At 44.7% G+C, this 288358-nt stretch overlaps 1 protein-coding gene across 2 annotated transcripts; it reads right to left on the bottom strand.

Moving 5' to 3' along the window:
• Positions 1–49866: 49866 nt before the first annotated feature.
• Positions 49867–257196, bottom strand: LOC138581110 (extracellular calcium-sensing receptor-like). 2 transcript variants are annotated; one of them, XM_069652189.1, is made up of 5 exons: positions 256933–257196; positions 254528–254819; positions 205769–206596; positions 137270–137497; positions 49867–50062 (listed from the first exon to the last, which is right to left on the bottom strand). In XM_069652189.1, the coding sequence occupies exons 1-5, from the start codon at positions 257139–257141 to the stop codon at positions 49985–49987; spliced, it is 1635 nt and encodes a 544-aa protein (XP_069508290.1). In that variant the 5' UTR covers positions 257142–257196; the 3' UTR covers positions 49867–49984. The 2 variants fall into 2 exon arrangements, with proteins under 2 accessions (XP_069508290.1, XP_069508291.1); XM_069652190.1 differs by having other exon boundaries at positions 256914–257024.
• Between the last annotated feature and the right edge of the window lie 31162 nt (positions 257197–288358).

Raw genomic sequence — 288358 nt, 5'->3', positions numbered from 1 at the left:
GGGGTTGCCGCTCTGGCCCAACCCTCGGCCAGGCTGAACGCCAAAATATGTCACGAAGCCGTAGGCTCACCGAAAGCCCATGACTGCTACGTATCCTCAAGTGACACTTTATCCTCAGACTCATCCATTATGGATCGCCCATATCCGAAAATTAGGCGATTCCCTTTGAGCAGAAAGCGCAAGGTGGAACATGAGAAAGAATGTAACAGCACTACGAGTCAAACGCCATATATGCCTGGCATTCAATCCACTATTCTATCATCCATGACTTTATCCCTCGCACCATTCCTTAAAATGTACGAACATCTAAACGAGAACATAAAAGACCTGTTAGTGGTTGTAGCAGGCTTGCAGTCCAAATTGGAAACCTTTGAAAACACGCATATGCTGCACATGGCCGCGGTGTTGAACACTAACAATAAGGCAGAGATGGCGTTGGGATCTCTGATGGATGTTAACAAAAATGCAAACTTGGACAAAAAATTATTGGCTGAAGTCGCAAAACAAGCTCTTAACATCTTCCAACAAAAATGCGAGAATAGATCCAGAACTGAGTCCGTAGACGCGAGAGGAATCGTGGCACCCTTGTGCTGTCATTCTACAGAGCTCGGCCATACAAATAGGTTGGCCGTGAACAGAGGCGTGGCGGTGGAACCTAAAGCCCTCCCTGATCCAACATACCAGCTGTGCTCTACCTCTCACGACAACAATGACATTGAAATCGTCCCTTCGAGTTGTACCCGTGTGTCTTCCACTCTAGTGCCTGACAACACTATCAACACTCCTAGAGTTCAATTGTCAGTGGAAACTCCCCTTATGGACTTAACCAACACAAATAACCTGCCACACTTCAAAGACATTTTGTTGGTAAGCCAATCTGTGGAGAACTTGGCCCTCCTGGACCCGCAAACGGCCACCTCGTCTGATCAAATTCATGGTCCAAATCAAAATCAAGGTCCAAACTTTATAGACGAACCGATTGCAGTCTCATACAAAGAGACAACTGATGTGTCCCCTCAAATTTTTGACATATTCAAAGCCAATAAGGCCTCCGCCCCAATCGATACAACAGTAAAGATTCGTAAGGGAAAGGGGCCTCAAAAGAAATCGAAGAACCTACCATCAAAAAAATCAAGACGTGGCAATGATTCTAGAAAATTTCTGAGAAACATTAAAACTGTGAATGTTACTGTAAACCGAACAATTACGAAAGAACACAACGGAGCTGTTGGCTCCGAGAACAACACAGCAGTAATCGAGCTTGATCAACCCAGTAGCAGCATCGCAAATTCGTGCGACATCTCTGAAACCCTGCTCAACATGTCAGTATACGGAGACGCTGAGGCGGAAGCCCAGGGTGCGCGTGTTGAAGCGACTCCTACGGTTGGTGCCATCCCCACAGTGTTTAAGCCCGTTAGTACTGGACCCCCAATGGACCAAAACAATTCTAAAGATCTGTCGCAGATGTCATCAGGTACAGACAGGCTTCCTTCGGATGACAGTGTTGCTCCTATCAAGACCTCTACCCAGTACGCCAACGTGTGTCAAAATGCGCCAAGCTCCCAATCCGACAGAGTGGTCACACTACTTGAAATAACGCAGGCGGTGACTCCTCTGCCCCACGGATTAGTCAGTCAACCAAAGGTGTTCCTGACTTTGGAAGAAAAACGCCGCAACACTATGGCTTCAGCAAAAGACCGTGTTTGCCAGCACACTGTGTATGGTGCCTCGGAAGAGCCGGCCTATGTCAATAAAACCTTTACAACCAGGCCTGCAGGACGGGCGCGTACACCTGAGCTCTCACAAGGTACCAAAGTTCATCCACCACCGCAGCCAAAAATCAATAGAAGTTTGCAAATAGCCTCCACAGCCAATAAAAACCCGTCTATTTATCGCAAACAAGGCTGCCTGTCAGGTAATGCCGCGTCGCTTCATCAAGTGCTCCTAGAACGTATAGACTCAACTGACGATTTAATTTTAAATCGGCACAACGTTCTGTGGCTATGCCACCTGGTACCGACCCTCAGAAATATTGAATCTGAGGATCTCAAAATTGTGGAATTCATAAACGACAACAAAAATGATGCCGTGGTACTACACTTACAATCGAAGCTGATAGCTGACACTCTTCTTCAAGCAGCTCCGGTTCTCATGTCTTTGGGCTTCGACATATCCCTAGCACCAACGCACGACAAAGAAAACCCGATACAAGATGATTTCATTCTACATAAAACGGACGAAAAAAACCAAGTGCGTAAATCTCCTATAAGGTCCACTGCAACACTAACACCTTCTGCACCCCTTACCACCGGTCCAGAAATCTCACTTGCAGCAAGAAGCATAGACTGTCTCAAGATTACAATACAAGGAGAGGCCCAAGCGAAGACCAATGGGGTATTAACTACCCAATGCTCGTCTGAGGCGTTGGACGTTAATGATTGGTCGTGGGTCGCTGCCTCGCTAAGCTCAAAGAAATCATGTTAACGCCAGGATCCTAAGGACCGTTTGACACACACTCTAGGCTCCTGGAACACCAGGGGCTTTAGCCACTTGTTTAACGTCTCGTGGTCTGACGGGTTGGACATTATCTGTCTACAGGAGACATGGATATGTGAAAGTCCTATTATGGAAGACTTTGAAATTGCTTTTAATCCTGCCATTAAGCAGAACAAAGGAAGACCCATGGCTGGTCTTGTGGTTGCCGTCAGGATCGCCTCAGGCTACAGAATCATGAGTTGTGCAAACATCTCTCCCTTCATTCAGGTGGTCACGGTCAGCTTGGCGGACGCCGAACATGTAATGGCTTCCAACCTCTGTATTATCAATATTTATTGGAACCATAACGCCACTGAGGCTAAACACTTCATTGATGAGATAACATCAGTCATTGACGACCTTTTAGTGAAAGAGCCCACACAAGACTTAATCATCTGTGGGGACCTCAATATTGACTGCATTAACCATTTAAACACCTCCGGTCATAAAAAGATCGTAAACAAGCGTGAACAAGAAGTAACAACGCAATGGCGTATGGAAATGGACCTTCGAGAGTTAACGTCCCTTAACGGGCAAACGACCGGAGACATACCAGCGGCCCCTACCTGGAGAAGAGGAGAGTCAAAATCAACATTGGATTACATTCTAGTATCTAGCAACCTTCATAAGAAAATCAGCAGTCTCGTGGTAGTGTACATGACCCACAGTGACCACGACATGGTAACCCTGACGTTCTCTGCTGAAGCCTATACATGCCAAGCCTCTTGGCCCCACGCTGTCAGGACTGGATCTGGCCGCATTCGGCTAAACCTGGACTCTAATGACATGGATCAGATTGTGTCGTCCTTCAAAGCATCAGGAATGGTAGAGTATGCACACACCCTGACTCAATACCAAGAAGTGAAGAACAAAATAAGACATACTCAATTCACAGAAAAACACAAATTTGATCTTGCGGTTCTCCAACGTAAAAGGCTTCTTCGTCGTGAACTGAGACATATAGGGAACTTAAATTCCAGTGACTCCACCACCCAAATATGTAAGATCAAACAGGGATATAAGAACTGGTTGAAGTCACATAAATCGATTATGCTCCAGAACGACGCTGAGCTCATGATGTCCAAGATGAAGAGTACAAACTCAGCCGATTATTGGCGACTCATTAATGACAACTTGACTCCACAACATGCCCTCCAGGCAAACTTAGTCTTAGAGGCCGAATGGGTAGATTTCTACTCCGACCTCTTTCAGAAGACTAAACATTCCACCGTTTGGGTTCCGCCAAATATAACTCAATAGGACATCGTCTTTGACTTCGACGACATCGTGAGAGTCATAAAGAACTTGCATGCCTCTAGGGCCCCTGGCCCGGATGGACTCACGAATTTTACGCTCAAACAGCACCCAGAAGAATGGGCAGCCTTCTGTGAGACGTTATTTAACAGGATCCTCAAGAGTCGTAAGACCCCGGCCTCATGGAAATCGGCTGTGATTATACCCATCTTCAAAAAAGGAGACCGCAGAAACCCCAAAAATTATAGACCCATTGCCCTACTTGACGTCCTAGGGAAAGTGTATGCCTCCCTCCTCCAGCAACAACTCCTTGAATGGTCCGCCAAGTCTAATCGGGTCGACCCAAGACAGACTGGCTTCGTCAAGGGCGTGGGGTGCGGTGTCAACTTACTCCTATTAAATCTATTGAAAATGGAAGCTCTTCGAGTAAACTCCAAGGTCTACCTTGCACTAGTTGACCTATCGCAGGCATTCGATAGTATCAACAGAGAATTACTTTGGGAAAAGATGAGCAAGTGGAACTGTCCACCAAGCCTGTTAGCTGCCATCGCGGAACTCCACACAGACACCTCCATTAAAATTAGACTAGACTTAAAGGGAACTCTAACAGCTCCTATTGAGACATCAAGAGGCGTCAAACAAGGCTGTCCTCTGGCGGCAACAATCTTTAACTTGTTCATCTCTGACCTCAAAGACTCCATGATTGGCTTAGTTACGTTTCCACCCAAAATCCACGGCTTGCATGTCGACTACTTAGTCTACGCGGATGACATCATTCTCCTGGATTCCACACCGATAGGTCTCCAACGCAAACTCATCGCTGTGGAAAAATACCTGACAGAGAACTGCTTAAATATCAACAAAGGCAAATGTGAAATCATGGTATTCGAGAACCTGCGTGGAGTAAAAAATAATAAGAAAAAATTCACTTGGTACTTGGGTAAAGATCCAATCACGATCGTGCCAAATACAACATATCTAGGTATGAGATTAAGCGCAAGCAGAAATGACGCGCCCTGGCTGGAATCTGTAAAATGCAAATGTCGGACGCTGGCTTGCCAAGCGTCATTAATTAACAAAAGATTTGGCAAATTCTCCTTAAAGCCTACGATAAATTTCTTTCAGCAGAAAGTAGTTCCGTCCCTGATCTATGGTGGTGAAAACGCGTTTGGATGTGGGAACGAAATATGGAATTCACTGGAAAACATCTTTTGGTCCAAAGTTCTACACCTACCTAAAGGGACCCCAACATCATGTGTAAGGTATGAGCTTGGATACATTTCGATGCAAGCCAGGGTTGCTTGGAACCTCCTAAGTCTGTTCAGAAAAACTAAAGAGTCCAATCCAAAGCCACAAATTGAAATTCTTCATAATTCAGACATCAAGAAAACATCCACTATCTTGTCTCAATGGAATGAGTTGTGCCATGATGTCTTGATTAATTATGACATCTCAATCCAAATGTTAATAGAAAACCCTGATGCTGCGAAAGTGAAATTGTGGAGAAATGATTGGATACACACTTGTAAACAAAGATCGACTTCGCGCACAACCCGGGAAGCCCCTCCTGAGGCAAGAGCGTATGGCACCACTCCGACCTACTTGTCTTGCTTCCCGGACGCATGGTCGAGAAAGCTATACCTACAGTTTAGGTTGAATGTTCTTCCGACCAAAGAGCGCCTTTGTTTTTGGAACCTGGCATTGGCTCCGGATCCCATGTGTCGTCTGTGTAAAACTGAACATGAAACACTCAAGCATTTGACGATGAATTGTCCTGGTCTAGTGAAAGAAAGGAACATTCTCTTCGGGCCTGTGACAAAGAACTATCAGTGCCTGTCCAGAGACGACTGGTGGAAAGCCCTCTTTGTAGAAACTAAAAGGCCACTGCTACACGCATTAGTCATCTTTCTTCGAGCTGTGAAAAATCGATTGGACAGCCTCGTGTTATCTTAGCCGGAGGAGTCATCCGACACACAACTTGGCAATCTTGTACACAGTCCCGAGGCTACGCAAGTGAAATAATGAGATGCGGTTTCATGCTGGTTGTAAAAATCTTAAATGTGTCTTTGCTTCTTTTTTAAAGGTTTAGAAAATAAACCATATAAAATAAAAAAAAAAAAAAAAAAAGATCAGGGTGAGTATTTTTATTAGGTGATCTGTATACGGCCAGGAAATTGGTTGTGGTTTTAGGGTTGGAGGTACATTTGGCTAAGAGGAGTTTGTAACCATCTATTTCTTCAAGTGAGCATGCCCTGATTTGCAGGGTTAATTTGGCTATTATGGCAACTCCTCCTCCTTGAGTGCTGGATCTGTCGGTCCTGAGGATGTTAAATCCAGGAGGAATGGCGAGGGCTATCAGTGGGCCTGAAGCTGGGTGTAGCCAAGTTTCTGTTACAACTAGGACATCTAGTTGTTGGTCAATTATGAGATTGTGAATTTCTATGGCATGGGCTCCAAGAGAGCGTGCGTGGATGAGCGCACCTTTAAAATTAGGTGTAAGATCTGATGGTGGCATAGCGACTGTAGTAGAGATTAGTGGGGCTTTGGTTCCTCTGGTTAGTTTGGCTAGTGCTTTAAATAGTGACTTAGGTTGATGAGTCGTGGGCATAGTGTTGGTTTTAAGGTGTTTGGCGATGGTTAGTATTGGACTGGTACCTAGATGGAGAAGTTTAGTTCATGACCTAAGTCTGCTACGTCTGATGTTACCCTGAATAGGGGTTCTAGTACTGGTAGTCACTTTCGTTGGTGTATGTATTGAGGGCGTCATGAGGATACTAGTGTTCAGCACTGGGTTGGCATTGGCTTCATGGCAGCTGTTAGTTTCTTATTCCTGGAAGTGAGGGAAAGGTGAGGTGGTTGGTAGGAATGAGGTGGGGCAGGGGATGGGCTGATGACGCTGGCAACCAATTCTGGGTAGGTCTTCATCATGGGCGATGAACGCACCTCCAGTGCAGAGTACTGCGTTATGTATTACACAGAACGGGTGCATGATGGCTGATAGGAGGCCTAATATAATTTGCTGTCGGCGAGAGAGGAGGAATAGTTTTGTGTGAATGTGTTGTGATCATACGCAGTTATACTTGGTAAGCTCAGGTGGAGGAATGGTCTAAACCATGCACACAATATGCAGTAGTGATAGGAACTTATTAGAAGTAATCATTTAGTATATACATATTAGATCCCAAATGAGTGTGCAGGATTACAGTATTGAGTAGATTAATTTAAACTATGCATACCAGAAATAAATTGACATAAAACCAATTAGGTACATCCTAATTCTGGCAAACCGAATGGCAATGGGGCTAGCTAGGGCCTTTGTTGAATTTCTAGAGAATGGAGAAATATTGTGAAGTGATAAACTTGCAACGGGGCGAAAAACAAACATCTAGTTCACAGTGGTTCATGAAGCTTTGTGCATTATTTGAATCACAGACCTTATACTGTGCAGTGAGTGGCCAGCGCCTATAATAGCGATAGATAAGCAGGCGTGGTTATGTCCTTTAGCAGTAGTCCAAATCCACATGCACGGCATTCTGCATTTTTGATCTGAGAGGTGAGGGTCACAGTGGTGAAGAATGGGCGGGTTTGGTTGTGCTGTGCAAAATGAGTGCATGTAGCGGCTAGTGCACGTAGTTCCTCGTTTAACGCTCATACGGTATAATAGAGTCACAGCTGTAGTTTTTGTTTCATACTGGATAGCGTCATACTGAAACTGGATAAATGGTATGTCTGGATGACTCGTATACGGCTAACAAGTATGGAGTGGGGATTTATTACAAGCTACTCACAGTTTTCGATTGATATCAGGATGTTTTGTCATACGTCCCGCCATGGACAGACGCAAACAGGCCCTTTAGAACGAGGCCCTTCTGAGAGGCGGCCGGCTGCCGCCTCCGGTTAAGCACTTGTTAGTAAATAATGCAATCAGCCTATCAGAGGCTCATAGATGCGGCGGCCTCCAGCTGATTTAAATGAATAGGTCACCCATTTTGGAACGCACACATTTGTGCATTGGGACATTGGATTGAGGATCAGGACACAAATATCTTCAATGCAAAAGCTATGGCGGCTCTAGCAGTATTAGGTGATCTGAGCTTATTTGTGGATTAAAGCTGTTTGGGCGTTTATGTCGCAGGGGGTAAAAGGTGGGTCCATAGCAGGACGGCGGCCTGGCAGAGGAGTGGGCTCCTGCCCTTTCTGGGTCGGCTGCTGCTGCAAAAGGGATGATATGTGTTTTTCTGCAAGACCTAAAAATGGCCCTGCAATTAGGTGACTACTTGTGGTGATAGTTGAATAGATCCTGCAGTTACCTAATCTTTTGACAAGGATGCCTGATTAAAAAGGTTCTTTCCTTCCTTAAAACAGTACACAGACTCAAAGAGGACTGTCGAGAATAGTACAGTTTCGGAAAATGAACAAACTCAATGACGTGTGGAGAATCGTAAATGGTGGGGACTAATGTGTTGGTGCATAATATATGCGTGCTCAACATTTATTATTGTTTTTCTGATTTTGCTAATCCATACTGTCTACTCTATTGGTCCAAGTAAGGTAGAAGTCCCTTTGATTCTTCCCACTGCAGTAACTTATGCAGAATGATCTGTTATAGAAAGAGCAAGGCCATTTGGGATTATCCCTACACCAGTCACACATGTAAGGTCACCCATTTCTCTGTCAAGTGCTCCTATGGTTCTCCCTGTAGGAAAGACCCTTATTGATGTAGTTCATGCACCACCCTTCTTGCAAGAGGGAGAGACAGGAGAAGCACAAGGGCAGATGATTTTGAGTTAAATAATTATCTAGACAGTACAGTACATTTGCGGAATAACATGTGGTATCAGCACATGAAAAAAGTAGGAGAAAGAACCTCTAAGGAGAGTTGCTATGTCTGTGCTCTCACACCTTATGCCATGGAGAATTCTAAGATATTAATAGCTATGAAAGTAGCAGCCCAGAAAGCTCACTGCCTGATGCACCTTGCACTCTGCCATACAAGAGGCCAGTTCCTGGGTCGAACAGCCTCCTTGGTATGGGTGACCGAGTGGACAGCTCTAGAAGAAGATGATTATCTGCAAGATTAAAAAACAAGAGCGAGAGCACACTCTAGAGATCATGTATAAGATATGAACAGCGTGGAATGAATGGAGCAGGAATCAGATGGGAAATAAACAAAACACTCAATTGTCAATGAAAGGACTCTGAAGAAATACGAAGATGCAAGGAGAGAGGCCAGCTGCAAATCCAGGGAACTGTACTTTCTCCAGATGGATGGGAGGAAGGCCTGATTGTGTGTAAGGCGCCAGCACTTACAGGATACTATGCGCCAGTTATAAATACTGCGGAGAATGAATGCAAACAGCATTGGACAAAGATTGCAAAGTTGCTGACATGGGTTGATGATAAAGAAGGCCCACTGCAGATAGTGCCTCTGGCTAGTGCAGAACTATGTTTGAGAAACCATGGCACAAAAAAAGGCTGGAATGAATCAGTAGTGCGGTCGAATTTTCGATTTACCAGGAATGAAGGATGGAACAGTAGTGATAATGGACCACTACTGGGCCTGTGGATCCAGAGCATATATGAAGCTGCCCAAGGACTGGGAGGGCTGTGTTCTATAGTGATTGTCCATGTTCCAGCATTGGTGATTCTGAAGAGTGACTTGAACACTGAAGAGTTTCCAAAAGCAGATGTTCACCTAAAACGGAGGAGATATGTTGAATATCTCAATCCAATAAAGAGGGAGAACTACTTTTCAGCTCAATCAATAGAAGCCTTTGATTCTATTCCATGTGAACACAGGTTGTTTAGTCAGACTTCGGCAGTGTTCGCGACAATCGTCATGCCAGGGATCCATACGATGGCCAATGCCAAATGATTACAGATTACCAGATGAGAGCTCCTGCAGATGATCAACACTACCTTAAAGGGATTCAACGCTATCAAAGAAGAATTGAGAGCCATAAGACTGACGACCCTGCAGAATAGATATGTCTTGGACATGATTACAGCCATAGATGAGGTGTTTGTGCCAAAATCGGAGAATCATGTTGTACATTCATACATTCTCATGATGACGAGAATGGGAACTTGTCAGAGGCCATAACGATGCTGACAAACTTGCACATCAAGATGGAAGACGAAGTAGAAGATATTACAGATGACAGCTGGTTTGCATCGATCTTTCCATGGGTTCCACAATGGATGGCGAATATCTTCAAGTTCCTTGGAGCATTGTTGGTGATCATCATGTTTGGATTCTGTGTGATTAGAATAATAATCACACAGTGTAAGAAGACAGCAAGAAAGCAGAAGATCATGATCAATGTCGAGTCAGGGTTTGGACCCAAAGAGCTGACAGATGAAGAAATCGGAAAGTATATACAAGCAAGTATTCTAGCACCTGAGGGAACAGAGTTCTTGTATCCAACCACAATAAGTATGTGGGAAGATGGGTCTACTGCAGCACAAATGGATAATGTAGTCACATGACCTGGTTGATGAACATGTACAAATAGCAGGATCTCTGAAAGGAGTTTTGAAGATATGGACTCCGAAGAAGCATTTTTTCAGACGAAGATATCTAGATGTGAAGACTGATGGGAGAGTGGTCGATGAATCAACCAGAGGGGGGAGTGTAGAGGATGAGCCAAATGCCTCTACCAGAAGTCCCGCCCCTATTCTTCCTATATATTGGAAGCTGGAAATTGCAACAAGCACCACGCCAATAATGGTCCCTATACCGTGAAGAATCCTTGAAACAAGGTATCCATTGAGAAAACCCTATATGATGTACCTGCAGATAAATTACAGTCTTTTAAAGATGGTTCTGGAAGAAGTGTGAAGATGAATAAAAGAGAAGACTGCTGACGTCACATGAAGCAGGAATGACGCACCCAGAGGAGATGCCAATGAAGAGAGTATGATATGATATGATATGGTATGGCATTTATAAAGCGCCTATACACAAGTGTTTCAAGGTGCGATGAGGCAAGGGAGGGGGAACAGAGGGCAGACAGAGACAACAATCTTACTGACCAGGTGACATTGAGATCGCGCAAGTGCAGGGGAGGGTGGAAGGGGAAAAGTATGGGGGAAGTGGGAGGGGGCATTGTAGTACATAGGATAACCATAAAATAAATAGGACAATAAATAAAATGTGTGGCCAGCTGGTGGCAAGTGCAAGGGTAAGTGCAGACATCAGGTGTCAAGCGCTGGTAGAGGGCTGTAGGGATACAGAAACAGTCCCAGAGTGCAAGGGTTACCAGGGGGGCAGTGCAGGTGTGCACCATCAGGGAGGGGACCTGGGCCGGAGATCAGAGGGTAGCCAGATAACCAGTGCAGTTTCAGTTTCAGCCAGGAGATCAGCAGGGGAGAGGAGGAGAGAATGCAGAAGCAAAGAGGAAGGTCTTGAGGTGCTTCCGGAACCAGAGATGGCCCTCCTCAAGTTTCAGAGAGGCAGGAAGGCTGTTCCAGAGGGAGGCTCCAGCAGAAGAAAGAGATCTACCACCAACTTGTTGCTTGGGGGAGCGACTGTCCCTGAGGGAGTTAGAGGCGGATGAGTGAAGAGCTCTGGAAGGAAGATATTTAGGAAGAGAGAGTTGAAGGTTGAAGGTATTTAGGCCCCAGGCCCCAGGAGGCCTTGTGGACAATGCTGAGGGTTTTGAGGTTAATCCTTGCCACCACTGGGAGCCAGTGCAGAGATTTCAGCCCTGGAGAGATACGATCCCTGGGCTTGAAGCCAAGGACACGTCTCGCAGTCCTGTTTTGGATGAGTTGCAGAGGGTGGAGAGTAGAGGTAGGCAGATTTAGAAAGAGTCTGTTGCAGTAGTCCAGCCTTGAGAGAACCAGAGCTCTGGAGACAGTGAGCTTTTGGAGGAAGGAGAGGAAAGGAAGAATGCATCTAAGGAGGTGCAGTTGGTAGTGCGACTTCTTAGAGATGTCAGAGATGTAAGGAGAGAAGAAATGAGAAGGAAAGTGTGGAGTCGATGATGACCCCAAGGTTTTTAGCCTCACAAGTGGGAGCAGGAAGAGGGCCAAGAGATGCCGGTCAGAGAGTGACGGGAAAGGAGGGAGCAGGTGTGCCGATGAGGAGAATCTTACTGACATTAAGGCAGAGATCATTGGCGGCACACCACTCCTGGATAGCAGACAGACAGTCAGAGATGAGAGAAGGAGACGAAGCGGTGTTAAGGAGCCTGAAAATGAGTTGAGTGTCATCCGCATAGCACTGAAAGTTGGGGCAGAGAGTGGCAATGCAGTGGGCAAGAAGGGCCAGGTATTGGTTGAACAGCCAGCGAGAGAGATTAGACCCCTGGGGAACACCACAGGTAGAGATAGCGATAGAGGAGAGGAAGGACCAATGTTGGACCTGGGAGGGTTGGTCGGAGAGGAAAGAATTCAGCCAAGCCAGGGCCTGATCGGCGATACTCACGTTATCACCGAGACGGTTGAGCAGATGGCATAGCTGACCATGCCAAAGGCAGAAGAGAGATCAAGTAAGATGAGGACACAGGGCGTCCTGGAATCAAGGTTGGAGAGCAGGTCTTCACGGATGTTCAGGAGAGCAGTTTCCGTGCTTCTGGCAGCTCTGAAGCCAGACTGATGGTCATGGAGACAACCCAACAGATTCAATGCGAAGATTAAGCTGGGAGATGGCCACATTTCCAGGAGCATGCCCAGGAAAGGAGTGATGGGGATTGGGCGATAGTCCAGGCAGGAAGGGTCGGCAGAGGGTTTCTTAAGAAGAGGGTGCACAAAGGAGTGCTTCAGGGGGGAAGGGAAGACTCCAGTGGCAAAGGAGTGGTTGCAGAAGTCAGCCAGAGCAGGAGCCAGGGTGTCAATGTGGTCCTTAATGGTTTTGGAGGAACAGGTGTGAACCTGTTTAGACAAGACTTTCCTTGATCAGACTTGAAACCTCGTCTGGGGAGAACAGGGGAAAGGCAGAGATGCAGGGAGGAGAGGTGGCTGAAGAAGGGCCAGAGGAAGAGCATGGAGTAGAGGGAGGAGGGGGAGAGGAAGAGAGAGAGAGGACAGGGTGTTTTAGAGATTAAATGAGAAGCCAGTGCTGTGCACAGGGCCTGGGAGGGGACAGGAGATGTAGCGACTGCAGCAGGACTGGCCAGCTCCTTTCAGATTTTAAAGAGTTTGGCCGAGTTGTTAGATGCCACAGAGACGTGGTCTTGGGTGTGGGCTCTCTTCTTGGTGCGGACAGACAGCTGGTATTGCCTTTGGAGCAGGCGGCAGGCCAGTTTGTCAGAGAATGTACCGGAAGCATGTCATTTCCTCTCAGCCACCCTGCACTTGCGTTTAAGGGTGACAAGGTCTGAGTAGTACCAAGAGTCGCACTTGGCTTTGGGCTTCAAGTGGATCCTCATGACAGGGGCAAGAACATCGAGAGTATCAGGTATAGCAGAGTGGAGCATGGAAAGGGCTGTGTCAGGGTGTGAGTCAGCCAAGGGGGGAGGGAACGGGGAGAAAGTGGCAGCGAAAGCCTCAACTGACACACGCTTCATGGGTCGGATAACCGAGAAGGTAGGTGGCAGTGCAGGAGTTGGCTTGGCAGCAGGGGTAGAGAGGGTGAGCGAGGAAGAAAGGAGAAAGTGATCACTCTAGGATATGACATATGATATGATATGTCATTTATAACGCACCTATACACAAGGGTTTCTCCGTGAGGAGAGAGGAGTGGTGAGAGGGATCGAAAGGGGAAGGTCTGGAGAGATCAGAACATCCAGAGTGTGCACTGCAGAGTGAGTCGGGCCAGAGGGGAAAATAGAGAATGAGAGGGAGTCACAGAGGTCGCGAAAGTGTCCAGTGGAAGGACAGGAAGCATCCAGGTCAATGTTAAAGTCTCCAAGAAGAAGTTGAGTCGCCGAGACCAGGAGGGAAGAGGAGAGGTCCACCCACTCAGAGAGGAAGGAGGATATCTGACCAGGTGGCCGATAGATGGTAGCCAGGAGAGAGAGCCTGCCGACAAGGCATTCGAAAGATGTGTAGGCCTGCATAGGAATGACAGAGGCAGGAATCCACTCAGGGAACTTCAGGGCTACACCCCCTCTGGAACGGTTGGTTCTGGGAGTGGAGAGGATCTTGTAGCCATCAGGGAGGAGAGTGTCAAAGCTTGATACAGAGCTGGCCGTGAACCATGTCTGGTTGAGACCGAGGACATCCAGATCAAGTTCCTACAGGAGGTGGCAGATGTCAGAGGAGTGTTTGACAGCTGAGCAAGAGTTTAGAGTGGCAATATGGAGAACGTTGCCGTCCTTGAGACTTCCGGGGAGGGGTGCAAATCAGAGGTACGTCCTGCGGAGGTGTAGAAGAAGTCAGAGCAGGGGCAAAAGAAGGAGGAGAGGGCAAGGTAGCCAAGGAGGAGAGAGCAGGGGGAGGCAAGGAGGCCGTGGAGGGGAGAGAGGGGACAGAAGGAGAAGAAAGGAAATTGATGAGGCGCGGGAAGCGTCTATCAAAGAGGAGAAGGTTGGCTTGAAGGCCTTGGACCAAGACAGTACCATTCAAGTAAACATTAATGATGACCTAAGAGGAGTGGACGGAGGACATTAATGGGAGAAGAAGTGAAAGGAGAGATCACAGAGACCATATGTAGAGTCTATAGGTCTTGCGAGGGAACGACAAAGAGGATGTCAGTGAGGGTTTGCCTGGAGGAAGCACTTTTATAGGTATCAGCGATAGGGAAGCCTGGGTTGGACACCAGGATGTCCTTTTTAAACTTCCTACCAGATTTAGTGAGGAGAGCAAGATAGTCTATAGAGAAGCAGTTAAAAAAGATAGGAGAGACAGAGTGCACCATCGAGTAGATAGGAGAGGAGTGAAGAGTAAGGAAGTGGGAGGGGGGCAGGGAGAACACTAGGGAGGGACATAGGGTGGGTCTCAGGAGGAATTTCCCTCACCGGCTACGGCAAGCACAAGAAGCAGGCTCGGGGCACTGCGGCTCGGTAGACCTAGCAGTGCTCGTTGGGCTACCCAATCAGGGAAGGGGGGCAGTCAGGGAGGCGGGACTATATAGACATTTTAGAATCTGATGCTGAACTGAAAAATTTAACAACATTTCATGTGCAGAACGAAGATTACACGTGCGGAAAGCACGGAAGAAAATGCAAGCCATTTTATAATTGTACAGATGCTGAAAAGCAAATAGACTAAGTAATCACAAGGCTTGCTATACGTAGTGAATAGACCACCAATATATATATATATATATATATAGAATCTGGATGTTCCATGTTGTGTTTTAGCAAACTAGGACCCATTGAACAGAAGGGCTGAAAGTGTGGCACATTAGAAGAAAACATGCGACAATGCGGGAAGATTCGAGAAAGGTTGTCTGGCCCAGTGTCAAGGGTTGGGGCAGCCAAGAAACTGGTTATCTATTTGAGAAGATACAATGAACGTGAGAAGCGAAGCGAGCTCCTATTGATGTGTAATGGATAAACACTAGAAGTGCCAGGTTTTATTCATTTAATAGTGCCAATACAAAAGAAAGAGCTCAAACAGTTTCCTGCCACATGCTCTAGATGAAAACAGACTTTGGGCAAGCAACACAGAGACTTGAAGATAAGACCATGCTCGCTCTTCCTTTTGTTCTCAGGTGCAGTGATACTTTGCAAGGCCGAGTTCAGAGACAATTCGAATGGCAGACAGCAGGAGTGATGATGGATGATGGGCTAATTGGGTGGGGAGGCATGGTCAAGTCCAACCCACAAGCACCGGTGTACCAGCTTGCATACTGCTGGCGAGTGGAATATTCCAGAAAGGTACAAGCGTGACAACCAATCATAGAGGGCCGCATAGTAAAGATCCCTATAGTTTGAAAGCCAATGAAACATTGTGTATTTCATGACAACGAAGATGACTTGCACTTGGGCTGGGCAGAGCTGTCCACCTGAGCTTAGAGACCCAATCACAATCCTGTCCCCCATAGAAAGTATACCTAGATTTTCCCCTTAAGCCTATCACAACCCCAAGTAGGTTTTCTTATTTTGCCACGTAGTATGATGTCAATAATGACACATTTCTACTGTATAAATGTAATTTTTTATGAACTGCTTGGAGAGTTCTTGAGAGAGACTTGAACAAAGTCTGTTGATATCTGTTGTAAGACAATTGCAAGTAAAACAGTTATGTATTTGCCAACTTCCCGAGTCAGTGTTATTATTGGTGTAAGAGAAAAAACTGCATCCCCATCCCTCCCACATAGCACTACCTTGCTTAAAAGGGCCTACGGGTTCAACCCAATCCCAGAAATAACACCTATAGACTGCATATGTAGCTTGGGATATTAACCAATCCAAGATGCTCATATGTTTTGTAATCTATATTGTAGTATGATGTCATTGATGACGTGTTTTCAATTTATAAATCACTCACACTCATTGGCTCTCATTGTAAGTTTGCCGGTCTGGAAATAAGGTGCCGAAAACAACGATACCGGCACCTTCTTTCCAGACCAGCAAAGTACAAGTCTGCTGGTAGCTCAAGACCCTACTGTCAAATTTTTCACTGAAGCACCTGCACCGTTACTAACAGTGCCGGTGCTTCAGTGTTCCCATCGGACTCCACAGGAATGGGAACTTATCATTCCTCTTCCACCCATAATACCCACGTATTACTGGGATATCCGGTGGCGGAAATGGTAAGCCGAGGTAGCCAGTAGGCAGTAACCTCATAATGTGGGCCATTGTAAGAACAAGAGCTTTTGTATGCTGTCCATCTCTTTATACTGTGTTTTGAATAAAGCTGGGTTTTTCTGTGCACTTTGAGTACTCCATTATTGAGTATTGTTTTTTCATGCTATTGCAAATCTTTTTCCTCTTTGACACTTGGATCCATGAAAGTTGTATTTTTCCTCAATCATTCATTAGTTTTATTTCAGAATATGATAATATTTCTATAAAAGCAATTACAAAGTTTTGAACACAAACATATCAGGTCATGATATGCAATCATTACATAAAAACAATAAAATACACAAGTTAATATTAAAAAATATGCTATACAGGAAATTTAGAAATGCCAAAATTCACTTTCTTTTCTTAGCCAAAGGGCTCCTTCTATAAACGTGTTCAGAGTCCATGTGGTTAAGGGGTCCTTTATGACCAACAAAAAAATAAGAGACAATTTGTATTGTGGAAATTGAATAATTAATTTGTGATTTTCATGTAATAAAAGTGTCTTGCATCCTAAACGGGGAAGTATCCACATCTTTGAATAGTGATGTATGAAGTGGCAGAGGCGCTAAAGTCTATGATTAATTAGCACACAGAAACAGTACAGACAATGGGGTCATGCGGCAGTAAAGCGATAACCTGTCCTAAATTTGGCTACGCCTTAAAGAGACAATAGGCGGAAGGGTGTAGAATGTGCCAGATCACCAACATGAGGCTACGTCTCATACAGGGATGGAACATCAGGCACCCGAACAAGGCGTTGTCTCGCTAGATGCATGGAAAATATGAAATGTGGGTTTGCGGTAACAGAGAGAAGAGAAGATTTATATACTTGCAAACCACCTAAGCAAGAAACATGTTGTGTGATCAGAATGGTGGGAGATGTGCAAGCTGGAGATACCACTCCACTAATAACGTGCCTAAGCTTAAAGGTTGTTCCATTGAAAGTTGTAATGTCTAAAATGTACCTAGAAATGCATGAAGTGATTTTCTAGAGCTGTTAATTGTCTAAAATCTAGAAAAGGTTCATGCATTACCCTCTGTTTTCTGCAGCTACAAAGAAATAAACTGGCTTTGATACCAGAAATCGGGTGTTGGACTTTATTTTCTGGTCACAGTTTTGGTGCCTTAAAGCCCTGGATCTTTATGCGTAGCTGAGATGGCAAACGTAGCTGTGGACCACTTCTCCCCGAAACCTCAGTGGACACATCTACAGAGACAGAGGACCTTCCTAAAAATGTCTGTGGGGCTTTGAAGGAGAACTGTCCTGAAGATTGGTGTGGGTTATTGGGTTGCACAAAGCCCTTTTATGTACAATGCAGCGGAGATGGTAGCAGTCTGGGGCTGGAATGGTGGTAGGTCAGAAACCATTAGAACTGAATAAATAAATAAGTACATGAACACATTTGGATTAATGTGTACCTGCATACATGTGTTCATACCAGTAAATGAACTGCAATTGTATAGAATGCATCACAAATGAACTGAGGAAGAAATCCGAAATCTGAAACTGAATCTGCTTACAGATGTCCACAGTTTGGCAGAGTTGCCCTCAGGAATGATTGATAAAGCCCTCTTCTCCTCCTATGGGCCAGATATGTAAGCAGAGTTCTTAAAACAAAAATGGGAAAAGATTAGTCTAAGGAATGTTCCACACTGACTTATTTTTTTATTACTCATTATCACTGTGGCACTTGACAGCATCTAGAGAAATTTAGCTCCATAACAAAGAATGACAGACATGAACAGGCTCCTGAAGAAGGTACCTTAGACTTAAATAAAACGTCTAAATTTTAAATGAGCCCTCGGATCGAACAAAGGCAAAGTAACTATAATAATAATTTAGCATTTACATAGCGCTAGGAACCCTCGGCAAAGGCTGAGTTTGGCCCTGCAGGGATTCGAACCTACTTCAGCAGGCTCTGCACAGATGTCAAAGCGAGTTGTGCTGTCAGACCGGGAGCAGTCTGAGGTATTTCTTGATTGGTATTTGATGCTTCACAAAATTAGGAGAGTCCGGAGTTAGGGGTGTAAAAGATTCCAACAAAAACATTTAAAAAATGAGGTTTCAAAAATAGAAAATAAACAGAATAATAGCTTAACCACCGGTACACCACAGTTTGCTATTGCCTCCTTATTCTCAATTAAGTAAAGGGAAAAATGAAAGAGTGGAGGAGATAATAAAGGATATTATTTTGTTTTTTTGGCAATGCAATCATTCTTCACCAACCTGCAGCGCAAGTCCCTACAACGTTAATAGCCGGCCTCACCTCAGAGAGTTCCGTTACAGGCTGCATCTGTGCTAGCGGCACAGTAGCAACTTCATCCACCCTTTACCTCTAGTGATAAAGCAAGTGCTTATCTACAGCTATTAAATCCACGCTTTCCCACACAGGTGCATTGTATGGCTATCCTGCCACTCTATTTCAAGCAACTTTACCAGGAGTTAACTGGGATGCAGTATGTAATTTACGTATATTCTAAATCTAAATTCTGAATTCAAAAATTACACTTGGGACTTTAGAAAATTGTCAAATTAATTCCCAATTATTAAGAAAGTGACAGAAACGTTTATGGAAGAATTAACATTGTTGTGTAATGGTAGAATCCATAGTGGGTAAATATGGATCATTGGATGTGTGTGATAATGCCAGCAGAGGTGCACCAGTCCCTGGTGCAACCAAGTAGATGGCCCTTTCAGAATCCTGGTGTAAGTTCTGAATGGACACAGGCATATGAAAATTCAATAACAAGTACAACAAACCAGGCTTCAATTATTCCCCATGAAAATGCAGATAATGCGTTCGCCACATTACAAGAATAGTTACCGAAACATCTTCCTAATGTCCAGTAAGCCAGGATCTTGTTCAATTTCCATCTAATTGCCGTGAATGCAAATAAATTGGGGTGATTTCAAAATTCTGAACCTGTTTGTATTCATGTGGATCCTATCAAATCTCCCCCAAGAAAACCAGAGCATCCTCTACGACTTGAAGCACCACAAGGTATTGCTTTTGTTATTTAGTGACTGTTAAAACAAGGTTTAACTGTCCCAGCTGCTATTCTATTCCTCCAGTAATTAAACCAGGTTGGGACATTCATTGTTTGGTTAAGGACCTTACAGATGTGAATTTAGTGGGCGTTCCCCACCTCCCGAGAGATTATGACTCCTGCAACAATTCTCTCTATTATTTCTTCTACGGCTCTGTGCTTTACTGTTGTTGATTCACGTTTTGCTTTCTTCCCAATCCATGTATATGCTGATTTCCATTTTTTGTTTGCCTTACTCATCTCGATTTACAACATACATGAACTAAGCTTCTGCAGGAGAACACCATAAACACCTCACTTTTTTTCTCAGATCTTGAAAACGGACCTAGATGACATTGTGTTCCAAGGTCAAAAATTCATGAATGTTCAATGCCTTAATGACCTCCTTGTTGTATCGCCCTCTCATGAAGCATGTAAACATGATTATCTTGCTCTTCTTACTACATTAGCTGAAAAGGAGCATACTGGGCCCAGCCAAAAATTGTAATTGTGCTGACAATGAACCCATTATTTAGGACATGTTATTTCTGCATATTTCTAAAAGATCACCTGTCTGCTAGTCAACATCATGTAAAACATAAAACTCCCCAACAATCTGATTAATTAAAATGTAGCTGCGTAACTATGTACATTAGCTTGCATTAACCAATAATCCTTTTTTGATGGGTTAGTCCTAATATTGATGTTCACTTTGTAGCTGGTAAGTCTATGGCAGGGCAGTGAGTATGAAATATCTTCTTATATTACTAGAGCAGGAAAAAAGAGAATTACAAGATTTCTGTGAGGACATTTAAAATGAAGTCACTGGCATCACATCAAATTAGCTTGGGGGTGAAGTGCTGATGAAGTAGAACGATTATGTGTGCATGATATCCTTCAAAACTAAACATATAAAGAGAATGTTCAAAATAACATTGAACATTTCTATTTTAAATGTAATAAAAACAGATGGCAGTTTCATTAGAGATTTTCAAACAAGTTTAATAAATCAACAAAAACTAACTTCTAACACAATTGTGGTCAAAGAACTGTATTATCAGTGCCTTTGTCAGTTATTTCTAAAACATGTGTATTGGTCCCAAAGGCACCAATGCACAGATAATGATACCATTCGAATGTCTATTTCAATATGTTTTAATGAGTGTCAATTTTCAGTTTCACATTTTTTATAAAAAAGCATATTTAATTAAGGACTATTGTCAGTCCATTCTGAACATTTGTACATATGTGTCTCACATGTTCTCAGACTTTGCCAAGGCTAATACAGATTTGGACACTTAACACTTTAAAAAGTATGGAATTAACATCTTTCATTCCCTAGCTATGCTTTTGGTTCTTTTTAAATCATCATTGCGACATGATAAAAAAATATGTATGTGGGGAAAAGAAAACATGGGAAGAAGAGAGAGAAAAAACCTATTACAAAAGTTAATCAAGTGTTCCTGGTGTTCATTCTGATTATTTTCAACATTTGCTAGTGATATCTAAATTAGTAGGTTCTTACATCAATTGATTTGCTTAGTTTTATCATATGTTTCAGCTTATTCAAATTAGAATTATATTACATTCCTTTTTAAATCTCATAAGATTGCATCCAGTTATTTGGGATTCTGGGATCAAGGTCATGCTGATTTATATATGAAACAAATAATATATTACAATGTGATTAACCTGCTTACTATCTATGGTTTTTAACTTGTCCCCAGTGGTGTTGCATATCAAAAAGTGTGTTTTGTCTTATCATTCAATAATCATTGTCGCTAAATAGCTGTAAATATTTCTCCTGGTTAAGTAAATTACTCAAAAACCTGGTCATTACTGGAAATTTATTCAGTGTGCTACTCTATTAAGCCATACGCTCCTTAATACATAGCTGTTTAAACAAACATTTCAGTTTTCTTTTTTGAATTTTTTTATCGCAGGCTATTTTAATATGGGCTCTTTATTCTATTGCCCTTGGTATAATGCAGATGCTTGATTGTGCTTACCTGGAAAAGGGATGATTTCATCTACAGCTTTCTTTTCAAAATCTGCGGTGTTCCGCGTATGAACGTTCAATGCCATTTTGAATTTAGCTTATATTCAATATCAATGCATGTGATATCGTCACACATAACCTAGCCACTCTGTGTTGTTATACATGATCTATGAGTTATTTAGAAAGATGTCCATTATTATATCAGACCACCTGGTATTAGTTTTGAGCATTGTCTGAATATGCGATAGCTCTGAATTATGTTATAGTATGTATTAGTCTCTAAAACCTTAATATCGCCTTTTTCAAAATTAAGAATACATCATAATGCTTAGAATTTGCCTCCGGTGAGGGACTACGGTTCTACAAATAAATATTACCTGTAATCTTATTCAGTTACATATTACTCTGGGTTCAACATGCAGGCCCTTTCGAATAATTTGTAGTCTGCACCCTAGAACATAGTTAGTTATTTCGACCCTAATGTCATGAACATTAACTGATAAAATATAATAGTTATGAAGATTCTTTCAAAATGTGATAAAGTCGATTAAAAGTGTATACTTTCCAAGGTATGTAGGAGTGCTTAATAAAGAACATGAAGAGAAATTCATAGAAAAGAACTTCAAGGAGTCACTCCTGATTGCCTTTAGTACACCATTAAAAATGGCATTTGCCCTTTGAATGAAACAGTTGTCTAAAATCAGGTCAATTCTTTTGCCACCATAGCCGCCCTCAATAAAAAGCATTTCTGTGTGAGTGACAAGTAATCTAGTTGTGTGTCCCCACCTAGTATGTGTTTCAAATGTGCAATCTGGATCTATGCGTAATACTCTATTACTAGTACCTGTTACCTTTTGCCAGAATTTGCTAATCCACTAACATTCTCAGAGCATGTGTTCCAACGTGCCTTTTCTATGTGTACACCCCAGCATATTTCTGAATCACACCGTCCACTTTCAAACAAAAGGTATCCATTGTCCATCCAAAAAGAAATGTTCTATCTGGTCAACTCCTGCTAAATGCCAACATGGCCAATATGAAGATTTACCTTTTTCAGATATTTTAGGATTAAACCATAGTGAAGCCTTTCCCACTAAATACAGGTCTAGACTGTCAGGAATAAGGGCTGGCAGAGACATGGAGTGCTAAAATATGCCTATTAAGATACAGGAGTGTGGAAAGGATCTGAAAACTACAGTTCCCAGCAGCCTCAGCGTGCCGGGTTGTCCTGCACGCACGCGTGTTGCCAGCTGTATGGAATTAAGCACAGCTTATTAGCAGGCAACGGCGAGTGGCAGGTGTGGCTTATTTTGTTCGTTGGACGGTTGGGGAGCAGGCATGCCGCACGCCGAGGAAAGCAAAATGGAACGCGGAACGAATGCAGCGCGGTAGCCGTATCAGGAGACGTAGGAGAGACCGCGGAGCGGGCGGGTGGATCACGGCACATCATCCTTCGTCTGGGCAGTCTCACGGGGCTCCCAGACCTGAGATAAGTACAGGGGGAAATTTGTGTTACTCTGCGAAGTACTTTGTGTCCCAGGTAGTGTTTCTGCAAACGCAATCGGTTTCTGGGAAGTCCCGAGGGGCTCCCAGACTCAAGATAGGTACTTGGGCCAAAAGGGACAAGCGTGGGGTGTCCAAGCTGATGTGCATACGTTATATGTTATGTTCTAAAGTAGTTACTGTTATGTTCTAAAGTAGTTAATGTCTTCAGAGACTTGCGTGAGCAAATGAATATGGCTGTGTGCAGAGAAACTCATGCATACTGCATGACTAAAAGGACTCCAGGGAAGCTTCTCTAGTGCAAATAACTAGTGGGGGCTCAATATATGTTGTCTATGTTCCTTATGCTGCCCAAAGGGCCATGTGTAATTGTATGTTCATGTTGGGAGTAATTCCTATTGTTTGTTTCATCCCGTGGCTTGCTATATGTGTCTAGTGTGAGTAAGTCAGGTGTAGTACACGTATTAAGGTGTGCTGCTTTCATTATAGGCAGGATCAGGAGGTTAGGGAGTAGCCAGGTGATTATTATCTGTATGTCCATATGTTAGACAGGTTAGGGTTTTTTCCCTGTGCTTCTCCAGTCCTATCCACTGTAGGAGTTCCTTACCCTCTATCCGGTGTTCCTAACTTTCCCCCATCCTATCCACAACCTCTCCCTAACACCTCTTCCCCCCACTGGCTGCCACGTGGCGACCTGTTCTCTAAGACCAGGCACCTGTGCCAACCACGGTGGGAGGGTCGAATTCATTTGGCTTCCGAGGTTCGGGGGAGAGTGTTGATCTCTTTTCCCTTCCATTAAGTTGTGATTGTGACATAGACCCAGTCTCTGTGACAAATCCCTCAAGCGCCATCTTAAAAATTCTGTTGGTTTATTGAAGTAACTGCGCTTTGTCACTGTTGTGAGTAGGGCCCTGGGCTCCATTGGACAGTTTTACTGAACTCAGATATTACCTCCTCATCTTGTAAATCATTCAGAAATGGAAATATATGAATTATTGAAAATGCCAAGTAATAGAGCTCAATATTGGGAACACTGATACCCCCTTTACTGTTTGTTGCAACTTCCAGATTGCCAATCTAGGTGGTATCCTATTTCACAAAAAGATTTTGTATCACTCTGTTCAATTCTTTGAAACATATTTTTCTTGCAGAATAGAGCAATCATTGCCACTAAGTAAGTAATTCTAGGGGTAGATGTCATTTTAATTGTGTTCACTTTATCCCAAACAGATAATTTCAGTGATGACCATCTTTCCAAATCATCCTTAGTTCAGAATCCAATTCTTCCATTATTCTAAAAAGAAAGGTCCAATCTATCGGGTTAAAGGCTTTTTTAGTATGCAATGACAGTACTGAGAACGCTGTCTTCAACTTCCTTCTCACAAACCCTGCTTGATTGACATTTACAATTCTGGGTAAGACTTTCTAATTGTCTGGCCAGTAGTTTTGACAAACTCTTACAGTCAGTATTCATTAGACTGATATGTCCAACTCCGCCCCACCCCACCCGTCGTAATGGCATCTTTCTCTTTCTTTGGGATCAAAGTTATGTCGGCATGTCTCAAAAAAATTCATTGTGTTTGATTGACGTTTCTAACATATCATTAGGAGCTTCGTACACCAAAATTGGCATTAATGTGTAGAACTCTGCCAGAAATCCATCAGGGCCAGGTGATTTCCCCATATTCAAGCAGTTTGCTGCTTTAATCAGTTCCTCTGTGGTGAGCTCTTTATTCAATTCTTCTTTTTCTTCCATCACTAGTTTTGCTAAACTCAAAACTTTAAAGAACAACTCCTGTCTGCTCTCCTCCGACAATATCTCCCTTGTATATAGTTTCTCAAAGAAAGTACACAATTCAGAGTTGATGCCTTCCAAATTGTAGATCATTTCTCCACTCTCTTTTCTGATAGTGTTAATAGCTTTCTCGCTGGGTATTATCTTCAGTTGGTGAGATAGTAGGCAGCCACACTTCTGGCCATCCTCGTAATAAGCATACCTTGTTTTAAATAGAGCAAATTCCACCTTTTATGAAAATATCTTATTTAGGTTATACTTTTTAGTCTCCAGTTTTTGTCTTGTTTTGTCCAATTTGTTGCTTGCACATTCTTTTCCAAAAGTTTACTTTCCTACTCCAATTTGACTGTCTTGTTTTTGCTCCATTTTGGACTTGCTGGCTAGGCCAATTAGCAGGCCAAACATGTTGCATTTAAAGGCTTCCCAAATCATTCTGTCATCCGTAACTCCATTTCTGTTTCACTCCATAAACATCTCTGCCTCACTGATCACCCTTTCTTTAATGTTATTATTCTCCGGAAGTGTAGTATTCATTTTCCATATGCTTGACTTTCTTAACTTAAAGTGTAGGATAACTGAAATAGAAACCGGTGCATGATCAGAGATACGGATATTGGCAATTTCGTTGTTCAGGCAATCATGAGTTGGGCCTCTTGAGGTTAAAATTCGATCTATCCTTGAATAAACATCATGAGCCCAGAATTAAATGTATAGTCTCTCACTGTTGGGGTTCTCCTATCTCCAAACATCAGATAAGTGGAATTCACCAATAATGGCTTCAAGCACTCTTCGACCCTGACTATCCCTCATGTGCAGGTGACTTTCATTACTTCTGTCTAGCAGTGGATGCAGACCCTCATTGACATCACTTCCACGCATTATGTTCTGATCAAGCTCTAGCTGTAAGTATATTGGCAAGTCATTAAAAAAGACACTTCCATTTGTCAGAAAGGACGATTATGTTACATGGTTCTACGTTCATTCATCAACAGTGTTTTTTTGATGGGTTTTAAAAAATACTCCTAGAACATTTTATGTTGTATTGTTTGTGGGTTCCCCCAACTTACCCCTCCCCTATTAATGTTGCACTATTCCCAACACCCTTATATACACCAACCCGCAACCTTAAAAAAGAAACATTTGCAAAAAACTCAAAATAACACTGTTGTATGAAGGTCGTACCATGTTACATACTAACAGTTCAGACTCTTGTACTCTAAAATGTATAGACAGCACTTTTCCCACCTGTTTTACCCATCCTCTGCAAAGTTTACCAGATTATTTCTTACATAAGTGAGTCTCCTGTATTAAGGCCACATCTACTCCCAGTTTGCCTAAATAAGGGAGGACCTTTTTCCTCTTAATTGGGTTGTTATGGCCATTGACATTCCACAAAGTAAACTTTAAATGTTTTTTGCCTCCTCCACCAATATCCTTTGGGACAGGACCTGTAAATGAAAGGGGAATATTGGGGCATGGGGACAACCTCAGTGAAGTCATCCCCTATAACTATAACACCATAAACAACAAAAACAATATAATTTCTTTTTAAACATAGAACCCTCTCTCCCTTAATTATTGGAGTTCCATCTGTAGAATTAGAAATACGTCTGTATTTATATCTATATGCTCATGCATCCATATATGTAGGTCTACTCACACATATATGCAAATAAGCAGTTCCAATCTATAGCACCTGACAAGATAAGTAAAGTGTTAACTTTCTGAATATATAAAAAGCTGACTTCCATGTTTTTGTTTCTTATAAAACCAAACTAATTAACCTTAATATTCTCCAAACCTAAACAGACATTCGAAAAAAAGAAGTACTATTCAAAGGACTACAACAAAGGACTCCCCATGTGGTTTAACAGTAATCTCAGAAAGAGGTGTGTAAACTGCTGATAGCCACAAGAGTTCTTAATCTGTCCTAACCCACAATATGTGCAATAGCGGCACTCCATTTAATGCATGGCAATAGTCGAAAAGACATCACAGGACCCTCGACATTCCGTGTGACATCCGAGGAAGTAAGGTCACACACCCTTTGTTTCAGACGCCAAGCAATTTTAATTAGTTGAAATTACCTTAATTGTACACTTGCACAAGGGTAGCATTGGCTACCTTAACCCAACTGAAATGGCACCTTTGAAAGCATGCAACTGTACACATATATGTAATATATCGTACTGTAGAACTGTATATGATAAAGTTCCAAGCAGTCCCCACACGTTGACCTCAAGCATTAGAGACTTTCAACCACGCTATGCTTTTTCACTTACACCAATGTGTGTTGCACCTGCTCCATTAAAAGGGAGAAGACACTCCACACTCCACAAGGTTGCGTACCATCTCCTAATGATTGTACAAATATTCTCTGTCAAGTAACATGCACCAGGGCTCCTTCTTGTTACGCTTATGGGTATACGCTAGAGGAAGGAACCCTCAGAGATCCCCATGCTTTGACAAAAAGGACGTTATTACTTTCATTTTACTCTGCAAGGATGTAATTTCCCTGCGCAAGATCATAAACATTAAATCATCCAGAAAAACATTTCCAGCATTTTTTTTAAATCTATACCTATAACTGAGGTAAAAGCACTAATATTACCCAATTATATCAGTAACTAAGTTTATATGTTGGCATACATGGTATTCTAGGAAAATTAACAACAAAAATAATGAAAGTAATGCCAAAAAAAACAACACAGTATTAAAAGAATCACAGGCATGCAAACAGAAACAGAAACAGTTTCCTCCCATTATAAACAGGTTTGAGTTTTTTAAGATTTTTCCCCTCTCATCTTGAAGTTGCCTGGGTGAATTCGAGTTCCTCTGACCCAGTCTGGGATCCCCTCAGTGAAACTCTTCCCTTCTCTCTTTCAGCGTTTAGTATCCTTTCCATGGTACTGATTTTGGTCAGGGTAAAAATAATCTGACGCGGTGCTTTAATATTTTTTATTCCAAATCGGTATGCCGAGCCTAGATCCTGGGGATTAAGAGTCCCTGTGCTATATATCTCTGTAATGGTATTAACCATTACTTGGTTCGGATCGTCCTCCTTATCTTTAACTTCAGGCTCTGCAACTACCAACAGGCATAGGGTGAGGTTCCTGCTTCTGATATTTAGCTCAGTATTGACATTTCACAATGTATTCACCTCTTCTTTCAAGTCATTATATGCTCATTATATGCTCTGAAACTTCCAGATGTTACCCCACCCATTCCTCCATTTTGACTATAACTTTGTTCATCTTGCTTTCCAGTTTTACGACCTTCGAGGATAACTTTCCCAATGACGATTTCACTTTACCAACATCTTGTGCCATCTTCAGGAGTAGGGAATAGATGTCTTTGGAGGTCACAGTATCATGTTCGATAATTTCTGGGTCTGGTCTGTTTTGTTTATGTTTTTTAGAAATTGGATTTTCTGCAGAATCAATCTTTCTTATGCTGCTCTCTTCACTGCCATTCCGGAATGCTTAGAATTAAACAATGAACAAAGTTCTGTGTTACAGATCGTTTAAAAAAACATAGATCATGATATTTTTTATGTTATTTTTATTAAACATTTTGCAGTTTGTTGACAGGTGATAACATATTTCTATAATCCAATATGCGTCAGATCGCAGCTGTCTAGTACTCATCCTTTCAAAATAGTTCTTGTAGGAAATCCAGATATCTTTAAGTCTACTCGAGGCTGGTGTGATGCCACAACCAATTCTTTCATTTCATAACAGTATGTAAAATCTTGCAGCCAAGTCTTTTAAGGCGGGGGCAGATCACATATTTGTGATGCATCTGCAAGCAAGAAGAATACTAAGCCAGCAAGTTTTTTTAGCATGTAATGAATGTCTCTATTATATCCAACCAGTAGGGCTATTGTAACATGCTCTTTCAGAATTATACTAATGACAGCAAAGACTTCTGGCCAGAATGTATAGATATCCTTCCAGTCCCAGGCTGAGTGGGAAAAAAGTCAGCTAGACAATGCTTGCATCTTTCACAACCCTGTAAAACCTCTGGGTAATATTTATGAAGTCAGGCAGTATGTTTGGAGCAAAGTTTAAAAATGAATACGTTTGAAATGGTTATTAAAGGATATGCATCTTGTTTGTGCGCAAATATACTCCCATCTTTTATCAGGTATAGTGTGTTGTAGGGACTTGGTTTTCCTGGCAGTTTCAGACCATGCTTGCATTTTCCCTATTATTTAAGCAATATGACCAGAGCGGCGGGGGCATTACCAACTCAGGTAATGCCCCAGAGCCCATAGTTATAGGCCCAAGCGAAGCAAAGGCCCTGAGTTGGTGATGCACCCCGCCGCGAGGGTCGTATTGCTTTTAGTGCCCCGGCCCGCAAGATTTGCGTGACCGTGGCACCAAAAGCATTTTTTTCTGCCCCATTTCGAAAAGAAAAAAAACACCAAGAAAATGGCCGCCGGGAAAGGAAAAACAGCCCGTTTTCCCTTTCTATGGCGGCCATCGGGAGTGGACGCGCTGGAAACAGAAGTATTCCCAGCGCATCCGCTACCGAAAAAAAAGGAGAAGAAGGTAAGTGGGGTTGGGACGGAGGAAGGGAGGGGAAAAAAACTAAAAAAAAAAAACCTAACGCGTTCCCCGGAAGGGGGACGATGGAAGCCTCCAGCTGTGTGGAGGCGCGGAGCGGGAGCCTCCACACGGCTGGAGGCTGCCATCGTCCGCCGCCGGGGACCAAAGATGCAGATGGTAAGTGGGGTGGGGATAGCAGGGAAGAGGGAGGAAAGGGAAAACGAACAAAAAAAGCCTTACCTGAGAAACCGGCGGGGAGCAAAGGCAGCCTCTCAGCCGTGGGGAGGCTCAGAGCAGGGATGACCCAGCTTCAGCCTCCTCATTGGCTGAGGGGCTGCCACGCCCCCCGCCGGGTACAATGGCCGTGGAATCCAGCCGAGGGATTCCCGGCCGGGTAATGCCTCGGCGAGGGCGAATCAGAATGGTTGTTTCATCTGATTGCGCCCTCGCCGGATACTAATTTCTGATATAACACAGACACCAGTCGAACTTTCTCTGTTCGCTTGGACAATTTCTTGCAACATCTTTGTTGTTTTTGGTTGATCTGAAAATGTATCAGATATAGATTTCGATGTATTTCATACCCTAAAATAGAGACAGATTTATAGCACTGATACCCCAGCCATTTCTTTATATGTGGCTAATGTGATAAAATGACCTTCCTTGAAGAAATCTGCCATTTGGAGAATTCCTACCTTAGTTATGGAATGCATGTACAATTTTTCTTTTGTTATATCAGTATCATACACATGTGTGGTGGGGCTCAATGGTGAATAGAAGGGTGGAATTTCGAATATGGATGCAATGCGTGTCCACGCCTGACAAGTAGACTACAATGTTCATTTCATTTACTCTATTCCATATCCACTTCCGAATGACGGTTAGTAACAATGCTGGGGTTGTAATAGCCAGCTCGATTTGTACATGGGTCCTTTCTGGACCCTGAGAGTACAAGTATATCAAGAATTGTGCTTGGGCTGCTGAATAGTAGTTTTGAAGATTCAGTGAAGCAAGTAACCCATGTGTGAAAGGCGTAACTTGTTCCAACTAACGCCCTTGCTTGTTTACCAGTCCAGACAAATTCTACAGTGATGCTCTCCAGTGCCTTGCAGTATTTGTGTGGTACTATATTTGGAACAGTTAATAGATATAACAATTTGGGGAGTATTGTCATCTTAATATTTATCAATTTTGATGTTACATGTCGACTTTTCTCTAGGGCAGTTTCAATTGTCTTTAAATAGAATTGTAGGATGCCTAGCGATAATCACTCCCTAGTATCTGGTCTATTCTATATACTATTGGAAACCAAACCTGTCAATAAATGTAGCCGTATTTTGTGTTAGGGGGACAGGGACACATTTTGCTCTTTATTTTCAGTTCAGAAAATTCTTTGTATCTCCAGCATGATTTGTGCTAGGTTTTCTAGAGGGCAACATCATATTGTCCACATATAGAGATATGTTTTATTTGTGTGGGTATAATTGTATACCCAAATGCATGTTCCTCCTGTATCAAAGCGGCCAATGGCTCGACAGCAAGGGTCAATAGCAAAGGGGAAAGAGGACATCTTTGTGTTGTGCCACTTTCTATTTTAAGCCTGATAGAGAGACTCCCATGAATGAATAACCTAGTTGTGGGCTCGATATACAATTAAATAAATGCCAGAAAGTTATAACCAATGACCATCTGCTGGAGTACAATCAAAGGAAAAGGCCATTCAAGGGAATAAAACACTTTCACTGCACTGAGTAAAATGGCCATGGCTGAAATGTCTGGATCCAAAATATGAATCAAGCCAAATATGTCCCTCAGTCCATAGTATGTGGATCTCCCCATGATGAACCCGGATTGATCTGCGAGTATACATTTAAGCAATATGCCTCGAGCGGCCGGGGCATTACCGACTCAGGTAATGCCCCGGGGTCCATAGTTATAGGCCTGAGCGAAGCGAGGGGCATATTGCTATTAGCACCCTGGCCCACAATATCTGCGTGACTGGGGCACTAAAAGCATTTTTTTCTGTCCCGAAACGCTGCAGCGTTTCGTGACAGAAAAAAAAAAGAAATGACCAAGAAAATGGCCGCCGCGAAAGGGAAAACAGAGTCCGTTTTCCCTTTCCATGGCGGTCATCGGGAGCAGACATGCTGGGAACAGCACGCCTGCTCCCGAAAAAATAAAAGCAGAAGGTAAGTGGGGTTGGGAGGGCGGAAGGGAGGGAGGGGAAGAAAAAAAACAAAACCAAAAAAAAACATACCTGCGTCCTCAGCAGGGGACGATGGAAGCCTCCAACCGTGTGGAGGCGCGGAGCGGTGATGGCCCTGCTCCGGCATGGCTGGAGGCTGCCATCGCCCCCCACCGGGAACGTAGTAGCAAGAAGGTAAGTGGGTTGGGGAGGGCAGGGGGGAGGGAGGGAAGGGGAAGAAAAAATAAATAGCTTACCTGAGTCACCGGCGGGGGGCGAAGGCAGCCTCTCAGCCGTGGGGAGGCTCATTGGGTGAGGGGCTGCCACGCCCCCCCGCCGAGGACAAGGCGGCTGGAATCCCGGCCGAGAATCGAAGGATTCTCGGCCGGGTAACGACCCGGCGAGAGCCAATCAGAATGCATGTTGCATTCTGCTTGACTCTGGCCGGGTACTAATTCAGCATAATCAATATAAGTTCTTTTGCTAGTATTCTAGCAAAAATCTTACTATTAGTGCTTTATCTGGTTTTAATCATAGTATAATCATAGTTTCCTTCATAGTTTCTGGTAAAATTTGCATCTCCACCGCATAGTTGTATACTGTTAAAAGATAAGGAACCTAAGTCAATGCACATGTTTTATAGAATTTGGCTGGTAAGCCTTCTAGGCCCGGCAATTTTCCCTGTGGGAGATCTCACATCACCTTATAGATTGTTTGCTCTGTTATATGGGCATTAGTAGGCTCTGTCTCCTCTGTATCAATTGAATATATCCCGACCTGATCGAAATACTGATCTATTTGTCGTGCAGTTTTATCAACTATAGATGAATACCGTCTTTTGTCAAACTTGACAAATACATTCATAATATCTGGATCACAGTGTTGTAAACTGACTACTTCATCCCTAATAGTTTGCATAAAAGAGTTGGCTTTGTCTACACAGGTTCGCCAAGTAAGTACTCTACCAGGCTTTTGCCCTTCTCCATATTGCTTCACCATATTTATTTTCTTCAAATACTGTCGTTCCACTATGATGTATCTAACAATGTGTGTAGTGTTTAGTGAATGTCTGCTAATATTGTGGTGGCTTTTGTTATATTATATTCCTGTTCCAATCTTTTCAATCTATCCCTGTGTCTGTCAAATTCAGACTGAATAACCTATAAAGCTCCATCTTCTTTAGAAATGCAGCATCCCTTAATAAAGTATGTAAACATATCCCTTTAAATTGACAAGGATGCAACCATTCCATCATTTATTTCAAAGAACTGGACTATTTCCTCTCAGAGACCTGCCTCTAACTTACATCGAGCTGAGCCTCTGTTTTAAATCTCCAACCCAGATTAACGTTCTTCCCAAAAGTGGGGTCTAATTGGATACTGACAGTGAATGACTAGAGAGTAATTGGGGATATATAAAAGAATCTTTTACCCATCGAGGACACCTGCTATATAGAAAGATATAGTCAATCCAAGACGTGGTATTGTGAACTGCTGAATAAAAAGTGAAATCCTGAGTTATTGGGTTTTTACACCTCCATATGTCCTCTAGATAATATAATTCACAAAGTTGTTTAATTTTTTTTGTAGCTTTCAATAAATCATGGGGTGTAGCAGATGATCTATCCTCATGGGTATCAATCATCATATGGAGATCACACCCAAACGTAATCAAATTCTCTCTATGTGTAAATAACTGGTGTGCAATCCAATCATGGAACCCTGGTGCATTCACATTAGGTGCTTCTCAATAAAAAAATGTGACCCTGTAGTGGCATATGATACCAGTGACAAATTATGCTCTTTCCTCAGAATCCTTTGAGTGTTCAATCTGTCAAAATCCAAGGAAGCTGGTTAGGAATACGGCCACACCTCTAGCATGGGATGAAAATTAAAAGTATTATCTGTGACAGCCAGCTTTCCTGGCAAAACACTGTGGGCCTCATTACGACTTTGGAGGCAGCCAGGCCCTTAATGAGGGCATGGCTGCCTCCAAAACCGTGTCTGGGTCCGGGTTCCCTGAATGGGGAATTACCGGTCCATTCCGAGTTTGGAGGGCCCGGTAATTCCTCCTTCAGGGAACCCGGGCCCAGACCTTCCCCATTCCCATTTGAGCCCCCACAGGGCTCAATGGAAATGGGTGCGGGAGCTAACAACAGGCCGATTACGACCGGCCCGTTGTTAGCTCCATGGTCCCCTCGCGGGACCCGCTCTGGCCGTCTGGTAAACCAGACATCCACATCGGGTCCCGCGAGGGAACCTCGTAATAGTACAGAATGCATTTAACGGCACCAGCACCAATACCGGTGCCGTTAAACGCATTTTGCACAGGTCGTAATGAGGCCCTCTGTCTTTCAAAATAATATAACCTTTTAATGGTCTTGACTCTTTGATTTAGCCCTATAACATTCCAGAATAGCATATTAATCAATGTATCATTGCATACAGTCATATCTCATCTATGTCCTCAATACCCCAATTACCAGTTGGTAAATTGTTCCACTGTTAGAAAATCAGCTAATATTTGTACATCAACAGTGGTTCCCCCATCATGCCTGTCTTCAATCATCTGATAAAACACACACCAAACAGGGACTAGATTTAAAAATCTGAGTGGGAAAACACTTATATTCCTCTGTTATACCCCATCATTTTATCACACACATGAACTGACAATGGAGCACTCTCTCGCGCATATTACCTTAAAACAGAGCAGGAAAGTTCATGCAGATCACTATCACTGTCCCTCAGCAGAAGCACACCCTGACCCTGTCAGGAGGTGTTGTGCCTAGTTTGACAGTGATGAGCCGCTGATCTAAAAGGGGAAAGAGGGAGAAAATGATCCCTACTTAACAATGCAGCCACAGTAGTGTGTCAGTTATTAAAAGTCTAGAGGTAGTGACCCATGACAGGTAAATATAGGTAACCCTGTCGTATGTATGTTTTCAAGATGAACATTGCCTGGGGGAAGTTTGCATACATTTATTAACCAGCTAGGCGATATGTTCTCAGAGCATATATAGTCACTCCTGGATATTAAGAAAGGTTCCGGATAGGGAATAGAGATAAAATGCTTGTCCACTCCTGACTTTGTGGCATCAGTCCCAAAGTGTTTGGCACCTTGTTTCTGTGGGGGAGAAATGAGACAAGACATACGCCTTGTCATTGTTTCTCTCTCCTGAGGAGCATATTGTTGAAGTTACCCCCACTTCTCAGCGGATCCAATTTTTCAAGGACTGTCCAGTGAAAATCCTCTGGGCTGTGTGTGGTTTACTTCGCGCAGCTAACATGAGCTGCTGGGACCGATTAATTCTGCTTGTAGGAGAAGGAACCCTTCTTCTAGAAATAAGTGCCCTTTAATAGATTCTTCTACCACTCTCCCTAGTGTATTTTTCATGACCTCCCCCTGAGATGTGGTGTCCTTTACCATCTCAACAACATGGCTGATCAGAACTATCTAGCTTTTGCAGAAGAGCTGGTAGAAGGTATCCTGGTGAATCCATCTTTGCTTGGAACCAATATGACGGCACAGGCCCTCACAAATTCTGATGACTGTAACGAACATTGGGTGGGTTGTTATTGTGTGGGTGGGGTTGTTGCTGATGTTACAGGTCATCCTGATTTCATGGTTGAAGTGTATTATGATGTCTAGGTGTGGGAGGGACGGTTGTTGAAGAAGTTGTGGGTTTTCGAGGAGCCAGAAGACAGAAAAACGAATATGAACGGAATTGCATGGAGCATTAATGACGGAATACTTGCAGGTACACGCCGCCTGAATGGATTAATTATCCATATTGAACTACCTATTTTTCTCGACAACCTGCAATTCAGATTGCTCTTTCATAGCCACTAAGTGTACTCGAGATTGGCTGATCTTAATCATCAACACTGCCAAAACAGCATCCGAACAGCTGATGTGTGACTTCACCATAAAAAGTGACACGATTAAAACACAGAACACCCTTAAAATTAATAACAAACTAGTGGCTTTGGATGCCACCTTAAAAGAGTTCAAGAATATTAACCTGACCAAAAAAGTATTAAAATTGAAGATAGATTTAGCGGCTTTGTTTATCCATACACTGCCGAGGACTATTTTACAGCCGAGGCAAAACAAGCAAGGCGTGATGCTGCGCAGTTGAACTTCCAGCATGCCCAAAGAGAACTCACACAATCACGTACGGGCTTGTCGAATTACTCAAGCAATAGTTTTAACGATGACGTATGGGCCAGCACCTGTGGACAAAGCCAGCAAGCGCACTTCAATGGCCAATCATGACGAGGCGCTCCACTGGGATCCATTCCTTTTTTAGGACAACGAGGCAATGGCAGAAGAACACCACAGTGGCAGAATCAATCCCCGCAGCAGAGGTCGGGATTATTGCAACCGGCCACTCTCTGATAGCGAACCTTTCGTCACATGTACTAAGCACTGCTGAGGGGGAGAGCCTGCAGAAAGGCCTGTCTTTTGTTCCTACGGCACAATATGATCCATTTCAAACAAGGATTGAAGTGACACAGATAATGTGGAAAATCAGGCTCAAGCAATTCTTTAGCAACCGTGAACAAGATCATTGAGATACTACTGGCCTGAGGCCACCCTCACGATTCTTTCCACCATCATGCACCAATTCGGCTGAATCCATCACCTTTGAACAAGCCCTTTTGAAGATGATTGAGGCCATAGAAAAAAAGATTCCATTCGTACATAACAACTGTACTAAAGATCAACTTGCTGCCCTATCCGATCTTGCTAATAACAACACTATTGTAATAAAACCAGCCGACAAAGGAGGAGCAATAGTCCTTATGAACACTGTTGACTACAACAACATGGTCAAGGCATTGCTAGAGGGCAATGCAAGCTATTGAGTACTCCAGACAGACCCGACTAGTACCTTTAGGGCTCTGATAGGCCCGATAGTAGAAGAGGCAGAGGCAGAAGGGCATATCAGCTCCCAGGAAGCAGCATTTCTCACTCCCTTACATCCTCGCCTACCGGCCTTTTATGCTCTCTCAAAGATCCAAAAAGGCAAAAATTCACCACCGAAATGCCCAATTGTGTCAGGTATCAATTCCATACTAGAACCCTTATCACAATATGTGGATTACTTCAGTAATGATGAGATTCTCAAAATGAAATCATATATGAAAGCCTCAAAGGCCATGCTCAACTTATTGAACACACTAGGTTTTGACCATGACACACAATGGCTAGTGACCATGGATATCGAATCCCTGTACACTAAGATACCCCAACAGGAAACCCTCTCCACTGTGCAGAAACTCTTGGAGTCAGGCATTGAGAAATACAATGTGCCCACAAGCCTAATAATACAGCTGGCTGAGATTGCTTTGACAAACAATTTATTTTTGTTTGATGAAACGTTCTACCAGCAGATCTCAGGGACAGCTATGGGGGTTACATTTGCTCCCAGCCTTGCCAATTTGTATGCATACCAGTTCAAACAGAGTCACATATACCCAATCACCAACCCCTTTAAACAGCATATAGGGATTTGGCGACGGTATATTGATGACATTTTCATGATATTTGAAGGAACCAACGAAGAATTGCAAGTCTTCCATATGGGGCTCAATGCCTGCAATAAACATCTTAAATTTACCCCTGAACCGAGTAAGGAGGAGACCCACTTTCTCGACCTACATATAAGCTTGGAAGGAGGTTGTTTGCTGTTCAAAGTGTATTAAAAAACGACTGATCACAACTCCCTGTTATCATACTCGTGTTACCATCCACAAACACTACAGGACAACCTCCCATTTGGTCAGGTTTTGAGATATAGGCAGACTTGCATGCACGCCACTGACTATGCCCTACAGGCCAACGCACTAAAAAAATAACTAGTTAGTAGAGGCTATCCCAGAAACATACAAGCGAGCCAAAAGCATCCCTTGGGAGATTACTTTACAACAGCACACAAAACCCCCACAAGGGAAAACATGACAGCGGTCTTCAGCTACTCTCCTCTATTCAACAGAATGAAGAATGACATTAAAAAACAGTGACTGATCCTCAGTACGGGAACACAACCCCTGCCATCTCCATTCTTCGCTCTGAGGCGCAGGCAAAACATTAGAGACAGACTCTTCCACAAGAAAGCCATAATGCCAACGAAAGTCAGGGCCAACAAACCCTTTTGGGGCATGCACCATGCGGATGATGTTCCATGTGTGCACCGACTAAATGAAGTACGAGCATAGATATTGGGTGGCATACCCCGAGGGTACAAAGTCACTTTATCAATTGCAACAGCACAGTGATAGTATACCCTATTACATGCACGTGCAATGACCACTATGTGGGGATGACAATACAACCCGTCAAGAAAAGGCTAATTGAGCACAAATCTGTCTAAGAACAGGGAAACTAACAGCTCCCTTGGCATCCCATTTTTTGGTGGAAGGCCACGGACCACAGGATTTTCACTGGGCAGTGCTTGAAAAATTGGACCCACCGAGATGTGCGGGTAACTTCAACAATATGCTTCTCAGGAGAGAGCAACAGTGGATATTTCGTCTAAAAACATGCACTAATGGTTTAAGTGAGGTGATCCAGTGGCACGATTTGGCAGTCCTACCTCGGTGGGACCACCATGGCAAGGAAGGACAACCCCGTCCCTCGTGCATTCTACCAATGAGACTTGCAAACAATGGCAAACATTGTGCAAGTATCACTCACTCTTAAACTATAAAGGTTCTTCAGAATAAACTGCTTTATCAACCATCTTGGCAGGGTCCTCTAATATATAAATTACCTTTTTCCGCACAAATGAGTGCTATAACAACAGTTATACTGAGAAATAGTAAGGAGTCCAGCTCCAGTCCAAGAGGGCCGACTCCTTCTAGGTCATATCACATATACCTCAGTGGCCACGCCCCCATCCAACGTACACACAGGGGAGGGGCAGCAAGCAAAAGCAGGTAGTGTGGTTTGTTTTCACTTTCTCTCACCACTAGACACTGTGACGGAGTGAGACCCCAATAAGGGAGACGGCCTGGCCTGACACCAGGTAAGCAGAGCCGTCTTTGCTTTTCACAAATCAGCCCTATCTGACATGAGCGGCAGCATCCAGCATGTGAGACTGCCATAGAGCAACACTGATGAGGTGTTTGTCTTGTCTCTTTTCTCCCGCGCAGAAACAAGGTGCAAAAACACTTTGGGACTGACGCCACCAGGCGAGGAGTGGCCAAGCCTGGTCCTCATGTCCCCTTACATCCTCAACACCTCTCATTTCCAGAGATTTGAGGTAGGTGACAGCACAGGCTTCCCCCTGTTTGATGAACAAACCAAAAACTAACAATATATGACATAATAAAATAAACTGCCCAAACACGATATCCTTCTGGGCATGAGAGTGGATGAGTACCTTTGATCTTTAGATTACACCACTTAGTGGGAGTTGCTTTTCCATTCTTTTTCCTTTTGACTGTCTGCAATTATGACAGATTAGTTGTCACACAAGTTAGACATAACACTTATCGCATTTGAATGACCACATCAGTACCCCTTTGACTTACCCTCGAATGAAGATATGACCCAAGGGGTTTGATCTTTTGTCTACCCTTTGCCTAGGAGACGGGGAAGAATGCCCAATCCAGAGTTGCGGATTTCTAAAGAGCAATGCTGAAGTCTGATTGACCTGGTCCTGAAGAAGATGACATCATTTATTACAGTCATCGAAACCGGTCGGCCTAGTGTTGTAACGCTCACCTGGCTCCCACAGAGGCATCGATCTGGACTGGACTGCTGCGGTCTCCACCAATGTGACGCGTAGGGCCGAGATGACGGACTGGACTGGCCCACCTAGCTTCGTTTGCTTGGCCCGTAGGAATATTCTTCTGCAAGTGGAGAAAGGGAATTAAACACCCGTCAAGTTGAGCGTAAATCCCCCCACCCCGCTGTTCTCGCCACTGATCACCTTGGATGTTCCCTCTTATAGTCTCACCTGATGATTTGAAAAGATGAGCTCTCCATCCTGCATTGAGCGCAGGAGCGCCTAGATGACCAGTTGCTTCAGTGGCTCGAAGGAATTGGTGAGTTCCAGGACAATATTGACTCCGATATTCCTGGCAAGACGCCGTAAGTATGTAGTTCGTAAGAGTTCAAATGCCTGACTTTCACTCTTGTCCGATTCCTTGCAGGTTGCAGCTTGACCCTACTGAAGAGTTCCTCGTGGCAACCGGTAATGTTCTGGTAAGGATTTGTATTATCCAACACAGTTCGATAAAATAATGTCCATATGTAACCTGTTGCTTTCTCCCTTATTCAGGCGCTGAGAGAAAGTATGAAGTCTCGGGGAATGATGCCTCTGGCGGTAAAATCAGGTAAGTCTTTTGTGGTGAGGAGGGTTCCCCTTGTTAGTCCCTTGTTTCACCTTGCTGTCCTTTTGTTTCCCCTTAGGGGCCGGGGTTCGGCTAGGATGCAGTGGAAGCTGCGCCGACCCGTGATGGGGGGTATTCCTCTGTGTACTCCCTTGGCTCACCTTGCTGTTCTTGTCTTCTCCTTAGGTGCCGGAGTGCGGTGGTAACATGCAGGAGGATGCAGTGAAATGTGAAGATGCTGCGAAGGCCGGTGAGTTCAGCGCGGCGCTGCAGCAGGTGAGGCGACGCGCATAAAATAACTTCTTTCTTCCAGCTCGAAGGCGCGATGGATCGGGAATTCAGGTATGGATCAAAGGTATTGCTCTTGTTCTAACCTTTTCTCCTTCTTTCTCCCTTTTGCTAGGAGCTCCAAACTCGAGTAGGGCATGGCAGAAGACTGGATGCAGACTTGCAGGCACGGTGAGCGTTACGCTGCTGGATGCAGAATAACGCGAAGCGTGTGCTGCTCTTCGGACGTGGTTTAAATAGCCTCCAAAGTAGTCCCAGGTAAGTATTCCTCCCCAGCCCTATCCGAGTAAAAAAATAGTCCCTAGGTAAAATAGTCCCTTCCAAGCCTTGTTTGGCTTGGAGCTCTTGCAGCATGGTCTGCATCAGGTAAGTTTGCAGGATGGTCTGCATCAGGTAAGTTTTAATCTCTGAGCCTGGCACCTATGGCACCAGGACTGACTCTCCATATGAGCCTGGCGCCATAGGCGCCAGGACTACACCCAAATAGCCCCTAGCGGGGGTTGTTGGGCTTGCTTGGGGTAACTTGATGCCTGCTTCCGGGGTTGCTGGACTTGGTCTGGGTCCCCGGGGGTAGGCATCATGACAAGTATTCCTTTGATGATATCCTTGAGTCTTGTTAGGATACATGTTTTTGAACTAGCTTACACCTGCTCACTGCAACAGGTCATTTGGAACGATTTATCTATATTCCCCATGTGGGACCTTTCGTAATATCCAGGAGTGACTATATATGCTCTGAGAACATATTGCCTAGCTGGTTAATGAATGTATGCAAAATTCCCCCAGGCAATGTTCAGCTTGAAAACATACATAAAACAGGGTTACCTATATTTACCTATCATGGATCGTTCCCGCTAGACTTTTAATAACTGAGCACAATAGTGTTGTTGCATTGTTAAGTAGGGATAGTTTTCTCCCTCTTTCCCCTTTTAGATAGGCGGCGCATCACTGCCAACCTATGGACAACACCTCCTGTTCAATCATCTGATTACATGATTAATCTCCTCATTTACTATAAATGGTCAGTAACATTCCCACCACTAACACCAAGAACTGAATCACCCAGTTAGCTTCTTTTGCTCACAAACTAAAAAAGATCATGCTCCATGACGGGTACACGCACGCGTTTGCATTAAAACACTAAATTACTACCACTCACTCGTAATGTTTTCTTACATGGAAATCCATGGTTTCTCAGAGAGTTATTTGAGAGGCCATGGATCGATACGTGTGATGATTCTAAAAATGTTTTGCCACCTCGGGTGAGTAAGTGTACCTTTCCATGATATTCCACTCTAAGTTTTGCCAGAACCAGCATAGAGTAATTAATTTTCTTTGCCTTCAGCGCCTATTTAATGTTAATGTTAAAGGGCATTTGATCCGCACACTATCACCACCGGAGTGGTCCCCGGGTGCTCATGTCAGAAAAGGTTTTCCTTGAAGCTTAAACACTGGGCAAAAAAAATCTGCAAAGATATGGATGATATCACTTTCATATTGCAGGTGCCATTTTTCCTGTGCTAGACTTAACAAAATCTCTAAAATGTCAAAATCTCTAAAATGTTGCAGCTTTGCATTCACCAAGCGTGGCACAGCCCCAGGTACCAGCTTCCTATCTGGGATCATGTGAGTCCTTTTAACATGTGGCGCGGAATTTGGAGGGATCTAATCCCTCTTTAAGCAGATGTTCCGCATGCAGCTCCATTGATCCATTAATGCTTGACTTTCCAATTCCAGTTATTCAAATGTTGTTACTGCAGGATCTGCTTTCTAAATTCTCATTTTTTGTCCAATGCTTGGAAAGATTTTTTAAGTTGTCGTACTCTGTAGTATTTGAAGACGTTTCATCTTTGGAAGCCGACACCCATTCTTCAATTGCATCGATTCTAGCAACATGCTTATCCAAGCACTCTTTCATGTGGTCGGCTTTACTCATCAAGTCAATTTTGGTATGCAAGGTGGTGATGCTGGCCTTCAATTGCAAAAACATTTCCTTTATCTCTGTAGTATGTTTATATTCTGCAGCATGTGCAGTGTCTTGTTGTGGTGTCTCTGCTATTGCACCTAATCTTTGGGATTTTTCCCAGATGCTCCAGAATCTAAGGTTGATGCTTGCCCTGCTTCCTTGTTTTTCTACTATAATTTTTGTTCAGATATATGTGGAGGAAAAAGATAAGGGTACAGGTATTGAATTAGAATTTCACTTTATTGTTGACCATTTGTTTGAATTAGGTCCATTTGTTCCTTCCCCATACAGTGATATGATAGTTTATGTATATAGCGCCTATACACAATGGGCCTCATTACGACCCAGGCGGAAAGGTGCCGGCGCCGTTAAACCCAGTCCGCCCTATTACGAGGTTCCTTGTGGGATCCGCTCTGGACGTCTGGTCAGACCAGACATCCTTTGCAGGTCCCGTGAGGGGACCAGGAAGCTAACAACGGGCCCGTTATTAAGGGGCCCGTTGTTAGCTCCCTCCCCATTCCCATCGAGCCCTATGGGAGCTCAAATGGGAATGGGGATGGGTACATTGAATGAGGAATCACCGGGTCATCCAAGGTTGGAATGGCCCGGTATTTCCTCATTCAAGGAACCCGGACTCTTATTAAGGGCATGGCTACCTCCAAACCCGTAATGAAGGCCAATGTGTGTCAAAGCGCTCGTAGCTACAGTGTAGATCTATTCCATGCAACAGCACCCTACATACATGCATGCACACCTTTTTTTTCCCTGTGGAGTGGCATGAGGCTGAAGGTTGTTCTTAGCACACTGATCTTTGTTGTGGGTCCCTGTGCACATACACCAGACCTCCATGTCTCAGTCTGGATCCCACCCATCAAGCTTGTCTGACTATGTGGGTATGGCACCCCTACTCAGTCCTGCACAGACCACTCAAGAGCCTTGACTCCGGTGTCATTGGAGGTTCAGCAACTTCCTCACCACCCCTGCATTGCTCTAGGTCTGTTGGCTACCATCTCCCAAAACATCAGTACATTACATCTCTGGGCACCTCTCACCACTCCAGCAACCCTCCCGAGTTTCCCGGCTATGGTAACTCAGATAGCCAAAACATGCCTACGTCTACCCAGAAACCAACTCTTCCACCAGCTCTGCCTCACAGACCAACTTCCTCACTGCGACGTAGAGCTTGAGCCACTTCACTGCACATTCATCTGGTCTTAAGGTGCACCGCCATCTAAATCAGCGATGCCAACACCATAATCTTTTCATGGGTCTACTAATTCAGGTTATTTATTCGTCCGCTTCCATTTACGCTACACAAGCATGTTATTCCTGCAGGATTTATGTTGGTGAAGTCTGAGCTTAGCAGAGAGCCTCCATTTTGGCCCAGGTACACCACAACATAGATCATGATTGCTTGCATGAGCAAAATGAACTTACATGGAAAACCTGTAAACCCACTTTACTATATGTAAGTGGTGAGATAGGAAAAGGTAACAATTATTTAATAAATTTGACCTCTACATTTGTTCGTGAAACTTTTAATAGTCTTTTCATCTAGTTTCTGCACCAAGTGGTTTGGCAGTCTATAATATTGTCAAAATAATTTAACATTGACTATTGCCAGTTGAGCACAAGAAAATGTCATGCTTAGGCGCTTCTGAAATCTCTCGACTTCTGAAATAACGTGTTGATAGTTCATGCAGTCAGTATGTTTTCAAATGTGCTAGATTTCATATTTTTAAGATATCAAGAAAAACTTTTAAAAAGTGATACCCATCTTTTTGGGTGGAAAACATCTATTGTTTGGCGGACTCATGACAGTTTACATCTGGTAATGGTCAAACAGGTTTTATAACAGCAGAAATAAAAGACGGTGGTAAAACAATGGGAAGTATTGCTAATGTGAATTTGTGAAGTTACTTTTCATTTTTTGAATGAACTGAAAATATTTGTCAAAGTCATAATGATGTGTATGCTAATATTCTAAAATAAATGTGAATTAGCCAAATAAATGAGAACCTGCCGGGAATCCTGGCCCCCACCTGCATTGTCTTCACGGAAGCACCGGCACCGTTAGCAATGGTGCCGGTGCTTCAGTGTCCCCATTGCCATGGGACTCCAGGGAAATGGGGACCAACCCACCGCTACTTGTAATATCCCGGTGTCAAGAGGATATCAGGCGGAAACGGTGTTACTTGGTCGGCGGCAACCCGCTGTAAGCACCGCTCGGTTGCTGCCGACCTTGTAATGAGGTCCAATGTCTAGGTATAGATACAGACATTCTAGACATAGGAAAAAAAGGACCAAACACTACTTGTGAAATGCAAGGTCACCTTATTCTCAAAGGTGACCTGTGCATTTCTGTGGGGCTTGACAGCAGCCCAAAAGATGCACTGTCTAGCCCATGTGCATATATTAGCAATTGGAGCTTGCCCCAGACACCAATATGTTATAGGCTTTCTGATCCCCAGTGGTTACCAGGCACACATTTAACAGCGACAGGTCCTTAAAGCTCCAGGCACAATGAAATGTAAACTTACAAAAACATTTCTATCCTTCTTTGAGGAATAGAAATGCAAGTTTGACAAAAGTGGTTCAAGCCCTACTGTCACACAGAAGAATACATGAAAGGGTCAGAAATGACCCTGTAATGACTTGCACAACTCCCTGTGCCAGTAACGATCAGATACAGAAGGATGTGGTTATGTATTGTGCATTTCAAAGTGCATGCAGTTTTCGGATTCGGGTTGTGCTTTGCAATGCACGTAAAAAACACCTCCTTGTTTGCACAAATGCACAGAGGGGGTGAAAATGGACACTCAAATGTGCATGCAGACATTCAGATGGCATTTGTGGATTGGGCTGCAACTTTTTTTGGCGCAAATGATAAGATATGATATTATATATGATATGGCATTTGTAACGCGCCTATACACAGGTGTTTCAAGGCGCGACGAGGCAGGGAGGGGAGGAACAAGGGGAGACAGACAACGATCCTACTAGGCCAGGTGTCATTCAGATCGCGCAAGTGCAGGGGTGGGGGAGGGGGAAAAGTGCAAGGGGAAGGGGAGGGGGGGAAGTGCAGTACAAGGTAAGTGGCGTAAAGTAATAAATAAATAGGGCCAGCTGGTGGCAAGTGCAAGGTAAGTGCAGAACAAGTGCTGGAAAAGGGGGGGGCTGTAGGGATACAGAGACAGTCCCGCAGTGCAGAGGGGTTCCAGGGCATCAGTGCAAGTGGAGAGTGGCTGGGCCCAGGACCGAGGCCGTTAAGAGTGGTCCAGTTGCAGAATCAGTGCAGTTTCAGTGAAGAATATTAGCTGTTCAGCAGGGGAGAGGGAGAGAGAAAGCAGAAGCAAAGAGGAAGGTTTTGAGGTGCTTCCGGAACCGGAGATGGTTCTCCTCAAGTTTCAGGGAGGCAGGAAGGCTGTTCCAGAGGGAGGCCCCTGCCGCGGAGAGAGATCTACCCCCAGCTCGTTGCTTCGAGAAGCGGCTGACCCTGAGGGAGTTGGAGACGGATGAGCGAAGGGCTCGGGAAGGAAGATATTTAGGGAGAGAGAGTTGAAGGTATTTTGGCCCCAGGCCCCAGAAGGCCTTGTGGATAATGCAGAGAGTTTTGAACTTATTCCTCGCAGCCACTGGGAGCCAGTGTAGAGATTTCAGTCCTGGAGCGATTCGGTCCCTGGGCTTGAGGCCAAGGACAAGTCTTGCAGTCCTGCTCTGGATGAGTTGCAGAAGGCGGAGAGTAGAAGCAGGCAGATTAAGATAGAGGCTGTTACAGTAATCCAGCTTCGAGAGAACCAGGGCTCGGGAGACAGTGAGCTTCTGGGGGAAGGAGAGGAAGGGAAGAATACCTCTGAGGAGGTGCAGCTGGTAGTGTGACTTCTTAGCGATGTCAGAAATATGAGGAGAGAAGGAGAGTGTGGAGTCGAAGATGACCCCAAGGTTTTTTGCATTGCAGGTAGGAGCAGGGAGGGGGCCAAGGGAGGCAGGCCAGAGAGCTGCAGGGAAGGAGGGATGCGCTAGCTCATCTCATCACTTGCGCCAAAAATGATTTAGGAATATGTTCCAACATATTTACTGATGGGGTGACTTTGTTGCTCTTTCTAGAATACGTACATGTGCATTTTAAACCTTAAACCACCTTAACATTACTCCTCATGTTCCATGTATGAAAGAGCATAATGGATTGCATTTAGTCTACACGTACCACACTCCTCTCATATCTACTTCCCTATTACAATACATAAAGCAAAGAAGGGCATGAATCCTCCAAGAGGCAAAAACAAAATCAAACCAAAGAGATGAAAGATCGTCTTTTACAAAAAACGCTCCCAAGGGTTTTTCTAAAAATAGAAAGAAATTAAGAACCTTAGTTGAAATCTCAGACCTGTGCCTTTCTCTAATCCGGTTATATTCTGTTTTGCAAATGTGACCGTACATATATTACTGCAAATAACTCCTTTAATCAATTAAATAAAATTGACTTCAATACAGCCTTTAAATGTAGCCTTTAGCAGAGTAATAATTGATATTACTACTTACCCATAAAAAGCTCATGCTTGGAGTGAACAACTTCATACACTTGATAATTACTTATATCAACCAACATATATTTTCTTTAAATTAACAACACATTTTGAAATAACCAACCGTCATTAAGCATGAATTAAATGGAGTAAATAGTACTTACGGTAAAAATGCGGAGTACTTAAAACAATTCAGCAACATCGCATACACAATTAGAACACAGTGCTTGCTCATGTAACAAATCGAGACAAATACCATTCTTGTTACCGCAGTTTGAGATAAAATCTGTCAACATGGTAACAAGTGATTAGCGAAAATATCTAGCATTAATCCTTCTGGGTATTAAGTATTAAAATGTCTATTAGATACCAAGCAAATGGTTGCACATTAGACACTTGAATTGCTAGCTAGACTCATAATCAAGTTTCCATATGACAAAACACTAGAATACAGTGGGAAGAAAAATGCAGGTGTATAGTTGAGGGTTTAAAAGAATGTATATTGAAATGCAGTGGAAGGTGACTTCAAATGAAAGAGCTTAAATACATATTCATTTCAAAGAACTAGGACTCATATTCAGTCCACCGGCTTGTGTAGTTAGAGAGACCCCATGGCATGTCATGTATGCTCTCTGTCTGAATAGAGGCTCTAGGCTTGGCAAACAGAAGTGATGTTGTACGTATATTCTTGTGTTATGCAGCTCAGCACGTGTTTTTTTGTAACTTTGCTTGCCTGGACAGAAGGATGTTTTGTTTAAATCAAAAAGTGTTTCAAGTGGCTAGTGATAAGAGAGTGTGCACCTGCATTGAATAGTGAATGCATATCAGAGCTGATATCTCTTAGAGGTGGCAGGAGTGACATTAGAGAAGCAATGGTTGCCTGTCTTCTTGTAGATCTCCATTGTTCTAATTGGAAGGAGTAACACCCTCCCTAGTGAAGTCATAACATCTTTATTTGGTTGTATTAGAATCAAAGTATTAAAAACCTAGACAAGTTGCTGTACTGGGGCGATGTGGCCCATTTGCTTGCAGGCCCATTTGTTCTCTTTTTTTAACACATTTCCTTGCAAATATAGATGGTGCTGTTGGGTTTAGGTATTTTATCAGGGTGGGGGTGCGTGGGGAGGTTGCAGGGGGGGTGAGTGTTAAAAAGAATTGCGAACAAATGGACCTCAAGTAAATTGTCTTGAGCAAACATCATAGAACCTGCTGGGAGTGAGGGACACCACAGTTACGAGGTTGTTTGGATGTAGTGTAGTGCCCATGTTCTATGTCCCCCCTGTAGCGCTGCTATTAAAGATTCAGGTCCATAGTTTGATTATCTACCTATCCCCGCTATTGAATACCACCAAGGTAGCAAAACTGCCACTGGTCATTACATCGTTCACAAGTATTAAATAAAAAAGGTACCTTCAAGGAATTATTGTGCGAACATACAATTCATAAAGGGAATTGTAACATTTTTTGACTTGCTTTATGTTCTGTGTTTCAAGCAGCTATTTCTATTTTACAACTTTGTAGAGAAAGAAATGCATGGTAAACAAACATTTCTCAAATATAACCAAAGTGGCTCTTCTGGAATGATGGCTGATTATTACTAACCTGCGCTTTAACAAGATGGCTGCTACCAGGAATGAAGTAATGAATCACAGTCACAGTGAGCTTATACTTGTATACATTTTTATAATTGGTCATCTATAACGCACTTAATAACCAGAGGTTTCTAAGCACTAACCTGGGGACCGAACCTGTGTTGATCTGCGTTGCCTTGCTTTTAAGGCGAGCACGTTGCCCCTGAGCTATCCTCCCGAGACTATCTTGGTGAGATAGTATTGATCATAGACTGAACAGTTGCTCATTTGCTGCTTACTGAGTAGCTGAGAAAGGGCATATAAACAGCTAGTTGTTTATTTGAATTTTGTCCATTTGAAATCTAAAGATGATGGTGAGTCTAGAGTGAATGATTTAGCTTGTGTACTTAGATGTCAGCTGATTCTACTAGAGGAAGGCTTGGAGAGCCCCATCATGATGGGGGTAGGAATGAGGATGACAATAGAAACCAGGGCCCTCATATTCATAGGACTGACCTTTAGAAAATAAAAAGGCAATGCACCCTTGATTGTTTCTAACTCAGTTGGTGTTAAAGCCAGGTGATATTTTAGGGTAGGGTTATATTTTATAGTAAACCTAATAAAAAGTGACGTTGGTTCAGACTATGTAAAGGGTAATTCAAGTATACCATTGCATGGTGACATTCAATGAAACCAGAGGACATGCAAAGTTCACACACATTTGAGATTTACCAAATTGAGTTTAATCCTTAATAATAATTTGCCATTTATATAGCGCTACGAACCCTCAGCTATCTGAGCGCTGCTTGTTATTACCCACGGTGTGTGGTGCTCATTTATCGACCTCGGATTCGAACCTGCGTTAGCAAGCTCTGCACCGATGTCAAAGTGAGTGCTCTACACGCTGTGCCACTTGACCGGCTTAACCCAGAGGTTTCAAGCTTTGCCCTGTAAGTGTTTTTTTGTGTTCATTTCAGGCCTCAGGATAATGATATAACATTTTGGGAAGAATATACAGAGCAGTAACCCAGCGCTGGAGGTCAGAATGGCAAATATCTCCACTGAGACCATGAACTTCCCCTTAGTGCTAAGGTACGCTGGGATGAAGGACGTCCAGACGCTGAGGAACACCATCATGCTGAAGGTGATCAGCTTGGTCTCATTAAAGCTGTCGGGCAACTTTCTTGCCTGGAAGGCAACGAGGAAGCTCAGGGAGGCCAATAAACCCAGGAAGCCCAGCATGCTGTAGAAGGCAGTCTGTGAGTTCTCGTTACATTCGAGTATGATCTTCCCGATGGAAGATCTCATGTTCATTTCCAGGAAAGGGGGGGACAGCCTCAGCCATGTAATGCAAATAATAACCTGGATTAAAAAGCAAAGAAGGACAATGACTGCAGGCACTTTCAATCCCAGCCAACCTCTGAATTTGCTGTCTGGCTTTGTGGCTTTAAAGGCAATCACAACAAGAAGCGTTTTGGCAAGAACGCAACCCACACAAAAGGAAAATGTCACACCAAACAACATTTGTCGAAGAAGGCAGCTTGTCTTTACCGGCCGCCCAATGAAAGTCAAGGAGCACAGGAAGCAGACCGTGAGCGAGGACAGGAGCATGTAGCTCAGAGTACAGTTGTTAGCCCGGACTACAGGGGTATTACGGTGTTTGATGAAAATGATCAGTACAGCGGCTGTAAGAAGAGAAAACAGGACTGCTATGGCAGCTAGACCTGCCCCAAGGGGCTCTTTCAAAGAGAGAAATTCTACATCCTTACTGGTGCACCCAGTTCTCGCCACGTTAGACCACTGTTCCTCCAGACACTTAACACAATTGACAGCATCTGTAAATGGAAACAATGGAAGGATAAAAAATGAAAATGGTGACCTTGCACATATGATACATGTCATATTTATATCTCAACTACTTAATGCACATAGAAGCTAATTTTGACTGCCCATGCAGATTGTGTGCAAAACGTCCCTTCTAAGCAAATGTTCTCATTTCCACAACTTCATGAAAAAGTTAAACATAGGCAAACTGGCCTTTGTTCTTCACTATTACACCATGTTGGGGGGGAAAGTGTAAACAATTAACGAGTGTAAAAAAATTGCAATTAACAAAAGTGACACAATTAACAATTGTGGGAGGCATTTACATTGGATTCCTATGGAATCTGTCTGCTTTTACCACGTGTAAAAGTCAGAGGGATTCCATAGGAATCCATTGCATTGCTGCTAGCATGAAAGTCCATGTGGGTGGTATGGCACTTGCATTTGTAAGGTGGAGTGGTAAATGGGGGCAAACATTGTATGTCCATCTCCCCATCTCCATTTTACAAACTCTCCAAAATGCGGGGTTTCAGAAAAAAAACTCTGCTGGACAAACTTACCACCATTGTTTCTGATACACCTACCTAGTAAATGCTTCCAACATTATCTAGATGACCTGGAGAACTTCCTACTCTTCAACTCCAACCCCAACCCAGACCGCTCCATTATAAATTCACTATTTATGTTTCCGTTTTTCCATGTAGATCAATCAAAGCACTTCCCTCTTCCCCAGCAGATTCTGCAATGGCTTGGATTGAGTACAACATCATTTCTAGCACATAAGTTTGACGAGGTAGAGGTGGTTCTACCATAGATCATTATCCTAGAGTAATTCTGTGCCACTGTGCTATCCCCTCCCACTCCACCATAGGAAGCCTCTTTTGAAAGCATACAAAGGTGCTTTGGTCTCAGAAATAGGAGCACAATAGTAAAATGTAGGGGAAAGAAGGGGTTCCCTCAACAAGGAACATAGCAAACGCTGTAAAGGAATAGGAATACTAAAATTCAGGCGCTAGAAAAGCAACATGCAGACGGAGTACCTCAGCCATAGAATAGATAGAGATAAGAATGAAATGCAGTGGCAAAGCGGACTTTCTGAAGGTAGAAACAGGAGCATGAGACGAGTTGGTGACAGGAGAAGCAGGGCATTTTGAGAGAAAAAGCGGTATTGCAGAAGAGAGAGTTGAAGTGGTATATAGGAGAGCACACACTGCAATAAGGTGCAGATTAACTTCAGAGTAAAGAAACAGGTAAGACAACACCAGATGGAAGAACCTGCCCACAGGGGTAGACGTATACAAGGCTAAATAGAGACATTTGGAATAATGAAATTCAAGAGTAGGAAATGGAGTGTAATGAAGAAGGATAGGTGGCACAGGGTAGCGAGAGAATGGAGGAATGAAAAAGAGAATGAGGCTCCCAGGATGACAGGACTGTGACATGCCAAGAGAGAGAACCCCAGCAGAGGCACATCCAGGAAATAGTTCATCAACCTTAGCCCTATTGTGTTATGATCTCTGTCAGACACTGTTCATCCTACCTTTAAGATCACATTATTCCTCCCACTAGTCACCGTGCCCTTCTCACGCATCATGTTGCCTTAGTCTTTAACCGTCCCACCGTACTCACGCGTCACTCAGACTTTCTGTTTGCTAATGATGCCTCATTCACAGTCCACTCTGCCTTACTCACGAGCCTCCCTGGTTCACATGTTGGTAACCCTGCCCTATTGACATCTCATCTATTGTGTTGACATTTTACCCCATCATCATTCATTTGCCATTCTGTTGTATTCTTAAGTCACACTGCATCATTCAATAGCCACCATAAAGTATTTAGTCACTCGTGTCACGTGCCCCATTTACTGATTTTACTGAACATTAAAAGCATCCACTTTTCTGCATCCCCCACTTATAGCTCACCATGCCTATATCCAGTGATTCCCTGAATCAATGGACACTCAAATGCATTTTCTGGCCGCTCTGACAACCCTACTGTTCCCAATGTGTCAATTCCTGGTTACTCTGCCTCGTGCACTGACACATCTGCCACAACAACTTGTCACCCTGTTGTAAAATCTCTTCATGCCGGTCTATTCACTAATTATATTTCTCTTCATGTTTACCTGGTATCCATATCCATGCACTAGTCTTATTTACTTATGGTCCTGACCATGACTGATGTGCATGTTTGTTTCTCATCACTGGTCACCATACCCCCAGAACAGACCAATACATATTTCACATGTGACTCTGCATTAACAGTGAGTGAGACAAGGTGACTAGCATATGGGGCAATGTCATTTAAGGCTCACATTCAATAATTCAGTAGTCATGACTCGTTATTGACTGGGTGTTCTGCTTTCCTTGCCAGTCATCTTGACAATTGGTTGGTCACCATTCCCCATCAGCACGTCGACTAACAAGTCGGGCAGTTTACCAGGCTGCACAAATGCAAGCTTTATTGACCGGCGATACCTTCTGTTCCAAGCCATCCAAGAGCTGTGCTCCCCTTTTCTTTGCTGGCACTGATCTCCATTCCCTGAAATCCTGCCAACATGGAAAAGGGAATTTGCATCCACTAGTGGGAAATGTATGCGGTCAAAGGGTTACCATCTGGCAAGGGTGTGGAAGCACTACATTTCTTAAACATTCTAATAGTAATAGTATGATGCGGCTAATTCTATCGCTGAAAGGGTGGCCTGCTATAGAGGCCCCCTTTCATTAAACTCAATGTCAAAAGCATACTGTACACCTCTGCCCTGCTGAATCAGTACCCTGATCTGCAGCACCTGCTCTCCAGTGACACAGAGCAGGTTCAGGTCACAAGTGTCATCTTGACAACTGCAGTGACAACCAAGCCACTTCAGGACAGGGGCTGCTTCTAAAATATGCACATCTGTTCCCAGACCACATAACTATGCGAGTACCACCCTAGTGGCAGTTGTAAACTTTAAATGTTATCCATTCCTTAGTTTAAGGTTAAGTGGCTAGTATGTCTCAAGCTTATTACAGCCACATCAACTTGAAATCATACAAGTGTCAGCACTGTGAGCTCATCTTCGCTGTAGAAGGGTAATATGTGTATTCTGGTGAGATGGCCTTGCCCGCCCAAATGGCAGGGCAGAAGACATGATGGCTATGCTTCTCCTTTGATCCTTTGTGAGATTGGTTAACACTCTCCCCAACAAGACAGCTTCCCAGCAGGAACTGTCTTGGGAAACAACAATCAATGGGCACATCCTCCCAAAAGGACTAGACTGTCACAACCGCGGGTTCCTGGCACTTGTGGAAGAGGTGGAAACATGGCTGCCACCTGACTGTGCCGCCACGTTGTATACCCAGACATCGTTAGCGGTCTAATCTTTTCAAACATGGCCGCCGCCAAGTGTATTTACTAGCTTACGCTCGGCGGCTCGGCGCGTTGCAACTCTCGGATTTCTCCTTTGTTGCTTGGTCTACTGTTTACTTCGCTTGGCGGTGATCCGCCTCTGTCCTTAATTTTTCTCCTCTCTGTTGTTCCTCTCTTCTCTCCTGGTCCTCTCTCTGCCTTGCCCCCCCCTGTTCCTGGGTGCGAGGTGCTTCCCGTTTTATTTCTCCTCCCTTCCTCCTTTCAGCCTTTTCCTTGCCTTCGTTGTTCTCTCCCGGATTTCCATCCATTTGGCTCCCCTCTGTTCCAGCATTCTCTCCTTCCCCGTTTCCTTTGTGCTTCGCCTTCACTTACCTGCCCTGGATCGTCATTTCATACGAGTCTGGCTTTGAAACTTCACCTCATATATTCCGGTCCAGCGGGGATTCTGCACTCCAAAGGGGTTTTTGTGCCGCAAGGCTTTTTCCCTTGCTTCGCGTGTCTGTCACGGGGGGGGGGGGGGAGTCACCGTTGATTCCTACCCAGAGTCACGGCGGCTTCCTTCCGAGGCCAGCCCTATCTACTCAAGAAGAAGAAAGCCCACGTTCATCGCTCACACGGAAAGAAGTTGGACTTCTCTTCAACGTCAGGTGAGGAGGAAGGGGAACTTGGAGACTCTCAGAGCTTGAGTGGGGAAGAAGATATTGCAGATAAGTCTGTTGATATACCCACACAGCCTGGTACCCCTGATATAGACCCACAATAGGGTGCTGCATACCAATAGGACCTTTGATGCTATTGACAAGGGAAGATGGTGGGGATAGTGTAGAAGTGGGGAAGCCAGCATAGCTGGAGGAGTATTCCACCATCTTTTTTCTGTCCGTACATCTCTCCCCTTCCTGTCCCCTCCACTTAAATCAGTTAAAAGCACATTAGGTTCATTGACAGAAGGCAAAGAGCACTTCTCTAAAGAACAGGGATTGAACCCCTTAAAGCAGGCTTGCTGCTGTTCAATCACCAATGGTGCCTTGCCTTTAAAATAGGAGATCTTCCACCCCTTCTTTGATTCACTCTTGTCAAACACCTGAGGAAAATGTTTTTTGGATCTCTCTTGGGAAAGTCAATCTTTCTGGATAATGAAACTACTGAGGTAAAGAAGAAGCAGTCCAAGGCAAATGCAAGCTTTGCTCTCTACCCGATCCCATGGCGTATTGGGGGTGACTCTTGCTGAGAACCAGGACCTGCCACTCTGCACCAAATCTCCTTAGGCTGGGAAGGCAGACCCGGAGCGAACTCATCCTCTCCTCCTCTGGCTGACTCACATCCTGACACAGCCCTTTCCATGCTCCACTCTTCTATCTCTGATACTCTTGATGTTCCTGCCCCTGTCATGAAGATCCGCTTGAAGCCCAAAGCCAAGTGCAAATCCTGGTATGACTCTGACCTCGTCACCCTTAAATGCAAGTGCAGGGTGGCTGAGAGGAAATGGCTAGCATCTTGTTCATCCTCTGACAAATTGGCCTGCCGCCTGCTCCAAAGGCAATACCGGCTCTACGTCCACACTATGAAGAGAGCCCACATTCAAGCCTGCCTCTCTGCAGCATCTAACAACTCGTCCAAACTCTTTAAAATCTGCAAGGAGCTGGCCAATTCTGCTGTGGTGTCTACCACTCCTGTCCCCTCCCAGGCCCTCTGCACGATCCTGGCTTCTCATTTCCTCTCTAAAACCCAGGACATCCCATCCACCCTCTAGTCCTCTCCTCCTCCTCCTCCCTCTACTCTCTCCTCTTCCTCTGGCCACCCTATGGCCACCTCTCCTCCCTCTTTCTCTTCCTTTCCTCTCTTCTGTCCTGACGAGGTTTCTAGACAAGTCCGATCTATGAAAGTCTCGTCAAAACAGGTTCTTCCCTGTTCTTCCAAAACCATTAAGGACCACATTGACACCTTTGCTCCTGCACCTGGCTGACTTCTGCAACCTCTCCTTCGCCACTGGAGCCTTCCCTTCCCGAAGAACTCTCTTGTGCACCCTCTTCTCAAGAAACCCTCAGACGACCCCTCCTGCCCGGCTAACCATCGCCCGATCTCCATCACTCCTTTCCTGGGCAAACTCCTGGAAAAGCTGGCCATCTCCCAGCTTAATCTTTACACTGAATCTGTTGTTTGTCTCCATGATCATCAGTCTGGCTTCAGAGCTACCAGAAGCATGGAAACTGCTCCTGAACATCTGTGAAGACCTGCTCTCAAACCTTGACTCCAACACCGCCTGTGTCCTCATCTTACTTGATCTCTCTACTGCCTTTGACACTTTCTACCTGCGGTGTTCCCCAGGGGTCTAACATCTCTCCCTGGCCATTCACCAATAACTGTCACCTCTTGCCGACTGCATTGCCGCTCTCTGCTCCAACTTTCAGTGATTTGCGGATGGCACTCAGCTAGTTTTCAGGCTCCCCTCTGCCACCTCTTCTTCTTCTCTCATCTCTGACTGTCTGCTATCCAGGAGTGGTGTGCCACCAACAATCTCTGCCTTAATGCCCGTAAAACAGAGATTATCCTCATCGGCATACCTGCACCATCCTTTCCTGTCACTCTTTGGCCGGCCTCTCTTGGCCCTCTTCCTGCTCCCACTTGTGAGGCTAAGAACCTCAGGGTCATCTTCAACTCCACACTCTCCTTTTTGCCTCACATCCCTGACGTCTCTAAGAAGTCAAACTACCAACTGCACCTCTTCAGAGGTATTCTTCCTTTCCTCTCCTTCCACCAGAAGCTCACAGTCTCTAGAGCTCTGGTTCTGTCGAGGTTGGACTACTGCAACATCCTCTTTCTAAATCCTGCTTGCTTCTAGTCTCCGCCCTCTGCAACTCATCCAGAACAGGACTGCAAGACTTGTCCTTGGCCTCAAGCTCAGGGATTGTATCTCTCCAGCACTGAAATCTCTGCATTGGCTCCCAGTGGCTGCAAGGATTAAGTTCAAGATCCTCTGCTTTGTCCACAAGGCCTTCTGGGGCCTGGGTCCTCAATACCTCAAACTCTCTCTTCGCAAATACCTTCCTACCTGAGCTCTTTGCTCCTCCACCTCCAACTCCCTCAGGGCCAGTCACTTCTCCAAGCAACGAGTTGGTGGTAGATCTCTTTCTTCGACTGGGGCCTCCATTTGAGACAGCCTCCCTGCCTCTCTGAAACTTGAGGAGAACCTTCTCCGGTTCCGGAAGCACCTCAATATCTTCCTCTTTGCTTCTGCATTCTCTCCTCCTCTCCCCTGCTGAACTCCTGGCTGAAACTGAAACTGCATTGGTCACCTGGCTACCCTCTGATCTCGGGCCCAGGTCCCCTCCCCGCCAGTTGCACACCTGCTTCCCCGCCAGTTGCACACCTGTTTCTGTATCCCTACAGCCCCCTACCAGCACTTGACACCTGATGTCTGCACTTACCCTTGCACTTGCCACCAGCTGGCCGCAATTTGTGTTTATTTATTTTTATTTATTTTACTGGTTATCCTCTGTACTGCACTGCCCTCTCCCCCTTTCCCCTTCCACTTTTCCCCTTCCCCCTTCCCTGCACTTGCGCGATCTCTATGTCACCTGGCCTAGTAAGGTCATTGTATCTGTGTCTTGCCTCTGTTCCCCCTCCCCTGTCTCGTCACGCGTTGAAACACTTGTGTCTAGGCGAGTTAAGAATGTCATATTAGATGTTATGATACTGAATAGTGCACTGAAGAGGCATTGAGAGTGCCCTCTTACTGTTGTTGACAAGTAAGGTCTGAATTAATGAATCCTGTAATGCATTTTGCATTCACTGTAGTACATACCGTTTGTGCATTGACAATATCACAAACGTTGTGCCATATTCTACCCTTTCTTTGAGGACTATATTGATCATGTGTTAGGCAAGATTGTATTCAGTACCCTTTGGGTGCACTACAACAACCCTGACCTCCTGGCAATAGCAACCCAACCTTTGGTATAAATCTGTACTGCACAGGTTGGTAGCGTGTTGACCAGCCAGGCTTATCTTAAGAGGGGTCAATGTGAGCTGTAGAAGGGTTACATAGAGATTCACAGTGACAAGTATTCAAATAAACACGCACAAGGTTTCTTAAATAAAAACATATTAATTTATTTATCAGTCAGTTAGAATAAGCCTTCTTCAGAAGGGAGCAATATAAAATCAACACACAAATACACTCCGAAACTACACACTCTTAGTCCTAAATCAGTAAAGACCCTTTTGGGATGGCCCACAGTCACAACCTACACCCAAAGGTGACTTCAATAGCTAGGATGTTGGGTCATTAATATCTTACTGTAGCATTTAGAACATTCTTAAGCAGGCAAATACTTTTGGATTCCCTAAGCAGAGCCATTCAGTGTAACAGGCTAAGCCAAAGTCAATGGGCAAAAGTCTATAGGAGCTGAAGCAAATCTGGTAGGTAAGTAAAACAGTCTTTGCACAGTGTTTTAGAAGTCTTTGAAGAAAAGAAGAATCAAATGTAGGGCCACAAGCTATTTAGACTTTTGAGTAGGAGAAGATGCAAGAAACTCTACAATAAGAGGTAAGTACTCTAAGACGTTACAGTACCTTTGGATTGAAGAAAAAGTGCAGCAGATGACTCCTGTTCCTGTAAAGCTATGTAAATCTCACTGTTCCTGAGCCTCAGTCGTGGGGACAAGAGGGAGGACTTCTGGGGACTCCTGCACTGCAATGGCATAGTCAGCGCTCGCAAGCGGCAATCTTCAAACAAGTGGCACTTCTGTGTTTCAGCTCCTTGCGACTTCCACAAATAGCAACACTGTGGTTCCTGGCTGTCGAGATTGACTTTCCTTGCTTATGGGGTCCCACACTCTGTTGAGGTGGCTCAGGCTCGGTCAGTCCTGCTTCCTGGGAGTCCGGAGGATCTTTCTGGAGCTCTTGGCCAACTTAAAAGCAACGCGCACAATCTGGTGTTCCTCTCCCTGGCTATTCAGTTTCCAGAAGCAACTCTGTGGAAATTCAACCAGCTCCGAGAAGATGTCCAGGTGGCTTACTTTGGAGTTGATTGGTCCCACCAACTCAAGGGGAGAAGTCGTCCTTGCAGGAGCTTCTCTATCGATACGAAAGTGGAGTTTCAACAGAGCAGCAGGGCTTCACCGGGCCTACCAACGGTCCAGGAGATGCAGCAGGAGTCCTCTTCAAGTTCTTCTTTGGTTCCTTTGTCCAGTGGTTGACTCTGCCTTCCAAGCCAAAAGCCTCGCCTTTTATTCAGGTTTCTCCCATTCATTCCAGCCTAGCTGTCAGTCACCCAGCAGGGTGGCTGTCCTTGCGGACAGTCAGCCGGCCAATCACCACAGAGTGCATTTGGGTCTGCTAAGAGACTAAGCACAGGGAGTTTCAGGCACCTCCCTCACTTCCTGCCCCCGCCAGACATCCTGGAGCCAGAGGGGGCTTCACTCTTGAATCCCGCCAAAGACAAAGCGAACAAAGGAACCAAACCTGATTTGGCGTGCAGAGTAAATCTCAAGAAGGACCTTTCCACAAAGAAATGGCGAAAAAAGAAGACCGGGCCATTTTGACAAAAATGGCATCCTTGAGTGCTTTACTGTGCTGCGAACGCAGCCCGTGGTAATTACACACCACAGAAGTTAAAAGTAAACCACTGCCACCAGCCATTCAGTGAGGAAAGGGTAACAAAAAAATGTTACATGAGAAGCTAGACAAAGGGGATACTAAGTAAGCCCTCCAGCAGCCTATTGTAAGATATTGTCTGCTGGCTCTAGAAAGTTTACAAAGGTAAGCAAAGTCAACTTCACTTTATTGCTCTGGGAAACAGTAGTTTATCCCATAGAAGGTATTTAAACCTTTGGGAAATCTGGAAGACTTCCCTGTGCCACTGCAGTGAAGGTGCTGTGTGACGCAATGTAAAAGATGAAGCCTATGGAGTTTGTCAGGCTCCATTACCAAAAGAAACACAGAGTACAAAATCACATTAAAACACATGAGAGAGTGGACAAAAAGGGTCTCACACTCTCCAGGTTAAAATAATCAAGTCCTCAAAATCGGGCAAAGTTGCTGGGGGTGTCTAAGGAGGAGGGAAAACAACTTTCACGTTTAGCTGAAAAGCAATGCTGTGCTGGGATGGCTTCCCTTAAACACATTTTCGGTCTGCACAATGCATCTGCACGTGGAAATCCTCACAGTGCTTACTAAGACATCCTTCATACGGGCGCTATAGGTTCAGTGAATGTAATAGTGCGCAGAGTTCCGCAATCAAAATATAGTTACTGTGCTTTGATTCCGCTGTACATTTAGTGATTATATGAAGTCAGTTGATTTAAAATAATTATACTTTTGTCACAGAAAATGGTGCATGGTTATCTGATGAACCTTATTTTTAGGAATCTGACTGTAGCCTGGGTCGCAAGATGCACAACAGTGCCAAGTTCAAGCATCACGCCCTGGCAGGCCCTGACAGTTCCAAAACCTGAGATGCTTCCAGTCTGAGACAGGAATGCATTCAGCTATCACAGAAACCAAGTGGACGGTGTCCAACGCACAAGAGCTCCCTTCATTTACCAAGGCCACCGTGGTTCCTGGGATGTAGGAAATGGACAACAGTGAGATGTCAAATTATACTTGTTCTTTTATTTATTTAATTGTTTATTTATAACACACTATATGCCATACCTGAGTTCAGTTTCGAAGTGCAGATCCGGGATTTGCACCTCTGCTGCTCTGTATGGTCTTGCTTCCAAGACCAGCGCGTGGCCCTTGTGCTATCCTCCTTTCACATAATGTGTTTAATACCAGAGATTGGTTTCTAAACGTTGTGTTGTCTTGCTTCCAAGACAAACGCGTTGGCCCTGAGCCACCCCCCCTCACAACAGAAATAATCTTATGACTCTGCATTATGCTTGGGATATAACTCAAGGTGGTTTGTTCACCTGCGGCAGAGACCTGTAGTTCATGGCTTAACTGTCAACAGGGCCTCCCCAACCATTCCCTTTTCCTAACTTTAGTTAAAATGAACATTAGCCATGTCATTGCCCTCGGGACACACACACACATCCTAATAATGCTGTCTTTAGATTGTATCTGATTTGCCTAATTTGGTGGGACGTGCTGGAACATTCTGTTTCCCTCTTGGACCTCGCCAATGTCTGGGGAAAGCGTGTAAGTTCCAGATACAAGGGACCTGTAAGATCTCAGGCAAGTAAAATGGTGGTGGGTATGAGTTATTGTAAATCCTGTTATTAAAATCCAAAGAAAATATTCAGTTTGTGTGCTGAGCAAAAGGGATTTATTAATTGTCTCTTGCCACCCACCATCCCAAGGCCCCATACGGTCCCAGATTCCCATAGGGTACACTAGAACACCTTGCTGTCCCTGCTCCATATGCATCTTTTACTGTGATAATGGTATCCGTACTCGCCAACTAAGGCTTTTATCGGTGCACTATGCTTGCCTCCATCAAATTTACCTCCATGATTTATGGGAACAGTACTGCAGCTCCGGACTGACCGCCATCAGATCAAGATATGGGAAACAGTGTTGCAGCTTCCTCTGGAACAGTCACCAGCCTCCATCAATTTGATATTGAAGATCTGCAGGACGTCTACTGCAGTCTTCAGCTCTAACTGGTCTAGTCTCCGTCATATTGGCCATCAAACATTTGAGAACCCATCTTGTGGCACTCTACTCAGGAATGGTCCTGAGGATAGCTGATCCTGAACGCATCTCAGTTATTTCTCACCTATGTATTTTTAACTTGGCAACCCAGAAATTGTTAAACCATGTTACCATTAACTGCCTTCCAAATTCCTTAATTTTGCCGACTCAGTATTTAACACAGAATCTCAAAGTTTAGACCATAATTGCATGCCAGAGCTGAATTGTTCTAAAGGCAAACTCTTTACCAATATACCGTATTCCTAGTTCCTCAAGCACTGCTCATTGGGATATGGAGAATGAATTTCAGAGAAACATTTTCCTCTGTATCTAGACTTCCTTAAGTACATTAAAGCTTTATTTCAACATTTGTCATAAAAGATATGACATAGATATAATTAAAACAAATATATATAGCATACAATCCATAGAAGATTTACCTGTAAAAAGTACAATTCATGTGATCTATGTACAACTATACAATGATATTTACTGTTCACAGAATGACATCCAAGAGCTCTATATTGACCAATTCCTCTAAAAGAATTAACTTAAATATGAGTGAGGGTCTCTCCCAAACTTTTTCAAATATTCATTTTATGTTCTTTTCTTTTTTAAACTGGGTCCTTCTCACCTGTGCTCTACACACATGTTTCTAGACTACGAAGGATATGTCCAAATACCGTGCATAACAAAATACATTCTCAGCATCCTGATTCCATAATTAAAAATACTCTCAAATTACAAATGTGAATCCAAGATAGCATAAAAAGTGGAATAAAAACATGTTGAAATGTTTCACCCCCACCTTGATACATCAAACAAATGTCAGTGTAAGATGGATTCCATGATTACATTACTACCCCATTAAGCAATATACCAAAACATATAATAGTATATAAATGTTAGCAATTAATTTTCAATTTGATCACACTAAACCACATAGCTACGGTTCCAACATTGGCCAATCCTCAGAACTCGCTGACGTCTAATACTCACTATACAGCATCTGCATCTTATACCTTGAGCAGTGTCATCAGACAAAGGCCGACACATGTAGCATTGAAGTGAGCTACACAGCCCCCAGCTTGCGTGAGGGGGCGGGCCGGGGGCTTTCACTCTGAGGCTATTTTCAGGCACCTTATGAGTGAACCAATGTTTGGACTCTGGTGTTTGCGCGTCATGCATGAAATCATAAACCTTGCATTATTTATTACAAATCAAAGTATTTGTAAAAATCTCTCTTCACCTAATCAAGCGTTTTAGTGATTGGTAAAATAATGCATTTTGGATGAAGAGAAGAAGCGGAATCCTCACGTTGCATATGTTGGCAATGTCCTCGACCACCTCTAGCAATCAGCGATTGCCATCATTCACAGAGAAATTAAAATCACTATGGTCCAAAACACGTCCCTGCCTTATTCCTTTTCACTGTGGAATTATTTGCTACAGCTGGGCGAACTTTCAAAGGTCACTGAGAATTTTTTTTTGGTGACCGGCTAATATTCACAGGTATTTTTGCTAGCCTATGAACCAGCCCCTCAGACATTCCCAAAGCATCCTTATGCCTCTTCTGTTTCCCACTGCTCACTGTCTACTCCCCCTCCCCCCAGGTTCCCCAACCATCCTTAATGTTTATTTTACCAGGAGTAAGTTGTTTCATCGATCCTTTTATATCAATGAATGAACATATCCCAGTTTTATGATTTTGGGGCAGTTGGGCAAAAGTATTGAAGAGTCATGTGGGAACGACATAAGTAGTATAGGAGAGGGAAGTGTAGGTGACCCCCAATAAGGGGTAGGGGAAAAGGAGGAAGGGGAAATCATTGTGAAAGAAGGGAAGAACATGTGATAAAGATTCGTTCCACCATTGACACCAAACCTGATTCTTCACCCAGTATGATGATGTTGGGCTTACAGAATCCGAGAGGCAGCTAATTATTAGTCCTCTATGAATAGTGTGGCTGAAACCAGGTCTTGTCTCACAAAGACCTTACAGTACAAGGGTGTGGTGTTTAAGCGACACAGGTATGCAGTAGACATTGCCCGATGACACATAGCATGCAACATCCATGCTCCCGAGCCTTTAGGAACCGAGGATCGGACCCTCTGCGGCAAAGCCCTCGCAGGACAAGGCCACGGTGTTGTGCGATGCAAGTGTTTGGCGACGAAGGGGTAGCTACGGAGATTGCGAGCGCGGACGACACTCCATCCATCCGTGTCCGTAAGTTAATAAGGTGCAGGGAGGGAGAGTAGGACTGCTGCACTCCATGCAACTCCCCGGCCACACTTGTCCTTTCCTTTTCCACATGCACTTTCCACCCGCAACTCAGGCCCCTCTCCTCCCGTGTCCACGTATGCTTTTCACCCGCAACTAAGGTTCTGCTTCTCCCGGCCTTGCGCATCCTTCCCATGTCCTCCCGTCTCCATGTGCGCTTTATATCTGCAACTCAGGCTCCACTTCTGCCAGCCTTGCGCATCCTTGCCCTCTCTTCTCGTCTCCATGTGCGCTTTTCACCCACAACTCAGGCTCTGTTTCTCCTGGCCTTGTACGTCATTCCCCTCTCTGCCTGTCTCCTTGTGCACATTCCCCTCATCTCTTCCTTCCCTCTTGAGGTTCCCCCTAGCTGTGACTATTTATTGTTTGTTTTCCTGTTGTATTGTGTGTATTCTCTTCTCCTCTTCTAGGTCCCCCGCGGTTACTAGTGTCTTGCCTATATTGTACTGTATTTGCATTCCCCTCTCACTCTCCATTGTTTTGGGACTATTCTATTTTATTGTATTGTATATTGATGGCGTTGTTGCAATTGTATACTTACTCCTCTAGGTCCCACGGGGTTACTAGTGTTCTGTGTGTTCTGTATTGTATTGCATTTCCTCTCTCACTCCTGTCCTGTCCTTCCCCCCCTGTGGTCTCTATTGTATTTTTGCACATTATCTCCTTCTCTTTAGGTCCCCGAACTTAACTTTAAAGAATTGTGGTTTTGGTTCTCTGTGCTCACTATACCCATCCTCCTCTTACGCCTTCCCCCTTTGTGTGCCCCTCGAGTGTGACCCCCTCGCCCCCTCCTGTTGGGCTGCCTCCTCTTGATCTCCCCCCTCGCACACCTCAATGGTGCTCTCAGTCTCCCCTATCTTCTCTAACTGCTATTATATCTCCTATCCTATCCCTCTCACTAAGTCTGATAGGAAGAAGCTTAAAAGGGACACACTGGTCTGCAACCCAGGCTTCCCTATTGCTGATACCTACACCAGTGCTTCCTCCAGACAGACCCTCACCAACATCCTCTTTGTTGTTTCCTCTCTAGACGTATCGACCCTACATATGGTCTTTGTTCTCTCTCCTTTTTCCTCCTCTCCCTTTAACGGTGGCACTTGTTGGGAGGTCCTCCTGGCCCCCTTCCACTCCTCCAAGACATCATCAATTAATGTCTATCTGAATGGCACCGTCTTGGTCAAGGGCCCTCAGCCCAATGTCTGCCTTTTGGATAGGCGTCTCCCACATCTTATCAACTTCCTTCCTTCTCCTGCTACTCCTACCTACACCTCTCTGGCTCCTCCACCATCTTCCTCTTCTGCCACCTCTCTGGCACCCTCCTCTGAATCTCTGGCTGCTTTGCCTCCTCCTTCCTCTGCCACCTCTCTGGCACCCTCTTCTTCCTCTCTGACTACTCTAGCATCTCCTTACTCCTCCTCTGCCCACTCTCGGGCACCTCTAACACCTCCGTAGGGCATACCTCATGCCTGTACCCCTCCCCGGAAGTCTTTCAAATGTGGCAATCGGCTCCACATCGTTACCCTTAACTCTCGCTCAGCTGTCAAACACTCCTCTGACATCTGCCGACTGCTCGAAGAACTTGATCTGGATGTCCTTGGTCTCACCGAGACATGGCTCAAGGCCAGCTCTGTCACAAGTTTTGACACTCTCCTCCCTGATGGCTACAAGATCCTCTCCGAACCCAGAACCAACCGTCCAGGAGGTGGAGTAGCCTTGATCTTCCCAGAGCGGATTCCTGCTTCTGTCATTCCTATGCAGGCCTACTCCTCCTTTGAATGCCTGGTCTGCAGGATTTCTATCTCTCCTGGTCTCTCTCTTACTGTGGCCACCATCTACAGGCCACCTGGCCAGATCGCCCTCTTCCGCTCTCAGTGGGCCGACCTATCTTGCTCCCACCTAGCCTCTACCTCTTAACTTCTCCTCCTTGGAGACCTCAACATCCACTTGAATACCTCTTGCCCCTCCTCTTGGATCTTTTGCAATCTCTGCAACTCTCTGCCTCTCTATTCTTCCTTCTGGCCTGACACACTCTGCTGGACACACTCTGGATGTTCGTATCTCATCAGACACCCCCCTCTCCAATCCTCTAACCATTTCTCTCCCCTGGAATGACCACTTTCTTCTCTCATCTCACCTTTCGCTCTCTGTCCCCCAGGCAAAGCTGACCCCAGCACTGCCACCCACCTTCTTGGCCATCCGGCCCATGGAGCGTCTGTTAGTGGACGTTATTGCTGATACTTTGTCTTCTCCTCCTTCACCAGTGGCTGACTCAAACTCTGACACAGCCCTCTCCAACCTGCATCTCCCCATCTCTAACACTCTTTTTTTTTAAAACAATTTTATTAATTTTGTTCAAACAACAAATAACAAACCAAACCCAATTTACAGTGGATACAGAACTTGCTCATAAATACACATACATTGTTACTTTTTCACCCACTGTATTTCCCATCCCACCCCCCACCCGAGCCTACTTTCCCATTGTTAGTCCCCACCTCTTGTGGTGGGGAGACCTCTCCCGCCATGTTTATTGAGTCATCATCACTTGGTCCATCATACGAAGGCCCAAATAGTTCTGCTATTAGTTGCCTCCAACCCGCTAGGGCTCCAGCTTCACCCTCTATGTCCCCTTTACACGCTTCCTGCCATGCCACTGTTTCTGCCTCCGCCCACTTCTGCAAGTCCCTCCACCATGTCTCCACTTTAGGCTTTTGACACGCTTTCCATCCCATCGCAATCCTCTTCGCCATAACATATGCCATATCTTTCAATTTACTCACATGTTTAAGCTTCCGCGGTCTGGGGAACCCTCCCAACAAACAAGCCCACACAGTATCCACCTTCATGCAGATTCCCTTGTCTTCCATTTTCTGTGCTATGTCTCTCCAATATTTCGCTATCAGTGGGCATGCCCAGAACATATGTACCATTCCTGCGTTTTCCTCATTACATTTGGGACACACTTGGCTTCCGGCGTTCTTAAATTTGGCTATCTTTAGTGGCGTCAGATATGCTCTGTGAGTTATATACAACTGTATTTGTTGCAGCTTAGCATTTCTCGATACTTTTTTATGATACCCCTGAGCCCTTAACCCACATTCCGTCACTCATCAGGTCCCCTACTTCTTCCTCCCAGTCCAGTCTAAGTTGCACCACTTCCTTGCCCACTTGAGTCATCGTCATCTCGTACACTCTAGACGTTTCATGCCCTCCTTCTGCTATATCATATATCACATCTAGTGTGGTGTCCAGTTCCTCTGCAAGTTCCACCTCAGACCAGGTATCTTTAATTCATTGCACCATCCCATGATAAGTAATATATTGCCCAGCGCTCAACCCTGTTTGTTCCACCAGCTTCTCAAATTCCAATATTTTCCCTTCTTGCCACACATCCCCCAATGTTGCTATACCTACCGGTTCCCAATACTTCCTAATCATTAACCTTAGTTGCTTTTCTGTTCCCATCATTGTGACCAATGGGATTTGCGAAAAGCACAGGGCCAGCTTGTCTATCAACCGGCACACCCTCTGCCACATCCCCCACCCAAGACCCAACATCCCCGGACGACCTCTCAGCTCCCGCTTGGGTAACCATATCATTTCTCCAAAAAAATATGGGGTGCAATGTCCTTGATGCAGCCTATGCTCTAAGGTAGGCTCCGCGGAGAGCCATTTGGCTACATGTTGCAATTGGCTCGCTACATAATATACTTCCCAGTTTGGTAATTTAATGCCCCCTTTTTAATGCGAATTTTGGAGTTTCCACAAGGCTACCCTGTTCCTCATCCCGTACCACAGGAATTCCCTGCATATGCTGTACAACCTAATAAAGAATTGCCGGGGTATGGAGTATGGGATGTTCGTGAAGCAATGCAACAGTCTGGGCAATGCCACCATCTTGAGCATCGCCCCTCGCCGCATCATTGCCAAGGGGAGTTTCGCCCAGAACTTCATGCTGTTTTCCCCATCTCTAACACTCTTGATGTCCTTGCCCCTGTCATGATGATCCATCTTTGATTTTTTTGCTTACCAGAGCTATTGTCGCTAGTATGTCTGTGATGCAAATAGGGTCTCTCCTTTGGAGTTGAGAGAAGTCCGACACAAGCAGAGTCGGCTGCAAGCCGCGCACGCTAGCCCTTTCGCACAGGCATTCAAATTACAAACCACCCCCCCTTCTCCGCCGTTCCCATTTTGTGGGGATGTAATTATGCCGGCCTTATGCATTCATGCACAGCCAGAGAAACATTGGCACACTAGGAAGTGAACTTGACCTGTGGTTTTTTCCACCAGGTTGTTTCTCCAGTGCACCACTACGCCCTGCAGAGGCTTCCAAGCACGAACACAGTTTCCTCTGCCGGCCCCAGCAAATATTTCCATCCGGGAACACGGACGAGAGATAAGGGTGGACGGATTCAGATCACACAAAGATATTTTCACTTTACCGTGGGGATTGTGCCTCCTCCCTCACACACACACACACAACAAAACTTTTTTTTTGTCAGCATGTGAACAGTTTTGCCATTTAGGGCCTCACCAAGCAGCTCCCTCTAACCTAGTCCCATTTTTCTGCCCACAGCCGTTCATGCCGCCCTGTAGGCACCCAGCTGTCTATCTCAAGACTGTCCCTGGCATTTTTGACTAATTTCGGGCAACGGCCGCGCTTTCTCTGCTTTTCTGGATCACACAACAGAAGCATCCCAACATGCCGGAACCTACCTTCCAGGTCCCCTAAGATGCTCATCTTCTGCAGAGGTATTAACAAACCTTTTTATATATGGATGAATCCATGCAGAGTGACCACTGGGACCAGGAGGGTAGTGCACGTGGTGAGACTCTGATGCATGGGTTGCATGAAAGACATTTTAACTCCTTCCTTTCTCTTTCACTGGGGGCAAGGTTGGCACAGTGTGAAGAGCATGGAGTTGATTACTTGCTATCGCCTGTTGTAGACATCTTTTCTTCTCTATTAAGCTACAGTCTTCTAAACACCCACCAAGAAAACTCGACTGGTCATACCCCACTCTTTTCTTTTTCTTTTTGTGCACTGCAGGATTTCAGGACTGCGGCCCTGATGAAGGCGGAACCTTTTACTTTCTATATTTTGGCTCCTTCCACCGAAATGCAATACTTGTGAAGGGTTTGCAGGCTTTCGTCTACATAAATACACAAGACCCTGTCCTTAATCCAGTTCCCCCACTGCATTGGCAGATTTGAGCTGTTTCCGAGATGTATTGTTATTGTTTTTGTATGTTTTAAACCTACATCCATATTACAATCAGGACTGATAAGTGACAATCATGACTATTGGCCTCATCACGGCTTTGGCGGTAACCCTTAAAATCGGCGGTAACGCTATTAGCGCTGATTTTAAGGGTCTGTCGGATCACGAGTCCAAATACCGCCGGCGCCATTACAGCCGGTGCAAGTACAGCCGGCTGTACAAGCGCCGGCCATAGCAGCGCCAGGAACCATTCGCGCAAAAACATCAGCAATCACGAGTCCGGCGTTGGCACTATTAGTGCCATAAAAGCAGCGAACAGAACACAGGCCACAGCAATAAGGACCCAGGTGGAACCACTGCAAATCAGAGGCATACAAAGGACCCACCCATGCACAACACACCCTCCCCAACACCATTACACCAGCAGGAGCAGGGAGGAGACAGCAATAAGGACCCAGGTGGAACCACTGCAAATCAGAGGCCTACAAAGGACCCACCCATGCACAACACACCCTCCCCAACACCATTACACCAGCAGGAGCAGGGAGGAGACAACAATAAGGACCCAGGTGGAACCACTGCAAATCAGAGGCCTACAAAGGACCCACCCATGCACAACACACCCTCCCCAACACCAATATACCAGCAGGAACAGGGAGGAGACAGCAATAAGGACCCAGGTGGAACCACTGCAAATCAGAGGCCTACAAAGGACCCACCCATGCACAACACACCCTCCCCAACACCATTACACCAGCAGGAGCAGGGAGGAGACAGCAATAAGGACCCAGGTGGAACCACTGCAAATCAGAGGCCTACAAAAGGACCCACCCATGCACAACACACCCTCTCCAACACCATGCTGCCATTTGGAGCTGGGAGCCTTGATGTTGACTTCTAGCTGCTGCGTCTGGGGCTACAGAGGCCAGCCAACCAGGCCGGGGCCCTGGGAGTGCAGGGGTCAGTGGGGATGAGGAAAAGGAGTCAGAGAGCAGCACCAGCAAGGCAGCCAGTCATCCCCAGGGTCAGGCCAACACCCTGGGCCCTGACTGATGGTCAGTTGGTGACAGATTATCAGCTGGACAGGGCAACCATCAGCCAGTAGCTGGACACAATCCAGGGTGACATTGGCAGCCACAAAGCCACCAGCACGGCAGTTCCTCCCCTAGTGAAGCTCGTGTCTGTGCTTCAATTTCTTGGGACTGACAGCTACAAAGATACCGTTGCCATGATGCATGGAATGTGCCAGTCCACATTCAGTGCCATGCTGGGACAGGTGCTTGATGCACTGTTGAATCATGTGAACGAACACATTGCATTGCCAGCCACACAGGCACAGCTGCACCAGCTGAAGTGTCAATACTATGCCATTGCCCAAGTCACGAATGTAATAGCAGCCCTGGACTGCACACATGTGGCACTCGTACCACCCCAGGCACATCAGGCTGCCTACAGAAACCGGAAACAGTACCATTCCCTCAACGTGCAGATGAAATGTCCCGACCACACCTTCATCCCATTCTCTGCCCGCTACCCAGGATCCACCCACGACTCCATGGTCCTGCGCAACAGTACCCTGCCGGCGTATATGAAAAGGCATCGAGGGCAAAACACATGGCTACTGGGTGAGTACAAATGTATACCATAAAGCATGTCAATCCACAAAAGATGATGCCTGTCACAGAATCCATCATTCACAATAGGCAGCTGCATTACTGCAGCGTACACATTCAAGCACCTTGCACGATAAACCTCGGACATGTGCAACACAGCAGAACACACCCATGCAGGATGTACGACATATGGCGGCACAGTGACATATAGAAGCCCCACCACAATAAAGCCTCCTGTGTGCGTAGCACCATGGCTCCCAACACTGACACAGTACAGAATTCCCACCCTGCCCACCCGAAAATAATTAATTTTCAAACCATAAGCTGGCACAACCACAAACGCACCACACATAAGTAGGCCGAGTAATGACAATGTTCATCCTACGAACACTGTCCCCAAAATGGCCAGGGAAATGCATGGAGAACAGTACAGAGCAGTGACAACCAGCAAATGCAACTGTAGCCAAATGGATTTGCAATGACACATGAGGCAGCCACTTCAGTTATGCAGAAGTAGATGGAAGTGCCCCCTTATCCTGCGACAACTGAATGAGTACTGTTACATACAGATACATAGGCGTACCAAGTGGAGAGTACCCCATTGATTCAATCATGCCCGTAGGACAGCACACTCCACAATGATATAGGCCAAATGATATAAAAGGCAAAATGACACTGATGACAGAGCCCTGTACATCCACTGGACTTACCTTGTCCCCATACCGTCTTCCTCGCCCCTGCAGGTGAATCTGCATATCCCCATGACATGTGGCACATGACCCCTGAGCGTCACCCACACACGGCGGTGGAGCGGGCATACAACCTTGCCCATGCTCGTACACGGATCTGCGTGGAGAGGGCATTTGGACTGGCAAAGTCACGCTTCCGGTGCCTCGACCGCACGGGAGGGGCAATGATGTATGCACCTGAATAAGTAGGCTAAATTGTACTGACATGTGCCATGCTGCACAACATCTGCTGTCGCAGAAATGTGCCACTGCCCCGATGCTCATGTGCATCCACCTGAGGATGGTAGTGAGGGCGATGAAGTGCCAGAATGTGTTGCACTTGCACAAAGGATTGGGCTGAGGGAGGGGAGGTTGGCCAGACAGGGATTGATGGATGGATTATTTTAGAAATGGGTACTGGGTAGATCGGAAATATGTCACTTCAACATTGAATTGCATCAGTGACAATCACTACTGTCCATGCATTGTGAATTTTCTAACGTGATTTATTTAACGTCCAACAATCCCCCCTCCCCCCAGTGAACACCAGCACACTATTCCCCCTTCCCCCAGTAAACACCCAGCACACTATCCCCCTCCCCCAGTAAACACCCAGCACACTATCCCCCCTGCCCCAGTAAACACACAGCACACTATCCGCCCTCCCCCAGTAGACTACCCCCAACTGTGCAGTTAGGCACATGTGTCTCATCAGGACAACAACAACGATGCCATGCACCACTAGGATGGTCACGGGCTCTTCCCTTTTCCGGGCCCCTCCGGTGTGCGTGCCCTTAGGTGGCGCAAGGACCGGCGCCTAGGAGATGGCTCTAGGGAACCCTCCGTGGGTGTGCTCGATGTCGAGGGGACTGAAGCGGTGGCCATCACGTGCTGTTGCATGAGGTTGTTGCCTCCCGTGTCTGTTCAGCAAGTGCTGAGACTGCCTCCGTCAACTCCCTCACTCGTTGGCCAAAGCCTGTCAGGGCAGCGGTACATTGTTCAACAACTCGGCGTGTATGCGCATTGTCCCGCGCTATGTACTTGCACCCATGCCTTATTGATTGACTGACTGCCTTGATGTGCCTGCTCTGCACCTTCGCCATCGATTCCACCCTGGCCTGTTTGGCCTCATTGATGTCGAGTCGGCCCATCACTGCTGCCCCAGTGATGAAGGGCTCCCCTGGTGCGTCACGTGGTGGCCTACGACTTCTGTGCTGTCGGGGGGGGGCGCTGCATGGCGACATGGCACCAGCCTGGACTGGGCTGCCTGGCTCAGAGTGCCGGTCTTCTGGGCTCCCATAAGATGGCGTTTCCACGTCGGGCTGCGGTGTGCAGACACGACGCACAGGCACATGTCGACTCCCTGCATGCTGTGTTCCTGGGCTTGGGCTTCCCTGGGGTGTGATCATCCCTTCAGCCTCACTACTTCCAGGAGAGTGTTGTCCTACGGCATGATGGCCACGTGGAGGTGTTGCTCCCACGTCAGGCTCCGATGCAGACCTCTCTCCCTCAGCATCGGGGCTGTGAATGGTGGCTTGGGGTGAGCTGGCGGTCACCTCCCTGCGGCCATGTGGCTGCCGCTGCTGTCTGGCGGGGCTGCGTTGGGGTGAGGTGGGTGTTGGCCTGGGTCGTCTCCCTTCAGTGCGGCCTCTTTGTGGGGTGCTGGTGCTGGTGGAGGCGCGGTGCTGTGGGCGCTGTGTTGGTGTGGCCTCCTCCCCATCATCTTCATCCCGTTGGGATCGATGTGTGCCTGTGGGGTACATAGGGTGTGGTTTGAGTTCAATGCTACATATATTTGTGTGATGCAGGTCATGCCAACAAGTGTGATTGAAGACAGTAACAATGACGCATTCAACTAGCATTCTGTTCAGTCGCCATGTGATGTTTGTTGTGAATGTGTATGGAGGTACACTGCATGGGAATGCGTGGTTGGGGTGCACTGCGCTCTGGGTTTTGGGGATGTGTTCATGCACACTCCAACTCTACGTAGCTGTCCTATGGCTATGGAAGTCTATCCCCTGCCCCTGTCATTCATGCACTGCACGTACGGGGTCGTCTAGGCAGCACTACCGTTCTAGGGATGTAGGCCTCACTTATGGGTGTATGCAGTACCTCAGACACATGTCTTCGCTTTCATTCACTAAGGGTCTGCATGTGTGGTACTTTCAGCTGCATGTATTTGGGGATGAGACTCACCTGCTGTTGGGTCGATGCCAGTCCCTGCCTCCGCTCCACCAATGCCCTCGATGGTTCCAACGTCTATCAGGGCTGTCATTTTCTCCTCCCAAGGTGTGAGTTCGGGTGGGGGGGGAGGTGGACCTCCTCCAGTGGCCTTGCTTGCACTCCTGTGCTGTGACAGGATGCCACGGACTTGCACGCGCAGGTCATTCAGGCGCTTGCGGCAATCCTCCCCATCCTGGGGCACGCGCCCCACAGTACTGACCCTTTGGCTGATGGTTCGCCATATTTGGGCTCTGCGCTGGCCACTAGTTTTTCGCTGCTGCAGCTCCTCGTGGTGTATCTGTGCCTCCTCGACCAGTACTTCTAGCACCTGGTCACTGAATTTGGGCTTCCTCACCCTGTCCAGGCTGGACTTGCCCCTAGTGCGCTCCTGAGACATGTTTTGGCCTTGGATCACGTGGATGGCTTCCAGAAGCCGTGATATCCGACGGATTGTGATTTCCAAGATGGCCGGCACTTTATTTCCCATTCCTGCAGTGACATAGCGCTATGGGCGTGCGCTATGAGCGCGACATGACGGTAGCGCACGGTGCACCGGATTTAAAGTTTTGCGCTAACGCCATGGACCGGGGCGCGTGCACGATAACTTGTGATCTGGCGGATTATCCGCCAGGGGCCTTGGCGTTACTGCTAATTAGGTCCGGCGGATAATCCGCCACATTTACCGCCAAAGTCGTGATGAGGCCCCATGAGCTACATATTGAGTGCCTATCTCAGTGTCTTGTATATGAGATATAGAAAGGACGGAATTATCCTGTCCTCATCCATTGTCACCTTTTCTTCCAGGTTTTTCAAATATTTGCCAATTTCATTTTTTCCAACTGTCTGTTCCTCCTTCCTTCCCCCTTTCCTTTTCTGTTTTGGGTCAATACTTCATGACTTTTGAACATATGTATTTAAGTTTGTGTTTTTTGTTTTTCTTTCTAATCAAAATGTTATTTCTGTACCGGCACACATGATTTAAATGCTTGTTCCTTATTGTGTGTTTTTGCTTTCTGTTTTATTGCAATTGTTTAACAGCTTTGTTTAACTGAATATAGAATTAATTTAGAATTCTTGGCCACCTGGTGTTTCATTCTCTTGTCAAATGGTTGAATGCGATTTGCATCAATTCTTTTTGGTTAGGTAGAGGTTTCGCATAAAGAGGTTACCAAATTAATTAACCCGTTTGCTCAAAACCTTGGGCACAGCAATATTCTTTTCCTTGGTTAATAGGGTCTCTTCTCAACAGATGGCAGGGCTGTCTTGATGTAACAGACCGGCCTGGCAAGGGGAAGGAAAAACCACTGTAGGAGTGAAAAAACCTCGGTACACGTCTGAGTCCAAGTAGAAGTTAAATCCGTCATAACAGGAATGTGAAGACCAATGCCGGCAAAAGGAAGGAATTGCCCACGACTTACCGGAAGGAACCAGCCAGTGGATGAGGTATTCCTGAAGCAGCGAGAAGCACCAGTCTGGGCAGGACACGGCGCAAGTGGTAAGGTAGAACAGAAGCTGAGGAAGTCACAAGGGAAGAAGTCAGCAAGGCATATGAAGGGAGAAGGTCGTCAAAAAATGAGAGTAGCAGCATTACTGGCAACAAGGAAGTTGCAACTCGAAGCATTGAGTTGGTCCATATGTTTTGAAGTCCTGGGCCACTAAACTCCTCCCCATTGGAGTGTGATTGATGTAATGCCATGTAGTCATTGGCGTATTATGACTTTCTTGTGGTTGGCACAAGACGTGCAGCGCCATGTTGTGTTTGGCAAAAAAGACTTTGTGATTGGCACGGTGTACGCCATCTGTCATACAACGACCAGGGGCATCTTCAGGTGCTAAAACCGTCTGAATCCCACATCCAAGTGAAATTGTTGATATGATTCTGACCTCACCACCCTTAAACACAAGTGTAGGGTGGCTGAGAGGAAGTTGACGGCATCAGGCTCATCCTCTGACACACTGGCCTGTCGCATCCTCAAAAGGCAATACAGACTCTCTGTCCTGTCCAAGAAGAGAGCCTACATCCAAGCCTGCATTTCTGTGGCCGCTAACAACTCGGCTGACCATTTCATTATCTTCAAGGAGCTGGCCAATCCTGCTGCAGTCTCCACCTCTCCTTTTATCTCCAAGGCCCTTTGCATGTGTGACAGGTGAAGTGCCTGGTTTCCCTTCTCTCCCCCCTCTGTCGAGCTCTCCTCACATGAACTGCCAGAATTGCTGTCGGGGTCCTGCAGATGCCTTCGAGTCAGGTAATCTCTCTCCTTTTTCCGAAGAGCTTGCTTGTCACAGAGGGAGGCCACCGTTACCGCTGAGGCAAACAGCTGTCCGAGGGCCCCCCTTCCAGAATCCAGAATCAAGCCGGAATGAGGGGAAAAAACCCTAAATGGGGAAAAATCCTTGTGTCAGCAGCAAGGAAGGTGAGCCCCAACGGAGAAATGGGATTCCAGGCGAGCCGGAGGAAGATCTTGCACAGGATTCGTCTGGTAGCTCTGTAACCAATACTGCCGGGAAGCAGGAGAGTTCTGCAGCGTAGGAGTGGAGAGCCAAAGGGCCGGACACCGTGAAAAAACCCACCAGCCAAGGCAACCAGAGGGCGGAAGGCCAGCGGTAAGATAAGCAGCAGAAAGAGCTTCCCGCAAAGAAACGGGGAGAGAAGAGGGAAATGAAGAAAGAAGGGGCGTCGCCTATCCACGAGGACGGGGCCACAACAGCAGAGACCAGGAACCGCCGAAAGGCAGCGAGCATAGAAAACTGGAGGAGAGAGCAAGGTAAGTGACAGGGAATTCCGCTAAGAGCGAGAGCGAGAGTAAACAAGGACAACGAGAGACAGGAGCGAAGGAACCCGGAAGAACGAGAGCTTCCATGGTAGTTGCAACGCAGGGACCGCTGGGTAGGGAGGAAAGATATACTCCCAGCGGCCCCGCGTTACCAGGGAGGATCACGGCATAGACACAAAGGAGGGACTAGAACCTCCTACCTCTATGTCCCAAACTCCAACACGGAAGAATCCACCAGTCGGAACGCCTGCGGATGACAGCATGGCATTGGCTTCTCACTTCACCACTAACTCTCAGGACATCCTGTCCACTCTCTCCTCTTCCTCTCCCTCTACCACTCCCGGCTCCTTTCAGGCTGTCTCTCCTCCTTTTTTCTCCTCCTTCTCGGTGTTCACTCTTGATGATGATTCTAGACAAGTCTGATATATGAAGGTATCATCAAAGCAGGTGCTTCCCTACTCCTCCAAAACCAACAAGGACCACATCTACACCCGCACCCCAGCCTTGGACGATTTCTGAAGTCACTCTTTTGCCACTGGAACCTTCCCGCTAAAGCACTCCTTTGCGCACCCCCCTCCTCAAGAAGCCCTCTGCCGATCTTTCCTCTCTGGCAAAATACCACCCAATCTCTCACTCCTTTCCTGAACAAACTCCTGGAAAAGCTGGCCATCTCCCAGCTTACTCTCCATACTGAATCTGATGGTTGTCTCAATGACCACCAGTCTGGCTTTGGAGCAGCCAGAAGCACAGAAACTGCTCTGCTGGACACCCATGAAGACCAGCTCTCTAATCTCGACTCTAACCTTCCTTCTGTCCTCATTATCCTTGATCTATCCTCTGCTTTTGATACTGTCAACCACACCATCCTGATAAATAGTCTCTGTGACAACCAGGGAATCTTGGGTCAGGTCCTAGCCTGGTTGACCTCCTTTCTCTCCGATTAACCCTCCAAGGTCCAACTTGGGTCCTTTCCCTCTCCCACCTTTCTCTCTACTTGTGGTGTTCTCCACAGATCTAACCTCTCACCCTGGCTCTTCAACCATTACTTGGCTCCTCTGGCCCACCTCATCTCAATCTCCTGTTCTAACTTTCAGTGTTATGTGGATGACACGCAGCTCTCTTTCAGGCTGCCCTCAGCCTCATCTGACCACTTGCTCATTCCTGACAGTCTATCAGCGATTATGGAATGGTGTGCCTCCAATGATCTCTGCCTTAATGCCAGTAACACTGACATCCTTCTCACTGGGACCCCAGCTCCCACTTTCCCTCTTGGACTCGGGCCGCCCACCCTGAGCCCTCCACCCGCACCTTCCTGTGAGGCAAAGAACCTTGGTCTCATCTTCGACTTCACCCTCTCCTTCTATCCTCACATCTCAGACATCTCTAATAAGTCGCACCACCAGCTGCACCTGTTCAGAGGTATTCTTCCTTTTCTCACTTTCCCCCAGAAGCTCACTGTCGCCAGAGCCCTGGCTCTCCCTAGGCTGGACTAGTGCAACAGCCTCTTTCTAAATCTGCCTGCCTCTACTCTTAACCCTTTACAACGTATCCATGACAGGACTGCAAGACTTGCCCTTGGCCTCAAGCCCAGGGATCATATCTCTCCAGCCCTGAAATCTCTCCACTGGCTCCTGTTGGCTGCAAGGATCAAGTTCAAGACCCTTTGCATTGTCTACAAAGCTTTCTTGGGCCGGGGACCACACTACATCCAACTCTCCCTTCCTAATCATCTTCCTTTTCGAGCCCTCTGTTCATCCACCTCCAACTCTCTGAGGGTCAGACACTTCTCCAGACAGATATTGGGGGTAGATCTATGTCCTCGGCTGGGGTCTCCCACTGGAACAGCCTCCCTGCCTCTCTCAAACTTGAGCAGGACCACCTGAGGTTTCAGAAGCAACTCAAGACCTTCTTTTTCGCTTCTGCTTTCTCTCTCTCTCTCTCTCTCTCTCTCTCCCTCCCCTGCTGATGCTCCTGTCTGCTGCGTTAATTGTTTACCTCATCACCCACTTAACCCCACGGGCACCAAGCTCCCACACAACCAGTAGCCCCTTGCATTGCCTGTGGGCCTCCCACCCACTTAGGGACTGTATCTGCAACCCTACAGTCCCCAGCCTCTCTGCACTTACTTGAGCCACCAACCTAACATCCCTTACCGCGTCTGGCAGCACTTACAGCATCTTGCCACTGCACTCCCCCTCTCCGCCTTGGCACTTGTCCTCTTCCCTCCCCCTCGCACATGCACAATCTGAATGACAGAAGGCCTAATAAGATTGTTTGTTTTGTCCTCCCTCTATCTACCCTTCCTATGTCGCGCCTAGAAACACTTGTGTAGAGGCACGTTTTAAATGGCTTATCAGATCATATATCATATCACTTTACAATTGATAATCCCCAAAATATAGACTTCCCCTACACTATAGAACACATGTGAAATGCTGGCATGACCACCTCAATCCCTGCTCCACTATTACAGCATCCTTGTGGAAGTCCCATAAACCTTACCAAAATTCCACAATCTAAGGCCATCTTCTTTCTGTTTTACATGGTGGCTTCAGATGTACTATGTGACTAAAATGTGGCTCCATTTATGATGAAACTAGAGTAAGAGCCCTTCTACATGGGCCAAAGTGCAGGTTTTCATGAACACAGTAGGGCCACTATATGGCCTACCGCAACAGCTCCCTCTAGCGGTGACAACAGGCAAAGCTACTGCATCTGCTGGGGCCTCCCTCTGGAACAGCCTCCCTGCCTTCCTGAAACTTGAGTAGAACCATCTCTAGTTCCGGAAGCACCTCAAAATCTTCCTCTTTGCTTCTGCTTTCTCTCCTCCTCTCCTCTGCTGAACTCCTGGCTGAAACTGTAACTGCACTGGTCACCTGGCTACCCTCTGATCTCGGCTCAGGTCCCCTCCACTGCCAGTTGCACACCTGCACTACCTCCCTGGCACCCCCTGCACTTGCAGACTGTTTTCTGTATCCCTACAGTCCCCTACCAGCACTTGACACCTGATGTCTGCACTTACCCTTGCACTTGCCACCAACTGGCTGCAGTTTTACTTATTGCTTTTATTCTATTTATTTTTTACTGTCAATCCCATGTACTGCACTGTCCCCTCTCCCTGCACTTGCGCGATCTCAATGACACCTGGCCTAGTAAGATCGCTGTCTCTGTCTTTGCTCTGTTCCCCCTCCCTTGCCTCGTCGCGCCTTGAAACACTTGTGTATAGGCGCGTTATAAATGTCATATCATATAGAGACAAACATACATCTGGCCTTTTGTTCTAGTGTTACATTATTACTTCCATATCAGAGCAAACACATGCATCTTCCTAAATTGGCGCCTAATTTTAATCTTAACATCCTATGTTCTTACAGGACAGCATCTCTTGGTAAAGGCATGATATTCCTTGCAGGCTGTTACCGGTATACAGCGTTAATAACAAAACATAAATGACGACAAACATTTTCAGTGACACCTGAATAATTAAAAATAAAATCGACATTTTTAATAAAAGTATATTTGTGGGCTGGGGTAAGGGATATAAAAGGGAGGGGGGATTTTGGTGGTGTTAATAAAGGGGGGAAACAGTGGTTTGGGGGGAACCCCGCAAATAAAAAATGTAATAATTCTACCTTTTTTCGTTATTTAGGTGTCACTAAAAATGTAAGTCATTATTTATGGTGTCATTATAAACACATGGAACCGCTGTTACCATTCAAACATTTACTTAGCATATAAATACGAGTTCATGACTCAGTTATGTGAATCAAGACAACCAGATGTTTCATTTTGTTTGCCCGTTTACCAATGTAAAATGAATGGTGGGGTTGACTCGTAACAGATTTTATGACGGGAGGTGCAATTCATCTCGAAAACAAGATGTTCACAAATTGCATAAGTGGGGTCGTATGATTTTTGGAGTATTTCTATTTAGTAGTACTGTGCAGCCCTTACCTGTCTGGTTGGACATCTCTCCTTCCTTACATTGAATGCACTCGAAGCAGCAGACCGGCTGTCCCTGCAGCGTAGCCTTCCTGTATCCTGGGGCGCAGCTCTCGCTGCAGACAGAGCGCGGAACCTGAGGGCCCATGAGTTCAAAGATACTTGGCAAAGGTTGCGATTGAACATGTATTCAAAATGTAAACTATGTTTTAAACTAGTATGGCTTAAAGCCAAGTCATATTACATGCGCCTTTACAGTGAATCGGCCTTGTGTGTTTTCTGTCTCGGGAGGATAGCTCAGGGGGAACGTGCTCGCCTTGGAAACAAGGCGACACGGAGCAAAACCTCTGGGTATTAAGGCAGGGTTCGAAGCGGTCGGGACCAGTGCTCCAATACTTATTATTTTTAAGTTTTACTTTTCCTTTACTTTTATTTTTAAAAAAACCTGTTCTGGAATGGTTAAGTTTTAAAATAAAAGTGTAGGAAGAAGTTGAAGCTTGCACTTCGGTGCACTGCACTGCACATTCCCATAAATAGCAGGTGTGTTACTTTGGGGGGTTTGGATTGTGTGTGGGTGGGGGCGCAGGGATGGGGCTTGTGGGGAGCGGGGGCAGACCAGCAGAGAGCATAGCGCCACTACTTCTTTTCGTACACTTAGCCCACTGTATTAAGGGCGTATAAAAAACCTATCATTTTTTTTGCCGTTAATGGTTTTAAGAGGCTTGCATGTGCTTACAAGTAATTTTGTTCTAATTCACCAGCGCAAAACAAGTATACAGTACTTGTAATCAACATTTGCAATATCGACCTACTTGCCAAGTACCCGTTTCCACAACACACGCACTTATTAATGTTTCATCATCCGCCATATGCCTGAAAGAAAACGAACTGAACCTCTCTAGTCTTCCCACGTTGTGGCGATGGGTGTATATTGTTTTGCCCTACGCAACATGTCTTGTTAGCTACAATGCTGACCCTGAAAGCCATCCCCAAGACACAGCCTCGGCCAGAGAGATGATTTGTGCAGGGTTTATTCATATATATACTTGTTCACGTTCCCCAACTAGTGCATTCATAGTGTATTAGATCAGATACTCAAATACATGTACAGTTATTTAGTATTAAAGTAATATGGTCATCTTTATCAAATAACATTAGCCATCTTACCCAAAATACAGCCAACCACTTAAGAAGACTTTAGGTAGTGAAGAGGCATGAGCAGGGACTTTGGAGACAACGGGATAAGATTGAGAGCCGAGTACGAGCAAGTCACCACTTAATAAACCTTTCTATTGTCTTATGTTTAGTACATCGCATGTACCAATCTAAATTTCAGTCATGGAGAAGGAATCATGGATGTGATGGCGCTCAGTGTGTGCTGATATACTGTGCATGCTTAAGCACCCATTTGCTTGTTTCTGCTTCCCAAGCAGAGAACTTGGTAAAGGAGAGGATTAGACACTCAACTTCTTATTTTTTTATTGTGTCATTAGTCATGCATAGACTTTTTTTTACACAGTTTTCTTCAAACATACAAAAAGGCAGGTGAAGACACTCAACTTTGAAAAAAGGGAGCAGGCTTTGAGAGCTAAGTTAGAGCATCTCCTCCTTAAATGTAAACTGTTATGACCCAAAATGGCCTACAAAATGGCCCATCATTCAAATGGGCTATATGTCAGTGTCTACAAAACATATTGATGGCATGATTGCAACACCCTGCAGGCAAGCTGTGCTTGTCTTTTGGAAAACAATGCTGGAGGGGGCTCAAGGTGAACTCCTACTTCGGAAGTGTTGCTATGCTGAAAGCTGAGCAGTTCGTCTGGTGCGAGGGAGCGGAGCTCAAGGTGAGTGTCAACGTTTACTGACGGCAGTGATAATGCAAGGTATCTATTGCCTTCCATGGATGTGAGAGAATCTGTTTTACATTAACGAAAAGTGTTTATACTCATAAAAATACAATTTAACATATTGGCATTCACTGTAATGTGGTTACAAAAGGTTGGCAGAGTTATTCCAGAGGTCCCAGTAGAAACTCCCATCCCTTACAATTTACACCTTGCAATCACATTCATGCTAACATGCTCCAGTCCATTTTGGAGATGCTTGTCCAGAAACGAATACTGTAGTACGTCTGATTACTCAAAGAGTGTAAACCTCTGGGTAGTCCCTCTGGTGTGATGTGTAGTGGGGAAGGGGCCCTCAAAGAGGGCAGCAAATTATACAAGATTCCTCTCTGTTGCACATGATAGACTTGGAAAGGTATCCTTTACGGCTGAGGTGGGCAAGGGTCAGCAGAGCAGCGTGTGGACAGGCTTTTGCCTGGGGGCACGGGAGAGCAGATGGCAGGGGTAAACAGAAAAAGAATCAAGAGATTAACAGAGTTCCTGTACAAAAGGCAGGAGAAACAACTCCCCAAAACTGCATAACGTACATTCACGTACATGCCAACATGCTCATGACACTAAGAATTATTATCGATAATGAGTAGAGAAGCAGAGTTACACAAAGGCAAAAATAATTGTTCCTCTGGGGGGTAGGAGGAGGGGGCAATTTTGAGGTGGTGTCCATTTTGACTGACAGAGGCTTGAATTTAATCAGTGAAGGGACTATATTGCCTTTCTTTGCCAGTTTCCCTATGAGCATTAGACACCTTTAAGGGATTGATTTAGGTTCTACTTAAATGTATGTGTTTTAGGCCTTAACTAGTTCCCTTCGACTTCCAACATTGCACTCAAATCTGTGCGTCAGGTTTTCAGAGCATAATATATTGGCCCTCATTCCGAGTATGGTGGCAGTCATGGCGCTATTTGCGCCATGACTGCCTCCCATACCGGTACCGACTCTGGTTTGGTTCAATGGGGATTTACCGGTCCATTCCGACCTTGGAGGGACCGGTAAGTCCCCATTTACCAAACCATTCCCCATAGGGCTCAATGGGAATGGGGAGGGCGCAAATTACGTGCCGGCATACGCCAAGTCCGTTATTTGCGCCCAGGTCCCTTAATGGGTCCCGTCCTTAACACCTGGTCAGACCAGGCGTTAAGGAAGGGACCCGCTAAGGGACCTCGTAGTAGGGCAGTAAGGGATTGCTGGCACCGGTCTCCTTACCGGTGCCCGGTATCCCTTACCACCCTACTCGGAATGAGGGCAATTGTCTTTATATGGAAATTCTTTTTTATATATCCTTAAAGTTCTATTGTGCAAATTATTTTTTGGAGTGAGGACAGAATGCTGTGGATAGTCTTATTCTTTCTCGAACATCCCACTCATGTTAGAGCGATCGCACCTGCAAAGAAAAGGGGACTTCAAGACTGAAGCTACTGATGCTGCTGTTCAGACCTTGCCTTCAACATGAAATACACATGCAGGTGCCTTGGTGTCGGGGTGTGGAAAGACTAGGCACATATTTAGGGAGGGTGTTTATATTCGAGCAAATTTCAAGAATTGAGTGAACCAATAAATTACAATTAACTGTAAAGTCTGTGCACATAAAAGAATTCTATGTATGCAGACTCAATTGACCATTATGAAATGCTGTTTTAGCTGATACTTTCTCAAAATAAATCTCTCTATATAAAAGTACAAATTTCTTTGTGGCGGGATTTGTGGTGAAGTGGTGTTCCTTATAAAATTCCACATCATTTCACCACTCTGCACCAAATTTTGCATAGTTGTCTGTTGGGACCGTCCAGACATTACTGGCTGCATGACATTTGGAAACCCCACACCTTTCCCTTTCATTAAAAGTCCACATTTGTTTGTGGGTTTGCAGAACAAGAGTTCTGGGTTTGCAGAACAAGAGTTGTTCCTTATACAATTCCACATCGTTTCACAAATCTGCTCCAGATTTTGCATAGCTACCTGCTAGGACGCTCTGGACATTACTAGCTACATGACAATTGGACACGCCACCCTGTTATCTGGATTTCAGCACAACTCAAAATGTGTTTGTGGGTTTGTGGCTTGGTAAAGCGTTGTTCCTCAGACAATTCCACACTGTTTCACCAATCTGCACAGAATCTTACATAGTTACCTCATAGGACTTTCCGAAGATTACTAGCTACATGAAATTTGGACGCCCCACCTTTTCCCCCAGATTTCAGCACCTTCACACATGAGACAGTTGCCTGAAATGGGCAAAACCTCAATTGGGTTGTAGAAGGAACGGTCCTAACACAAGGAACATCACTAGAGGTCCAGCCCTAGGATGCACGCTTACCAAGATATTTGCACTGCAATGCACCACAACGAACTGCACCACCCCAGGGTGAGGCGACAGGTGGGCATAGAGCACAGAAGTTCCCAGTATGCAGCAGCACACCAACTCTCGCCTCGTCCCCTACATCTTCCCTAGGGTATGTCAGCCAGCGACACGCGCCCATTCTCAGTGCAGTTTACTTCTGGGTGCAAAGAGCATCAAGCGATAAGCGAATCAGAAGAGCGACCTACAGGATCCGTGTTATTATGTCTGTCCACAGAACCCAGTACTTCTGCTAGTATAGCATAAAAGAGCATTGGTTAACCAAATGTGACAAATCAAAAAAATCCATGTATTTTATCTGATGCAAGTGCCCTTTTACAGTACAAGTCCCACCCCGAAATGAGTCCCCAGTAAGGATCAAATGTTGAGCATTTTTTAGTTCAGGCTAATGATGACTTATTTGGACCCAACTAGTTCCCCGAGGTCAATCGTGCCCTGCCAAAATAGGCGCTCCTGGTTTTAAGTGCCTACTGTATTGTACATGCATATTGATGATGACATTATGCAGTTTGAGCAAGTTAATTCATCAGACTAAAATAAATAATTAACGGCGAGTTTTAGTCATGAAGATTTTTTGATTACAAAAGAACATTTTGTATCAAAATAATAATTTCAATAATAATCAAATTAATAATAATATGAACATTGTTGGGGACAATATTAGATGCTTTTGATTGAAGTGACGCAAGACTATAAGTACAATAATGCATTTGATGGTGAAATGAAGCCTAAACTGCTGTAGTCATAACCATTAGTTAAGGCATGCATTGTGGGGGAAAGTTTGGGAATTGTGAAAGTTATCTACTCCTCTTGCATATTACTGCATCATAATATTGAGCAGGTACTGCAAACAGCCACGTTTAAACAACAGTTAATTGCTCGTGTGAGGCGAAGCTTTAGTTTTCTCTGCGCATGTTTTTGCAATGAAGGCCCTTCGCTTAGTGTGTAGAGATGCTCACCTTTACAGCTCTTGCTTCAGACGTATTTCCCTTTTGGCATATATGAGCATGTTTTAGGCTCCCGCTTTCCTGGGAAAAGTGGTGTTAGCAGACAGAAGACACATATTACAAGCATTTTCGCCTGCCTCAGAGTGTGGGTCAATCTTTAAGGAGTATGTTTACCTTCATTAATTGTATTATGATATACTATCCTTCCTGATAACACTAACATGAACGAGCGCAGCTGGCATTAAAGGCGTGGATAGTGGGGCTTTGTGCCCTGCCAGTAACATTGTTTCAGTATTATTCCTTGCTCTGTCTGGACCACCCTTACCATTGAACTGCATGTGTTCCTTTGGGTATAAGAGAATGGTGCGGAGGGAGGGGTTTCTCACTTGCGCCGAAGTCTCATACTGTCGTTGGTTTTGTTCTTGTTGCTTTTTACTAATACATTTTTCATCAATCCACCATTATTATGAGTGGTAATTCTTTCAACCGCAAGTTTGGTGCCTTAGACGTCGAATTCCCTGCTGCTCTGTGGCCAAACCCAAGTCCAATTGGTTTCACTTTTCAGTGATCTCCATGGGCCCAGGAGAAATGATTTGGTCAAAGGGGACACTGGCCAGAACAACCAGAGACTCCAGGGGGTCAGGCAGAGCAGATGAGGATGAAAGAGCCAACTGAAAATCGTAGGTTGGGGAGCACAGGTAATTATGTCAGTGTATTGTAAACAGGTTGGGGTAAATGTGTGTCTCTGAAATCTGAAACTGCAATCTAAAGTCTGAAATCTGTTCTGATTATCCAAGGAAACAAGAGGGAAAGTACCCTGCCTGTAGAACTTTTTATCTGAATACGAAAAAGTGAAAGCGGCTGGTCACCACTATTTAAAAGCAGCGCATCCATTCTCCCTACTGATTTAAGAGAACATGAGACCACTGTGCCGGCCAGGTAGTGTAGTATTGATTAGGTATTAGGAAGAATGTGTTCTGTATGAGTGCAAAGAAAATATTTTGGATGAGAGCCCCATGGTTGTTTTGTCTTGTTGCAACTCGTACCTTGACACTTGAAACCTTAAATGTGATATGATATGATATGATATGGCATGTATAACGCACCTGTACACAAGTGTTCCTTGCACACAAGTGCAACTCAATTACAATCCTGCTTTATATTTCAAAATCTCCTCTTTCCTAGTACGGGAGCTGTAATACAATTTGTTTCTAATGATTATTTGTCTTGTCTTTGATCCTTACCTACCCATGTCTCTGCATCGTGGCTAGCGTAACATGGGATATTGGCTCTAAACCAGCAGTCATCTGAATGTGGCCAACATCTGCAGGTGTTTCAGAAATGTCTGTAACAGGGGAGGAACTGAGGTTGGGTGTTGATACCTGAGCATCTGGATAGACATGACAGAGCGGTCAGTTGATGAGCCGTACCCATGCCTCCAGCCACGGGACTCAATAGCATCTCGATGTTAAGAATGGACCTGGAGCCATAATAAGTCTTATATTGTCTTATCCCCATGAGAATGGGTTCAGGGCAGTCTAGACAAATGTTACTTCCTCCAAAAATAGGTTTTGCACAATTCATGTTTACTCACTATTCGCCCAAAGTATATAAGTGACTGGATAAATGGCATGAATATACACAGTGAGTCACATATACGTCCCCCTGGAAAGCACATTTGAGTTAGGCAGATTAATTAATTTACATAGAGGTGCATGTGTACATCAATGCTTAGTGGGACAGCTTTCTAGATTGGTATGCAGAAGCTACTAAGAGACAGACAGAATCAAAGACCCGGGCACTTAAAGACACTCACGAAAAGCTCCAAAAGCAACCAAAATCCATGAAAACCTAGTACTCTAACCTGCACATAAAGCCGGGTACAAAGGATGATATCATATAATCCAATAGGAACCCCCCTTAAAGGAAAGTCCAAGAGGTATTTTGGACACTTACAACCCTGCCATTTTAAATGTTACACCTGCCCCGTATTTGAATCCAGACACTACTCGACCTCCAACTTATTATCAGTCTACCCCAATAAATCCTATGGTCACCCTGTTTACCCCTGAAATACAAGCTCAGATCTCTAAACCTTTTTCACCGTCCTTAGGCACATTTGAAAGGTTCCTGAATTTAACAGCCAATACCAATACTGGTGTATTCCTGCTTAGACAACTCCTCGGAGGAGGCGATACCTTAGTTACGGTGTATGCCCCATGTTGCACTTCTGATTTGTTCACTATTGTTAAAAGATTTCCAAAGATACACAAAGATCCTATTAAGTTCCAGCAGGCGCTCCAGAACATCACAAACTATAATGACCCCACTTGTGTTGATTTGAATCAGTTGTTGCAAGCAGTGCTGCCCACAGATACATTTACCTTGCTTAAAGTGCACGCTAATTGGCCACCTGAAGAACCTGCTACTGCTAGGGATTTGAAAACTTTTACTTATAGACTCATGCATACTATTATTGAAATGTGTCCTCAAAAGATGAATTGGTCTAAGATAAATGCATGTAAGCAACCCAAAGGAGAAACACCTGTGGAATATCTCGAGAGTTTGAAACAATGCTTTGAACAATATTCTGTCATTGTTGATGCAGTGCTCATAGCGCCTCAAGCCGTGGTGGCTCAGTTGCTTATGGGTTTACAACCCAAGGCATCCTAAGGAATGAAGGCAATACTGAAGAATGGGAAGGAAAGGGTTTGGTTGAGGTTTTGTTATCTGCACAGCATTTCTATGAAAAAGTTGAAAGACAAAAAGAAGGCACTGAAGCCAAACTCATGGCGCTGCAGATACAGAGTTTACAACCTCCACAGGGACGGGGAGGGTTTCGTCCTGCACCGGGTGAGCAAGGACCGGGAAGAAAGAGAGAAGCACCACAGTCATTTGAGCTGGGTCAAAGTGCTAAGAGGTACTACACAAATACATACAGCAACCAATGTAACTATTGCAAAGAGTTTGGACACTGGAAAGCTGAGTGTCCACATCAGCCTCAGTATGACGGTGGAGGCGGACAGCCACCCAAATTGAGTGGAATGACATGGTCCTTGCCTCCACCGTCACCACTTCAGACCGATAGTTAGGCTTGTTAAGGGGCCTCTAAACTTGTTGCAACACTTATATCGACTGATCCTACTGCCCCGTATGTTAATTTTGTTGTTGCTGGTCAAAAGAAGTTATGTGTGGTTTACACTGAAGCATCACACTCCACACTAAAAGCCTCTAAGTGTCCACAAATGATGCATTCTGATGTTGTTGTAAATGCTGTTGGTATAGGCGGTACTCCAATACCTCATCTTGTGCCCACTCCACTTACGGTCACGATAGATCCTAGTTCTGACCAACATGCATTCTTGCTGAGTCCCTGCTCTCCCATGAATCTGTTTGGATTAGATTCATTGAGCAAACTAAGCTCTGCTCGATTTACTGTTTCCGTGATGATGTATACACTCCCGCTCACAGAGAACGCAAAGTGTTGGCAGTACTACAGGAAATTACCCATTTGAACCCTGGCCGACACTCCCTGTTTGCTAAAGCAACTGTTAGACTGAGTCCCAGTCAAGTTATGGACAACTCATGTAAATGACACTGCTTATATGGTCAATGCTGAGCCAATCAAAATTACTCTGAATCCTGCAAAACCCTTGCCATGTGTACCTCAGTATCCTATTTCCTGACAGGCCGAAGAAGGTATCAGCCCTGCGATAGAATCCCCTCTCCAACAAGGTATTATTGAGCCTACATGCAGACCCTGTAATGCTCCTACCTTGCCCACTAAGAAACCAGGTAAAGAGGTTTATCGTTTCATTCAGGATTTGCACACTGTGTTGCCCAATTTTACAGTTGTCCCCAATCCAGCTACAATTTTGGCATCCATTCCCTACTCAGCCAAGTACTTTACTGTTGTAGATTTGTGTTCAGCATCTTTCTCTATAACCATACATCATACCAATACCTGTTTGTATTTACCCATCAATCCATGTAATATATATTCACCAGGCTTCCAGTGGGATATGTAGAAAGCTCTATGCTGTTTTCCAAAATGTTAAAGCAAGGCCTTGATCTGGTTCAGTGTCCAGGAGGGTCGATGCTGGTGCAGTATGTAGATGATGTGCTCCTTGCCTCCCCCTCCTTGGAAGTGTTTAAGGAAGACTCACATATCCTGTTGAACGCTCTTGCTGAAGAGGGTCACAAGGAATCCAAATACAAATTACAGTTGTGTCTGCCCCGTGTGCCATACCTGGCACATGAGATTTCTGCCGGGTAAAGATATCGGTCCCAGGATTGGATTGTAACGATCCAGAAAGTCCCTAAGCCCCACACCAAGAACCAGATCCTGGGGTTCCTTGGGATGGTACGTTTCAATAGACAGTGGGTCCTGGGATTTGTATCCATAGTTAAGCCTCTTCAGAACCTCAGGTATGATTCGACTCTCAAGCCCCTGCCATGGTCCCAGGAAGCAGATGATGCCTTTGTCACCATTCAGCAAACACTCACAATGGCTCCGACTTTAGGTCTGCCAGATTATAGAAAGCCATTTGTGCTGTTTTGGAATGAGCGCAATGGGGTTGCTCAAGGTGTGTTGACCAAGTTACATGATGATAAGCACCGGCCTGTTTCATGTCACAGAGTGGTGTATCATATCACAGAGTAGCTTTAGATCCATTATCTGCGGGACTCCCAGCTTGTCTGCGAGTCGTCACCATTGCTGCCTTGTTTGGTACAAAAACAGACTCCCTTGTGCAGGGACATCCTGTCACAATTGCAGTTCCTTATGCTGTATAGTCATTATTGCTTAAGGGAAGACAAAGCATGTGTTGAATTCCTGTCCCACCCGATATGAAAAGTTGCTTATTTCCACTGCTAATGTAATGTTGAATCGATGCTCAGTTTTGAATCTGGCCTCTTACAAAGAGGCCAGATTCAAAACTGAGCATCGATTCAACATTACATTAGCAGTGGAAATAAGCAATGGGGAGCTGAGTGAATGTCAGCTTGTTGTAGAGACACTCTTGTCACCCTCTGTGGATGTATCTGATGTACGTTTGTTGAATCCTGACCTGATTCATTTTGTTGACGGATCTTCTATTTGTGTCCTGGAAACTGGGGAATTGTTTTCTGCGTATTTTGTATGTACCCTGTGTGCTGTTTTAGAAGCATATAGATTACCTATTGCAAAATCAGCACAAGTCACCAAACTCATGGCTCTGACCTGTGCATGGACTCTGTTTCGAGATAGATCGGCCATGAACTATACCAACTCCAGGTACTCTCACAGGGTGGTTCACAACTTTGGAATCCTCTGTAAGCAACTTTGATATGAAACTTCCACTGACACCCCAATTTTAAATGGAAAATATGAATCAGCTTTATTGAGTGAATTGTTACTAACTGCAGCCATAGCCATAGTAAAAAGTAAGGGACATGATCCCTCACAGTCATTTTACTGTCCAAGGAAATGCTCTAGCAGATGGTGCTGCCCGCTCAGCGGCCTAAAAGGACCCCTGGCGCCTAATTACTTTCTTTTTTGTGTTGCAGTCCGACGGTCACCTATCCTTTCCCTTTCCAGTCTGGCAATCCTTCAAGATCAAGCCCCAGAAGCTGAAAAGATGACCTGGACTTACCGTGAGTGTAAACAAGGAGTAGACTCCCTGTGATATTCCCCAGATAGCCACCTGGTGGCACCAAGGTACTTCTTCCCGCTACCCAGTCATTTTACTGAAAATAAATCAGAGTGGTTTGTTTTACCGAAACTCAAAATACCGAAAAAATACTGATTATTTTAATTAAATGAATATATGGTAGTGGGATAATAGGTTAAAATGGGTGGGGATGGGGTTGGGGTGGGGTTAAAAGGATAGAAAAACAGGGGGGTTGGGGGATAGCCCCCCCAAATTTAAACAAAAAACAATTTAGTATTTCTCTGTATTTTGGCTCCCGTGAAATTTACCACTTTGATTTTACCTTTGGTAAAATCACATATAACCCTTCTATGCTACTTGCTCCGTGAAGCTCAGAGCTTGGCGCATTCAGGTAAAAACGTTATGATCACTTTGTTGTGTCGAGACTGGATGGCTCCTGGTGTAGCCTCTATGGATCAGAGTTATTGTGAAAACTTTGTCATATGTCTGACATATAATGTTGGGAGAGTGATACCCAAGAGGATGTCTACACATCCGGTACTGGAAGGCCAATTTTTACATGTGCAGATAGACTTCATACCGCTTACTGCCTGCATGACCTACGTGTACTGTTTGGTCCTTGTATATGTGTTTTCTGTGTGGGTTAAGGCATATCCCTGTAGAAAAGAAGAGGCTGTAACAGTGGGAAAGAAGTTGTTAGTAGAGTTCATACCTCGGTTAGGGTTTCCCCTCAGTATAGACAGAAACCGAGGTACCCATTTTACTGGTCAGGTAATTAGGGAAGCGTGCAAAACTTTAGAAATACTCAACAGCTTCATTGAGCTTATCACCTGCACTCTAGAGTGCATGTAGAGCGCTGAAATGAGGACCTCAAGTTGAGGCTGTACGAATTGTGTAAAGAAATAGGGTTAAAATGGACCCAAGCCTTGCCCCTGGGTATGTTTGTTATGCACAACACCCCGCAGCATCAATACAAACTGTCTACCCATGAACACCTCACAGGTTGCCCCATACGATTTGGAACTGCACCTCCAGCAGTTCCCCACATTCACAGTGTGTCCTTAGTGGATGATGGCTTGATTTAAATACTGTTGCATGACGATTAAAACTGTCCAATTTCTTCATGTCCAGGTCTGTGAAGCTCTGCCTGAACTGGCTACTGAACCATGCCACCTTCTATAGCCAGGACACTGCCAAAGTGGCGAGGTCCATTTCTGGTTCTTCTAACTACAAACTCTGCCATCAAGTTTCTGACGTTCAGGCCTGACTCCATGAAGAGCATTGCTGCAAAGTCACTGCCCCAGTTAATGACATACCCTTCTGTGGTGACTGATCTTCCTCGGCTTGGCTCCAGCTCCATTGCGACCACCAACACCACCACCAGTGATGTCTCCAATTGTTTGCCAATGACAGACTCTTCCAGTGTTGCTGGAAACGAGCAGCAAGTACTAGAAGGTGAGGGCACAGCCCTCGATCAGTCAATATATTGTTTGCTGAATCAGGATCTGCAGCTTCTTAATCTCTTTCACATAATGAGGTCCTCGTGGGAGCTATTGCTAAGGCTACTTTGTCAGGCAATCGAAGTCCCAGAAGAAATTACCACGATTATGACCTCACTGCTGGCATACTGACTTCAGTGTCTGACCCCTCAGGATCTCACAACGAAACCTGCAAATGGCACACTTTGCAATCCCGGGGAAGAGTACCTGAGAGTCAGTAGATCTGAATGAAGTGGCAACTGGCCAAGTCACTCGACCCTGGATTTGTCCCCTCACCAATAATGAATCCCCCTGAGGTAGCAGTGTGTTGGCAAACAGTAAAGGCCACCACTGTTGATTCACCTATACCTAAAAGTTATGGCCCCAACTGGTGTCATTCTGTTTGTTGCAATTTCCCTCATATGCCCGTGGCTCTGGCACCTGGGCTACTTGTAGTTTGGACCCTTAGGTGGAACTCTCGTTCATGAACTGTGGACCATGGATTTCTTTGCCCAGTACCTGAGTTTTGGTGGAAGCTTTGAACATTGAAATGTACTTTGATGAACCCTCACGGAGCCTATAAACTTTTAACTGGAAGTTTGGTCTGGCTAACTTCTTTTGCCCGTGACCTGCATCCTACCTACTTTGATTAACTAAATCGAAGTTTGCTTTTGTGCTGGTGGTGCGACCTGTATCTTGAACTTGAACATTCAAGGATTGCACTTAGTGTACATGATGTCCGGATATATATTTATCATATTGATCATTAGGATACTGATTTACTATTGCTTTAATGCAGCTTTTGCCTTTCACACTACCTGTCATGAAGATGACAGTCCTTCTGCACATCCCTGGTCTCACGGTGAAAAAAGATACTTACACCTTTCCCGGCAGTATGCCTGCATTTGTTATCTTACCGATTGCTGGGTTTGTGCTCAATTAACACATCACTTATCCTCCAGGTGTCCTATTTCACCTATCCCCTTTGGTGTCCAGTCATTTGGTCGAAAATAAAAGATCGAATGACCATTTGATCGAAGTAAAATGGTCGGGAAAAAAAAGGTAGAATTTTTTATTTATTTATTTATTTATTTATATTTTTTTAAGTTTTGGTTGGTTAAAAAATATTTTTAATAAAGAAAAAGGGGGGTTGTGGGGGGAACCCCCCCATAAAAGAAAAAAAAAATGTAAAAACAAATTCGACCTTTTTTTTCCGACCATTTTACTTCGATCAAATGGTCATTCGATCATTTGGTTTTCGACCAAATGACTGGTAACCATCCCCTTTCAGTCTCTTCAAGTTGTTTGTCAATTCCATGGCCGAGCAGCCTGTAGGGATGCTCATTCCCGTTTGGGCTTTACTGGTCCTCAGATGTTTTCCACCACAAATTAAGTATGCACTAAGCCAACAGCACTCCACCTTTCCTTCCCAGCAGACGGTCTTATATGTTATTCTAGCTCAGGTTCGCTGTTCATGGGAACTAGCAAATGTCCTAATTAACTGTGCACCAATTCTAGTGTAGTGATTAATAATGTTACATCTGCCTTTTTGAACATAATGTTTTCATTCTCCCATTCAGGATATGGTACATATTCCGGACTTTATTTCTTCTGTGGGGGCAAAGCTTATCCCTGGCTAGCCATCAATTGGGAGGGAGTTGTTGCATGGGGTATATCCTGGCCACAGTGTGTTGAACTTCTACTTTTCCAGCCCAGTCTCATCTCAGAAGAAATATTGTCTTGAAAGTTTTGTTGCAGGGTTGTGAAGTCTTATACCAGCTGTTGGGATAAATATAAATAGAGGCCGTCCCACCCAGTTGTCACATTTAGTAGAGGATATTGCAAATGACACTGTGTCCTCTGTGACTATATTATCCCGAGAACAAGTAGCAATCTGAACCATGATGCTAGCTATTGTTCTGGCCTCCCAAGAGGTGTGTTTGCAGTCATGAATAGCGAGTTACTCAAGCAATATTACTGACATTGTTACCTATATACATTGCATTGTGAGCCTCCTTCGTACCTGTCCAGAGGTTGCCTGGACGTTTGGGTCTTTGATTGTAGGTCTACTGGGACTCCTGGGTGCATATATTGGTTAGATTTTACTTATAACACAAGACATAATTCTAAGTCTGTCCTGTCTGTCAATGGTTTGTAAGTGTCTCTATTAACGGCTTGCAATGCCTGTTCTGAAGTTTCTCAAACTGCTGAAGTGCTTTACTGTCATGCTACTGAAGATTTAAACTGTTACGATATGCCAGAATAGGACATTTGTACCCCTAGAGATGTTTGTAATGCGAATGAAGAGATGGTTTTATAGGAGAGAACTGTGGGGGAAAGATAGGAATTGAAAATTGTATGTACTCCTCTTGCATATTACAGGATAATAATACTGAGCAGGTACTGCAAACTGCCATGTTTAAACAATAGTTTCTTGCTTGTGCGTGGCAAGGTGAGGCATTAGACTTTACTTTGCATGTCTTTGCAATGAAGGTGCTTCGCTTAGTGTGTAGAGGTGCTCACCTTCACTATCACGCTTTGGATGGGTTTCCCTTTTGGCTTACATAAGCATATTTCAGGCTCCTGCTTTCCTAGGAAAAGCAGCACTAGTAGATGGAAGGCATCATATTACAAGCATTCTCGCCTGCCTCAGAGTGTGTGTGAATCTTTATGGAGTACATTCACCTCCACTTATTGTATATGCTGTCCTACCTAACGTGAAAGAGTGCAGCTGGCATCAAAGGCTTGGCTAGTGGGGCTTTGTATGTACCCTGCCAGCAAAACGTTTCAGTATGATTTCTTGCCCTGTCTGGACCACCCCTTCCATTGAAATGCATGTGTTCTTTTGGCTACAAGAGAATGGGGAACAGAGGGAGGAGATTCTCACTTGCACTGAAGTCTTGTGCCATCACTGGTTTTGTTCTTGTTATTACTTTGCACTAATACATTGCTCACCAATCTACACGAATCATGAGTAGTCATTTTTTCCGCTGCAGCACGGACAGTTGAGCAGCCACTTGCCATGCATGTTCCCTTGACATATATTTGTGTATATCACGCAACTGACCACTGTGAAATAATGTTTTCAGCAGCTCACTTACCCAAAACTAATATCATGTAAAGAAAAATGCGCACATGTCATGTATTATTGAATCTTGGAAAAGAACATTTAAAATCCTCCTGTTACGATTTGAGCAAGGATAAATATATCCGTGTGTTTTAACTTTGTTCTATGGCCTGGCTGATTTTTTATGTTTTAAAACATAAAATCAAAGCATTGTTTCTAAGGCTGGAACCTAATACTCTTGGCTGCATACTTCACCCAAGGAAGGTGCTCTAACCTTTAGTCTGCCCATGCTCTTGTCATGACACATGCAAGAACACATACCTGCCTGATACACACAAGGCATAAAAGTGCAAGTGCTTCAGCCCTTGCTGAATGAGAAGTAAATACCAAAGGCTCATTATAAATTGGCGTGAAATTACGCGGAATAGACTACTCAAGCAATCACAAACCCGTCTGCGGCCCTGTGCATGGAATTCTGATGGTTTAATGGTCAGATTTAGAAAAACACAGAAATCTGGGCAGTCCCATGTTCCCATGCCATTTTTACAACCTGACTAGTTAACACGTTGTAATGCTGATTACCATATATACTCATGTTAGACAGCGATACAATATATATGTAGGCATTTTGCTTGCTTTCGAGAAAAATCATTAAGAATTCAAACCTCCCTGCCTACATGAAAATGTTATATGGGTGGAGATGGCAGCACATTTCCTGCATGCAGCAGAGAAAGATGCAGAGCAGATTTTATGTTCTGTGCCCATGCCCAATTTAGGAAATCCAATCAACATGGCACAGTGCATAATAAAAGCAGCATGATTGTCCGCCACTGTTATATTTTGTGTCATTTGAACCACACACAAAAGGGGGCTGTTAGCGGAGAAATGATTGACAAGTTCTCATATGGCTGTATCAACCGTATATATAAGTCAATTTGGGGCCAACATAGTTGTGCTATGTGTCAAATAAATGGCTGCCTTGAGTGATAAAAAAGAGCAATATTTACAAATATTATATTCACTGTTTATTACATAGTAATTCCACATAGCTCTTCAAGCATGGTTACTCCTACTTCAAAATGCTGCAGTAAGTGATATTTACTATTATAGACCTGCATTGAGGGCAGTACTGGGTGTTATGGGTGGCCAGAGAGGGCCACCCCCTTTGGAACTATGGCGGTAAGCCTACTACGAAATACACTGCCTAGGGGACAGGGCAAGCAGGATCTCACTGGGGGCAATGCCGTGCCTTAGGGAACTAGGAAGCCCCAAGTAAGACTGTCACTACTCCTTTCTATGAGACAGAGCTACTACTGTTTGTTGGGTGTATGGGGATTGAATCATGTTATGATGTGGAGGGCCCTTTAATTGTGGATGGCTTGGCTGCTGACTGCCTCTGTTGACCTCTGTTCCGGAGACACATAACCAATCCTGATTCCTCTCCCCGACCAGAAGAGGACTTACAAGGATCCAAGAATGTACCTGCAAGGGCAAAGTTAGCTTGAGCCAGCCCACATATAGAGAACCCCTCAAGAGGGGGTGAGGACATTTTAAGACTCTTACCAACAGTGAGGCCGGATAGCCCATGCTGTGCTGAGAGACCGAGGACCACTGAAGGGGTGGAGGGCACTGTAATGCACATGCATCCAGTGAGACCGGATTGTCCACCACAGGCTACGCGAGAGATAAGAAAGATACAAACACCCTGACGAGTGAATCTGAAGCCAAGACCAAGAAGGGAGTGAGAGTCCCAAGAGATTTGGACAGTTTGAGGGACCAGAATGCCCTGGTAGGGTAAGAAGCCGAGAGACCCATGGAGGGCTGGGAACCACATTAATTTTCTGAAGGTCTGGGCGGGACCAAGCAAACAAACCAGATAAGAAATGCCAAGATACAGAGAGACCATTTGAACCTGTTGCAAGCCAACAGGGGACTACAATACTTCTATAGTCTAATTTGTTTGTTATTAGTGGTCGGGTCAGACAATAGGACAGAATAGGTTTGGGACAGAGGACACATTTTGTCAGACATCTTGACGAGCGCCAGTTGGTTGTTTTCTAGAATAGGGAACCATCATATCTGAGGAAGGGAAATGAGAAGCATTTCTTTATTTTAATAAATCTGAACCGGTTGAGAAAATGACTGTGTCCATCTCCTATGTCTGAGTTACCACAGGGCCCTGAAGATGTAGTTAAAGGCCTGAGTTTGGCAAGAGCATATAACAACATTTGATTGCCCATATCACCCGGTGACGCCCTTGATGCGAGACTTTAAAAATATGAATTCCCGGTTACTCATTCAAAAGATATAGCAAAGGACTAAGAAGGCAAAATGATAGAAAAATAGACTTTTAATCTAAAGGATATTTTAGCTTGAATTGCACATTGATGTTGAAATTGAGGGTGCAGTTTATATATAGGCCATGTGGAAAATACTGCTAAATTCGGTGTTAGAAATATTCTAATTTGAATTTGTCATAGGAGCATCACACAATGTGGTAATTAGGGTAGTTGATGACGTCTTTGGAGTTGGATGGCTGCCCTTACGGAAAACCGTGGACCATGAATTATTTTTGGCATGTTGGAGACGAGTAGTTTTTCCTAAAGGGAACATTTTTGGGGCCTTTGACCGTATTGCTTTGGCCAAAATGTGCATATTTGTGATGTCATCTTTGATGTCATGGGTGTTAGTCTTAGCAGTACACGGTGGTGGCATGAATTATGGTTGCTTAGCTTACCATTAATATGGATAGGTTTTTATTAGTGCAAAATAACTATAATGTCCTTTTAAAAAAGTTTTTGCACTGAATTTGATAGGTTTTTCTTAGGGAAACTGAACCATAACGTCCCTTTAACAACATGTTTTCACTGAATTTCATAGCTTTTTACCAGGATACCCTTAGTTTGTATAGACCTACCATGCAACATACTGAACCCCCTAGTCCCATGCTGATAACCTCAGGCTCTGAGGACTGTGCGACTGTCCGCGGACCCTGGGTAGCATCCACACTGCCAAAAAGCTCAGGGGTTCTCTTACATTGTTGTGGCGTGTAACAAAGACACTCAACATGTTGAAAAAGCAGCACATAAGTGAATTAAAAAGAAGAATTAAGTAGGTCTACAAACTCTATACTTAAGAAAGCAACAGTGCAATTGCATAGGGTATGTACCAATGCACCAATAACAAAAATAAACACTGCTTCCAACAGTATTACCTCAGTGCTGCTTTACACAGAAACTAAAAAGCAACTGTCAACAGGACAAGGACAAAGTACTGACAGCACAACTGAACTACAAACTGGTAAGTGCACTACATTGTTTCCTATAACTGCGCAGTTTGTTTAGTGTGCATTACCAAAAAATTAATTTCTCTTTTTTTACACAGAAATGGCAAGCACCCGGGTGTGGCTTGAAGGCAATTTTCCTCGGGATGAAATGAGTGAAGACAGTGACACTATTGGTACACAGTACAGTTTGAAAAGTACTACAATTAATGCACATTGCTTCACATGTACCTGACAAATATATTTTTCTTTAACAGTACATACAGAAAATAAAGGGAATGCCCCAGAAGCAGTAGATCATCCACAAGTCCATGAGCACATAGAACAGCAAACAAACAGTGTACAAAATAACCTACTGAACACTTTTGCTGATTTAAAAGATTTTGTACAAAGACATATCATGGACAATATTAAATCTCACCGCCCCACCTGCACCTGTACCCCTTGCCCCTGTCCCAGCCAACCATCCCCATAAATTCCCTGACAGCAAAGACGTTACGATGAGACCTCAATCCCTTCCTCCCCAGATGCCCAACCTGTAGAAAACCCCAATTTCCCTTATATGTCTCCATTTCTGCTACCCCTTCTCTTTCCTAATTTGTATAGTTGGGTGTGTAAATAAAGTGCTATATGTATACTGTTGCTGTGTGTGTGTTTTTTCTTTTTTAAAAACTCCCTTAGGAGTCTGTGGAGCGCTGTACTGACCGGGATGTCCACAATTAAGGGAAATGGTGGTGTCCTACGGACACCGTCCCTGTCTGCAATCAAAATGGAGGTGTCCGTAGGCCACTGTGCCTGTCTGCATATCTGCAAAGTTGTGACGCACCTTTAATTAGTTCGGAGAGGCCACGCCTGTCTGGCGGAAACCTGGGCGCATGCGTTTCTCATCCCCATGGTCCTGCAAACACTGCCCCTGTCCGGCAAGTCTGAAAAAAGTTGGAACGTACTTTGATTAGTTCGGCGAGCGCACCCATGTCCGGCGGACACCTGGACCCATGTGCATCTCATCCCCTGGGTCCTACGAACACTGCGCCTGTTCGGAACTATCCACTGCACGTGTGTTGCATTTTTAATTAGTTCTGGGAGCCCAACCCTCCTCTGCACATGCGCACAACAGATCCCGAGCAATAGGTGTCCTATTGACAGCTGTCAATTTCGTGGACGTCTGCGACGTCACCATGTGACTGCACCCACGCTGAGCTTAGGCCCTTATTCACAGACAGTGTCCGGGCCCCTGGATACGACTATGCCCCTGGCGATCTGGATACTTTTTTTGAACTTTTTGAGCCCTTTTTGGAATTCAAAATGTCCACAGAGCGCACGGCTGTCTGCGAAGCGCTCCCCAGCACCCCTATAAAAGGCCATACCCCAGAGCTGTTCCTAATTCTGTTTTTGGCTACCAGGACAGAGCATTGCTCTACATTGCTGGTTTCCTTAGATTGGTTTTGCTGCTGTGCTGTGCTACTTTTGGAGGACTATTGGAGCTCCTGCTGTTAGTTCCTCTGCCTCAGCAGCACCCCCACCATAACCACCAGCACCACCTTCCCAAGGGCTTGGGGAGGGGAACACGTGTGGTGATGTAGAGAGGGATCAAGAAGATGATGAAGATGAGATAGTGTAAGTCCCCATTGCCAGCAGTCAGCATGAGTCTTGGGTGTGGAGGCTGTTTACAACCGTTGGAGACATGCCCAAAGCTCATTCAAACAAGGTGCATTGCACTTAGTGCAAGATGGTGCTCAGTCGTGACAAACCTGGCTTGTAGAGCTACGGCACCACCTCCATGTGGTGACACCTGAGGTCAAAGCACAAGGCGGTAGTTCAGAGGGTCGTCCCCTTCGAACAAGGTAGTAGGTTAACTTCCTCTGCAACGTCCTCTGTATCTGCTCCTGTCATCACAAGGCACACTCCTGTGGGGCAGCGGATCCCTGAACCAGCCTCCCAGGCCATACGCACTGCAGCAGACCCTTATCCTTTGAGGGTCACTGTATTGTGCATGTACTGCAATGCAGTACTCTGCAGGGGGCAGTAATTTCGAACTTCTTTCGAGGCTACGGTCCGCGAGCATGAGAAAAACTGCCACCTACTTAAATGAGGCCCTCCCAACATCTTCCTATCTCCACTGCCCTTTCATATCCCTGTGGTTGGTTCCCCTTCCCTACCCTCCCTTACCTTCCTTTCCTTGTGTGTCATGTATAAAAACACCCAAAGAAATACAAAACAAAAACCAAAAAAATTGCTCTTTTCAGAGCCACCTTTCACAGTTTAAAAATAGAATTGCCAATGAAATGATGCAGGCCCCTGCGCAGCCTGTGAAGTCTGCGGACAGCACAGTAGTCCGCAGACTTCTAAAAAATGTGTGTGGTGGCACCATCAAAAACATTGCACTCTTTTCCGGGAGAACTTGGTAGCTCTTATAAGAGCCTTTTTGTGGTGTTTGTTTGTTTTTGGAAGGGTTGAAGTGGCCAACACCTACTGGAAAAATGCTTGCTGTACTTTCAAAAACAGCTGCAATGCATTCTGGATATTTTGCAGAAAAAGCTGTTTGCCAGCATCAGTAAGATGGACTTCGTCTCTGCAAAAAAATGTTTGTGCTAGACATGCCAACATCTCTAAAAAAGGCGCAAACAGCCTTGTTGACATTGCGCCTCGCTTTCTCCATTTGCGGACCAAATGAAGAGCACAGCTACATCTGTCTCTGGGCAATGTGAGAGAAGATTACTCAGGAGTTTGGAAACATGTCCATGACTTTCCCCAAGTGCCTCCTTCATCGCAAAATGCAGTGAGATTCCGGTAACATGTCCTAAACTGTTCCCTCCACAATGAATTATAATAATGTCTGGATGATAGTGCATCACCAATGTGGCACAAAGAGGAAACAAATCCAACCACCTCATTCCATGCACTTCATACCAGTGCACATCCACATGATGGAATCCAAAATATCCAGTCACTCCACAATGCTTTGCATACACCTTCAACCAATGCATTCAAGAGTCTCCCAAAATCCACTCTGCCTCCTGAAAGACACAGCCATAGCCAGAGCCATCTGCACTCCTCTCAGCAAACAGACCTTCTGCCACAGTCTCGCCTTGCACACCACACCCAGGAAACCTTATTGACCAATCCCCTGGTGTCCAGAGTCCCATTTCAATGCCTGCCATACTCAAAAGCCCCAGATCTGCGGCCATATCTTGCATGGCATAGGTGTGGGGGGAACGCATTTCAACCAGGGTAGGGGATTTCCACTTTAGTGGTGGCTCTGAAAAGAGGCATTTTTTTAAAGATGCTTCAAAAAATTATATATTTTATTTTGTATTTATTCTTTTTTTTTATCTTCCTTTTCTCCTTATACCAGCCCCTTAACAGCATCCCTCAGATTCTGGAAAAAACAAGCATTCCCCAGAATGGACAATGAAACTCCATCAGCATTAAAAAACTGCACATTAAGGGAGTCAATGTTGTTATAGGAGAAAAACAACATATTGGCATGCTGCATAACTACACCAATGCCTTTATTCACAAGGCACCTTCCAATATTTTGCTGAGGGTTGAACACATTTAGTTGGTTTTGTTGTGCTCTTAGTAGCATTTTAGAAAACACCACCTTTGCGCATGGGAAAATGTGCATTAGTCTCTCCACGAAGGACTCCAACACAAAAATCAAACTTGGGGCTCTGATGTACCCCAAATGTTCTCCTCCACGGGGCACCAACAAGATATCTGGACTACCGAAAGTAGACATGGTTCTGCAAAGAGAAACCAGTTCCTCCAAATTGTGTCCAGGCTGACTCCACCACAAAACCTCCATGCCTGGAAACCCAAAATCTGTAGCAACACCTCTTGATTTTGCATATCTCTCCAGATCAGCAACAGACCTATCACCAAGTACCCATACACAATATCCTGCCATCTTCACCACACAACCAACAGCAATGAACACAAGTATAACCCTCCCTTCCTGTAAAGCACACCCTTAACACCTGTTTGGATAGTCCCCATAGTACACTTCCATTTCCATGCCAAGCATGCTGAAAAGCACCGGATGCAGCACGTGTGATCCGTGGACTACCACGGTGTCCGTGGATCTCGTAACACAGGGGCAGCCCTTCTTCCCTTTCCACTTCCCTCTTTGCAGCACTCCCTCATTGGGTACTGTCAAGCAGTCACACACCCATCCACCAATCACATCCAAGACCTCTACGTCTTACTCTGTCATCTGAGTTCAACACTGCAGATGTACTGTTGAACACTCATAGTAAAGGTCTCCTGTGATTCCCAAGCATCTGGATCCAAAAGTATTGTAAAACTCTCCAAGATTTTGACTTCCAGATTCATCCACATCTACATCCATCAACACAAACTACAGGTGTGCATATATTTTGTAATGCACTCAGAAAATGAAAGTACATGTATGTTATCAAAGCATAGCAAGCACATAGATTCCATGCATCTGAACAGGGTGCCTCCCACTTACTATGCAGAACCTAATCAATGACATATCTGGACTTTCCATCAAATTCTTATCCATCGAAATGTATTAATTGAAATGCTTTTCCATCGAAAAGCATATTCACTGAATGAATTTCGATGGATTTTAGAATTAGGGTTAGGGTTTAGAATTAGTGTTAGGACAAGGGTTAGGGTCAGGGCAAGGGTGAGGGTTAGGGCAAGGGTTAGGGTAAGGGTTACATTTAGGGTTAGATTTAGGGTTGGGGTTAGATTTAGGGTTAGGGCAAGGGTTAGGGCAAGGGTTAGGCTAAGGGTTAGGGTTAGATTTGGGGATAGGGTTAGATTTAGGGTTGGGGTAGATTTAGGGTTAGATTCAGGGATAGGGTTAGGGTTAGGGGGGTGCCCTTGGAGTTAGGGGCATGGGGGACCCCCCCAAATAAACAATAAATAACACAAGTGATAGGGAGCGGTCCAGTGCTGAAATACATTAAAGATTGCAGCACTAGACAAGGGTTAATTTTTGAAACTGGGGGTTGGTGTGGGGGGTGAGAGAGGGAGGACCCCTGGGAGTTGAAGGGGGTTTAGGGTGGAAGACCCCAATAAACAAAAAATATCCCAATTTACATGGAGCTTTCCAGTTCCGAAATACACTAAAGATTTCGGTTCTGGACACAGGTTCAATTTTTAAAATGGGGGTTGGTGTGGGGGTCTAGGGGAGTTTGTGGGGTTGAGACCCCCCAATAAAAAATAAATATTGTAAGTTACAGGGAGCTGTCCAGCTCCGTGTAACGTTATGTTCCATCGAATTTACGTGCAAAAAAAGTAAAGTGTTTTTCGATGAAAGGGTTTCGATGGATAAACACTTTGCATTTTATGTATGGGAATTTGGTGGAAGATGTTTTGATGAAAAACATTCTATGGTACTTACCTTCGATGCAAAATAATCGATGGAAACACCATAAACCAATCAATGATCATACTCTTCTTTGTCCCATGTCTTAAAATCAGGTGGCAGTTACTTACAATGCTGTGTGCTTTCAACGTTTTCTTTGTATGCCCACTTGCATAACAGCTGCAAACCACATATTTTAATTTTAGCAGCACTCGCCGATTTTTTGGTAAAAAAACACATTGGGGACATTTGTACAGCAAGTTCAAGGGTCAGATCCTATGTGAAACTTCAATATATTACCACGACATGCATGCTTTCCCATACCATCCACTGTAATGTGCAAGCTGTTATTTTCTTCTGTCACTTTTACAATAACTTCTCCCACTAACAGACCTGCTGTAAAATGACCTGAATGCACATAGAAAATGAAAACTGCATGTATCTTATCAAAGCATAGCAAGTACATATATTGCATGCATATTACAGGGTGCCTGCCACTTGCCCTGTATAACCTACCAAATAATCATACTGTCATGTGTCTCCTCACATCGAATGACAGTTACTTACAATGCTGTTTGTTTTCACGGTTTTTTGTACTGCCCACCAGCATAACAGCTGCAAACCACATATTTCAATTTCACCACCACTAGAACAACACATGCAAGATCCAGACCCTATGTTAAATGGCCAGAATGCACACAAAAAAGGAAAACTGCATGTACATTAGGATAGCATGCCAATTGACAAAATGCACCATTGCAAAGAAAGCAAATAAATGCATATGTACATTGGAAACACTGCTTTATGTAAATGTGCATACATAAATGCAACAACTGAAAAGAATTTCTGCACTTATATAGAAAACATATATGTGTCAAAAACTTAACAAAATTCAACATACGGTAACATTCTCCTTTTCAATCTCTACATCTTTCAGTCCTTTTTCTCACTGTACTATAACTTCCATTACTCCATTTCCAAAACAAATAGTGCAAAAACCTCTCACACACTGGCCACCATACCAACAATGCTAATACTCCCAAGTCCTCACTCATATATAGTACTGTACAATTGCACACACACTAACTCTTCCTGCCAACAATTCCTCCTACAATCTTTAACAAAGTGTTCCACTACTGCTATCAGTGTACCATTAACACACATACCCAATAACTTCCTTCTTTTGCAATTGCAGTGAAGAACCACCTGCTGAAAGTCAGTGACGTCTCTGCTAGAAGATAAAACCCAGAAGATACCTACTCTTCAAATCCAAAAAAGTAAGTGCATTAATGTTGTAGTGTTCTGCCTTTCACTCAGACAGTGCAGTGTTGTTGTATTGTAGCCTAGACAATGTTATGTAAGCCCACAGCAGTCATTTCACCCTTACTCATTGCACCTTGCCAGGTGCACCGTTTCTATTGTCATCAAAACACCATGCACACACACTAAAGCAGACCTTTCCTACAAGAACACACACACATAGCACTACAACCTTCCCAACCAAAACTAACATCTCTGTGCACAATTACATTTCTCTATATATACCTATACTCATATTCAAACACTCATCCACAGTACACACAAACACATAGCACCACTTCCAAACCCACACTCTCCTTTTGTCTCCAACAGACACAAGACAATGCCTACCAAAAAGCAACTCCGTAGAAAACAAAGCAGAAACAGAGTAGATAAAACTCAAGCCAAGCAAAATTCCCATCCACCTCTAGCAGACTTTGTACAAAACGTTCAAACAAAACAGCTAATACAATCACTAAGGAAAACAGAACCATGTAGCAGGAAAAACAATGTGACTTCTCTTTCAAAATCTAAAACTAAAACTAAACACTAAATCAACCAACATTAACTTAGCCACAAGTAAGCATTCCAAAAAAAATAATTTTACAAACATTTTTCCACCATAAAATCCTTCAAAACCTTATAAAAACAGAGGAGAAATCACACTCCACCCTTAAAACGTACCGCAAAAAACGGATCGTGGAAGCTCTCATAGACAGTGCAATGCTCCTCAAACGGAAATTATTTATATTAGTTTTAAACAGAATGAAACCACTAACAAAATTAATTAGTAAACTACAAAAAGTACTTCGCAACAGATGCAATATCAGTATAGATACCTTTGCAAACATCTGTGCAGGTGAGTGGATTCACACCACCAGCAATGAGCCATATTTCAATGAAGAGGCATGCAAACAAGAGCAAACTAACCCAATTGCTATACATAGCAGTGGGCAAGGGTATGAAAAGGTAGACAATACCATTATGGAAGAAGAAACGCTGCTTGCAAGAATATCCCCAACAAACTTAGAATCAACTCTCCATTCCACTTAACCAATACGTTTCGTGTACAAATGGCCGTGCACATAAATGTGTAACATGCGCAAACAATCTTTCAAATCTTTGCAGCATTTCCTCAATCAGTAGGTGAAAGCCAAAGACAATTAAAAAATAAAATGTTATTACAAACTATGGACTCCTGTCCAGTGCGCAAATACACAGGACTACGGGGACACTCATTAGTCTGCATTTCTGGAACTGCTTGCAAAAGCACCTTCAACCACATCAAAATGTTAGCAACACACCATTCTATTGTACGAAACACGTTCAGAGATTACACAATGCAAAAAGTCCTGCTTTAGGCCTGGAGCATTTAAATGACAAACTCCTACAGGGTACAACCAAAGAACTGCTCGAAGAAATAGACCACATCCAAAAGAAATATTTTGGAACTGAAGAGCACTTACAAAATGCAGTTACTTTAGAAAAGAGTACTGACAACCTTGCAGATGTCAACCTTCTATTACACACATAGAAAAAAGAAATAGCAAAGTTTAAAAGCACATCTGATGAAGTACCAAACCAAGTATGTGTGTGTTGCCGCAGAACTTTTTATACAAAGAGCACCAAAACTATAGATACAACATACAAAATAGAAGACAATGAGCAATCCCTGTGGTTACAATTAGCTCTCTATGTCATAGCAGAAAACAAATACGAAATTACTAACCCCTCAATACTTTGCACATATTGCACTGCAAAACCTGACAATAACCAAATTCCTTCACAGGCTATCACTAATAACTTGGAAATATTCCCACTGTTGAAACCGCTCCAACAACTTAACTTGTATGAGAGCATTATAATCCAAACAGTGCACCCATTTCAAGCGATAATACGCCTTTAACCGAAAACATCGAAAATGCCTCCCGCCGAATTACTGAAAGGCATTTGTGGCAAAGTAGTTTTTTTGCCATTAGATCTCAAAGAAAATGTAGACACTGTAGGAGTGCAATGACCAATAGATCAATCTTTGATTATCGTAGTGAATGGTGTACCTATGATAGGTAGCAACTATTAGACTTAAACAAAGTTAGAGAAGCCCTGCAACATCTTAAAAATAACAATGAATGCTACAGAGAAGAAAACCTGAGAGAAACCACCGAAATAATTCAGGGTTCCTCATCAACTGGACAATTTCAACTTTAGATCCTACTACAGCCTCCAATATTTTAGACCAGTATACAATTCACCCACTACACTCCAAAGATACCATAGATGATGCACTAGAAACATATCAAATGCGCCAAGCCAAAGGATCTCCAATCAGCATATGGGAAAAAAGTGTAGGAGCACGCGCCTTTCTTCTACTGTTTCCTACTGGAAAAGGCAGAAGATACGATGAAAGACGTACACAAATAACAGCATCACAATACCGCTCTTTACAAATGTATTCTGAAGACCCCAGATTCAGACAAAACATGGAATAAATATCCCACCTTCTCTTTGAAAGTTAACTAGCAACTCTGTTACGGAGTTGCATACACATTGAAAACAGGTTCCAACTTTCTAAACATGTCTGCTACGCACCTACTTCAAAGGGTGCAAGAAAAAAAGTTTTGCAGTTAAGTATTACAAATCTCTTGGCAAACATGCGTTGAACGAAAGAATACCCGTTCTGATATCACGCAGACTACAGTGTATGCTACGAAACCTTGGTCCCCCCACATGGTTTGTTATTTTAAGTTGTGCAAAGTATGCATGGGAAGACTTGCACAATTTCCTACACATACCAAACTAAAACAAATCAGGGATAGACATGAAAACACCAGGAGAACTCTACTCTCTTGACCCTGTAAATGTGTCAAGGTACTTCCATCATCGCTTTATTGCCACGCTGCACTTCATTTGTAATAAAACAATTCCTCCCATCAGAGAAGTGGAACACTTCTTTTGGAGAAAAGAGTATAAAGCCAGAGGTGCACCACACATCCACATGCATTTTGTGGATTATAAATGCTCCTTAATTTGGTCAGGACAGTGATGGCACGGTTTTGCAATTAATTCATAAATATGCCATTTGCGAAATCCCTTCAGAAAGTACACAGTGACCTACATGCAAACATTTTGCAGTTTCAAAGACACAAGTGTGGCAAGTATTGCTGGTGCAAATATAAAAAGAAAGGCAAATACTACACTTAATGCTGCTTTAGTTTCCCTAGAACTGTTTCGGAGAAAGGACAAGTAAACAACTTAATGTCTTCTGTTAGACACAGTGTGAAAGGCAAATCGCCTAAGAACACATGCTACATAAAAAGAACTGAAGCACCAAAGTACATCAATGATTACAATGCAATCGTTGCCCTCCTATGGAATGCAAACATAGATGTGCAGTACATTGCAGACAATTCCACTGCAGTTGCACGGTATGTCACAGCCTACTTAACCAAAGCAAAGAAACACAGAGCTGAAAGAACTCTGGGATGACATATCATCTGACAAAGCACTGTCACAAACATTGTACAGCTTTGGTATAAAAATGCTGTCCCATAGAGAATGTGGCTGCTACAAAGCCGCAGACCGTTTAACCGGCAATGCCTTGAATGGAACATTTGAAAACATAGATTGGCTATGCCTTGGTCCTGCTGCATCCAGAAAAAGAGTTCTCAAATCATACCAAGACATAGAAACAATAGCCAAAAACGATCCCAACAGCCAGGTAGGGGTGTCACGGTATTGATTTTTTGACGGTATGATAACCTTCCAATGAAAATACGGTATACCGTGGTTATCGCAGTATAGCACACACATGCTTAAACATTTACTTAAATTTTATATTGCTAGAAAAAGTCATCCAAATGTAGTTTGGTAGTCCAGTTTAACTGTCATATAAAATACAACCTTTGCAGAAGTTTATATACCTAGTACAGGAGGACGAGGCTCTGCAGAACAATGCAGTGTGCACTAGTACCCATTACTGATGCACTTTCGTTGTGTGTTCCCTGTTCAGTGCTTGTTCAGTGATTTGCTGTGCTCCTTATACAAAGGTTAACATATAATAAATGGCATATTTTCTCACAATGCTGTGCAGTGAGAGCACTCAATGGGATTACAGTACCTGTCTTGTTCAGTCATTGCTAAGGGAGCTGATATGACTTAACCGACCCGTCTTTAAATGTTTTTTGGGAGCCACAGTTTTGACATGCTCTCAAGGGTGTGTCAGTAAATTACAAGCAGCTTTTTTTCGTACTACATTCTCCCATACGGCTCTGACTGACACCCTATTGGTCTGAATCCACCACGCTTAAAGTTGCAAAAATAAAGTTATCAGATAAACGCTACCCCACATCTTTTGCTAAGGCTGCCTTCATTTATTTGCGCATGTGTAAACTGTTCAGTACCCCGCTCTCACAGACCTGTACTCCTCTTATCAACAGGCTCTGAACCACCAATGCAACAAAAGTACTCTCTCTGCGAGGTTAAGTTCTGGCGTTTGGCAATGAGGCGTGTAATTCAATTTCAGACACTGGTGATAGCACTCTGAATTGGAGCTTTCTTCCTGGCAATCGCTCTATTGTCTCGAAGTGGGTCAGTGTAGTGAACATGCAGAACCAGATCCATTGGTGCCAAATTTTGATTTTCACTACGGGAGCAGTAATCCCCCTGCCCTGAATACAAGCAAGAAAGCCAACAAATTGAGGGAGCCTGACCCCTACCCAGTGGCGTCACTTGGGTTGGTGTCATCCCCCCAGGGGTGACACCATGAGTTAATGCAATCTAGTGATGCCACTGAAGGTACTTGTTATATTATAAACAACTAAACCTGCAGGTTCTGCCTAGTTGTTTCCCTTCATCCCACATTTGCTTTTTATTTCATAGCATTTTCACGTTGCTTCTAAAACTATTGTATGCGTGCCAATGCATCTCATTTGTGTGTATTTTAAAACATCTTTTATTTCAACTGTTTAATTACTTGAAGACAAAAAGAGCATGTTCTTATTGTTATGCAGGCATAGCCGTTCGTGTGCATCTGTGTGAGCGACAGAATATTTTTGCACTGTGTACTGTAAATGTGTGTCTGTGCTCAGTGTTAGACACCACCGGAGAACAGCTGTAGGAGGGCGGGCACTGGGCAGTGGGATTCTCTCTTCCAACCACCCCCCGGGGACCCGCGTCCCTACGCTGTGTCACTCTAGAATACATTTTCCTGGAAAGATAGCTCAGTGAATTGCGTGCCCACTGCAGAGGCGCAATTGTAACATGGTCCCAAGAGTTTCGAATCCTATCAGTGCAGAATCTGCCTTTTTGTTCTTCAGTGGTCGTTGAAATGAGGACCCTTGAGTTAGGCTAGCCGAAGTGAAACAAAACACGTGTTTTAGCACCAAATTACTAGTTTGTGGCGTGTGACTAAATGTCCAATATTATAATCTGGCCCAAAAAAGCCCAGCGCTCCTCTGTAGAGCTGTAATGTATTGCTTTGGGGAACCCCTTCAGCACCGCAGCTCTGCGCATTGCAGCGATCATTCTCGGTTTCTCCCAGCACTCTTAACACGAAAGCCTTACATGGTCGAACAACAGAGAGGCCAAGCCATTTGCACAGGATCACACAATGTCGTTCAAGTGGGGAAGGCAGGATTAGGACCCGGATCTCATGGATCCACATTTGGTAACAATAACATAACCGCTAAAGCACACCTCTTCCTTATCACCTCTTGCATTATGCATATTTCAATTTAATTAAGACTTGCACCCAGTCAGTAAAGAAGGCCCTGGCGGCTATTCCATCTACCCCTGACACCAGCGTGAAAACGGAAAGAAAGAAAAAGATAGAGTTACTATATTTTAAGTGTGCTGGATAATAGTAACGCCTGTTATTTACAGCGCTACGAAGCCACAGTCTATTGTGTAGGTGCTACGTGAAATACAAGGTATTATTGTAAATAAGGCAAACTTCGACCAAGATGAAATGGTCATAATAAAATAAGTGAGATTTTTAATATGAACAACGCCGCCTTATTTTCGATAAGCAACCACCTTGTTAAATTCATATATTAATTAAATGTTTTCAGTGGACTTTGTACACTTACTTGGAATAGGATCGGGGTATCTTTTCCTTCCACCTTTTAGTTGTCAAGTTTAAAATATAGTCTGTCTCGGGTCCTGAGCCTTTGGACCTGCCTGCTTGGGGATGCTGTTGTACTTCAGAACCGTCCTGCAGGAATCCCAGCCCACTTTCTCCAGGCAGCTTTCACTGGTGAATGGGGGCTGCTGGAAAAACGAAACCTTCAATGGGGGTCAAAGAGTTTGTGGGCTGCTGAAAGTGGAGTAGAAGCACACACGGCTTTCGTCTTTGTGTTTAGATTTTTGTCCAAGCTCTTTTTGCGTCCGGTTTCAGCGTGCGCTTTGGTTTGTGCCATTTGTCATGCGAGCTGCTAGTGTTATCCCCAGCCTGTGTTGTGAATAAATAGTCTGTGGCTACTAGCACCAGTCGTACTGCTGCAGTCCATTTTTCTCCCTCCCAGCCTGGCGAGGTGGGGTGATCTTTCAAGTGCATAGTGCTAGAAAGCCTAGCTTTCATTGCCCTACCAGTCTGGAAAGTTGGAAACCTACAACAAGAGGGCATTGGGGAATGGTTGCAAGTACAGGGTGCTGCTTTACGTTGCTCCTGGAATGGGGCAGTTTCTTCCCTTTGTGTCAAAAAGGCAGTCTGAATAAAGATGCTTTTATTTCAATTGAAGCCCCTAGAATCGGTTACGATGGAGGTATTTTTGTTTCTTTGGAAATTCTGGGTAGCGATGGTCGGTGCTACCTACAACTAGGCTGGTTCAACCATGATGTGGCACTTCATTTACCTGTACCTATTGCCCCTGGAATTGTTTATAAACTGCATGCACAAGGTGTCATGGGGTTAAATGGTGACTGGACATAGTGTGGTAAAGTGTTAATAAGGGTGCGCCAGCATTCACCCTTTTCTCATGAGCGGAACACGTGATGTGCAAAAAACCTGATAAGTGAGCAATGCTTAAAATGGGAAATACAGAAAGGATTGGAAAATAAACCACATGTTCATGCATGGTGTATTTAAATCAATCTTACTGGGTTATTCTGCAGCGTTGCCCTTCCCTTCTCTGTTCGTGGAGCTGCGCAGCCATGAAAGGAAACTTAGCAGCAGGGCTTGGCGCCGGTGAAGTGAAGATAAGAAGCCAGCAATAAAGCCATGGGGAAGTTAACTCTATGATTGAAATAGGAGATCACTTCCCCCATGGCTTATTGTTGCTTCTTCACTTCACCCCTTCGGCGCCAGCCCAGAACGATTTAGCAGCTCCTGCAAGTGTCAGTGCCGGGGTCACGGTGCAGGCAGCAGGGATGTTTATCCATTACCATCTAAATTGCACGCGCTCTGCCCAGGGGCCAGGGGGGAGATAGGCAAACAGAGCGTGCTACAAAGATCAGAGCACTCCCCTGCTCGTTTTCCAATTGAGCATTTTTTCCTTCAGTATTTTACATACCGCACGTTGTTAGGAGACCTCGGGCACTTTTCAAACTGCCCATTGCATGCATGCTCTGCTCAGTGAGCCTCCCATGTTGCTGGCTGGTGGTCCGGACCTGCAGCTGTTATCTCGGACAGTTGGCGAAGTGTTAAACAGCAGCAACATTGGCTGTTTGTGTGAATTCCAATGCGGAGCCACTGCTTGCCACCACCTCCGTCTTCAGCGCAAGTCATGCTACTGAAGCTGCCCAGGCACACAGCCTCCCAGCTTGGGTGCCATAAATCCCACTGAACGTGTTAAAGACTTTACTCTGTGCACAGCCAATTGTGAACACAACTGCAAAATCAGGGGAAGGCTTCACAGCAGGCCCCACGGTAAACCGGTGTAGATCAGATAACGGTTATTTGTTGTAAATGAAATGTTTCACGGTATTTATACCGGTATACCGGTGTACCGTTACAACCATACAGCCAGGACATTTTGAAAAATAACTTAGTGAACGCATACTGCTTTGAAAACCATGTGTCTATACCACGTTGCCCAAAACTTCTCATACAAAAATAATATTAAACCAGATAAGAAAAGAGGTAAATACATAGTCAAAAGTTGTGAGGACAGTCTGGTTAAACTGACCAAACTCAGCTTGATTTAAAAACTCCACAATATAGAGAACTATACTAAATGTACCTGCTACAACCTTTTAAACCATGGGGAAAAGAAGATTTATTGGACACCCATATCTCCTATGAAGATGCTTTCAATGCAACTGAAAGCACTATAACAGATAAAGACTTTACACAGTACAAAAACATGTTGGACAATGAAGGCCAACAAGAAGAACTTCAAGCACAACTAAATGTAGACACTCCTGATAGCAGTTAACCTACTCCAACAGGAAGCCAAGAACCACTTGGACAGCCACTCATAGCAAATGGGGCAGAATTAGCCATGACGGAAGTAGAAAATACCATGGGCCTCATTATGAGTATCCTGGCACCATTGTTACTGGACCGGCATACTTTGAGTTCTGCTGGCAGGTGACGGTCTGACCTGGCGGGCAAAATTGCACCCACCCGCAGACTTTGATGGTAGCACCTGAACCATTGTGAATGGTGCCGACGCTACCATCCTCCCCATTCCCATTGAGTACTATGGGACTTGAATGGGAATGGGGAGCAATTCTTTCTGGTGCCTGGCTATGGGGAATTACCGGGACCGCCGGGGCTGCAGTGCCTCAGTAATACCCCATTGACAGGCGAGGGTGGGAAAAAAAAACTCCAAAGGCAGCCCTGCCATTTTTACTGGTGCGGCTACCACTAGTGTCGCAATGACGCCCCACGTGTCAGTATGAGCATTCTGAAGAAAGCTTTGCTCTACTGAAATCCCAACTGAACAATGAGCAGCGTAGCATTTTCCTAGATGTAACTAAAGAAATTGAACATGGTGTGCAGCATGAAACTAAAACTTGTACCTGTATAAACCTCTACTCCTTTATGTAAGTGGTCAAGCTGGTTCAGGCAAAACATTCTTGATAAACATTATCAGCAAGTTCCTCCCACAATTGACAGACAACAAGCTTTCAGCTGTTGTAACTGCCCCCAAAGGCTTAACTGCCTACAACATAGACAGTGTTACTTTACACCGATTTCTACCAGTGGAGCACAAAAACAAATTAGACTACTACAAACTTTCAGCAGAAGCTGCTATGGAGCTACGCAGAGTTTTGAAACAAATGAAAATGCTCCTAATATATGAGGTGAGCATGATCTCCAACCTAATGTTGGCTTTAATTCACCTCAGATTGCAAGAGGACCTTAAAAGAGACTACGAAGAACTCTTTGGAGGAAAACACATTATCTTCTTCAATTAACAACAGTAAAAGGTGAAACTATATTTAAAACCTTAGGACACAAACTGTGCGGTAAGACACTTGGCAGCATAGGAAATGTAAATCTCTGGCAACATTTCCAATACAGAGAACTAATTGAAAACATGAGTCAGTCTGCAGACCTCACCTATGCCAACATTTTGAAAAGCATTCGCATTGGTGTGCTTTCTAAGGAAGCACACTCTATCTTAAGTAGCAGATGTATCCATGAGATATACGGGCATAACACATGTCCTACTGATGTCATGGAACAATTAGCACACACAAATGTAAACTGTCATTAATGCCTACCCTAGCAAACTGTGCACAATTCCATGAAATAATGTTGAAAAAAGAAAGCAACCACTAGTGCAAATGTACTCCACAGACAAACTGGACGTGCACAGTATGACAGTACCTATGTGTCAACAAACCACAGCATGACTAAATACCTTAGATAACTATCTCTAACAAAGCTGGTTTGGAGAAAATGTTAACATTGTGTTTAAACTGTAGAGTAATGTTAAAGCGTAACCTTGAAGTCGAACAAGGTTTAGTTAATGGAGCACTTGGTACAGTTGTTGGCTTCCAGACATACCCACGTGGCAACAGCATTCCATTTGTCAATATTCAGTTCGACAAACTTTCAGATGTTAAAAGGATAGCACGCTCAACAGCATGTTTCCTTCTTTTCAAAGAAATGTATGTACAGAGAGAACAGTTTTCTCTGTCTCTAGCATACGCAGTCACTATTCATAAATCGCAAGGTCTAACCCTAGATCAAGCATTGATTGACATTGGAAGCACAGTCGTTAAAGAAGTCATGAGTTCCGTAGCACTGTCATGCCTACGTACACTTGAAGGACTATTTCTAGTCAATTTTGATGCAAGTAAAATCAAAGCTAACATTCCTTGCATCGTAGAATACCACAGACTATGTGCACTCTACAAACCCCATCTCAAAATGTACCCTGTTCCTCAAAAACGCAAACTTTGTAAAAGAAAACTAGAGCAAACACAACTTATCCATGATCTCCCAACAGTAACACCAGAAAAATTGAAAACAGCTGGTACTCCATCAATTAGCACAACCACAGAAGGATGTACTGAAAAGGCAAATGCATACGCAACTGCAGAAACAAAGAAAACTACCTCTTCAAAGAAACCACATAGACTTCCATCAAATGAGTCAGGCACAGAACTGTCTGGTCCATTCAAATTTTCCAATACAACTGGTGTAACTTGCTATGCAAATGTAGCAATCAATGTTCTAATCCAATTGCCACCATTGTTGAAAACATTAACTTAAATGGCACAGACCAGTTGTGTTTGCAAATGCTACTTCTTCACAGAAATGCAACAAAAATTCCTGAGAACCCTTACAGTGTCTCAGGAATAAGACAGGAATTGGACTGGAATGGTGAGATTCACTATAAACACACAAGAAGATCCACACAAATGTCTAATGTACTTATGATTGCAAGTACAGGAAGGCAAAAACATACCTATAAATTAAATCTTACACATTTCATACATGTGGAAACATATGTGCACTGTCTGCAGCCATGTAGTGCAGGAACAAGTCCCTAACGAGCGCGTTGTGTATGCATCTATACCTTACTGTGAATCTATTCCATTTCAGCATCTTGTACAAAATGCAAACCATGACATAGTATGTACTAATTGCAATTCCAACAATCATTCCACCTTACAGATACAATCACATAGCCAATACGTAATAGTAATGCTTTTACAATACAATGCACATGGTACTAAAAACAACTGCAAGTTTACTAGCTTCACAAACGGACAAGTATCACTTGGCAAGAAAACCTTCACAACAGTAGGCATAATCTACCACAGAGGCGCAACAACTAGAGCAGGTCGCCATACTGTAAACATTTTAAAAAAATGTGGATGGCTTGAATGCAATGATACTTCTATTACTCTGATGCAGAGATTACCAGCAAATCTTGCAAATGCCATCTTAATATTCTTGAAACCAAAATGTACTCATTAATCTACTGCCCAATAGCCACCATCACATATGAGAAACTGTAAACTGTTAGAATATGGCAATTGGTATCCAACTACAACCATAATACTACAATATTACTTCCCATTAATCCACCAGAAAAATGGAAGTTCTTCTGAGGAAACCCTTCAAGACTTATTAAGTATAAACAATCAGCATACACCAACTGGTATCTTACTGCACCCGCAGTACTACAATGTTACTTCCAGCAGTCAAACTACCAAAATAAACCTTCAGCAATCACAGTGCTACAAACATACCTTCAACAACTTTCAAACTACCAACAGTTAGAATACACCAACAGGTATCTAACTGACCCCACAATCCTGCAATATTATTCTGAAATACCACAGTACAACATCAACGGAAAGCAAATGCATAAACAAATACTGCTAAAAAGTGAAAAGAAACAAACAGTTAGAATATGGCAACTGGTATCTAACTGCAACCATAGTACCACCACTTCCAAAAGGAGAATCATACACCATTTCAATTTGTCCTACTGCAACAGTGCCTATAACTACAATACCACATGTGAACCTTAAACATTACTGTAAGCAGTGCACAGGTCACTGAAATAGAGTGTTCCACATAACAACAAATTAATGTAGAAGGTTTTTTAAAATCCTGCATGAATTTTATTTTTTCACAGACCCAATGATTATGTGAAAAAACACAGGAACTGCACACATTGCACAGCACACTTGTTTAAAACATAGTACTGGTGAAGTGCTAATTATGAGGGTCCACAAAGTGCACAAATGTCTGCAATGTAATGCAATACACCATTTTATGTTTTCTTTTATCACAGACAATGAAACAATGATTCTCCTGCATTTCTACATACCACATTAGGCAACTCTGCTATTGCCGCTTGACCAGTATTCTGCCATGCATGCAAAAATGGTGCACAGGGCCTCAACAATACATACAGTGAGTAGACAATTTTTGGTGTCATACTTCTTTCTAATCTGCAAATTGCATTCTATACCCATATTTATGCAATCCATATGCCACTGTCAAAAAGTTGTGTGTCTGGCTGTATTATGCTGCAGTGGTTGTGGCCAGGGCCTAGACTCTAGGGTGCATGGCCTACAGCCTAGGACCTCCCACTGTACACCCAAGAGTCTAGTAGCTGATCACAATCACTGCAGCATAATACAAGCATGCACCCAACAAGCTATACATTGCCACAACCCACACACATAAGCCAACCACCTGAGGCCCTCTTCACTTCTGTACACATAGTATTGCAGTACGTACAACCAGTAAGCACACTCTTGAATCCAATAAGCTAGCCACCTAAGACCCTGTGCACTTTTCTAGACATAATTATACAGTACTTCAACCAGTGGGCAGACTCTTGGACTCTTGGGTGCATGCACCCAACACTGTAGTAACTGGCCACAATCACGTCTCACTGCATAGACTATCATACACCCAATAATCTCAGGGCAGTCCAACAAGCCACCTGCCAAACACCCTATCCACTTTTGCACAAATACGAATACACTAGTTACAGCCAGTGGACAAACTCTTGGGTGCATTGCCTCCTATGCAATCCATATAACACTGTCAACATGTTTAGTGCATGGCTGTATTATGCTGCAGTGGTTGTGGCCAGGGCATAGAGTTTTGGGTGCATTGCCTACGGCCTGAGTTTTGCACTCAGAGACAATTCTTTTTCCTTTTGCTGAATTGCATTCTGGTAGTTGTAGTCTCACAGTCAAGATCGGGGAAATAATGCCCCAATTGTACACTTTTTGCCTAACATAGTTGTATAAGGATTTATATATTGGAGTGACACTATGGTATGTGTACTTTTCAAGTTAGCTTTATAAAGCAGAGTATTGTTGAAAGCCAGACATGAGGGTGAGTAGGAGAAATGATGAGAGGGCAAGTAAGTCATGAGTATTTGTCCACAATGTGGCAAGAGCGTTTGCAGTACTGGACACTGGTGCAGTTATTTTCCACGGATTGTGACTGCTTTTCAGGGCAACAGTAAAGGACACATGTGGGAGAAAAGCCTAACTTTTTTTCAGACACATCCCTTTGGGTTTTTCTGAGGTTGGCAAGCTTGCTCAAGTATTTGGCTACCAGGACATTACTCAGGTTGTCATGTTCCCATTGCAGACGCTTAATCACAAGAGCACAAGCACTTGTTTTGTATTGGGATTTTGTTTTCCATGGAATATTTCACTACAGATTACTGGGTTTAAAAGGTGAGCACCTATCATACTTTGCCAGCATATTTATTGGAACATTTCCTCTCAGGTTATTGTTCTGGTGTTCATTACTTTTCTTAAAAGTATTTTCATCTAAGCAGTAGGTCTATTGAACTACATTTGTATATTTCACTTTAAAATATATGTTCACTGACTTTGCATATATTCATGGGTGCAAGCTTTTGTTTTTCGTTATGGGGGCAAAAGTACCTGGGCATATGTTATTTTTGCAGCTGATCTTTTTTTTCCCTTTTACGTGCTGCTTAAATGAGGTTAGTTGGGGTTGTGCGATGCATGACAATAGTCACCAAGAGACCAGCCATACAACAAGTGGCTTGTAGCACGCTGCTTAACCAAAGTGTGTGATCCTCAGCAAATGCTTTAACTACACAGGGCATTAACTAAAAACATTGGGAGTTCTCAAAGCCTGCCATTTGTCATACATAATAGAACAATAGATATTTTTACAGCTACTGTGACATCAGGGGTGAAAAATGACTGGTGACCCGGGTCTCCCTACCATGCAATAACCAGGACCAACCCTGCTTAGCTTCAAAATAAGGAAAAGGCCAGCCCCCTCAGGCCTTGGTGCCTAATAAGTGAGGCAAATTTACAAGACCACTTAGAGCAATATGGCCTAAGGGGGCTGGCCCCTTCCTCACTTTGAAGCTAAGCATTTTGTACCTCTCGGCACGAGGAGGTTTTGGCTTGAGAGGCATGAACCTGCAGGCACTTTGCATTTTGTAATATGGATTAAACATGAAAAACATTCATTCACTGCAGCATTATAAAACAGAATGGAACATACATTACACCGTCTCTGGTTTACATTATAAAACTGAAAACACATTTGTGCTGAACGCTGCCTTTGAGAACACTGGCCTGCAGGAGTTTGAGATGCAGCACTTAACAATTATGCTACAATGATATATACAAGTTTTATGCTTAGCCTTTTACTATTGGACATAATAAATTGTAGGCCAAGTATGAAATGTATGCAGTGTGAAGCACTAAGCCATTGTGGGGTAGTGGCTGAATGCTGGTCTTTGAACTCTAGCAGACCAGGGTTTTGAGACTTTATTTTTATTTTAAACATTATATTTTGGTAAATACTCTGAATTCTGGACTATTTAGCCTTAACAGGCATGCCTTTGATCCATGTGGCCTCCTTCAGGGAAACATTCGCCCAATCACTGCTTGATTTTAAGAAGGTTTTTGAGCTGCACTAACAATGGGTTAATACTAGTTGCGTGTCTTCCATTGCACGCGTGCCAGCGCAAACAATACTTTTTTTACAGCTCAAGGGATGGGCTTGCCACACAGTCTCTTTATTCCCTTAATATATTGCACTACTTTTAGACTTTGAAAATGGTAGGGGCAAGTAGACACCACTCCTCTCCAACCCCTTATTCTCATCTTCCCCAGCTAAAAAAACCTATTTAACTTTTTTCCCCCCGCCTCTGATTCTACACTATGTACCTCCTCCTTCAACAGATCCCCTACTTCCATTCAACCCAAACAAATAGAGGTGCAGGAGAAATCATGAATATAACCAAGTTACATGTCTTGTATATATTGTTATATGCCACACGTCCCTTGTTATTTAAAATATGATCATTCAGATTTCCGTTTTACTTTGCGTTTTGGGACTTGTAGTACAGGACACTTGATGGACAAAACAAAACTACAAGTCACAAAATGCCCAATAAAACAAGAACTGGATGGGCATCTTCCTAATTACATGGAGGCATGCACACCCACACTGACACTGAAAACTCACAATTGATGCGTCATAATGCTCACATACGCACACAGGTGCACAGGTGTACGCACACACTAACACTTGCCTTAACATAGCAAATGCACACTGCACACACAAACCCTCACACACACCTTCACACCATGTACACACACACACACACGCTCAAATCAAACACAAACACATTGCATGCACACCCTCACAACACACATTCCCTCTTACACTGCACATATACCCAAAAAGAGGACTACACCGTCTCTGGCTGCCATCAGAGAACCCCGGCCTATAGGAGTTTGAAATGCAGCACTTAACCATTATGCTACAATGATGTTATTGTTTGGACTCTCACAAGTTTTATACATAGCCTTGTACAAAAGGTAGACCCCACACCCCTCAAACTGAATGTACAGACGGTGGACCCCACCCCACCTCGAACTGAATGTAGATAACTTGTTGTGTTGAGAAATAATTCCAGTTATGGGAACATTTGAATTATAGTGCTTAAAAGGCCAAAACAAGCACATTGTATGGTAACATACATTTATAGGGACAAAATGCCTTGAGCAGCAGAGGGCATGTTAGATAGCATCGGGCAACCATTTTGTAATAACCAGGCATTCAGAATAAGACATAGTCACACAGATCCTAAAATGGTACAAAATGGTCACACTTCACAAAGTCATGATGATGTAATTAAATAACTTTTTTTTATAAACAGTTCATGGAAAGTTCACTGGAGGCAGTTGTATCTAGAATTGTTTGGTTTTGTTATGACATGGGTACCTGTGAGTGGCAGTTAAACCAACGAATGACAGGCATATGTCAGTTTGTCTTTAATTATAAAGACCAATAGAAAGGGTTTATGTATTAATTATTAAATTGCACAAACTTTGAAACAGTATATAAGAAGGCTGAATTCAGAGTTCAATTGATTATTGTTGGAGCTCCTGATGTATTATGTCTGCTGTCTCCTGGTTTGCTGAGAAGAATAAAAAGATGACTTTGAAAATCAGCCTGAGTCACTGCCTGCTTTCCTGCTTGGTCCCCAGCCCATTGTCCCTGATCCAAAAGCGCCAGAGCCTTAGAGAGGGCACTGGGCCCATCTCAACACATGGCACCTTCAGATGGGCAAAAAGCAAAGGCTAAGGTACCCTCTTTTTTGGTAACGGGGGCCTGACTCATGAGGGTTGTAACAATATCAAAAGAATGGAAGCTGGGTCAAAGGCTACCTCTCCCTGATATCGCTAGAGCAGTTGTGAACAAGATTCTAAAGCCTAGTGTAACATAATTAGATTACACCAGTGGGGCACAGAAGTAAGGTAAAAACACATTTATTCTAGAAAAATAGACACAGTGAAAACATGTAAATGCTGTCCAGTGTTCATGCTGTCTATAGCGCTGCTATTTCTCGTGCATGATGTTGCTTCAAGTACTAACTGTTTTTCCTTGTGTTTTCTTTATTGCAGGGGAATCGGCAGCGGAGAAGCTTGAAGAGCCGATGTCCTTTGAAGTGTTGTGAAGAGCCGGTATTCCTTGAAGTGAGGACTCGCCGATCAGGATTCTACACAAGATAGTTAGGTGAGTGCTGCTGGGGATCGAGGAATCGGGTCCGTTGTAACATGCTCATCTGATCAGCTGTTCTTCTTTCTTTCTTTTTTTCTTTCTTTCTTTCTGGAGCGATGCCGGTGAGCGTCACGCTGCATCAGCAGAATGACACGAAGCAGGGATTCCTTGCCTGGGTGTGGCTTAAATACCCAACCACACCCAGCCACAGCCAAAAGGCAAGTCTGCAGCAGGTGGATGCTGCTTGGATTTATGCGCCTCAATGTTTAAGGAATAGGAAGTGGCTGTTATCCCATGAATGTTACTGGCTGGCTGCTCTTAACCCATGAATGTTACACGTGGTGCCAAGCGCACCAAGCTTGGACCCAGCCTTTCCTCTTTCCCATCCTCAGCCTGGTACAAGAATCCCAGTGGTACTTTGGAGACCCCGGGCTGTGTGCACACCCATGTACTGATACGCTGGGAGAGGGGCAGGCGGCAAGGACAAAGGTGTTAGGGCTAGCGGTCGTGACAGCACTACCCCCTAAGGCCCCTCTCAAAGATGTTCCCGGCACTTTGGGCCCGGGTTTGGTTGGGTTATTGCAATGGAATCTTTCGACTAGCAGAGGGGCATGGACATGTTTGCTGGGTTCCCATGACCTGTCTTGTGGGCCATATCCCTTCCACTAAATAAGGTAATACAGCTTGGACCTCATTATCTTTGAATCCAGTATCTCCTTCACTTCGTATTCAGGCTCATTATCTACAATCACTGGAACTGGGGGAGCTTTTAATCGGGTGCCTGGCCGAACAGGTTTCAAGAGGGATACGTGCAATACTGGGTGAATATGCATGTTAGAGGGTAAGGCTAACTTCATAGCAACTGGGTTAATTATAGCCTCAATGGTGTATGGGCCTTGGTATATGGGGCAAAATGCTTTTGGTCCTTTTGTGGGTACATGCTTTGAAGCTAGCTACACGGCATCCCCAACCTTGTACATAGGAGCCACTTGGCGGTGTTGATCTGCAAACCTTGTCTGCCTTTCCTTCGCATATGTCAGTTGCTCAGTGGCTTCCTTGAGGACCTGACTGATTTTGGTATGCAAGGTTTTCACGGCGGGCATCTCCAGTTCTTCTGGCATATCAAAGGTGGAGGTTCGCGGGTGCCGGCCATACAGGGTGTAAAACGTGGTTTGTCCAGTCGCGGCATGATACGAGTTGTATGCGTACTCCATGACCCACAACATATCCTTCCATGTGCCTTCTGACTGGTGGAGTAGGCATCTTAAGTACTGCTCAAGCGTCTGGTTGGTCCGCTCAGTCTGGCCATCTGTTTGAGGATGATGACTGATGGACAGGCGTACGTCGATTTGCACCAAATCAACACTTTTTCTCCAAAAACTTGAAAATAAATTGACTCCCGCAATCTGACACTAGGGCCGACGGTAAACCATGTAGCCAGACGATTTGTTCTAGGAAAACCTTTGCCAGAGTGGATGCAGTGAGTAGTCCTTTCAGAGGAATGAAGTGAGCTATTTTGGGAACGCGTCCACCACAACTAGAACAGTGTTATGACCATTGAAGGGGTTTAGGTCGGTGATGAAGTCCAGGCTCAGCGTATGCCATGGCCCGGGGGGCACTGCTAGCGGATGTAAAAGTCCTGCGGGTTTCTGTTTATTGGCTTTGTTCTGCATGCAGATCCCACACGCCAGTACGTATTGTGCGATGTCCTTCCGCCAAGTTGGCCACCAGTAGCCACGTTTAATCCTGGCCATTGTCTTGGTCAACCCAGGGTGCCCCTCCAACAATGTGTCATGGTAATTAGCAATAATTTGTTCCTGTTGAGATTTTATCGGGAGATAGAGACGACCCATGTAGAATGGTAATCCATCATCGAGTGTGTGTTTAATGCTTTTCGAGGTCCAAGCCTGTAAGTCCTCTGTATTCATCTGGCGCCATATTTCGGTCTTCAGCTCGTCCAATAGAGATGCAGTTGTAACACCTAAGAGTTTGTTTTAGGGTATGATGGCGATTGGTTCCGGCGCTATGTATGCGTCATGCCCTTCCCCCAGACGGGATAGAGCATCCGCTTTGCCATTGCGCACTCTCAGTCGGTAGGAGATAACATAATCGTACTCTGCAAAAAACAGAGCCCATTGTAGCTGGCGTGATGACTGTGCTTTGGCAGATCTTATGTATTGCACGTTACAATGATCGGTAATAACCGTGACCGTATGTCTGGCCCCTAGGAGGTAATGCCTCCACTCCTTGAAGGTCGCCTTGATTGCAAGGAGTTCTTTGTCCATGATGGTGTAGTTCCTCTCAGCAAGGGAGAGTTTCTTTGACCAGAATGCTACGGGGTGCAAGTAGCCAGTCTCAGGATTTTTCTGTGAGAGGACAGCTCCCATGGCAACATTGGAAGCGTCTGTTTCAACTACGTATGGGAGATCAGGTTTCGGGTGTTACAGGATCGGAGCTGAGGTAAACCGGTGTTTTAGATCTTGAAAGGCCTTCTTGGCTTCACTGGACCAGACAAAACGTTGGTTCTTCTGCAGTAAGGTTGTGATTGGATGTACTACCTGCGAGAAACCAGGGATAAAACAGCAGTAAACATTTTCAAAGCCTAGGAAACTCTGGATTCCCTTGATTGATGTCAGCAAGGGCCAACTGAGTATCGCGTCAAACTTGCGACTGTCCATCCGAATACCATGAGGGGTGAGAATAAACCCCAAAAACTCAACTTTGTTGACATGGAAGGAGCACTTTTCCAGCTTGGCGTATAGCTGATGTTTTCGTAACCTCTCCAAGACAGCCCGTACATGTTCAACGTGTTCCTGCTCAGTGGTGGAATAGACCAAGATGTCGTCGATATATACTATAGCACAGATGTCTAACAGGTCTCTTAACACATTGTCCATGAAGCTTTGGAATGCAGCTGGAGCATTACAGAGCCCGAAGGGCATCACCTGGTATTCGTAGAGGCCATACATTGTTCTAAATGCTGTTTTTCATTCGCCCCATGTTTTACTCATACCACCTGGTAGGCCCCCCTGAGGTCCAGCTTGGTGTAGATCTGTGCATCCTTTACTTGGTCTAGGAGTTCTGGTATAAGGGGCAAGGTGTATCTATTTTTTACTGTTATCTTGTTCAGTGACCGATAATCTATGCAGGCCCTGAGGTACCCCTCCTTCTTTGGTACAAAGAAGAGGGGTGAGGCCACGGGAGACATGGATGGCCGGATAAAGCCGTTCACCAAATATTGGTTGAGGTAAGCACTCAGATGACAGTTTTCTTGCTCTGTTAATGCATAGATGCGGCTGCAAGGGACCTGGGCATCCGGGACGAGATTGATTTGACAATCAAATGCCCGGTGCTGAGGCAGAGTCTCTGCTTTTTCTTTTTGAAAGACATCCTGGTAGTCAAGATAAGCGGAGGGCAATACACCCATCAATCCTAGCGTTGACCCCTTCTCTTGGACTGCCTGGACATGTTCCACAGAAGAGTGCGGTTCCCCCTTGTAGCAGGATTGGGTGCATTCCTTGGAGAAGGTCAGCACGCTATAGCTCCAGTCAATGTGGGGATTGTGAGCCTCCAACCAAGGGATCCCCAGGATCAGCTGAAACTGTGGCGCACTTATTAAGTCGAAGGTGATGTCTTCCTTATGGCTGTTCTGGCAAAGGTATGTTACAACGTAAGTGTTGTGTGTCACCGTTCCGGAAGACAATTGAGTATCATTGACAATTGTGACATTCTCTGTTGCAGTCTTTGGACAAATGGGAAGACCAATCCAAACTGCCAGGTCCTGATCAATATAATTGCCCACTGCCCCGCAGTCTATATATGCCTCTAAAGCGTGCATTTTAGACGGCTGTTGATGGCAAATTAGGATTACTGGCATGCGAAGTGTGAGGTCTGTGGTTCCTTCTCCTTGCTCAACAAACAGACCCCTACGCTTGCCGGGCGTTGGAGTTTTCCGGGTCAAGGTCTGGGCTTTCTTTCTCGAGGGCACCCACGGTTTTCCAGGGAGGTTTCACAGGACATTCAAGCAAGAAATGCCCCGCCTTCCCACAGTACAAGCAGAGTTGCTGCTGTCTTCTTTTATCTCTTTCAGTTCTGGGAAGAGGACCCTGTATTCCTCCGAGCTGCATAGGCTCAGAATGGTTCTCAGGTTGAGGGGGTTGCTTCTTCCTGGGATGTAAGTACATTGATCTCCCTTCCGCCCGTGCCCGATCGGCTCTCCGGTCCTGCAGCCTCTGATCTAATTGTACCGCAAGGTCGATGTACTCAGCGCAGCCATCGGGTGGGTTCAGGACTTGGGCTAGTATGTCTTAATTCTCCTCACGGACGCCAATAGAACAGGGTAGTTCTCTTTTCCTCTGGCCGGTTGGCCTCAGCGACCAATCTGTTGAAGGTGGCTAAATAAGTCAGCAGGTCTTGGCTAGCCTGTCAGAGTGACAATAGCTCGTTGTCCAAGGCTTGTCCTCTGGTGTGGCGGGCAAATAGTTTCTCTAGTTCCCGCTGAAACCCTCCAAAATCCTGCAACAGAGGGTCGTCCCGCTTCACTAGGGGATGGACCAGTTGGCGGCACTCACTCCCAGATACGATAGTACAAAGGCGACCTTGGGCTGGTCATTGGGGAACATTCCGGGCCTACAAAGGAAGTGCAGGCAGCACTGGTTCATGAAGATAGCAAATTTCTTAGGGTCCCCTAGAAACCGTTCAGGCGGGCCAAGGGGACTGCACCAGGCAGTACTACCTGTACAGGGGGCATTGCAGTTGCTGAGGTGGTATGAAGGTGACTCCCCGGCAATGGGGCTTGATTCGCTTAGCTCTGGAGGTCTTGTCTAGCCAGCTCATCAGTGGGATCTCTGTTCGCCCCCAATTCCCTTCGTAAGGCGTTTGTCTCCTGTAGGGAAGCATGTACCTCAACTCGGAGCTCCCCTACAACTGCACTAATTGGTCTGTGTCCAAGGTTTCCATGATGCCCGGGCAGAGGTTCAAAAAGGGGCTTTGCGTCCTGTACCGCTCACCTTAGCTCTGCAGGGACACCTGGAAACCTCTTCCCGTCTGAAATCTCTGCCTGGGCTCTCTGGAGGAACTGGACCCCTGGGCGTAGTCCTAGAAAGAATGCACAAGACTGTGTAAATAAGGATGGTTGATAGGGATCCTCCCCCCACCCTGTATACCCCTGGCCTCCCAACTTCCATGGTCTGTGCTCACCTGGTTTGTTAAGAAGAGAAGCTCTCCATCCTGCTATTTCCTTCGCAGGGCAGGGGCGCAGTAGGTGTGGAGCCAGTTACATCACTGGCTGTGATTCTATGCCCAGCCCAGTCCTGCCGCGATGTGGATAAACGTCCTTCGCCTTACGACGTGGATGGTGTCCTTAAGGAGTGGATTGCTATTGTTTGGCTGTGCGCACCTTGTTGTATGCGCTTTGTTCAATAGGGCTTCTGTAGTCCGTTATCACGCACACACTGCATCTATCCGGGCGCACTGCCTTTCTGGTGGTGCGCAGTGTTTTTACACACGTGTTGTTGCAGGGCGCTGCCTTCGCGTGTGGTTCTTTTGGTTGGTGACCGCCCTTATATTACTGTCCAGATTGCAGGTGCTATGTTAGTGTCTTCAGTAGCGCTGCTAATCCGTTGTCCGCAATGCTGCCTTCTCTGACCTCAAATACTGCCAAGTTGGGTAAGCGCTATGTTGATGCTTTCTATAGCTCTGTTATGCCATTGTGCGTAATGCTGCCTTCACGGTCCTAAAATGCTGTCCAGTTGGTAAGCGCAATGATCTTGCTGTCTATAGCGCTGCTATTCCTCGCGCATGATGCTGTTTCAAATACTAACTGTTTTTCCTTGTGTTTTCTTTTTTCCAGGAGAATGGGCGGCAGAGAAACTCAAAGAGCAGATGTCCTTTGAAGGGTTGTGAAGAGCCGGTATTCCTTGAAGCGAGGACTTGCCGATCAGGATTCTACATGAGGTAGTCAGGTGAGTGCTGCTGGGGATCGAGGAATCGGGTCCGTTGTAACATGCTCATCTGATCAGCTGTTTGTTTTTTCTTTCTTTCAGGAGCGATGCCGGTGAGCGTCACGCTGCATCAGCAGAATTACACGAAGTACGGATTCCTTGCCTTGGTGTGGCTTAAATACCCAACTACACCCAGCCACACCCAAAAGGCAAGTTTCCAGCTGGTGGATGCTGCTTGGTTTTATCTGCCTCCATGTTGGAGGAATAGGAAGTGGCTGTTATCCCATGAATGTTACTGGCTGGCTGCTATTAACCCATGAATGTTACATGTGGCTCCAAGCTTGGACCCAGCCTTTCCTCTTTCCCATCCTCAGCCTGGTACAAGACCCCCAGTGGTACTTTGGAGACCCCGGGCTGTGTGCACACCCACGTGCTGATACACTGGGACAGGGGGTAAGGACAATGATGATAGGGCCAGCGGTTGTGACACACACTCCATCAGAGTTCTTTTATTACGGGCAAGGATAGCCATGAGGAGAATTGGCGGAGAGCCTTGAGTAGCGTAGGCAATGATTTATGTGGCCGTCCAGACTGTCAAGTTTGTCTATGTGTATTGTGTGTTGTGTGTTATGTATTGTATGTGTTTTTATGATGAGGAGTCAAGAAAATATATGTTCATTTATTTAAGAAAAAATTGGCACCAATCCAGAAAAATAAAGTGATCATAGATGGAAAAAAATGTATAAAAGTGAGTTAGGTTTGAGAATGCACCTATGTGCGTGCTTTAGATTATGATAAAACAAATGTTAGGGCAGATAATGGAGAAAAAGTTAGAAAATGCAGTAATTTTTGAACCTATGTAGCAGCCAGATCATGGCAGATACAGGGTTAATTTTCACGGGTAGTACACAGTCCTAGCTACGCAAATAACTTTATATGAGAAAAAACTGTGCTTGTTTTCATGCAAACGAAGCCAAGATAAAGTATGACAGAAAGTGAAAAATGTAGACTTGGCCTTTTTACAGCCAGGGTTGTAAATCTGCCAAGTGCATTCCTTTCTTGCTTAGGGGAACACAGCTAATGAGACAGTATATGCCTTGAAAATAACCTTGCAGAAAAAGACATGTTTTCTTAAAATAGAATGTGTAGTTTAGCAGCCAACCAAGAGAACGCGCACAGTAGATACATGTTTGAAGCTTGCTCTGAACAGAGCCACGGTGTCCCGCTCAAGGGATAAGAGATAAGATGATACATTCCAGAGGCTAATTCACAGGAATAGTTTCCAGTTTGCAGGGAAGAAATGACAATGAATGAAGATGAAACAAATAGATGTTGAAGAAAGACATTGGGCCTCATTACAGGGATGGCAGAGACCCATGGCGCTATTAGCGCCATGGTTCATGCCGGTAAAATACCGGCACCGCCTTGGCGGAAAGGGGAATTACCGCCCCATTCCAAGGTTGGCTGGGCGGTAATTCCCCCTTCCGCCATTGCCCTTCCCCATTCCCATTTTTGCCCCATAGGGCTCAATGGGAATGGGGAAGGCGCTAAATACGGTACCGCAAATTGCGGTACCGTAATTAGCTCCCTGGGTCCCTTTGCGGGTTGGTTTTTAACGCCTGCAAAAAGCAGGCGTTAAATCCCCCAACCCGCAAAGGGACCTCGCAGTAAGGCGGTAAGGATTTACCGGTACCGGTATTTTACTGGTACCGGTAAATCCTTACCGCCATCCGTGTAATGAGGCCCATTGTCTTTGAATTGAAATGCGCAAAGCAACTTAAACCCGTAGTGGTGGGTATTTTGAAGAAGTTGGTGTTTCAAACTGGGGAGAGTTACATGGTTGAGATTTTGTTTTAAAATTGTATTGCTTTTATGGTTAAAAGCTGCCCATGGCTGTGGCAGTATGTGCGGGCTAGACAAAGCTTCAATGAGACATTGTTTAAAAAATTGCAGAAGCAGTTTCTTAGTGTAAAAAGGTTGGCTAAGTCATTCTGATTGGGTGGCTATGAATGCTTTTATTGATGGGTGCATGTTGAGAATGCCCCTTAAGTTGTTGATTTTATAAATCGCAAAACAGCTGTCTCTTATGGAGAAGAGAAAGAGGCGTGTATTCTTTCGATAAACTAGTTTTCAGTGTATTATGAAAAGAGAAAGAAAGACAGATTGCCAAATAGCAGTGCATGGGGAGTGCTTTAGGTAATCAGAAATGATGACAATGCTGAGAGAGATAGCATTGGAAAGGAAGCATGAGGTGCAATGCATGCAAGTTTAAAAATGTTCACCAAATAAATTCAAAGCGAATTGGAGAGGTGCCAAGCAAGGGAACTATGTTTTCTTCACTGTACATCATTTCTGTGAAATATGGAGACATTCAGAGAATATTTTTTTTAATAAATGTGTCCAGGATCACAAGAGTAGCTGAGATTCAAAAATATAATTTTGGGAACAAATTGCAGTAAAAAGCAGGCCAATGTGTTATTGAATGTTATTGAATGAGGCACAGTGAATATCCATGGGGAATGACAAAATCAAACAAAGAAAAATTCTGTTTTGGAAAAATTTGGAATGTGAAAAATAGAAAGAATTTTTGTATTTGGCAAAGCAGTGAGCATTGAAGGAAGTGCTTGCAAGTCACACTAAGATGCGAAAGCATGCATGATGCATGTGCTGAGAAAGCATGCATACACAGATGTATGCAAGCACACACACACAAACATACACAGAATACTTGTGTTTTACAGTTAAAATGATAGCTGACACAGAGAATAAGAATGGTTGGTCCTATTTGAAAAACAGAAAGGACAGAGATTTACGTGTTTATATTTGGGAATACTGAGATTTTTTGTCAATGCGAAAAGCGAGAGTGGGAACAGTAATTATATTTCACCATGGTTTACAGCAGAGACTATTTGAAATAGATAAGACAGTGTTTGGGAAGCTAGAGGGAGCAGAAAGCGAGGACATGAATAAAAAATAGTTGACTATTGCGCAGTATTAAAGGCTGCTGAAAGAAGAAAAAATAGTAAGAAAAGCAATGCTAGGGAAACTAAAGGACACAATGGTAACGCAGAAGAAATTACATCTCTTCAAGGCATATTTTGATAAACAGAGGAGGATTTGGGAATCCGGTCAGCAAGTGGGTATTTCACAGGCAAGTAATCAGTGCCAAGTAAATTAAGCCTTTGCCAAAAGACAAGGGAATGTGAATGGAGAAAGAGATGGGTTGTAGAAAAACCAAGGCAGGTTTCAGAATAATGTTGAATGATAATCAGAGCATGAAGGGGGGGCAAAAGGGAAAGGCGCCTCTTGTGTACAGGGCATGTGGCATGAAAAGCCACACCACACGCATGTAAAAACCAAGAATATGCAGAATGGTAAATATGCCAAGGGTCGAGTCAGAAGAACTCCTCCTGTGCATTAAATTTATGAGATAACAGCACACATTGTACAGACATATAAAAGCCAAGGATATGAAGATTGAACAAAACTCAAGAGAGAGGCCTGTTCTGCCTCAAGCACTGGAACATTGTCTTTGGACAGGCTGACGTTAAACAGAGACTAGAAAGGTGACAGCCCCACTAGCTAGGGACAAGATATGTCAGACCAAAAGGGGGAAACCTTTCAAGGGGATTAGGGCACTGATGCATTTGATCCTGAGGGAAGGTGTGTTCTCAGACAGACAAAGAAGTGGGACGGTTGTACCTGGACCTACTTATACCAAGGACGCCAGAGCCCCTGGCGTGGCCCGACCGACCTAAAAGATGACCACTTAGTGAAAGAGGGGGGACAGCACACCCCCTAAAATATAGCTCACAAATTAAGTTAGGGTTTGCCCGGGATGAGACATTATATCAGACATAAGTGCTGAAAGTGCAATAGTTACAGCAGCTAGGGAAGGTGCAAAATGGATTCACTGCAGAGGGAAAGTGCAGTGAGCCCCGTGCAGATTCAGCTACATGCAAATACAAGATAAATATTGACACCCAGGATTGAAGGTGCCAGTATGGAAGAAAGAAATCCTTTTATAGGAACAGGGATATGCATGCACCTACAATAGGGCAGCTCACAAGGCGACTTGATGTGCTCATAATTATTAGTAGCACTAGGCCCCAAAAGGTGTCAAGAATGAATATGGCAGGGGAGAAGAAAAATCTTTGTTTTATTAATGGAAACTCGGTCTGCGTGTCTATGCAATGAAGGCAGAAAGGTGTTGAATGATTATCAGAAGATTGAGGGTGTTTTTGTTGATGAGTTAACAGTCTCTGAAGGAGAGTGTGTTATGGCGGATCGTTGTTATATTAGTGACAGGCACTTGTCAAAGGTTTAAGAAGGGATTAGACAAGGTTTAACATGATGATTTTTCATGAGGATCAAGGGATAGTGTGCTCCACTTTTTGGAATGCTCCATTTGAATATGGGTGAATTCATAGTAGTGTGCACAGGGCAAGAGGCCCTGTGAGGTGTTTCTGGTGAAACCTGAGGTTTTGGTATTATAAAATGAGCATAATGTTACACATGGCTATGTGGCCTAGTGGAGAAAAATTGTGAGAATATGTGATGAATTTTGTTTCAGAACACAGATATCTGGGGACAAAGAGGGGGCAGATACCCCCAATGACATTAAAGGCAGCAATAGCGTAAGAGAAAATGGCGATGTCCAAAAGAATGAACAATGAGAGTGGACCATGGAGAACAGTGATGGTTCTCAAGAAAGGGTCCAGGTTGATTGACGTCACTGATTACGACATATTTAGATAGGGCCTCACAAAGGATAAAGTGGTGTATCTCTAGGAGCATCACACTTTAAAAAAGGGAAAATGGAAAAACCTTACAGCATGTGGTAATAATGAAGCAGCATTTTGCATAATTTCAGGAAGGATTGGAGAGAGAGACAAAATGTTTGGTGGACTGCGGGCCCTTATTGCATGGCTCCAGAAAAATGAATAAGGTAAGATTCAAAAATAAATGATTGACTTTAAACAGTATAGGAATAAGGAGCTCAGTTAAAAAAATGTTCATCAATTAAGTGAAATAAATAAATAAATAAAAAATGAAGGGATGGAAAAATGAATGAAGAAATGATTGGATGAATGAATGAATGGATATTAAAGTAATAAAATGCATAAAATAAGTAAAAAATAAAAATAAAAAAAAACACTAATTAAGGTTGCTGGCCATAGTTGAAAAAAGGTGTGTATTTTAATAAAGAGTTAATCTGATTAATAGAGGACCAAAGGAGTATGATGGGCCAAGATCATTCTTATTATTTAAGAGAATTTTGAATAGAACTGATCCAACGAACATATGAGGGTAAGTAAAACAATATTATTTGAATGTATATAATGGTGTTGGTTTATATTTTATAGATGAAGATCATGGGCCTTTTTTGAACATGGGAGGAATGTCTGCATGGCCTTAAATAGGGGAAGAGACATTATTCCACAACAAAGGTGAGTACTAGTGAATATGGAGAGCAGAAAGAGGTGAGCACTGGTTCACACCACAGTGTGTGGACACACTGTTGATCATTATTAAAAGTAAGATGACCCAGGTGAGTACAGAAAAAAAAGGCAGTTAGGGATACACTGTTTCAATTATGTATTCTTTTTACCGAGATAGGTGCAAACAGGTGTGAGCATAGAGTAGCATATAGATGCAAGCATGGCCACCTCTAACAACGCAGAACATAGAAGACGTCAAATAAAAGGTCGGTAACCTTTTTAAATTTTTGATAATTGTCAGAATGCCAAAAAAGGTAGATTTGGCAGAGATATAAGAAATGTTAAGAATAGGCAAAATGATGAGTGTCTTATTGTAAAATGTGAAGGCACGTAGTAAGAATCAGTGCCAGATTCCAGAAAAACAGGGTTAGGCTAGATTAGTGTAGGTCTAGCAGGAGCAGCAGACGGTAGAAGCAGCATCCGGCATGTGACTAAATATGTCTATTGTATTTTAATAGGGTCAAGGCACAGAGGAAGGAAATTAGCATGGCCCTAGACGATCGAAAGGAGGATGGCGAAGGAAAGAAGACCGTTCAGCAAAGCAGAAGAACACTCAGCTAAGCAGAAAAAAGCAGAGTACTGGCCAGAGTGTGACTCAAGTGTGGAAATGTGCTCTTTAATGTGCACCAATGGCCTGCAAGAAAGGCTAGCCTGTAGACAGAGAGCTAATAATGCTAGAAGAAATTATTTTTAGTAAACATCTTTTTATAGACAACAGGGAGCAAGGGTTTATGTTAGGAAGAAACCTAACCTCCTTGCCAGTCCCCGAATGACTTTTGCCTCTATTTCGATTTTCTGCAAAAAGCAAGATCCGGCGCCCGCATGGTCCTCTCCAGCTACGGATGCGCAAAGAAGACAGAAGGAGAGCAGTGCACAAAGATACGTTCCTTGTTTTAATGTTTTTTTTAAAATTAGTTATGTTGTTTGTTGTTTATTATTTTTCGAATCCCTAGTCTGAGAATGTTGACTAAAGGGAAAAAACATGTCCTCTGAAAGGACATATATTTTGTGATAAAAAAGAAAGTCCAAGGACAAATACTAGACACAGGTGAAAAATGTTTATTATAAACAAACCAGGTCCCAGCAACCAGGCAGCATGCATATGAGAAAAAGTAAACATGTATACAGAGAAAGGAAAAAGTAGTTTGTTTAGGAGGCAGGGATGTTTGAAGGTAATATATGATGGAGATTGTTTAGAAGGCAGGAATGTTTGGTAGACACACAAGAGTAGGTTTTTGAAGGGTTGGGTTGAGAAGAAAAGTATTGATAATAGAGGCAGACTTATTTACCAAAGAAAACTCATTCCGTTTTTTATTACAGGTGGACAGAAAAAATCAAGTATACATCAGGAGATTGACAGCACTCGACCCTATGAGCATAGAGAACGGTCAAGGGATCCAGCCAAATGCCCAATCACAGACACTTCTGGCAAGGACGCCCCCATCCTTGCGTTCCAGGTTCAAATTCAGGTGCCCCCATGCTTAAAATTGTTCTTTGTGATAGTTTAAATTCTTTATGAACAAGCAGACAATAACTAAAAGTATGGAAAAGACAATGAAAGGACTGGCCTTCAAAATAAAGGGACCAGAGACTTGCAGCAAAAAACCAAAGGACAAATTCAACTCGACAAAGACGATCCAGGGATACCGAACGGAGATGAGTCAGATGGAAGATGTGGCAATAAAATAGGAATAAAGAAGAAAAGAAAAGAAACTTAAGTAAATGTGCATGGGAACAAGGAAAATGTTATGGATTGGGAGTAAGGGAAACAAATTGTGGAGTATAGGCCACACGTGAACAAATGTGAGAAAATGGGCTGCTGGGTTTCCTCAAAGTAAAACCATCTCTTGATTCTCATAGTGGCCGTAAATGACCTGATGTATAATAAGTATAAGATTAAACTGGGTAATGGAGCTGGCACTCAGATAAAAGTGAACAAAGGTGTTTTTAGGGATACACACGTTTAGATTAGGAGGATAAAATATGTTAGTACTGATGTAGAAATGTTTTAGGATGCCTCCCATTGCGAAATAAATGTCTCACAGAAAAGGGTGATTAGGACAGAGATGTGTAGGTATAGTGAAATATGAGGAGGGTGGACATTGGGTGTAGTGGTATGTATTGAGTAAGTGATTAAATACCATCCAGAGGGCAGAGTGTACAGAAGGTAGACCCCACCCCCCTCAAACTGAATGTAGATAAACTGTCGGGTTGATCGATAATTCCAGTATTTCGAAAATTAGAATTATAGTGCTTAAAAGGCCAAAACAAGCACATTGTAGGGCAACATACATTTTTAGGATCAGAATGCCTTTAGCAGAAGAGGGCGTGTTAGATAGCATACATTTATTATAGAGACCGACATTCTAGGCTCGAAAATGAACAGGAACTAAGTTCTGATCAAAAATAGGTCGGGCAACCATTTTGTAATAACCAGGCATTCAGAATAAGACATAGGACCTAATCACGACTTTGGCGGTAACCCTTAAATCCGGTGGTAGCACTATTACCGCTGGATTTAAGGGTCTGCCAAATCAGGACTTCGGTGGATTTCGCCCCAGCTCTTAGCTGGGAGGAAATACGCTGAAAATTCGTGCTCATACCGCCTGCGGGAAATCCGCCGGTGGTATTAGCGCAAAATTTCCCCATTGAGCACAATGGGGAATGGGGCATTCCCGAATGGGCTCAATGGGGAATGGGGATTAACATTACCGCCAAACTTGTGATCCGGCGCTAGGGCTAGGGCACGCGCAAGTCGTGATGAGGCCCATAGTCAGGCGGATCCTAAAATGGCTTCTAGAAATACAAAATGGTCGAATTTCATAAAGTCATGATGATGTAATTCAATAATTGTTTTATAAACAGTTCATGGAAAGTTCACTTGAGGCAGTTGTATCTAGAATTGTTTGGTTTTGTTATGACATGGGTACCTGTGAGTGTCAGTTAAGCCAATGAATCACAGGCATATGTGAGTTTATCTTTAATTATAAAGACCAATAGAAAGGGTTTATGTATTAATTATTAAATTACACAAGCCTTGAAACTGTATATAAGAGGGCTGAATTCAGAGCTCAATTGATTTTTGTTGGAGCTCCTGATGTATTATGTCTGCTGTCTCCTGGTTTGCTGAGAAGAATAAAAGGATGACTTTGAAAATCAGCCTGAGTCACTGCCTGCTTTCCTGCTTGGTCCCCAGCCCATTTTCCCTGATCCAGAAGCGCCAGAGCCTTAGAGAGGGCACTGGGCCCATCATAGAGTGTGCAACAGGGGGTGCAAAGTTGAGGTGGCTTTAGCTGAATTTCAGGGGTTTTGTTGCGTTAAGTTCTCACCTTGACATCCCTGCAACTAAAGTTTTTTTCCTTGAAAAAAAAATATATATAGTATTTAGACTAAGGAATTGGGATGTGTGGCATGGTAAGGTGGTGGGGTTGGTTAGATGAGTGTTAAGGGGTGGAGAAGTCCTCCATTACAAAAAGAAAAAAAAATGACAAAAACGGCTGTGGTGAACAATGCACGTTTAAAATGCAAACGTGCAAAGTGACAGCGATGAAAACACATGGAACCTTGAACACAGATGTCTGAGGTGAATGCTAAGCTGTGTTTGCTGCATTTAAGAAGCTTTTATATAGCAAACTATTACTAAATAGATTTTTCTTGTTGTGTACAGTATAGAACGCAGGCATTAAGGAAGCTTTTTCTGCATCTAAATGGGAAATGTCACTGTGACGCTGTAACTGTTCATACCTGGGAATATCCAGAGCCCCATTGGATGATGCTTCTGTTCAAAGTGAGTCTTTGATGCAAGGGTAAGCGTTCGTCATAGAGTCCGACATTCACTGGTGTGCCCGTGCCGCTGGGCGAGACCTGCCAGTTTTCAATGTCAAATATAACTGGAGGGTCGCCATTCTCATTGAAAAATATTTCTTGCCCAACCGGGTCAACGAAGTGGACCCTCTTCACATAGGAAAGAAGCTGCAGCACAATGACACAAAAATAAGTGTTTAGTAATTGCTCACAAGCCCCACCATGGAAACACACAACAAGACATACATGAGCATGACAGAGTAATGGCAGATCTGTTTGTCACAGACAATGCTTGCTGGACCCCTTTTTGCTTTTGTTAGAATGTTTTTTACATCTTGCTGAATCTTCTTCTTGGAACCTGCTTTCTTCGATGAAACATTGATTGATAATATGAATGTCTTTATACTTTTTTATTATTTATTATTTATTATGACTGGGGAATGAGTTTACTGTTTGTATCTGCTTTCATGGGTCTCAGCCGAAATAAAGCTTGCTTGACTCGATTACGGTTTTTATACAGAACACCCCCACAATGAAAAGGAGGAGGCTTCACACGTTTGGTGAAAGAGACCCTTTTTACGACTACCATGTCAGCCACCCACCTAATTCAAACACTATTTCCTGGTCATCTTTCAGATCTAAGGCCCTTGATTCACTTTCCCCAATCAGTCTGCTCATCTAGGCCTTTACATTTACATTTCGAACAACAGAATTCTTTTCGAATATCTTATGTTCACCTAACTTGCTCTCTACGGTTTCCTGTAAACTTCTGATCTAGGCAGGTCATAATCCATAAACCATTCGTAGCCCATCACCCCACCTCAGCTGCTCTTACCCTTCTTCCAATGTCCCTTATTGGATCTGGAGTGAAAATGACAGCTAGCCCCTTCTTTTTTCACTACTTTGAAATCCTTGTCAAAACTCAAGCTGCTAGTACTAATCTCCACCTGTGTTACAACAAAAGAGGAGCCAAATCCCACACCTGGCGTAGCCTACCCGAGTAACACCTTCTCTGGCAGAAGAATCGTTATATTTTGCCCTGACCCAATGTTTGGAATAAGGGACGATTGGGAGGCCCTCATCTAAAACAGCCAGCAGACTTGCAAAATATGCCCCTGACATGTTCACAAACTAGCACTCAAATTGAATCACACAAACTACAAGCAACTCCCTAACTAGCGATAGAAAAAGTAAACAAGACACTTTCCATTTAGACAAAGCAGGACTTCAACATACCTAGTGGCAGCGGGAGAAACATATGAACATAATTGAAAGACAATAGTACCAGAAAATAATATTCTGTAATGTCCATTAACCGAAAAATATGTACTACATATTCTGTGGTCTAAAGTATGGCAAGCAGTTCTTACGGTTTCTGGAAATCTAGGTTACCAAAGGGAGACCCCTTGTGAGTCTGGATAGGAAAATGCAATGACACCAAGACAAAGGTGGACTCGTAGTATCACAGTGAGCTGGCACAAGGGCATGAGCGATGGCAAAACAAGTGAAACCAATGGGAAAAATATGGAAACATGAAACTGTGATCAACAGTTTTAGATTAACAAGAAATATCATGCAGATGCGGTCTAGAAATTGTTGACCTGCATGCAGTCTGTTGAGCCCTGGTTAAAAGGAGGAGGCTTCACACGTTTGGTGAAAGAGACCCTTTTTACGACTACCATGTCAGCCACCCACCTAATTCAAACACTATTTCCTGGTCATCTTTCAGATCTAAGGCCCTTGATTCACTTTCCCCAATCAGTCTGCTCATCTAGGCCTTTACATTTACATTTCGAACAACAGAATTCTTTTCGAATATCTTATGTTCACCTAACTTGCTCTCTACGGTTTCCTGTAAACTTCTGATCTAGGCAGGTCATAATCCATAAACCATTCGTAGCCCATCACCCCACCTCAGCTGCTCTTACCCTTCTTCCAATGTCCCTTATTGGATCTGGAGTGAAAATGACAGCTAGCCCCTTCTTTTTTCACTACTTTGAAATCCTTGTCAAAACTCAAGCTGCTAGTACTAATCTCCACCTGTGTTACAACAAAAGAGGAGCCAAATCCCACACCTGGCGTAGCCTACCCGAGTAACACCTTCTCTGGCAGAAGAATCGTTATATTTTGCCCTGACCCAATGTTTGGAATAAGGGACGATTGGGAGGCCCTCATCTAAAACAGCCAGCAGACTTGCAAAATATGCCCCTGACATGTTCACAAACTAGCACTCAAATTGAATCACACAAACTACAAGCAACTCCCTAACTAGCGATAGAAAAAGTAAACAAGACACTTTCCATTTAGACAAAGCAGGACTTCAACATACCTAGTGGCAGCGGGAGAAACATATGAACATAATTGAAAGACAATAGTACCAGAAAATAATATTCTGTAATGTCCATTAACCGAAAAATATGTACTACATATTCTGTGGTCTAAAGTATGGCAAGCAGTTCTTACGGTTTCTGGAAATCTAGGTTACCAAAGGGAGACCCCTTGTGAGTCTGGATAGGAAAATGCAATGACACCAAGACAAAGGTGGACTCGTAGTATCACAGTGAGCTGGCACAAGGGCATGAGCGATGGCAAAACAAGTGAAACCAATGGGAAAAATATGGAAACATGAAACTGTGATCAACAGTTTTAGATTAACAAGAAATATCATGCAGATGCGGTCTAGAAATTGTTGACCTGCATGCAGTCTGTTGAGCCCTGGTTAAAAGGGTAGTTTATCTAACATGATGACTGACCACGTTGCATTATAGGTCTTCGTGTTGCCATAAAACCATTGCGCAAGCAGGCCCTGCATATCTGGCAGCCTTCTTGACATGGCACAGCATGCAGTCTTGTCACGTTGTAAATTCAATCACCAAGCAATGGGGGGACACCCCATCTGCAGCTTCACTGTCTGTAAAACCTACCACGTTATTTGCGATTCAGTAGCATTTGATTGCTGTATTAGAAAACAGAAAACATCTCTTCTGTCCAATTCCAACACCGAACGTGTGCTCTGCTGCACTGGTAGATGCATGGTGCTGTGGGTGAATAGGGAGCGAGCCCTTTAAGGGAAGGAGGGCACGTCAGGGTGGGAGGGAGTGGGAGGAGGGGCAAGGGTAAAGAGATTCATTGGAGAGGGGAGATTAACTAAAAACCAGGCAGACACCACCAGCACAAGGTTGCCGGCAAAGGAAACCACATACAAGAAGCAAAAAAGGGACTTACAACAACCAGTACACCGGTCCTACAAGCCATCAAGCCCAGAGGTAAAGACAGGGGTTTGCGCCCTCTGTGAACAACCACACCAGCGACACAGTGGGCCACCATATCACAGCACCGCCCCAGGCCAAAAGGACACCCGGACAACTAAAGCCTCTAAGCCACAAGAAACCAAGAGGACCGTAAACCCAATCAACCTATGACAGCAACACCTAGCCGCCAAACGCCTCCATAACAGCACTGCACCATGTCGGAACAGGCACAAGACGCTGCGGACGCAAGAGCACCACCCCTAGCCAACGTGGGCCTCCCATCCCATGCCGGCCTCATGAGGAGGCCTACCCCGTTCACCCACAACCCACACCATGACCAAGGACAAAGGTGGGAGGAATGGGTTGAAGAGTTTGAGGACTTTGTAGGAGCCATAGGGGACCCACACCCGCCAAATAAGATCAACATATTTACGAATGTGGCCGGAAGGGAAATAAAGAACATAATACGGACAATAACACCCCAATAGAGGAGCACATACCAAGCCTTCTCGCCGCCATCAACAAACTGGTGATAACACCCAACAGAGATTACGAATGCTACGCCTTCAATCAGTGTGCCCAGCTAGCCCATGAATCCATTGGCAAATTTGTCATCCGCCTGCAGAGGAAACACATCCTGAAGAAGCCACTCTCCCTTCAAGAGATCCTAGACCTGGCCCGCATGTACGAATGAGTGGACTTCCACGCCGCAGCCATTGAGACCCCCAAGAAAGGAGATGTTATTGCTGCCCTGACACCGCACACATGATACCCTGGATCCCAAGGAAGGCAAAACTTCAGAGGCCCCCAAAAACGACTACAAAGTGATAAGCAATGCTACAGATGTGGGTTCGAATACCCTCACAGAGGCCCCTGCCCAGCCATCGGCCAATGCTGCATGCGCTGTGGCCAGGAAAACCACTTCCAGACCAGGTGCAGAGAAAAGCTCCCGGAAGCAGGATCATACAGACCAACACCCACACAAGGTCAGGGAACAGACAAGGGAACTGTATGACCGGAGACCCTTTGAAAGATGGATGACCTACCCTTTGGTGCCAATCACCCGCCCAGATACAGTCAGAGCCCTGGAGAGCCTCCACATCAAACCAGACAGGAAACACAAACTATATGACTACCAGCACCACAATGAACCCCAGACCTCTCCTGATGACACCTACGGCAGAGGGCACTAAGTGACCAGAGAACAGGGGAGATACCCAACTGCCCCCCCAGTGGACTAAGACCCATACACTAACTCACCGCCCAGGACACCAACAACGACAGAACAATACCTGCTATACCTGCAAGACGGCTATGATCGAGAATACGTCAGGCTCCTCAGCATGTCCGCGGATGACACACCAGACCCCACGGTGACAATACAAATGGGAGAAACACAGAACCAATTAATTGTCGACACGGGAGCTACCGTCAACGTCATGAACAAGGAACTATACCACAGCATAGCAGAACTCCATACATGTCATACAGAGCCCATCAGTCGGTCGATGCCTCCTCAGCTATTGGACAGCCAGGGACCTGGCGCTCATCGACCTCCACTATGACCCAGCAGAAATGATCAAAGGATACCCACGGGACAGACAGGACGTATAGTCAATAACTCACCAACCCATCAGCCTGGAGACCCTCAAAACCAGCTTCCCTGAGATGTTCGAAGGAGTAGGCATGCTTAAGGACTCGGTCATCAAATTGCACATTGACCCACAGGTCGTACCCTTCCCACAGCACCCACGTAGAGTTGGATTTCACCTCCAGGCACAGGTGACCAGAGAACTGCACCTCCTGTTACAGAAAGACATAATTGAGAAGTTAGATGGACCCACACCACGGGTGTCCCCTTAGTAGTTGTCCCCAAGGATAACGGCCGCCTGCGCTTATGCGACGACATGCGCATCCCCAATGCAGCCATATGACGAGAGAGACACCCAGGGCCCAGCATAGAGGACATGCTCGTCAGGCTGCCCACTTCTCCAAGTTGGACCTAAACCAAGGATACCACCAGCTCGTCATAGATCCCGCATCCAGACCAATAACCACTTTTGTCACCCACGAGGGCCTATTCCGATATAAGCGCCTCAACTTCGGAATTTCCTCAGCAGCGGAAATCTTCCAAGATACAATCAGAAGGCTCATATCGCCGGAGGTCAATGCCTTGAACTACAGTGACGGCATTCTGATCTTTGGAAAAACACAGGAACAACACGTCAAGGCACTCCTCAAGGACTGCAAAATCCTACATGAAGCAGGCCTAACCCTCAACGGACCCAAGTGTGAAGTGAACCAAACCAGTCTACGGTTTTTTGGACATATCTTTTCGGACAAGGGCATCATGGCTGACCCAGAGAAAATTGCGGCCATCACCAACCTACATGCCCCCACCAACGTTGCCGAACTTCGGTCATTTCTCGGAATGGCCGGGTACTGCGGCCGATATCTCCCAAACTACGCCACCATCACCGACCCCCTCAAGGCCCTACTCAAAAGGGACGCACCGGTCACATGGGACACCAAATGCCAAGAGGCCTTCTACGCCATAAAGGAGAACCTAGCCAACCACTGACAACTAGCCTACTTTATAGGCCTAGGTGCCATTCTAGTGCAAACCAAACCCGAAGACAACACAAACCCGAAGACAGACATAGCATATGCCAGCAGGGCCCTATCTCCCACAGAAAAAGCCTATTCGCAAGCAGAAAGGGAGAGCCTAGCAGCCGTATGGGCTTGCGAGAAATTCCACCATTTCGTAATCGGCAGAGGGTTCACACTGGTCACTGACCAGCAGGCGCTACTATCCCTGTTCGGGAACCCCAAGACAAAGATGCCCCCCAGGATTGAAAGATGGGTCATAAGACTACAAGAATATGACTACACCATCATACATAAGCCCGGAGGAGATGCCAAGCCCGTCGACTACCTATCGCGACACCCGACCACCAACACTGTTGACTCACTAGTCTAGGATGCGGAAGAGTACATACCGTACTTATCCACCAATGCTATGCCCCCCACCATCTCAGAGGAGGAGCAAGGCTGACCCCACCATCAAAGCAGCGATAGACCTCACCAGCAGGAACAAGTGTAAGCACCTGCACACAAAAGGCGCAGAGGAAGGAGGGGTTGACAATAAAGACCTATCCTGCCTAGCCAAAGTACAGGCAGAACTTGTGGCCACAGAATAAGGTATACTACTGAGAGGACACCGACTAGTGGCCCGAAAGACCTTCGGAAAGCACTAGTGGCGATAGCCCATGAAGGACACTGTTGAATAGAAAACACCAAAAAGATCCTAAGGAACCACGTGTGGTTCCCCTACATGGATGCAATAGTGGAAGACGTCCTAGCCCACTGCAAGCCCTGCCAAAAAGCGACGAAGAAAACAAACCCAAGCCCAATACAATCTACGCCACTACCAGAGCGCCCATGGCAGAGAGTTGGCATAGACTTCTACGGACCCCTCAAAGAGGGAGGACATTTACTTGCAGCGATCGACGAATACTCCCGGTTTCCGTTTATCAAACAGACGCCATCAACGTCCTTCCATGAGGTAGCACCAATAATAGACAAACTCTTCAGTGAGTGGGGCATACACGCTACAGTAAGGACAGACAATGGATCCCCATTTCAAGGCCGCGAGTTCAAAAGACTAGTGGACCACCTAGGTTTCCACCACCAGAAAATCACACCGCTATGGCCCCAAGACAATGGGATGGTGGAATGATTCATGGCAACCATCAAACTGACAAGGCAAAAAGCCCTTCTAAACCAAATGGCACACCCGCAAGCGATGCACTGAATGCTGAGGAGCTACAGGAACACCCCCCATGACGCAACAGGCCAACTGCCTGCAGAATTTATGATGAGATACAAACCCCGGACCCGTCTACCTCAATGGGAGGACTACACCCCTGAACAAGACGAAATGATCCGGGAACGAAACGCGAAGAAGAAAAGACAGGCAACAGAGTGGGCCCACAAAGCAAGGAAGGCAAAAGAACAACATCTCGAAATAGGACAGACTGTCCTCGTATGACAAAGACAGCTCAGGAAGACCGACACTCGCTACAGCCAAGAACCCCGCATACTCACAGCCATCAAAGGACCATAGGGTGACATAACACAAAACGCATCCTTCTTTAGGAGACTGTACCTAGAGGACTCGGAACCACCAAACGCACCGGCAGAGGACAGACCAGTGGAAGAGCCAGAGCACGGAGAAGGTGAGCACGGAGAGGGCAAAAGCCCACTGGCCGAGACAGCCGGGGAGACAAGAGAATCCCCATGCCGACCGCAGAGAGCCCTGCGGAAACCCCAGAGACTCATTGAGCAAATGTAGACCACTGACTTCCTCGTTAAGCATGGGGGAGGTGTTGTGGGTGAATAGGGAGCGAGTCCTTTAAGGGAAGGAGGGCACACTGTCAAAAGAGAAATCATATTGTGCCTCCTATTGCAATAAATATATGAATATTGGCCTACGTCAAGCTGCTCTAAAGTCGCTTGCGAAAGAATCCGTGTTGCAAGGTCCTAAAAAACCTACTCATTTCAATTCTGGGCAATGCTGCATGGGCATCCCACAAGCGAGGCAGGGTAACGGCTGTTACCATCGGCAGCTGGGAGAGGGGCAGCCGCAACCCCCCGCGCCTGCTCCTCTCCTTCCCCCCCAGCTACGCAGACACGCAGTCTCGGCGGCACAAAAGCCACGGAAGGGTAAGGTGCGAACAGCCATCGCACCCTTCCTCCAAACAACAAGGCGCTAAGCGCCATAAGGAAACAACCATCAGGCAGGGCCCAGGTTCAAAGATTTGCCCCCACCGGGGGGTCAGACAGCGGCCCCCACCACATACACAACAAAGACCCAGGCCTCCCTGGGTCCTATAAATGAGAGCAGCATGCTCAGAGTAAACACAATCTGTTTGTGGACCCTGAACTGGGACCCAAGCAAACAGGAGGTTCACTGTTTACTCAGTGTCTTCCAAATCTTCTTGCTTCTTTAGCAATTCTTGAAGTTCACTGTCCATCGCAGTGTCTTTTCCTTCCTGAACATTGTACTGTTCAAACCAATTGCAATGCAGTTTTAACGAAGGAAGAAAACGGCAACCGAACGGGCCAGCGCGGACGCTGTCAGTTTCAACATTTTTGGCATAGATCGAAAAACGAGCGACGAGCGTGTCCAAGCCACAGCAAACAAGACGCATGCTGTGGAACTATCCACAGAACCAGTGCGAACGAAGGAGAAGCGGCACACGGACAGCACGGCGTGGACGGTTTTCCGATTCAACATTTTACAGGTGAGCCACCGCGCTGGGGCTACGAGGGAAGAAAAATAGACATATATGTCCAGGAGAGATACATTGTATTTACAGTGGACCAGAACCCTTGCGTTATAAGGCAGACGGGGCAAGATAACACCATCCAATTTTAAATTTTGGCAGAGTCACAAACCAGCTTGGGAGCTCGTCTTTGCTTGACAGCCACGCAGAGCTGGCGAACACATTGCCAAGCTCGGCGGGCCCAAAGACTGCAGATTTAAAATAATTTCTGCAATATTGCAGGGCGATCCCACAGCGAAACTAATTATTTAAATCCAGTAAATCAAGCCTGGGGGCTGCCAAATTTTCAGAAACCCGGGCAAGAAGGCACAGTCAACAGTTACCCAGCACGGGTAACAAATAGAACAAGCGCAAAGAACTCGCCGATAACAACGGTTTTAACTCCGTGATAAAACCCTTTTTTGTTTTTCCTATAGCAGGCATAGAAAAACATGGGCCCCAAACAGAAAACACAGGCACCCCCAACACCGGCGCAAAAGCCCAAAACACCACAATTGCTAGCAGCCATTGAAGAGGCAGAGCACTACGGATGGGCATGGGTTAGAGAAAACATGACCGGCCTACCCAGGGAAGGAATCACCAGCCCATCCAGCCAGGAGGAGGTTCCTGCACCATTGAAAAAGAGAAAAATATCCGAAGACGCCAGAAAAGGTACCAAAAAATTGTCAAAATTATGCGAGAATATGGCGGAATTGCAGCAACAATAACCATTAGTTAATGGTAGAAATAAGGTGGAAACAGACGCCGCCCGCAAGGAACCTGGGGCCTCAAACCCCCCATCACAATAAAACCTCCAATAACGGTTGTCAATCCACCCTTAACACCACCTATAGCAACTCCGCCACAACAATTTCAGCAGTTGCCAATAGCGGCCACAGCTATAAATACAACAGCCTCCACAACCACAGCAACTGATCCAACAGGTGCCCTAAAAGCATGGACAACGCCAGGTGCAGACAGCCCAGGTGAGACAGGGACACCCGGCAGCAATACAACTGACATTATATCAATCTGTAATGCGCAAGTAGAACAAAAAATGAAATCTTTCCAAACAGAGATATTAAATAGATACAAAAGATGTCTGGCATGGAACATTGATACCACAATCAAAGAAGCCATATGGGCCAAAGAGTTTATAGAAATCTGTTCCCTAATAGAAGCACAGCGAAAAGGGAAAGACGCTTTTAGAGATCCCAAAAAAATAGAAGAGAAAGCCATTGCCAGGAACGCCCAGTTCGAGCAAAACTGGCTACAGGCTTTTGCCATACTAGCAGCAATATATGAAGAAACATTTCCCATGGATGGTAGAAAGATCTGGGCATATGTTGATAAAATAAGGGAAGTAAAAGTAACACAGAAGGGGAAGACATGGCTTGCATACGACATCAGATTTAGGAGGAGCATGTCAGAAAGACCGGCCATTGAGTGGGATGAAGTCCAGAACGATTTATACACCCTCAACGCCGAACCTCCCAGGAAGAAGATACCATGCATTCTTCTTCCAAAAATAGCAAAAATTTGCAAGTAAGCAAATCCCATGACAATGATAAATCCAAAAAGGGGAGCAACCCTTTCGGAGGAACCAGCCTTGGGCGGCGAAAAATAATGCCCACAGACAGAACAAACAGCAGGCTGGCAAATCCAACATCCCATGCAAACATTTTGGGAAAAACCAGTGTACATGGGGCAAAGAATGCTGGTACAAACACTCCTGCACAAACTGCAACGGTGACCATGCAACAAGCAACCGCACCAGACTCCCAGCCAAGAAAGAATGATATCCCCGTTTTAGAACCAGGACTAACGCCCATCAACCCAGGCAATTTTAGGGACGCCCTAAACAGCTACCCAGACACAGAAACCAGCAGGATAATATCGCAGGGTTTCACCAAAGGCTTTTTTATCCCAATTAAAGGCGCTGGGTCACAATACATCCCAATGAATCTAAAGTCAGCCAGGGACAACCCCCAGATAGTAGAAACCAAAATCAAGAAAGAACTGCAACTGGGCAGGGTAGCAGGTCCTTGGGATGCCATGCCTCTAACAGACTATTTAATATCTCCACTAGGCCTGGTTCCCAAAAAAGAACCCGATAAAATGAGACTAATCCATCACCTATCCTACCCTAAAGGCCAGTCTTTAAACAATGGCATCCCACACACAGAATCCGCCGTAACTTACACGCATTTCCAAGAAGCGGTAAGGCTCATACAAGAGTGCGGCAGAAACGCCTTGATGGCGAAGCTGGACATCGAATCTGCTTTCAGACTTTTGCCAGTCCACCCAGAGTCACAGCAGTGGCTAGGTTTCACTTTTAACAACAAATTCTACGTAGATAGATGCCTTCCCATGGGGTGCGCAGTATCCTGTGCACTATTTTAGCAATTCAGTTCCTTTTTTCAATAGGCTTTCCTAAAGCAGTGACCAGGGACAAAAATAGTACATTACCTAGACGATTTCATAGTCATGGGGCCACCGAAATCCGAGGAATGCGGCCAGGCTTTAGCAAACCTGGAGCACATGACCGCACAGTGGGGAATTCCCCTAGCGAGGGAAAAAAACACCAAACCAGACACAAACAATCTTCCTGGGCATCGAAATAGACTCAGCAAAGGGGCTCTGCAGAATCCCAAAAACAAAAATAACAGAACTCCAGGCTAAAATACAAAACCTGATAATGAGAGATAAGGGGACTGTAAAGGAAATACAATCCTTAGCTGGCAGCCTCAATTTCGCATCCAAAATAATACTTCAAGCGAGGATATTTTCCAGAAGCCTGAGTTCAAAGTCAAATCACTCACCAAACCACACTTGCATATCCGGCTAGGCAGAGAGGTGAAACTTGACCTGGAAACATGGGGAAAATTCCTCAGAGATTTCAACGGGTCTTTACTTTGGCGAACGCCTTTAAACACCCAGTCTAACAGGGTCCTATACACCGACGCAGCTGGGAGCAAGGGGTTTGGAGCCATACTAGTCTCCGAATGGGTGGCAGGACACTGGCCCAATGCATGGCAAACAGCAGGGTGCACAAGAAACATCACCTTACTAGAAATATTCCCCATCTGGCTAACATTACACATCTGGGGCAGGCGACTAGCGAATACGGAACTTTTGATTTGGTGCGACAAAATGGCTGTAGTGGGCTCCATAAACAGAAGGTCTACGAAATATCCTTTAGTACTAAAAGTATTACGAGCCATTACAACAGTCACACTACAAGTAAACATTGTACTCAAAGCGAAGCACATTTCAGGGGCAGATAATAACATTGCTGATGCCTTATCTCGCTTCCAGTGGACAAAATTCTGAGAGCTAGTGCCGCACACCCAAGAACAGATGACGCCAATACCAGCAGAATGCTGGGCAATAATGGGAGGACAAGAGTAACGGCATCAACGCCAATGCCAGAGAGCACAGGCCGGGATGCCCAACGAAAACCAGGCACCTCAAAAACGGGTGCCAAAAATATATTGGCATCAACGCCAGCACCAGAGAGTGCAGGCCGGGATGACCAATACAAAGCAGGCACCTCTGAAAGGGGTGCCAGCAACACATTGGCATCAACGCCAGCGCCAGAGAGCCCAGGCCGGGATGCCCAACAAGAATCAGGCACAACAACAACGGGTGCCAACAACCTCACAGGCTTCCTAACAGAGATGGCAGAGAGGGCGGTGGCAGGCACCAAAGCAACACAGTACAGTAAGTGTTTGCAAACAGTATTCAAAGCCACAGGTTTAAACCACGTAGAACTAATAACAATTAAAGATATAGAAGTATGGGCCCGGGAACAAGGTTTCAAAAGGGATTGGGCCAAAAGACACCTGGTGGCAATCTCATACTTTACGAAAATTCGGGGCGATTCAGACCCCACGCAGAACACACTCATTTATTATGCAATGAAGGGATGGGGCAGATTGGAGGGGCCGCAAGTGGACACCCGCCGACCCCTTGATTTCACCAAACTGGTACAGATAGCAAGCCATTTGGAAGCCATATGTTGGCACCCTTACGAGATATTGTTATTTAAAACAGCCTTTTTTCTAGCCTACTTCGGGGCTTTCCGGGTAGGAGAACTCATCGCTTCCAGCACCAAGGCCACAAACGGCCTGGGCGTCATGGAAATCAGGGTGAGACAGGAGAGTGTTAATATAGAAATGCAGCAGTCGAAAACGGGTGCAAAAAGAACCATCAATATTTGTTGCATCGACGAGGCAACAAACTGCCCGGTGTGCATAACCAACCTCTATTACGCAAAACGACCTAAGGTGGGGGGGAGTTTTTTAATCCACAAGGATGCATCGGCCCTAAGCCGCTACCAATTTAAAGGAGTGCTGATGAAAGCAATCAGCAGAGCAGGGTGGGATCCAAAACATTTCGGCACTCATTCCGTCAGGATAGGTGCCGCCACCGCTGCATGGCAAGGAGGTTTAGCACTGCAACTACTAAAAAACATAGGGGGTTGGAAGTCAGACTGCAATAAAAGATATATCAGACCGCAACCGATATAACCATCTGCCCGTATAATATTGTCTTCCTTTTCCCTCCCTCCCACCACAACAGAAACAACAGGCGAATTGAGGACCACACTCCGATCAGCATGGATAGTTGGCCACTCATTCGTTTTCAGGACAGGCAGATGGCCAGAAGAAACTTAAGATGGGCCACCTTTCAGAAACACCATTACGTCATGGTGGGGATACAGAGGCCTACGTTGGGCGGACGTCCACGAAACTTTAGCGGAACTGGTGGCATACAGGGACCCACCAGAATTCCTGATCATACATCTAGGGGGCAACGACCTAGTCAACACAGCTAGACGCACCCTATGCAAAGAAATGTGCTCCTCCCTAGCAGGCATTGCGCACAACTGGAGGGGTACCGAAATATATTTCTCAGCCATTTTACCAAGAAAGAAATGGCTAGGGGCCAACTGCTACAAATCTATAGACATATCCAGAAGAAAACTGAACAGGACCATAGAGAGATTCTGTATGACTAGAGGTCTGGGTTTCATAAAACACCCAGCCATTACACTAGGCAACCCAGACCTTTTTCTCGACCACGGCACCCACCTGTCTAGCCAGGGCATGGAGCATTTTTACCGGGAAATCAATACAACTCTTGCTCACAGGGGCTGTCACTAGGGCATACTCTTGGGGGAACACGGCCAGCCAGGAACCTGCCTGTGTGTGGCGGCACGGGTCCGAGGGGGTAACCCCAGGACCCGGTGCCCAAAAGTATGATACTATCATGATATGTGATATTGTTATTGTCATAACCCATATCTGTACAATAAAATCCTACGGCCTTTTATTGCCAACACTTGCAACAAGTTGTGAGCCTATCATTACGGGTGAGGGTTCGGGGTTCGGCCATTACTAATGCATGCATATGGGTTCAGCAGTTATGGGCAATGCTGCATGGGCATTCCACAAGCGAGGCAGGGTAACCGCTGTTACCATCGGCAGCTGGGAGAGGGGCAGCCGCAACCCCCAGCGCCTGCTCCTCTCCTTCCCCCCCAGCTACGGAGACACGCAGTCTCTGCGGCACAAAAGCCACGGAAGGGTAAGGTGCGAACAGCCATCGCACCCTTCCTCCAAACAACAAGGCGCTAAGCGCCATAAGGAAACAACCATCAGGCAGGGCCCAGGTTCAAAGATTTGCCCCCACCGGGGGGTCAGACAGTCGGCTATCCGGCCGGGGGCTGCGACAACAGCGGCCCCCACCACATACACAACAAAGACCCAGCGCCTCCCTGGATCCTATAAATGAGAGCAGCATGCTCAGAATAAACACAATCTGTTTGTGGACCTTGAACTGGGACCCAAGCAAACAGGAGGTTCACTGTTTACTCAGTGTCTTCCAAATCTTCTTGCTTCTTTACCACAGAACCCGCCCACCCTCCAAAAGGGGAGAAGAACAAAAAGAAGTACAAGGCACTGTACGGTGCCCACAACAAGTCGTGGGACACAAGAAGGCGGCACGGGTCCGAGGGGGCAACCCCAGGACCCGGTGCCCAAAAGTATGATACTATCATGATATGTAATATTGTTATTGTCATAACCCATATCTGTACAATAAAATCCTACGGCCTTTTATTGCCAACACTTATAACAAGTTGTGAGCCTATCATTACGGGTGAAGGTGAGGGGTCGGCCATTACTAATGCATGCATATGGGCTCAGCAGTTATCACAATGCAAGCCTGTATTAGAGAAACCGCAAGTATGAAATTCAAGAAAAAACACCTTTTCTAGTGTGTTGAAATTCATTATCATCTCTACCAGAGGAAAACTAGTATTTCTAGCATCTTTAAACTGAATGCAACAATGACATAAGAAACACATTATATAATTGTAAATAAATCAATAAGCACTAAATGCCCAGCCGTTTATCAGATTACTAATTCAGTTAAACCCATCAAATGAAGGTGCTAAACTTCAAACTGGAATAAAAGCACCGCCAGCTCATGTTGCTGTTTTGGCAACAGCTCTGTAGCCTGTCCCATCTCAAGTAGCCAGCTCCCTCCAATGGATTTTCGTAGGGTTTATATAAGGCCCAGATGGTAATTTCGCAACAATTAACTTACGTGTCACCCAATGGCCAGTGAATCAGTTTATGCCTGCCAAATGGTACCTGGCATTTTAACTTGCCTAATGTTCTATGAGGTAAGTATACATTTCTCACGGAGCTCCTCCTCAGCAAAAGGTTTTCATAACAATGCTTCAGTTTCTAATGTAAAATTTAAATGTACGCACGCAAGGTGCCGAATTAGTTTGGTCAACCTGTACATTGCTTCAAGGACAATATCCTTGGAATGCCAGAGGCAGATGGTAGCTTGGCGCTGTGAAGTGTACCTACGTCACCAAGCCATTGTACACCATCTTCTTTCTGTTCTAGCTGAATTTGCGTGTGCTTCATGCTGGCTGCAGAACCAAAGAGCCATGCTTGCATATATGTGTATAGGCAGAGACATTGCTATTGGAGTTTGGGGGGGCTACATCCCTGGGTCTTTTGATTGTAGCCCCGGATAGAAGCCCACGAGCTGCAATAAAAAAGGCTAGCGACCCCCAATCCTTGACAGGCCCGAAATGAGTGTGGCGCTGGGTGTTTTTCAGACCTAGCAACACCCCCAGGCCACGAAGCTTCTAAATATAGTCATAATTGAAAAGTAATTTGAAACACACACTCGCTAAGAGGCAGCTATTCTAGGCACTTAGGGCTGTAGAGCACTTTGAAGGTTTGAAGCGCTACAATTTATTTATTTGCATTTGTAAAGCGCCTAAGCCCAGGGGCATCAAGGCGCCGTTGTGAAAAGGTCCAGAAATTGTTAAGACACTGTCGGGTAAAGGGGAAGGTTTTTAATGTTTTTCTGAAAGCCCAATGTGAACTCTCTGCTCGTAGCGCAGGTGGGTGGGAGTTCCATTGGGATGCAGCTACAGACGGGAAGCTCAACCCCCCCTCCTCTTGTACGCTTGTATTTCGGTGGAATAATCCGATGGGCGTAGGGGCCTCTTACCGGTATTGTAGGGGTGACCTTGACAATTGTTTTGACCAGATATTCCGGTGCTGTGTTGTGAAGGCATTTGCAGGTGATGGCAAGGATTTTGAAGTTAATCCTTTCTTTTATGGGGAGTCAGTGTGCCTTTTTTTCTTGCTGCAGAGATGTGGCCTTTTTTGGAGACGATAAGCGCCAACTGTAGTATCTTGTTTTGAATGATCTGCATTTTGCGAATAGTACATTGCAGTAGTGCAGTCTTGCTCCGGTTATCGATCTTGCAATGGCCAGACAGCTGGTCAGTGTAAGGTATTGCCTTGCTGCGTTGAGGAGTTTGGCTGTTTATGCAGCTGATGAGGCAATGGCATTTACTTGATTAGAAAGGGAGAGGCTATCATCGAGGAGCACTCCCAAGGTTTTCACTGAGGATGACACAGGGATGTTGTTGCCATTGATCAGGAATGATGAATACGATGTGGTTAGTTTTTTTTTTAGCATCCTAGGCGATTCTATTATCAGGATTTCCATTTTATCATCATTTAGACATATAAGTTGTTCATGGCCATCCAAGACTAGATGGTGAAGTAGATTTTGTTGATCACCGTAGAAACTTTTTTCGTTTGAGCCACATAATGGTAGGAGGATTTACGTGTCATTGGCGTAATTTGTGTAAACTACGCTGAGGTTATCCAGGAGGTCGAACAGGGGTTCGGTGATAATATTGTACAAGGTGGGGGAGACGCAAGACCCTTGCTGGATTCTGCAAGGAATGAGTTTTGTTGGGGAATTTGCTGGGTCTGAGAAAACTCTTGAGGATCTGCCTTCGAAGGAAGGAGGAAATCGAGGTCATGGTGTCCTTGGAGAAGTTAGCTGCTGTATTGAGGTGAGGGCACAAAGTTATGTGGTCCAAGTCGAAAGCAGCTGATAGGTCAAGGAGAAGGAGTAATGCTACCTTGCCTTTGTCTCTGAAATGATCGAATTAATTTTTCAAGTCTAGCAGGGCCGATTCGGTTCTGTGGCCGGGTCGAATGCCAGATTGACTTTTCTCTAGTATTTGATTTGATTTGAGGAAGACCTGAATCTGGTTGTAAGCTGCTATGTCTAAGATCTTTAGCAGGAAGGGTACTGTAGTGATTGGGCGGTAGTTGTTAGGGGCTGTAGGATCTAAGGGTTTTTTTTTAGTAGTGGGAGGATCCAGGATTCTTCCAAGCTAGAGAGCACACAGTTTGCAGAGAAGGAGGCATTGATGAAATGTGTGATGAATGGGGCTAAGATGTCTGAGCAGTTCTTGACAATAGTTGCAGGGCAGGTGTCACCTGAAATGGGAGCTTTAGCCTTGATGAGGTTTTGTTTCAGGGTGATTTTGTCCTGTAAAAGGTGAATTTTGGCCTTCATAGCGGATTGGATACTAGTGCACCATGGCTCCTCTTCTCAATCATGGTGGGATGTGGGGTAAGGGGTTTAGTTCTCTAAGGCTCCCTTCACCATCTTACCTGGCACACCCCGCCCTGCAATCACCCACCCACCGCCTTGCCCTCACACCCCTACCTCCTTCCCCAACCAACCACACCCTTTCCCCTCCCTAAAAACTGCTCGCCTAGCCCTTGCTAGAACCGAAGCTGCATCCCTCTCCTCCTCTCACCCCCCTACCCTCTCTCACACCCCAATCTCAACAAGGAAACTAAAGAGGAAACGTTCCTGGTCCCCCTCAATCTCTCAGTACTCTTCGCCTCCCCTGTCTCGTCCCACCACCTCATTCCCGCAATCTCCTCCCTCCCCCGCAGCTTCACCCTTCCTGAACCCCCTCTCACTCCGTTTCTCATCAACTACAACTGAAACTCCTAACCGCCCACACTCCACCTTCAAACCCCCCGATCCAAACCCAATCTTCCTAACACCCGCTGTCGCCCTCTATTCCCAACAAGCATCACCCACCCTCCTCCGCTCTATCCGCCACCACCCCCTCCCGCTCCTTCTCCGAGACCAACATCGCCTGCCCAGGTGAACTGCATCCTATTTAATGTCCGATCCGTAGCAAAAAACAGACACTGCATCTTTGAGCTCCTCGCCTCTGTCAAACCAGACCTAGTTTTCATCACCGAAACTTGGTTCTCTGACGACTTTGCCCCAATCGCTAACGAGGCCTTCCCCCCCTGACTACTCCCTCATCCAACTGAACCGTCCCTCCAGAGGAGGGGGAATAGCATTCGTCTTCAAGTCTCTCTTCCACGCCTCAATCATTGACAACCAACCTTCCATTCCTTCCTGCGAATCTCTCCTCGTTAAAATATCCATCTCCCCATCGCTCTCACACAGCTTCCTAATAATCTACAGGCCTCCTGGCTATGATGGACAATTCGCAAACAACCTCTATGACTCTATTGCCACCCTTCAACTAAACCATCCCAACCTCACCCTTCTTGGAGACTTCAACATATGGCTCGACATCCCCACGAACCCTATGACACTCTCTCTGGTTGACGGCTTGGACGCAATTAACCTCCAACCCCGCATAAATGGCCCGACTCACTATAAAGGACACACTCTTAATGCCATTTTTGCCTCCAACACACTGATTCAGTTAAAGCCACCCACCCCTATCATCTGGTCCAATCACTTTATCCTCTCGTTTACCTTTCGCTCACTCGACCCCCTTCCCATACTAGAATCTGACCCTCCGAATCTAGGCAAATGCTGGAAAAAACGAATAATCACCCGGACCTAGCCGAGGCACTCCAGTCTCCTCCACCTACCAACCCTCTCACCAAACAACTAACCCCCGATGCCTTTGACTCATGGCTCAACGCATCTCTGATACGGCTCACTCCCCCGTGCAAACCATCAGCCCGCCGTGGCCTCTTCCCCAAACTCCTGAGTTGAAGATCACTAAACAACTATATAAATCCCTAGAACGCAAATGGCAGAAAGACAAAACCCTGGAGAACAGGGCCACCTTGGCCCGCCACCTCTATCAGTACAAGGCTGAAATCTGGAAAGCAAAAAACGCCCACTACAACTCCCGAATCCTAAACTGCAAAAACCCAAGCAAACAACTCCACAAAATAATCTCCGAATTCACCAACCCGGCATGCGTCACAACCATCTCGACCCCCTCACAATCACTGTGCGACTCACTCTCCCTCCACTTTTACACCACAGCTCTCGAAAGAACAAAAACTCTAACCACCAAACTGGCTCTCTTACATCCACCAGGCAATTCTCCGCCCGTACTGGCCAGCCCAAAAGCTGCAACCTATACACAATCAACATTTGAATCCTTTAGCCCAATATCACCAAAGCAATTTCTCAAACTTCTATCTGCCCGCAAACCATCTGGATCGCCGCTGGACCCTTGCCCAGCCACAACCCTCAAAGAAATGTTCACATCCACCTGCGCAGGAGAACACGCAAGATCCATCATAAATGCCTCCCTTTCCTCTGGTATCTTTCCCGACGCATTCAAAACAGCTCACGTCAAACCTCTAATTAAAAAACCTTTGCTCGACCCTCTCGAGCCCAAAAACTATCGCCCCATCTCAAACACCAGGTTCCTTGCCAAACTCATTGACCGAAGCGCCTACTCCCAACTAAATGCCTTTGCCGGAACCAACAATCTTCTAGACCCCGCCCAATCAGGTTTCAGAGCCCGCCACGGAACAGAACCCACCCTAACCTCAATCTGGGATGACCTTAAAATGACGGCAGACTCCGCGGGATGCGCCGTGCTAATCCTTCTTGACCTATCTGCCGCCTTTGACACGATCAATCACTCAATCCTCCTAGACCGCCTCCACTCCCTAGGAATTTGTGGAACCGCTCTTAAATGGATAGCTTCATTCCTCAAAGATAGGTACCAAATAACGATACTCTTCACCTATACCTCCCAAGCCCGACCGGTCGACACGGGAGTCCCACAAGGAGCGTGCCTATCTGCCCTCCTGTTTAATCTCTACCTGACCACCCTCCCTCCGATAATCCGTTCACACAACATCCTATGCTACAACTACGCCGACGACACCCATCTCATTCTAAAACTCCTGAACTCAAAACTCAATCTCCGACCTGGCCTCCTGCCTCCTTGACATAGAACTCTGGATGACCCAAAGCCACCACCTGCTAAACCCCTCCAAAACGGAAATCATGGTATGTGGCAACTCAGAACTTCCTCCGCACCCACTACCATGGCCAGCCGCCAATGGGCAACTCACCGACCGCCTCCAAATCAGTAAAAAATCTTGGGTGCTCCCTTAAATCTGACCTAACTCTCTCGCACCAAGTCAACAACGTCTCAAAGTACTGCCACTACCACCTTAAAACCCTCAGACGGATCTTTCCATATCTCTCCTTTCCCAACAGACTCTCCGCCGTCCAATCAATCATTATATCAAGTCTGGACTACGCATACCCCCTATACCTCGGAATCCACGCGTACCAACTGAATAAACTCCAAAGAGCACAAAACGTGGCAGCCAAATTGCTACTTGCGCTTGGCCCAAGAGACCACGTCTCCCCAGCCCTTAAGACGCTGCACTGGCTTCCAGTAGCCCGGAGGGTGACTTTCAAAACCTTATTCATCTCCCATTGAGCAATGCATAAAACCGGACCTGAATATCTTCAAGAATAACTAAAAAACTAAAACCCTATCACCCCCCCACGCGCCCTAAGGTCGAGCTCAGCCGGCCTCCTAGTCATACCGAAGACTAACTCAGTCAGGCTAGGCGGAGCATTATTCTCAGCCTTACGCTATGGAATTCATTCCCACCCCACATCCGCCTAACTGAGGATTTACCGTCTTTCCGTAAACTGCTGAAAACCTGGCTCTTCCCATAAAACCAACCCGTACCTTACTATCCCAAACAGACTAACAAGATCTCCATGACACCAATCCAATCAAACCACTGATGCGAGAAATTGACAGCTAATAACTCCTACTATAAACTAAAAGGACAAACAGAATTAAACGAATAAAATGGATCAAAGCAGTAGAAGGGTTAATAAGAGTAAATCATACGTAAACTGTAAACAGTAAAGAAAGTTAAACTGCTGAAATGGACAGACTGCATGAGGAGTGAACGAAGTGAATGGCATGGATGACACAGTTTGAATTGATGAAGCCGAAAGAACACATAGCTATATAGCGAATGACTGTGGAAATCAAAAGAATAAGTAAACCGGACGAGTGTATAGAATGGATGAACATGTTGAACAGATGAGTGTGCAGAGCGGATGGGTATATGGAGCGGACGAGCGTATAACACGGATATGTGCATAATTTAGATGAATGTGATGAACAGATGAGTATAAACCGAATGAGTGTGTAGAACAGATGAGTATGTGGAACGGATGAGTTTGTGGAGCAGGTGACAGCTCCAGGTCACATCTGCAGGTCTCCGCAGGAGAGGCAAGTAAAGCGCATGATTGTGTGGATAGCGGATGAACTCAGAAGTGCAGAGCGGATGAGTGCATGGAGCGGACGAGTATATGGAGCGGAGGAGCGTATGGAGCGGCGGAGTATATGAAGCGGCGGAGTATATGGAGCAGAGGAGTGTATGGAGCGGAGGGATGTATGGAGCGGAGGGGTGTATGGAGCAGAGGGGTGTATGGAGCAGAGGGGTGTATGGAGCAGAGGGGTGTATGGAGCAGAGGGATGAATGGGGCGCACAAGTGTATGGAGCCCACGGGTGTATGGAGCACACGGGTGTATGGAGCAGATGAGTGCGAAGAGGGGATGAGTCCATGGAACAGATGAGTTCATGGAGCGGATGAGTATGTTGGAGAGGATGAGTGTGTTGGACCGGATGAGTGCGTAGGAGCAGATGAGTGCGCTGGAGCGGATGAATGCATGGAGCGCTGGAGGGGGTGAGTGCTCAGAGGGAGTGTGCGCGCAGAGGGGGTGAGTGCCCAGAGGGGTGAGTGCGCAGAGGGGGTGAGTGCGCAGAGGCTGTGAGTGCGCAGAGGGGGTGACTGCGCAGTATCAGCACCCCGTGCCACTCATTCCCGAACTCGACCGGCTGTCAGCTCCCCATGCTGCTGAGTCCAGCTCGCCTTGGCCCTTGAGACAAACGAGTGCGCAGAGGTGATGAATGCGTAGAGTACAGTGTGCTTAGAGGAGATGAATGCGTAACACGGACGAGTGCGTAAACTTCAGAAAAGCGAGTAGAACACAAGAACGTGCAGACCGGATGAATGTGCAGATCGGATGAGCAAGAACAGAATGAGTGTGTAGAGCAGATAAATATGTTGAAAGGATGAGTATGTACAGCCAATGAGTCCAGATAGCTGATGAATGCGGGAATGCGGAAATGCAGAGAGTGTTTTTATAGCCGAGCAGACGATTGTACAGACTTGGCGAATGTATGAAGTGAATGAATGTAGGAAGCGGATGAGGGTATGAACCAGATGAGTGTAGGGAGTGGATGACTGTAAAGAGTTGATGAGTGTTGGAAATGGATCAGTGTATGGAGTGGATGAGTGTATGGAGCGGACAAATGTATGGAGCGGATGAGGGAATGGAACACATGGGTGTATAGATCACATGGGTGTATAGATTGCATGGGTGTATAGAGCGCATGGGTGTATAGAGCGCATGGGTGTATAGAGCGCATGGGTGTATAGAGCGCATGGGTGTATAGAGCACTTGGGTGCATGGAACGGATGAGTGCATGGAGCGGATGAGCATATGGAGCGGATGAGTGTATGGAGCGGATGAGTGTATGGAACGGATGAATGTATGGAGCGACTACTGTATGGAGCGGATGACTGTATGGAGCGGACGAATGTTTGGAGCAGACGAGGGAATCGAACGCATGGGTGTATAAATCGCATGGGTGTATAAATTGCATAGGTGTATAGAGCGCATGGGTATATAGAATGCATGGGTGTATAGAGCGCATGGGTGTATGGAACTGAGGTATGCATGGAGCGGATGAGTGTATAGAGCGGATGAGTGTATGGAGCGGATGAGTGTATGGAGCGGATGATGTAAGGAGCGGATGATGTAAGGAGCGGATGAGTGTAAGGAGCGGATGAGTGTAAGGAGCGGATGAGTCTGTGGAGCGGATGAGTGTATGGAGCGGATGAGTCTGTGGAGCAGATGAGTGTATGGAGCGGATAGGTGTATGGAACGGATGGGTGTACCGAGCAGATGGATGTATGGAGCGGATGGGTGTATGGAACGGATGGATGTATGGAACTGACAGGTGTATGGAGCGGTTAGGTGTATGCAGCAGATGGGTGTATGGATAGGTTGAGTGCATGGAGCGGTTAAGTGTATGAAGCCGATAGGTGTATGGAACGGAAGAATATTTGAAGTAGATGAATATTCAGAGTAAATGAAAGTATAGGAGTGTAGAGTTGATTATATAGAACAAGATATTCATGCTAGATGCGTGAAAGCCACGAGTGATTAAAACAAATGAGTGCAGAGAGGATGAGTGAGTAGAGGGGATGAGTGCCTAGCGGAGGTGAGTGCGTAAAACAGGGAACGCATAGCACGCGTGAAGGCATAAAGCGGATGAGTACCAAGTAACAAGATATTCATGTTGGGTGCACGAAAACCACGAGTGATTAAAAAGGATGAGTGCAGTGAGGATGAGCGGTACAGACTAGAGTTCACAGGGCGGACCCGAGAGCGCAGGGCGGGATGGAATACATGAGTGCGTGGAGCGCATAGAATTGCGTGACGTGTATAGTATGGTTTGGAATGCAGGTAACGTTTGAAAAGAGCATATAACCCATCAAATCACACCATCATGCTTACTCTCTCCTTTACATCACCACCCAACTAAAACACAGGGATACTATGACACCATTCGGTATAACTGTTCTCATACCAACATCCGCCGCTCACTCCACATCATTCTAAGTAAACACTGCTGGTTACACACCCCCCAGCCAGGCGTTCTCCTCAGGCCTAATGCAGCCACATCCGGTCTGGATAAATCCTGCCAGAACCAACACATACTCCTGATCACTCAACCACCACACCTACCGTTAAGAAGCAGCTTCTACACGAATTCCCGCACGAGCTGCACACATAGCCGGTGCGCACACGCACCTTTTGACTCCCTCTACTCTCTCTACTGATCTGAACTTCGTTCCCAAGGGCGTTCAACCTACCAGCACCTTCAGACCATACCAATGGTATACAAAGCGCTATATAAATGCAAAATAACATAACATAACAAGGATGCAGAATATTTCGTGAGCTTTGGAGGCGGCGTAAGCGATTCTCGTGCTGTAAGCTAGTGGTTTGTCTGAGATGATGACGTAATTGTATTCTTTAGCCATCTTTTGAAAGGCCAGTTTGTTGTGATTATCTGGATTTTTTTTCCACACAGCTGCGGCTTGTCGTTTGTTGGAACATAAGGCCTGGAGGTCTTGAGAAAACCATGTATTGACATGTATGATGGGTTTAGCTTTATGCAAGGTAAGTGAGGCTACCGCATTCACTGCTTTGGTCAAGGTGTCAGAGTAGAGAGCTGCTAGTACGTTGGGGTCTATGGACAGAGTGGACTCGAGGCAAAGGGGAGTGAGGTGGAGGGCAATGGACTCCCTAGTTATCTTTCGGGCACTGCGTGTCCACATGGGGGGGGGAGTGGTTTGGATGAGGGCATGGGATCTTGATGGGCAGGAAGGAGAAGACAATGATATGGTGGTCAGACAAAGGGCAGGCAGTGTTAGCATTGTGGTGAATCTTGGTATTCAGGTCAGAAATCCAATACAAAGATCTGCGCCTTTGGTGTGAGTAGGGGGCGTGCCACAGTGTAGGAAGCCTAGGTCAATGAGTGTCTTAGCAAAGAAGGTGGCTTGGTAGTCGTTGGGGTCATTCAGCCCATTGTTGAAGTCACCTAGTATGATGGATCTGAGGTGGGCTTAATGCTACTCCCTATTGCAAGTAGTCAGTCTTATTCAAAGCTGCCACTAGGGCCCGGTGGGCGGTAGATAATATGGATGTTAATTGAGACATTAGGGGAGGGGGAAAGTTTGGTAGAAAGTAACTCATAGTTGCCCGACGTAGGACTTGAGCGAATTCTAACTGGAAGGATGTCTTTGAAGATAAGGGCAACCCCCCCTAGTATTGAGTCTGTCACTCCTCAGCAATGAAAAGTCCTCAGGTATGGCTGGTACTACGGCCGGGCTGGAGGATTTATGAGCTAAAATTCTGTTTTGGCAAGTAAATCTAGGTGTTGTGTGGTGATTACATCGTTAATGTCAAGGGAGTGTGCCGAGATACTTCTCGCATTGATGAGGGCCCGGCGGGATAGAAACTGTGGTATCCGTTGCTTTTTGGGAGGCAGGTGGAGTGATTGCAAGGGCATAGCTGGGCTGATAGAACTGAGTCACAGGGAGCAACTTGGGGGCCAGACTGTGAGAAGGGTGTTGAGGGGAATGGTGGATCGGTAGTGGTGAGATAGGGTTTACTGTAATAGCGCCCTTGGTGGTGGTGTGAATGTTAGAAGGCGTATTAGACTGGATGGGGGAGGAAGTTGGCATTTGCACCATGCTTTGGGGGCACTGATAGGTTTAATGAGAGTGTGTGTGGGGTGGGGTGGGATCTAATGCCTAAACAGGTGCTCTGTATTTCATTGGTGGGAGTTAGACATGGTGGACTGCCTGTCCAAGTCCTATTGCCCAGCCTCCTGTTTCTTACTATGGGACTCAGTAAGAGCCTGTTACTTCCATTTGTGTATTTAGGCTGTGGTGTGAAGGCGTGAGAGGAGAGTAGTTGTGTGCACATTTAATCTGCATATCATAGATCCTGTTTGCTAGAGGGGTGACTACGTGGTCAAAGGATATGATTTGTAAGGCATTGTCCAAGGAAATGGGCGCCACAACGTTTGCACATAGGATTGTTTTTTCTAGGGGGTTCCCGTTAGGGAAAAGCATAGTATGGTCAGCATTTGTATTTATAACGCAGCATGTTGGAGAAGCCAGTTGTGACGTGATCTGTGGGTTGCGATTTTCTGCCTATGTGGTGCAAGGTAAGGTGTAGGTTACTGTGTGTAAGCAGTCTATGAAAGAACTAAGGGGGTGCAGCTAGGTGCTAATGGTGATCAGAGAGACTGCATCAAGCAGTCAGGTTATGTATGGTGGGGAGAGATTGTGAACTGGTGTTGGTAGGGAGCATATTGCAGTGGCGGCGCTCGTAAGCGGGCTCGCTCCGAAAGGTGATACAAGCTGGCAGGAACAAGCTGGGGAACGGTGTCGGTATAGTCTGCATGCATGTAACAATAACGTATTTCATGGGAGTGGGACAGATGATGCCAGGCTCAATCATTCCTGCTTCAGGCTTACCTTGGTGAGCCGACAAGCTGGCTGAAGTAGCTGTAGAGCATCCCGGGTCAGTGGCGGCAAGCAGCATAGAGCGGCAGAGAGCTCCTACACCCTTAAGAAACACCCTTTAGATGAGCTCGGCTCTGCCATCCATGAACAGGGCTTGCTGGTATTGGCTCCTTCAGTAGCCAATCAGGATGCTTTGTGTGGCCTATGCGAGCCCCTGGCTGGTGGTTCCATTTAGAGGTGGCCATCTTCCCGTGTTGTGTGTTGTCGTTTCTGGGCACGGTGCTTGTGCAATCCCCAAGGTGAGGGGGTGGAATTCTGGGGGTCTCAGTGTGGACCCCGGTTGCAGCAGAGCATCGGAATTAGAGTTGTCATTCTAAATATAATTTGTTAAACTGCTAACCATGTGTACAGCTTTTCACTAGAAATCCTTGCCTGGTCTGGCCTAAACTAGTTTAGATATATGTGGGGGATCCGTAGGGGGCGTCATGTATAAAATACATTTCAGTCTGTATACTAAGATGGGTAAGACCCTCAAAATCAGATTTCACATCACCGACTCTGGGGCTTCTCTGGTATCTGCACTTGTCCTTCATCTTTGTTTCCTCCTAGGACAGGGAGACAATCTGGTCAGCCAGCATTTTCTCCTCAGCTCGGGATATATGTCTCATATAGTCTGCTGTACAATTAGAGCATATGATATACAAAATAGCAGCGCTACATAGTTTATAGCCCTACCTCACAGGGATGGTCTAAGATAGAAGTGTCTCAAGTTATGATACGGGAGGATAAAAGAATAAAAGGTGGGTTAGTGTTTTCACCTCCCCAATATCCTAGGGCCAGCAAATGTCCTGTGACTCCACCCCTAGCCATCTGCCAATAACCATAAAAATCAGTAAAGCCTGTAACCTAAATCAGGCTAGAAATACAAGATAAGATCTTAATTTGACTAAAGGCAGGTAATTTGCTCCATTAAAGACTGGGGCAATAGGGAGATATTCCACAGGCATGCTTTTTGTTAGAGCCACACATTCCTTGTTATTACAAAGGCGACTCATAAAGACTCCACTAGGTTTTACCAAGAGGCATGGACAACTGATTGTAATGATGTTTCTAAATAGGAGAGTCATTGGTTTCTTGATTTTAGTGTCTGATCTTAAAAGGTCACCAACTTTTTTGCGAGTAAGATGCGCCTTTTCATTAATGGAGTTTTGACACTCCAGATCAGGACCTGGTCAAAGCGCAAAAGGAAGATCTGATTTTAGGCATACTGTATAATCATCTATTAGATTAAGAGCAAAATCCTCTGACTGAAGATTGTAAAGGGAAAGAGGAATTGAGGGAGTTGCTAAAAAACAAAAACAGAATTAGGTTACAAGATGGACTGATGATTAGAGAATCTGTGACAGGTCAAATACAATGGATAGTGCCTTTGTCATTTCAGGGAATGAAGTTACATCATGGCTATGATGCTATAACTGCAGGGCACAGGAGTTCACAGAAAACTTTGGAAGATTATGCTTATTGGCCACACATGTCCCAAGATGTTGAACTGTACACCAGAGGGTGTCTAGTATGTGCACAATTTCAAATTGCTTCAGCTACTCATAGAGCACCATTAATGAAAAGGGGTTTGACCCTCTGTTACGAAGTTCGTTGGTCGTGTAGAGTATGGACAACCCCTCTGTCCCCAAGAAACACCCTGACCGATTTTGTTATATGGTCAGTGTGAATTTTAAGGCCACAGGTGGAAGTCCGGAAAACCAGGACGCGGGAACAGCCGGAAGAACCCCTTGAGCGCTGCAAAGCAAGATACAGTGGTTAAGCAAAGAAACAGGGCCCGAATACCTCCATGTACATAAACCCCAAAGTTACCAGAATACCTGTGAACACTTGGGTCACGGCGTGGGTCTCCTAGCTTAGGCTGGAAACGTGCTGTAGGGTAGAACAGGCAACCACCTATTTGTAGGACCGAGGTCCTAGCCAATGAAGTGCTTAAGCAAGAGGAATCCGTGGAGCAGGCGTGAGTCGGTAACAGGCAAATCCAAAAGTACTTGAAGGGTTAAGCAAGAGAAGTCCGTGGAGCAGGCGTGAGTCGGTAACAGGTAAATCCAAAAGTACTTGAAGGGTTAAGCAAGAGGAGTCCGTGGAGCAGGCGTGAGTCGGTAACCGGCAAATCCAAAAGTACTTGAAGGGTTAAGCAAGAGAAGTCCGTGGAGCAGGCGTGAGTCGGTAACAGGTAAATCCAAAAGTACTTGAAGGGTTAAGCAGGAGAAGTCCGTGGAGCAGGCGGAGGTCAGAATCAGAGCAGGTCCTTGAACAAAGAGAGAAGTCACGTGATCCGAAACTAAACAGCTGTGAAGCAACGCCTTCGGTTCACCGACTCCTTTTATCCTCGGAAGGGACGCACGTATAGTCACGTGTGACGTGACCCGAAAGCGTTGCAATGCTGCTAGGTAACCAAAGTCACGTGATCCGTAGAGCGCCGGGAAGCGCCGGTCTCCGCAAAGGATGTAAGTTCCTGAAGTGACGGAGCTTCCAGTTGATCTGCCACCGCCGTGAAGGGCGATAAACACCCGCTCCCCCAAACATGCCATGCCGTGCCCTGATGTGTGCGACGTGAGTGGGGGGCATGGTGCACGAGTGTTGGGGAGTGCGAGAATGGGTAGGCAAGGAGGGGCGAGTGGGGAGGTGTGTCCGTGGTCTAGGAAGCGGCGTGACAGAACCCCCCCCCAAAGGCCCACGACCCCGTGGGCTAGCAGGATTGTCCCTATGAAAGCGGGAAACCAAAAGCGGGGCACGGACATCCCGGGCGGGAACCCAAGAACGGTCTTCGGGACCATAGCCCAGCCAATCCACCAGGTACTGAAGCCGACCCCGATGGAAACGGGACCCAAGGATGGCACTGACCTCATAGACATCCTGTGAATCCACCGAGACAGGAGCGGGCGGGACCAGGACACGGGTAGGAGCCAGGTAAGGTTTCAAGAGAGAAGTATGGAAGACCGGGTGAATCCTCCAAGAAAGGGGAACCGAAAGCTTGAGGGCCACGGGATTCAAAACCCTGGAGATCCTATAAGGGCCCACAAAACGAGGCAACAACTTGCGACAGCCAGGGATCCGCAAATGCCTGGTCGAAAGCCACACCGATCGCCCACCCGATACTCCGGGGCTGCGGCCCGTTTACGGTCCGCTTTAGTCTTCATAACTGTCTGGGCCTCACGGAGATGGACCAAGGTCTGGGCATGGACACCGGCCAGATCCCGAACACAGGCATTAGCAGCGGGAGTAGTAGAGGGGAAATCAGGAAGCGGAAGGGCACGTGGGTGCTGCCCGTATAAAGCATAAAAGGGGGAGAAACCTGTGGTCGAATGACGGGAGTTATTATACGCAAATTCAGCAATGTACAGCAGATTGGCCCATGAGTCCTGATACTGGAGGGACAAACACCGCAAGTACTGCTCCAGAGCCTGGTTTACCCGCTCGGTCTGCCCGTCACTCTCGGGGTGATAAGCTGAAGAGAAGCGAGCATCGATCCCCAGGAGTCCGGTGAGCGCGCGCCAGAAACAGGACGTGAATTGAGAACCACGGTCTGATATGATGACCTGTGGTAAACCAAAGAGGCAGAAGACAGATCTGAAAAATAAGCGAGCCAGAGTCGGAGCAGAGGGTATACCAGTACAGGGGATAAAGCGGGCCATTTTGGTGTATGAATCGACAATAACCCATATGGTGTCGTAGCCCTGTTTGTGGGGTAGGTCAGTGATGAGATCCATCGAGACGGTGTGCCACGGTCTGGGAGGTACGGGAAGAGGTAAGAGCAGCCCTAAAGGTCGTCCTTTGCGTGTTTTGCATTGGGCACATATGGAACAAGTGTTAACATAAAGTTCGACATCTTTTCTCATGGAAGGCCACCAGCACCAGCGTTGCAACAGGTCTAAGGTACGCTGTTGCCCAGGATGGCCGTTTACAGCAGCATCGTGTGACCATGCTAACGCCTGGTTGCGGACGTCACACGTGGGAAGGAACAGTTTGTCGTGGATAAAAGGCAACCCCTCGTGAAGAGCAATGTCCCATTCGTTGAGAGCCTGAGGATTCTGGGAAACCCAACGCCTGATGTCGATAAGCATGGTGGGGGATGGAGTACAAGTACAGATGACATGGCCCTTTCCTAGCAGTGTGTCGGGGTACACGGACAAGGACTCCCCTCCGGGAGAACGGGACAAGGCATCAGCTTTGCCATGAATGCGACCTGGTCTGTGTTTGACTACAAAATCAAACGCGGCAAAAAATAAATGCCAACGCACCTGTCTGCTGTTAGCACATTTTAATGAGGCCAGGTCCTGTAGGTTTTTGTGGTCTGTATACACCACTGTCTGATGTTTCGCACCCATGAGGTGATGACGCCACGTTTGTAAAGCATCCTTGATGGCCAACAATTCTTTTTCGGTTACTGTATAGTGCGCTTCAGCCACCGAGAACTTTCGTGAGTGAAAGGCCACTGGATGCAGACAACCCGTGGTTGGGCAAGATTGAGACAATACTGCGCCTAGAGCAAATGAGGAGGCATCAGCCTCCAGAATGTAGGGGAGTTCTGGATCAGGATGCTGTAAAACAGGGGCGGACACGAACCTGGCCTTGAGTTCCTCAAAAGCCTTCTGATGGGCGGAGGTCCAAGTGAACGGGACAAGGGGGCTGGTCAGGGCGGTCAGTGGAGCAACAATAGAAGAGAAGCCGGCGATGAATCGCCGATAGAAATTTGCGAAGCCGAGAAAAGATTGGAGTTGTTTCAGAGTAACAGGAGTCGGCCATTCGGTGACGGCATGGACCTTTGATAAATTCATGGACAGGCCCCCAGGGGATATGCGAAAACCCAGAAACTCCACTTCCTTGGAATGAAACAGACATTTTTCAGGCTTGGCAAACAAGGCGTTGGTCTTAAGGCGAGAAAGCACCTCCCTAACATGCCCAACATGTTCTTCCAGGGAGGACGAATAGATCAGAATATCGTCCAGATATACCACCACGAACGTGTCCAGGATGTCTGAGAACACTTTGTTGACAAAACGTTGGAACGTGGCAGGGGCATTACAAAGCCCGAAGGGCATTACCCTGTATTCATATAACCCCTGTCGGGAGCAAAACGCCGTCTTCCACTCATCCCCAAGCCGCATACGAATCAGATTGTACGCCCCCCTGAGGTCCAGCTTGGTAAAAATGGATGCTTTAGTCAACCTGTCTAGTAGCGTGGATATGAGCGGAAGAGGGTACCTGTTCTTAATGGTAATGGCATTTAACCGTCTGTAGTCCACACATGGACGGAGATCGCCCTCCTTCTTCGGCACAAAGAAAATCGGACTAGCAGCTGGAGAACAAGAAGGACGTATATGACCCAACTCCAGAGCTTTTTGTATGTAATCCTTAAGGGCTTGCTCCTCTGACCTTGACAATGAATAAACCCTACCCCTGGGTACAGGAGCGTCTGGGACCAGGTCAATCGGACAATCGTACGGTCTATGAGGGGGGAGACCCTCAGCAGTGGCCTTATCGAACACCGTGTGGAAATCGTGATAGGCCGCAGGGATGTTGGCTGTGACAGCCCCCACAGTGTGTGAAGGCACCGGGTCTGAAGCAATATCGTTGACATGGGTGGCAGCCATGGCACCAAGAATCGTGGCAGGAGTGGACAAGGAATCAGTGTCGATGAGACAGAAATGTTGACACATCTCCGACTCAAACGTGACCTGTCCGTTGCCCCAGTTGATCAATGGGTTATGTTGTCGTAACCATGGTATTCCCAGTATGATGCCGAACAGTGGTGTATTAATCAAATCAAATGCCAGGGTTTCTCTATGGATGTTTTGGATCACCACTTCCATAGGAGCAGTTTGGAACTTAATCGGACCGGAGGATAGCGAAGTACCGTCTACAGCATGTACTGGTTCCGGATGTTCTTTCCTAACCAAGGGCAGATTGAGGCGACGGGCCAGGGAAATATCAATGAAACAACCAGTGGCCCCGGAATCGATCACAATATGGACTGTGTGTTTGATCTCTCCAGCGGGTTTTAACAGAGCCTGGACCTCAATCGGTCTAATAGGGCCAAAGGCAGGTTCGGAGGGGGTCGAAGACAAGCTCGCCGGTGCCCCCTGTATCATGGGCGAGCCTTCTGAAAACCCGGTGTTTTGTTCTTGGGACGTCGGGGGCATTCCCTTACAAAGTGTCCGTTTAACCCACAATAGAAACAGGCATTGTCGTTTCTCCGGCGTTCTCGTTCTAATGAGGTTATCGGGCTACGGATACCTCCTATTTGCATGGGTTCAACAGGGGTGGTGGATATGGAAGGTCCAGAGTGTATAGAGAAGGATGTTTCGGCCCTTCTCTCAGATCTCCTTGCGTCTACTTGTAAAGCAAGATCCACCAAATCTGAGAACCCTGAAGGAAGGGCAGGAACTACTGAGAGGGCATCTTTCATGGAGTTGCATAGACCACGATAGAACACGATTGCCTTTTTCTCCTCAGGCCAGGAGGTCTCAGCAGCGAGTTGGTTGTACTTAGTGATATATTCTATCAGTGTTTGTTTGCCTTGTGTTAGATCCAAGAGTTCGAGATCCCTAGAATGGGCTTTGTGTCGTGTATCAAAGACTTTGGCCATTTCTGATACAAGAAGATCGAAGTCATAGAGAGCAGGATGGTCATTCTCTAACATCGGGTTGGCCCAGGTGGCCGCTACCCCGGACAATTGGGACAAAAGAAACGCAGCCTTAGTACAAGAGTCGGGGAACGCTTGGGGTCTGCACAAAAAATGTAATCTACATTGATTAATGAAAGTGCGGTATTTCCGAGGATCCCCTTGATAACGTTCGGGGGCAGCAAGGGGAACAGGCGTAGGAAGCAGTATAGGAGTGGGTGCAGGGGCCATGGCTGGGGCTGGCTGGTCTGAGGGGACTGTGTCACCGAATTCCGCATCCGTGGGTAACGGAAAACGTGTGCTTTGTAGGGCATCCAGACGGTGGTGTATTGCTGTCATGTCAGCCCTAAGAGCCGCTACTGCTTGTAACAAGGCGGTCACTGGATCCCCGGCGGAGGGAGTCATACTCTGGACGACCAAAAAATAGGCTTCAAAGTCTGTTACGAAGTTCGTTGGTCGTGTAGAGTATGGACAACCCCTCTGTCCCCAAGAAACACCCTGACCGATTTTGTTATATGGTCAGTGTGAATTTTAAGGCCACAGGTGGAAGTCCGGAAAACCAGGACGCGGGAACAGCCGGAAGAACCCCTTGAGCGCTGCAAAGCAAGATACAGTGGTTAAGCAAAGAAACAGGGCCCGAATACCTCCATGTACATAAACCCCAAAGTTACCAGAATACCTGTGAACACTTGGGTCACGGCGTGGGTCTCCTAGCTTAGGCTGGAAACGTGCTGTAGGGTAGAACAGGCAACCACCTATTTGTAGGACCGAGGTCCTAGCCAATGAAGTGCTTAAGCAAGAGGAATCCGTGGAGCAGGCGTGAGTCGGTAACAGGCAAATCCAAAAGTACTTGAAGGGTTAAGCAAGAGAAGTCCGTGGAGCAGGCGTGAGTCGGTAACAGGTAAATCCAAAAGTACTTGAAGGGTTAAGCAAGAGGAGTCCGTGGAGCAGGCGTGAGTCGGTAACCGGCAAATCCAAAAGTACTTGAAGGGTTAAGCAAGAGAAGTCCGTGGAGCAGGCGTGAGTCGGTAACAGGTAAATCCAAAAGTACTTGAAGGGTTAAGCAGGAGAAGTCCGTGGAGCAGGCGGAGGTCAGAATCAGAGCAGGTCCTTGAACAAAGAGAGAAGTCACGTGATCCGAAACTAAACAGCTGTGAAGCAACGCCTTCGGTTCACCGACTCCTTTTATCCTCGGAAGGGACGCACGTATAGTCACGTGTGACGTGACCCGAAAGCGTTGCAATGCTGCTAGGTAACCAAAGTCACGTGATCCGTAGAGCGCCGGGAAGCGCCGGTCTCCGCAAAGGATGTAAGTTCCTGAAGTGACGGAGCTTCCAGTTGATCTGCCACCGCCGTGAAGGGCGATAAACACCCGCTCCCCCAAACATGCCATGCCGTGCCCTGATGTGTGCGACGTGAGTGGGGGGCATGGTGCACGAGTGTTGGGGAGTGCGAGAATGGGTAGGCAAGGAGGGGCGAGTGGGGAGGTGTGTCCGTGGTCTAGGAAGCGGCGTGACACCCTCCCATGGTCTGATTTGCGAATCGACTACGGTGGGTCTGTAAAAAGATCAGCAAGGGGAAATCGGTATATGCTAACGGTAACTTGTTTAATGTCCAAATGGGTGGAGTACATTCCAGCCCTGGATTGCAGTGCACAAACGGCGGCCACATTACACGTGAATCCTGTTTTTTCAAGATTTGGTTTACCTCAAAGGATAGAGTCAGACCGTAGAAGTCATTTCACTAGTGCATTGATGACAAAGATATGCCTGATTTTGGGTGTGAAGAGAAAACTACACATTTCTTAGTGGCCTTCCTCTTCAGGGGGAGTGGAACAATGTAACAGGTCAATAGTGGATATGTTAAAGAAATTTGTGGATGAAGCAGGTTCTAGTTGGGACCTTCGGCTTGCATTGGTATTAATGGCCATCAGGTCGACTCCCGCTAAATCAACAAATCTCAGCCCTCATGAAATATTAACAGGAAGAAAAATGGTATTGCCACAACATTTACTGTACAAGACCAACGAACAAACCCTTGTAAATGCATCCACAATTTATGAATATGTTGAAGAGTTGAGGAAGCACTTACAACACATGTTTGCATTTGTGCAGCAGAATTTGGAAAAGGCAGCTGATGGGGAAAAACATATTATGATAGGAATACATCTGCAAAAGAGTATGAGGTAGGAGATCAGGTGTATAATTTTAACTTTGGAAAGGGAAGGCATAAAGATTCTAAATTTCTTGCTGCGTGGCAAGGGCCATATAAAATTACAGAAAAAATCTCGCCCGTAGTGTATAGGATTGCTAAAAAGGAGGGTGAGTTGATGGTGGAGCAGTTTGTCCATGTCCATGTAATCAAACCTGTCCACCTGAAACATAAGGTGAAGAGGCTTGAGCAAGTTGGGAATAGCTAGTTAAAAGAAAAAAGAAAAAAGAAATAATGAATGTGATATGGAAGGTTGCCCTAGCAAGTGGGTCAATGTAAATATTGCTGGTGCAGGGTAAGTGCCAAGGGTTCTTGTATAAAGGTACAATGTGGGGGTGGGCGTTGTATTTTTGAAATTGTTCTGATAGCATGGCATGTTATGTCTCTGATTTGCATATTAATAACAAAAGATTTATTTTCAGACGAGCCGGCGTGGCATGTTGTTTCTATAACTTTCATTAAATGATGATAATAGACTTCATTTCAGATGCTCCAGTGGAAGAAGGAATGAAAAATGTATTGTGCCTGGTACTTAATGTGTCCTTTTCTTTTTACTCTAGAAAATGAATTTGCTCATCAGCACAGGATCCTTGGAGCGCTGGACCCCTGGTAGATACCACAGGATCGGAGACCATGGGAAAGCCCCCGGGACCGAAGAAGGGGGTGAAGATAAAGTCACCGAAGACTGTGAAGATGATGACCACAGATGAGACTGGCTTTTTTTCCGCTTTGCAAAATGAGAAGTGAAAATGTTCAGATGATCTCCATGATATTGCTTCTGAGAGTCTCAGGTGCCATGGGTGCAAAGGCACACGTTTTGATTGAGCCAGGACTGGGATCTTGACTTGCAGTAGAGGAAGGGCCTGGTTTTATCTTAGGGAATAGAAGGTTGTAATACCAGAACATGTACATTAGCCTAAATCCTGATTTCATCATTGAAAAATTCTTTAATGAAACAGAGGTGAAGTCAGAACAGGTAAAGGAATGGGTGCAACCCTGCAAGGAAGAAGCTCAGAGGACAACCAAAGATATCATGCTTCAGATAGAAAAGCCTTTTGTGAGTTCATCTAGTATATAGAAAAGGAGAGTGAAGAGAATGGCTGGGTACTCGTGGCGTCCATTGTAATGACTGTACTTGGAACTGTGGTGGTACGGCAATATCCACAGCCAATGCCGTGTCTGCTGTTGCTTTAAGTGATAAGGCACAAGAGTTAAAATATGATTTGAAAGAACTGCAACAAACATTAGATGGAATCAGAGGAGGGCAAAATGAAGCAATTCGCTATGTGAATTAAACCATTTTGGTGCTGAATGCCAAGCCAAAATTGTGGAGCATAGTACTAATGTCATTGTTAAACATGATACACTGCTATATGACATTTTAAATGTAGCAACCCAAAATTGAGAGGATGATGGAGAAATATTTGCAGGAAATTCAAAGTGCTGTGTCTTAATTAATTCAAGGCCATATACCTCTGTATTTTCTGTCATCTGATATCATCCGTCAAATGATGGCACTGGCAACACAAAGGGAGGTGGAAATGATACAAGAGAAAATTGCATTTGAAATGGGAGGTGCAATGCTATTATATGTAAATATGGAGAAGAAGGAAATAGGTTTCCTGTTATACAACCCATCCATAGCTCCAGAGTTGATGTATCAAACCCAGTTAGTGCATAATGTATGTTTTTGGCAGGGTGATAGGTATGTAAAGATTAGGACTCCAAAAATGATAGCGTTTCAATCCTGGAAACCTGATGTATATCTAATTCCGAAATTGGATACTTGTGTGAAATTCAAAGAGCAAAATTATATATGTCCGGACAAGCCATTTATTCCTGATGCAGTAGATGCTATTTGTGGGCTGAAGTCCGATCCTGGAGTGTTTGGGGTGTGTGAGGTGGTCATTATTAATACTGAGGTTGAGGAACTGGCCCATGCTAAGTTAATTAAGGACAGGTGACTAGTAAGTACCTCAATGACAAATTATACGATTACTCACCTTAACCGTGCATCTTTTATTGTGAAACAGTTGCTGCATAATATATTTTACATGTCTGTTCCAAAGGATACAGTGGTATCAGTGGGTGGGCTCACCCCGTTTCATGCTGATGGCGATTTGTGGGAAGGGAAGGTAGAAAATATTGAGTTTTTCAGAAAAATATGTTTCCCATTGATCCAGATGCGGAGTTCTTGCTGAAGCATAAAAACATTGTGCTCAATGTTAAGATGAAAATGTTGATTCTGGTTTTGAAGGCAATGGGGAAGGGGAAAATTGAAGCAACACATAGCTTTTAAAGCAATTTATGTTTTTTTTTCCTGCAGTGATGTCCAGTGGATCCCAGCAGTAAAAAAGGAGGGATTGTACGAGTTGGGGGCTGTGAGTTATAGGGGTTCATGCACATGTAGTGTTAGTATGGGCTTTGCACAGAAACATAGAAATACAAACATCATAAGTGGCAAAAGCAGCTGGCGCGCGCACCAGATGGGAAATGCACACATCCAGAAACAGAGAGCATATGTTTAAAGTTGTTTTGTAATATTTCATTTGACTGCTTGCACTACATTCAAATACTAATATAAACTAACAGGCTAACCCTTCCCAGTAACCTGTAACATGTCATTAACAAATTAGTGCAAATTGGTCAAGATGAAATAACTTGAAAACGGTTTTGGAAAATGCTCTTCTGTAATGGTTTAAATGAGCTGCGAAGATGGAATGTGCCCCCTGTGAGGCACCATTGTTAAGCCAGGAAGCCAAAGGAAGAGAAATGCATCTTATTGCTGTCAAACAGTAATACCACGTGGGGTTCAGTGAGATGGTCAGGGCGAGGGAAAGGATCTCTGTTGACTGAAAGGGGAAGATTATAAGTGGAACTGGGGGTGGGTGTGCAAGTTCAGATGTTCAGAAACTTCCTGGGAGACACGCAGAAACTTTTCCGAGAGCTGAAGCTGAGACGTGCAGGCAGAGTGAGGTTGCAGCTGTTCTTATCTTTGTGCTGTGGGTGGATAAACGGAGGGATATTCCAGTCTGATCAAGCAAAGAAATTCACAGCTTGGAGGTAATATGAGTCATAACTGAGGATTTGCTACAGAATGCTTGGCCAGGAGTCAGATAGGGTTAGCAAATTGTTTTCATGTGTAATGTTTATTAATGTGTAAAGCGAACACGATTTACAATGTTCATGAAGGAAGTTGCATTGCTGTTATGATTTATTTTTTCTCTCTCACACTGCACCGCCTGCCCACTTCATCACTTACAAGGTCATTTGGTAAGATATCACTTCACAGTTTTATTTACTCATGGCTTGTGTCGCATAATGTATTTTACCTGCACCAATTTAAATCCCATTAGTATATAAAATTAGAAATTCAAAACATGCGACTTGTTTTTTTTGCCTCCATGAATGCACTCATTAGCACAGAGACTGAGAGTTCACAGGGACAAGGCTTATATTACCATAGGTGGTAATTCATTTTACCACAGGTGGTAAAATCTGAGGTAGGCTTTTGGTTTTCCTAACAAGTGAGTTTAGGAGTGTATGATGTGTGTGTGTGTGTGTGTATACAATTATCTGTTGATAACATGATATGTTTTACACCTTGGCTGCTAGAACGTACATCAACATCATAGATAAGATGCTGAAGGGTAGAAGTACCACCCCATTAAGCGTAATAAGTCCAGTATCTGGTATTTTTGAGAGACTCAGGAATAAAAAGGACAAGTGTTAGACCATATTCTGAGGAGAGTTTTACCACTATAAGGAAATCCACCCATGAATCACTACAATAATAAAATACGACAATAAGATACCACCATTTATCACAACAATAAAACACCCCAAGATTAGGTGTAACTCCTCCAGAAAATATATCTAACAGAGACCCACATAATTACTGGTTGACAAGCAATTATATTAGAGACATCAGGCAAACCCATGTCTAGGTGAAAATTAAATGGCAATGATGTTCTGAGTAAATCTAGTATTTTTGTTAGAAAACCGTTTTCTATTTTCTACTTTCTGAATTGGGTCGATTTTCCCATAAACCCATAGAGCAGCATCATATTTAGCAATAGCAACGTTTCCTACCTTATATACCTACGTCCATATACACAAAACGGAACACAGAGTAATCTGAACACCCCTTTGTTAGTCCGCATCATTTCTAGTGATTATTTTCATATATTCTGTTGCCAGAACATATTTTTAGTGAACCAAATACTGCAAACATCTTATTACGAACATGGGATGATAGCTGAGGGGAAACGCGCTCGCCTTGGAAGCAAGACGACACAGAGCAACACAGGTTCGATCTTCGGGTCCGCGCTTAGAAACCTATGGGTATTAAGTGCATTATAAATATCATATCATATCTCCATTTTGACTCCTGAAGAAAAGAATGTTCTTACAGGCTTTGCTCGTCACAGGAACTAGCATAATATTTGGCTTTTTAAAATTCATTGCTAGTCGTCTAACCCTCATATAATTAGTAATTAATCACCAGGGTCTGTATACACCTGGAGTCCTCACTATCAATGCAGCAACATCCACATTCATCAGCAAAGGCATCTGACTTTGATTTCATCAACCATTAATGTAAATAATTCATATATGAAACAAAGAACTGAAGCAGCAGGACACAACCTTGACATACTCACTTGTCCACCCTAAAATCAAAGTAAATTCTAACTTTGAGAAATAGCTTAGATTGGTCATACTAGCATAAGTCAGTGAAAGTAGGGCTGCATTAAACTAGCTCAAAGGTGCAACATTGTTCCTTCATTTGTCATTTGTAAGACACTTGCAGCCCTTCTGCAGAAGAAAACTGCAATGGGACCAAGGCAGAGCTGGAGGGTAAAGGGGGATTACTGTGTGTCACAGTCTCTGGTGACAAACTCTGGTCAGGCCAACGTGAGCTGGCAAAAGGGCATGAGCCTTTGGAAAGAAAATGTAGCCAATGGAAAATAATATGGAAATATGAAACAGTAAATAGCAGTTGCAGATTTAAGAACAAGTCATGTAAATGCTGTTTCAGCATGCATGCAGATGGCACCCATATAAATGGGATGGGCATACGTTGTTTGTTGGTCTTTGGTTACGCTAACAGAACAAGTGAAACTATACCTTTTCATTGTACCACAATGCCAGAGGATAGGGATGCCATTAACCTGGCAGCCATCTCTGCATGGCACAAAGTGCAGTCGGTAAGATTGGATGATGTGGACCTTGAAATCAGGTTGCACACCAGATACCTTGTGTTCGCTGTGGTGTGTTCCGTTTTCCAACACTTCTTTGTCTCCTGTGAGGACCGGATCAGACCCAAAATCTCTCAAGAAGAGAGGTTAGCATGTATGCACTTTCTCCTGAGATATCAGATAAAAGTCCAACTACCAGCTGCACCTCCACAGTACTTTTCTCACCTTCCCCCAGCACCCCCAGCAGCTCACAGTCTCCAGACCCCTGTTTCTCACAAGGCTGGACTACTGCAACAGCCTCTTTCTCAACCACCCTGCCTCTACTTTGCGCCCTCTGCAACTCATGCAGAACAGAACCGCAAGACTTATCCTTGGCCCATTGGCCTCAAGCCCAGGGACCGCATCTGTCCGGTGCTGAAATCAATCCACCCGCTCCCAGTGGTTGCAAGCATCAAGTTCAAGACCCTCTGCATTGTCCACAAGGCTTTCTGGGGCCTGGGACCTACCTATCTGCAACAATTCCTACCTAAATACGGTCCTTCCGGAGCCCTCAGCTCATCTACCTCCAACCATCTGAGATGAGCCGGTTCTCCAAGCAGAGATTTGGAGGGAGATCTTCATCCTCAGCAGGGGCCTCCCTCTGGAATAGCGATACTGCCGTCCTCCGTCTTGATCTTGATCTCCTTAAGTTCCGGAAACTCCTTAAGACATTTCTTTTCTCCTCTTCATTCTCTCTCCTTCTGCCCTGCTAACCTCTATTCTCCGCTCTATCCCTCCTTTTTCACACAGCTTGCTGACTGGCTGCCATGTGTACCTCAGAGTCTCACAGGACCCTGGCACCCTCGCCAGTCCTAACGCACTTGCCTCATTGCTACTGCACTTGGTCAATGACCCTGGAGAGTGGCCTCTCTCAGCACTTGCCCCAGTTTCTGACTGACTGGGTGCACTTGGACTACCCCCTGCACGTGTTCTCCCCCCCTTTCACTTGTTCTCCCCCCTCTCTCTCCTGTACCATATGTGCACTTGCACAATCTGAACGTACCATGCCTTGAAGATTGTCTATCTATCTTCCCTGTCTCCCCTCCTTGCATGGTGGCGCCTCAATGCCCTTGGAAAAACTTCAGAATCGTTGTCAGACCTTTGTGCTGTTATCTACACTGTTAATTGTATTGTATGTACTTACTCTGTCTGTGCAGACTTGTATCATTCAGAAATGTAAGGGCTCTGAATGACTTGTTTTTCTCCTTGCTCCCCCTCTCCTCCTGGAGTGCTTTGAAACACTTGCCAGTATATAGGCACTTTACAAATAAACATTGCCATATCATACCATACCATATGTGCCTCAACAAAACTAATGATGGCCATATTTGGATTGCACAGACTCAAAGTTGCAATATTTCTAGTATTATGACATGTCTAAAACCTTGCTATCCAATTTTAGGAGTAATTCTTTTTTATTGTTCAAACTTACTGGCATACACTTCACTGAGAAAGAACCACTGCAGTCAAAGATCAACTACCGTGCTATAAGGAAGTGTTTTCCATATCAAGAAACAAACACAAGTTGCCACTCATAATAATAAAAAACCCATTGTATACATTGTTTGAGCTTTTAGAATGCAGACAAACCAGGATGCAAATATATTACAGATCATGTGTATGAAATAAAGCCTTATTGTTAGAAATAGCATGTTCAATACGATAGGCCAATGAGGCTTGAGGAGTTGTTGTCCCAATAGTGTAAAGGCATATTTTACATACAGTCCACATGGTCTGACTAGGAGTACCACTGAGTGGCTACAGGAGCCTGGCTCAGCATTAGTGTAGTTGGGAATCCATACAATATAGATTGGTTAGTTACCCAATGTGGAATATCATGAAGAGTCACTGTAGTGCAGCTCTATCAATATTATAAGTCACCTTCCCAGTTTAAGCATTCACTATGCAAGCTCGAGGATTGCTTGGACACATGTTCACATTACTTTGGTATGGTAGCTTTTGCATGTACCAGCTGGGACACTAAAGCAAACAAGAGCCTATGTCTAGCAGGAGCTCATGATCAATTTTTCCCCAAGTTCATTGAAAATAGTTAGGATCTGCCTCTCCCTTGTTTGGAGCTACCCTTTCTTCCTGCTTCCTGATGTGTCCCCATGGTGTCTGTCTGTGTGAGGTCATCAGTGGAATGTTTGTTTGAGTGCTGGAATCTTTTGGTATGTTTGAGACCCTGAGTGGTCCACCTGTGGCTGTTACCATGATATAGCATTGGTGGTGGGAGCCAGTGGGATCCCTTCCTGACCTTCCTTCATATCTCCTGTAATTGATGTACCTGATGTCACCTGACATAAGACTATGAATAAAGAAGCTTGCTTAACCTACCTGCTGCCTCCCGTGTACTTTCAATGTTAACAGAAAAAACATGCTTTTGTTGGATATTTAGCTCTTCAACCATTTCATTTAATGTCATGGCTTCCGGTTCGTAGATGGCCAAGGCGGCAACCACATAATTCATGGCCATTTGACGTTTGTTTCTTACAAATGGATCACCTAATGGAGCAGGTATATAAATAACTATTTGTGGAAGTTGTTGGAGTACATTTTTGTAATACTATTTCTATTCATTTTCTTGTTCTAGTTTATCATGAAGCATATTTAATAATTTGGGAATTCTGGAGATAAAATAAATTAATGAACTGGTTTTGGTGATGGAAAGCTACCTTATAAACCGAGTATGTCCCCAAAGAGTCCCCTTTCTTTCACTATGGTAAAAACCAATTGCAGAACACTAATAGTATAGTTCTTTGTTGCTAGTATTATTGCAGTCAGTGTGTGATCGTTTTTAAAGCTAATTTCTGTATGTCGAACAATGCAAACGTTTGTTGTTTTGCTTTTATGTTGTTTGTGTTCCTTATTTTCTGTCCTTGCTCCTTTTAAGTGTAATGTTGAAAGACATGAAACAAAAAACACTGTCCAAGCCATCAGATCGACAAGGGCAGTAGTCATCAATCTTGCTATATTTAGTAATGCCAACAATGTGTGGGTCAACATATAGCAACGATCGATTGGATGATAGGGTTTTGCAACTGTGTTTCAGGAGCTTGATAGGCTTTTTGATGAAGTCATGTCTCAGCATCCGACATGTCGAATAGTGCTGGGTGGGGACTTTTATGCTCTTTACTCAAAATCGAATGTCCTGTTTCTAGCTGCTCAGAGTCCTTCACCAGCATCACTTAGAGGGCAACTGTGGCGGGTGCATCTGGCATCATGGGATGTTTCATTTCTTTCCTTTGACGCTAGGGGTTCTTGCCATACATGAAAGAGGGGCTTGAATTCTTCATGCATCGATCACTACACTATCTCAGCAAACCTACAGGACAAGTGTAGTAAAATCTTGATTTGGGACCCCGGTTTGGGCGATCATCTCATAATCCAACTGGTTTTAGATATTACTGTTGAGAGCCTAAGGAATGACCCCCCACCAGAATGTTTTGGAAGGCGATCGCCCGGGTATATCCAGACGTTGGTGTACCAAACTCTGCGACAAGATTACTGACATGATTGCTGCCCAGCTTTCTAACTACAATGCCAATTCAAATCCCTAAACCTCTGTCCAAGTTGAAGCCAATTGGCACTTGTGTGCCATTGAAAATGTGATAGCAAACTTGCGCAGTCTGAATTGGGGATATACAAATCGCACTCAGAATTCTGGCAGCAAGTTCATCCATGTAGCCAAACGCCTTAAAAATGCTGCGTTACGCAAATTTAGGAAGGCTCTCCTCTCTATGGAGGAATTTCAGAAGATAAAAAGGCCATTAGTAATGCTTACCGCAATACATGTTTGAATCACAAACGCTACTTACACTATCTGAACAACCAAAAGATGTTTGCTACCTTATGTCGCAATGAGACGCTCCACGTGGGCAATGCTTAGGGATGACACCAATACTCTATGCACTGATCAGGCCTTGATGATATCTGCTGACACCTGGAAGGAATTTTTTAAGTCCAAATTTAGTTTGCCCTCCACATTCGATAATGTTGAGATGAAAGATCTGAGCATACTAAATGAATCACTTCCACAATGGTCTACCGCTGATATTGAATGCGCAATACACGCCTTAAACTACTCTAAAGCTGCTGGACGCGATGCCATTCCGCCTTGTGTATTAAAGCGTAATCCAGTACTTTGGGCTAGGATTTTAAAAAGCCAATTCGATAACATCTTATCAACCTCCATCATTCCTCCTTCCTGGTTATGCTCCATAATTGTCCCCCTCTACAAAAAGGGTCCTAGATCTGAACCATCCAACCTCCGCCCTATTGCCCTCATTGATGCAGCGGCTAAAGTCTTTGCAATCCTTCTTCTTCGAGATTTGCATGCCTTTATGAAACAGCACAACATTCTCTCAGGGTTTCAAATGGGGTTTCGGGCTCAGATTTGGACAGCATTAAATGCTACATTAATGGCCCATCTTCTCGCAAAAGCAAAGGTTCCTGACTCGGGCCCCCTGTATGTGGCATCCATCCTGCCTCCCTGAAACTTGAGGAGAACCATCTCCGGTTCCGGAAGCACCTCAAAACCTTCCTCTTCGCTTCTGCCTTCTCTCTCCCTCTCCCCTGCTAAACCTGCTTAACTCCCCTTCGAAGTCTGCACTTAACCTGCATCTGTGCCACTCTGTGACCTCGGCCCAGGGCCCAGCCACTCTCCACTTGCACTGCCTCCCTGGCTCCCCCTGCACTGCGGGACTGTCACTGCATCCCTACAGCCCCCTTCCCAGCACTTGCTCTGCACTTACCTCGCACTTGCCACCAGCTGGCCCTTTTATTTATTATTTATTATTTTATTACGCTACTTACCCTGTATTGCACTTTCCCCCCCACCTCCTCCCCCTGCACTTCTCCTTTTCCCCTTACCTCTGCACTTGCGCGATCTGAATGACACCTGGCCTAGTAGGATCGTTTGTCTGTCTTCCCCTTGTTTCCCCCCCTCCCTGCCTCGTCGCGCCTTGAAACACTCGTGTATAGGCGCGTTACAAATACCATATCATATCATATCATATCATATCATAGACCTCACAGCTGCTTTTGACTGTGTGGTACGGGCCCTATTCTGGAAAGAAATGGCTCTCATGGGAATCCCTCCCCCAAATCATATTTCTAATTGCAAAACTACACAAACACACTGCTTATTTTGTCAGGGTCAATCACATGGGCGCAACCACCGATGCCATTCCTATTGGGGTTGGAGTAAAGCAGGGCTGCAACCTGGCTGCTACTTTATTTAACCTATATCTATATGGCATTAACGAAATTTGGGCAAAGCAAATCAGCTATCCCGCAAGGCCCGGCCATTTAAAAATACATTGGCTCCCCTTCGCGGACAATATTGTTATCTTTGATCGCACTCCTTCTGGCCTACAAGCCAAATTGTCCCAGTTCGCTTCCTATTGCAGTGCGCATAATCTTCACTGCATGTGGAAAAATCCCACATTTTTATATTCAAGAATTTAAAGAGGAATTCTTGTTCGTGGAAATGGGCCATTGATAATATCCCCATTGCAAGGGCTTCCACGATCCGATATCTTGGGTACTCAATTTCTGACGCAAATTCACTTACGAGGTGGAAGGAGGAATTAAATAAAAAAGCAGTATTTCTCGCTACACAAATGCGTATGGTTTACACCAAATATTGCACATTTTCCATAATTCCACTAATTGAATTTTACACTCTAAAAGTTGAATCTATTCTCTTGTATGCCTTAGAGATGTGCCTCGCAGACATCTGCAAATTCCTCGACCAGCTCCAAGGAGGACTATGGAAGGGAGTTCTGCCTCTAGCCAAGTCAATACCTATTGCTGTATTGAGACAGGAGTTGGGACTTAGCTCCCTGTCAGCACGCTACAATTGGCGGATACTGGCAAACTTGGAAAAAATGCTATTCCCTCCAAAAAACTCTTTATATGAGGATTTAGGCCAGATGTTAATTGCTTCTAATCCACCGTCCATTGCTGAGTACCAAGATAAAATGGTTTCATTACTTGCCAAAATCGCCCTCACTCCTTCGGACTTGGAATTTCGACTGGTGCATGTAAAACTTTGTTTGTTTGATCACGATTGGTGTAATACCTTGAAAGCAATTGAGGTCTTCAAATTTTATGAAGAAGCTGCAAAGTTTAGTACGGGAAGATTACGTGCAATTTCCCTGTCATAAAGCCAGGGATATTTATCTAAGGTTTAAATTAAACCAAATGTTAACGCTCGAAAGAATTAAAAGTTGGCTCTAATCTGGTGTCATCTAATATTGGGTATGGCTGAAGATTCTGTAATGATAATAGCCAGACGGAATCCACAAAGCATCTGGTTGTTTATTGTGCACATTTTGAAAAAGTCTGCATCCAATCTATTGGAACTGAAAGAGTGGATTGTACAGCACTCAAAAGGGAATGGTTTTGGCTTACTTGCATGTGGGGTACTTGCACAAAAACGATTTTGTTGCTCACCAGGTTTCTTACAATCATCAACCTGGAATTGGAAAATAAGCTTTCAATACGATCGACGGATTGATTTATCATTTGTGAGTAATAATTGTATCTGCATATGCCCCTTCTATAGCACATTGGTGAAATTGTAGGTGCCATTCATCCTAAGCAATAATGTGTATATGTTTAGTGCTTCTTTTTTTTTTCTCTTCATTTTTTGTGTCTCATGAAAGTTATGGCTGCAAACTTAGGCTAAAAAACAACTGGTTTGTCTTGTTTATAATTGTACATTATGATGGTCTGAAGATCCCAGTAACGGAATTGTGTTATGCAGAATGAAAATGCTTTTATTTGGGATTGAAAATGCAATCTTTTAAACAATGAAGGTGTGATGTAAATGTAAATGTGTAAATGTTTGTTGATCAAACTAAAATAAAAGAAATAAAAAAAGATAGGGTTTTAGTACTCTATTCGGTTTTAGTACTCTATTCCTATGTTTTTGGATAATCAAGGTTTGCCATTTTAATATACACACTTTAGCCATAAACTCTTGTACCAGATAATCGATCAGCTGTCCCACAACTACCACACACTCAATGAGTTTATGTTTTAACACCTCCACTTAACAATGTTATTGACAAGGTATTTTCACAAGTAAGTTATTCCCACAATTCTGGTAGCTGAAAGTTTGCTGCTTTTGTTGTATACAAAACTCTCATTTAAATATCTGAGACAAATTATGAAAGTACATTTGCTTTCAAAGAGTTGATACGATTAGGGAATAGGAATTTATCTTGCTGTACTTCTGCTTTGAGCCAAGTGATGTTTTAGCTGTCTTTCTTTTCACATGGTGCCGAATTGCAGCCAAGTTATCATTAAGGATAACTGTCATAGGTTTTATCTTGTGAATTCAAAAAAAGACATCTATTATAGTTTGTATGGAGAAATGATAATGTTTATTTGCAGTTGGAAGTACATCTGTGTGTTTCCAAGTGAAATACTTTATTATGCATATCTGGGTTGACGTTTTCATGGGTACTTTCACATATGATATGTTTGTATAATTCTCTCTTCAGTATCTTTTCTAAATTTAGGAGCTCCTGTAGCCAATGTCATATGTATGTATTGGGCTCCTCCCTATTGGTATTTATTTCTGTATAAGCAATTAGTTACTTCTCCTTATGAGCTTAGTGTCAAATTGAATATCTCTTGAAACCATTGGTGGAAGTAAGTTTATATATTGAGTGGGTACATGCACACACCTAATTTGTAGTCATGTTTATGTTTGGCAGATTTTAATTTGCTAGCTGTTAGTTCAACCCATTCATATTGTGCACAACCTACTTTAACAAGTACTTTAAGTAGGTCGTTCAAGATTGCATACTTTTCTAGATATTTCAGAGCATCTTCTAAACCAATACTCGTGTATCCTTAGCATATTTGCTAATATATTTGCAATTCTACTTTCTAGTACTTTATCTTTTGGTTCTACCCTAGGTACTAAATTTCAAGCCATCATAAGTGTGTACCGTTGTACAGTATTTTATCTGCGAGAAATTCCATAATGTAACGTGGATAATTCACTTTAATAAAGAAGGCAAAAAACATGTTATTATTTCATCTAAATCTTGGATCATCTGAATAAATTCATAAACCTTTGTATTCTGATGCTGTGATTTCTATAGGTATGTCATTTAATCTGCATCCACAACTTGCTGGAGATAATTGAGGGAAATATAATTCCTCTAATTGTTCCCCAAAATATTTAGCAATGTTTCATGTACTTGTTTCATGTGCTATAAGTCTACAGAATTGTTGCTAATCACTTATTTAGTATGAGGAAGAGAATTGTATATTCTTCAGCTGCTTCTTCTCAATTGTCCTACTCCACATTTTTAAATTGTGCATGAAGATATGTTGATATGTCATCTTCCAAATTTACAAGCATGTGTTCGACAATGATTATGTGTTCATAATTAGTATCATTTAGTTTTATTTAAATTAGCCCTCTGTTGACTGTTGGGCAATAGACTCCTACCATACTGTGTGACCTTTGGTGGGACCCCTCTGACTAGAAAAACAGTGTTATAATTTGCTCAGATAACATCACATCTAATGCTTCAATCTACCAAAGAATATTTGAAAGAAGTGTAGTGAGGCTCCCCTGCTTGGTACTCAGGACACTCAGGAGTATGGGCGCCCCCAGAGGCAATGGATGATGGTCAAAGGAGTGGTATGTGATGAATCCACATGTCACCTAATCCTGGCCTCTACCACACATCAGGGGACAGTTACATTGATGTCCTAGATTGATTTCAGAGTTAGATATATAATGGGAAAATGAAAGAACTTCTAAAGGGTTTTATAACATTTTCTCACCCTGCGCATGGTATAGAGTTGCCAAGCAGCAGCCACACACACACACACACCCACCTTACACACATACACGAGAAGTGAAAGGTTCAATTAATTGTTCCCAACCAAGAGTTCACTCAGCGATGGAACAAAATTGCAATATCAGCAGCAGCATTTCCGTTTGAGATTTATGGTATTAAAGAGACATTGGGATGCTTTCTCATCAATAGGAATACCCATTGCAGGAAGGGAAAGACTAGAGCAGGCAATAAAAGTACTGAGTACACACAATGAGAAGGAAAAGGTTTAAAGATGGTGACCAGTACAGATTTAAACATGGTCCACTGCCCAAAGACCAAAGCAGACAGAGATGAGCACAGGAGCATCAGTCTATCCAAATCCTGCCCTAACCACAATGCACAGGTGTACAAATTCAGGAAAAGCTCCCTCTTAGGGAAGGAGGGCAAGCATTAAAAATACAAGAGTCTCCAATCTGCCATTGTGAAAGGTATTTGTTCATAGGTATCAGGAGGTTTTCCAATACAGACAGTTGTGGAAGGTGGTTGCAGAAGAGTATGGATATTTGAAGGTTTAGGCAGAGAGTGGAGAAGCCAGGAAGACCAGGGACAAGAGGCAGAGAGAAGGCGAGTGATTGGAGAGTGAATGTGCAATGGCTAAGAAGTGGAGCTGGTTCTGTAAAGAAGGAGGTTGTAACATCAGATGTCTGATGTGACATTGAGGCTGGAGTGGGAAATTGGGTGAATAGTGTTAAGAGGAACACCAGGGAAGAGCACAGCTGAAATTAAAAGGAATGAAGTGGCAGCATCAGGTGGCGAAAGTGATAATGAATTGGTGGTGTGGAGATCACCATGTGCTGAAAGTTATTGGGAAGAAGATGCAACGCTAGGTTTTGAGGGCAGCATAGAAGCAGTAGTTGTGGAATCATCGAGTGAAGAAGTGATACTGCGATGGAGGTGGGGTGTTCAGAGTCAAAAGACTATAACATCATGTTCTGAAGGAGGTAGGAAGTGGCACCAAGAGGAGAAGTTGTTATTGATGTGGCAAAGGTGGTAGCAGAAACTGAGTGTGCTACTAAGGAGGAAGGGGTGATCATCACAGGTTGTGAAGTAAATACTATAAAAGAGTTAGTGATAGACAGAGGGTAAAGAAACTATGAAGGAGTAAGCAGTGTTTACAATGAGTAGCGCACATGGGCTGAAAGCAGAGGTGGTACGATCAGAATGGAGACGAAGGAGTGAGAACAGAAGAGTCACTATATAGAGTAGGAAGGTTTCAGAGGTCAAGGTCATGCTACGGCATACACAGATGGTGGGACTAGAACCAAGGGCAGGTGACAGGGCAAGTACAGAAGTGGAGCAAGAGTTGTGAAAGATGGGAAAGATTCTGAGGGAAATCGACCGAACACAGCCATGGAAGCAGGGAGATCTCTCTCTCGCAGTCCCATAGCTTGAACACACTGCACATTAACCGTAACCTTGGCTTTAAGGATATGTGGAAGCCCACAACTAGTACCAATAAATGAGAGGGTTAGGAACTCTTAAAGGCGTCCAGCTGGGGGTAGAGAAGCTGGTGACTCAGTGGGACAGGTCCCTCCTCCCTGTGCCAGTAAATGATGTTCCTGGGGTGGAATGCAGTAAATTCCATGGTCACATAACCCTGCTCCCTGACACATACCAGGGCCAGTCAGATGGGTGATTTCTTATGGACCAACTCCCCAAGCAGGGAAGCCTAAAGGAAAGACAAGACATTGTCAGCTCTCTCCAGTCTTGAAACCATCATATACCCAACCTAGAAAGCAGCTTTATAACCATCGGCCCTTATAAAAGCCCATGCTTTGACAAACATATACATATCAGGCAGCACATAGTGAAGAAATAGGGTTACATCTGGGAGGGAGGAGTTTCATGAACGTTTGCTTTAAACATTCTCTAGGCAGAAGGAAATCACCAGTGTTTCACATGCTGTGTTTATGAAACCTCCAGTGTTTATGTAAGATTCAGTTTCACAATCAGAAATAGAAAGAAAGCTCCAAAGAGGGCTTGCAACTTTTTCTGATCTCGTGAAATAAAATGGTGCCAGTTAGAATGTACTCGGTGGGGTAAGAAAGTTCCAATGTATTCAGAAAACAAAATTTCCCTTACCTCTTGAAGTGTTCATGATACTTGAGGAAGCTTTCTCAGCATCAGGAATATATGCTGCAAACACTGGAGATTGCACCAGCACACAGGGGATAAAGTATTTCAAGATGGTGACCGGACCATATATAGACTTGTGTCAGCCACAAAGATATCAACAAGTCATATCACTGCCAAATCACAATGCATAGGCACAAACATTCAGAAAAAAACAACCCTAGGGGAGAAGTGAAAGCACTATAAAAGCCGGAGACTCCAGTTCGTTAGTGTGGAAGGTGTTTGGTGAGAAAAAGCTGGTGGTGTTTGGAGACAGATGAAATTGGAATGCATTTGGAGAAGAAGCCTGGACGTTGGAGGTGGTTGGGGGGAAGTGAAGACCAGAGTGAGGAGAAAGTGGAGAGACCTAGGGATAGAGAGGGGATAAGGCTGGCAAATGGAGAGTTAAAATGTCAGGGTTTGCAGAGAGATCGTTATTCTGTAAGAAGTGCGTGGTACCATCAGGTGACATGTATGACATTGAGCAGGGGTGGGACATTTGGAGAATACTGTTAAGTGGAAAGAGGTGGTTACATCATGGAACCCTGAAGGTGGAACTGAAAGAAAGGAAGTGGTATGTCTGGTGGAGAAGGTGATACTGATGGAGATCAACAGTTGATAGAGAAGTGGAAGCGTGTTAGGCCCAAGGGCTAAAATCAGAAGTGGTGGCTTGACAAGTCGTGAAGCAATCAAGTCTTTCTGACAATATACCCCTCAAGAGTACAAAAGGACAGATTGAGATTAGTATTGTCCGAAAATTTGGTACACCCTAGTACACACGTACAGCTGGCTGCAAAAGAAACAACCAAGGATTCATATATTGTTTCAGAGCAACAATGAAGCTAAACAGTGATAGAAGTTGTTACTCACAATCAAGGAATGATTGGTTTGCCTAATGTATTCCAAACTAGTATGAGGAGTAACCCTGGGAAAATAGAAGAAGCAATTATTGAGGGAACACAAAGTATGGAAGAACAAACACTTCTGCAGTGCAGTCTGCTTACCTATAGAATAATGTTATGCGCCTTGGGGTGTTCCTGAAGGAAGATTGCAGCAATAGGAGTGTTAGTTACGGAAGTAACAATGTTCATCTATTCCCACCAGCATGAGGACGCCTAAACAAAAGTACTTGATCCTTGCGCCGTTGCGCCAATGACCCCTGTGTTCTTTGAAGGTCCCAAGCGGAAAGATTCAGGCCCTAGATGTGATGAGCTGATGAATGTTCCAACTCTGTGATAATCCAGTAAACTTTCCGAGTCGGTAACAGGTAGGAGAAGCGTAGCAGGGTTATGCGTGACAGTCCAGTAAACGTTCCGAGTCGGCAACAGGTAGGAGAAGCGTAGCAGGGATAAGCGTGACAGTCCAGTAAATGGTACAAGTCGGCAACAGGCAGGAGAAGCGTAGCAGGGATAAGCGTGACAGTCCAGTAAAGGTTCCGAGTCGGCAACCGGCAGGAGAAGCGTAGCAGGAAGAACCGTGACAATTCAGTAAGTGTTCTGAGTCGGCAAGGTAAACAACATTGAGCAGAATCAGGAGACGAAGCAAGAGTAGCCAAAATACAGGCCAGAAATTCAAGACCAGGAATCAAGGTAACCAAAGAGGTAACAAAGCTTTCAGAACAAATTCAGAAGCAGCGCCGTGCAGATTGGGCGGAGTTTATATTAGGAACAGCTGACTGCACGCACAACGCACTGCCGTAATCCAGGAGGCATAAGTCTATGCAGTGGGAGGCAGCGTTTCCACGGCAACTCATAGCCTTCTCTGAAGGAACGCACGCTTCTGGATGAAAGTGATTTCTGAGGGCTTTGTAATCGGCGTTTGAGTCCCAACTTCTCAGGAATAAATGTAGATTTGCTGGGGGCATGGGGATGTTTTCTTTTGTGTATACATGGCACAAGACATGAGGAAGAGCTGAACGGAATCCTGACAAAGCGGCAGAAACAGCTGACAGTGGCATGGGAGTGGTATAAATGGTACCATCAGGTGACAGAAGTGATATTGATATAGAGGTGAGGGGTTCAGTTTCATATAAGGTGGCAAAGATGGTAGCAGAGACGAAGCATACTGCCTGGTAGGAGGTGATCATTGCTGCAGGTGGTGAGGTAAGTACTAAGAAAATGGTGATATGAGCAGGTGGTTGGCAAGGTAGACAGGAAGAAGATACAAGGTGGAAGTGGACTTAAAACAGAGGTGATCAGATCAGAACAAAAAGGTGGGAGACTGGCCAAAAAATGTGCAAATTTATCAGTAGAAAAATCAGTGGAGAAGCAGGTCAGGCCCAAATGGTGTAAAGACACATTTGTATGTTGTATATATATTTATTTCAAGAACAGGGTAGTCAATTTCGATCAGAATTAACTTACAGTAACCCATTGCTAGAGGACGGAGGCATTCCCATGGAGAGTGCGTGTGCAATAGCACAAAGATGAGAACAAGGTTTATGAGGGTGTAAAATAGTGGGGCAAATACAAACAGAAAGAAATATATATAAGAAAACAGGTGACGGTCCGCGAGCGGTATGAGAAGTGTATGGCAGGGGTAGAGAGAGACAGACCAGACTCTGAGGTAAATACACCTGAGCCAGCAAACTGGGGATCTCTCACTCTGTGTCTTGGGGTTGCTCCAAGCAACTTCATGGAGCTGGGCCAAAGCTTGGGGGCACTCCTGTTGACCCTCTGACTTGGGGTGTGTGGGTGGATTTTGGATTCCTTTAACTCTGCAAATACTACAACATGTGAGATGTTCGGCATCCTTAAAGCCACATTGCCTCAGGAGCCATTCAAGCAGAGGAACCAACCTAACAAAACTTTTAAAATTCTGGGATGCTGGGAGGAACTCTGATGACTGAAATGCCAGGCAGGCTTATCTAAGATGGTGGACGTTCATTTTTTTTGTTGTTTTGCTTAAGAATTGATTGGCGTTTAGGCTCTGAGGAGAAGTTAGTCCCCCTTTACACTTTATATGTAGTTAAGCCCAGGTTCTGTTGAGTTTAACATGCTATTGCTCTTTACATTTACTTTAAATCCATTTTAAATTGAATTCTGTCTTGGTGTATGTCTTGGTCCTGGTAATAATGTGTGACAGAAGGTAGACAACTTTCCTTTTTAAGACTTCAACTAACTAATTGGAACATTGTCCTGTTTGGCAAATGCAAGCACAAAGTCGGTCTTTTTTATGTTTGAACTGTTTAGTATTTGTAAGTGAAGAATGTCTGCATCCACCTTAATCCTTATATATACGTTGCTGATATAATAACGGGTATGAATGCAGTATGAAAGTAAGCATGGGTGATATGAACACAGAGCAAAATGTTTTATGGGCTGGGATGCACTTCTCTGTGAGAGGAGAGCAAATAACAGATCCCTATGAAATTTGTATTCTTAAATAATGTGTTAAATTAAGAAATACTACATGTTATTGTATGTGCATAATCAAATCGAAAAGTATTGAGGAAATGTTTGTTGTTTATAAATTGTGTGATACATTTCTACAACTGTAAAACAGAAAAGATTTTTTAAAAAAGTGTTTTATTAACAATATGGTTAAAAAATAATAAATAACTATTTTGATACAAATTGGTGTGGTATATGATAATATAATGAGTATAAATCATATATAAAAAGGAAAAACCATAATAGGATTTGGGGAAGCAAGTGACACTGTAAACATAGTGTATTGTTATTCAAAAGTTTTTGGTAGAGGGCTGTTTACAAGTGGTCGTTAAAAATAGTACCTCTGGTCTCTCTAAGTTGATTGTGTTATAATAACGTCACATATTTTCGATTTGATGTTTTGATGTATTTTGAAAAGTATGTTGGTAGCACAATATAGTGATTTTACTGTATATTTAAATATGCTCTTGAGTTCTTCCAATGCTTTTTCAACTATGGCTTTAATGATTTTTCTTCTTCATATACCATTGTGCACCTCGTAGGATACTGTACTTATACCTTCATTTTTTTGTTCTCATCTGTTCGATAAATACTTTAAAGCATAGCTCTTTATGTTTTTGCTTAGCTAATGTAGTGCGTTTAGGAATAGGGCATTTCTATTTTGTCTAGTGGAGGGTCTGCTATCTATTTTCACCTTTTTACTTTTGGAAATGATAGTTTGAGATGTTGATAACACTGCACCACATTAAGTGTATTAAGAGTGGAATTAACAAGTGTTGTGTTTGCTTCTTTCCTGTTTAAATGTGTGGGTACCATATTAGCATAATGTGTTTTCTCTTTTTTAATGTTATGTTAGGTACATTTCTTGAGTGCACGGCAGTATTCAAACAGGAAAACCAGGAAGAAGAAACTATGATTGCCGAGAAGAGTACTGTTTTTATTGCTTTTCTAAAAGCCAGAGGTTTCGACAGTTTCTTTATTGAGGGCGGCAGCTCATTCCATAAATTGGCGGGTGCAATAGAGAAAGCAGGCCTCCAATCCTGTGCGTTGAAACATCGTTACGGTAAGCAAATCAGCAGAGGTGGGTCGCAACTGGCACTTGGGATGGTAGTGCACAAATTTAGTCTGGAGAAATTCGGCACCCTGATCATGAATGGTCCGATGGACGAAACATAGAGCTTTAAATCTAATGCACTGGCTAACAGGTAGCCAGAGCAAGGATCGTAAGACCGGAGAAATATGGGCTCTGTAAGGGGTACCAGTTGCCATCTGTGCTGCAAGGTTTTGCAGACGTTGCAGTCGCTGCGTAAGACCCTTTGGCTGGGTCAAGTGCATCGAGTCACAGTAATTTAAGCGAGACCGTACCAAATCTGCAACTACCGGGGGACGAAGGTGCCCAGGGATCATAGGGAGCACCTTCTTCAAAACCTTCAACTGGTAGTGGACTGCTTGGCAGACAGCCACGAGTTTGTTGACCATAGACGGTGAAGCTGAAAGAATTACCCCTAGGTTTTTTACTTTACTAACCGGGGTGGGAACGGGACCAAGAGTGGAGGGCCAGAAAGAAGAAACCCAAAGTGAAGTGTCAGGGGGACACCCCACCACCAGAACCACCGTTTTGTCTCTGTTCAGTTTGAGCCAATTGTGGTCCATCCACTCACCAACGGCGGCCAGGCATCTCCGTAGGCACGACGACATCTCAGACTGATCCTGATCTAAACTGATCAGGATTTGAGTGTCATCGGCGTAGGAGTAGCACTTGAGGCCGTGGGAGCGGATAAGACACACAAGGGCCCAAATGTAGATGTTGAATAGAATCAGAGACAAAGACGAGCCCTGCGGCACACCACAGCTAAAATGGCATGGGCAGATAAAAAAAAGGTGGCATAGAGAGAGAGTCTGTGTGCAATCCGCCAGGAATGAGGTAAACCAGGCTAGATACTCTGTATCTTGGTCGAATCACCTCTCAGTTCTTTCTTGATTATTTTGTCATTATTGATATCTTCTTTGTGTCCTCCCCAGGAAATAACTGGAAAGTGTTTTTATTTTAATTATTGTTGCAAGTGGAATGTATGTTTGGAATGTGTCATTGATATATTTGGCAGTGCAACGGGTGGTCACTTAACGTGTATGTATGTAGTACGTGTACGGCTACAAATATCTTATTTTGCACTCTACCCTGGAAGGTTTTAGCATAATTTTATCTTTTGTATAAATTGATATAAATTGATAATAGAACCATTCATGAAGTTCATTTTTAGATTAACTATTGTTGTTTTATTGTGTTACACTGTGCTCCTAATTGTATCCATTGCAACATTTGTTTATTCACATAGCGCTATTGTTTTACATACAGCAACCAAGACGAGCATGGATCCTTTCATGTGATAATATTATGCTCATGTTCAGCGTAATTCAGAAAAATCCCCAAAAATACACCAACATGATTTGAAACACCATAATACGAAGTTACTATTTCCAAAGCTAATCATATATTATTTCCAATAATGTTTTAAAATGTCCATCCATTCCATGCAAATTTGCCACAGTTAACTGGATTAACTTCTAAAGTCAATAATAAAGCAAATTAAATAGGCAATGCATTCATGTGCTTGTTTATGTGAGGAAGAAAACGTTCATTTTGTGAAGAAACAACAGCAAAAGAGGAAAAAGCTCATCATGAAAGCATATTAAAAAAGGACCTGATAATATGTCATGTATTCCATTACCAAATGGGTACAGTAGGCCTCATTATAGGTTTGGTGGTATCCTGCCGGTAAATCCGCCGAGATACCAGCACACGGTAATACCGTTCTGCCCACTTGGTCTGCTGGAATTACCAGCAGATTGCAAGGGGCAGTAAGGGTGGGAATTCCCATAGGACTATATTGGGGGAATTGACGGTATTACCGGCACCATCAATACAAGTGCCTGTAATACCAGAATTTTTTGATGGTGGGGTGCCGAAATTACCGGCAGCTCGAAGCTGCAGTTAAATCCGGCCACCCAGTATGCCGGTTCAGATATGTGTCGGTAAACAGAATTACCGTCAAGTTAATTCCACACCGGCTTACTTGTAATGAGGCCCAGTGTGTTTTATAATGCTAATTTCACATACACTCATTTCTGCTATAGCAAAACAACTACAATATCTTAGGTTGTAACAGAAAGTTTTACTCAGGGACATCCGTACTAACTTGACCACACTGATACTCTATATGTAAGTTACATACTCTTGCATAATATATTATGCCCCATGTTAGTTTACCATTTTGCCAACACAGATCAGCCCTTCATCCATCATGACAATGGGTCTCATTCCGAGTTTGGTGGTATCCCATTGGTACTTCCAGCAGGATGCCACCAAAACAGAATTAGCATTCCCGCTACCTGATATCCCGGTATTACCAGGATATTACAGGCGACTGGAATGCCGGTAACTCCCATAGGACTCCATGGAGGTAAATTCAGCATTTTTCTGTCAGTGCAGGCCTAATCTAACGTCAGGTCAGGCCTGGAGGTAAATCCCGGGCCCCCACTGGCAAACTTGTGTCTCCCAAGTCTGGAAAAAATGCTGGTCTGGGAATTACTGGCAAATTTACCAGCATTTTTTCCGGCCTGGGGAAACTGTAATGAGACCCTGTTTTTGTCCGAATAAAAAGGCTTGGGAGATAACTTGATTTTACGACAGCGTGAGATTTTCTTGCAGATGTAAAATCAAAGGAATCTAATGGAATACGCCTTGGTTTAGCACCTGCTAAGATCAGACGGATTCCATTGGAATCCATTATAAAACACCACCTGCAAAGCGTAATTTGCAGGCAATGTTTTATCCTTCACAAAGTGGAGAGTAAAAGTGAAGAGTTAAGGTGATTTCCCCTACATTTACTATTCACAGTTACACTCCGCTGTGCGGGTGTTACAAATTGCATGTAGGTGACCATTTATCTATTTATTTAACATTTATATAGCGCGCAAAACTCTGGGTATCATGAATATGTAAATGCATGAGTAAGGCATTAATGCTTGGCGTTCATGCCACGGCTCATTTTCACCATTTGTATGACATAGAGATAGGGCGGAATGCAACTTGCGTTTCTGCTGCTCCCTTAATCTCTGCCAAATGTTCCAGCATTTGTGTCGGCATGGATTTTCCTGCTAGCACAAATGCTGGAGGTCTGCAGCGCTTGCGATTCAAGCATGACAAGCAGTGCTCACAATGAAAAGGAAGCGCCGCCTGACGTGCCAGTATTCCAGGTAGTGTTCACTCACTTGGCACTTTTGCCCTTTTGCCCTTTTGCCCTTTACATTTGCACCCCGCATGGCAAATTATGAAAATGTGGAGGCGGGGACCGGCTTACATTACAGGTTAAACGTAACCGGTCCCCTGCATCAAATTAAGTATTTTTAGAACATAAAGCTCCATTGTGTAACAGTAGTACGATCACCAAACATATGGATGACATAGCACGCTACATATTTATATTGATATTTTATTTCTATCGCACTCATACACAAGTGTTTCAGAGCGCGATAACTATATGACAAACTAATATGACAAACTAATCCCATACTTTTAGTAATGGCATCCATAACTAAATGGTCTTAGACTACTTTGCATTTTGAAAGGTGAAAATGTGCATTTGAATGTGCAGTTTTTAGTGTTGGTATTATATTCTGCAAAAATAATGTATGGAATTTTGTGAATGTTGTTCTCACTGAAACATGTTTTTGTTTTTCACTAATGCTCTACTTTAATTACAGTTATAGATGTTAGATGTAACGCCATTATCTTTTTTTCCATTTTATGCTTTTAGGTATATTGCTTTCTGTACTTTTTTGTTGTTCTTGACATATGATGTCATAATTTGTAAGTTATACTAAGTTGACAGGTAGAGTTTAATAATACACTGCTTATATGGTTCTTGTTTTAATTTAATAATATTTAGTCCATTCTCATTTTATCATTTATTGAATTCCGTATTGTTGTTGCAATGTCAATGTTGATCCATATTGTCATGTAGTTGGATGAATTGACAAATCACATTAAGGTGGAAATGATTTTTTATAAAGTAAGTATTCGTATAACCTAACACACTATTTGGATGCTGATGAAGGTGTTGGTGATGATGGTCCTTCATGGGGTGAGAGTGTTTCCTTTTATTTGCTATGACGTGATTATATCCCATTTTGGTTTCCATCGAAAGAGTGGGAATTTTAGGACCATAGATGTTTTTTGTTATGGTGTACTATTGTAAATTTGGATAAAGCATATAATTGACTATACCTAATATGTCATGGTGTTCCACACAATAAAAATGGTTTTGCACAGTAAGTTAATGTGTGTCTTGTGCAACAATAAAGCCATTTTTTGTGAAATAAATAGTTTTGATAGTGGATTTCTTTTCTTACAAGCATTTATCAATTTTTACTTCATCAGAATTAGAACACCTACAGAGCTCATTAGAATAGAACAGCGAGTGTGTCGCACCAAAACCTAAAACCTTGCCTGGGGTAGCCCCTTCCCCCATCTTGATGGGATTGTGAAGGTTAGCAAGTGCCACACTTGGACAGAATTTTGAATGTTAGCATGTTAAACATCATATAACCCACTAACCAAAAAAATCTGAACATTTCTGCATACCTTCTCACTCAAAAATCTCATACAAGCATCTCTCGCACAACACAGCAACAACACAAGCCGCACCAACAACAAACGAGGACTGACATCGATCCGAAACTCGCACCAAAGCTCAGCACCCGGTGTATACTGAGTTGAAGCTGCCAACAGAACACCACTCCTCTCACTATCCTACTCTCTCTTCACCTTACTAACCCATCACACCTTCTCGTTTGCAGATCCGCCAGAGAGCCTGGGGACCAACTCCGTTGTTGACGGTGCGCGGTACAAATACCTTTAACATTTAACATTTATCACGTTTAAGATGTCTCCTAAGTACAACGGCTTTTGCCATTGGAATCTGTTAAGACTGACATTATGCATATATCATATTTAATGCAATGTGCAGCAAACCTTTGGGGTAGTGGCAGAGCATTGTTAATCTTACGCTCAATACACCTCCTTTTTTCTCTGGCCCTTCGGATAATAATCTTATACTTGCTGGAGGCCGGCAATGACCTCAGTTTTATTAAAGGTGTTATACCTAGGAAGAGGATGATAATATCAATACATGTATGTCAGTCTTTCTGAGAGATGACAGAATGACTTCAGTCACTTATCCTAACATTCGCAGTTTTGCAAGTGAAATATTTCATGCTGCTGGAGTCCATCTAAGTAACTTTGGAAACAGTGTTCGTGGTGGACATTTACATTGTGTTAAATGCAGAATTCCTGTAAAACACACATTTGTCAGTTAATTGTACATTTTCATTATTGTTGTATCATGGTTTCATAATATTATTTGTTTTGTAACATGTAATGAATTGTTTTACCAGATGCACATATAATAAACAAACTATGAGATTTAAGGAAGCATTGGGGGGGTCTCTCGTTTCATGCTAATGTCAAAGCGCAAGCCAAAAGACATTATGCTAAAGGTGTATTATGGCAGAGCTGCCTCTGTTGCTAGCTATGGAAAGACGTTGTGGGGTTATGCGGACACCAATTAGATTCAGGTGATTGAAAATTACTTTTTAGAAATCTTGGGGCTCCATCGTTCAGTCTTAAATCTTGGTGCCTATATGGAACTTGGCTGTACGCATAGTAAGGATGCACTGGCAATACAACCATTACTTCATTGGCTACGTCTGTGGAGGAATGAGAAAGCCATACTTACTCATGATCATATCAAATTCCAAGTTGCAAAAGTTCCTATGTTACCATACCTTGGCTAAAGTCACTAGAAATCAGCCTTAATGAAGTTGATGGTAATCTGTATTTCAGTCCACTTGACACCTTAATATTATCAGCTGTTACGCTTTAAAAAAGGTTTCTATATGACATATCCAAGGAAATCGAGAGGCTCTGGAGCTAACAAAACTATTTAATCGTAGACATGCTATCACATAAGTAATACAGCACCACAATGATAGACACGTTTCACTCCATCCATATCTTTATCAACAATGAGTGAAGAGTCAAGCAGCATATATATATATATATATATACACAAACTCACATGGTATATCTTCAATTTCATTAGTGAAGTCGTTTGAAGTTTATGGGACAAAACTTTCTCTGTATGAATACTGTTTAAACTGTGCAAATGCTAAGAGGGAGACTGCTGGTGATATAATGGTAGAAGGTGATTCTGATCAAAATGATGGTCATGCATGGTGTGTGATTATTTTTATCAATGTTATCAATATTTTCATCATTAGTATTAGGGTATTTGTTGAGCACAGACCTAGCTCCGGGATTGCAATGGAGCGCTTTAAATTCGTAGGGTGAAGAATAAGGTTAGGGAGCAGAGAAAAAAGGGGGTGGGGATCTAACAACAGGAGAGGGAGGGCAATAGTCAGCAATGGATCTACAAGTAACCAGGGGAGGAAACAGTGAGGATCAGATTGCCCAGTCTCAGGTTCGGTGGGGAGTAGATGCTGTATGGACCTGGGCGTTAGGGAGGAGCCCTTCCTTGAAGAAGAGTGTTCTGAGCTCCTTCCTCAACTGTAAAATCGAGGGGGTGAGTTGATATTGATGTGGAGGAGGTTCCAGAGTCTTGGGGTGTAGCCAGAAAAGGCCTGCCTTCTGGTTTCCTGAACCAGTGGAGTTCAAGCCAGCACATGTCCTTACTTCTGGTGGATCATATGCCTCAGGAGATGCTGAGTTTCTCAGTGAGATAGCTTGGGCAATTCAAGATGACAACCTTGTAGATGATGCAGTAGAATGTAAAGATGATACATGTTTGCAGTGGGAGCCAATGCAGATCGATGAGGGTCGGGTGATGTGGTCGAATTTGCAAGGTCCTTTGATGAGTCATGCCACAGCTTGCAGGACACATTTCAGAGGAGCCAGGGTACTTGCTGGAATGTCTTCTAAAAGGGCATTGCCACCATCCAGGTGGGAGAGGACCAAGGCTTGGACAGCAGATCGCAACTTGATTTCTGAGATGAAGGGTTTGATTATTCCCAGGAGAGAAAGTTGGTATCACACCGTTTGCGTCTTCCCTTGCTATGTGCTGTTTGAAGAAGAGGTATTTGTTGATGTTGAACCCAAGAGACTTAGCGCATGTGGCCAGCTGGGGTGTGAAACCCTTGAGGTGCATAGCAGAGAGCCAAGTCTGGATGTATGTGTGTTCAGTGTTGTTGGCCAGCAGTAGGAATTCAGTCTTGGAGGGGTTGAGCTTCAGTTAAGCACTGGTCATTCATGACTGGATCAATGAGAGGCAGGTCTTGAGCTTGTGGATGTCTTCGATGGAAGATATCTTGAGGTATAGCTGTGTGTTCCAAAGGAGGGTTTCAAGCATTTCCATGTAAAGATTGAAGATCACAGGGGATAATGAATCCTTGCAGGACTCCATAGGAGATGGGTAGAGTTGGTGATCTGGAGGAATCCATTTGTACAAAATGGTGGCGATTAGCAAAGTACGATTTGAACCAGCTGATTACAATCTCGCTGTGCCCCATGCAGTGATATAGATTGTCGCTAAGTGTCTGGTGGTCTACTGTGTCAAATACTGCTGAGAGGTCCAGGAGAATCATGAGGCAAGGATGGCCATCATCAAGGCTATCACAAGGCTATCTGGGGCTGGGGACCGCTCTATCTTCAATGTTTCCTGACCAACTACTCTCCTTCTAGACTCCTCTGTCCCTCTGGCACCAACTCCCTGCATGTTAAGTGCTTTACTAAACAGAGATCTGGGAGTGCCCACTTTCCTTGGCTGGCTCCCTCCTGTGGAACAGCCTCCCCCTCCCTCTGCGTCTTGAGCAAGACCTCCTTAAGTTCCAAAAACCCTCAAGACCTTTCTCTTTACCTCTTCCTTCTCCTCCTCTCTTCCCTGCTAATCTTACAGCAGCGTGACTGATGTGCAAGGCCCTTCTGTGTCCAGGGGGCAGTGACCCCCCACATCTCTCATCCCAGCCACTGTCTTTCTGCTACACTTAATTGGGCTCACCCTACAAATGGATGGTTGCACTTACTTTCTTCTCCTCTTAGCTTATGATTAGCACTTCTCCATGAGCATCATAGCACCTTATCCCCCCCTCTCCCTCTCTGCACTTGCACATTCTGAACACTCCCAAGGCATAATAGGTTTGTCTCCCCCTCCCTTTATTCACATTATGTTTGTACTATTAATGCAATTGTTTAAACTTGCCGTAATTCATTGTCTACCTACCCCTGTTCCCACCCTGTTTGCCCTCTGGGCGCTTTGAAACAGTTTATTGCTAACTGTATAAGTGCCTAATAAGCGACCAATCAATAAACTCAAGGATTTTAGGGGCATCATCAATCAACTTGATGGTAGACATTTCTGTGCTGCATCTTGGTTTAAAGGCAGATTGGTAGGGCCGAAGGAGGTTATTGGATTTGATGGAGTTGCATGGCTACTGCTTTCTCTGGGATATTACTTAGGAAGGGAAGATGGGTGATGGGGCGATAGTTGCCGAGGTTGTCAGGGTTCAGTGTTGGTTTCTTAAGAAGTGGGAGGATTTGCCCGGTCACGAGGGTCGAGGGGAAGGTGCCTTGAGTTAAGGCGCTGTTGAGGATTGTCAGGTTAGGGAGGAGTGTGATGTCGTCAAGTTGCTTTGAAAGCATCTGTATCGGGTGTATTGTTAAACCTACGATGTACAGTTGGTTGACAGATTTGTGTTGCACGGTAAGAAAAGTGCTTGTCCTTATAAGAGTCCCCCACTCTTTGCTCCACAGTGTAAGTATTTATGCAACTAAGCAGAACTAGAGGCAATATAGAGAGACAGCAAAGTGTCCCTAGTGGGACAGGTATGATAACCTCAGTATGGCGCTATAATGCATGTGGCCAATACACAAAATGCACACCCTAAGGGGTAAGAATCTAAACAGTTAATTATGCATTTACTCTGTGTCGGGCATCTGCAAAGACATAATGCCCTACATTGTGTTCATATAATGCACTGAGCCCTTTTAGAGGTGACATGAAGAGATATGCTGATATGCTTACACCCTTAAGTGGGTCAGAGGTGATGGCCTCCATCACGGACAATGAGCTATGCAAGCTACAGATGAGAAGCTCAACGAGTTGTAGAGACCTTGATGATAATAATGCTCTAAAGTGTTACAATATGTTATCTTTGGCCTATTTCGAGGCCAAAGCAATATCTTAATGCCCTTATTTGGACAAAGTGATGTTCTCAGTCGCTAATGCGTATGCTGGTGTGAACGTCATGAGCTGATGGTCCCATTAGATCTAAGTGCTGATGCAAAGAAATAATCATTGCGCTATCTGAGCAAAGTAAAGGTGTGGTGCTATTCTTAATAATGGACTGGGTCATATGTTCAAATATTTGTCATACATGCTACATCAGAGATACTGGATTTCATTGGACAAACGTATAACACTTCTCATTAGTATTGTGTCCATTTAGGGGCTTTGCATTAAATGTAACTTATATGAAGAGTGTTTCCAAGTTTTCATTATGTCCTCTGGGAAGCAATTGACCATGCATTGCACCAAAAAACAGAAATCATTTAGATTACTATTATGTCTTTCTGAGAAATGTAGGTATGTGGGAGATGTTGGATCATTCCTTACAATAGCTCTCGCATATTGCAGCATCCTCATTTTCAGACTCCAGGTGGTGCTTGCAAACCATTTCTGACATGCGCAGGTCAGAATGGAGACAGCTTGGGCCTCATCACGAGTTTGGCGGTAGCCCTTAAATGCGGTGGTAGAGCTGTTACCGCTGCCATTAAGGGTCCGCCAAATCACGCTTCGGCTGATTTCCCCCCAGCTTTGAGCTGGGGGAAATCCATCGAGAATTTGATGATTTTCGGCGCGTTTACTGCCGGTGGGAAATCCGCCGGCGGTAAAAGTGCAAAATTTCCCCATTGAGCCCAATGGGGAATGGGGAATTCCCGAATGGGCTCAATGGGGAATGGGCAATACCCGTTCCGCCAAACCCGTGATCCGGCGGTAATAGCGCCGGTGGGTTTGGCGGTAGGGCTAATAATGCCAGCGCTATTAGCGCCAGCGTTACTGCCCAAATCGTGATGAGGCCCAAGTGTGGTGCCACATGTATTTCTGTGCATGGCCGTTTTTTTCAACACCGGCAACATTATAAACATATTCAGTGATCTTTGCTGCATGTTTGGAGCCCTCGCATTTCACTAAATTAAAGAAGCCTTTCGTTTAAGCAAGGAGGCGGTCCACAGGTGTTAATTCCTTCTTGTGTCAAAAGCTTGCCTCGAGTATGTTCTTTACAGAGGCTGACGTGAAATATTATTTCCACATTATTTTCAAATTCACTGTTGCAGTGTTTATCTATCAGCCTTTAGGATCTGCCAATGTACATGCAGAATATATCTGACTGCATGGATTTTATGGTCAATAGTAAAAATCATCTTGGGGCAGCTGTATTGTTTAGCTTTTCTCATTCAGAAGTCATTCTCTTTTCTTTATTGGGATAAAGAGAACTTCTTGTTTGAGTTCTGCCTTATTGAACATATCTTGAATAACTGTCTTCTGGTATCCTCTTGCTAAAAAACGATGTGCTGCTTGCTACGCTTGAGCCTTGAAATTGGAATGTTCACAGCAATTTCTTTGATTTTGAGAAATTCCCCATAGGAAATGCTGTTTAATAGGTTTTATGGATGACTGCTGGTAGTGTGTAGGAAAGAGTTGCTGCTTGTTGGTTTACAACAATATATATCACTATTTAATTTGTTGTCCTTAACACACATTTGAGAATCAAGGAAAAACACATATGTGGTGCTGTGTTCCTATGGGAATGGTAGAGTCATATTATATTTGTTCAGGAAACCTACAAATTCATGTCAAATATTTTCCATTCCGTTTCATATGAAGAACAAGCCAACTTTATTGTGAAGCCATAGGATTCGTTTTTGCACATAGTCTTGCTCGGTTTTTGCCCAGATTTCCCAAAGTCAAGTATTTATATGAGGGGCAAAGGTCATCCACACCAATGCTCCCCTCTTCTGCATGCAGTATGTTTTGTCAAACAGGAACATTATATTTGTTAAGCAAACATGCTGCATCTCTACAAGCATTTAAAGTGTTCCAAAATGGTCAAGAATTTCTCCTAGAACGTATGTGCATGCTTCGATGTAAATATCAGTTTCAATTCTAGTGTAGAAAGAAGCACGACCAAGACTGTCCAACACATGGGACTCTTATCACAGTATAGCTCTCATATTTGCATGAACAATAGTTCAATTAACAGCACAGTTAAGCTTACATGAAACTTTGCATGTGCCAATGCTAAAACGCTTTTCTTTGTAACTTTTTCGCCCTTCCACGCAACTTCACAAAATCTGGCAAACAACTGATCCTAACACCCACGCCCTGTTGAATGTCCATCAAGGTTTTTATTTCAAAACTGATGGCTGAAAACAAGTTTACCAGGCTCCCCCATTCATTAATGGTGTCAAGCCTCAATGTCACAGTCCAATGCCACTCCTCTACTCGTTGGGCAACATCTCTATATGCTTAAGTTCAGCCAAATGATAAGCCAGAAGGATGGTTTTTCAGTCGTGAATGTTGTGGAATTTGTGGTTGTCCGTCACCTTGGACATGTATGGCTATTTTCCCTTACTGGAGAGATGGAAAGATGCTATTCAAACCTCAGAAAACCCTCAAAAAAGAACTTATTTTCAAATCACTCATGATCAGCACCAAAGGGCCACCACGGTGGAGAATAAGATGCTTGCAAGAAAGCAACATGGCCATATTACATCATATGTACTGCTTGCCTCAGTGGACAGGACATATTCCCATCACAAAGTAAAGCCTGCCCAGAGTGGGATTACAAAGAAATGAGTGGTGATTCTTTGATAGACCAAACTCTGGGCTTTGAAGTGCACAACACTGATTGTTTTAATGCTCATAGTTTGTTGTATTTGAAACACACGTTACAAACAATCCCTGACCATTGCTTTCGCTAAATTCAATCTGCCAATATTTTTATAGTATCCAAATCAACATTCTTGTGTTATCAAAGACATGCCAGAAATCTCTACAATATTCTCAAATGCTCAAATAAAGGTAAAATTATAATGGCATTTTTTTGCCAAAGACAAGCTAGTGACTCATCTGAATAGGAATGTGTACCCGCATTGCAACATAAAGTTTCATATTATATATTTATTATTAAAAATCTTTGGTGTATTAACTACTGGGTGAAGTAAAGATTACATTGTCATTCTCCAAATACACATTCTTGAGTTATCAAACACATGCCAGAAGTTTCTGACAAGTCCCAGTGCAGCTCTTATTACTTTCAATATTCTGAGATGCTCAACAAATGTCAAATTTGGCCAAATATGAGATAGTAATTAATCTGATTTGAGTTATGCATGCATATGCCAAATAAATGCTACATATCATAGTTTAATTACTACTGGGTGAAGAAAATAATAGGTAACACCTACCTGCCATGGGTGCAATTCATGATTGGGACATTTCTCATTTTGGAAGGTACAGGAGAACATATTGTCCAGAGCATGAGCCAACACATATACAGCAGTATACGCGTAATAGGAAAAGCGGAAGTTGTCCACATTGTACACTGAGCTTGGAAGAGATTCCAGCTGTTCTGATCCTGTGCATATTTTTGTCATTCCCATTGTATTTCTCTTTTCTGTCATATTTTGATGACTCATGTTTGCCACCCAGTGACATTCAAAGAGATGCTCCCAGAACGCGGTCATGTAAATGTCTGAGGGATTTGATGACGGGTGAAGTTTGTACAGAAATGTTTGGAATGCCTGGCTCTGTTGCTTGTGGAGAGTGATGGCCAGAGAACCATTGAGCAGCTGCCGTAGATTGTCTTTGAAGAATATAACAGTGCCCTGCAAACTATGGCTCATGATCCACACTTTGCCAGTAACAGCCTGTGCTGCCAGAGTGTCTAGCAGTTCATGTACCTCTGTGTGATACAGATAGAGAGCAATCCCAGTCACTGTGGATTTCTTGATCAGTTCAACGGTGGAGGCCATTTTCCTCTCACTATTCTTCTCCCCCAGTGTTACAGAGAAGGCCACACAGACGCCATGTTTTGCAAGTTCTTCCCTTAGCATCTGACTACCTTGAATGCCGTAGTCGCTGTCTGATGCCAGAATTCCTACCCATGTCCAGCCAAACTGAATGACCAACTGCGCCATGACATAAGGCATTCTTTCTGCACTGGGGTTGGTTCGTACAAAAGAACGGAACTGATGCTTGTCACTGAGAAGAGAGAGTCCAGAACCATAACTGATCTGCAAGATCAAAGTTATACAGCATTAAAAATATCAAAACCTCATATGTTGAATACGTATGCATGCAGATAAATCCCCATTATGGATAATAGAAGCTACTGCTGCGTGATTTCTTTCCCTGAGGTTTACAAAAACACCACTGCTTTTCATCAAGGAAGAACATGAGTGCTTCTTGGAATTGTAAAGCAGGGCATGTTCTAAATCAGATTTTACAAAGAGATGGAAGGTACACAGCCATATCATATTTCAGTGCTGACAGGGCATCCCTTTGAAGTCTTGATGGAAGAAACGGTAACAATTATGTTGGAGGTAGGGGCAAGAATTGTTATAACATAGCCACTCCATGCAAAAACTGCAGCTGCAAATTATTATTAAAGCAGTATCATTGTGATTGAGTACTCACTGAAATATTATGCAACATATGATTTTTGTTAGAAAGGTCAAAACAGGGGATATAGGTCTGTCATAATGTCAAGTAGGATGATCACCAGATCAAAAAAGAAAATGTGTAAGAAACAGTTTTGTAGGGATGATTATCAAACTAGATAGAACCAGTGTAGGCATTTTAAAGTCCCCTGATCTTCCTCTCAGCCTCCTCCCTGAGGTTTTTTAATTTTTCCCATCTTGTCGCCACCCTCTCCATAATGCATGATGGTCACTCCCTATAAGAACTGTGCCAGGGCTTCATCACACAATACATGACCATTTGATAGATTGTGCCCCTAAGAATGTGTGAAGGCAACCGGCATAATTGGTTTGAAGACCCTTTAATTCAGTGGTGCTTGCACAGTTTAGACAGACTGAAGTAGACAGACAAAGAAGCAACAACAGAGCTCATTGATGCAGAGCAGTTGGAGTCAGAACATGGGAAGATAGTCTACAAGCCACTTTGTTCTCTGACAACCAGCGCTCGGCACCTGCTACTACGCACAAGCCCCTGCCATCAAAGCAATCCAAGAAGTTTGACCAGGCCTTTGAAGGATCTGTCCGTCGAATGTAGGTGGCCCACCTATGCACAACAGATTAGCAAGCTGTGTAGAATTCACCAATCCCAGTATGAAAATGTGTATGAGAAACACCTGAAGACCCTCCCCGAAGGCCAGGCCCAAAGGAAGAAAACATATGAGTATAAAATATGGCACAGGGAAATGATAGGGGTGGGAGAAGGAGAAGGAATCATTTTGGCATTGAAGCAAACAACTGGTAGAGCAGACCAGCCTGGAAGTGGTAAAAGGATGAGCACAAAAGGAGGAAGTGAAAGGCGGAAGAACAAACTAGGAACTGGGAGCAGGTTCTGAGGCGGAAAGAGGCGCAGAGAAATTGAGAGAGTAGTTGGGGAAGGTGGAGCAGAGGATCAGCAGGTGGGAGTAAAGTCTAAGGGGGGAAAAGAGAAGCAGAGGTGACAAAGAAGGAATTTGTGAGAAGAGGAACAAATGAGCCAAAAGAGACCAGACACAGTGACACACATCCTAAATCGATATGTGTGAGAAAGAAGGGAGAAGGATTGAGCATGTGGTGGAATATGGAGGAGCCTAACAAGAAACTATTAAAGATTAGTATTGACTGAACCAAGTCCATGTAGGCCCTGTGTTAAGATGTACTCTTGTGCTGAAAGAAGTACTCCAGAGCCACAGGTAGGGAATAAGCTTCCTCACTAGGTTCCAGGTTCCAAGGTGACACAAAAGGTAAGTTCATGGGTAAGTAAGTAGAAGGTACATGGAGGATACATTAAAAGACATCCACCGGGCTCCACTCTCACAGGCAGCTCACTCTAACTGAATATCATGGAACACACAGGGCACTCACACTATACCCTTCTACAGCTAACATTCCACCAGGCATTCCATCAGGCAAGCATCCACACAGGGCGAGAGCAAAAAGACACAGGACATAACACCCTGTTACAACATGCTTATAAATAGGAGGTGAAAAGGCAAGAAAGAGTAGGTCCTTTAGATGCAGAGGTGACACAGAGCCCAAGAGCCAGCTGGAAACCTCTTTTAACCTGCCATGCCTCTTGGACAAGATGTGAGCCATCTGGACCGGCTGGCCTGTACCAGAGTCAAAGCAAGTCAGGAAAGCTTAATTTTGCCCATCATCAACCACCGGAGGAAAACCTTTAACTGTGAGGAGGAAAAGGAGGCTCAATGATCTAGGACTGTGAATGATGTTGGGGACAGATGTTTTGAGAGACCTTTCTTTTTGTTTGAGAGAGACCTTTTGAACTCAGGCAATTGCCATTGTGACACATTGTTTTGAACTGTGGGTTGAATCAGAATGAAATCCAGTTGTTCAACACAAAATGTCCTGAGCCTTTGTAAAGACTACTAAGTTTAGAGACACTTCCTACCACCACCAAAATATTAATTACTTCTTCTCCGCCTTCTCTCCTGCACTCAAAAGTCACTTCTCCTCAGTCTCTTGTATTGTATGGGAATTTGTAGAGTGTGAATAAAGACCAAAAAAGGCATCAAGACGCTGAGGGAAGTGAGGCAGCTGCAGACCAAGGGGATTAAAACAAACACATTTTCAAATGTTTTCGAAATAGATGCTATTCAGGAGTATTATGGAGCTTGAGTGGCAGGGCATTCCAGAGCATGGGGGCAAGTACCGTAAAGGATCTTCCTCCAGCTCTGGCCCAATGGAATCTGGGAATGCTCAGCAAAGACTGATTGGCTGAGTGGAGGAGCGTACTAGGTTTGTAGGGTACAAGTCTAGATCAAAGAAACTCGGCCCCAGTATTGTGAGTGGCGTGATGAACAAGGCATACAATTAGAAATAGACAATCTTTCAATATTTGGGGTGAGGGGGGTTGGACTAGCAAACGTTGAGTGGGAAGAGAATCTTCGTATAATCAGCATAGGAAAAAAGTGTACCCCGTGGCTGGTAATCAAATTGGCCAGGGCACGCATATATAGATTGAATAGAAGGGGAGAGGGGAGATGCTTGAGGAACCCCGCAGTTCAGAGCTGTGGGGGAGTGGTGAAAAGGGTAAGGGAAACAGTTTGAAGCCGGTTGGATAAGAAAGAGGAAAACTACTTCAGGGGGATACTTGAGATTGCAGACCCTTGGAGAGCAGCTTCTGATGGTCAACAGTATCAAAGGCCCCAGAGAGGTAAATGTGTATAAAAGCACCCACCTCTCAGTGGTCCTGCCACAGGGCAATGTCATCCATAACAGCCACCATCACAACTCTGTTTCCGTTCCGGGGCGAAAGCCAGCCTGAAAAGGGTGTAGAAGGTGGCTGGCTTCCAAAAAGGCAGAAAGCTGGGGTGTGCAATTGACTCCAACAGTTTCATGAGAACAGGGAGCAGGGATAAAGGGCGATAGTTCTCAACAATAGCCATATCAGGATCAAGATCAGGACCGGATCAGTGGGGGAGACTGATTTAAGTTTCAGCAAAGCAGCTGAGACTGTAGTGTCGGTCATTGTGTTAAATTTAAAGGCATTGGGGGGGGGTTCTCTTCTGGTTAGAAATGGGCAACAGAGGTTTCTGCAGAGACAGACCTTTCTGTGTATATCAGATTGCAGATTTTATAAATTTTTCCTCTAAAAAAGGATGCAATGTGGTCACAGTGCGTTTGCGTTTGAAAGGTCACAGATGGGGGACATACAGGAGTCGTCAATTCCTTGGCCACATGAAACAGTTCTTTAGCAGAGCAGGATGCGATAAGGGTGCGATCAGCAAAGTGACAAGCTTTTGCCTTTTTTATGGCGGTCTGATAAAGAATGCCCGCCTGCACATAGGCAAGTTTAGCAGGTGGTTCAGAGAGTCTGTGCCATCTCGGTTCAGCTTGTCAACATTTTTGTTTCAGCAACCCGAGTACAGTAGAGAACCAGGAAGCAGAAGGTTTTGCAAGTAAGGCCGAGAGCCTGGAGGGGACTAGGGCATCAGCTGTTACCTGTTAAGCATCAACCAGGTCAAGACACAGGTTTTTATCACCTGTAGTGCCCTGTTGAGTAAGAGCTTCAATCGAGTTAGAGAGAGACTCAGGAGAAACATTAGACCAGTGTGGTTGGGTTTTAAGTAGACTCTTAGGCCTGAGTTTGGGCATTGGAAAAAGGATAGAGAAAGGGAGCAGATAGATCATACCAAAACAGCAGGCCAAGGGGGAAAAGTATGAAGTTCCTTAAATTCAGAAAAGATACGATCAAGTTGATTCCCACCAGTGTGGGTGGCACTATGGTTTCTCAAGATGAGAGTGCAATCCGCCAGGGAGGAGACCAACATATTGGCTTGTTGATCAAGATAGTTGTTAGGGTGTAAATTAAAGTCGCCAAGGATGACTAGTTATGAATAGGTCAAGGATAAGTCAGCAACTAGCTGTGCAAAGTCATCCAGGAATTGGTTAGTCGCATATCCAGGAGGGCGGTGGGTGATTAGGAAGTGTGTTGAATTTTCAGGAGAAACCAGGATCCTGACTAAGAGTAATTCATAGGAAGGTTTGTGGCTAAGGGCAACAGTGGAGCAATTAAGGGACTTTGTAAATGTAATGGCGACTCCGCCTACCATTTTGGAGGTAGGTTGATCAAGTTGAAAGATGCAATATTGAGGAGGGAGCATTTGGATTATGACTGGCCCGGAAGTAGCAGTAAACCATGTTTCTGTTATACACAGAACATCAGTCTTGAGGTCATCAAAATGGCAAAGATGTTGTCGCAGTGAGCTACCGCTGACCTGGCATTAATAAGGAGGCCTTTCAGATGGGGGTGAGTAACCTATTTTCCAGAGCTGTTTTATAGGAGAGGTTAGTAGTGAAAACTCAGGGCCAGCAGAGTTTGAGAGGGGCCAAGGTAGTTAGCTCATTCTGCGAATAGGTTAGGTGGGAAGGAACACTACAGTCGCCTATTACAGCCGGGTGGGCCCATGGCCCTGAGTGGTCCCGTGGGCATTTCTCTATCTCTGCTACCTTTCCCTGCTCCACCTCAATCATTGCTTTTCTGCTTTCCCAGCCACCTTTATAACTCACCTGGCGAAAAATACAACCCGCATTGCACTGAAAATTACTTTTACACTACAGTTTATGATAACTGTACATGTTCAGTCCTTGTTTGATATGAACCAGAAGTGGCAGTGAGCGTTAACAAATGCTGTCTGTGCTCAGAGAGAATGGTATGCATCACCAAGTCCCAACCTGTTTGTTACAAGTACCCACTGTGGGCCAGATAGCCAGGTATCACACATCTATTCCCCCTTTCATCTGTGTCTTCTTTTCAACTTACTACATACAGACCATCTGGACATCAAAACCCACTGGAACCACTCAGATGCGAAAGCACAAATATGCAGGTCCGCAAGGCTGGACCACTCAGAGTCGAACAACAAAATACAAATATAAAAATATAATAGTCATTACAATGATTTAATCATGGGCACTTTGGAGAGCAGACTCAGTTGGTTCATTCTCCTCAACCTTTTTGCGGTATCAGACTTCCCACACCATAATCACTCCACAATTATCATACAATGCAACCATAAACAGCAAGAACATCTCACCCCAAAGGATAACAATACAACAGGACCTCTGACTTCACATTAATATTAGCCTGGAACCCCACATATTCAGACTACCCTTAAACACCAATTCCAAAAACATGACTCTGCAATATCCTCAATAACTCTCCCTTCTATTTGATTTTTCTTTCAATTTACTAGCCCTTTACACTCGACATGCAAACCACAAGCATAATAGCTTTGCCTGATAGAAGCATCCTACCCATTAATCTCAGCAAATGACCTCAGAGTTCACGGTATTACGCGTCCCCATCAACTACACTGACGGACCTGTCGCTCAACCAGCAGTGTTGTCTAATGTATCCTGGGTTGCATCTCTAGATTAAACCAACACCCAAGTGTCACTGCCACAAAAGAGGTTGAAGCATTTGGGCACTGAAGACTTGGGTACTTTTGGTCTGAACACACCAACACTGCCGGCTTCACATCTGCCTCTCCTTCTGCCCAACTAACCAACGCCATTGCTTTTTTTGTAGAACCATATGCCACAAGGCCGCCAAAAAATGGCAGAGGTGCATTATGCAAGGCCATATTACATTTCCATTGAATACATCTTCCCATAGATGCATCTGCGTGGATTTATTTAGATTGTATTATTTTTAGGTCCATCTGCTTTGACCAGAAGCATATTTCAATCAGATGTAACCGAGGTGATAAGTTTCCTGTAGTTAGATGTTAATTATGAGAAAAATTGTAGTTGAATATGGTCCAGTTTGGAGATTAAGAACACAATGAAACATAAAGGGGATGAATACCAAACATTTTGTACTGTATATAAAAAGTAAACAACAGACCAATAAACCATTTTTATCATTATGAGCAAATAATTGGGAGTGTGAGAGGAAGGTATGTAGTGAAAGGGATGATGGGACATGTTATTGGAGTGGACACTTCAAAGGAGAGCAGATTTGAATAGTGGGATTATATCGATGTTTGTGATGTCAGGGCAGTATCAGGTAATATTATCCCCACCAATAATATCGCCATATATATGGTTGTGGGGCAAGACCATAGGCAATATATTTGGTGGGGATAATTTATAGGGTTATTGAGATGCGGTTTCGGGGGTGACTCTGCTCCATTCAAAAAGTTATGGGGCTTGCGGGGGTGTCCCCCGCAGGTTCCATGGGTTAAGATCGCCGTAAAAATATGGCTATATTTTGTTATGGTGATATTTTTACGGGGATATTAACACATGGAACTGTCAGGGCACTGGCAGTTGTGGAGGTCTGCAGAAAGAAAGGGATAACTGAGAGCAGATGAAGAACAGAGGGATTTAGTGGAGCACTGGAGTGAAGGGACTGGCCAAGATAGGGGATTAGAAGGAAACAGAAAAATCCAGATATGGGTGTGGGGTGAGCCCTTAAATAGATTTGAAAACTATAAAGAAATGTGAAGCATTCTTGGAAGTGCATAGAGAGCCATCCGCCAATAAAACCATGAACATGGGTAGGAATTGAATTAGGAAAGCTGTAGAGAGGGTGAGCTAAAGAATGACAACAAAGGAGTAGAGAGGGCAGTCAGAGATGGGGTGAGAGGAATTATCAAATCTACTGAGTTCAAAAGTAGTTCTTGAGAGTTTTGGTAGGGTGGTAAGTGGGATGGGGCTGGTTCTTCCTCCTGGATGATAGGTTTTGTCTCGTAGTTGAGGCAGTGGAGTTAATGAAGTGGTGGACCTTGAGTTTGCATTCAAGGTGAACGTCAAGACTGCACACCTTGTGAAATTGAGTAAGGATGTTGGGGCAAAGGATAACAGTGAGGTAATAGTGTTTAGGAATTAGATGATTGATTTCCAGGTAGGGCGGTTGAGCTTGAGACAATGGAATGTCATCCAGTGGGGGTAAGAAAGGCTGTAAGATTTATGAGTAGAAAGTTCATAGGTAGCGGATGGTAAGGTGTGACATCAGCAAAAAGATGTAGGAGAAACCAAAGTAGGAGATACACTTTCTAAGCCAGAAGGTATAGAGGGTAAAGAGAAGTGGGCCAATAATTGAGGCTTAGTGGACTGCCACTGGAGGAGGAGTATAAGTGAAGGTGTTCATGTTCCATGAGATGTAGCAGTATCAATGTGACAAATAGGAGGCAATCCGGTCAAGAGACCAAGAAAGATCAGAACTGTGGATAGTTTAGAAAGGATAAGAATTATTGAGAAAGTCAGAGATGTGGATCAATGGCAATTCTATTGAGTGATGGCTGTGAAACTAACATTACAGGGCGTCCGAGAGACAATTGGTCTATGGGTAGCTGATGATGTCATTAAACGGGGAAGGGGGACATGCCAGAAGTTGGCAGGGTTATTTCGATATTTAGTGGGGAGCCTTATGCCTAAGCACTGTACAAATATAAGCAGCACAATAACCAGTGAAAATATTATGTTATTGTGACTTGTAACGTGGACCACTGCAATTTTATATAGTCTCCAGGCGCTCTGGCGGATCTGAAAAGGAAGGGGTCTGGGGTGTTAAGTTAGTAGGGTTGAGAGGGAAAAGCACAAGAGAGCATTGATGTGATGTTGGTAGCTTCAGTTCAGAAAAAATGGTCACTTTGTGCTGGTATGGTTCTAGTTGATTGTCATTGTGTGAGGTTTCCTGTGTGGTTGTATGCAGGTCTTTCATGTGCATGTTGGGTGATGTGGAGAATTGGTAGAGTGCCTGGAGTTTGGGTGTTTTGTGGTGAAAGTATGGGTTGGGTTGTGTGTATGCATAATGCTAGGGAGTCATTAGCAGGGTTTGTCAGTGATTGTCTGGGATGTTTTTGCCTTCAGTTAACCCTTCAGCTTATTTGTTCATTTTTGGTTTAGCGTCAGATATTTCTTTGGCTAGACCGGTTTCGTTGTGTTTTTTTTCATTGCTGTCATTCCTAGTATGGTGGTTTTTCTCTCTATGGTGATTTCTTCGGCTCGGTTTGTTAAATAGCCATGTTTTTAATAGCTTTCTGAATTGTATGTAGGTCCATAGTTTTACCACTATGCAGGAGAAAGCTGATCCCGCAAAATGTTGTTTTGCGTATTGTTTTGGGTCGAGGCAGATGTCGTTCATGGATCTTAGTGTTTGAGTAGGTTTGTAGATGGTGTTTTTTCCTGTATGAATTCCGCTCCTTGGCTGTGAGTCGCTCTGTGCGTTATGCAGAAGGTTTTAAAGAAGATTTGTTGTTTCACTGGTAGCCAATGCAGTATTCTTAGTGCTGCTGTGACCTGTTCTTTTCTAGTGAATCTGAGGAGTGGTCTTGCTCCTGCAATCTGAATTCGTTGTAGCTTCCTCAGGAGGTATTCTGGCATTCCGAGGTAGATGATGTTGGCATAGTCTATTCTTGACATGGCAAGTGTTCTGTGGATGAAATGGTAAAAATCAACAAATTACATTAAGCCGGAAGGGAGATAAGATACGTTTTTAAACAAGAGTGGAACAGGACGAGGGATGGTAAAAAAGAATAAAAGGCAGAACAGATTTCCAATATTTGCAGGCAAGAAGGGGGAAAAGAACAGAAATGGGCCTGCACACATGGTGGTCTGGGCACAGAGAGGAGAAAGAAACCAAGGGACAGAGAGGGGTGTAAAAGGAAAGAAGTGAAGGCACATAGGGTGGAGCAGGACCCTGCAGACATACATAGCTACTAGAAAGCTATGTATATGAACAAATCCTGTAACATGTGGAAAACAATTGATAATAGATCAGCCACATGCCAGTTTCAGACGCACGAGAGGAACGGAAACATCACTAATATCCATCTGGGATAACTTAAAAACTAACTCCAACATCACATCTGTGCTAATACTACCAGATCTATCAGCAGCCTTTGATACAGGAAACCCCGAAATCCACAGCAAAAGACTCCAAGAAATAGGAATCGGCAACATGACTTTGCCATGGCTAAAGTCCTTTGTAACAGAAAGAACAGAAACACTATGGCCAACCCCCTTCAACTCATCACCACACCCCCTAACCTGTGCTTTTTCACAAGGCTCATCACTATTTCCACTACTCTTCAACATTGACATGACCCCACTCATCAACCTCATCAAAAGACATGGACTCACCTGCTACAACTATGCTAACAACACACAAATCATCTATGAAATCAACATTTCTGAAGACCTAGACTAAACCCTCATCAAATGCCTCAGACAAATAAACAAATGAATGAACTCCAACAACCTTAAACTCAACCCGGACAAAACCCGAAATCATGAAGACGCCCAACAATTCGTTGAACCAAAATCGCATTCCATGGCCCAGCAAAACTGGAAATCGACTAGAACCCTCCAAAGTAGTTAACAACCTCAGAATATGAATGGACAATGACTTAACACTGTAACCACAAGTCAAAGCAGTAGTAATGAAGTGCTTCTTCCACCTACACACAATCAAATGGATACTACCTTTACTCACATTCCCACATAGAACACTCTCTGTCATCTCTCTTGTCATATCAAGAATAGACTATTCCAACAGAATATACCTGGGAATGCTGGAATACCTCTCCACAAAACAACAGCAAATACAGAACGCATTGGCAAGCCTAGTGTCAGACTCACTAAGAGAAACGCATCATACTAGCACTGAGAACTCTGCATTGGCTTCCTGTAAAAAAGATGATTTACTTCAAAACTCGTTGCATAACCCACAGAGTAATGTATGGCCAAGGAGCGGAAATCATACAAGGAAAAATCTCCATCTACAAATGACCCCAGAGGCCGGAGATCTAGCAGTGACGTTAATCTCAAACCAAAGCAATATTTAAAACTGAACTTTGGTGTATGAACATTTTCCTGCATCTCAGTAAAACTTTGGAACGAACTCACTCCCAAAAGAAATATAAACACCACTAAAACAAATCCATTTCAGAAAACTACTAAACATTTGGCTATTTTAATCCCCCCCTACACAGGAAGTAACATCTAAGAGAAACAGCCGATGGCAACACAAGCAGCAACACCAGAAACCAAAACAACCAAAACCAAACCAACCAAATCTGGACTAGTCCAACAAAGGAAAGCATATTAAGGTCAACTGCCAGAAAAAGAATTGCGTCCACCTAAACCAAAGTAACCCAAGAGATCATTCAGACTTCTCAACGTTAACCCTATTAAAACTTAACATTTTCCTGAAAACTCACCCTCAACCACCTAATACAACAAACACATACCTCTTCCATAGCATGATCTTGAAATCACTGAGAAAACTGCACCCCCCTCCTACACTAGACACAACTCAACACACTAAGGGCCTCATTATGAGTTGAGTGGTAATCAGGAGGTAACTCTGCCAGAATACCACCCAACAGAATTACTGTTACTCCCACATGGTCTGCCGGAATTACAAGTGGCGGTGGCAGAGTTAATCCCCATTGTTTGAGAGTCTATTGAACTCTATGAGAATTACTGTCACGGTATTTGGTATAACATTTCCTTTTCCTGCCCTTGTATTTAATTCTGTGGTTTCTTCACTGATATGCTTTGTTTACTCAAATGATTTGTTGACCACACCACAAATTCGGCTATTGCCACATTACTTATGTTTTGTTAACATTGGATTTGTCTCCACCCGGCTGCTTGTTGACAGATTCTGGTTCCTTGGTTCGATTTTGTAATATTCACTGCTATTACCTTAATGAAGGATATCTTATCCAAAAGGAATTGCCATTTTTAGCACATTGGCACAGGCCGCTGTTTAATGCCACATTGGTTTTATGTTAATAGAGAGTTGGTCTCTGCTTCAACCACTGTTTGGTGCGATTCTTTTTCATGAATGAAAGTAATCCTGCAACTGTCAAAAAAATACTGCAATGCAATGTCATTCTAGCAAATCTGCTTGGCCAAGGGTGTCCAGCCCTCACCGCTGGCTGATTCAGCCAAAGTCCACAGCTTTGCCACTATTTGTAATGCCCCTTGCGGAGGCATGTTCCATAGGGTATGCACCCCAAGTTTATACTAACTGACAATCAGAACTACATTCAATAATCAGAACTGAACGTACTGCATTGTTCCACACAGATGGGGAGGAGGTCTACATTCCCCAGACATTCTCAGGCTCCCTCGCAATAGTATGAATATTGTCTGGATTTCGACCAAAGGCTATATCTTCCTTCTTCTCAACCCATGTGCCAAGGGATCTCTTTCTCTTCCCCTGGTGTTCTCTTGACATTGGTTAGAGAATCTTTCTCTCCTTGTTTGTAGTTATGTCTTTTACCAAAGGGTACCTTTCTCACCCCTTGGTCTTCTCTGTTCGTTAACTGGGTCTCAGCCCCCCTTCTCAGCTTTGTAATGTCTCTCATTTAAGCCTGGTTCACTATCCTGCCAGTCGTTATCGCACATGCACAACTTTCTCAGCTTCTCAGTATTCGGGTGCCAGACCCCTTTCTCAGCTTGGTAATGTCTCTTACATAAGTTCGGTTCACTATCCTGACAGGCAATATTTCATATGTACAACTCTCTGTTTCTCAATATTTGGGTCTCAGACCCCTTTCTTAGGTTTATACTGTCTTTTAATAAGGCCTGGTTCACTATTCTGCCAGGTCTCTCTTTGGGTCTCTCTGGGATGTTCTCTCACCCAATATGTCAATATTTGATCTCTCTGTTCGGTCCCACTGAGAAGAGGAAGTTGGTTCTGCACTTCCTCCCAATCACAGTCTCTAGGGTCACCCAGGTCCTTCCCAGTCCCCCTCTGCATACCTTCCAACTTGATCCACAAGGGTTCCGGTCCTTGGCAACACTGGTAAGTTTCTCTGGGTCCCCCCGGGGTTCTCTTGGTCTGCTCTTGGCTTTCTGCGTCTCTGTCCATGCTGTTTTCTACCTGCACGTCAGGTGCTGCCTGGACTACTCTGATGGCTGCCTTCCTGGCACTGGACAGCGGGTTTCCCAGCTGTTGGGTAATTCTTGGCTAATTTCTGCTTTCTCGGTCCCCGCTTTCCCATTCCAGGCATGTGCGTCTTCAGTGCGCCCTCTCTGCATGGCTTTGCTCCCCAGCTCGATGCTCCTCTGGGTCAAGACTGACACTAAGGGGAATCCATAGTCAGTTTTATTTCAGATTGACTTTTGAGTCTCGGATAACTAGCATGTTTTTCTTGGTTCCACGTAGGGCTCTTCATTGCCCTGCTGTTCCTTGTGTCAGTATTTTAGGGGTCATCCATACTCACTCTTCCCTCACTCTTCCTTGTCACAGCATCATCTACCTGATAGACAGGATTGCTATATATAAGGTAACGATCAGAAGAAAGAGGAGACAGAGAGGGTGGGGGTGGTTGGGCCCTATCCATGTTGCTGGGAGAGCAGTGCCTGGCGGCATGGTGGTTAACATACCACATTCTCCCTCGATACTCTTCACCTCTACCACAGAGGGGGTCCCCTCCCATAGGATCCTCCTGCTGGGAGGATATCGGGTAGTAGCCTCACCTCCTTGGCCCCATCGGAAGGGTTCCCCTCTGAGGGAGAGGTGACTATAGCGAGGGATTTGTCACAATGGGGAGCAAACATGATTGGTAGAGAGGACGTAGAGAGTGAGTATGAAGGAAATCAGAAACTTGGGAATAAACGAAACACTAACAGTTTTGAGAGGAAAGGGAGAAGGGAGATAGGGCTAGTGATGGGTCAAGGGATGTTTTTTCAGGGTAGGAACAATGAGATCATGTATAAAGACATAGGGGAAGGTAGCAGTGGAGAGAGAGGAGTTTAGGAGTGCTATAAGATACAGAGAAGGGGATGGAAAGATTTGTTGAGATGTCTGCTATAAATTAGCAAAAAACTCTCCTTTTCCACAATATGTTTCTATTTTGAATTTGTTGTGTATAGATATTTTTTAATTTGGAGTTCCACCATCCATATGCTACTGTACCTATCCTTGTATCCTCTCAAGTATTGCTTTTCCCTGTCCTTTTTCCATCTTCCTTTTCCTCTATTTGTTATTCCTGACCTTTTTAAATAATAGGTGTCAAACCAGGCCATCAGGAAACCATTCGTCAAACTGTCTTTTTTTGTCTATTCATTCGTATAATACTGACACACTCACTTAAAATAGTGTAGAAGATCGCCATAGCAATATAGCTGGTAAATATGGTGAATAAGTTAGAGCAGGAGGGCGGAGGTCCTTAATTGCTTATGGTGCAAAAGGATTGATAATGGAATAGGATAGGGTGGTTACCCAGAGCATCAATATCAGTTCAGCCAGATGGTTTGGGAGAATGCACAAAGGGATGACAAAGTGGGGATGGGAAGTGGTCGGGATAAGTGAGAAAGAGGGAGAAAGTGAGGAAAGCAGTTATGGTTCTCTGATATAAGAGACTTTAGAGGAGAAGTATAGGGTGAAGTCATTAGCGCCCTGGTACACACAAGTGCTCAACCTCAGCAAAAGAGTAATCGGGAAACAAGAGAAAACCTGGCATTGCTCTAGGACTGCATCTGACCTGGCGCTCAAGGAACTCTGAGCAACCCGCCGACAACTAATCAACACAGACAAGGCCTCCTACTACCAAAACACCATAGCAGAAGCGGACAACAAAAGCAGAGCCCTCTTTAAAGTGGTAAAGCACTGCGTCAACCCACTAACCAACCATGCCATACCTCACTCCATTGAAAAATCCACTGCCATAAACTTCATCGACAAAATCAGCAAGATTTGCCAGCACATAGACACCAGCTCTGCATCCACAGACCTACTTCATGTCCCTCTTCGTGAAATCTCCCCACCCTGGACAACATAAAAGACACTCTCTACAGAAGACCAAATAGAAACCCTGGCCACCCTTAAAGCCACATTGTATACAGGCGACATCCTTCCAGCATCCATCCTCAAGGCCCTCCGTGCAGAAGCTCTCCTTCCCTACCTGGAGATCATCAACAGCTCCCTAACTCAAGGCACCTTCCCAATGACCCCAATGACATGACAAATCCTCCCTCTACTAAAGAAACCCACTCTGGATCCCGACAGCATAGGTAACTATCGCCCCATGACCCATCTTCCCTTCCTAGTTAAGATCATTGAGAAAGTGGTAGCCACACAACAAAAGCAACACATCAACACCAGCAATCTCCTCCAAACCTACCAATCCGGGTTCAGACCCAGATGCAGTACAGAGACAGCAACCATAAAGGTAGTTGACGATGCCCTCAACATCCTTGACAATGGTAACTCCTACCTCCTGGTTTTACTCGACCTACCTGTCACTTTTGACACAGTCGATTCCATCAAGGACATCCAGAGGCTCAAAACCTGCCTCTCGCTGATCAAGCCTTGGATGTCCAGTGCATACTTGAAGCTCAACCCCTCCAAGACCAAATTCCTAATACTCACCAACACCACCGAACACCCAAACATACAGACCTGGCTAACAACCATGAACCCTGAGGGCATCACACCCGAGCTCACCTCATGTGCCAAGTCCCTTGGATTCCACACAGACACTCATCACTCCTTCAAGACACACATAGCTAAGAAAACTCAGACAGCTTGGTATCAGCTCTCCCTTCTTTGGAAAGTCAACCCCTCCCTCCGGACAGCTTTAGATCCACTGTTAAAGCACTGGTCCTATGCCACCTGGATGGGAGCAATGCTCTCCTCAAAGGCCTCCCGCCGTCCTCCCTTGTGCCCCTGATAAGTGTCATACACACGGCTCCACAACTCAACAAGGGTCAATGCAGATACAACCACATCACCCTGGCCCTCATTGACCTTCACTGGCTCCCACTGCATGCATGAATCACCTTCAAGGCTTGCTGCATCATCTATAAGGTAGTCGCCTTCAAGTCACCCAGCTACCTCATGGAGAAACTCAGCATCTCCGGTGGACAGCGCACCACCAGAAGCCAGGATATGTATAGATTTGAAATCCACTGCTGTAAAAAGGAAAGGACCCGAAAACAAGTCTTCTCTAGCTCCACCCCAAGACTATGGAATCTCCTCACCATCAACATCAGACTCACCCGCATGCTCCTACAATTCAAAAAAGAACTCAAGATCCACCTCTTCAAGGAGTCCCTCATCCTTAACATCTAGGCCATCACATGGCCCCTGTGCCACCTGACTCGCTAGATGCTGTCTACCCCTCTCATCCCCAAAACCCTGCACAGCTGTACCCCTCCACTGTACCCCTCTGCATCCTACCCTCTGTTGTATATATGTTCTGTTACCCCTGAACAATGCTCTGTTATGCATCTGTAATGTTATATACCTCTATAAAGTGCCCTTTTGCTCCTCATAGCTATGTCCACGCTCAATAAATACAAAAATAATAATAATAATTAGCAGAAACAGAAGAGGAGATGGAGCATGGACCAGGGTAGCATATCCTGAACCACAGTGGAGAGTTTACAGACGTGAAAGCACAGCCACAATATGATGCTTGTAAGCAATTTAACTTAGGAGCATCAGTACATTGGAAAGAGTAGTAAGGGGCTCTTCAAGGAGAACGGGGGAATGGTGCTACAGGTGGGGATTGAGCCAAATGGACATTGTTCGTTTGGGGTCCGGCGAGGTCCAGGGTTGCCGGTGAGGCCAGAAGTAGTACGTTTTTATTGCATAGTGGAAACAGAACAATGCCTTTTGCAATAGAGAAAGCCAAGAGTGTATAGAAGGCTAGGAGAGTCTACCGAACCTCGACCAGCTAGCCAGGGAGAAAGCAAGGATTTAATGTGTGCTCTATTCATGTGTAGGCAGGGTGAGAGTGAAAGGGGGACAGATGGAGACATTGAAGTGCAGGATGGAATGGTTTATAGTGATAATTTCGAAAACAATAATGTCGAAAGTCATTATTTCGAGAAAAAAAATGTCGAAAAAAAAGAATTTTTTTTTCAATACGTTTTTTTTTCGAAATGGGGCGGTTCTCACCCAACCCCCCTTTATTAATTTTTTTTTTTGTTTTACCCTTTTTTTTTTTTTACTGCCGGACCCCAAAATAAATATATAATTTAAAAAAAACGAATTCGGCAACATTTTTTTTCAACATTTTTTTTGTGACATTTTTGTCATTCGACATTATTTTTTCGAAATTATGACTGACCATCGGATGGGAACAGCGAAGTGGAGAGTGGTAGAAACAGAGGACAGGTGAGGTGAAGGGGAGAAGAGCCATATTCATAGGTTAGTTTGTTATGAAGGGTGGCCAGAGTGTAGTAGAAGAGGATGGAGTCAAGGAAAAGGGAGTGTGCAGTAGTAATTCTGGAAAGGTTGACAACGATGAGGTAAAGAACAAAATCCAGAGAATCAACATTGAACCACAGCATCGGGGGATGATGGTTAAGAGCGGGTCTATTGAAGAGTGATATTGTTGCTAGGGACCTACCAACGATGGATTTGGAATGTATTGTGTGGAAGCGGTGACAAATTGCACACTTATGGTCTGTCAGTAGTAGGCACAGGTCAAGAAACTCAGACTTCAACAGACTGGGGGTAACACGGACTGAGCTGAAGAATGGGCTAATAAGGCTCTCTTTTGTTCTCTCCCCGCATATTCCTCACCTAATCCTTCCCTTACTTCAAACCAAGTGTAAATGTATCATAAGAGCCTCTGAATGTGGTCTCAGTCCTACCTTGGATTTCTGTGCAAAAATTGTGCTGAAGGAAATCACAATTGAAATCTTCCTCAGATCAATCTGCATTCATGCATGTACCCTTAGAATTCCCCATTACATTACCTTGCCCTATTGCTTTGCCATTCCTAATTACCCAATCTATTTGAGCCATACTTGTGCCTGTCTTGAAGGGGGCAATTGAGAATACATACAATAAAGACGCTCTATGGATGACCCTGTGAGATGGAAAGAAAATCAAAAGGTGGAGAGCAAATGGAGAACAACTTAATTAAAGTTAAAATAATGACAATTATTCTTGATCCATGTTAATATGCGGGTGCAACGACCCCTACGCAAGAGAAGATATCGTCTGCGAGATCGCTATTGACAAAAGGGTCTTTCTATTTTTCGTGAATTAGGCCTCCTTTCTGCATCACTCCATAGAGTCCATGGGCTGTCAAATGTGAGGCAGTTTGAGCTAACAGCAACAATATTAACCATTGAATCAAGATGTAGGCCTCTGAACTTTCAGTCATTTTAGTTTAGTGACACCGCTATTTTGAATTAAGTTTTTGTTTCTACTGCATCCTAGAAGAGCCTTCGAGATGCCAAATACCTGGAAAGATGACAAGGCAGCACAAATATTAGCTATTATTCTAAGAGTTGGGCCAAGGGTACATGTTTTTATGATTATAATTTTTAATTTATAACGCGCTTAATACTAGGAGTGCTTCTAAGCGGAGGATCGGCATTCAAACCTGTGTTGCACTGCTTTGAGCTTCATTATAGGTTTGCCGGTCCGGAAACAAGGGTGCCGGTAAGCTCACTGGCACCTTTGTTTCCGGACCGGCAAACTATGTGTTTGCCTGCCAAGGCTGCTGTTCCCGACAGGTCTGAACCTGCCGGCCGCAGCAGCCACGGTAGGCAAACTCTTCACAGAAGCACCGGCAACATTAGCAACAGTTTTGGTGCTTCCGTGTCCCCACTACCATAGAGTCCTATGTGTCTCTATGGTAATGGGGACTTACATTTTACTGGCGCCTGACTTACCGGGCCACTGGACTTGGACTCTCCCGGTAGCACCGGGAAGTCAGTTGCCGGTAAAATATAATGAGTCCGGCGGCAACCCACCGGTAGCACTGGCAGGGTTACTGCCAGACTTGTAATGAGGCCCTTTGTCTTGTTTCCAAGACAAACACTTTGCCCTGTAGTTATCCTTCATCTCATGGGATCCTTCTGAGGGAGTTGAGCACTATGAAATCCTGGTTTTGACCTTGGCATAAGCAGACACAAATGGGATAGCAACACTGGCAGGTTTTAACATGGGAAAGCTGCAGGTGCTGGGAGTTACAGGGGATGCCAAGTTATCTGGCCTCACAGAAAAGAACAGCCTTGCATTTAGTTCATTGCTGGGGATGGCATATTACCCTCATCTTGCTGACTGGGCATGATTAGGACACCTGCTGGTGAATGCACATTGAAATGCAACATGTTTTTATGTTAACCAATGGGAGCAAGGATATGGTCTAACCTATTAGAATACAACCTTCGTTTTTATATAGGCAGGAGCCAATCGAATGCTCAGATGTAGTTACAAATAATGTTGAGATTATATGCAAGTTTATTCTAATTTTGTGGTTTTTGTCTTTAAATACTACTGTCTAATGTGGGCGTGGCGAGTACTCAGCCTTTCGGTCTCACGAGACTGACTGACCTCTTCCGGTCGTTAGTTTCCTGTATTAAACCAGTTTTCTCGCAACTCGTGTGTCTCATGATTGTTTCCTGAAAATCATTAAGGGACTTCTAATTCATCCACATGCTCATTGGAAAATAGGATATAGTACCCTAGATTAAAGCTGAAATGTGCCGGAGTCCCTTAGGAGTGACCTTGGGGGATCTCAAGTGAATGTGAAAGCAGTACCCACCATTGTCTAGTTGGTACTTATTCAAAACCTGCCCTTGAAGATAAACCAAGGGCCGAGAAGCATATTTCCAAAGAAGATGACAAAGGTAACTCAAGTCCACCAGGAGAGTTTGCCAGCAAGTTTGGCATATCTCTTTTCAATCAGGCGCCACATCTGACAATGTCATCTAAATGGCCCGTGTATTAGCATGAGGAAATGGAAGCAGGACATCCATATCCATACTTGAAAAATTGAATATGCTTTTCAAAATATAGAGTTGCATGCTCCAAAGAAATCAATGCTTTTGAAAACCAGGTTCAATTGAGTTAAGTCAGATATTGATTGATTGATATTTAATTTCTATCGCGCTCTTACACAAGTGTTTCAGAGCGTGACTAGGCAAGGGAGGGGAACAGGGGAGAACAAAACAGCGATCTTACTAGGCCCAGTGACATTGAGAATGCGCAAGTGCATGGGAGAAGGGGGAGGGGAAAAGTGCATGGAAGGGGGGAGAAGTGGAAAGGTGCGAAGCAGAGGAGAAACAGATAAATAACAATAAATAAATAATAAAGGCAACAAACAGTGGTAATGCAGCCAGCAATTTGCAAGTGCTAGGTATAAGGCAGCAGACAGGGTAGGTCTGATAAGTGCAGGAAGAAAAAGGGGGGCTGTATGGGTACAGATGCAGACCCCAGTGCAAGGGGTGGCCTGGAGGCAGTGCGGGAGGGTGGCAGGGTGAGCAGGTACCTGGGCCCGAAGGACAGAGGGTGGCCAGGTGCACAGTGCCAAGAGAGAACAGATCAGCAGGGGAGAGGTGGAGCGAAGGCAGAAGAAAAGTGGAAGGTCTTGAGGTGCTTCCGGAACCGGAGATGGCTCTCCTCAAGTTTTAGAGTGGCAGGAAGGCTGTTCCAGAGGGAGGCCCCAGCCGAAGACAGAGATCTACCCCCAGCTCGTTTCTTTGAAAAACGACTGACCCTGAAGGAGTTGGAGTTAGAGGAGCAAAGAGCTCGAGAGGGGAGGTATTTGCGGAGGGATAGCTGCAGGTATTTAGGACCCAAGGCCCAGATAGCCTTGTGGACAATGCAGAGGGTTTTGAATTTAATCCTTGCATCCACTGGGAGCCAGTGGAGAGATTTCAGAGCTGGAGAGATACGATCCCAGGGCTTGAGGCCAAAGACAAGTCTCACAGTCCTGTTCTCGATTAGTTGCAGAGGGCAGAGAGTAGAGGCAGGTAGATTTAGAAAGAGGCTGTTACAATAGTCCAAGCTAGAGAGAACCAGAGCTTGGGATACCATGAGCTTCTGGGGGAAGGAGAGGAAAGGCAGAGTACCTCTGAGGAGGTGCAGTCGGAAATTTGACTTTTTAGAAACCTCAGAGATGTGGGTGGAGAAGGAAAGGGTGGAGTCAAACATGACCCCGAGGTTCTTAGCCTCGCAGGTGGGGGTAGGAGGAGGGCCAAGGGAGGCCGGCCAGAGAGTGAGGGGAAAGGATGGTGAAGGTGTGCCGATGAGGAGGATCTCCATCTTGCTGGCATTCAGACAAAGATCATTGGCGGCACACCAATCCTGAATGGCAGTTAGGCAATCAGAGATGAGAGAAGGAGAGGAGGTGGCAGAGGGTAGCCTGAAAATGAGTTGAGTGTCATCAGCGTAGCACTGAAAATTTGAGCAGAAAGTGGCAATGCAGTGGGCGAGAGTTGCCAGGTATTGGTTGAAAAGCCAGGGCGAGAGGTTAGACCCCTGGGGAACACCACAGGTAGAGAGGAAGATAGATGAAAGGAAGGACCCAAGTAATATAAGATATAACTGTAGCACAGCTGTTTGGCGTGCTCTCTAAAGTTACCCAGTGTAAGCCACTGTACCTTGCAGCCTGAATATAGTTTAAGTATAGCAGATAGGTTTGTGGTTTCTGTGATAGCTGTTATAGTAACTCTTCCCTGAGGTCTGTCATAAACAGGCCCGCATATCAAGCGTCATAGTTATTCCCATGGCTTTTCCAGTGTTGTGTAGGAAGTATCCATTAAAACAAAAGTTGTTGTTTGTGGCTATGCATCTCATGAGGTCTGCGAAGGCTCTAATGGTGGTGTTTCTCTACATGTTGAGTTACTGCAGAAATCTCTGGCAAGCATCTATTTCACCTTCATGTGGAATGCCTGAATAGTCTGAGGTGCCATCCAACAGTGATAACAGTGCATTTGGCGGTACACAAACCCTACTCCTCAGATATTCCTGAGGAAATGTGTGGTGTCCTGTACAAAGATATGTGTGTCCAATACCAAAGGTTTCAATGTCACCAGAGGACAACATCAGCCCCACTCTTACTGAATGGTTTTATTATGATCTCCTTGTATTTATGGCCCATCACTCTTGGCTTGTGAGGCTCTGTTTAGCTGCCCATTGCATGTTGAGTTTGTCAGGTTTTATGTTTTCTCAGGCAATCAACATATGTTTGAAGTTTGGGGTTGTTCCCATATTAAGTTTTACAACCACTGCATTTAGTCATTATTGGTCCTTCAGAACAAGCAGTCAGGATTTGAAAATGTAGAATTTTGGTGCAGAGGTTTTCAGTAGTGCACTAATACCTGTGAAATAAAAATGCTATAATACATTCTTACTCTGCCTTTTTGAACCTTGGACTCAAAGACATTTTGCCCATGACCAAAAATACACTTACTTTCAAATTCACTAAACCCTCTTTTTAGAAAGCAGTCCTAACATGTGTGGAAACACAGGAAAGACTGTATTGCTTTAACCAGGCAGATGCATGCAATTATTTAAACAGTGCAATATTTCAAACTGCTCTGTCTCCAAGGTAATGGTTCAACAGGGTAGATTCTCAACTGTGAGATTTATTGATTTATTGATTTTATATACTGTGCATTTGCCAGGCGCTTATACATCAAGTAAATTGTGTTTCAAATGATCACAGCACTTTATTCCTTATATTCCAGCCTTGAATGGCAAAACTCACAGAACTGTTTCTCTCTGCTCACTTCTGTTTTATACCATTGATGAAGAAGGTTTCTGCCTTTGAAAGCTAATGCATTATTTCATCACAGATTAATACTATGAATTAGTTCAATATAAAATATCAAAACTTTATTCAAAATGGTACTAATCAGGCATACAACGTTTTGCACAGAAATGTGACACACAATTCAAGCTTGTTAAACTTCCAACTTATGATAAAAATTCAACATGTTAAACATAAGGTAATTTATTTTTTAATGCAACGATATAATATTAAAGCGTAGAAACAGACAACATATTACAATATATTTTTAGACATATTTAAACTAGTTAAAAAAAACCCTATGGACCATTTATAATGAAAAAGAAATGTTTTGTTCAGTTAACATGTCATAATTAGGCTAATTCAGTAAGAATTTGGAGGCTAAATCATCTATTCTGTCTAAATCTCACTAAACGAATTAATATGACTGCCTCGGCTGCTGCCTACACAGGTAAGCTGATCAGGGCATGTAGACCGTTCCTATCCACTAACAGCTGCCTCACATTGGCCAGGGCCCTCATACAGTCCAAACTGGACTATTGTAACAGCCTCCACCTAGGCGCTAACCAATACATAATCAACAAATTAAAAGTACTCCAAAACAACGCACTGCGAGCAGCCTTAAACATCCCCAGGCAAGAGCACATCTCTACAGCCAGAAAATCATGCAAATGGCTCTCTATACAACAAAAAATCGACTTAAAAACCATCTGTCTCACATATAAAGCCCTAAACCAGCTAGCCCCACCTTATCTCACAAACAAATTCACCTTGAAATCTACTACCAGAATCACCAGATCCACTAACACACTTTGCCTAACAGTGCCCAGATTCACCCAAAAAACAGCTGGAGGATCCTGTTTCACGGTCCTTGCCTCCCAAATCTGGAACACCCTTCCTCTCAACATCAAGTCTATCAAATCCTTTCAACACTTCAGGAAACAGGTTATCAGATGGTTACTGGAAAAAAACTAGCACTCACCATCTTCTCTCACCCACTCCTGACGTCACAGACCATTCTTTCATTGAGCAAACTGTATTATGCATATCTATAACTGTAAATTTGTATACAATGTACTATGTAAACTGTATCTAATGTCCCTGTTACTGTGTCCTAAAGCGCCCTATTACCCCTGGGTCTGGAGCGCTATATAAATAAATAAAATAAAACAAACAAACAAACCTGTCTTTGGTTAAGGCCTTTGACCATGCCCTTGGCTCCACCGAGATCCCCAATGTGGTTATTGGGCATGGGCAGTGGTCAAATGACTTGAGGCATGGCATTCAGCCTTGCTTTAGACACCACTGGTTCAAAAACCTTCTACTCACCAACTCTCTATATGTTCACACATCCTATACTCCCTACCCCTCAACATCTACCTAGCTATTTTACCACCACAATCTAATAACCACAATGTAATTTCCCACTCAGTCATTTCTGATGAAATAGCAGTTTACACACTTAGGGCCTCATTACACGGTAGGCGGTAAGGGTTTACCGGTACCGGTATTTTACCGGTACCGGTAAACCCTTACCGCCTTACTACAAGGTCCCTTTGCGGGTTGGTACATTAATGCCTGCTTTTAGCAGGCATTAAAAAACGAACCCGCAAAGGGACCGGGGTGCTAATTAGGGTACCGCAATTTGCGGCATCGTAATTAGCGCCTTCCCCATTCCCATTATGCCCTATGGGGCAAAAATGGGAATGGGGAAGGGAAATGGAGGAAGGAGGAATTACCGCCTTCCCAACCTTGGAATAGGGCGGTAATTCCCCTTTCCTCCAAGGCGGTACCGGTAAATTACCGGCATGAACCATGGCGCTAATAGCGCCATGGTTTACCGCCTACCGTGTTATGAGGCCCTTTAGACACCCATTGTACACTTTGTGCTTGACTATGGCCATGTTCAGTGGTCACTTTACCTAGAGCCCCTCCCAGTCTTCCAGTGTGTCCATGGGGCATGCTTGCAGCAGGCCCAAGGAATATTGTGCCTAGGGCAGGACCTTTAGTGATTCTTGCCCTCCCGTAATTCCGTGGATTTACTGCCAAATTACCACCAAACTCGTAATGAGGCCCAATGTATTCAACTACAAAGCAAAGTTTAAAAACACTACACAACTCTTCCCTGTGTATTCCCATGCTCTTTGTGCTCTTTCTGTCAGTCAGACAAAAACAGAAAATCTTTTCACACCCCTTTCCTTTTTACCCCAAAAATTTTAAAAACACAAACGTTTTATCTTTTGTATGTCCAATCATGCTAGTCTGTGCGTTTGTTGTTAAGGTTTTAATAGGTTACTCCTTTATGTCACCTTAAAAAAAGAAAATATAACAATATTCCCTGGACCCACTTTCCTTTTACCCAAAACACTTAAAAAATGTCTCATATGTATTCTTGCCTGTCTGTGAACCCTCAACAACTAAACATATGCATGAGCCTTAGAACCCTTACTGTACTGAACTCGCCTTCCTGTGTCTTTGTGTCCCGACTCCAAAGATCCAATTCCATTAGTGTCTGTGAATCCTGTGTGAATATAATTTGCCATAGTCACTTGTTTTTGTCTTGTTTTAGTGATTACTGAAAGAAATGTAAACAATCTTTAGGGAGTGGCATTGTCTTGAATGGAGGTGTAGAGGGTGCAGGTGTGGCAGGAAGCACAGGTTCACTTATCGGAAGAGGAGGATATCTGCCGGATCTGGGGGAAGGATTGTTAGTCTGTTTTGTTTGTAGGAGAAGGTTACACACTTTGTCATCCATGACCTGCACAGGTGCTGTCTGATGTGGGAAAGTCCTTCAGGGTAGACACAGGAAGAGAAAAGAAGTGAGGGCTGGCAAAGGAGGGCTTGCCACAACCAGAGCAGAAGAAATAGTTGGTTGAGGCAGGGCTATTGGAGGGACCATTAGTTGAGGGGTCCCATTATAATTGGTGGTTAAAGGAGTTTAAAAGGTGTCCTAGGAGGCTGCATCTGTCCCAATAATACCCAAGGAGATTGTTAGTTGATGAGACATTGCAGCACTTCCCAGAAAATATGTCTGAGTGCTTGTACCTGGGAGTGGGAGAGGAGGTGGTGCGGAGCGGGCACGGGCATGGTATAACAACGGTGCAGGAGATTCAAGGGGACACTCCAGAGAAGAGCAAGGACGTAGTCTAGGTGGTGATACTGCAGAAGAGCGAGGTGCATCAGGTGGATGAGGCTGAGGTGGCCCCTCACAAGATGGTTCAGAAAGAAGAGGAGGCTGAGAAGAAGGATTAGACTGAGACCCTTGTAGGAGGTGCAGGACAGACAAAGAGATCCCTATAAATATTACATGGCAGACAGTGGCACAGTTGTTTGGTGTTCTCTTTCACCTAAAAATTACTTCTGACTCTCAGTGAGTTAGTGTTCTCACCTACAAATCTCAGTTTCCTCACTGTCATTTGTTGTTGGACACCCCTTAAGAACCATGCATACCTCTTAGCCTTGTTTTGTCCTCCACATAAAAATCAATGAGACCTCCCAGTTGTTTGGAGTTCTCCTCTGCCTAAAAATCATTTATGTCACAGTGATTTATAGTTCCTAACCCAAAAATCACAAGTCTCTAGTGAATTGATGCTCCTCTTGCACCAACAATGTTGGGGTGCATGTACAGGGTCCCAGCCAGTCAAAAGGTTCAGGCTGAAAAAAACCTATCATCGGGCGAGCAGAATGAGCCTCACAGAGCAGAAGGAGCACGGATTGCGCGCAGTTAGCTTTGACACACATCAGATACCTACATAAAAGCAACACAGAAACTGTAACAAGTGTATTAATGTAGCAGTTGCAGAGGTTATAGATAAGGCTATGTGGTATAAGCCCTGTGTTTAGAAATAGTACATGAAGTTATGTTTCCAGTTAGATGTTAGTTATGATCCAAAAAGGTGGCAGATAGAGTCAGACAGGTACTGTGTAAAGTCAGCGTATTAACATGACAGGACATTAAGGCCTAGTACACAATAAACAGAATAGAACGCAGATCCTGTTGTGGAGCTGTGGCTCTATATAGCTCAGCCCCAAAAAGAAATCCCTTGCTCGATCCCCACGAGAAGCTGAGGTCAGAGGCACCTGCGATGCACAGATAAACGATAATTGTATCCAGCTACAGAACTTGAACGAAATGAGAAGGGAATGTTAGCTGTGGGATGGGCAGGTAAGCATGCACCGTTAGAAGGGACATTTCATGAGTATAGGGCATGTGGTTTTGTGATGGGAGTCCGGCAGAGTCCTTGTTGTCCCTGGAGCTCTGCGTGTGTGGGACCGAGCAAGGGGTTACGTTTTCTTTGTTCCAGTTGGAGGCGGGCCTTTCCACATAAGAACCCCCGGAAGCGCGGAGCGCGCGGAGTCCGGCAGAGTCCTTGTTGTCCCTGGAGCTCTGCGTGTGTGGGACCCAGCAAGGGGTTAACTTTTCTTTGTTCGAGTTGGAGGTGGGCCTTTCCATATAAGAACCCCCAGAAGCACGGAGTCCGGCAGAGTCCTTGTTGTCCCTGGAGCTCTGCATGTGTGGGACCCAGCAAGGGGTTAACTTTTCTTTGTTCGAGTTGGAGGTGGGCCTTTCCATATAAGAACCCCCGGAAGCGCGGAGCGCGCGGAGTCAGGCAGAGTCCTTGTTGTCCCTGGAGCTCTGCGTGTGTGGGACCCAGCAAGGGGTTAACTTTTCTTTGTTCCAATTGGAGGCGGGCCTTTCCACATAAGAACCCCCGGAAGCGCGGAGACTGCTGAGTCCGGCAGAGTCCTTGTTGTCCCTGGAGCTCGGCGTGTGTGGGACCCAGCAAAGGGTTAACTTTTCTTTGTTCGAGTTGGAGGCAGGCCTTTCCACATAAGAACCCCCGGAAGCGCGGAGCGCATGGAGTCCGGCAGAGTCCTTGTTGTCCTTTGTGGCTGGAGTGCTGGAGCGTGTGATCATCTGCTATCTGCTATCACGGTTATTAGCTCCTGGAGACAGGAGACTGTTTGACTGCCTGCACTGCACCGTTCGAGCGTGCACGCGAAAGTGATTCAGCTCACTGGCTCCTTTCATTTTCCTCATCAGCAAGGTACGGCTGCTCATTAGCTTTTTAGCAGTATGTTCGGCTGATCTTATCCCCGCTTGATTTATCTTAAGGCTTGCTGGAGGGCGGAGGGGGAGAGACGGACTACGGCAGCTCCTTAAGCTGTCGGGCGTTCCCCGCCCTCCAGCTTTAGTGACTTTCAGTGCCTCCGGGTCTTTGGCTCGGACGTGGATGGCTATGTGACCCGTGCTCATTGCTCCTTTATTGATTATTTGCTGATTACCTATCTATCCTTGGACGTTTACGGACTTTGTTTTGGTAGTAATTTTTGTCAAAAGACATTGCTAAAGGAAGAAAAGTTTTACTTGGCCATAAGTTTGGGCCCTTATCTGTCTAACAATATTTATGGACTGGGGACAGTGAACTTTAAGTCTAAACCAAATGGTCTTAACTTCGCACAATTTTGCAGAATTTGTTTTTAATCTGTTTTGAATAGCTATTGTGCAATCTCATGGTTTTAATAGGTGGTTATTTTATATGTTTTAAGTGTTAAAGTGTTTAGTGTTTTTTCACGAGGAGGTTGCGAGGGGGCTGCAAGATTTTTTATCTCCCCCTCTTCTCCGACCCACTGTTATACCCTTGGTTATCATCGGCAAACTTGGTTTTTAGCCCTCAACAACAGTGGTTTAGTAGGAGGTTGGCCACGGGGTGTTACCTGGGCATAACCCACATATCTATTACATGGGGAAGAGAAAAGCGGGGGAGGGTGGGGTAGTAGGTAAAAGGGCAAAAAAAAGAAATGTTACCTCTACTCAAATTATCAAACCCCCAAAAATAGCAAAACCTCCCCCGAAAATAGGTGTAAACTCATCCCAAAGATCCCTGGATTTCTACATGGATGCTATGGCAAATACAATAGTAAATTGTATGAATGCAGTTGAGTCTGCCCCTAGAGAGGCTGTTCCCCGGTGCGAGGGATTGGGCACTGAGGGTACTGAGGGAGCGGGGGACGTAGATATTGGTGACAGGTCTCTGATGATTGGGGGGGGCTGAGAATGTGTCTAGTCTGGAGATGGGGAAAACCCAGACGTTGCCACAACCTGTGCACCCCAGGGAGGGGATGCCCAGAACCAATGGTAGGATCCTTGAGGACAGGGAATCTGGGTTATTAGATTGCTCCACAGCTAGTGAGGGTGATAAAGAATGGCTGGAGGCCTTATTGGATGATAAGCTTCAACCACTACAGCTGTTGTTGAATTCTTTGAGAGGGTTAAAAGAGGGGGTTTTAAACACCTTGGCTAACATGGATGATTCCATCAGGGCAGTTTCTCTTAAACTGTCTGACCTGGTTCGCATTGTCAAGGAAAGGGGTTCAGGCGACAGGCGGTGCCAGGGTCCTTTAATTAGTCCCTTAACCAGTGATATTTCTTCCAGTGGTAATAAGAATACAGATCCACAAGGGAAACACCCCGATGTTGTGGTCACAGAGGACCACGAAGAAGTACCAGTGGCTAAAAGGGGGCGGAGCGGGCCCGTGAGGGACAGGGAGAGTGGCAAACGAGATGAAATCACAAATGTAAAGGGGCAGGGCAGGGGGCAGGGGAATGTTTTGACTTTGAACCTACCCCCGGAAGCGGTCCCCTTTGTGGGGATCATCACTGGACTGCCCGGGCTCCCAATGGGGAGCTTTCAATCCACACTCTCCCTGATTAATAAGGCATCCCACTGGATTAATTCGAATCTGATGGGGCCCAAGATTGATCCCAAAATGATCCGCATGGCCAGGCGAGTGGGCCGGGTGGGGAACAGGCCCAAGAATTTGAGTGGGGACTGTGTGGTAATCGCCTTTTCAGACGCACAGATTTCAGAATATCTTCTGAACACCAACTTAGCCCAGGGCCTTAAGCCTAATGGCAATAAACTGTCTAGTAAACTTCTTCCCCTGGACTATTTTTATGTCCAGGGTGGGGGAATGAAGGTGCAGAATCAAATAATGGGAAGTAGGACTGGAGGAGGTTACGTAGAGCAAAACACTATCACAGGTTGGCTGTTACCAATCAATACTCCATCGGGTGGCAGGAGCACAATTCCGCCCAAAAAGAGCCAGCGAAATGCCTCTGTAAGGAATGATTCAGCACCCTTGACCCTGGAAAATCATTTTGAGAATTTAACGTCCTGTGAGGATGTAGATTGAAAAGAGGCTGTTATAGAGGGCAGTGCAACTGTGCCAATCTCCTCAGCATCACATGGGAGTTTTGTAAATGAAAGTCCGCAGTTGCGCCTGCTCTCTTGGAATATTGTAGGCGCAATTAGGAAATTGAAGTTGGGACCGGTGATGGAGCTCCTTCAAGCAAACTCAGTAGTTCGACTCCAAGAAACCTGGGCACTAGAACCCCCTCACCTCGATGATTTTATCTCTTTCGATATCCCCAGCTAATAAAAAACTGAGAGGCAGACACTATGGTGGTTTGTGTATTTTGATAAAGGCTGGCTTAGAGTGTAGGAGAGAGGTGATTCCGACAGGGTTGGATTTTTTGCAGGTGGTGTCATTATTAACTGGAAAGGGTGATGAAATCTGTATTATTAATTTTTATAACAGTCCTCATATCTCTGATTTAGATAGACTAACTAAGGTCAAAAAGTTCATTGAGAATCTGCTGTCTAAGGGAAGAAAGAAGACTACATTTTACATCTGGGGCGGGGATTTTCACATTAAATTGGGGGGGTAGACATGGATGTTCTAGACCCCCTTGAGGATCAGGTAGAGAATATCCCGCTCAGGAGTATGAGAGATGGGAGAGTATGCCCAAAGGGCCTACAGCTAAGTCTTTGGCTGCTGGAATGGGGCTTTCGTATAGTTAACGGCCGCCTGGCACCAGACATACCAGGTGAGGGGGCTTTTAAAAATCACCAAGGCTGTTCAACAATTGACTATTTCTGTAACTCAGTGAATCTATGGGAATGTGCAGTAAGCTTTGAGGTGTTGGCGGACACACATAATGACCATTTGCCCATTTGTCTAATACTTAAGGGTCTGTTGGGGGAAGGGGCATCGCAGGTTATAGCCCCTAGCCCACGGTTGGGAGCACCCATTGGTTCAAGAAGAATTAAATGGGGTACTATCCTAGAGGAGGAGTTACACTACATTTCAATTAGTGAGAACAAATCCCTTGTGATGGACATCTTGGGCAATCATCAATCTGCGAGGGTAACTGTAGAGACATTTGTAGAATTGATGGCTGCCCTCACATCTAAATTCACCATAGCTACAAAGGCCAAGGGCAACGTAATAAAGGGAGGATGGTTTGATGATGCATGCAAAAGGGCGAAGAAATCGTTGTTGATAACCTTAAAGGACCCGACTAGTAGTAGATCTGAGATTGCCGAAGATAGGAAAACCTACCAAAAGGAGCTAAAGAGAAGGACACTTGAGATAGAACGGGCAGCCTGGGAAGGTTTTTTGAATGCCGCCATGAAAGGGGACCAGAAGGCTTTTTGGGCATATGTAAAAAGTGGGCTGGAGGGGTGTTGGTCTAATGTGGGAAGTGGTACTCATGTGGAAGAAGGGGCCTGGCTAACTCATTTTGGGAACCTGTTTGGGTCAGAACGTCTAGAGGCCATAATAGATCATGTAGGGCCATGCCTAAAGTTTGAGGTGGAGGAGACGGAAAAGGCATTTAAGCTCCAAGCGCATAACCGAGCCCCTGGTCCGGATATGATCCCTTTGGACTTATTCTAGGATCCAGTAGATTTGTGGGCTCCACTTTTGACTGTGGTGTTTAATGCATGCTTAAAATCGGGGAAATATCCGCCCTCGTGGAAGAAGGCGATAATTTTCCCAATTTTTAAAAAGGGGGATATTTCTAGCCCCGGTGCATACAGGCCAATATCTTTGTTGGACTCCTCGTTCAAAATTTTTGGGAGAATACTGTTGGCCCGAATCGAAACCTGGATTGGGGAACAGTCAATTCTCTCGGATATTCAATTTCGGTTTCGCCCGGGAGTGAGCACAATAGAACAGAGCCTTAATAGTTATTTGTTGGTGGCCAATTCAGTCTTTTGTCGGGGCGAGGCAGTTTATCTGGCTTTTATGGACCTAAGCACTGCCTTTGCTAAAGTAGATAGAGCGAAGCTCTGGCCAGTGCTTGGGTCCTTAGGGTGCCCCAGGGATATATTGCGGGTACTGGTTGACCTCCACACAGATAACGAGGCCTGTGTACGCAGTGGCCCAGGGGGGCACTGTACGGCCTGCTTTCGGGTGGGGTGTGGTGTGAGGCAGGGCTGCGTATTGGCCCCTATATGTTTCTGCCTCTACATTAATGGCCTTTCACAGGACCTGATCGATATATTGGCTGATTTTCTGGTTTTGGGGGGAAGGGAGTTCCCAGTATTGGCCTATGCGGACGATACAGTTCTACTAGCAAGAACACCAAGGGCTCTACAGGTTTTGATCAATGCCTATTCAACATTTATGGATAATTTGGGCTAAAAATAAATATAAAGAAATCAGCAGTAATGGCATGCGTAGGTAGAAAACGTCCGGTGCCCATGAAACCTATGCTCTGTGCAGGGGAAATTATACCCAGAGTTAAGGCTTTTGACTATCTTGGAATAAGTTTTTCAGAGGCCTTAAATGGCAGGGACCATGTGGCCAAACAATCTGTTAAAATGAGCCAAAAGATAGGCAGAATCTTTGGATTTATGTCAAAGTGTAGGGGCCAGCCTTTGGATAGGATTGTAAAGATCTATGGCACTCAAACGGTGGCATCCACTATGTATGGCGCAGCCATTTGGGGCTTCCAGAATGTGGCGGAAATCCAGAGTAAAGAGAGCAAATTCTTCAAAAACCTGCTAGGGCTCCCGACCAGTGTCTCTGGAATAGCCATCCACAGAGAACTGGGTGTGGAGTTTTGGGAGGACCAGTGGGCACTGGCCCCTTTTTTACTCTGGCTTTGGTCGTGGGCCAATAAGCATGCTTCTCTTTGTCATTTTATTATACGCACTGTGCTGGGTAAAGTTGGCTGGAAAAAAATCCCCTGGCTTGCTTATGTCTCTTATGTGAAGTTAATTTAGGTGTCCTCTTTCCGCCTGCCTCACTTATAACTAAGAGCGAGGGGGCAGTATACAAAGCAACGCTGGGAGATATTGCAGTAAGAAAAAGAATCTTGTCAGAGTATGGCCACAAATCTGGCCAATTTCACTAGCATTAGCAGGCTTACTGGAATACAGCAATATCTGATATGGAGCCCGTTTAAAAAGGATAGGTGGCTGATTACGAGGGCACGGTTTGATTGCCTTCGGTTGCAAGGAAACACTTACAAGTGGAAGGGTTTTCCCGATTCAGCGGGTTGCCCGGTTTGTGGTAATTTTCGAGAGGATAGGATATGTTGGCATACGCAAAATGACCTTGATTCCTGCCCTCAAGAAGACAGCGATTTGTTCACACAGGGCTGCACTTGTGTTTCTTTTGAGTGCCGAAACAGCTTGGGCTCTTTTGACGTTCTTGAAAACAGCAATGTACTTCAGAAATAGTTTACTGAAACTGCAAGGTGGTGAAAGCTAGTGTTATGAAGTATAATAATATCTGTAATGGGACAAATGTTTGAGTATTGCTTTCTGCATGATCCTATTATCTAACTTTTAATGTAACCACTGTATAGGAAATCATTTGATAGCTAATTTTACTTGTATGTTGTCTTTTGAAATGTCCACTGATTTTTATCTTTTTATGGAATTGTAATTCGGATATGTGTATTAATGTGTATTTTTGTCTTTTTATGGATTTTTTTATACATCCGATTAATGGATTTTTTTATACATCCGAATAAACTTGTTTGATTGATTGATTGGTTTTGTGATGCCAATAGGCTAGGCGAAGAAGATTCAGAGCACTTTTGCCCTCACCCAAGAACCAGTTATCCCATATGAATTACAAGTGCACTCATAACCAAAGCAAATAAATCCCTAAAATTCAGATTCAAGAGTGGTGCCCTGGTCACATCATTACTGGGCACACAGGGTTTGAAGGAGATATGGGTGAGACGTGTCTGGTTAGGGGGTGCAGCTTGTGTATGCTGCAGCATGTGCTATGATGAGAAGGCCTATTGTCTTATCAAAGCAGAGTTGACTTTGACACATTACTTTGAATGTGTCTGGATCAGAGGGGTGCACATAACATGATGGTCACGATTTATTAATGTATCAATATGCTTAGTGGTCAATCCCAAACCTGGATTGCATAGTGACGAAGTAGTGGGCCATGTGTCTAGGGGAATTGGTTTAGATAAGGTGTGGCCAATCAGTCCAGGGACTATACAGTCCATTAGCATGTCCTATATGTGGTAGCCAATGAGGTTTGTGTGATAACATTGTAACCTATGTATGCAGATGTATGATTCCTCACTATATAACTTATAACTTCTAGAGGTGTGACGAGCTCTGTGTCAGTTCGGTTCCATCGGACCATCTGAGACCCTTGTTGCGTGTAATGAAACTTGTTTTCCCTTGCAAAGAAGTGCAGTGATTATTTGGAATTTGGATTCTTTTTGTCGTTCGTTTTTTGGGTTACATCTCTCTTACAATAATCAGAACAGTCTGAGCCCTTAACTGTCATTCCAAATTCCTTCCAAAGAGTGATCAACATTCAAATTGTCTGGCTTTGCATATAATCTTGAAAAAAGCTTGAAATGTTTGACATTATCGAACTTGTGAAAATTCGAAAGATTTGAATATTACTGAATCGATTAGCTAAGGCTCCTCTTTTAAAATCGTTTAATTAGTGTAAAGAAGATTTGTGTGCATCTCTCCGTATGCAGCATTGTTTTTCTGTCAACATTAGGAATGAAAAATGTATATAGTGAATACCTTTAATCATGCATGAGACTTCTTACAGGATATAAAGCCAGTGATCGGGTATAAAATGAACATGCATTTCTATGAGTGAGTGTGTGGAATGAGTCAGGGTGTTTAAAGAGTATGAGGTGAGATCTTCAGTTAGGTTTTCCCCTAAAGATAAATTAGGTAATGTAAGCATGTTTTTCAACCCCACTGGCAACTCTGTTGCTACATTTTGATATGCTAAGTCTGCAACATGCGTAGGAGCAATAATAGATCGAGCTGACAGGACTGCTATCACGTTATCGGGAGGTTTGAATTTGGTGGTCTTCTTAAGTATGCCATATTTGCCCCAAAGCTTCAACGTTGACCTCGCTATTGGTAAATCATGCAGTGCAGAGGAAATATAAGTGTTATGTGATTGTAATTGGACTCGGTCATATTGTTAATTGCCTTTATTTGATTGTATCAATGTCTCAACGATTACAATTTTTTCAGAATCATGCGTTTTAAGTGCCTCCATTTTAAAATTATTCAGGTGAAGCTGCTGTTTTTGAGCAGATTGTGGCTTTGATTGGATCCAGTAGGTCCTTGCAGGTATATTGTAGTTTTTGTACTGTAGGGCAAATATCCTTTGTATAACCCAGTTAGTCAACAGTCAAAATATGTACTAGTTTCAGCATAGAAATCTGAATTTGTTGTGCAACAAAAAACATCATGTCCCCCTATTTATGGAGCCCCGAAAACAAGTGCATGCAGTGCCTTCTTTATCACTTATATTTGTATTTGCATTTGTATTTATTCAAATTAATCGTGCGCTTCCACCAAAGCGCTGAACAGATTAATAAAACATGATACAATAGTAATGGTAGGAAACAAGCAATTTTGGACAGTGAGAAATGACAAAATGGGAACATATGTAGTTTTTAGATAGGGCTGAGAGAAGGTGAGTTTTAAGACAGGTTTGTAAAGTGTTAAGCAAGAGGATGAGCGGATGGAGAAAAGAAGGGAATTCCAGTGCTAAAGAGCAAGCAGAATGAAGGAGTGGGTGTGGGTGAAAGTTCATGGAGGTTTAGGTACAGAGAGAAAGAGATGGTTTTGGGAGAGCAAAGAGTGGGTAGGAGAGTAGAGATATTAGATAGGAAAGAAGAGAGGTGCAAGACCATGAATGCATTCAAAGACAGTGGAAAAGTATGTGAGCGTTGAAGGGAAGAAGAGAGATGGTGGCAGAGAGGGTGTAATAGAGGACCAAGGAACAAGAGAATGGAAGCCAGACCAATTATAATTGCTCTTTTATAATGCACTTAATACAAGGGAGTGGTTTCTAAGAACAGAAGTGGCATTCAAACCTGTGTAGCAGTGCATTGTCTTGCTTCCAAGACAAACGCGTAGCCCCTGAGCTATCCTTCCTCCCCAGAGAGTTCTAGGCAGAACAAAGGAGAGCAAGAAGGGAAGCAGGGAGTCAAGGAGAAGGGCAGTACAATAATCGATACTAGATAGGACAAGAGAGGTGATGAGAAGCTTAGTGGCATGGAAGGATGGACAAGAATGAGTGCAATGGATGTTGAATAAAAAGAAGCAACAGTAATGGCAGTGCTTGAGATATGAAAGGAGAAAGAGAGGGTTGGATCAAAGGTAACGGTTAGGCAGCGAGCAGAGGTAGAGAAAAGAAGGCGAAATGAAAGAGAAGGAGGATGGATAGGGGTGGGAGGCAGATGTCAGGGAGAAAAGAGAAGCTTGGTTTTAGAGGCGTGGAGGAGAAGAACTTGGGAAGACATCCAGAGTTGCACAGCAGAAAGTCAGTTTGAGACAGTAGAATGGAGCGAAAGAGATTTGCGTAGATTACCATAGAAGTGGTAAAATAGATATTTATTTCAAAATCAAATTTATTTCACTTCAGAAAAGTTTTAGTATGGTTAATCAGTTTTAGTTTAGTTTCAAACAAATGTAATATTATGGTCACAAAAAAGCCATTAAGAGCAACATATATGTTTTTACCTTGTGCTATTAAAAACACTAAAATAAACATTGACACTGTACTGAAATATTCTTTTAATTTTGGCATTGCAGGGTAAATTTCATTTGTATAACTCAGTGATTCAACAGTCAAAATGTTGACTAGTTTCTGCGTAAAACTCTGAGTTAGTTGTGCAACAAAAAGTCTCATGTTTGCCTATTCATTGTTCCCCGAACATAGGTCCAAGCAATCTCTTTGCCTGCTTTTTATTTACATCTTCATTTATTTGTATTTCCAAATTAAATGTTGTCCACTTCAGAAACGTTTTTCTATGGCTTATTAGTTTCATTTTTATTTCAAACAAATTGAATGCTGTGCTCACAAATAAATCCATTAAGAGCAATAAGTGTGTGTACCATATGTACTACTGAAAACACTAAAATAAACATGGACACTGCATAGCAATATTTATCTGGCATGCATAGGGTAGGGATTTATGCAAATACCCAATAAACTCAAACCAAAAAAACATGAATGTAGAAAACTTATCTCTTTGAGGATCAGCAACAAAAGAGAATTCTTGTGAGTGAGATGGTTGTTATGTCCGATTTAGATTGTTTGAATGTTGTCCCTCTTGTTAAAAAAATTCTAATGCAGAAACTGTTTGGAACTTTGCCTTTCCCCTGCTTCCATACTTTCTGATCACTGGGAACATGCTTTAGATGCCTCTTGGGATCACTTCCTTCCGATTGGCATGGAATGAGTTAATTTGCACAGATATGGGTTGTTTGACCTAAATAAATTGACCTATTACCTTTTTTTTTACCTACTGCTGAGGGAGATCCCCCAACCCTCCCATAATGCGGGGGGAGATGCCTGCACACCCCCTCCCCCGACTTCCTCCCACCTCAACCTATTCCCTTACCCCAACCCACAACTATTTTTTTAATTAAAATATACCATTTGACCTATGGAATTCGGCCAAAAAGATGCGGTCAAATCGTAATAGATCAACTATGCCAATACCAATTTGCACACATTGTATCTAGTTTTATTGCTATTGCCATAACATGTTATAATCCGTGTTTTGTTTTATTTGTACAGCGCATCCGGGCCCGTAGGCATCAGGGCGCATTCTGTAGTTATATTGGTTACATACATTACAAAAGAATGAACAGTTCTTGGTGGAACATGCATACAGTAGAAATGCAATTTACATATAGGTATATACAGTTATATAGTTACAATTCACAGAAATGCAATATACATAAAAGTTTATACAGTTGCATAGTTTACAGCAATGGCATAACAATGCTATTGGAATATGACATACAGCGGGGAAGTTATGGGTGAGCGGCAGCTAAATCCTGCTCATGGAGCCATTTCTTGACTTTATGCTTGAAGGAGTGGAAGGAAGGCTCAACTCTCAGTATAGTAGGGAGGGTGTTCCATAATTTAGCTGCCAGCACTAGGAAGCTGCCCCCCCCTGCTTTTTGCAGCTTAAATATGGGTATCCGCAGAGAGTGGACTTGGGTAGATCTCAGAGTTTGTGTAGATGTGTGAGCCAAGAAACGGTTTGAGAAGTATTCAGGGGCGCAGTTCACTTGGCACTTATGAGTCAAAGTGAGTGTTTTCAAAGCTATTCTTTAGTCGACAGGGAGCCAAAGGAGGTTACGTCTGGTCAGATATATGTGATTTCCTGGGAATGTTAAGGGCAGCCCTAATGGCGTTGTTTTGAGTTACCTGTAATTTATTGATATTCCTGAGGCTAGTACCAAGGTAAAGAGCATTGCAGTAGTCTATTTTAGACATTATGAGGGTTCTGGCGAGGGCGATGCAATTAGTAGTAGGGAGAAAAGGTCTGCATGCTGTTATAAGTTTGCATAGGCTGCTGCTGAGGCCACGGCATTAGTTTGTCCATTGAAGGATGAGGTGGAATCAAGATAGATACCAAGGATTTTGGTATCATTGGACACATTAATGGTGTTCCCATCGATGCTGAATGCCTTAAAGGCTTGGTCCAATTTGTTCAGTCTGAAGCGAGAGCCTAGAAAAAGTATCTCTGTTTTTTCGTCGTTCAAACAAAGCCCATGGTGAGCCATCCAGGCCTGGATAATCGCATAAACCTTGTCAAGTGTGTTTGAATCAGATACATGGTCACCCGTGATAGGGACGAGTATCTGGGTATCATCGGCATAATTCGTGTAGTTGACACCAGATAGTCGAGTATATCAAAGAGTGGCTTAGTAAATACGTTGTAAAGGATGGGGGAAACGCAAGACCCTTGCGGAACACCACATAGTACAGGTAATGGTTCTGCCGAAGCAGTGGGTGAGAAAACCCTCATAGTTCTGTTTGCCAGGAAGGAATTAATGCAGGAGGTGGGTTCCTTTGAAAAATGAGCAACAGTTTTGAGGTGGTGGCAACGGATTTGATGGTCCACCAAATCAAAAGCTGCTGATAAATCAAGCAAGAGTAGTAGGGCCAGTTTGCCCTTATCTTTTAAATCCTCAATTTGTGTTTTTAAGTCGATTAGGGCAGTTTCTGTTCCGTGTCTAGGTCGGAAACCCGATTGGCGAAGACCCAAGAGATTGTTAGCTTCTAGGTAGAGCTGTATTTGGAGATATGCTGCGTGGTCCAGAATTTTCAGTAAAAAGGGCACAGTGGTAATGGGTCTGTAATTAGCAGGGTTGTTAGGGTCAAGGGTAGGTTTTTTGATTAGAGGAATGACCCAGGTGTCCGTAAGGATGTCAGGGACCGACCCTGATTTAAAGGAAGCATTAATAAATTAGGTAATGAAGGGAGCTAGTTTGTGGGCAGCCTCTTTAATGATTAGGGCGGAGCATGCATTGCCTTGGCAGTTGGAGGGTTTAATCTTTCTGATCATATTTTCCACTTCCCAGGTGGAAAGTGGGGAGAAATGGAAAAGTTTGATCGTGTGTGCATGAACGGTAGGATTGTTGGTGAAGGGGTAGGAAAGGTGGTATGTTGGAAGGCTGCATTTTTTGGTGTTGATTTTAGTTTGCAATGTGGAGATTTTCTCGAGAACCGCTTTTTGGATGTTAGAACACCATGTGGTATCAGTAATGCAATTGTCGATCGGGGCTATCGGAGATTCAAGTTATTTGAGGATCTTGAAGAGCTCTTTGGTGTTGGATTCAGCCTGAGAAATGCGCTTATTGTATATATCTTTTTTATCTAGGAATATAGCATCTTTGTATGCAGTTGATGCCGTATTTAGAATATTTTTGTTGGTTTCTGTAGGGTGGCCTTTCGAGTGTGCCTCTGCGTTTCTCTTGGCTTTGCGTAAATCTCTTAGTTGAGGGATAAACCAAGAGTTAAGGTGAGCGCAAGGTTTAGATTTCCTTAATTTGAGAGTGGCTATAGAATCTAATGCCTTCAGTATGGTTTGGTTGTAAGTGTCTACTAAGGCAGTAGGGTCAGAGTAGGTCAGAGAGGCTTTGTTAAGAAGGGGAAGGATTAGGGAAGAAGTTTCTCCTTGGAAATGTCCTTCTTATTTCTGGTGTGGATAGACCGTGCAGGATTTGATTTGAGACTGTGAAGGTTATATTTGATGGTGAAAGTTATTTTGTGATGATCTGACCATGGTGTGACAGATCCAAGATTGATGGAGCAATTCAGATTGATGAGCCAATCCAAGGTTCTTCCTTTGCTGCGAGTAGGTTCATGGATATGTTCCGTGAAGCCTGAGTCTCCTAGTGAGTTGGCTAAGTCTCGAGCTACCAGGTCATTGGGATCTTGATAACCTAGACTGAGGTCACCAAGTAAAATGATTTGGGAGTTAGGCTTGATATTGGCTGTAAGGAGGGCTGATATATCCTCAGCAAAGGTGGTAATCGGGCCTGGTGGCCTGTATGTAAGGGCATTGTAGCTGTTTGATTAGGAGATAGTTGAGGTTTGACTGTTAATAACTCAGCAGAGTCAATTTGCGTGTTTGGGATTTGTCTAAGTTTAAGAGATCTTTTGAAGATAAAGGCTACGCCTCCGCCTTTGGAAAGGGGGGAGTCTCTGTTGCATCTAATGATGGCATAATTCTCTGGTACTGCTATGGATAGGGTAGGGCCAGATGCTGCATGTAGCCACGTTTCCGCACTGGCTATGATATCCAGGGCTTCAGTTTCAATAAAGTCAGCGATGTCTAGCGCATGAGCTGGGATAGATATAGCATTGACAAGGGCATATTTGATCAGGGTGTCTTTTTTTCCTGGTGCAGAGTATTGTTGTGAGTCACAGGTTTTTTATTTGTGACAGTGGGAGTAAGTGCACTTGAGTAATGGCAAGGTTTAAAGGTGGATAGCGAGGGGATGTGTGATGGTCTAAGGGTAAGTCTAGAGCCTAATCTTAGGTTCCTGTAGTTAATGGAGCATAGTTGGTTAGGTGTTGGTTTGATTGAAAAGTGTTTGATCCATAAAGCTGGGTTATTCAAGTATTGATTAGTTCCAGCCATATTAATTATGGATTCCATAGTGTGAGGGTGTGTTGCAAACAAGGGTAGGTGAGAAGAGGTGCAGGGCCAGTTAGGTTTGGTGCCTAATGTGCAGCATGTGAATACAGTGGTAAGGCACAGTAGTGGGAGTGGTCCAAAGGTTTGATATGCACGGTACATAGTGTACTATGGGTGGACAGGTAACCAATATAATCAAGTGGAATACTGGGACTAGTGAGTTTGGGTACTAGTCAGTGCTGGGTAGCGAGGGCTGGTCCTCGCTAGTATAGTGTGACCTGGTATTTAAGTACAGAGGCAAGTCCCAAAATGCAACAGTAGGTCTAATGGCAAAGAACAAGATACAAGTACTAGCTCAATCGTAGTGAAATATGTGAGTCTATCAGTACGGTCTATTACATATGGTGAAGCAAAAGTAATGCAGTGTCAAGGCCCACTTTAGCAGGAAACTATGTTAGCAGTAGAGGTCTAGTGATAGGAGGCATAAATACATGTACTTCATCAATATAGTGGCACGGCTAAGCCAACATACAGTGTGGTCTAGTAGTTGGGTACCTCGGCTGATCCCAAATTGTGGCACCAGTGCCTAGCGACAAAGCATAATACATGTTGTACAAGAGTCAGCAGTAATAAGCCTAAAGGAACGGTCTAATACTCAAGATAGATTAACCATGCAGTAATCATAGGGCAAGTTTAGAAGTGGACTAAGCAGGACAGTTATGAGATAAAAATCCAAGGCATTCTAGTACAGAAGTCTAGTGCTGAGAAGGGTTTAGTGCAATGCATACCATCCAATAAGCTGATTTAGACTAGGCAATGCAATAGATACAGTGGCTAATGCTAAGCAGGCTGTGAGGCAATGTAGGCCTTATTATGGTGTTGCACAACTACAATACATGTATCATAATGTATTAGATCAATATAGCGAGGGCATCAACCAATACATTGGGTATGATGTTATCAATGGCAAGACAATTGGCTCAGGACAAGTCATAAGGCTACTACAGCATGAAAGGCAAGGTCCGGGCTTTGCATACATGTTAGACACGTCTGCTCCAGGCTTGATTGGAACGGGCACGTGTATAGCGTGTAGATATCTATGCAGCGCCTTTGGTTAATGCTGTTTTCATAGTGCAGCATACAATGTGGGTAGTTCGGGACTGTTCAGTAGAGAATACGCTCTATGGTAGAGTCAGAGGATGAGTCCAGCTACGGCAGTGGGATAGCGGCAGTGGCGCTTTGAACATGGCTAGGGAGTCGGATTATGCAAGTTGACAGGGGGGTGGCAGGTGAAGGTGGAGAGTGGGCTTGAGTAATGTGAGCGAGGATTTTACTCATGCGGTGGTGGCCGTAACAGATGCAGAGTACCCGGAAGACGGTCCGGACGGCAACAGACAGGCACAGGACAGGTGAAGTCCTTCGAGTGCGGTCCTTAGAGCGGTGGGCCGGCTCACGCCTTCCAGCTCAGGATTGGTGCACTTATGGTGCCAAGCAACCAATTCGGCTCTGGGGAACAGAGGGGAAGTTCCTCTATAGCTGAGCTACGACTCGCTGTATTGTGGCAGCCATCTTAGCACAGACCCCAGCATCGTATCGAACGATGGAGGCACTATTTATACGAGCTGGTGCAGTTGGTGTTCAGCAATGGTGGTGGCGATAGGAATATAACCCAACGTCTTCGGATGTAGTTGCGACACGATCCACATGTCATATGCAATTTTGGATGTCGGCCAGCTATGGCGAGGTATAGCCCTCTGGCGTACCTAAATAAAGGCATCATGCTCAGGTCGGACTCCGGTGTGCGTATCACTGCTCCTGCAGTGATCTGGAGCTCCTGCTCCTCGGGCCGTGTAGGCAGGTTATATAAATAATGGTATGATATGGTAAGAAGGCTTATATAGCAAAGTCTATATCACCTTGTAAAAATCATCTTGGAGCTAGCATAATCACCTCAATAAATAATAAAGGAGCGTGGGAGCTCCTCTACTTAAGAACATGAGTCAAATAACCTGTTCTATAGAATTTCTTCCACTTAGGAGGGTCTACAACTACGTTTTAGCTCACTGACCCCTTACAGAGGAAATATCCATTTGCATATTAGTCTTTGGCGCAACCACAAGGCAGTCCAGCGCCGAAATGCTAGGCAAATCTCCTCTGAACAAGAGTACCATCAGCAACCCCATTCACGTGTTTCAGCCTAGTATGGCCTCATCAGTGAGGTGAAGCTGAGCCTCTCTAAGACACAGTGAGCAAGGGGTCCACATCTGGATTACCCCGTGTTACTTAGGGTTTCAGTATTACAAAGTTACAAAGGCTTGTGAGAGCTCCTGCTACTGAGAAAGAACATGGGTCAAATACCCTGTTATTTGGAATTCCTTCCACTCAAGAGGGTCTACAGCCACGTTTAAGCTCACTGCACCCTTCGCAGTGGAGAAATGTCCATTTGCATATCAGTCTTTTTCTCACCCACAAAGGCAGTCCAGCACCAAAAATGCTAGGAAAATCTGCTCGGAACAAGATGGAAAATTAATTAATGTGGAAACAATAGGGCCTTCTGTTTCCTCCTAAACTCCAGATGTTTTAAAGTAAGGAAAAGAGATGCAGGTAAGGGTTTCCACAAGTAAGCCGACTAAACCGAAAAGAAGCAACCACTGCACCTAACATTTCTAAACAGGGGAAATACTTTTCCATATGTTTGCTGTGCTAGTCACCATAGCCGTCATGTTTATGCAGGGAAGCTCTGATCTATGTGTGCTTAGTTATATCTAGGTCCACGTTGCATACACAAAAAAGTGATATTACAGAGGGATACCCAGTAAGGACAAAACTCTGTTAGATTCCTCCTTCATTTTCCCGTTATTCCTGGTCATTTTCTCTCTCCCCACATCACCCTTCTCCGGCATGCATCCCACACCCCACTTTGACTAGCCCATTCCCCCATGCTTTACGCTCTATGCTGCCTTTTCCGACTTCACTGTGCCCTGGCTCCATTTCCTATTGCCCTCTCCAATCCGCTGGGGTGAAGAGTGACATACTATGCATCAATCTACATGCAACACTCTTTTTTTCATCAGGCTTCAGCACTCGGCATACTGGTTGTGTAGTACCTGGTCATTCCCATTGTATCATTATTTGGAGAAAAGAAAAGTTAAACATAAGTGGGAAACATTTGAATAGTAAATGCATTAATATTAAATAAATTAGGACTTTAGGGGTGAAACGTACCTATTTTCATCACTGTTCTGTTTTCTTTGTTCAAAAGGTATTTTCATCGGATGGCTGTTAACTTTGTTCAAAATACAGAATCAGTTCGAAAAGGGGGTATATTACCCACCAAATTAAATAAAGTGGGAAGCAATTAAAAGAAACAATATAAATCTACTGAATCATTTGTTCAGGTCGTATCAGTTCTAACATTTCTCCATAGATTCCTTCAAACAGAATGATTGTGCTGACCATGTTTTCAGCATCTACCTAAAAGATCAGTAGTCAAGGTGCTCTTGCATGTTAAGAGCATACACCTAAAAGGTAATATGCATACTCATTAGAAAGTAGTCAAATGTGCTGTTACATGTGACTAATGATATTAAAGACAACGCTAAACGTACTCATGGAAATGTCTTCTTAGTTGTCTACATGTTGGCCTCCTCATGCTACTAGGCACAAAGTCATTACTACAAGTCTTTAATCCTTGTCACGTGGTCTAGAAAAGTGTTGGCCATTTTAGATTGGTTCACATGAAGCCATTACTACAACTTTATGACCTTGTCAAATGGTCTGAAAATATCTTCTCTTGATCTATATATTGTGTGGTAATGCAACATTGATGGCTTACGTGTATTTCATAATTAATTCAACAAAAGGGCAAAAATGAGGTGTTCAGACACAGACGTTCCACATACGATCATGATGTATCTGTATAGTTTCATGATTTAACCAATGATATATTGCCCACAACAGACCTTCCAGAGGTGGCGGAGTGGCAATCTTCTACAAACCTAGTTTCCCTGTCTCACTCGTCAAAACCCAGACATGTATTGCTTCCTCTGAATCCCTTCTTATAAAACTCTTGCTACCATCAACACTTACCCAGAGCTTCCTACTCATCTACATACCCCTCGGATACGACAGACATTTTGGCAACAACCTCCGTGATTCAATAGCAACCATTCAGGTAAATCACCCAACCCTTACACTATTGAGAGATTTCAATATCTGGTTCGACATGCCCATCAACCCCATGACCCAACCTCTGGTCGACAGTCTTGATGCACTTCTCCCGACATACCACTGGTCCAACTCACTCAGGTGGCCACAAGCTTGATGCGATCTTCTGCTCCTATGACCTCGCCTCTCTATCCACCCCTAAACCGCTTATCTGGACAGACCACTCTGCCATCCCTTTCTCTATCCACACACCTGCCCCTCCTCCCACAGCCCCCCCTGACCCCACTTCTGATCACAAATGCTGGAACAAAGTCAAGGTACTCCCTGACCAAGCCGAAGCCCTGCTGCTCCGCCCCCCAGCAAAGCTGTCCTGAGGTAGACCCTTAACCATTGAATCATTTGACTTGTGGCTTAAAGAATCAGTAATTCCTCTCACCCCCTCTCGCCCTCTGCAGCCTCACGCAAAGGACCATCCCCCAAATGGTTCACACCCCACTTGAAGATATTCAAAAACCAAAATAACTCTTTTGAAGGCAAATGGTGAGCATCTAAAACCGATATCAGCAGATCCTTGTTCGCCCTCCACCACCGTAACAACAAATCTGAGATACGAAATCCAAAAAAGCCTATTACAATAAACTAATTCTGCACTGTGGCAGCAGCAGCCGCCAAAAACTCCACAAGACCATCTCCGAATTCATGAAACCTACCTGCACATCTGCCCAAACCACTCCCACAAAAACACCCTGCGACTCCCTGTCGCTACATTTCTACAACACTGCATTTGACAGGATTGCAAGCCTAAACCCCAAATTCTCCAACCTCAACCCCTGTGCTAAATCTACCCCTCCAGATCCCGTTACCCCAAAACCCACTATGCCAACCTTCGAGTTCTTCCAACCCATCTTGTAGGATGAGTTCCTAGGCCTACTATCTGAAAGCAGAACCTCTGGATCCCCCTCGACCCCTGCCCAGCCGCTCTTCTGAAAGAAATGTTCTCCTCTACTTGCGCAGGAGAACATGCAAGATCCATACTAAACGAGTCCCTCACTTCTGGCACCTTTTCAGAAGCCTTTAAAATAACGCACGTCAAACCGCTTCTAAAAAAGGCATCCCTCAACCCCCTTGACCCCAAGAACTACAGGCCAATCTCCAGCACCAGATTTCTTGTGAAACTCATTTACCGGACTGTGTACTCCCAACTGCTTCGTAGAATCCAACAATCTCCTTGACCACGCACAATCAGGCTTCAGACCGCGCCATGGAACAGAAACCACTCTGATCTTGATCTGGGATGATCTCAAGGTTGCGGCCGACTCTGAGAGTTGCACAGCACTGATTCTCCTTGATCTGTCAGCAGCCTTTGACACCGTTAAACATTCAATCCTCCTTGACCACCTCCACTCCCTAGGAATCCGTGGCTTGGCACTCAAATGGACTGCCTCCTTCCTCAGCAACAGGAAACAGGAAACATATCGCCTTTCTGTCCCCTTTTGCCTCCACTGCTTGCACTGTGAACACTGGAGTACCCCAAGGAGCCTGCCTCTCTGCTTGCCTTTTTAACCTCTATCTGACCACTCTACCAGGAATCATCCGTGCACGCATCCTCTCATGTTACAACTACATTGACAATACCCAAATTATCCTAAGAATTCTCAAAATAAGCACCAACCCTAGCCCCGACCTTGTCTCAGTGATATTGACCGATGGATGACAAGTAACCACCTCCTTTTGAACCCTGATAAAACTGAAATGATTGTGTACAGCAATACTGCCCTTCTCCCACAACCACTGCCATGCCCCCCCACCTCTCCTTGGCCCAACTCCCACTCTTTCCAAAATAGTCGAAATCCCTGGCTGCAATATGGACTCAGACCTAACCCTCTACCGTAACAAAATCCTGCCACTAGCACCTCAAACTCCTTGGACGCATTTTTCCTTACCTCTCCTATCCCAACAGACTCGCTGCTGTTATGTTTATTGTTATGTCGAGACTGGACTATGCCAACTCTTTATACCTGGGAGCACTAGCAAAACCACTCAACAAACTCCAAAGAGCTCAAAACACTGCTGCCAAACTCCTTCTCGCTCTGGGACACAGAGACCACATCTCCCCTGCTCTCCGACACCCTCCACTGGCTCCCTGTCGGACGAAGGGCCACTTTCAAAACCTTATGCATTAGTCACCGAGCAGTGCACAAGAACGGCCCAACACACCTTCAAGAGAAGATAAAACCCTAGCTCCCATCTCGCACCCTAAGATCTAGCTATGCCATCTTACTAGTCATTCCAACCTCCAATTCCGCCAGGATTGGAGGATGCGCCTTCTCAACTTTGGCTCCAACTCTATGGAACTCCCTCCCCTCACACATTCAACAAACTCATGACTACATGACCTTCTGCAAAGCACTAAAAACCTGTCTCTTTCCATAATGTCGATAAGACCTTCTAAGGTCACTGATACCCTGAAACCTGCAAACAAAAGTTCTAGAAGATACCGAGCAATGACATGACTGGAAGCGACTATTAATTCACTAATAAGGTCACTCTGAGCGCAGCAATTGCAATACATGTAAATGCATTCCGGAACAGCGGGCTCATAAAAATAAAACATCCACCCCAGACACTCACCTCTCCCATCGCTATGCTCACTCTCTACTCTACATCAACACACAATTAGAGCGCAGCTACACCCCTAGATCTATTTCGGCCTAGCTGCTCACATACAAACAATTCTCCATGAACACCTCAACACCCTGCTAGAACGCAACTATACCCCACGAGCAATCAGCCTAGCTGCACACATAAGTGTCCTACACAGCCTAACACAGCCAGTACCCAGCCTCAGAGTCCAACCTCCAGACTGCACACATTCGACTGATCTCGATACCACTACACCTAATGCTAGGATGCAGCTTCCATCAAACAATCGCATCAGCTGCACACACAATGGGTGCAACCAAGCACCCTATGACACTGTACTCTCTTAACTGACCTAGACTTCGGTCCCCGAGGGCGTTCAACCCACAAGCGCTTTGAGGTCATATCAATGACATATGGAGCACTATATAAATGCCAAATAACATAGCATAACACAACATAGTTTACATTTGTTTGTTTTCATATATATGTCATTGCAACAACGTGAAATGTCTGTGTGCTATTGTTGACTATGTATTACGACTGTTTAGAGAAAGATACTAAGAACCCAGTTTTGTGACAGATATAGATAATAGCCCAATGGTTCCAAAAAAACAGGCAGTGTTGTGACTTACAACCGACTTCCTTTTATAACCAAAAATGATGCAATAAATTAGTTCTGTAGTGATGACTAAATCACAAATACTGTCAGTTATACATGATAATATAGTCACCTCATTATTGTAAAATGAAATTAAATTGGTGGTTTATTGTGCAGTTTTCTCACTTGAAATTATTTTAATAGTCATTAGAGGCTTTGGAGAATTTCCTCAAACTCTGTAGATGGTGAAGTTCAGAAAAGTGGTAACTTATTGCTTGATAAATATCTGAAGTGAAAAATAATACATGTTCTATTCATTGTTTATTATTTACCTGCGGAATCCCACTGAGGCCTAAAATTCGAGCCACTTGAACTGATGAAGAGGAGCGCAAATCCCCAATGACGGCGGCCATCTTGAGTGGCTGCTGGCAGCTGAAGTTTGGAATGGTGTCCCCCTCTCCAGACAATAGCCACATGGAGCTCTGAGCTGCCAACGAGTCTGAGTAACACGAGTCAAGGATCCGGAATCCCAGTGTCACATTGGGCAGCAGGTTGGGATTTTGGTTGATCTCCTCAGTGGCCAATACCATGGCAAGGGCACACTGGTACATTTCAACATAAAATCTGTAAAACCAATAAACAAAAGTAAACAAATTTCTGCCACAAAATATACCCACTGCAATACCTAGAGTTAAACAATAACAGTTAAACTAATGTTACTGTGCAAAATCAGTATGATGAAATGTCCTTAAGCATAAAACATTGCAGACAATTCTGCATGTATCTTTAAATTACAATTAACCGTACAACTTCTATAACTTTTGCATTTACAAATCTTTCCAAGGTTGAATAATCATTTAGTAGGCACCCGTCCAATTAGAACTCACAGCTCATGCGTGACGTTGTTGCAGGCAGCAGCGTATCAGCCATGTTGCGCTCACAACATTATTGATGTATTATTCCTCATAAGGTGACACTCTTGCACCACCTACAGAGCCAAAACTAAGGCCAAGGATAATGTAATTAGAAGAGGGAAACGTACGCAAGCCCTTTGGCCAACCCCACTCCCCACATTGATACCACGCAGACATGATAGTCCATGTCACTATATGTTATGGACAGCACCTACCAATGGCCCTTTGGTGCTGTCACTCGGAATTTGCAAGCCAAGCTTTGAAAGGCAGCTGTGCGGTAGGGAATTAGCTTGATCTGATTAGGGTCAAATGTGTTTCTTGCAAGCTAATGGGATTCAGAAGTGCAACACAATATTATTTTTTAATGCTGACTATGTGAAGTTTATCTAACATCTCTGACAAGTAAAACATCTACTGACAGTCTTTACATGTGTTGATGAGCAGAGTAGCAAAGCTGGGTTCTGTAGAAGTTGGGTCAGTCTGACAAATGGTTTTTGGTGCAGGGCTGGCTGAAGATGTGTCAGGGCTGGTGGGGATTTTCAACATGGTGTTTGGGACCCCCCCCTCCCCTTATAGCTGGAAAAAGCAGTCTGAGACTCAAGTGGGGTGTTTACATTTTAATAAAGTCAAAAGAATGCAGCAAGTTGTTTAAAAGCTGCACATTATCATGGGATATAAAGTCAGCAGGGGGCCAAAACACTAAAGGACCCCTGAAAAGCTACTAATTATGCGAAGGTCAGGGAAACCTAAATAAAAAGGCAAAGAGTGCTAAGAACGTTGTCACAGACTGCCAGAACGAGGCGATTGGCTGCAATGTGTGCGCTGTGCATGTTTAATGAAGTTTGTTTCAGTGTCATAAAACTGTCAATTCGGGACAGCTGCTTGGTGCCCCCCAGAGCTTTGGGGCCCATTTCAAATGAAAAAATAGAATGGCCCTGATGCCGCTCCTGCTGAGGGGTATGTGGCAAAGTCAGTGGGCAGCAGCTCTCCTCCAGGGACAAGCAAGTAGGTCCAGTAGGAAATCGGACCAAGAAGTAGCTTTTGCAGGTTGGGGACAGGTAATCTAGATGAAAGGCAGGTTGAAGTTGGGGCAGCTCAGCTAGGACTTCTCTTGCTCTTGTGGTAGTTGAGAGGTTTTGCTCGGGCATCTCTCTTTTATCTGTTCTTTCATTGTGTACCTGGGCGGTAGTGATTTGCACAGGAAAGATTACCCATTTAACATAGCTCGGTTAGAAAAAGTCACCCCTCTTCTTAACAATGTGTCTTCCAGTGACAATTGTCACATCTTCTGTTCGTGGCAAACTGTGAAGTATCAGTTGTACAATGGGTTGCTGCCCAAGCCCTCAGCAGGACCTGCTAATAAAGCAGCCACTTTCTTAAAAGGCATAACCTACTATCTACTTGTAAATATTTGCAATTATTTTGCCACGTGTATCTGCACAACTGGGTTACACACCTGAGGGATCCAGTGTAAGTGGTGCAGTGCACCAAATGCTAAAAGATTGGCAGTGAGAGCTTGCGCGGTACCAGCAACATCATTTGAAACCGAGAGTAAACATATATTCCAATGTAGGGCTTTTAATACCATTTTCTTACAATTGTTCAACGTCTGAGGGACATATTACACGACCGTGTACACTCAGGCTCACATTTTCTGAAATGTGAATTATGTCGCGTCATAATTCACAACAACGTAGACGTAACTACAACTTAAAGAATGGCTACTATTATCATCCCTCATGCAAGAGCGCGTAAACCTACACATCGTTTCCATTTCAGGCCCTGAACCCAGACACAATCGTACCTGCAGGCCAGTCACTCACTTATCACAGAGTCCAGTAGAGGGAGGCTCCCGGAAGTTGGGCGTAGGCAGGATGATCTGCGCATGCACTGGTACCAGTGCCCCAAACACCGTGTCTCCATTCTTGGCGTAGGCCTGCAGGCCCTGGCTGGAGAGCTTGCAGTTTGCTTGGACGGACACGGAGAGAGCTGCCTGCATCACCACAATGTACACTGCCAGGAGAGGAGGCATTGCTGCTCATGCGCAGAGCCTCTGCCAAGGTGCTTCCTCACAGGCGAGTCTCCTGCTCTCTGGAATTGGGAAAAAGCGAATATGAGGTTTCTGTAAAACAGTGCATTGTGTAATCGTAACTATTTTGCACAGATTAGCCGGTGCATAGAGGTGATTTCACATCAAATCCATGTGCCCAGGCCGATGACAAGTTAGGATTTGGGAAAAATGCACTGATTTCTGTTGCCATGTTGGATCTATTCAGGGGCCTGGATATATTGTAAACAGATGGTTGCATTTTTACGTGTAGGCTAAGAAAGGACATTTCAAGGTAACAGAGACTGCTACTCCTAAATGCATTAGATTACTGGAATGCATTATGGGAGTAGCAGGAAGTCACATGGCCATTCTACATCTAGGCAACATATATTTCTCTAACTGGTATTAAATTTGATAGGGATCCACTGCCAACTCAACTACATACATAATGTTTAATTTTTCAGATCATGCAGAGATTCATTACTTTAAATAGGCTAATACCCCTCGGGATGTGGTGTAGCCATGAGTACTTAGCTTGTAGCCCCCGGCATGTCCAGAAAATATGGAAAAACACCAAAAACATGCTGCAGCCTTGCTTTATAGAGGAGACCCATAACCTGAGAGAATCAGGACGAGCCACGATCCCCAGAAGGGAAAACCTATAATTTTAGCGTATACTATTATACTGAGATAATGATGAGTCTTGTGCACACACCTGCATTTGAAAAAATGAGCACTCTGGCTAATAATATATTTAAAGCATATCATGAAGAGCAAAACCATTGGCTGATCCCACCGGGACCCTCTTGGTAACACCCAGAAATCCCAAGTGGATGCATAACCTGGTGAGCTATTTTACTACCTACCTAATTGCAAAGATCGACGACCGTGAAAGAAACACATCTCACTCTTGCTTGTTTTCTGGCAGTTCAGGGAGGAGGGGACTCAAGGGGATTGAGTGCAGGAGTAGAGGCACAAGTGTTTTGCCATCCATGTAACTGAATATCACATTCCGCACTGGTTCTCCTTGAAAGAAAATAGTGAAATGGTTTCAATTTTACTGAACAAGCTAGAGATCGTACTGTGAGGCACTGCCATCTGGCTTTTTTAAAATTTTAATTACTACATAAAATGATGCAGTGATTTATTTTCCAAAGCGGTAATCTGCTAACCAGATCACACTCTGTCACAACTCCATGCCAAAAGAATAGTGCACTTGTGCCCTGCTGCATCAGTAGCCTGACCAGCAGCACCCTCTCTGCTCGTAGCATAGAGCAGGTTCAGAGGTCACACGATGTCTACTCAACCACTGCAACAACAGCACAGTGCATACAGCTCAGGGGTGACAATTAAGATATGACCCCTGTACCCAAACAACGATGATCATAAGTACCCCATGCTGGTGGCAGGGTAATCTCTAAGAATAAGCTACCCCAGAGTTTAGGCATAGTGCCTTACGATAGTTATGATCATGGCCGTCACATCCCATTTGATATTGCACATGTGTCGGCTTCTGTGAGTCAGCTCTGCCCTGGAAGGGAGTGTGTATTTGGGTCAGACGGGCTGATGACTGCCACAAGGCAGGACAGAAGCCCAGAGGACCCAGCCTCTGTTTTATTCTCTTTGGGAGGGCGGGTAACCTCTTCGCCCAGAGACAGCCACATTGCAGGTAGCGGTCCTGCGCCCACTGAAGTGCTTGCTGAGGCAGCACCCAATGCAATGACCCCAGGGTTGCCTTTACAGTAGATTCAGACCTCAACGGTCTACCCAAGCTAAGTGACTTGTCATTAGCTGGGGCCCTGAGCCAGGCTGACTTTTGCCAGGCACAATGCAACTGTCTAACTTTGGCAGATCTGCTTGAGCAGATAAAGAAGCTATCCCAGGGGGAATCCCCTGGGATGAAGCCCCTGTGATGCTCAAGGTTTACCAGGAGAAGGGTCTCCTGTACAGTGAGCCCAAGTCTTTTGAGGTGTGGCCCAGCTGTCGTTTGGTGGTTCCCCAGTGCCACAGAAGGTTTCTGGTGGATTTGGCTCATGACATTCCGTTGGCAGGGCACTTTTGGACCGCCTGGCTGTTGGCCCATTTTTACTGGCCCCAGATGGGGGTCAAAGATTAAAGCATTTGTCTGGTCCTAACACACTTGCCAAACATCTGACAAGGTGGCAAAGCCACCAAGGCCACCTTAACTTAACTACCCATTGTTGGGTGGCCTTTCGGGAGAATTGGCATGGACATTGTGGGTCCTTTGGATCCTCAAACCTCCTCCGGAAACCAGTACATCGGCATGGTTGATCATGCCACCCGAAACTGTCCCCATGAGGAGCATCATGGCCCCCGTAGTTGCGAGGGATCTCATCAGGATATTTTCTCATGTGGGATTCCTTAACGAGGTCATTTCCGACAGGGGATCCAACTTCAGATGCACATATATGAAGGCAATGTTGGATAGGTATGAGTATAAGTTCTCCAGAGCCTTGCTCCCACAAACTAATAGGCTTGTTGGGCGGTTCAACAAGACCATTAAGGTCATGATTGGTGGCTTGGAAGAACCACTCAGGAGAAAATGGGATATTCTCCTGCCATGCCTCCTGTTCTCCTAACACAGAGGTTCCACAGAGCGGTGTCGGGTTCAGTCCCTTCCAGCTCCTGTTTGGTCATCCTGTTACAAGTCCTCTAAGTCTAGTGCAGGAAGTATTAGAGGGCAATCCTGAAACTCGTTCCCATGACATAGTGAAGTATGTGCTCAGCCTTTAATCCAGGATGGCCAAGTATAGGGAATGGAGCTCCCAGAACCTGAAGGCCAGATAGGAGCTCATCAAGCACTAGCATGACCAGAAGGCGACCATGACTGAGTACATGCTGGGCCAGATTGTTACGTTCCGGCGCTCACCTCATTCTGTGTCTAGACTCCTGCCCCCTGCATCCATAGCCCTTTGGTTCTCTAGGGCAGTTGGGAATCCCCCAAGTGTGGCTATCCGGAAAGTCAGGAAAGTTATAGCACTCCATAAGGGGGTGAGGCGTAATACCGCTCACTTATACACACGGTGGCAGCTGCCTTGGAAGTTAACACTAAACTCCATTTCCCAGAAAACCAAGCTCCGTGTTGTAGCTTGGTGATTGAGCCTCGCTTTGGCATAGCTCAGCCTCCCTTATTGATGTATTCCGCAGCAGCAGCCAAGAAGCTGCGTCTGTTTACAGTTACAGCCGGGTACTCGAAGTTCCTCCTTCAAGTGCCATTTTCCTTGTTTCTTGTGGTATTTAATCCAGTCTGGCTAATTGGACTCCTTTTTCTGATCTCCCTGGATCATTTCCCGCTCGCCCATGTATCAAACCTTTGCTGAAGTAAACAGACTCCACAAATAATGTTCTGCCATTGTCATTGCCTGCACGTGTACCAGAAACTTATTTGCTTATTCGGACTCCTTTTCGAAACGTTCTACCATCGTTTGCTGCCTGCTAGTGTACCAGACCTTGCCTGTATTCACGGACTACCTGCAATTTCCCTGGATTTCTATTGTTTCTATATGCTGCTACCATTCCTCTACCAGCAGTGGTAAGACTTTTCTTTCTGCTTTCACGGACTGACAATTGGAGTAAAGCTTGTTTTGGCAAGTTCACATAGGGACGCTCTGCTGATGTGGATCACCCCGAAACCAGTGTGACCCTCGTGCCGCTCGGGTATAATTACCCTACTAACCTACCTTTTTTTTAATGTTATCCTTGCCGTTGTGTGCTGACTTTACTCAAACATTGCTATCCTAATCAACTGGTAAGATCCTGTACCCATCCCTGATTTCTGTTATATCTTTATTTACATCAGATTCTGAGTCGCATATTACTCTTTAGGTTGATTCCTGTGTTGATCCTTTTTTCTCATTTGAACGGGGGAGAATGCTCAGGTATTCCCTCAGTTAGTAGGGCTCTAAGGGGATAAGGGCCACCTCATCAGAACACTTACCTGTTGTTTTTTTTCCTTGCAGCTCGGTCCGTGGCGGTGCGTTCTCCCCGGTCTTTTGGGTGATCGGTCCACTTGTCTGGTTATCACACAGCAATGAGTCATATCATTTAGAAGATCTATATTCCCTCATAGAGAGGAGGCTTGGGTGGGGGCCCCACCCTGAGCTCTTCAAGCAACTTCCCGGTTCGCGTTGCTAGTCTCCTGTTTTACATGCTCCCCTTACCGGCGAGTAACAAAAACAGAAGCCATGGAAGAAGCTGATCCTCTGAATGTCTTGGTTGGTTTAGTGTCTGAGTTACGGTCTGACATGACGGCGGCTCATGACGCCATCCACCATAGGATCGACAGTTTACGGAGTGTTCCAACTCCCCAAACACTGGGTGTTGATATGTCCAGTGTGACTGCGTCAGGTTCTGTCTCATCTCCGGCCTCTGCTTTGGGGTTTGCTGAAGCCCCAGTCCTTATGGCCACACAATTCCCGTTGGCCCCTCCAGAGCACTTCACTGGAGACCCTAAACAATACCGGACTTTTATAAATCAATGCAAGTTGCATTTCTTGTGTCGACCTACCGCTTTTCCGAACTCCACAACCAAGGCAGCCTTTATCCTTTCGCATCTCGGGGGTACGGTGGCTGCTTCGGCCAATCCTTTGCTTGAGTCCAACAGCTACGTCCTCTATGACTGTGATGAACTCATTACGGCCATGAATAGGGTGTGTGATACCCGCTATAAATTTCAGGCAATGGACCTGGAGTTCCTGAATCTACAACAAGGCACGTCTTCTCTTTTTTCCTACCTCACCAGGTTCAATCAGCTAGCTGCTGAAACGGACTGGCCTGAAGACAAGAAATCATCAGTATTTTACAAAGGGTTGTCAGAAGAATTGAAAGACATCCTAGCTTCAGTTCCAGTTGTCCCTACCACTTTTGGCAAATTATTAGACTTGGTGTTACAAATAGACGCCAGAAGGTCGGAAAGAAGAGGAGAACGAAAGACCCCGGTCCCTGTGTCCTCTCCAGTGGAAGTGGTCAGTCCTTCTACTTCAACTCCAGAACCTATGCAGATAGGGGCGGTGAGGGGTCCTCTGACTCCTGCACAACGTGAATATCGATGTTCACATAATCTGTGTATGTATTGTCCTCGGAACATCAATTGAAGGACTGTCCTAAAAAACCAGTCAAGAAGGCGGGAAACGCCAGACCCCGGCGATAGACAGAGTCCCTATGCCGGGAGTGCTTTCTTTGGACTCACATGGTGCCACCTCGGCCCCTGTCAGTCTTCCGGTGGTATTTACCACTACAGCTGATGTTACATTCTCCTCTTTGGCCATCATTGATTCTGGAGCTACTGGGAACTACATGGACTATGATTACGCCACCAAAAACAATATATCCGTAGTGCCCAAGGCTCAGCCCGAGGTTGTTCACGCAGTGGATGGTTCGTCTTTGATTTCTGGCCTAGTTACTCAAAACACATCCCTTGTCTGTATGAAAATGGAAGATGGACACACGGAATCAATCTCTTTCGATTTAATCAAGGCTCCTCAATTCCAGGTCATCTTGGTTATTCCGTGGTTACAACACCACAATCCTGCGATTGACTGGGCAAAAAAGAGCGTTTGCTTCCCTTCTTCGGAGTGCAATGAACGTTGTTTCCAGGACACATGTGTATGCCCAGAGTCTTCTTGTCAGGCTTTGGTGGCTTCCTTGTCGATTATAGGAGCCGTCACTCATGCCATCAATACAGACATTCCTCCTGAATACGAATACTTTCGAGACGTGTTCGACAAAGGTAGGGCTGATCAACTACCTCCTCATAGAACCTATGATTGTCCCATAGACCTGCTACCAGGGGCCAAGATACCATCCGGCAGAGTTATTCACTTACATTAACAGAGGACAAAGTATTGAAGGAATACGTAGATAAAGCCCTGGCCACAGGCTTTATAAGACCTTCAAAGTCCCCTGCTGCTTCTCCTCTATTTTTTTGTCCCAAAGGAGGAGGGGGACCTCCGCCCTTGTATTGACTACAGGGCATTGAATGCAAATACTGTTAAAAATCAATACCCCCTCCTGTTGTTTTCAGTGCTTTTGGATCAGCTTGGTTCTTCAGTTGTATTCACCAAGCTTGACCTTAGGGGTGCTTACAACCTCGTACGGATTAGAGCAGAGTGGAAAACTGCCTTCAAAACCCCGATACGGGTTATTTGAATACCTGGTGATGCCGTTCGGTCTATGCAACACCCCAGCCACTTTTCAGGCATTCATGAACGACATCTTCCATGCCTGCCTTGATCAATTCGTTGTGGTTTATCTGGGTGATATCCTTATTTATTCATCCTCTACAAAAGAACACAACAAACACGTACGTTTTGTGTTGCAAAGGTTGGGAGAGAACCACCTATACGTCAAGGCAGAGAAGTGTGTTTTCAATTCCACCAAGGTGGAGTTCCTTGGCTATGACTTGACCAGTCACGGCATCCGAATGAGCCGTTCAAATGTTAGAGCAATTCTAGAATGGCCCATCCCTACCTCTACCAAGGCATTACAGTCCTTCTTGGGATTCTCCAACTTTTATCAGCGCTTTATCCATTCATTTGCATCAATCTTAGCTCCTTTGACTGCGCTGACTAACTCCAAGAAGCCTTATGCGTGGAATACAGAGGCACAGCGGGCTTTTGAGACCCTGAGGGCCGCTTTCTCGACAGCACTGGTCTTACAACACCTGGATCCTCTTCTCCCGTTCCTAGTTGAGGCAGATGCTTCTGGCTCAGCTATCGGGCGGTGTTGTCTCAGCGGTGCCCTGATACAGGGGAAGTCCACCCGGTTGCATACTTTTCCAGAAAACTGACCCTGTACAACCGCAATTATACTATCACAGAGCGTGAATTATTAGCCATCAGAGATGCTTTTGCTGAATGGCGACACCACTTGCTGGGTGCTCGTCATCAAGTCACTGTTTACTCAGACCATCGCAGCCTCCTCGCATTTAAGTCAATGAAATGCCTTACGGCCCGACAAGCACACTGGCATCTCTTCTTTTCCCAATTCACCTTTGTCATCACTTACCGTCCGGCTCGTCTCAATGCCTGTGCAGACACTTTGTCACGTTTACCCCTCGGTCCTTGCAGTTCCAAGGCCGACCGCCCCCTTTTGTTGCCTAACAGTGTGGTTTGTGCCTCCACCCCTCTACCTTCACTCCGTACTCTGATCTCATCTTGGGTTACATCAAACGCGGAGGTATGCGAATCACTGAATATAGATATTGTGCAGGGATTGCCTTACATCCAGGGTCATCTCTTTATGCCTCCTGGGAAAGCACTTCTTCGTGCACTAGCCTGGTCACACGATTCTATGATGGTGGCCCATCCAGGGCAACAAAAGATGCTGGAGGCCTTGCGTCGCTGGGCTTGGTGGCCCTCTATGTCCAGTGATGTGATCGATTATGTGGCCTCGTCGAGTGTGTGCTCAATGCAAAGTCCTTAGATCTAAGCCCAGGGGCCTTTTACAACCTCTTCCTGTGCTGCATAAGCCATGGTATATGGTTTCCATGGATTTCATTGTAGATATGCTGCCTGTGAATGGTTATGATACTTTCTGGGTAGTCATTCTCTAAAATGGCCCTGTTTGTTCCCTGTTCAGGTTTGCCTTCGGCCCCCGTCCTGGCTTCCCTGTTTCTCAAGAATGTTTTTTGTTTTTTTGGCCTACCTTCTATTATAATTTCAGACCGCGGCCCCCAATTTACTTCTCGTTTTTGGAGGGCTCTGTCTAGATCACTTCACATTGATGACCGTTTTAGTTCTGCATATCATCCTCAGACAGGTGGGCAGACCGAAAGGGCTAATGCCACTCTCGAGCAATTTCTCTGTTGCCTTTGTCTCCGCTTTCACTCCACCTGGTTGGAGATGCTCGCGCCTGCTGAATTTGCCTACAACAATTCGGTACACTCAGCTTCAGGGGTGTCCCCGTTTTTTGCCCTATGCGGGTGTTATCCGCAGTCTTTGCCTTTGGATTCAGCGCTCCCCGTTGACAACCCGGCCGCTCAGGCTTGTGTTCGGGAGTTGGCGTCTGTCCGTAGGGCGGTCCGGATTCATCATCTACGTGCCCAAGAGAGGGCCAAGAAATACGCAGATCGCCGTAGGACTGCAGCACCTCAGTACAAAGTGGGCATGAAAGTTTGGCTTTCTACACGTAATCTGCGTATTCCCGGGAAGCGTCTTTTGCTGACTAGGTTTGTGGGTCCGTTTCCCATTACGGACGTCGTTAATCCTGTGGCAGTGCATCTTTCTTTGCCTGCTTCATGGAAGCAGCATCCGGTGTTCCATGTCTGTCTCGTTAAGCCTTGCCTTCCCTCTATGCGCCTGCCTGCTCGCCCTTCCCCTATTCGTGTGGATGGCAATGATGAGTATGAGGTAGCGGATATTCTGGACTTTCAACTCTGCAGAGGTCGTCCTTTCTATTTGGTCGACTGGAAGGGATATGGTCCTGAAGACAGGTCCTGGGAACCCTTGAGCAACAAACACTCCCCGGTACTCCTGTGTCACTTTCACGCCCGCAGGGGGTTGTCGCCACCTTTGGGGGTGAATGATGTTACGTTTCAGCGCTCACCTCGTTCTGTGTCTAGACTCCTGCCCCCTGCGTCCATAGCCCCTCGGTTCTCTAGGGCAGTTGGGAATCCCCCAAGTGCGGCTATCAGGAAAGTCACGAAGGTTATAGCACTCCATAAGGGGGTGAGGCGCAATACCGCTCACTTCTACACACGGTGGCAGCTGCCTTGGAAGTTAACACTAAACTCCATTTCCCAGAAAACCTAGCTCCATGTTGTAGCTTGGTGATTGAGCCTCGCTTTGGCATAGCTCTGCCTCCCTTATTGATGTATTCCGCGGCAGCAGCCAAGACGCTGCTTCTGTTTGCAGTTACAGCCGGCTACTCCAAATTCCTCCTTCAAGTGCCATTTTCCTTGTTTCTGGTGGTATTGACCCGGACTGGCTAATTGGACTCCTTTTTCCAATCTCCCTGGATCATTTCCTGCTCGCCCGTGTATCAGACCTTTGCTGAAGTACACAGACTCCGCTAATAATGTTCTGCCATTGTCTTTGCCCGTACGTGTACCAGACCCCTGATTGCTCACACGGACTCCTTACAAATAACATTCTGCCATTGTCATTGCCTGCGTGTGTACCAGACCCCTGATTGCTCACACGGACAAATAACGTTCTGCCATTCATTGCCTGCACGTTTACCAGAACCCTATTTGCTTATTCAGACTCCTTTGCGAAACGTTCTGCCATCGTTTGCTGCCTGCTAGGGTACCAGACCTTGCCTGTATTCACAGACTACCTGCATTTTCCATGGATTTTTATTGTTTCTATATGCTGCTACCATTTTAGCATCTACCACCCCTCTACCAGCAGTGGTAAGACTTTTCTTTCTGCTTTCATGGACTGACAATTGGAGTAAAGCTTGTTTTGGCAAGTGCACATAGGGACGCTCTGCTGCTGTGCACCACCCTGAAACCAGAGCGACCCTCGTGCCACTCGGGTATAATTACCCTACTAACCTACCTTTTTTTTTAATGTTATCCTTGGCGTTGTGCGCTGACTTTACTCAACCAATGCTGTCCTAATCAACTGGTAAGATCCTGTACCCATCTCCTGATTTCTGTTATATCTTTATTTACATCAGATTCTAAGTGGCATATTACTCTTTAGGTTGATTCCTGTGTTGATCCTTTTTTCTCATTTCAACGGGGGAGAATGCTCAGTTATTCCATCAGTTAGTAGGGCTCTAAGGGGATAAGGGTCACCTCATCAGAACACTTACCTGTTGTTTTTTTTCCTTGCAGCTGGGTCCATGGCAGTGCGTTCTCCCCGCTCTTTTGGGTGATCGGTCCACTTGTCTGGTTATCACACAGCAAGGCGTCATATCATTTAGAAGTTCTATATTCCCTCATAGAGAGGAGGCTCGGGTGGAGGCCCCACCCTGAGCTCTTCAAGCAACTTCCTGGTTCGCATTTCTAGTCTCCTGTTTTACGTGCTCCCCTTACCGGTGAGTAACACAGATGGTCTGGATCATGGAACATGTCAAGCCAAGTGCCTTGCCCAACAAGTAGACTGTGCCCTATGTGGTGCTGGAAAGGAGCTCAACTACCTCATTGATATGAAGACCATGAGGCAAATGCATCAGGTCGTTCACCTCAACCAGCTAAAAACCCCATTACAGCCAGGATGACTTGGTGATGCTTTGTTCATGGATGAAGAGACAGAGGAGAAGACGGATCCCCTCCCCGAATTATTACATGCTGAGCTCACCTACGGGTCTCTTGAGGAAGTTCAACTCTCTCCACACCTCATGCAACAGAAGAGGCAAGACTGACAGCAGTTGCAGGATCAGTATGCAGGCCTGCTCTCCCTGACTCATGGGAAGATAGATTGTTGTTTCCATGCCATCAACACCGGAGCCAGTAAGCCGGTCCAGAGTTCGATTCACCCGATATCAGACAGGGTCAAAGATACCATTAAGGAGGAGGACTCCAAGATGTTGGCCTTGGGGGTTATTGAGCCTTCTTGCAGCCCCAGGGCTAGCCCAGTGGTACTGGTCCCTAAAGGTCCAGTAGTGGGAAGACCGAGGTCTGCTTTTGAGTGGACTATCCGGGGCTCAACTCTGTCACGAAGACAGATGCACACCCCACCCCTTGGGCAGATGAGCTATTTAACCGGTTAGGCGCTGCCTTGTTCATGATTACCTTCGAGCTCACGGTCGTGTACTGGCAGGTCGGTCTGACCCATCCTCCGAAGGAGAGGTCTGCATTCTCCACCGCAGACAGGCATTATCAGTTCACTGTTATGCCATGCAAGCATGCTTCACAGACGGAGTTCAAAAGGGTGCCGGTGGAGCTAAACAAAAAATCAATGCTAGATAAAGAGCAATCATGGGACTGCGTGGTAAGATCATTGCTTCTGAAGTCCCAACCTTAGAGCCATACGAGGAGGGCGCCTGATTCCTGGAGGATTGGCCTGTGGAATACCAGAGGCTTTGCCCATCTCTTTCTAGAATTGGATCCTGTCGCAGCTAGGTTGTATATACTGTCTCTGCAGGAAACCTGGTTGTCGGAACATCCTCTGCTAGATTCTTAGTGCATCAAAATAAAGCCAAGAAAGGAAATCTGGGCCTCCTAACCTCTAGCTTACTAACTCTGATAAAAAATGACTTGAATTTGGAAGTGATTGAAACTATCAACCCAAACCATCACATTCAACTACTGGTGCTATCAACCACAGATCCTGAGAGTGGGACAGAGAAACGTATACATTTATTCAACGTCTACTGGAACCCAGAGTCAGTGGAATTGAGTGCCTTCACTGACACTGTGATGACCTAGGTAGATCAGGCTTATCATGCTAAAACCAAGCCAGCAGTGATCCTCTGCGGGAAATGTGCCACAGACAAAAGACGGGAAAGAGGACGAAATGGTCGACAAGCTCAAAGAACAAATAAGTGTCTGAAGGCCACAGAACACAGAGGCCTGATTATGTTAAATTGCCAAACGCCTAGAGATATCCCGGGTGCACCAACCTGGATAAATGGCCCTAGTAGTGCTACCTTGGACTATTTCTTTGTTTCGAGTAGTATGAGTGGCCAAATATTGCTACTAAGTGTCTTGCCGACTACATATAGTGATCACAAGTTGATCATTCTAACCATAAGGGCCGGTAAAAACAAGAAAAATACTACATGGAAACAAATGGTGGAAGCGGAAGGTGGGCGCCATAGATTGAGACTGAAGCTTAATGACATTCCTTGCCTGACAGAACATCTACTGGAAAAGCAGAAAAGCGACAAGGTGGGAATCGAATATGCCTTTCACCCTTGCTCGTTCATAGAAAAAACGGCTACATCTTCGAGGCCCCTTTTCAAACCGCTCAACTCCTATGACAAAGAGGTAGCTATACAGAAGAGACAATTACAGAGGGATATAAAAAAAGCTCTGACTTACCTCTGACCACCAGGCAACACCTTATCAGGAAGAGGAAACAAAAATACAAAAACAGGTTAATTTCACATAAATCAATAATGTACCAAAACAACGCAGAAACAATGCTAAGGGCACTAAACAAGTCCAACACTAGGGCCTTGTGGCAACTCATAAATGAGGAAGGCTAAAAAAAAAAATGCTGGTCTCCAGCTAAATCCAATATCAGAAAATAGCTTGGTGACTTACTTTGGGAAGTTGTATGCTCCATACAATTAATACGAGAAAGCCTCCCTCTCTATGCCAAGACTGAAATGGAATATCTTGTTTGAGAGAGAGAAAATATTAGCCCAAATAAAGAAGCTAAGTAGATCACGTGACCCCGGCTCCAATGGTTTGACAATCAAGATGCTGAGATCTGCTCCGGAGGCCTGGGCGGATTTCTGTGTGGTACTGTTCCTGAGAATGCTGTTGAGATGTGAAGTTCTTAAGTCATGGAAAACCGCGGTGGTGGTGAAAATCTCAAAAAAGGGAGACAGAAATTACCCTAAAAACTATCGGCCAATTGCACTATTAGACGTTTTGGGGAATCTATTCGCCTCCCTGTTACTTAAATGCCTGAATGATTGGTCTACATAAGCAGGATGCTATGACTGCTGCCAGACCGGCTTCGTTAAAGAAGTAGGATACTACCTGAATCTCCTATTAATCAACGTGTTGAAGATGAGAGCAAGTAAGGGACCAAGCAAAATATATCTAGCTTGCATCAATCATGAATATGCTTTTTATAGCATTAACCAAGAGACACTCTGGTCCAAACTAGAAACTAGAGGATATCCAAAGGACTTGCTTTTGGCGATAAAAGATCTATACTCCGACACATCTATGCAAGTCAGACTTGATCAAGCGAGGACATTAACCAAAATGATACCAACATTTAAAGGACTGAAACAGGGCTATTCGATGGCCCCAGCTTTCTTCAAATTCTTCATAGAAGATCTGAAAGGTGTTCTATGCGAGGGAAGGTCCTTCCCACCAAGAATAAATGAAACAGCAGTGGGATGGCTACTTTACGCAGATGATTTAGTGCTGTTAGACCTCACACCAATCGGTCTACAGAGGAAATGTGACCTCTTGCAAAACTACGTTCGTCAAAATGATTTAAAGATCCACTAAAAAAATCTGAGATTATTCTGGAAAATTTGAAGGGGAAGCAAAGAAAACGGCTAAATTGATTGCTGAACGTAAACCGGATCAGACCTGTAGAGCATATACATACCTAGGAGTGACAATAAGCGCCATTGCTTGCGATGCTCCATGGGCAAACTCCTTAAAGAAAATAGGAAGAAAATCTAACAGCACAGGCCTGGGTAATGGGGCGCAAGTATTGTAAGTTCTTGCTTGTCCCAATTATAAAGTTCTATAACCAAAAAGTTGTACCATCACTGACCTACGTAGCTGAGGCTTGTTTAGGACTCCCTTGGGAAACCTGAGAGGCCCTGGAGGGTTATTTTTGGAAAAGGGTCCTAAGCCTTCCAGCATACGTGCCCATGGCGATAATCCGGCACAAAGTGGGTCTCTTATCGCTCTATGCAAGAGTGGTCTGGAACTCGCTCTGTTTATTGCAGAAGCAGATCCTTACCACCCACCCACCGCAGTTTGAGGTCTTGGTCGCAAAAAATGCTAGAAGACAAGACCCGATACTGACTGCATGGCAAACCCATTTCAGAATTTTACTATCAAACCTAGGTGTGTCTATGGAAATGCTGTGCAAGAACTCTCTGGTAATTAGAAAGATCCTATGGGGGAATCACTGGTGGGAAACAGAACAAAGAAGATTGAATTCAAAAGTGCACACTCTTTCTGGAACCCTAATGGCCTCCCTAAATAAGACCCTGCTTTACCTGAAGAAATTTCCCAACATGAAACAAAGAGACCTATTCCTTAGGTTTCGGTTAAACATCTTACGCACTAAGGTAACCCCTTGTGAAGAGGTTGTGGATGTCCGATGCTGCCTCTGTGAGACTGCCCAGGAAAGTTTAAAGCATCTATTCCTTTTCTGCCCAAATCTAAGGACTTTAAGAACGGTTCTTTTGTACAATGGAATGGAAAGACAATATGGAACGGATGCAGAGGCCTGATGGGAAGCACTATACAGGGGGATGGACATCAAACTTAACTTTGCACTGGTGCAATTTTTGGAAATGATTCTGAAAATACTGGGAGACTGATGTATGACCCAGGGCCCTTATCTACACTATCTGATTACGGTGCTGGGCCCTTTTTGTCTCTGCCATTGTTTCTGCTTCTATCATTGACCTCTTTCTTCTGCCATCGTACTTCTTTTATTTCTCCTTCCATAATTTGGTTTTCATGTGTCACATGATTTTGCCGGCTAGACCAGACTTGATTCTGTATGAAAGTGATTGGCAAAAGTTTAAATAAACTAAAAGCTAAAATAAAAAATATTTAAAAAAAATGATCAGTTGACTGTTATGCCATTTATACTAAAGAATGCCCCTGCCACCTTCCAGAGGATGGTAAACCAGGTCCTAATGGGATGGAAGACTTCAGCCTTGCCTAATTCAACAATGTTGCCATATTCAACAACACCTGGGAAGACCATCTATCCCACCTGGAACAGGTGTTTCAAGCCATGCAGAATGCTGGCGTGACTATCAAGGCATCCAATTGCCAGATAGCACAGGTTCTGTAGCTTTCCTAGGTCACCTAGTGGGTGGTGGTAAGAAACTGCATCTCCAGGCCCAAGTCCAGGCTTTCCTGGGCCTCACCAGTTTTAACAGGCCTTTCATGACTCTTGCACTGCCCCCGAGTGACGCAACCTCAAAGAAGCTGTTGAAAAAGGGTCACTTGGACCTATGCCTGTCAGTTATCCTTCCAGAGCCTGAAGGATGACCTGTGCTAGGCCCCCGTTCTGAAGATCCATTATTTCAGAAAAGAGTTTATCATACAGACAGACGCTTGTGTATTTAGCATCAGTGCAGCATCAGTACAGTGCTAGCACAACTGAACTCTGAAGGGATAGAACAACCTTGTGCGTACCTAAAGTAGGCACTTGACCAAGTAAGAGCATAACTGGGCCTCCGTTGAAAAGGAAACATTTGCGGTAGTTTGGGTGGCACACAAGCTGAAGACCTACTTTATTGGGTCTCACTTCACTGTCCAAACCTCCCTCAGACCTCTTAGGTGGCTTATGGTCATGCAGGGAGAGAACCTAAAGTTACTGAGTTGGACCATATCCCAACAGGGATTGGAAATTCACATCCAACACAAGCCGGGGGCGCAGCACACCAATGCAGATGGCCTCAGTAGGTACTTTCATCAGGAGCATGAGCCAGATCCTTAGAAGGGTGAGTCTGAACCTTTTTAGCTGGGGGGCATGTGAGGAATAGCCATCTGGCAAGCTGATACTGTCACACGGCAGGACAGAAACCCAGAGGACCCAGCCTCTTTTTGATTGTCTTTGGGAGGGCCGGTAACCAAGCTGTACCAAGCTGAATATTCTGTAACGGCGCCACGATGCCTCCGGGCCGCTGGGCGCTTGATAAATACAAATTAATAAATAACACCCTCCCCCAGAGACAGCCACACAGCAGGCAGCTGTCAGGGGTCCAGATATCAAAAGAGCACACCCACTCAGTAGTAGTAGCCTCACACCAGGGTGCTGCATATCCAAGGGCTTCGTTTCAGTAGGAGGGATGGGAATAGGGTAGGGAGGAGTGGTCTGGGCACTGGAAGAAGTCTTCCACCACCTTGTTTATCATCTCTTTCCTGTCTCCTCCACATCCTCTGGAGCAAAGTACTTTGGATGCAAGATCAACAGGGCAACGCCCATTCCAGCCTGGAGCAGGGATTGGTGGCCTAAAGCAGGATAGCTTTAGACCAATCACCTGAGGACTTTTGCCTTTAAAAGAAGGAGTATTGCACCCCTTCAACATAATTACCTCAGTTCCTCAAGGATCCATTAAGGCAAAAGAGATGTTCTAAATATTCTCACCTGCACTTCGCTTGGGACAGTTTCACTCCAAAGCCCTTTGCCAGAGGTGAAGATGGAGCCATCCAAGACAGGAGGAACATCTGTCCCCTAACTACTCCCAGGGAACATCAGGGGTGACCAGTGCAGTGGACCAGGACCAACCATTCTGCAATGGATGTTTTCCAAAAGAGCAGACCCTTAACTGGAGTTCCTTAACTGGAGTATCCTGTACTCTAGTCCTTTGCAAAGGCCTGACAGCAACTGGAAGGCCAGACCAGCTGATGCTCCCTGTTCTCTCAAACTGAACCAGTCGCTGTGTGTTCTCCACATCATGAACAATAGGGAAGGCGTTGGGTTCTGGGTTCCTCCAACAAGCCAAACTATTGCAATGCATCTAAAACAGCTCAACACTGCATTGTGTTCTAGCGAAGCACGTCACCTGCCAGGCCCAAAGTCACTGCTCAATGCCAGAACACAAACTGAATCTCTCGAGGATCACTCGCTGACTCTAACCGGGGATTACAACCATGGCCTGGCTAGCTAGCCTAAGTACTGCAGTCACATTGACTGCACATTGATGCAACCTCAATCACCACTTCAATGACTGGTGCCCGCCAACTTGAACCACTGGAGAGTCACTTGCAGACCTCTCACAGCGGCCAAAGTCTGACTCGGCCTGCCCAACTGCAAAGCATTCTTGGGACTGCCCCAACCTAGTACAATGAACCACCGCCGTTCGACTGCAGAGAACACACACATTCGCCCCTGTTCGATGCCTGATTGCTACCAGGGTCACATGTCCGACTGTGCCTGATCAACTCGCATCAACATTCGAACCTGTGTCTGATGCGTCAGCCTACCAAGAACTGAATCCAGGTAATGCGACTCTGAACTGCCCCTACAGTCCACTGGGACCCCAGAGGCTGGTTAGGTCATGATCGCTCCTGTTTTCTGCAACACATCCTTTTTATGGTAGTACCTTACCTACCACCCCTGGAACTGGGCTCAGAGTGCTACTTTCTCCAGTCTGTTGCATCTTCTCTGTTCTTTCCTTTGGTGTGTTTTTTTTATAGTAATCTCTCTTTGTTGTACTTTCAGATGGTGTGTTTTAGTAAAGTGTTTAAGTTTGTATATCTGGGACTGCTTTGGACTGCTAACTTTGTGTGAAGTACATTTCTGAAAATAACGCTGTGAAAAGTTTGGCCCCGCCCACTTACCCAGAAATCCTCAAAAGCACTGCTTGCGCTCATCTAGGAAGAGCTGTGGAAGTGCTGCTTCGCTGCTGGACACTCTTACCTTTGGACTGCTTACTTTGTGTGAAGTACATTTGTGAAAATAACTGAAAAGTTTGGCCCTGCACACTTACCCAGATATCGTCAAAAGCACTGTGTGCATTTATCTACACGCGCTTCTGGGTAGTGCTCTGGAAGTGCTGCTTAGCTGCTCAGCAAGCAGCACTTCAGGTAGCTACAGTATACACATGTGCATGTAGAGCTCCAGAAAGGCAATCATTCGATGCTACACCATAGCGGTGCACTCTTTAAAGGGAGCAGAACAGTGACCGACATGTGAATATATATCGCTGGGACATATTACCGAATATATATCTAAAAAGTGGTATAATGGCTGAGGGGACAAGGGCCCTCTAGTGCCAAATCGATGCTATTCGCACAATGAAATGCATGCACAGTTCCTTCCTAAACGCCCACGTAAACTGTAGTTCTTGCCTTGCCCTTAAAGAGGAGCAGCAGGGTGGCTCCTCGGCGTGACTCCGTCCTGAATGTGCACATTATAAGAGAAATGAATCGGAGAAAGGTAAGAGTTATTAGCCCCTTGTCATCGACCACCTTATCAGAGTCCTGGCTTTTTAGCCCACTACACTTTGCATGCTGGGACGTGTAGTTCTGTAATTATAATGGGGAAATCTAACACTCGTCTAGCAGAATGCAAAGCGCCCTAGGTTAAATACATAGGACTGGATACATGTGACTAATGACATATGCCCAGTGAGCAAATGTGGAAGCATGGCCTGCTCTGCACCACGAGCTGCCTGCCACTTTTAGTCACTCCTTTTTTATTTATCTGCAACCCTTTGCATGCTATCATTTTAAAAATAAATCATCGGGATAACTGAAAAAGCTGAACTGGTGGCCACAGGATCCGATGTGCTGTTGGGCAGTTCTGGCTGAAAGTGGCACATATGCCATGGAGCTGCCCCAGTTCTCAGGTGTCCTGGCAGCTGCTGCTGCTTCTCCGCAGTCCCAGATACAGAACACAAAAGCCATACATCAGATAGCAGCGGCTACTCGCTGTCAGGTTCTTCAGGGGGAATGGATTGAGCCCCTTTCTGTGCTTGTTGCTCCCATCTCTGATCCCCAGGGAGGGACAGGGACTTTTTACAGCCAGCTTACCCCTTGCAGTTGTGAACGATGAATCCTGGAGATTAAGCTCACTAACTAGACTCTCTCTTAAAGTCCTTTCCAAGTGATGGGCCCCAGGCCCAGCCACTTAAAAACCTAACCTAACATGCTCTGATGATGGCATAAATACCGCCACCCTGATGATGGCATAAAAACCCTGTGGGGCAGGCGTACCCGCCCCACTGGGTATTGTCATCAGCCCCATGGAAGGTTAGGTTTTAAAATAAAGAAATAACTTATTTTTGGGCCCTGCCACTTAAAGGTCACAGACTGTCAGTCTGGTGGGCACCAGGGAACCGAGCCTTATCCATGCCTTCACTTACCGTTGGAGTCGGGGACTGTGTGTCCTGTTGGGAGACGGAGGTCGGGGGTGTCCCAGGGCTGAGGGCAGCAACTAGGCCGCAGCGCTCACCCCACGTGGCTGGGTTGGCTCAGGCAGGCTCTGGCTCTCCTCACGACGAGTCAACCTGGCCACGCCACGCACTAACACTGTGTGAATTAACATGAAGGTGGCACTGTGTGCCCATCACCCATCACCCACACGTGACCATTTAAATTTCATTGGCTCAGAAGAACAGCCAATTGAAACTGTACATTCTGTGTTACTATACAGGACAATTGCTTGCTATCACCAGGTCTATTGTTGATATATAATATCTCACTATACTATTTAGCGCATTTACCAGTATTACTTATCCTCTTGTACTGTATTCTCTTGTGCAGCCAACTGCTACCTATTATGCCCTGCCACCATTGAGCCTCTGCCTGCCCCACTTAGAAAATCGAATTTAGGCATTGTATTTTGTCTAACTGCTACCTATTATGCCCTGCCACCATTTAGCCTCTGCCTGCCCCACTTAGAAAATTGAATTTAGGCATTGTATTTTGATGAACGGCTACCTATTATGCCCTGCTTCTGAACTACCTAGCACTAGTCGCATGATTCCCCTGTCATTTCTGTCACATACCAGCGGCACACACCAGCTGCACACAGCCACTCTCCACGAACATGATGCCCAAGAATGCACCTCCCAATCATAGCATAGTTTCACTCTCCCGCGCTCTCCCTGCCACACTCCGCTCAGCCAGCCTAACAGCCATCCTTATAGCCTTCACTTTAATGGCCTCTACACCTCCCCACATATTCCCAGCACACCTCACCCAGCGCCCGGCACTAAATTCACATGCCGCAGCACCAGACTACACATCACACAGTCTCGGCCACCTAGCCTAGCCACCAGACTCCGCAATCTCAGAAATTGATCACTCTCTAGGTATTTACTCTGCTCACCCACACCCATCACGACTAGAAACACCAGATTAGGCACCCGCACTGCACCACTACCCCATACTAAGATGAGCATAGGCACTGCCCCTCTCCCCCCACCGCCCCAACATGCCTCTACACTACTTCACACTAAGACCCTCACTTCCACACACCACACCAAGCACACTTCACCCCATACTAGTACAAACAAAAACATCAAAGGCATGCAACACCCACCTTTTAAATGTGCACTACTGAACGTACGCTCCCTACCTGCACATGCCCTTGAGATAAATGATCTACCATCCACACTTAATCTGGATTTACTTTGCATCACCGAATCCTGGCTCAATGATGCCTCCTGCCCAGCCATCGCACTAGCCCTACCCACAGGCTACACCATCCTTAGGCAAGATAGATGTGATAAGATTGGAGGGGGAGTGGCCCTTATCCACAAAGACTCACTATCCATCAGATTAGCAGACCATAGTACATGGGGTGGTAATGCTGATATCCTATCAGCCAAGCTTATGCTCTCCCCCAATAATCTAATCAACATCCACATCCTATACAGACCTCCCGGACTCCCAGCTGACTTCCAAGAGCACCTCTCCAATCGACTCAGCAACAACATTAAAAAGTCCTCCAAAATCCTTCTGTTAGGAGATTTAAATTTAGGATACAATGATCCTAAGGATAAATCCGCTGCAACCCTAGCTAAAGAACTCGCAGACTTAGGTTTCTCCCAAAGAGTCCTCACCCCTACTCACTCCAAAGGATGCACCCTTGACTGGGTCGTGGATCACAACTGTGCATCCAACATTACCTCAAACACCGCCCTTCCTTGGACGGACCACACATGCATCGAATTCCTCATCCCCACCAACCCTAAACCTAAGACTCTCACCCACGCACCACCTGCCACAATAAGAAGTTCTAAAAAACTCAACGCAGACAACTTGCGTCCCCACCTTAAAAGCCCCTGCCTAGCACCACCTTTCTCTCAGGACCCAAATATACTATGAGCTATCTTCAATGATACTCTCACCAATGCCATAAACTCTATAGCCCCACTTGAAAGCAAGAAGGAAAAAAAATAATTTCACTGCAACTCTTGGTTCTCGGAAGAACTCCAAACCCTCCGAGCTCAAAAGCGCCAGTCGCTAAAAAAACTGGCAAACGGATCTGAGTGTTCTAAATAAGAGCCTCTTCAAACAAATAGCCCTCCAATATAAAAAAGCCATCTTAGCAGCAAAATCCAACTCCTTCAATGATAGGATCTCAAAGGCCAACTCCCAAGCTAAAGAACTATTCGCAATCTTTAATGAATTAGTCACTCCTCCGGCTACCGCTGACGAGATAACTAAAGACAAAGCCTGGTGTGCCAGCATTCAGTCCGCCATGCTCAACAAAATAAAACTCCCCCAGAACAAAATCCAAAACCACTGCAAAGCCCTCCCAAACAAAACAACCAACCGCCCTACACAAGACAAGCGTAGTAATCTCAATCACGCTCAATTCTCCTTCAGAAACGTCACTGAACCTGAGGTCCTTAATCTCATCAAAAACCTCAAACCATCCCTCTGCAAAGCAGACATTTGCCCTCCCAAAATCATCAAGGAATGTGCCAATGACCTAGCACCCCTGATTACTGCCTTCATTAACGCATCTTTCCAAACAGGAACTGTCCCAAACAATCTCAAGGAAGCCTGGGTGCGGCCACTTCTAAAAAAGGACACACTTGACCCAGCGCAACCCAACAACGACAGTCCCGTTCCTCCTAAAAATCCTGGACAAAGCAGCTCACATCCAGATCCAATCATACATAGAAGCTAACTCCATACTAGGCAAAAGACAATCTGGCTTCCGTGTCGGGCATGGAACAGAATCCACCTTATTAGACCTAAAAAATCAAATCTCACAGATCATGGACAAAGGCAAACCTGCCTTGCTCCTCCTCCTCGATCTATCAGCTGCTTTTGACCTGGTAGATCACCAAACACTCACCACCCACCTCACCCATTTCTCTAATCAAGCAGCATCCTGAATCACTTCCTTCCTTGGAGGAAGAGCCATGAAGGTCTACTCCGACACAGCTAACGCAGATCCTACCACTATAAACTGCGGTGTCCCCCAAGGATCTTGTACAGCCCCACCCTCTATAACCTCTTCACAAAACCCCTCTTCGACCTACTTGACTCCATGGGTGTTGCATATACAAACTATGCAGACGACACTCGAGTACTTTTACCCCTATCTGGACTCTATCACCAAGACGCCACGGCCCTTCACAACATCTATGCCACTATCCAAGCTTGGACGGCAATCAATGGCCTCTGTCTTAACGGGGAGAAGACTGAAATTCTCATCCTGGGCCAGTCAAACACATTATCTAAACTAAGCCCCCAATACAACAACTTCAACATGGACAACTCAACCATCTCCGTATCATCCTCTGTCAAGACTCTAGGTGTTCACATTGATGCAAATCTATTGATGACCAAACAAGTCAGCGCCATAGCCTCTGCATCAGCGTTCAGCACCAAACTCATCAATGCCATTAAACCCTACTTATCCACCCCCAACCACTTGGCCATAGCTAGAGCAACTAAAGTAGCCAAACTCGATTATTGCAACGCCCTTCTAGCTGGCACCTCCACCAAAAACATTCACAGACTGCAAACCACACAAAACAATGCCCTCTGAACCGCCATGAGCATCCCTAGAAGAGACCATATATCCCACGCCAGACGTGAAGCCCGGTGGCTCCAGGTCAAAGACCGTATTACTCTGAAAATCCTCACCATCACTCACAGGTGCATCAACAAAACCACTCCAGCATCCCCATCTGAAGCAATATCAAGGACCACATCCACTCGCCCCACCAGAGCTCAGTACACCAACCAGCTACACATACCACGCATAAAGAGAGCCACAGCGGGAGGTCTAGGCTTCTCCTATATTGCACCAAAACTCTGGAACTCACTCCCTGCCACCCTTAGAGCTGAAACTTCCATCTCTGTCTTCCGCAACAACCTCAAGGCCACTCTCCTCAACTAGCAAGTGGAGGACTGCCTCCGCCACTTCTGCCGTGTATATTGTAATATAACACAAATGTAATATAACTATATTGTAACCTGTGTATATACTGCTAATGACTATAACTATATTGCAACCTGTATATATATTGCTAATGACCATGTAACTAAGTAACTAAGCTTTGTACTGTAACAAGTGCCACAATGTCCTCGGGCTGTTGTGCGCTATATAAATACGAATAAAAAAAAATAAAAAAATACTGCATAGTAACACAGAATGTTAGTTTTCATTGGCTGTTTGTTTCACTGCACTGCCTGTAGTCCCAGCCCCAACCACCCATGCGCCTGCAAGCATAGCGCAAGATGAAGAACAATCCATTATCCATCCAACACAAACAAAACAATTACACGCTGTGCGCCGGCCCGCATGCATCAATCGCTGCCCAAAAAAGAGTGCCGGTGTTGCCCAACGGCAAACACTGGCACAGATTAAGCACTGCATCCATTGCACTAAACATTGAGGCCATGCTGGCTGACAATGTATTCCTAGATACTGTAAAGCAAGCTGAAACATAAAGAACCTCTGTGTCGCCGCACTATCCCCAGTACTAGGTGAATCGATAGAATTACTCCCTCTTCGAGTGAATGAATCTGACCCATTAACTTCCCAATAGCTGAGTTCACTGATTGATTCCAGTATCCCGGCTGAAAGAAATGGTAATCTTGAAACTGTCTCACTGCCCCCTATTCATAAAGACAGCCTGTCCCAATCACCCTTCCTGTTTGCAAATTCACCTCATAACATAACTCATAACTCATCAGTCTTATCCATTTCATTCACGAAAGCAACGCCTAGAAAAAAAGGGGGTATGTTCGTATGAACCCTCATTACCATCTTCCCATGTCTCTCTGCATGTTAACATCACATTGACAGCCATGAACATGGCGCTAATGTCCTTAACCAGATTATTTGAGGTACTGGTTAGCAAAGTTAGCTACCAAACATCACTAAACACTCAGTTTATGCAACGGGAAATTGCAACCATTCATAGAAGGCCCACGATGGCTTGTCTAGTGAAATTATCGATTGTCTCCCAATTGATAGAGATGTTGATCAAGCAAAACACTCCTGCTGTCATCATAATGACGCCAAGATCCAGGCTAGGGAATCTGAAACGGAACCGGCCCTTCCAGCTATTTCGCTCAACACAGTCTGTGCCATTTCTAATTTAGACATTGACCGTCCTGATTCAACTCAAGAAATTGTTCAAAATGCAAAAGATCAGACAATTCTAACGATAAGGCTAATCACAAGCATCACAAGCATTTAATATCTTTATCCCTAAAGTGAAAAAGTGTCCAAAATGTGGTTCCATGTGTTAATATCCCCGCAAAAATATGGCGATACAAAAATATCGCCATATTTTTGCTGCGATATTGAGCCATGGACCCTGCGGGGGACACCCCTGCAACCCTCACATTATTTTTAAATGTGCGGGGGACACCCCCGCAACCCCTGCTCCCACAAATTATCCCCCAAAAAATATTGCCTATGGCGAGACAAACGACCATATGAACCGCAATATTTTTGGTGGGGATAATATGTAGGGATACTTCACTTCATACCAACAGACCCTCAAACACCAAACTGAGTTACCAACCGCTGGATGATCTCATCTCAGCAGTCACTGTGGAATCGGTGATCAAACCCACTCTGCCTCCTTCTTCATAGACTCTTACTTCTCATATAGAAAAAACAACATATCTACCTAACCAGACGACAAATGAAGGTCAATTCCTAACTCTTGAACAAAGACGCATCGAGATAGGGAAATCAGTTGCCCAATTCTTTAATTCATCCCAACAATTAGAGCATAAAATAATTCAAAATATAAATCTTTCAAGATCGGCTGCAGCTTATGAGTGTGCACAGTCCGATTCTCATCATGCCATGCATCCTCACTATTAGTTCAGTCTAGCCAAAAATAATCACTTGAAACAGGAAAGAATAACACATCCTGGATGCCACCAGTAAGAGATACAACACATGCTGGACAGGCTGTTTCTTCAAGAAGGAGTATGACATATTTCCATCAATTAGTCATACAATGTCGCCCAAAACCATACACAGCATATGATCTTAATAGGGCAAGTCTTAATATATTTTCTGACATCACAAGTCTTGAAGACATTACGTCCTCTGATATACACCAAGTTGAATTCTTGATGGAATCAGACTTGTCTCTTGTGCAAATTTGGATGCAATCAGGAGTCATTTGCAGCATGATCTGGCAAGCGAGATTGGAATTCTACCATCTGGGGTTTGTTGTGCATAAACATACTTTACTAGACAAACCATCAGAAGTTAATATTCCCATGGGCCCACAACCAGCAACTCCTATGACAGCTCTGCTACAGATCACTTGCTCTGCTAACACCCGGCAGATCGCAATACGTTCAGAAAAGATACAATGGCTCTCACATCCACCCCAAACTTCATAACAATCCAAAATAGAACAGCAACAGGTAATTACTCTTGCGAGTCGGAATACACTTGGATTTGCGCATTTATTTAAGCTAACTGCAACTCATCTTAATAGGTTTGACATTGTCATGCTTCAGGAGACCTGGCTGATAGAGCCCCTAGTATTTCATACTAGCGAAACTGCTGGAGATGCAGAAATGTGCAAACTGTGCTCATGTCAGGGCAAGATCCTTCCTGTGGACCTTGGAACGGGGAAGGGTGATAGCGTGCGAGTAAGTGATAATGCAAAGTTTACATATCCCGTTATAGATTCTGGGAAGAATGGAAGGACAAGGGCCTTCGAGGTTTGGCACGACAAAATGTCCATTAATCATTAATAAACACAAGTGAATTCCCGGAAATGTATCGCACAAAGATAAGGGCAAGGGTCGGAGTTTCTACGTGCAAGCTATTGGAACCAATGTTATCTGAAATGTATATAAGCTACATGTAATATGTGTTAAGGAGCTCACTTCTCGTTCTCTCCCGAGGACGCCAGAAGTCCAGCCCTTTCGCGAAAGATGGAAAAATAAAGTGTTTGACTTGACTAACCGTCTGAGTCTGTTTCTGTCATGGGGTCACTTGGACAAGACTGGGGCGAGCAAAAGTGTACCCCCATTTCTGGCAACCACATAGGGACCCCAAGGTGTGGCAGCCCGTCACTGGGTGAGGCCTTCTAGGGCGAGACTGGAGGGGTAACGGTCTCAGAAACCCGACAATTCAAAACGCACCATTGACTGCGAACCAACACGTTACCCTTCCTCCGCGAGTCCCGCCGGAAGACAGGACAGCATGCTGCCGCCCCTCGGGTCCAATGACCTTTGGCCGAAGACCCCACAGGGGAGTGGAATAGAGAAAACGGTTGGTAAGGCCGTTGAGGAAGAGTATTGATTATTTGGTACGTATCAATTTGAGATCTGTTCTGTAGATCAATTATGTGAGAATTCTAAAATGAAGTAAAAGTAGATGACAGGATGTTTTGGTAAGGACCGGTCTGGTGTATAGGCGCTTCTTTGTATGTGATTTAGTTATTTGCATCTATAGGAACAATGGGTAATTTGGCTTCTCGCGGAATGGGAATAGCAAGACCACGCTATGCCCCTTTCGAGGCAACCCCAGCATTTGACATGTTAATAAAACATACGGATTGAACTCCACTTTGTTCTTGAGACAATGGACGGAATAAAAAAAGGACTCGATAGAACATAGGTGGCCGGAAAATGGGACATTTGACTTGGATGCTATAGCAAAAATAGTGAAAGGACCGCCCAGCACAATTTGAGGCCATTAGGTTAAAGGCGGGTAGAGGCCATCAGACGAAGAAATGCGAAAAATAAGAGTGAAAGAAAGCAGCAAAACCACTCCGCTAGTCAAAAGGCAAAGGAATTGGATGTTAAAAAAGGCAAGAGAACTATGACCAGATGGATAGACGTATGTTGATTAAGGAAAGTGGAGGTATGTATCCAGTCGTAGATAAGCAGTGACAGGAAGAGAAAATTGAGGGACATGGCAGGGGAGCTCTATGGGGAAAGGGTGGATGACGAGGTCAGAAGAAGATTAGAGTGTTTAAGGCCAGTGGAATTTACACAGGTAGGTAAGACCTAATTGAGAGTTATGACAGTCAAAAACAATATGGAATTACTGATGTCTTCTCTGCCCAGTACTGCGACGCCGAAAGGGGTGTCGACTCGGCGGACAGCAATAAGCAATTGTGGGAATATATGGAGGTCATCTTGACATAAATATATAAAGGAAAAGAGGCGCAGGTTCGGAAGATAGAAGAAAATAAGAGGATAAGGGCAGACAGACAAAAGAAATTGGAGGCGGCTCGGGAGAAAGGGTGGGAATTAGCAGAAGAACTAATGCAGACAACAACCAATGAAGCTGCAATAAAACCATGCGTAGATGAGGTAATGAGACATCAATGGCTGATGCAATTAATATGTATGGAACACCTATTAGCCGCCACCAAAACTCTGATTGACAACGCAGGTCAGGCTGACGAACATGACATGACAGGTGTAGGAAATTACTTACACATGGAAATCGACCCAATGGAGGACATTGGAGGCAAGCCCCATAATACGAAAAGAAAGAATCAGTTATTAAAAATTATGAGAATGTATGTGAAATTACAGCACAAAATTCCAGAAATTGCTACCCGTTCGGAAGGAATGCACCCACTCAGGGAGTGCCAGCCTACCGCGGGCCTTACGCCCACTGGAGAACCTGTAAGGACGTATGTATACGTTCCTCTAACCCGTATGGAACTTATGCAAATAACCAAAAGCATACCAGACCCACGAATAGATCCAGCAGGGTTGTATAAAGAAATGAGGAAACAGTTTAGGCCAGGCCAATATACTGTGGAAGATGTTGAAACCATTATGATGTCCTTGTTACCAGATGAGATATGGTTCCCATTTTGGAAAAGGGATGGTCTAGGAATAAAATGAGATATAGTACAGAGGGCGAGCAACGATAGGAAACCCCAAAATCCCATGTCAGATGAATTAAAGGAGCATGGGATAAAGGTCCTTAAGGAACTCGAAAGGGTGTAACCTCCCTAAGATATTAATGCAGAAAAATTAGCAGCAGTGTCACAGGGTCCAATGGAAGATGTCGCAGCTTATTTTCAAAGGTTCGAGGCAGCGTTTAAAGCACATAGTGGTCTGGACCTAACAAACGAGACAGGTCAGATGTATTTCGCAGTGAGTTTTGTACAGGGTCTGCACGCCCCAATCCAGAAAAGCCTCAGGAATGCAGAAAGCACATGCCAATCAAGATCTCCAAAGGATTTACTTGAGATGGCCCGATACTATGAACGAAGTGAACAAGCGAAGGTACAGTCCAATAGCAGAGCCGAAAAGGAACTTAAGAATAAAGTGTCGATGCAGCAGTTACAGCAGGGTTCCCAGGGATTTAGGGGGAATCAGTCAAATGGGAATAGACAATGGAACGGACGGGGAGGGGCCGGGGGACAGGAAGAACCAGTGTCCAGAGAGTATGGGATGAGGAAGGGGGTTCCCACGAGGAGGACAAAGGCAGCCCGCGCAGCAGATTGGCACAATCCCACAGTCAAGAACCAATTTCTCACCATCAGGGCCAAATGTATTTGACCAGGGACCAAGACAGATGGGAAAGTACGAACAGAGTGATGGGGAAGATTGTATATTGTTTGGAAATGAAACAAAGAGGTTCCAAGATTTGACTAGTAGTCTATTATGAGGAAGCCGGGTGGGTCTGAGGGATCAGTGTTTGTCCCAGTTGATCAAAAAAGGGCTGTATGTGTCTGTGCGCCTGGGACAACAACCCGAAGTAAAATGCTTGGTGGATACGGGCTGGAAAAGAGTTCTGTGGACATCAAGGCTGTTCCCTCAGCACCACTATTGGGGATGAACAAGAAATCTGTTGGGTTTAGTGGGGAGCCCATAGTCACCCCTATGAGTGAAGAAATGGAAGCGGAAATAGGAGGCGTAAAATGGAAGAATGGATGGTTGTTGACGGATAAATGTCCAGAGAACTTGTTGGGAATTGATTCCTTGAAAACATTATATGCAACCATTTATTGTTCACCTGCAGGGGTACGTATGACTATAACTGATCCAAATAACCACGCTTTTGTAGCACTCACTAGGCCCCTGCCCGAGGAGCCGCAGACACTACCAGACACCCTATGGGCAGCTCACGGAAATGATGTAGGGACACTGGTGGTAGACCCAATTGTGATCAAACTTAAAGATGGTGTTAAATTGCCTAGGGTGAAACAGTATAGGATATCAGTAGAAGGGGAAGAAGCTTTGGTGAAGGGAATAAGCTTTGGTCAAGATTGTGAATGACATTATAACTTTGGCGATGGTGGAAGAGTGTAATGATAGCCCCTGTAACTCTCCAGTTCTTCCTGTTCACAAGAAAGGGGATGAGACGTTACCCTACAGGTTCATAATTGATTTGAGAGAGATTAACAAAATTGTGGAACCACGATCCCCAGTGGTACCTAGTATTGCCAGTATTTTGACCTTAATACCCAATAGGCTAAATCTCGAGATATCCCTAAAGTCCAAAGACCTAGACTTTAATAAGTCAACCTTGAGCACTGAAGTTGAGAGAACTGTTAATAATACTTTGCTCAAATAACCAACCCTTGAGGAAACCACACCTCAGAACTCATGTGACACTCCACACATGTTCTATAATTGTTCTGTTTGATTGTATATCACGTTAAATATGTTGTAGGAAATATTTAGGCTGAATTTATGCTTATTCCTTCTTTGTACATTGATTGTTTGGCACTAAGAATTTAAAGTGCAACACGGCTATATTTGGTTTTGTTTTATTTTGGTTACACACTGTATATATGTGTCACTGTAAATTGGTCGCTACACACTTGTACCATATAAATTGTTCTTTTACCATATAAATTGTTTTTTCAATACACTTGGTTGCATACGGTCATTCTTCTTTAGTTTGGCAGCCACAGGGTCCGAATTAATAGAGGCATTTGTACAAACTATAGAAACAGACATAGACCGCGACCAATGAAGAGAAATGTGAAGAGCTCCTCAGTAGTCCCCTTGTTTAAACATCCAGTGATGATTCAGACAAAGACAAGGCAGGAACAAGTTTATGCCCCCATCAATCTAAGGAGGGCCACATTGAATTTGTAACATGGGAAAGGGGACAACCTTTTGTTTGTTGGCACTTAATACCCAGTACGGCTGAATGGTTTAGGGTCATTGATTTGAAGAACGGAGTTTTTTAGCCTACCTATGGTCCCCGAGTCAAGGTATTTGTTTAGTTTTACATTGAGACAGAGGCAATATCGCTTCATGAGAGCCCCACAGGGCTATACAGAAAGCCCATCTATTTTTAGCCAAGCACTATAGGCCCAATTGGATGAGCTTATGTTACCAACAGGGACCTCCTTGGTATAATATGTGGACAATATTTTAATTAGTGCAGAATCAGAGGAAGGGTGCAGAGAAGCAACCATTTCCGTGTTATCTCATTTGGCAAAACATAACCACAAGGTATCCCTGGCAAAGATGCAGTACGTACAAAGGAAAGTTGACTATTTGGGCTATGTTTTGTCAAAGGAAGGAAGGGCGTTGTCAACCAATCGGGTGGCATTGATCCAATCCATGCAAGGTCCACGGGCCTACAAAGATTTGCGAAAGGTGTTAGGAGTATTGTCATACTGTAGGGATTGGATCCAAGAGTTTTCAGTGAAAGCAAAACCACTATTGGTGGCACTGAAGACTGAAAACTGAAGACTGAAAAGGAGTGTTTCAGCGGACAGAAGAGATGAGCCAGGCGTATGACACCCTAAAGAGCACCCTCTGTAGCGCACCAGTTCTAGGGACACCCGATTATGCAAAAGATTTTTATTTGTGGATGAGGTGGATGGGTGTTCTGTATCAGTATTGACACAAGCACAAGGTGGAAGGCAGAGGCCTTGTGCTTACTTTTCAACAGGTCTAGACGCAGTTGCAAAAGGTTTGCTGCCATGCGTGAGGGCAGTGGCTGCAGCAGCCCTAGCCCTGAAACCAAGTGAAGGAATAATATTGGGAAATGATGTCACAGTGAGAGTACCACATGCCGTGGATGTACTGCTGAATAGAGTCCAGACCCAACATCTCACGACTGTGAGATTAACACAGTATGAAATCATTTATTCAGTAGAAATGTAAATATTGAGAGTTGTAACACATTAAACCCAGACTCTTTGTTCCCAATCCAGACGAATATGAATGAAGTGGAGCATGATTGTGTAATCAGAACAGAGGAAAGCACAAATGGAAGAATAGACCTACAAGGTAGGCCGGTAGAAGACAGGGATGGCATATTGTTTTGTGACGGATCCTGTTACAAATTGAAGTCAGGAGAAACAGTGGCAGGTTGCGCAGTAACAACCGGTGAGACCATAGTAGACATGGGGAAGGTCCCAGAGAAATCTGCACAAACAGCAGAATTACATGCATTGATCAGAGCACTGAGATGTAGTGAAGGAAAGTGCGTTGCCAT

Source organism: Ambystoma mexicanum, chromosome 3p, assembly GCF_040938575.1.
Source record: "Ambystoma mexicanum isolate Mex_15411 chromosome 3p, UKY_AmexF1_1, whole genome shotgun sequence".
NCBI lineage: Eukaryota > Metazoa > Chordata > Amphibia > Caudata > Ambystomatidae > Ambystoma > Ambystoma mexicanum.
This window is presented reverse-complemented; position numbering and strand designations above follow the sequence as displayed.

What these genes read in the sequence shown, in the direction of transcription:
- LOC138581110 (XM_069652189.1), bottom strand. Translation starts at nt 257,141, where the DNA reads ATGCCTCCTCTCCTGGCAGTGTACATTGTGGTGATGCAGGCAGCTCTC. An exon ending in GCCTCAGTGGGATTCCGCAG is followed by an intron (nt 206,597 to 254,527) that starts GTAAATAATAAA and finishes TTGATCTTGCAG; the next exon opens with ATCAGTTATGGTTCTGGACT. An exon ending in GGGGCTCTGGATATTCCCAG is followed by an intron (nt 50,063 to 137,269) that starts GTATGAACAGTT and finishes TTCCATTTACAG; the next exon opens with ATGCTGTCAATTGTGTTAAG.